The sequence below is a fragment of the Cetorhinus maximus genome, chromosome 2 (genome assembly GCF_964194155.1).
Source record: "Cetorhinus maximus chromosome 2, sCetMax3.hap1.1, whole genome shotgun sequence".
In the NCBI taxonomy this organism is placed as follows: domain Eukaryota; kingdom Metazoa; phylum Chordata; class Chondrichthyes; order Lamniformes; family Cetorhinidae; genus Cetorhinus; species Cetorhinus maximus.
The window spans coordinates 176,538,272-176,769,575 of NC_135880.1; the positions used below are offsets into that span (position 1 = coordinate 176,538,272).

The 231,304-nt window shown below is 44.9% G+C and overlaps 1 protein-coding gene across 3 annotated transcripts; it reads left to right on the forward strand.

Annotated features, from left to right (window-relative positions):
- Nucleotides 1-109,267: 109,267 nt before the first annotated feature.
- LOC144667674 (lysophosphatidic acid receptor 1) lies at nucleotides 109,268-230,631 on the forward strand. 3 transcript variants are annotated; one of them, XM_078529137.1, is made up of 6 exons: nucleotides 109,269-110,265; nucleotides 110,297-110,389; nucleotides 110,421-111,015; nucleotides 149,572-149,694; nucleotides 160,328-161,072; nucleotides 227,237-230,631. In XM_078529137.1, the coding sequence occupies exons 5-6, from the start codon at nucleotides 160,337-160,339 to the stop codon at nucleotides 227,533-227,535; spliced, it is 1,035 nt and encodes a 344-aa protein (XP_078385263.1). In that variant the 5' UTR covers nucleotides 109,269-110,265; nucleotides 110,297-110,389; nucleotides 110,421-111,015; nucleotides 149,572-149,694; nucleotides 160,328-160,336; the 3' UTR covers nucleotides 227,536-230,631. The 3 variants fall into 3 exon arrangements, with proteins under 3 accessions (XP_078385270.1, XP_078385263.1, XP_078385258.1); XM_078529132.1 differs by having other exon boundaries at nucleotides 109,269-110,389; XM_078529144.1 differs by lacking the exon at nucleotides 149,572-149,694 and having other exon boundaries at nucleotides 109,268-110,389.
- The last annotated feature ends 673 nt before the right edge of the window (nucleotides 230,632-231,304 follow it).

The window sequence follows — 231,304 nt, forward strand, 5'->3', positions numbered from 1 at the left end:
CCATTAATTACTATCATTCCATCCATTAATTACTATCATTCCATCCATTACTCCATCCATCTATTAATTACTATCACTCCATCCATCCATCAATTATTATCACTCCATCCATCCATCGATTACTATCATTCCGTCCATCCATTAATTACTATCACTCCATTCATCCATCAATTATTATCACTCCATCCATCCATTAATTACTATCATTCCATCCATTAATTACTATCATTCCATCCATCACTCCATCCATCTATTAATTACAATCACTCCATCCATCCATCAATTACTATCACTTCACTCATCCATCAATTATTATCACTCCATCCATCCATCAATTACTGTCATTCCGTCCATCCATCAATTACTATCACTCCATCTCCAAAGTGGCTGGCAAATGGCCTGAGTCCAAACAATAAACATTCGTCAAGGGTTCCACTGATTTCAATAACACAAACTTGCATTTATATAGCACCTATAATATAGCTGAAAGACCCACGGACTTCAACAGAATCAAAATTTGACATCAAGCCAAGGTGTCTCAGAGGTAGGCTTCAATAACAACAACTTATATTTACATAGATGAAAGCAAAATACTGCAGATGCTGGAAATAGGAAATAAAAACGGAAAATGCTGGAAATACTCAGCAGGTCTGGCAGCATCTGTGGAGAGAGAAACAGTTAATGTTTCAAGTCCACGTGACTTCTTTAGAGTTTTGATAAAGAGTCATACGGACACGGAACGTTAAGTCCGTTTCTCTCTCCACAGATGCTGACAGACTGCTGAGCTTTTCCAGCATTTTCTGTCTTTACTTCATATTTATATCGCACCTTTAATGTAATAAGACACTCCAAGGTGCTTCATAGGAGCTTTATAAAACAAAGCATGACTCCAAGCCATGCGTAAGGTCAGAGGATGAAGAGCTTTGTCAAAGAGGTGGTTTTAAGGACTGGCTTAAAGGAGGAAAGTGAGGTAGAGAGGTGGAGAGGTTTAGGAAGAGCATTTCAGAGCTTGGGGGCCATGCCAACTAAAGGCACAGCCACCAATGTTGGGACGATTAAAATCTGGGATGTTCAACAAGCCAAAATTAGAGGAGTGCAGGGATCTCAGCGGAATGTGGGCCTGAAGGAGATTGCAGAAATCAGGCCATGGAGGATAGGAAAACAAGGATGAGAATTTTAAAATCAAGGTGTTGCTTGTACGAGAGCCAATGTCAGTCAGCCAGCACAGGGGGCGATAGGGGAACATGGCTTGGTGTGAGTTAAGACATGGGCAGCGGAGTTTTGGATGAACCCAAGTTTGCTGAGGGCAGGATGTGGGAGGCCAGCCAGGAGTGCATTGGAAGAGTCGAGTCTGGAGATAATGAATGCATGAATGACGGTTACAGCAGCAAATGAGCTGAGACAAGGGCAAAACTGGGCAAAGTTATGGAGGTGGAGATAAGCAGTCTTATGGATAGAGCGAATATGGAATTGGAAACTCATCTCAAGATCAAATGTGACACCAAGGTTGTGAGCAAACGGGTTTAACTTCAGACTGTTGCCAGGGAGAGGGATGGAGTTGGTAGTGAGGGAATGGAGTTTGGAGCAGGAAGTGAAAACAATGGCTTCACTCAATATTCCACTGGAGGAAATGTCTGCTTTTCCAGTACTGGATGTCAATAGGCAGTCTGATAATTTAGCAACAGTGGAGGACATGAGAGAGGTGGTAGTGAGGTAGAGGTTGGCATCGTCAGCACATATGTGAAAACTAACACTGTGCTTTGGGTTCATGTTGCTGAGGGGTAGCATGTAGGTGAGAAATCGGTTGGCATTAAGAATAAATCCTTGGGGGACACCAGGGGTAACGGTGTGGGAGCAGGAAGAGAAGCCATTACAGGTGATACTCTGGCTGTGATTAGATAGTTAAGAATGGAGCCGGGTGAGAGCAGTCCCACCCAGCTGGATGACAGTGGAGAGGTGTTGGAGGAGGATGGTGTGGTCAAACCGTGCCAAAGGCCACAGGCAGGTTGAGAAGGCTGAGGAGGGAAAGTTCACCTTTTTGACAGGAAAGAGTGTCTTAAAGGAAGAGAGAGAGCTGGAGAGGCAGAGAGGTTTAGGGAGGGAATTCCAGAACTTAGGACTCCTAGGCATATAATTTCATGCTATTCTCTTGCTGTACGTGGAGGGGACAGTCGCCCATTGCTCACGGAGATGAAAAGACCTGGTTATGGCAGCTCTCTGCTGTCTCTGCGAGTTTCTGAGGAGCTCTGTGAGGGGCAGAGGTTCTGGTGTAGTAGTGACAGCTGGCACATTGAGTAATGTGAGGCCTGTTAGCCTCCACAAGGGTGCGTAGGGCCCCAACAATGGGGTTTAGGCAATAAATGACTTGGACTGCTAGAAGAAGAAAGATTCATGCCAGGATTGGGATACAGTTGCCCCTATGTAACCCTGAGCCACCCACGGCTCAGTTAAGCAACTCCAGGGCGGTGGAACAGACTGGTACGAAAAATGCACCTGAAGTAACACTGGGCCCCGTCTGCCCCATGGCAGGTGCCCTCTGACTGACGCTGCAAACACTGGCGGGCGGGGTGGGTCACTGCTGGTGGGCATCAGCAGCCCAAAAGCCGCACACTAACACTGGGGTCACAACCCAAGTATTCCAAAAGCAAACTAAGATCAGGAAATGATCAGCAGGTCCGGCAGTTGCTGTGAAGAGAGAAGCAGAGTTAAAGTTTCAGGTCGACGCAGTCCTGACACAATGTCATCGGCCTGAAATGTTAACACTGTTTATCTCTGCACGGATGCTGCTGGACCTGCTGGGTATTTCCAGCATTTTCTGTTTTAGTTTCGGATTTCCAGCATCCATAGTCCCTTATTTCAAAGTCAAATTCTGTAAAAAGATTCTAGGATCTGAATGAGCGTCCATTAGGGTACCCACATAGGCGTGGTGCTTGTAAATAATTATGGATGGCCATTTAGTTTGATTGGATCTTTATCTGTACCTCCCTTGCTTGTTTTGTTGAGATTTAATGACATTTAAAATAAGAACTGACTTTTACTGATTTTTATCCAAGTTCTTGGAATCCAGTTTCTCTGGCTGATTTTCTCCCCACCTCCATTATGAACAAACCCTAAAAAGAAAACAGTGAAAAGAATGGAACTAGTATTTATATAACATCTTCTATCATTTCCAAATGTCCTTCACAGAAAATGCATTTATTTTTGAAGTGTAGTCTCTGATGTAAGTGTCAGGAAATGCAGTAGCTGATTTACACACAGCAAGATCCCACAAACTGCAATGCGATGCCTAATCAGATAACGTACCTTTTTGCGATTGGGGGATAACAGTTGTCCAGAGCGCTGGGATAGCTCTCCTACGAATAGTGCCCTGAGACCTTTTACGTCCATCCTAGGGGGCAGATAAGGCATCGGTTTGATGTCTCATCCAGAAGCTCACACCTCCCCCAACAATGCACTGATGTACTGGCCTGGATTAACCACTTAAATCTCTGGATTTGGGTTTGAATCCATAACCTTTTGACTAAGAGAGGACGGTGCTAAGAGAGCCAAGGCTAAAACCTAAGTGCACATTAATGCAAACTGACTTTTAAAAGCTCTTATATGGCAGAAGGTGCAAGAACAAGAAGACACCATCTTAAGGTAAATGGTAAAAGGACCAGAAGCAACTTGAGGAAGAGCTTCTTTACACGGCGAGTGATTGGGATCTAGAATACACAACTCGAGAGTGCGGTGGAGGCAGATTCAGTAAAGGCTTTTGAAAGGGAATTAGATAACTAACTGAAGAGAAAAAAAATTAGCAGTGCTAAGGCGGAAGTGGGGGGCAGGAGGGGGTGAACGGGACCAGCTGAGATGCTCTTGCAGAGAGCTGACATGGACATGATGGGCTGAACAGCCTCCTTCTGTGCTGTCACCATTTGACGATTCTATGATTTTGTTTTATTCATTCATGGGATGTGGGTGTCGCTGGCTAGGCCAGCATTTATTGCCCATCCCTAGTTGTCCTTGAGAAGGTGGTGGTGAGCTGCCTTCTTGAACCGCTGCAGTCCATGTGGTGTAGGTACACCTACAGTGCTGTTAGGAAGGGAGTTCCAGGATTTTGACCCAGTGACAGTGAAGGAATCGCGATATATTTCCAAGTCAGGATGGTGAGTGGCTTGGAAGGGAACTTCCAGGTGGTGGTGTCCCCATCTATCTGCTGCCCTTGCCCTTCTAGATGGTAGTGGTCATGGGTTTGGAAGGTGCAGTTGAAGGAGCCTTGGTGAATTCCTGCAGTGCATCTTGTAGATGGTACACACTGCTGCTACTGTGTGTTGATGGTGGAGGGACTGAATGTTTGTGGATGGGGTGCTAATCAAGTGGTCTGCTTTGTCCTGGAAGGTGTCAGGTTTCTTGAGTGTTGTGAGAGCTGTACTTATCCAGGCAAGTGGGGAGTATTCCATCACACTCCTAACTTATGCCTTGTAGTTGGTGGACAGGCTTTGGGGAGTCAGGAGATGAGTTATTTGCCACACGATTCCTAGCCTCTGACCTTCTCTCATAGCCACAGTATTTATATGGCTAGTCCAGTTCAGTTTCTGGTCAATGGTAAACCCCAGGATGTTGATAGGGGGTGATTCAGTGATGGTAATGCCATTGAACGTCAAGGGGCAATGGTTGGATTCTCTCTTTTGGAGATGGTCATTGACTGACACTTGTGTGGCATGAATGTTACTTGCCATATCTCAGCCCAATCCTGGATATTGTCCAGGTCTTGCTGCATTTGGACATGGACTGCTTCAGTATCTGAGGAGTCGCGAATGGCGCTGAACATCGTGCAATCATCAGCGAACATCCCTACTTCTAGCCTTATGATGGAAGGAAGGTCATTGATGAAGTAGCTGAAGATGGTTGGGCCTAGGATACTACCATGAGGAACTCCTGCAGTGATGTCCTGGAACTGAGATGACTGACCTCCAATGATTCTTAGGTATGCCTGGTGCTGCTCCTGGCATGCCCTCCTGCACTCTTCATGAACCAGGGTTGATCTCCTGACTTGATGGTAATGGTAGAGTGGGGTATATGGCTGGGCCATGAGGTTACAGATTGTGTTTGAGTGCAATTCTGCTGCTGCTGATGGCCCACAGCGCCTCATGGATTTACAATCGTTGCTACATTTCTTAGTTGTGAAGTGGCTTGGAACATTCTGAGGTTGAGAAAGGCACCATATAAATGCAGATCCTTCTTTTTCTTGAAGACACAAGGGTGGAAATTACTAATAGAGATGTTGGTGGGTGAAATGCTTAACACATTTGCACGTTACTCTGCTGGATGACTTCCTTGAATAAAGTGTTAACTTGGTTATAATTGACAGGAATGTTGTACAAGCACATTGAGCTTTCAACTGCAAATCCTGTTTGCAGCAATATAGGCTGTCTCAACAGCTGGGTGTGTTGCCCTACTTCCACAGCTCCAGCATATATAGTGACACTAATTTAAGAAAGCGTGCAACGTAAAAATACATCATTGACCTTATTACGGCTACTCCTCCAAAGACCATGTATAATGTGCTCAGTCATGGGCCATTACTGCTGAGATATTCTATCATCATGGAGATCCTTGTGAAGTCTTGAGCACCTCTTTAAATGGATTCTGGTACGTCACCCATCACAGCTTACTGTTGAGGGTTACTATACATGTGTACTGGAACAGTGTCATAGACAGTCAAGCAGTAGGTATTCTTGAAGTGACAAAGTCATGTCATAGATGGCCTCCTCCTATTTCAGAAATAAAAATACCTGGAAAAACTCAGCAGGTCTGGCAGCATCTGCGGAGAGGAACACAGTTAACATTTCGAGTCCGTATGACTCTTCAACAGAACTAAGTAAAAATAGAAAAGAGGTGAAATATAAGCTGGTTTAAGAGGGGGGTGGGACAGGTAGAGCTGGATAGAGGCCAGTGATAGGTGGAGATAACCAAAAGATGTCATAGACAAAAGGACAAAGAGGTGTTGAAGGTGGTGATATTATCTAGGGAATGTACTAATTAAGGGTAGAAAGCAGGACAAGCAAGGTACAGATAGCCCTAGTGGGGGTGGGGTAGGGTGAAGGGAAGGGATCGAAATAGGCTAAAAGGTAGAGATAACCTATTCAATCCCTTCCCTTCAACCCACCCCACCCCCACTAGGGCTATCTGTACCTTGCTTGTCCTGCTTTCTACCCTTAATTAGCACATTACTTAGATAATATCACCACCTTCAACACCTCTTTGTCCTTTTGTCTATGACATCTTTTGGCTATCTCCACCTATCACTGGCCCTCTATGCAGCGCTACCTGTCATACGGACTTGAAACATTAACTGTGTTCCTCTCCGCAGATGCTGCCAGACCTGCTGAGTTTTTCCAGGTATTTTTATTTTTGTTTTGGATTTCCAGCATCCGCAGTTTTTTGTTTTTATCTTAGTGTTTAATTGACTGTCACCTCTCTTCAAGGAATGCCTACTTTGAAGAAGTATTGCTCTTCTCTCCGACAGGATTTCCGTATCTCTCTTTTGCCTTGTTCACCTTCATTGCTTTCCATTTCTCTCCTGGTGTTTGACAAGGTGTTTACTAAAACCTGCTTTCACAGCCATATTTCCTTCCTCAGTGTCTGTCTCTGTCTCCGACTTACCCCACGTGGATTTCAACTGAAGTTCCATCCCTCATGTTTCGAACCCACCCAGGATTACAGGTATCTCCGGGACATACAATGCTCCTTGGACTGCTGTTCTCGTTGCATTCTGAGATCTACACTCAGTGCCATTTGCCGACATATGAACACACTCGACCTCTCCCTCCAGCAGCACCGCCGCACCCTTTTCCAAAGCTGTGCGTGCCCCCAGTTTCATTTTATTCTTCATCTCATCCGACGCCTCAACAAGAAACATTGTCTCTTTCTTTCAGGTGCAAAGGAATGCAAGCTCCAACAACTCATCGACACCAACACCCATCCAGGACCCTCCACCCCTGCCTGTCCCTCTGTCCCCATCCCGCCTTCCAATCCTAGCCCCGGCCATGTATTCACCATACCCCCTGACCTTCCCCTCTCCGACGCTGAACGTTTAGTCCTCAGCAAAGGACTTAGTTTCATACCCTTACGCCCTCATCTCAATGAATTTCGGGCTCGGCACGATGCTGAACTCTTCTTCCGCCGCCTTCGTCTCCATGCTCACTTCTTTGGGCAGGAGTCCTCTTCCCGTTCAACGGATCCTTTTACCCACCTCCAATATTCTCCCTCCACCTGGACCCCTCCCTCTGGATTCCTACCTTCTCTTGATCTTTTCATTGAGAACTCTCAGCGTGACATTAGTCGTCTCAATTTCTCTGCTCCTCTCACCCACTCTCACCTGTCTCTCTCTGAACTTGCTGCACTCCGTTCTCTCAGGTCCAACCCTGACATTGTCATCACCTGCTGACAAGGGTGGTGCTGTTGTTGTCTGGTGCACTGACCTCTACCTCGCAGAGGCTGAGCGTCAACTCACAGACACTTCCTCCTACCTCCCCCGGACCATGACCCACCACTGAACATCAAGCCATTGTTTCCAGGACTGTTACTGACCTCATCTCCTCTGGAGATCTTCCTTCCACAGCTTCCAACCTGATAGTCTCCCAACCTCGGACAGCCTGCTTCTACCTCCTACCCAAAGTCCACAAACAGGACTGTCCCGGCAGACCGATCGTGTCAGCCTGTTCCTGTCCCACGGAACTCATTTCTTGCTATCTTGACTCCATTCTCTCTCCCCTTGTCCAGTCCCTTCCCACCTACATCCGTGATTCCTCTGACACCCTACGTCATATCAACAATTTCCAGTTCCCTGGCCCCAACCGCTTCCTCTTCACCGTGGACGTCCAATCCCTCTACACCTCCATCCCCCACCAGGATGTTCTGATGGCTCTCCGCTTCTTCCTCGAACAGAGGCCCGAACAATCCCCATCCACCACTCCTCTCCTCCGTCTGGCTGAACTTGTTCTCACACTGAAGAATTTCTCCTTAAACTCTTCTCACTTCCTCCAAATAAAAGGTATGGCTATGGGTACCCATATGGGCCCCAGTTATGCCTGTCTCTTTATGGGGTATGTGGAACATCCCTTGTTCCAGTCCTACCCCGCCTCCTCCCACAACTCTTTCTCTGGTACATCGATGATTGCTTTGGTGCTGCTTCATGCTCTCATCTGGACCTGGAAAAATTTATTAATTTTGCTTCCAATTTCCACCCTTCCATCATTTTCACATGGTCCATCTCTGACACTTCCCTTCCCTTCCCTTCCTTGACCTCTCTGTCTCAATTTCTGGTGATAGACTGTCCACCAATATTCATTACAAGCCTACCAACTCCCACAGCTACCTCGACTACAGCTCCTCACACCCTGCTTCCTGTAAGGACTCCATCCCATTCTCTCAGTTCCTTCACCTCCGTTGCATCTGTTCTGATGATGCCACTTTCAAAAACAGTTCCTCTGACATGTCTTCCTTCTTCCTTAACCGAGGTTTTCCACCCACGGTCGTTGACAGGGCCCTCAACCATGTCCGGCCCATCTTCCGTGCATCCGTCCTCACGCCTTCTCCTCCCTCCCAGAAACATGATAGGGTCCCCCTTGGCTTAACTTATCACCCCACCAGCCTCTGCATTCAAAGGATTATCCTCCGTCATTTCCGCCAACTCCAGCATGATGCCACCACCAAACACATCTTCCCTTCACCCCCCCTGGTGGAATTCCGCAGGGACTGTTCCCTCCGGGACACCCTGGTCCACTCCTCCATCACCCCCTACACCTTAACCCCCTCCCATGGCACCTTCCCATGCAACCGCAGAAGGTGCAACACCTGCTCCTTTACTTCCCCTCTCCTCACCGTCCAAGGGCCCAAACACGCCTTTCAAGTGAAGCAGCATTTCACTTGCACTTCCCTCAATTTAGTCTACTGCATTTGTTGAACCCAATGTGGTTTCCTCTACATTGGAGAGACCAAACGCAGACTGGGTGACCGCGTTGCAGAACACCTTCGGTCTGTCCGCAAGCATGACCCAGACCTCCTTGTCGCTTGCCATTTCAACACTCCGCCCTGCTCTCATGCCCACATGTCCGTCCTTGGCCTGTTGCATTTTTCCAGTGAAGCTCAACGCAAACTGGAGGAACAGCACCTCATCTTCCGACTAGGCACTTTACAGCCTTCCGGACTGAATATTGAGTTCAACAATTTTAGATCATGAACTCTCTCCTCCATCCCCACCCCCTTCCGATCGCTCCTTTTTTTCCCAATAATTTATTTGGATTTTTCTTCTCCCACCTATTTCCATTATTTTTAAATGTATTTCCATCCATTGTTTTATCTCTACCTTTTAGCCTATTTCGATCCCTTCCTTTCACCCCACCCCACCCCCACTAGGGCTATCTGTACCTTGCTGGTCCTGCTTTCTACCCTTAATTAGCACATTACTTAGATAATATCACCACCTTCAACACCTCTTTGTCCTTTTGTCAATGACATCTTTTGGCAAACTCCACCTATCACTGGCCCTCTATCCAGCTCTACCTGTCCCACCCCCCCTTAAACCAGCTTATATTTCACCTCTTTTCTATTTTTACTTAGTTCTGTTGAAGAGTCATACGGACTCGAAACATTAACTGTGTTCCTCTCCGCAGATGCTGCCAGACCTGCTGAGTTTTTCCAGGTATTTTTATTTTTGTTTTGGATCTCCAGCATCCGCAGTTTTTTGCTTTTATCCTCCTATCTCAGGTTTTCTCACACCACTTTTTCTTCCATTCCACTCACACCAATTTTTCAATTTTCATCACGCCCTGTCATTTTTTTTAAAGGTGTGTTGCTCATTTTCTATGCTACCTCTTTTCTCCTCGCTTGCCCGAAGCTATTAAAATGTAGAGATAAAAACAAAAAACTACTGCGGATGCTGGAAATCCAAAACAAAAACAGAATTACCTGGAAAAACTCAGCAGGCCTTCTAGGGTCATGAGGACTCGAAACGTCGACTCTTTTCTTCTCCACCGATGCTGCCAGACCTGCTGAGTTTTTGTTTTCTATTAAAATGTAGTACTTCATCACTGATAGCGATAGCTCAGTGGGTAGCACTCTCACAAGGCTGTGGGTTTAAGTTCCACTCCAGCGACTTGAACTTAAAAGTCTAGGCTGCCACTGCAGTGCAGTGCAGAAGGAGTGCTGCGCTGTCTGAGGTGCTGTCTTTTGGAGGCCCCGTCTGCTCTCGCAGATGAACATAAAAAAACGCTGTGGCATAATTTTGAAGAAGAGTTGGGGGAGTTCTCCCCGGTGTCCTGGCCGATATTCATCCCTCAATCAACATCACAAAAACTGAATATCTGGTCGTTATCACTGCTGCTTCTGGGAATTTACTGTGCACAAATTGACTACGCTATAAAGTGTCGTCACTTCAAAAAGTACTTTGTTGGCTGTAAAGCACTTTGGAACATTCAGAGGTCTTTTAAGCACAATTATATAATTATAATTAAATACAACTGCAAGTATTTCATTTTTTCTTTCTTTCTCTGCAAATAAGAGACCTGTTTGAGATTCCCGACCCCACATTGGCTTGCCCCAAGGCAGCCAGTGCTATCATAGGTTGCAACCACGGAAACCGACCCTGAGGAACTGCAAAAAGGGGCTCTCCAGGCTCTCTACAATCTGCTTCCACCATTTCCCAAGGCAGTCTCAGTTCCGCAAATAGTCCACCCATTGGTTTTTTCCGCAAATGGGTTTTGAATTTGTACCCCTGTCCTGCACAGGTCATGTCCTCTGGTTCTACTGTCCTTGACAAGCTGCAGAAGATGGATATTATCTTGTCCCCTTGGAACCCTAATAACACCAATTATTTCACCTCCTAACCTCCTCTTTAACAGTGAGAGCACGACAAATTTATATCATCATTCATCATAATCTAATCCCTCCAACCCCTCAACCATTTTGATTGCTCTCTACTGTATCCTTTCAATAGTTGCAATATCCTTTCTGTGTTGTGGCGATCAAAACTGTACATAATGTTCTAATGATTCATAATTGGCAACATTACCTCACAATCAGACACAGAGAGAATGTTTCATCTTGGAGAGGAGTCCATAACCATGGGCCATAAATATAAGACAGTCACTAATAAATCCAATATGGAATTCAGGAGAAATTTCTTTATCCAGAGAGTGGTTAGGAAGTGGAGCTCACTACCATATGAAGTAGTTGGGGCAAATAGTATAGATGTCTGTAAGGGAAAGTTAGATTAACACACAAGGGAGACAGGAATAGAAGGATATGTTGATAGAGTGAGGTGAAATAGGATGAGAGGAGGCTCGTGTGGAGCATAAGCACTGGCATTGACCAGTTGGGCCAGATGGCCTATTCCTGTCCTGTAAATGCGACAAATTTATTTATCTCAGCAATATCCTCTCCAGGACAGTTCATAATGACAACAAAGTCAAATCCAGAATAACTAAGACTGGAGTTGCCTTTGACAAACTATAAAAGAGGAATTAGCCTCACAAAGAAGTGAAGGTGTACAGAGCGGTTGTCCTTCCTGCTATCTTGTAAGCTCCTGGCACATAAATAATAACAAAAACAGAATTACCTGGAAAAACTCAGCAGGTCTGGCAGCATCGGCGGAGAAGAAAGGAGTTGACGTTTTGAGTCCTCATGACCCTTCAATAGAATGAGCTGCAGCACTTTCACATGGCCTGCTGTCAGACACTACGCAGGATCAGATGACAAGACAAGATTCCTAATACTGAGATCTCCCTGACTAGCACACCCACACTCTGCTGAAGAGAGCTAAAATGGGCAGGACATGTTGCCCGAATGCCTGATGAGCGCTTGCCAAAAAAAGCTCTTCTACTGAGAGCTAATTGAAAGGATATGCTCACATTGAGGCCAATAAAGTGCTTTGAGGACACTCTGAAGCTCTCACTGAAGAGCTCCAACATTGCCCCAGGGACACGGGAGAACCTCGCACAGGATCGCTCCCTATGGTGCATCAACATCAATCCACCCCCTCCTATAAATGGAACTGAGTCACACTGGCCAACAAGGAATGTGAGCTCCTCAAGTCCAGAACCGCAATTACCTCTCCTGCACCAACGATACACGTGTCCAACATGCAACAGATCTGTTCATGCTCAAATTGGACTAATTGGTCATCTTCGAACACATCACGCTTGAAGCCTAACACAATGAATTCTAGTTGATGTCATTCGGTCATCTTCAATCATGAAGGATGAACAAGTGCCAAGGAGAAATGCTATGTAATTTTGGTTCAATAATGACATTTTGAAACCTCCCAAAGCCTAATTTGCATTACACACTGCCAACAGGAATGGTTACATTTTCAGGACATGATTCATGGTTCAATTTTAGTTAAAATGTCGTTTAAGATTTGAGATTTTATGAAGTTCGTCCCACCTATAGTGCACGTGAGCATGAAGACTGACAAACTAAAGGATAAGGAGAAAACTTGCAAAGGCTCTTTCAACAGCACCTTCCGAAACTGTGACCTTGAAGAACAAGGGCAGTAAGTGCATGGGAACACCACCAACTCTTGAGTTCCCCTCATAGTTGCACACCATCCTGACTTGGAACTATTTTTAATTCTTTCTTGGGATGTGAGCGTGACTGGCAAGGCCTGAATTTGTTGCCCATCCCTAATTTCCCTTGAGCTGAGTGTCTTGCTTGATCATTTCAGAGAGTAGTTAAGAGTCAATCACATATTGTGGGTGTGGAGTCACGTGTAGGCCAGACCAAGTAAACATGGCAGATTTCCTTCCCTAAAGGGCATTAGCGAACCAAATGGGTTTTTACGACAATCGATAATAGTTTCATGTGAGACTAGCCTTACAATTCCATGTTTTATTAATTGAATTCAAATTCCACCCGCTGACATGGTGGTATTCAAACTCATGTCCTAGAGCATTAGCCTGGGTCTCAGGATTAATAGTCCAGTCATGTTAGCACTCCGCCACCATCTCCCCCATTGTCCCCTCTTTTTGACTGGGTCAAAATCCTGGAACTCCCTCCCTAACAGCACTGTGGGTGTACCTACACCACATGGACTGCGGCGGTTCAAGAAGGCAGCTCAACACCACCTTCTCAAGGGCAATTAGAGATGACTAACAAATGCTGGCTCAGCCAGTGAAGCCCACAGCCAAGAACGAATGAAGAAAAGATGTAAATTAGTATGAATGCCCAAGAAGAAAGCAACTAGCTCATCTCAAATGGATGAAACGACCGGTGTACTTGACACAATGCAGATTTTTTTTACTTGATATTATCGTTCTACAATGAAACCACTGCTGCTTATTCAGGATGATTTTCTTTGCTTATGCTGCAACCTTCAGCACTTCACTCCTTGCCAAATGATACATGGCGTATCATTGTAAAGGCTTCAACTGTTACATTTGTACTCTTGCCTGTTTGCACAAAAGAAAAGATTAAAGTCAGCCTGGTTAGATTTCCCGGGACACTGGTACAATTTCCTGGAAGGAACACGGCTGTCCAAGCAGATCCCAATGCTGGCCAATGCTTGTCAGTGATCCTACAGAAACAGGATAATGAATTAACAAAGCGCTCCCCATTATACTGCATCGTTTCATTGTTTGCTTACAAGGTCAGTATTGACTTAAAGCGACATTGACGGCATAGAAACAGACTGTTTGGCCCAACAGGTCTATACTAGTAGATACACCTATTCATGTAATGTGTGTGTGCCTCCAAAGTTTCACATGCATTGCATAGTGCTTGGGGACACAGCTATTGTGTGTTCCTGATCTATCAACATGCTATGTTCCAATGATAGGTTTCAGTGTTTTTTTGTGTTACATGCTCCAGCCCTCTCCCTCTCTCCTACAATCCGGACTACTCATCCCCATTCTGTGTTTGATTCCAGCTCTAGATTAAAATTGGAGCTAGGGTATTGCCAATTACAACACACTACTAGTTCAGCTATGTCGCTGGATATTCCCATCGCATTATTGCAGAGATGCATTGGAGAGAACCCATCACACGAGCAAGCTTTTGACAAGGTGCCACAAGACAGACTGGTTGGAAAGCTAAGAGTCCATAGGGTCCAAGGGCAAGTGGCAAGTTGGATCCAAAATTGGATCAGTGGCTGGAAGCAATGTGTTTGATGGGTGTTTTTGTGACTGGGAGGCTATTTCCAGTGGGGTTCCACAGGGCTCAGTACTAGGTACCTTTTTTTATTATATATATCAACAATTTAGACTTAAATGCAGAGGGCATGGCTAGGAAGTTTGCAGGTGATACAAAGATTGGCCCTGTGGTTGACAGTGAGAAGGATAGCTGTAGATTGCAGGAATATATCAATGGACTGGTCAGGTTGGTAGAAAAGTAGCAAATGGAATTCAGTCCGGAGAAGTGTGAGGTGATGCATTGGGAGGAGAAGAACGAGACAAAGGAACACACAAAAATGGTAGGATATTGAGAAGTATGGAGGAACAGAGAGAGTTTATGTCTTAAGATCCTGAAGGGCAAATAGATAAGGTGGTGAAGATGGCACATGGATACTTTCATTTATTAGCCAAGACATAGAATATATGAGCAAGGAGGTTATGCTGGAACTGTATAGAACATTTGTGAGGCCATGGTTAGAGTACTGCGGTCTGGTCACCACATTACAGGAAGGATGTGATCACACTTGCATGGGCACAGAAGAGATTTACCAGGATGTTGCCTGGACTGGGGAATTTTAGCGAAGAGGAATGATTGGATAGGCTGGTGATGTTTTCTTTGAAACAGAGGGGGCTGAGGTGAGATTTAATTGAGGTGTATAAAATTATGATGAGCCTATAGAGTGGCTAGGAAGGAGCTATTTCCATTGGCTGAGAGGTCACGAACCAAGGGGCAGAGATTTAAAGTAATTGATAGAAGGGTTAGAGGGGAGTTGAAGGGAATTTCTTTCACCCAGAGGGTGGTGCAGGTCTGGAGCTCGCTACTTGAAAGAGATAGAAACCCTTATTGCATTTTAAAAAAACACTTGGATATGCACATGAGGTGTAGCAACCGATAAGGCCATGGACCAAGATCTGGAAAGTGGGATTAAGTTGGATAGCTTGGTTAAGTTTGGTTGGCACAGACTTGATGGGCTGTAACTTTTCTATGTTTCTAATTCTGTTCTGCTATTTTTATATCGCAGTTTTCCACAGGTCATTAGCTCCCTTCCAAAAACACGCTTCAGTGGTCTAAAATATGGCCAGTGAATTCTTGTGAATGTTTCTGGTTTGGGTTGGGTGTCAGTTTGTTTTATAGATGCTCCACGATTGGTGGCGATGCTTTCAACTGGCTGGGCCCTAAACTCTGAAAACCCCTCCCTAACCCTCTCCACCTCCCTACCCCTTCCCTTCTTTTAAATGCTCCTTCAAACCTGCCTCCACAACCGACCTCACCTGACCAAAGATGTCCTTCTGTGGCTCAGTGTCAAATTTTGTTTGACAACACTGCTGTGAAACACCTTGGGATTTTTGACAATTTAAAGGCGCTATATAAGTGCATTTGTTACATTAAAGGTGCTACATAAATAAAGATTGTTGTTTCCTAACTCGCACTAAGTTCCATTCACCCATCACCTTGGTGCTCACTGAAGCATGTTGGCTCTTCATTTTAAAACTCTCTTCCTTGTTTTCAAATCCTTCCATGACCTCGCACCTCCCGATCTCTGTAATCTCCTCCAGCTCCATGACCTTCTGAGATCTCCGCACTCCTCCGGTCCTGGCCTCTTGAACATTCCCAATTTTCATTGCTGCCCCATTGACAGTTGCGCCTTGAGCTGCCTGGGCCCTAAGCTCTGCAGTTCCCTCCCAAAACCTCTCCTCCCCGCTACTCCTCTCTCCTCTTTTAAAATGCTCCTTTAAACCTACCTCCGTAACCAAACTCACAAATGCCCTTATGTGGCTCAGTGTCAAATTTCGTTTGACAACATTCCTGTGAAGCGCCATGAGGCATTTTGTACATCAAAGGCGCTATATAAATGCAAGCTGTCTTTCAAAACAAAGTCTGAGGGAACAGAAGATCAAAGCTAAAATGTTGGCATCGCCCACCCCCTGAGAAATATTTCATAAAAATGTAGCTGTTCCTAGGAGTGATAACCCACAAGAGAGAGACTGGAATCTCAACCCTCTGGTTCTGAAGAAGAGTCATACGGACTCGAAACATCAACTCGTTTTGTCTCTCCACAGATGCTGCCAGACCTTCCAGCACTTTCTGTTCCCATTTCAGATTTCCAGCATCTCCAGTATTTTGCTTTTACCTTTGGACTTTTATTGGATTGGTCCATGGTTATGCTTGGCAGTGGTTTGCCGTTGCCTTCTGCAGTATGGTTGGCCAGGAAACCGTCCCGCTCTTACCGCCCGCCAGCAGGCGTATTGGAAGGATTTGCAGGCTGATAACCAACCTGTTTGGCCGCATTATGAACACGCCTTCCGTGGCCATCAAGTCCTGGAGCGGGAGTTGAAGGCAAAGTTTCTGGCCCAGAGAGAGGGACACTATCTGCTACATCACAAGACCTCCCTGTGTAGCAGACACTAGCCAGTTGATAATTTTAAACCTGAGATCTGTAGATTTTTGTTCGTCAAGGGATATGAAGCCAAGATGGGTAGGTGGAGTTAAGATACAGCCATGACCTCACTGAATAATGGAACAGCCTCAAGGGGCTGAATGGCCTCTTCCTGGTTCCTATCCCTCATGCACAGGTTTCTTCTGCTTGCAGAAAGGTCATTGCCCAACTTTTGCTAGAACTTAGTAACAATAAATGATTTATTTTTTTCCAGTCATAAGGAACGGATGTTAGTGAAAGATTTATACTTGAAAATGACACATTTGCAGGGCTATGGAGAAAGAGCAAGAGGAGCGGGATCAATTGGATAGCTCTATCAAAAAGCCAGCAAAGGCACGATGGGCCAAATGGCCTCCTTCTGCGCTGCACTAGTCTATGAACTATAATCTAAAAATGAGGTGGGAGGAGGTATTTACTGTTCACAAGCCTGGTTGAGGGCCACTTTGTCATTATCCTATGCTGTGAAGGTTTTATGCCCTATTTAACAGGGTGAAAGATTACACAAGTCAGCTTTATACAAGTCTAAATGTTGTACTGTTTCCCTTGCGTTGAGTCTGGTACAGGAGGCTCCAAAAATGTTATTCTCCGTCACACATTAGTAGAAAGGAGGTTAAAGGGAACTCAACTGCCTTTATCCTGTCTGACTGCGGGGGGGGGAGCTGCAGTTGCCCTTTAATAGAAAGAAGACTCGCATTTATATAGCACCTTTCATGACCTCAGGACGTCCCAAAGGACTGCACAGCCAATGGAGTCCTTTTTGAAGTGCGGTCACTGTTGTAATGTAGGAAACACGGCAGCCAGTCTGCGCACAGCAAGATCCCACAAACAGCAACGTGATAATGACCAGCTAATCTGTTTTTGTGAATTCGGTTGAATTGTCCAGGGCACCAGGGAGAACTGCCCTGCTCTTCTTCGAAAAAGTGCCGTGGGATCTTTTACGTCCGCCTGAGAGAGCACAGAGGTGGCTTCAGTTTAACACTTCATCCGAAAGACAGAGCAGCGGGCTCACAGTACCGGATTTTTGGCCTGGCCCGGCCTGCTCATGCATCCACAGCCTGCACTGTGAGTTTAAGCAGCCCTTTGCAATCCTCAATCTCTCGTCCCCGGCTGTATGTAGCTGAACCCAGCCACAAACTTTGAAGTGACTGTGATTGCAGAGAAGGAAAAGCAGCAGGGCTTCAGTCTGGAAACGTGATCCAGTGCTTTCCGGGAGACTTCCTGCTCCGACATACGGCTGGCTACTAATAACATCAGTGAAAGTGTTAACGCCGCGATGCTGCTAGTACAGTGTGGGCTTTAAATGAAAGATCTGTTCCCTTTGGAAAAGGTGTGGATGCAACTGGCAGGACATGAGGCAACAGAGAAACAAATATTAGCTAGAGAGAAAAGAATACAAGCCACAGAGCCAGAGGCTGGCCGAATTGCGTCTATGTTGCTTCCAGTCTCGGCCATATATTCTGTCGAGAACATCCCCCCACCCCCCCGCCCCCCCACTGCCATCCAACCTAATTTTTTGGCCTGTTTGCGTTCTTACTCCTCCACACCATCCCCCACCCCTCACCCCCTGCCCCCCACCACCACCACCAATCCCGCCTGAGTCCTTTGTTTGATTTATTATTGAGCCGCTGTGGGGGCAGCGACTCAGATTACTGCTTTGAACTGCACAAGTACTGCTGGATCCTTGGCATGCCTGCACTTCCCCCGCCAGGCTACACAAGCCAGAGCATAACCGGCTGCCCTTTTAAAGAAAGGGGGCCCTTGTCTACTCTGCTGGGTCTCGGGAAGGAAAGAGCAAGCCTCTCGTAACTTTAAGTCGGAGGCGCTCGGTTTTGTATCCCAGCAGCACTTCACTCCGGATAACTTATTATCCATCTGGCCCTTGTACGGCCTCATTATTTTTCAAAGCACATCCTAACTGATGGGCTAGACTGGAAAAGCATTCACCAGTAAAAACCCTTTTTTTTTCACATTGCCTTTCAGTTCCACATGTGTTCCCTGAACCCTTGGAGGTTAATGATGGTGAGAGTTTTTTTTCCTCTCTTTTCTCCTTTAACTTTTAAATGTAGAGCAGCTGTTCCATAATTTGATGCAATTGTTAAAAATGACTCTTGACGTAAAGCTTTCTGCAGCTTTCTTATTTCTTGCAGACACATTGGGGGTGGGTGGAGAGCTGCAAGGGGAGGGGTGGTGGGTGGGGGTGTCAGGGTTCGGGGTGGAATTTAACTCCCCAACACTGGCATTGACAGGGCAGTAAGGCCCTCAAAGACAGGCTGGGGGACTTGCCACACTGTTGTGTACAGTTTTGGTCTCCTTATCTAAGGAAGGATATGTTGCTTGCCATAGAGGGAGTACAAACGTTGGTTCACCAAACTAATCCCTGGGATGGCGGGATTGTCTTATGAGGAGAGATTGAGGAAACAGGCCCCTTGTTCTCTAGAGTTTTGAAGAATGAGAGGTGATCTCATTGAAACGTACAAAATTCTACAGGGCGTGACAGGGTAGATGTGACTAAGGGTGTTTCCCCTGGCTGGTGAGTCTAGACCCGGGGACACAGTCTCAGGATAAAGGGCAGGTCATTTAAGACTGAGATGAGGAGGAGCTTCTTCAATCAGAGGGTGGTGAATCTCTGGAATTCTCCCAGAGGGCTGTGCAGGGAAGCTCAATCATTGAGCGTGTTCAAAATGGAAATCGATAGATTTCTGGATACTAATGATATCGAGGGATATGAGTGTGGGGGAAAACTAGTAGAGAATCAGCTATGATCTGTCTGAATGAGGGAGCAGGCTCAATGGGCCGAATGGCTACTCCTGCTCCTATGTTTCTATGAAGCCAAGGCAGCCGGGGGCCACCATCTTTGGCGTAAATGGCCACACCACTCCCAAAACAACAACATTGCTGGCGCTCTTTCCATGCCGGACGTCAATTGGCAAATCCCCACTGAGCATCAGCTGGAAGTATTTGCTCAATCGTGGTTCAGCCCTATAGGACATGGGCCTAAAGGACACACTTTGGAAATGTCACTGAGACAAGCTTCAGCGGGGTTGGCGTGGAATTGAAAAGTCAAGTGCGCACGCTGGTCCGGTCGAGAGAGCTTGTCTCAGGTTAGGCCTGAGATTCCTTGCTGCTGACACTGCAGTTCCAGGGGTGGAAAATTTTCCAATTCTCCGGCAGTGAAATATGTCTTTGTGTTTCATATTTGTGCGCTAGCATCACCTTTGAATTTTCAAAGCGAGTGCAGCGCGGGGGCTGGTGAGCTGGAAACCCACTTGCCTCCAATTAAGGGCTTGTTAAACTCCTTCAGGAGCTCGTTAGTAGGGCTGGGGGGAGCCGCAAATTGCAGAACCTGAACAGCCTGGCCCGTGTTCCTGCCTCAAGCTATCGGGTGCATTGCAGCAAACAATTAAGCGATTTAACAATGGAGACTTACTACCTCTAGGGGCTTTTGCTGCAGATTGGGCACAGTGACTTTCAAGTTGCTGTTTGACCACATTTGCGTTCGGTGAGGCTGCTGGCCCTCAGAGGTGCTGCCTGTTCTCCAGGCAGTGACAGGCCTCATCATGGCTGCCTTCTGCCTTTGCTACTCGTGCCTTGTAGGCAGCTCCCGCCTCCTAGTAACACTGTTTTATATTCTCTGGTTTGTTTTATGTTTTATATAACTTGGAGCAATGCAGAGATGACACCAGTTTCAAATGTGCAAGAGGTTTATTTACAAGAGTTTTAAAATACCCCTGCAGTCACAAAATGTCTGCACTCATGCCTACAGCTCAGCTTCTAGGTCTTTCTGTTTACTTTAGCTCTGGGTCGACACCCAGGCTTGACCAATCGAGCTCAATGCAGACAGATCAATTAACAGACTCACATAATCGAATACAGAACACTTGAACCATTGAACACTACACACTCAGCACCCCTAATTGGGAGCCAAGCTCGCTGCCTGCCCAATTAGGGCATTTAGATTTGAAGATTTTGTCGTGTGAGCGATGCTGATACAGCATGAGATCAGGACCCAGTCAGGACCCAGACATTGTCCGGCATCCGTTTCCCAACCCCAGTTTGAAAATCAAGCCGTCAGTTTGAGCAGCAAGGCCCATCTCAGCTCTAGCCTCAGGCAAGCTCTCCATCCTTCACCTGATTTCCATTGCATCATTCAAATAATAGCTAATCCTGGGATCTTGCTGTTTTCAAGATGGCTGCTGCATTTGCCTACATAACAACTGTGACTGGGAACTGCGTCCATGTCCATGCCAACCATTGTGAGGCCCACTGCAGTGACATTGTCGATTTAGCAGCAGTTGTGTTCTTGTAGACCTGTGGCCTATAGGGACTGAATCTCAATTGCTCTGACACATTGAACTCAGAGCTGGTGGATGAAAGAGTCTGGACTGAATCTGTTCGCTGCCCCAATCGGTGGACAGCCAATGACCGCCTCAGCTCCCGCTATGCAGGCAAACGCAGCTGCCATCTTGTACACAGCAAGATCCCAGGAATGGCAGCAGTGTGGAGAAGCATTGCCTGGTACAAGGTTCGGAGCCAGACTTCACCGGTTGTGACCGGTTGCCAAATTTGTGCAAGAGCAGGCGAGATGACAATAAACATCGAACTGCTCCTTGTTGCCGTGACAGATCCTTTGGCCTCTGTTTAGGGGCTCCATCTGATAATACAAACATGTTCACCAGCCTATTTGACTGGAATTTCGATGAACAACCCATGCTTCTCCAGTTATTGCAATAAAATATTTGTTTTAACAAACTGAAGCACGTAGAGTGAAGGAGAGCCCTGTGCTAACAGCGTGATGCTTGCGGTATTTTTCTCAACCAAGATGGTACTGTAATGAAACGCCTTTGTTTTGCGCACTTATGCAGGGTTGTGGAGAAGATTGAGCTGCACAAAAGGGGCTGTGTTGCCAACTCTTTCTGTAACTGTGAACGGCGACTTTATATGCAAGCTGGCGACTAGCACACAGGACGTTTGTAAGTTTTTGGGTGGATGTGGATCCTCCAGCCAGCTGGCAATTCGGACCAAGGCCAGCGCAGCATCAGCTGGCGAAAGTGGCCCTCAGTTTCCCCGTCCCTCCCCTCTCCCTCCCCCCACCACTGCCTCGCTTTACTCTTCAGGTCTGGAAAAGGATCAGAGACATGTTGTTTCCAGATGTGAGAATCAAGTGCTCTGTGAATTGCTTCCTGTCCTGCCTCAAGAGCTGAACGATGAAATTACACAAGACATGCTGTATAAAACCTTGCTTGACATACTAATTGAATGGCAATTTTAGCATTGAGCTGGTGAGACTGCATCGTTTATGCCAGGCTGGAAGTGTGAATCGGCGAACGCAGAGTGGCAATTGATTTCTTTAAAATCTTCTTTGGGGGGAAAAAACAAATCTTCTTTGGGGTTTTTCTTTGCTTCTGCTGCCATGATCAAGCACACTGCAACTTATTGCGAATAGTAACCCTTTCAAGTAAGGATTTAAGGGCAGACTGCGAGTGAACTATGTGGTTCCATCATTCACTGGGTCGGCGATTGAATTAGAAATTTTAAGCAGTGTTCTGCACCTTCCCCCCACACCCCAGCCTTCCCGCTCTCCCATCAGCACCAACATCTGGTGAGAAATTAGATTCCCGGTCTGTCTATGCCTCGATTCTAAAATCCCTCGGCTTGTTCTCAAACCCTTCCTTGGCCTCCCCTCTGCAACCCCCTCCAGCCCTACAACCCTCTGAGATCTCTTCACTCCTCGTATTCTGACTTCCTGCGAATCCCTGACCTTCATGGTTTCACCATTGGTAGTCATGCCTTCAGCTGCCTAAGTCCTAACCTCTGGAAATCCCTCCCTAAATCTCTCTTATCCTCCATCTCCCTCTCTCCCTTTAAAATGCTCCTTAAAATTAAAATTTTGGCCACCTGTCCTAATATTTCCTTATGTGGCTTTGGCATTGAATTTTGTTGGGTATTTTTCCTCGTGAGCCACACACTGGCATCCACTCTCTGTAGTCCAGCAGCATCAGCCTGGCTGAGTGAGTGGAGGGTTTTGAAACTTCAACTGCTGCTGCAATCCCCTCGCAGGGCTGGAGCGTGATGACAAGAGCCTAAAGATATCTCCAACCTGGTGTCGAGAACAGGAGACACGTGTGGCACTGCGCTGGGAAAAGGGGCTGCGTATAACCGCAAACTGGTTCCGTGTGCTCTCCACTTACAGTCAGGAGACACATCGCCCACACTCTGCAGCAGGCCACAGCTCTCCCTCTGAGGGCGATGACAATGGAGCCCTCAGAGGATGCACCCTCACGTCACTTCCCCCCACACTCCGTCAAGGCAGGGACGGGTCGCCTGGATGGGAATGTGTTGGCGATTGGGCTCGGGGAGGGAGGGAGGGGTCACGACGGTGTTTAACATATCGCAGCAGCGTTCGCAGCAGCTGTGACAGCCGAGGCCCCTGACAGCCGCAGGATTGCTGGAGACCAGGCCCATGCTGAGCCTCCGTGCTGCGTAGGCGATGGGCTGCTGGGGAACTGCCGCGAGAAACCTGCTGGAGATGCAGGGGCGGGCAGGGGAGCACCTGGCCATCACGCCAGAGGCTTATGCGCAGCCTGGAGCAAATGGTGGAGGGGTCCATCTAAGCCATGAGTGCTGTCATGACTCTGGCATGTGAGTGGGTAGCTTCCTCCATGGTGAGCTTGGTGATTGTCGTGGAGAGTCACGTCTAGCAGGGGAGGCTGTGGCATAGTGGTATTGTCACTAAACTAGTACTCCAGCTACCCAGGGTAATGCTCTGGGGCCCTGGGTTCAAATCTGACCACAGCTAATGGTGAAGTTTGAAATCAATTAAAAAAAAATCTGGAATTAAAAATCTAATGATGACCATTGTCAATTGTTGTTGAAAGGGAAAAAAACTCATCTGGTTCACTAATGAAGGAAATCTGCTGGTCTACATGTGTGGCCTAGCAAGCCACTTAGTTCTCAAGGGCAATAAATGATGGCCCAGCCCCAATTCCCATGTGGATGAATATTTTAAAAAATTTACACAGGAACCTGTCTGGCCACAAGCTGTATATAGTGGTGGCTGTGGCAAGAGTGAGATGTGGCACCTTGACCCCTTGATGCCACTGCACAGCAACAAGGAGGAGGAGTGTAAGCAACCTGTCTTGGGGGGTGGGCACTCCAAGGGTGAGCTGCTGTTCCTCTGCCAGTGGTTCTGGAGTCACATGCAGGTGAGGTAAGGACAGCAGGTTTATTTTTATTCTGTAAATTAAGGAGCCTTGCATTTTGCAACGTATTGTAATTATTTGTACACTGAAATGTTCAAAATTGTGCAATCCTTTTATTATTTTACACTTTATTTTTATTTTAATGAATGTCTGTAACTATGTTATGAATTGTGATTACTTGTTTTATTTGTATCGTCACCACAATTCGATGCCTGTCACCATGATATATTTTTGCAATGTTGTTAAGATGGCGGTGTATTGAGAGTAGTGCTCCTTGTGGACTAGGAGATGAAACTTTCGGAACAGGGATTGGTCATGCGGGAGCAACCTGGTTCAGTGTGGCTATAAATCAGATGTAACTCGGAAGTTTCCATGCAGTGCATTGACCATCTACCTCCCCACCCCTACTACGCCGCCCCCCCCCACCCCCACCACCCCAACAAGCCCCCCCAACTACCAGCATCTACGGATCAATCAGTTCTTTGGTTAGAACAGGACCTGCAACTGTGTGGCCTGGGAGGTGAGCGTCTCAGCGCTGGAGAGATTGCCACTAAATAGGGAGCTTTTGAGCTGGAATAGCCTCTGTACGCGGGCTGGGCTATAGGTCAGCAACCTGCTCAGCCTGGAGCTTCCCGGGGCAGAGGAACATCAGGGTTTCAATGTTGGCTGAGTGTTTGCCGATGGACTGTGACTACCCGGGATCAGGCAGCTTCCCAAAACTCCGCATCTTGCCTCATCTCCGTTCCCAACACACCACCCACAGCTGGTAGAGCAGATATTTCGGAGGACATAGCCATAAGCATATCCATTGGCTGTATCCATACCAGGAGGGAGTATGAAGACCTTAGAGTCTTTCTCTATTTTCCCCTCTCTTCATTCTATTTCTCGGGTGTGATGTTGATGCTGCACTGTAGAGACACGGGTTCATGGTGTTGCTGATGTAATTCTCTTTTTTATTTTACATAAGCAATCGTACCCATTGTGAAATTTCCGGTTCGGACAATAAATTCGAATTGATTTTCTATTATTGATTATGATGATTTTTTCAATAAGCCATTGATCTATCTAATATGATGCGTGCGGCGTGAAAAAGTGCATTGAGTAAATTATTCATCGATGGCATAAATATTTCCATTCAAATTATCCACATGCACCTGGAGAAGAGAAACTAATCTCTTGTTGAAAGACTAGAGAAGCTGGGATTGTCTCCCTTAGAGCAGAAAATGTTAAGGGGTGATTTAATAGAGGTGTTCAAAATTATGAGGGATCTTGAAAGAGTGAATAAGGAGAAACTGTTTCATTAATCGAAAGGCATAGTGGTATTGTCACTGGACAAGTATTCCAGAGACCCAGGGTACTGCTGTGTGGACCCAGGGTCGAATCCCCACCATGGTAATTGGTGAAATTTGAATTCAATAAAAATCTGATGATCATGAACCTATTGCCGATCGTTATAAAAACCCATCCGGTTCACCAATGGCCTTTAGGGAAGGAAATATGCTGCCCTTACCTCGCCTGCACGTGACTCCAGACCCACAGCAATGTGGTTGACTCTTAACTACCCTCCGAACAAGGACAATTAGGGATGGGCAATAAATTCTGGCCTAGCCAGTGATGGCCACATCCCATGAACGCATTTAAAAAATTCAAGATACTTGGCAAAAGACTCAGAGGGAAGATGAGGCAATGAGGAGAAATCAGTTGCTCAGTGTGAAATGAGGAAAGATCATTTTAGCCTCCTTGCCTAAGGAAAGATATACTTGCCATAGAGGGAGTGCAATGAAAATTCACTAAATTGATTCCTGGGATGGAGGGATTGACCTATGAGGAGCGATTAAATAGACTGGGCCTTTATTCTCTGGAGCTTAGAAGAATGAGAGGTGATTTCATTCAAACATACAAAATTCTTACAGGGCTTGACAGGGTAGATGCAGGAAGGATGTTTCCCCTGACTTGGGGGGCGGTGGGAGGTCTAGAACCAGGGGAAGGGGAAGGTCATTTAGGACTGAGCTGTGGAGGAATTTTTTCACTCAGAGGGTGGTGAATCTTTGGAACTCTCTACCCCAGAGGGCCGCAGAGGCTCAGGCCTTTAGTACTTTCAGGACTGGGAGCGATAGATTTCTACATACTAAAACATCAATGGATGTGCAGGTAAATGGTGTGGAAGTACAAGTTCAGTCATGATCTCATTGAATGTTGGAGCGGGTTCAAAGGGCTGAATGGCCTCCTCCTGCTCCTGTTTCTTATGTTCCTTACATAGTGAGTTGCGATGATCTGGAGTGCACTGCCCGAAGCACAGATTCAATAGCAACTTTCAAAATCGAACAATGGAAGGGGCTTATTTTGCAAGACAATGGGGAAAAAGCAGGGGTGTAAGGCCAATTAGAAAGCTCTTTTGAACAGCTGGCTGAGGCACAATGGGTCAAATGGCCTCCTTTTGAGATGTATCATTGTATGATTCACCAAAAGTGAGGCAGGCAGCCAAACAGACTTTAGCTGCAATTCTTAATAATGTCACTTTCTCGGCTAGTGAAAGCCCCTGTAAGTCCCTTATTCCCTCACCATCACTCCACATAAACAGAGCCAATGGCATGTGCAAGTCTGTTGCATCCACAGTGTGTCAATAGATGGATGTAATTACTGACTCCTCAGGTTAAAAGTGTGAAAATCAAAAATGCTCACAGCAGATTCACAGTCTACCCAAATTTCATCAAAGCGTCCCTGATCATATCGACTGATTGCATGCTGGGAAGTAGATCCCCTGAACGTCGGGTAAGACCACAATCAGACTCTGCCAGCACACCCAGGGCAGTGCCAAGGGAGCACTGCACTGTCAGAGTCTTTTGGATGAGGTGTTAGGCCAAAGCCCTTGCTGTCCTCTCAGATGGACATAACTGATTCCACTGCCATTATTTCAAAGAAGAGCAGGGGTGGGCAAGGGCAGTGGGTGGGGTGGGGGAGGGGTGGTGGGGGTGGGGGTGGGTTGCGGTAGTTATCCCCGGTTCCCTGACCAAGATTTAACTAACATCACAACAAAACACATTATCTGCTCATTAACTCAGTGCTACTTGCGAGAGCTTGCTGTGAGCAAATTGGCTGCAGTGTCTCCTCCACTGCAACAGCGACTACACTTCAGATAAAAACGCTTGCTTGGCAGTGGGGGTTTGGGACACCCTGAGGCTGTGAACAGTGCTATGTAAATGCAAGCTTTTACTCCTTTTCCTTCTTAGGTCAAATAGTCATGCGCCAGAAATTTGCTCAGAGCTGATCCTACTCCACTTATATAACTTCCATGGAGTGTGGCAAAACCCCACTGGGGCGTCTGTCGCATTCTCAGTGAAGCTGTTGCAGCTTTAGTGGGAGGGACTCGAAGCTAATTCCCAGCCATGGTTTTGTTTCATTTCCGATTTTTATATCCCTTTCTCTGAATGGCTTATTTTCTTTCTTCTCACTTAAAACCTTGAGCTCCCTTCTCTCCGTCCGCAATCGGCATCATCCTGTGAACTCTGCGGCCCCTCAGAGGGTTAGCAGCTCAAATTGTTACTTTCCTCTTGATCCCTCTGTGAAAATAAATCTATCCCCTTTCCCTCTCCGGCAAGACAAAAGTGGCTTTGTGAAGCGAGCTGGAGTTTTGTTTTTTAATCCTGTTTCTCAGGGTATGAAGCAGAGATGGTCTTTTGTTATGACCTGGGCTCAGCAATCATGCAATAAAATGTAGCCAACGCAAAAATCTCGTTAGAATTAATGGTCGAGTCCTGTTTTGCTTTTGTTGCTTGAAACTTAAGAATTTTACCAGGATTGGAGCAATATTTTGATGCTCCAGACTGAATGAGAATTAAGCAGGCACTACTAGATGCCTACACATTGCAGGAAATTAAAGGATTGAAGCCACAGTCTTTCTTAATTATTCAGTTGTATCCAACAGAAAAAAACCACTTCCACAAGTGTCTTAAGTTGACTTTTTGAGATCTCAAAACATAACATTTGCCAAACTGGATTAGATAGTCTTGGGATCCATTCTAGTTTGCCTGTTCCAGTAATGCCGTTGACTTGTTGATATAATATCAGAATGAATGAGAAATAATGAAAAAAGTGAACTGTTCTCATTGGTAGAAGGGTCTAGAACAAGAGGGCACAGATTTAAGGTAATTGGCAAAAGAAGCAATGGGGACATGAGGAGAAACTTTTTCATGCAGCGAGTGGTTAAGGCCAGGAATGCAGTGCCTGAGAGTGTGGAGGTGGGGTCAATCGAGGTGTTCAAGAGGGAATTGCATTATTATCTGAAAAGGAAGAATGTGCAAGGTTGCGGGGAGAAGGCAGAGGAATGATACTCGCTGCATTGCCCATTTGGAGAGCCGGTGTAGGCACTATGGGCCGAATGGCCACCTTCTATGCTGTAACAATTCTGTGATTCCAATTCTGAATGTTTTCCTCCTCTAATGTTTCCCCACCTCTCCTGATTTATGGACAGAGATGATTCTGATGGCAACAGCAGCCTTCCCAAATGCCTGTTTATCAGTTGTATCCCCTTAGGCAGTGAAGGTCAGCAAGAGATTGAGAGGGTAAAGGCATTGCAGATGAGCCCAATCTTATTTGATGCTTGCACAGCAGCACCACCCAGCAAGATGCACCAAGCCTGACCTAGTATCACAAGGGATGAGAGGGGGTGGTGGGGGGGGTGGGGGTTGGGGGGGCGGGGGGTTAGTGATGGATGAAGGTGGAGCAGCTTGGCACTCTGACTTTCCAGCATGAATCTGGTGAGTTCGAATAGATAGTCTGGGTCTGAAATTCTATGGGTCTTCCATTGGCAGATTATTATGAAGAATTTGCGAAGTGGGGGGTGGTCCCTCTGAGCGACGCGGCCAGAACAGAAGAAGCACAGAGATCTCAAAGGGCTGGAGGGCTGGAGGAGACAAGGAGATAGGGAGAGGTAAGGTCTTGGAGAGATTTGAAAACAAGGATGAGCATTTTAAAAATAGTCATTTGGTAGTACAGAACTTGAGTATTGCTGAAAAAAAGACACATTGCTTCAGCTTTTCATCTTGCACTCATCAGGACAATTCACAAGAATGCCAAATATAAAAGGAACAACAATTTATACTGCCTGAGAAGAGAGTGCTGATCGGTTGGCAAGTGGACTCTGATTGGTAGAGGCAAAATTCTTGAGAATTGTCCTGATGAGTGCAAGACAAAAAGCTTCAACGACATTTATCTTTTTTCAGCAATTTAAAAAATGATGCATTACCAGACTGGGAAGCTGAATACCACAAGAATGTTAAATGGATCCCAAGCCAGATGGTGAAGTATGAAACTAGGCACAGATTCTTTGCTTGGAGGTTTGTTTATTTACAGGATGCAGTATTACACATAGCTGTTTCCTACATACAACCAGTCCAGTGTACCAGCAGTCTCTCTTTATAAGTACTCTAAGCAATTACTTAAACAATGCCTTCCCCTGTGTTTCTTAACAATACAATTGACATACCATTCACAAAGAACACTGACATAATAATGCTGAAAAATAAATATAATGTAAATTCGGCAATATGGGCAAAAGGTCCTTTTCTATTGTTGTTACCCCACTTCAAGTTTAGAAGCCGAAGTAAACAGGTCTTGCATTTATGCAGTGCCTTTCACAACATCCCTAAACAGACAATGAGGTACTTTTGAAGTGTTGTCACAGCTGTGGTCTAGGAAACACGGCAGCCAATTTAGGCGCAGCCATGACCCCACATCCTTTATTTAGCCACGTTAGTTGAAGGGTAAATATTGGCCAGGAGAGTGGCGAGAACTCCCCTGCTCTTCTTTGAAAGGGTGAGAAGGGCTGAAATTGCCGACATCAGCTGGGATGCTGGTATGAGCTCTGTGATTGAACTCAGTCACGTGGATTAGGAAGAAAAAGAAATCTGCTAAGGCCGCCGCACTGTTCACTAATGAGCATGCCATGCTGAGAATTCCCAAACAAAAACAGAAAATGCTGGAAAAACTCAGCAGGTCCGACAGCATCTCTGGAGAGAGAAAAAGACAAAGTTAACGCTTCGAGTCTTTGTGCCCCTTCTTCAGGGCTGAAGAGAAGTGGAAATGTGATGAAATTTATACTTCTCGTCGGCTCTGAAGAAGGTTCACAAAGACTCGAAACGTTAACTTTGGTTTTTTCTCTCTTCACAGATGGTGTCAGACCTGCTGAGTTTTTCCAACATTTTCTGTTTTTGTTTCAGATTTCCAGCATCCGCAGTATTTTTCTTATATCTTGCTGGGAATTCCGGTGTGGATGGTGCATGAAGACAGCATTGGGGCTGAGCTGCATTGAACCATCCCCTCCTTGGTTGAATCATGTATAAAGTCTACATGGGCCCAATACCAGATGGCCTATACCTAGTGCCTCCGCCAGGATGTAGGAGAAGGGGATAAACTGCCGCAAAATGAAAACAACCACATTCTTGTAAACCTGCAATGTAACACAGAAGCCACGCATACTTACACTTAGAAGCTTCCCACATCAACTGACACATGAGGCAGATAGAACACATCTTTCTTTTCACTACCCACAGTGGCTCATGAGATGGAAAAAGATGACAATTGCATCTGATTCCATAGCTAGCTTTTCCTAGAACAGGTCGCCAGGCTGTTGCCAGAGGCTATAGTTTGAGGGGCACCACTCCAAGCATGGCTGAGCAGGAGACCCTCCCACTCTTACAGTCTATTTTAGGTGCACTGGACAGAGTTGCAGGTCGATAATCAACCTGTTTGGCCATGATATGACCACACCTTATGGACATCAAGTCCTGGACTGGGCCTTGGGCCCAGAGCTTCTGGCCCAGGTCATGGCAGGGACACTACTCAATAATGCCACAAGACCTCAGCTGTGTGCACAGGTTCAAGCTTATCAGAGGCAGAGTTAGAATGTCAAACCTGTTTTAAAGATGATTATAATCATATAGCTAGTGACTAACTGTGAATGGCGTGAGCTGCTCTTCTAGAAACAATGTCAGTGTTTGGCGAGCCTGAGCATTAATGTAATCCACATGTGTTTGGCTGATTTAATTCAGACAAAATCATTTCCTCCAGCGATTCTGGCTCCATTATTGGGAGTCATAAACTAACGATGAACCTTTACATTAAGCAGATCTATCCTTGCTCCAGTGCAGTGCAATTGCGTTGCTGCAGTCTTACTGCATTAATGACAGATTTGACAGAGGGAGCAGATTTCGAGCCGTATCAGTTAGAATTTGGCACTCATTCTAACGCAGTGCTCACTACACAAACATCTGGGCTGAAGCTCATTTCGCAGATGAGCTGAGGGAGAAGGGCCTTCGCTGTGATCTAGGCCATGACCCCCACCTTGTTGAGCCAAGTGCGAGACTTGAGTTGTTCTTCCAATCGTTTGTGAACTACATAAGCTTCTACATCTTTGTCTGAAAGAAGCATAAATTTGTTGACCATAAAACAACTGGATTTCCAGTAGAGGAGATTAAGGGGTGATCTGATTGAGGTGTTTAAGATGACCGAGTGAAGGAGTTGATAGGGTCGATAGAGAGAAACTATTTCCTCTGGTGGGGAAGTGCAGAGCAAGGGAAATATTTCAAGCCAGGCCGTTCAGGGGTGATGTCAGGAAGCACTGCTTCACACAAAGTGGGGTGAAAATCTGGAACTCTCTCCCCTCAAAAAAGCTGTTGAGGCTGGGGGTCTGTTGAAAATGTCAACACTGAAACTAATGGATTTTTGTTAAGTCAGGGGTTTGAAGGAAGGTGAAACCAAGGCAAATAGATGGGATTAAGGTATAGGTCAGCCATGATCTAGTTGAATGGTGGAACAGGTCCGAGGGGCTGAAATCTTTTTATCCGTTCATGAGACATGGGCATCACTGGCTGGGCCAGCATTTATTGCCCATCCCTAGTCGCCCTTGAGAAGGTGATGGTGAGCTGCCCTCTTGAATCGCTGCAGTCCATGTGGTGTAGGTACACCCATAGTGCTGTTAGTGGCCCCCTCCTGACCTTCTGTACCACATCCATCGTTGTTGTTTGGCAATTAAAAAGTGAAAAATCAGGCTGAATGGTGACATAAAATTTCGGTAAAAAGTTCTACAGATGTAAAAGTTTGATTAATATTAAGGGGAAAATCCTGCAAAAGGCTGATTTTTAAAAACAACGAGGAATGCGGTGCTGCAAGAGCTGAACACCCAATCGTCTGACTCAAATGTAGAAGTACTAACGCTGAGCTAAAGCTGACAGCCTGGCAACGTGAACCATCCTCTGGCTTGCCCTCTATTTTCTTCTCCCTGGATTTAAAGCCTATCTGCAGTGATGTGAGATTTTGGCAGGAGGAACGGGGCGAGACAGGGTGCAATAAAAAATGCAATTCCAAAGGCAGTGCAGGAGCAGAGATGTAGGTGCATATATATTATTGAAGGTGGCAGGACAGATTGAGAAAGTGATTAAAAATGCATATTGGCTTACAGAGGCATGCAGCTGTTATGACCAGGTGCATGAGGAGGGGTGAACTGACTCCTCTCTTTGTCCACTCCCCAGTTGCTTCTAATGGAAGCTTAAGTTTGAAAAGGATGTAATATTGCCCATTTAGTATGTGGTTGACTGTGTGGAGTTTGTAAGAATTAAGTCAGCCAGGTATCCTTGAGTTCAATGCATAAGGGATTAGTTTTTCTGTACTAAAACTCACCCAGGTAAAAATATTTAAAATTTACAAATAAGCCCTACTTCTCACTGGTACGCGCAAACACACACCCAAACCCCAAGCATGCAGAAAGAAATACAACTATACAGAGTGTAAAAAGGGACAGCAGCAACGTGGATACAAAATTGGCTGAGCAATAGGAAACAGGGTAATGGTCAGTGGTTATTTTTCGGGCTGGAGGGAGGTTTGTCGTGGAGTCCCCCAGGAGTCGGTACTGGGACCCTTGCTTTTCCCGATATATGTTAATGATCTGGATCTTGGTGCGCAGGGGACAATTTCAAAGTTTGTGGGTGATACGAAACTTGGAAGCATTATAAACTGTAAGGAGGATGGTGTAGAACTTCAAAAGGACATAGACAAGTTGGTGGAGTGGGCAGATAGGTGGCAGATGAAGTTCAATGCGGAGAAGTGTGAGGTGATACATTTTGGTAGGAAGGACAAGGAGAGGCAATATAATGTAAAGGTGCAATTCTTAAGGGTGCGCAGGAGCAGGGGGACCTGGGTGTATCTGCTCATAGGACATTGGAGATGGCTGGACAGTTGGAGAGAGCAGTTACTAAAGCATACAGTATCCTGGGCTTTATTAATAGGGGAATAGAGTACAAGAGCAGGGCGGTTATGATAAGCTTATACAAGACACTATGTGGAGCATTGTGTATAGTTCTGGGCACCACACTATATGGAAGGATGTGAACAATTGGAAGAGTGCAGAGGAGGTTTACGAGAATGGTTCCAGGATTGAGAAACCTGAGTTACAAGGATAGATTAGAAAGGTTGGGACTGTTGTCCTTAGAGAGGGGAAGGCTAAGGGGAGATATGGTAGAGGTGTTCAAAATCATGAGGGGGCTGGATAGAGCAGATAGAGGGAAACTGTTCCCACTCGTAAAAGGATTGAGAATGAGAGGGCACAGATTTAAAGTGATTTGACAAAGAAGCAAATGCAATGTGAGGAGAAACCTTTTTCACACAGCGAGTGGTTTGGGTCTGGAATGCACTGCCTGGAAGTGTGGTGGAGGCAGGTTCAATTGAGGCATTCAAGAGGGCATAGCATGATTATTTAAGGAGAAATAATGTGCAGGGGTACGGGGAAAAGGCAGGAGAATGGCACTAAGTCGTAATGCTCATTTGGAGAGCTGGTGCAGACACGATGGGCTGAATGGCCAGCTTCTGCATCGTAACAATTCTGTGATTCTGTGAGTATCAGATGTTAAGCTTGGCCAAGTTAAAATTGTCATGACAGTGGGCCATAGCCCGAATTACTTACAGATATATAGAACTTTTAAGTAAGACATGTGTTTTTTTTTAAGAAAGGACATACAAACAAAAGCTGGCTGAGACTGTAAAGAAACCACTTGCTGGGAAATTCCTGTGTAGATTACACTTGACTGGCTAGTCCAGAGAACGGAATGTCGTACCTGAAAATGTGTCAAGGTCTACTTCTAACAGAGGCATTTCAAATGAAAAGATACAATGCAAAAACTGAACTATAATCTCCTGTGGTTGCGGAGATAATGAAGGCTGATTACCATCTTAGCAGAAACCATCTCTTGTGAGTTATATCCCAGACTATGGACATGATGTGAGTAGAAAAGAAAGCAGATCTGGGTGAAAGACATGTTTGTTCTTTCCCTTCCAGGAATACACAATGAAAGGGATTAAAAGCTAACTGCAACCCTAGTCTCTGTGTACTAGTTTTGGTGTTCCGGGCCTGGTGTGAGAGGGTGTGTTGTGAAGGCCACAGCTGGAGAACATCAACCAGATATCCCTGTGCTTGCAGGTGAAAAAATCCTTTCTCTCCCTGATTGCTGGAAGCAAGTCACAAGTCAGCAAAGCCACAGTCGAAAAGGAAACAGGACAACTCCTTTCAGCTAACCTGCAGAACCAAGCCAACTGCTCAACTGCCAAAGTAAGCGCTACCAGAATCATCCAGCTAAAGGGCTCCTCTACTCCTCACGAACCAAAGACTGATTTGTATATCTTTTGAACTTTTATTTCTGGACCCACTTCTCATTTCTAATCTATGTGTATGTGTGTTGCGTTTTTTTTCTCTCACGTTTTAGTAACTATTAAACTCACCCTTTCTCTAACTCAAGGGAGCCTGGTTAAACTGGCTCCTTTTAAAACATAAATACATTTGGACTGGGAAAAGGTACCCACGAGGGAAGGGATCCTTCTTAAATTAACCTTGTTGCGACCAACCAAGGGAGCTGAATAAAGAAAGGGAGCCAATTCATTCCTCCTCACCCGGGAGCATAACAATTTGGGGGACCCTCACCCGGGGACCAGTTGTAATAAAGTGAAGATTACAAAAAAAGGTAAGTCAATAAAGGTTCACTGATTGCATCCAGAGACATTGGTTCTTTACAGACTCCAGTTTTCGAAAATCCAATGGATTGTTAGTAGAGTCTCTGTTTGCTGCAGGGGTGTAGATGCTTTTCTTTTTGCAAAAATATACTTTATTCATAAAATATCTAAAAGAACATTACAAAACATTTCAAATTGTCATAACAGGGATGTGCAGTCACCTTCAAATTTTTTCCTTACATCATGTTGCACTTTGAGGTGCCTCAATGCAATTGCATTTACTATATACATTCAAGAACAGGCTTATAGTTGAGAGGTTCTACACACTTCTCTCAGCATAACATGGTGCAGACGTACGTGGTGTTGTAGAGATACCCCTGCTCTCTGTGGTCACCTGTGTGGTCTCTCTTTAGATCCCAATTCTGGCATCCATGTACCATATGACCTGCCTCATGTCGATCTGTATATTCCAAAGAATATAGAGAACTAGCTCATGTCTTGCATAGCTTCCCTTCAGCCATTGCTTCATAGCCAAGGTGATTAATTTTTTAATCTCCTAGCCATTGACTCCTGAACGATCCATCTTGATGAGATGGGAAGGAGCTGTTCACACATCCAGGGCTGCCATTGTCTCTATTGGGATCTCTGAACACTTTGCACCTCCATGGAATGGAATGTGAGCAGTTACTTCAAATCAGTGTCCTTTTAGCAAAAGTCTCTTTTTCCTTAAAAAAAGGCTCAATATATATGTGACCAGCTGATGAAATTACAAATGAATATTCCGTGTAGCACATCATCATAACACAGCACAAAAAGCAAGGAAGTTAAGATGCACCTTTGTAAAACACTGGATCAACCTCAACTGGAGAATTGTGTCCAATTCTGGGCACTGCACTTTATGAACAATGTGAAGGCATTGGAGAGAGTGCAGAAAAAATTCACGAGAATGACTCCAGGGATAAGGGACTTCAGTTAAGTGGATAGGTTGGAGAAGCTGGTGTTGTTTTCCTTAGAGAAGAGAAGGTACAGGGGAAATTTGATGGAGGTGTTCAAAAACATGAGGGGTGCAGATAGAGAGAGATGCTGTTCCCTCTAGTGGAAGGGGCAAGAACCAGAGGGCACTGGTTCAAGGTGAATGGCAAAAGAACCAACAGCATCATAAGGAAAACCTTTTTTGCGCAGCGAGTGTTTAGGATCTGGAATGGACTACCTGAGACTGTGGTGGATTTAACCATCGTTTTCAAAGGGAAATGGATAATTTAAAAAAAATATTCATTCTTGAGAAGGTGGGGGTGAGCTGCCTTCTTGAACAGCTGCAGTCCATGTGGTGTAGGTACACTCACAGTGCTGTTAGGAAGGGAGTTCCAGGATTTTGACCCAGCGACAGTGAAGGAACGGCGACATATTTCCAAATCAGGATGGTGAGTGGCTTGGAGGGAAACTTCCAGGTGGTTGTGTTCCCATGTGTCTGCTGCCCTTGTCCTTCTAGATGGTAGTGGTTGTGGGTTTGGAAGGTGCTGTCTGAGGAGCCTTGGTGAGTTGCTGCAGTGCACCTTGTAGATGGTACACACTGCTGCTACTGTGGTCGGTGGTGGAGGAAGTGAATGTTTGTGGATGGGGTGGGGGTGGGCGCAGTCGAGTGGGGCTGCTTTGTCCTGGATGGTGTTGAGCTTCTTGAGTGTTGTGGGAGCTGCACTCATCCAGGCAAGTGGAGAGCATTCCATCACACTCCTGGCCTGTGCTTTGTAGATGGTGGACAGGGTTTGGGGAGTCAGGAAGTGAGTCACACCCCCTGCAGGATTCCTCACCTCTGACCTGTCCTTGTAGCCACAATATTTACATGGATGGTCCAGTTCTGTTTTTACCTCCAGGATGTTGATTATTCGAAGGGAAAACATCTGTAGGACAATGGGGAAGTGGTAGGGGGGGTGGGAGCCGGGGTTGGGGGGGAATTAGTGGGTGTAGCTGAGTTGCTCTTTTTGAGATCTGGCATGTACACGATGGACCAAAAGGCTTTCAGCTGCGCTGCCACATTCTTTGATTCTGTGATTAGAACCACAGTAGTGGGGCAACCCAGATTGCAGCACTCTCAATAAAGTTTCCAAAATGCCCAGTCATTCTGTGACATCAAGTGAGCAACCACTTTACTTTCCACAAAACCTAAAATGAGCAGGTTTTTTTTCAAGCTTCTGTATTCAATGCATGCTTAAAAGACAGTAAAACAAAATTTGAAGATAGGTTACATGTTAGCCGTGGCTCAGTGCAGAACTCTCAAGAGCTTAAGAACACTCCAGAGAATTGAGAGCAAAAGCTTGGTTGACACTCTAGTGCAGCACTGAAGGAATGTTGCATTCTCTGAGGGTGCTGTCTTTCAGAGGAGACACTAAACCAACTCATGTGGTTGATAATTGCCCCATAGCACTATATTAAAGAAGAGCGTAGAATATCTCCCCAGTATTCTGGGCCAATTTTTATCCCTCAACCAACATCATTAAAACAGATTCATCACATTTCCACTTCTCTTCAGTTCTGAAGAAGGGTCACACGGACTCGAAACGTTAACTCTGTTTCTCTCTTCACAGGAGCTGCCAGACCTGCTGAGTTTTTCCAGCATTTTCTCTTGTCATTTCAGATTTCCGGCATCCGCAGTATTTTGCTTTTATCACTAAAACAGATTATTTGGCCAAAATCACATTGCTGTTTGTGGGAGCTTGCTGTGCACAAATTGGCTGCCGTGTTTCCTACGTTACAAAAGGGGCTACACTTCCAAAGCACTTTGGGAAGCCCTTAGGTTGTGAAACAGGCTATATAAGTGCAAAGATCAAAGCAAAATACTGCGGATGCTGGAAATCTGAAACAAAAACAAAAATACCTGGAAAAACTCAGCAGGTCTGACAGCATCTGCGGAGAGGAACACAGTGAACATTTCGAGTCCGTATGACCCTTCATCGGTTCCTCAGGCCTTGTTACATTGGAGGATAATGTTCCACTAATAACGTACCCTCATCCATTCTTAGGGAATACTTTTTAAGTTGAGTAATTGGGAATAATTGTCAGGTTGAGTGAGAGAAGTAATAATTGGAATACTGTATCTGTAGCTGTACCATGTTACTGTCAAAGCATCGTGAGCAAGCTGTGGGTGTTTTGAGAATATATAGTTCTGTCAGCTGTTTTTCACTGATGCTCAACCATCTCTCTCTCTCAGGCACAAAACAGCAAATTATTCCAGAATAATTTAATTAAAATTGCAGCATCCTTATAACTTGATCCCGCATTTCCATAGGCCACTTGTTATGAGTACCAAACCCAGAATGCGTAACCCCCCACTGTCCCCGTGCAATGGAAAAGCTAGCCTTCGATCCTGTTTCTTTATAACCAACGGTTTATTTTAAAGGTGCTGTCTGGATTGAGAAGGATAAGGACAGCTGTTATTTTTTTCTCAAAAGAAAATACAGTCTGCTCCTTTTAAGTTCCTAAACAAGCTTAAACATAGGTGCAGCAGAAGAGAGCTTTATACACAAATGTCTGTCAGCATCGCTGATCTTTAAGTGTAAGCTTATAAAAATAAACCGTATTGATATTAATCATGTACTTGAGACTGTGGACCTGACTATTCACTTATAGTGTTCCACACCAACGTTAAACTTTGATCCTGTAATCTTGGACTGGTGTTGAAAAGTGTGATAAAAATTCACTCATGCTGCTGTCCTTCACTGGGTCTGTATTAAAAAAAAACATCAATTAACTGCTTTTTATTTAGGATTTGCAGGGCTGATTGTAACCGGAGAAATTTCAACCCTTTTTGCTCATTCTGCCTATTCCACTTGTTATTACTTCTGCCAATGTTGTCCGCTTTTGCAGTTCTTTTCAAAATGCCTCCTGCACTTATTACTGCTGTGTCAGTTTGTCTTGCCTGGCCTGTTTTCTCAGGTTTGGCACAAACGGTTTTCAACCATCTCTTCACTTCGCTGCTGTTTGCTCCTCGCTCCAGGTGGAGCTTCCCTGTAACTGGGTCTTCTTGCACTTGAGGTCCTTTTGCAGTGTTGCGATATCTGCTGAGGGAGCCCTGTGTTTCAACAACCATAGGGTCCATTTATATAGCACCTTCAATGTAGGGAAACATCTCAAGGCACCTCACGGGAGCATTATTGAACAAAATGTGACATCAAGCCAGACACGCCTATAGTCGGACACTCCACTCCCTCCACCACCGATGCACAGTGGCAGCAGTGTGTACCATCTACAAGGTGCACTGCAGGAACTCACCAAGGCTCCATAGGCAACACCTTCCAAACCCACAGCCATTACCACCTAGAAGGACAAGGGCAGTAGACACATGGGAACATCACCACATGGAAGTTCCCTTCCAAGTCACACACTATCCTGACTTGGAAATGTATCGCTGTTCCTTCACTGTTGCTGGGTTAAAATCCTGGAACGCCCTCCCTCACAACACTGTGGGTGTACCTACATCACATGGGCTGCAGTGGTTCAAGAAGGCAGCTCACCACCACCTTCTCAAGGGCAATTAAGGATGGGCAATAAATGCTGGTGTAGCCAGCGATGGCTATATCCCATGAATGAGTAAGAAAAGAGGTGGTTAAAAGCTTGTTCGAAGAGGTAGGTTTTAAGGAGCACCATTGTTTTCAGTCCCTGCTCCAGACTCCATTCCCTAGCTACTAACTCCATTCCTCTCCCTGGCAACAGCCTGGGATTAAACCACTCCGTTAGTAACCTTGGTGTCACATTCAACCTGAGATGAGCTTCCGACTTCATATCTGTGTCATCGCTAAGACCGTCTATTTCCATCTTTGTAACATCTCATCTTCACCCCTGTCTCATTCATCTACTGGCGAAACCTTCATCCATACCTTTGTTACCTCAAGACTCGACTGTTCCAATACACGCCTGGGTAGCGTCCCACATTCTACCCTCTGTAAACCCAAGATCATCCAAAGCTCTGCTGCCCATGTCTTAACTTACAGTGAGTCCCGTATCCTTATCACCCCCTGATTGCCGATCTACCGTGGTTCCTGATCAAGCAATATCTTGTTTTTAAAGTTCTCATTCGTGTTTTCAGATCCCTCCATGACCTCGCCCTTCCCTATCTCTGTAATCTCCTTCACAGCCACAACCCTCAAGATCTCAGCTCTCCTCTAATTCTGGCCTCTTGTTCATCCCCGATATTAATCACCCCACCATTGGTGGTTACATCTTCAATTGCCTGGGCCCCCAAGCTCTGGAATTTCCTCCTTATGCCTCTCTATCCCTTTACCTCACTTTCCTCTTTTAAGAGGCTACTAAAAACTAGGGTTGACAACCTTCCAAGATTGGCCTGGCCTCAAGGAATTGAAGATCAATCTCCAGGACACTGCTGTGTGCAACCCTGGAGAAAAACTATAGGGACATTAAAAAGCATTGGGTTTTTTTTTTGTCATTTTCCCTTCATTAGATATAAAAGTATTGAAAATGGGAAATAAAAGGCTGTTTACCTTACAGTTATGCATCATCCAGCTGGGTAATGAGTCTTTTTGATTTCCAATTGCTGTAGGAAGGCAGTACGTCACAAGGATGGATGTTGGCCGACTAACGGCAGGAGTGTGGGGGCAAGTCATGTGCTGAAACTTCCAGGAATACATTTAATCACAGTTGTAAACCCACTTACAACCTACCTCCTTAACCAAACTTTTGGTCATCTGATCTAATATCTTCTGACGTGAATTGGTGTCATACTTTGCTTTATAATGCTCCTGTGAAGCATCTTGAGGCATTTTATCACATTAAAGGCGTTATATAAATATAAGTTGTTGTTGTTTTTGAAGGTGATAAGCGAGGCGGAGACCTTGAGGGAGGAAATTCCAGAGTTTAGTGCCCAGGCAGCTGAAGGCATGGCCACTGTTAGGAAGTCATTTTCCGAGTTTTGTGGATTAGCAAAACTTCCTGGGTCCACTCAGGTTCATTTGCAGTTTTTGAAAGCAAGTCACCTTCTAGTAAAAACGACCATAATGTGTCAGCCTTCTGAGGATTAAAATAAGAGCTTTGACTGGAATTTTCCAGCCCCTCGCGCCGGGGGGTCTTCCAACCCCACTGCTGGAGGGGTGGGGGGGGGGTGGGGGGAGGCTGGAAAATTCCGGTCTTTGTATTGTCCAGATGCTTCTCTTGATGTCTGAGACCTTCTAATTTATGACCTGGGTAGTGCAAGGGTTTTGAACTCAGTAATCCTGGAGGCCAAGTTAGGTATAGCCTGAAAATGTTAAAATACAGGAATGGAGTTGAAGGTAGTGGTGAAGTATTGGGAAAAAGAAGTGATCTTAATCTGCGCTATGCAGACTTCATCTGTAATTCCTAATGCATCAAAGTTCTGGACTCACACAGCGAGTATTCACTGATTGTGACACATCCTGTTGTAAATCATGCTTGAAGAGGTTTCTGTGTTAACATCCAATCTGTGTCTGTCAGCAGCCTGCACTAATCTAAGAATGATGTAGGTCCACATTATCTTTCAAAAGTTTGCAAAGCCACAGATGCCCCTAAAGGTCTGGTAATGCAAAAAGGTGTTTCAGTTTTCACCCAGGAGTTGATTCAGCTCCACTTGAGTACACTGAGGGGCTAAAAGAGACTCTCAAAATTCCTGCTCGGATCTGGGCAAAATCATACTCGGCTGGTATTTAAAAAACTCATTCTTGGGATGTGAGTGCCACTGGCAAGGCCAGCATTTATTGCCCGGTGTCAGCTGTGGCTCAGTTGGCAGCCCTATTGCCCCCAAGTCACTGGGTTCAAATCCCACTCCATCACTTGAGTACAACCATCAAAGCACTAAGGGAGTGCTGCACAGTTGGAGGTGTCAGCTTTTGGGTGAGATGTTAAGCCGAGGCTCCGGCTGCTCTCTCAGGTGGATATAAAAGATCCCATGGCACTATTTTGAAGTAGAGCAGGGTAGTTCTCTCTGGTGTCCTGCCCAATATTTATCCCTCAATCAACATTACAAAGACAGATCGTCTGGTCATGATGACATTGCTGTTTGTGGGAGCTTGCTGTGTGCAAATTAGTCACTGCGTTTTCTACATCATAAAAGCGACTGCACTTCAAAAGCACTTCACTGGCTGTAAAATGCTTTGAGATGCCCAGTGTTTGTGAAAAGCGTCATGCAAATGTACGTCTTTCTTTGTTCTTTTTTAAATCCCTAGTTGTCTTTGAGAAGGTGGTGGTGAGCCACCTTCTTGAACCTCTGCAGTCCATGTGCTGAACGTGGGGCTTTTCAGTTGGGAGGAAGTCCAGGGGAGGCAGTGGCATCATGATATTATCATTTGACTAGTATTCCAGAGACCCACCACGGCAGATGGCGAAATTTCAATTCAATAAAAGTCTGGAATTAAAAAGCCTGATGATGACCATGAAACCATTGGTGATTTTCGTAAAAACCCATCTGGTTCACTAATGTCCTTTAAGGAAGGAAATCTGCTGTCCTTCCCTGGTCTGGCCTACTTAGAATCACAGAAACACAGAATTGTTACGGTGTAGGAGGAGGCCATTCAGCCCATTGTGTCTACACCGGCTCTGAGCATTTTAACTTAGTGCCAATCTCCTGCCTTTTCCCCGTAACCCTGCACATTGTTTCTATTTAAATAATCATCCAATTCCCTCATGAATGCCTCGATTGAACCTTCCCTCACCGCACTTCCAGGCAGTGCATTCCAAACCCTAACTACTCGCTGTGTGAAAAAGCTTTTTCTCATCTCGCATTTGCTTCTTTTGCAAAATTCTTTAAAACTGTGCCCTCTGGTTCTCAATCTACTTACAAGATAGAACAGTTTCTCCCTATCTACTCTGTCCAGGCCCCTCATGATTTTGAAAACTTCTATTAAGTCTCCTCTCAGCCTTCTCTCCGAGGAAAACAGTCCCAACTTCTCCAATCTTTGCTCATAACTGAAGTGTCTCGTCCCTGGAACCATTCTCGTAAACCTCTTCTGCACTCTCTCCAGTGTGTTCACATCCTTCCTATAATGTGATGCCCAGAACTGTACATAATACTCCAGCTGAGGTCTAATCAGTGTCCTATATAAGTCCATCATAACCTCTCTGCTCTTGTACTCCACGTGACAGTAATGTGGTTGACTCTTAACTGCCCCTTGAACAAGGGCAATTAGGGATGGGCAATAAATGCTGGCCTAGCCAGTGACGCCCACATCCCATGAACAAATGAATAAAAAATATTCCAGGATTTTGACGCAGTGATGATGAAAGAAGAGCCGACATATCCCCAAGCCAGGGTGATATGTGGCCTGGAGGTAAGCCTGCAAGCAGTGGTGTTCCAATCCACCTGGCTGCCCTTCTCATTCCAGGTGGTGGCGATCGGAAGTTTGGGAGGTGCTGTCGAAGATCTGTCACATCTGGTAGCAGCATTCACTAATATCCCTCTAGACCAAGCAGTGATCCGCCTGCCAGAGTTGGGTGCGAACTTCCTGTGGGAGTTCCACTGCTCGTTGTTGTAACCCCAGCAGGAGGCCGCTGGAATCTTCTTGAAAATGGCGAAGACTGCCTTGGCTGGAGCTCTTGCCAGTTTGACTCAGCTGGAGATCACAAGGCTCCGTGTTGGGTAGGGGGAGTTGTGAAATGTTACACCGGCTATCCCAGCTATATATGGGACAGGCTAGATGGACCAATGGGTCTTTCCCTTGTTACTATGTTCAGATGTTCATACGGACCCAACGGATCTCTGAAGGCTGGCACACTGAGGCATAATATCCTCCAGATCCATGAAAGTAGGACCCAGGCTAGTGAAGCGGTCTGGGCCTCTGGACAAATGTCTATTTTAACACAAGGAACCAAGAAAGAAATAGAACAGAATCTTGTGCCCTCCCTTGAGGTGAGATTTTTTTTTATTCGTTCACAGGATGTGGGGTGGAATTGTCCCAGATTTGCGCTAAGAAGGACAGGATGGCCCTGAAAGGCAAAATGATGCAGACCCCAGGTTTAGTGACACGTCCCTCGAGTGCCTTTTGGATGCCGTGGAGGCCCCACCGTGATGTCCTCTACCCTGGCTCTGGGCAGAATGGGCAGCAGCATCACCAATCCAGCATGGGAGGCGATGGTAGTGGTGGTCAGTGCCAATGCCCTGCAAAAGAGGACAGCCACCCAGTGCTGCTGCAGGATGAATGGTCTCATCTATTCCGCCAGGGTATCTCAATCTTCTCATCACTCTCAACTCACACACTCACAAGCCCATCACACATCCATGGGATCTCACACCTCAAGGGACAACATCACTAACTCTCACACACACCCTCACATCTCCATCAGGCTCATATCCTCTTGAGCTCATGTCCTAATCCCATCCATGGCTCCGCTCACCACACAAACACTCCATGCAGTGCCATGTGTCCTGCTCACACTTCCTCCTTCTCCTTTTATGCAGGAGAAGCTGGCTGACATCAGCAGGGAGAGGCCCTAGACCGGGGTGGGGGAGGGTGGGGGGAGGTGGCGGAGGGGTGGGGTGGTGGTGTGGGGTGGCCCACATTAGAAACAAAAACAGAATTACCTGGAAAAACTCAGCAGGTCTGGCAGCATCGGTGGAGAAGAAATCAGTTAACGTTTCAAGTCTTCATGACCCTTCGGCAGAACTGAGTATAGTTAGGAGAAAGGTGAAATATAAGCTGGTCTAAGGTGGGGGGGGCGGGGGGAGAGAGAAGTAGAGGGTGGGATGATTGTGGCCCACATTAGGCTCCTCACTCACTTTAAGGAATGTGCCATCGTGCTGACTGGTGAGGACGTGGACCCTGCCTGTGGCAATGGTGAGATTGGCAGCGAACACCCATGTGAGGATCCTGCACCACATCGTCCCTCTCTCAACAAAACTGTGAGTGCTCTCTCTACTGCTTTTGACTGCTGCCATGCACTAGTTATATCTAATTTGGTTCACAGGGAGCTCTGCCAAGTGACTGACACCCTCAGCCAGCCAGTCCCTCAGCTCCATCCAGGTCCTCACCTTCAGCAAAGAGGACACCTCCTCCATTGAAGAGCTGGAAATAAGCCGCCTGGGAGACTCGACGCAACGCTTACCCACACCCTCCACCAACGCAGAGGCACACACCTCGGTGGGACCTAGATCTAGAGCAGGCCTGGGTTCACAACCTGGTGGTCACCACATGGACACGTGTCTGCAGGACACCCATCAGTCAGATGACGAGCCTCTGGATTTGGCCTTCAAACTCATCCTGGAGAGTCAGCAGAAGGCGGGGAAACATCATGTAGAGCTGTTGGAATTCCTCAACAGAGTGGCTCGTGAGTCGGTGGAGTGCGTCCACCTGCTCTCTGATGAAGTGATGCCCACAGATACACATATGGAGGTCTCATGGGGATGATGGAGGAGACCCTGGTCCAGCAGAACATGGAGATGCGTGCAGAGCTGCACTCCATCGTGGGAGCCATGGGTGAGTTCCTGCATTGCAAATGGAGGGAGAAGCAGGGCACCTTGATGTCCCTCCAGGTGCTCCTTCCCCTCAATGAGTCAGGCCGGGGCCCTTAGGCACCCAAAGGGAGGAGGAGCGGCAGCTGGACTCCTCTGGTTCATCCACTCAGGAATCTCAGAAGCTGTCCTCGCCCTCCGAGTCCCCTTTGCCTGTGACCCCTCAACCTCGTCCTCTGTCACCGCAGAGGGAGCAGCTGGCCAATGAGTGATTCTGGAGGGAGAAGTGTGTGTGTGTGTGTGTGTGGCTGGGCCTTATGGATCCTCACACAATGACTCTCCCACGAATGCAGATCCTTCCCGTATCACACTCATCCCAATGTTCTGAGCGTTTTCAATGCTGCCTACTGGGGTTCGCTGGCAAACCCAACACCTTCATTCCCCCATTCCCAACCTCACCCCCCACCCCCCAACCGACACTTCCCCTCCCAGTCGATCCTAGGCCTTCCTCTCCCACCCCTTGGACAATCATCAATTGCGAGCATCAACGGTGACTTTCCAAATTCTGTGAGCTGCTTTGCGGCAGAGCCTTGTCCATGAGAACCCACCCAGCATGCCATGGACATTCCTCCTGTTGGGCTCCAGCATCATCTGGTCCTCGGATGTCCACATTGTGAGCAAGGCCCTTGCATTAAGTCCTGACTTCTGCACATCACAATTGTCAAGGCGTGTTCTGCTCCGGCGTGTTTTCCTGCTGACGTGGATGGATGATCCCTTGGGGGGTTGGGGGGGGGGGGGGGGGGGGGTGGGGTGGATGATTACAGCGGGCTGGCCTTATAGTAATATGCTGATGTATTACAATGAGGTTCCCGACGTCCAATGGCTGGGAATGTGGCCTGTCATCGACGGGCTGAGTGGACAATCACAAACTGGTCTCACGACATCATGAAAGCAATGTTTTGCCTTCTCGCCATATTGCCTGTTCATTCCATGAACACGCTTGACGCCAGTGGGCATGAACGAGGATCAAGAGGGTTGCTCACCTCTTCTCTTCCCCCATGATGTTGTCCGCTTGAAAGAAGAACACCGAGACCAATTATCTGTGGCTGGCTCAAATGGATGGAGTCTACCAAATTGTGACATTTTGGTTGAATATATCTTCTGTTTTAAACGGACGTTGATACTCACAATTGCTGGGCGAGGTATAGTACCGATTCTGATATATCTTGATTTATCCTGATTTATCCTCATCGCCAGTTTGTTGCAGTGTGGCCGAGTCACCTATTTGTAATAGAGTTGATCTGCAGACAACCTTCTAAGTGGAAACATTGGGTTTATTTGCAATACAGCCAGCAACTACACGTGTGTATTCAACTCCATCTCTATCCCTGCACTGACTATGGCGGTAGCCTGCACTGCTAACACATTGGTTTACACAGATCATGTGATCTTACATCACAGGACTATTCTTAAAGCTACAGTCCAACATTTAACAAAACCATAATTACTACAGAGGTCTTCAGAATTATGATGGGGCTTGATAGGTCAGATGTCTCCACACTTGAGGAGACACCCAAAACTAGTAAATGCAGTCAGAAACTCAGGAGAAATTTCTTTACCCGGAGAGTGGTTGGGATGTGGAACTCACTACTACAGAGAATGGTTGAGGCAAATATAATCGATGCATTTTGGGGGAAGCTATATTAAGTACATGAGGGAGAAAGGTTTATGCTGATGGAGCGGGATGAAGTCAGGTGGGCGGAGGCTGGTGTGGAGCTTAAACACCCACATTGGGCTGAATGATCTGCTTCTGCGATGTAAATTCTGGCCAGGGTTTTCCGGCTGTCGGGCTGGGCTTGGCGGGCGGGAGCGGGAGCGGCTGCGAATTTGACCACTGCCCACGGTGGGGCCCCGGCTGCCATTTCACCCTGCAGTGCTCAGTGCTGCTTGTGTGGGGGGGTGGAGGTGAGGACGGCGAGAGCAGAAGTTTGCGCATGCGCACAGTAAAATCTCCCTGAGGGCACAGAGCTGCCTCAGGGAGCTGAAGGTTTCTGAACATAAAAAAATAAAGAATTGAAAAACGTTACTCTGTCACATGAGCAGGGACATGTGACAAATTAGTTTGAAAAGTTTTTTTTTTAAATCACTGATTGAAGCCTCATCCCGGCTGTGGATGAGGTTTGGCAAAAAAATCCAAAGGCCGCTTGGCCTTTTCGCCTGCCCGCCCACCGGACGGGCAGTGAAAAATTTCATTTAATTATTACTTCATGGCCTTAATAGGCCTGTTAATTGTCGGCGGGCGCGCTGCTGACTCCCGTGTGCGCCTTCCAACCGGTCTATCGCGCTCGCCCGACGTCATTTTACGCTCGTTCGGGTCGGGTGAGTGCCTGATGAGCGCAGTATTCTTCCCTCTATGTAATTTCTTGTAATATCAAAAGGAACAGTCTGGGCCATTCCAGAGCTCATAAGTAGTACACAAGGCTTATTTCTCTTCTGAGGAAACCCCAGCTCCCTTAGGTGGCTTCAGCAGCTTCTGTCAACTTTGAAATCCCAGAAACTGAATGAAGGGGGGAAATTAGCAGTGGTGGGTCAGGCTAAGTAAACAAAAGGATCTGCCTAATTTGGTGTAAACTGTGTCCAAGAGTATTATGAAATGCAGAAACGCAGACATGAGATGGTGAAGGCATTTCTTTTGAAAGGTCTCCCTTTAATCACATGTATTATGTATTAATGCAGAACACATAAAACTCTTCTTTGGCTTACTTCGGCAATGTTCACTAATATTGCTGAGCGCCAGCTGTGGCGTCTATTATTTAAGGTGACACTCATTGCGAAAAGAAAAAAATAATTTTTATACACAGTGTCTTTCATGACCTCAGGACCCCCCCAAAGCACTTCAAAGTGAATTAAGTACTTTTGATTGTTGTAGTGTAAAGGAACGCGGCAACCAATTTGTGCACAGCAAGCTCCCGCAAACACCAGTGGGAGAAATGACCAGGTTATCAGTTTCAGATGTTGGTTGAATTGCCGATGGAATGTTCTCTTTTCTAATGGAAGGGCATGGTTCATAAAGGAGCAAAGAGTCCCTTTTGTTTTCTCACTCATTCTAGGTAGTTTAATACGCATTCAATGATACGTTTAGCGGCAAGCTATATAAACACGAGTCAGAAATGAATAAAAGGTTATGCGGGTAGCGTTAGATGTAAAGAGGTGGGAAGAGGCAGATGTGAAACATAAATACTAGCATAAACCAGCTGGGCTGAATGGCCTGTTTCTGTGCTCTACATTCTATGTGCTATCCTTCAGCAGCAAATGTGGTCTTGACCTGTTACATTGTGGGGCAGAAGGAGCAGGAAAGTAATAGGTCAATTGGCAAAATTTGTGCTGGGCTGGTATCTGTGTCTCTGAGGAACTATATCCTTCCTACAAGCAGGACCAGGTAGAAACTGCCACAGTGTTGGGTACTATTAAGGAATTGCAGAAGGAAATGAAAATTCACTGCTAGATTTGGTGGGAGGGTTCTCTATCTACCAAATAATACAGGCGTGTTGTGAAAATGTTGAAAAAAAATTAGGAAAATAGAACTCAAAATGAGTAGGCCTGGCTCTGATCTTAATGCTTGTGCTGGTCAAACTCCTTGCTTACATATAAAGTGGTGTATTGCCAAGGAGAGACCACTGCTCGTCACATTCACATCTGGTATTTACCATAAGGTCATATTGAAAGGCGAACTTTACAACGGGCCCACTTGTGCAGAGTTGTGGACCTTTGCCAAGGTACAATATTGAGTCTATTTTCAGGCTTCCTGGAGCTTCAAAAGAGCATTGACATATTTATCCCTATGTAAGATTGCTATCTAGTTTGCGAGAAGTCCCTTAATAGAAATACACACTATTCAACAAAGATACAGGCTATGATACACAAACACCTTCTCAAGAATGCCAATTTTGAGGTATTGACTTTAGATATCAGTGTAAAATGGATCAAACTGGTTTGTCCACCCATTAAATGCCTCGTGATTTCCCTTTCCAATGGTTTCACATCTCCTAGGGGCTGATTTTGGGGTAGTTTTGGTAGGAGTCTGAGAGCTGGTTGGCCATGTGCTGACCTGGCTCAGGGGCAATCCCCAGAAAAGAGAGTTATCTTCGAAAGTATGAGCCTCACAACCAGACAGTAATTAATGATACAAAACTGGTAGCAACAGTTTTGGGCGTATGCTGTTGTGGGCAACTTAATTGAGCCAGCCACATAAATACTGTGGCGACAAGAGCAGGTCAGAGGCTGGGAGTTCTGTGGTGATTAACTCACGTCCTCACTCCCCAAACCCTGTCCACTATCTAAAAGGCGCAAGTCAGGAGAGCAATGAAATACTCTCCACTTGCCTGGATGAGTGCAACACCAACAACACTCAAGAAGTTCCACACAATTCAGGATAAAGCAGTCCAATTGATCAGCACCCCAACCCTCACCTTCAACATACACTCCCTCCACCACCAACACACAGTGGCAGCGGTGTTACCATCTACAAGATGCACTGCAGCAACTCGCCAAGGCTCCTTTGACAGCACCTTCCAAACCCGTGACCACTACCATTCAGGGACAAGGCAGCAGACGCATGAGAACAAGCACCAGCAAGTTACCCTCCAAGTCACACATCATCCTGATTTGGAACTATACGTTCCTTCACTGTCGATGGGTCAAAACCCTGGAACTCTCTCCCTAACAGCACTGTGGGTGTACCTATACCACATGGACTGCAGCGGTACAAGAAGTCAGCTCACTACCACCTTCTCAAGGGCAATTAGGGATGGGCAATTAATAGGGGCCTTGCCAGCGATGCCCACATCCAAAGAACAAATGCACAAAAAAAATTTACAGGCACTTTATAATGGAACCAATCACAGTCATGATGCATAAACAGAGCCTGCTTACAAATGGTGATTTGGTAACTTTACCAAATCAGGTCAAAGTCTATGAATCCTGTGGTTAGTAACTCACCTCCTGACTCCCTAAAGCGTGTCCACTATCTACAAGGCACAAGTCAGGAGTGTGATGGAATACTCCCCACTTGCCTGGATGAGTACAGCTCCCACAACACTGAAGATTCTTCACGCCATCCAGGACAAAGCAACACCGCTTGATTGGCACCAAATCCACAAACATTCACTCCCTCCACCACCGACGCACAGTAGCAGCAGTGTGTAACATCTACAAGATGCACTGCAGGAATTCACCAAGGCTCCTTCGACAGCACCTTCCAAACCCATGGCCGCTACCATCTAGAAGGGCAAGGGCAGCAGACACATGGCCAAGCCAGCAACATCCACGTCCCATGAATGAATAAAAAAAATGTCATAGACTGCAATATTAGAGAGTGTGCTACAGGTCATCAACAATATACAATCACAGGGCCAGGAGTGGACTATTCACCCCCTCAAGCCTATTCCGAGTGTTTTTAAAAAATGTCTTTGAAACACTTCCTTCTATTAGTTATAGAAAATGTTGGAGAGAGGGCTAAAGGCTATTTCACTGGGGTAGGGTGAGGTGGGGGGGGGGGGGGGGGGTGGTGGAGGGGGTGCAGTTGAGGGTCTTGTAGAGGTCACATGATGTATCATCCAGGAATATGTCCAGAGTCGGTAACCCGAGCCGTCACAGGCTGTTCCGGCCACTGCTCAGCTCACCGGGAGTGAAAACGTGAACCGGCAAGTCTTACCGCTTCCCTTTCACCAGGGACACCTCATTCAAATTGAGAGTGTTATTTGCATTACCATAGTTACAATCTTCGGCGGGGGGGGTTGACATTCCCTTTGCTTGGGTCAACGCAAAACATTTGAATTGGCTCATCTTCCTGTTTCTTTGATGACACAACTCAGGAACAGGAATCTGATATGGATTTCCGAAGGGTTTTCGTTGGAGAACAAAAACTGGGCAGGAGTTTGAGTTCGGAGTGCAGGCATGGTCGGTGGGCCTGGGGTCAGCCAGGAAACAGGCCTCCGCCCACGATCGCGCCCCCCCCCCTCCCCCCGACCGTGATTTTATGCTGGCGGGACAACTTAACGGTCAGCCAGCGTGAAAGGCGCGCTGAAACGCTCAGCGCTGCCGGGGTGCGGGCAGGGGGGGAGGTCGTGGGGGAGCACTCACAGAAAGCTCTCTGAAGGGGGAGAGCTGCCTCAGGGAGCTGAGGAATTCAAAAGCAGTAAATAAAGGTTTTCAAATGCTGAAAAAATATCCACACATCTGGACCAGTCGCCTGAACATACGGCTGATGGTAATTTCTGTCCAGTTTTACCCTTTTTTAAAAAATTAATGTCGGAAACTACATCCCGCCCTTGGATGAGATTTCCTCAAGAAGGCAAAGGCCGCCTGGCCGATTGGCCGGCCGGCCAACTATAGCGTTGAGTGGGCAACGAAAAATCTCCGTCGATTACTACGTCAGTGGCCTTAATAGGCTTCTTAACTGTCGGGGGTGCGTTGCCAACTCTCGTGTGCACCCGCCCGCTGACCGAAATATTGCAACGAGTGCACAATGGCGCCAGGACGCTCGCCCGACGTCATCCCGCGCTACTTCACACTCGAGTGGGTCGGGCACGCGCCTGCACGCCGAGCGAAAGGTTCTGCCCACTGTTTCCAATGTCAGGAGGTTCAGTCACCAGGGTGGGAAATTTAAGGTAAAATATCTGGGGGGGTGGGGGGTGGGGGGGAGGGGGGGGGTAGAAATGACGCTGGGAGTTGTTGTGATTCGCAAGGTTGCCGGATGCAGATTCAACAACAATTTTCCAAAGGGAATTGGATAAATACTTGAAAAGGAGGAAATCTGCAGGGCTGTGGGGAAAGAGCAGAGGGAGTGCCTTTCAAAAGGGCCAACAGAGGTATGATGGGCTGAATGGCCTCAACCTGTGCTGTGTGATTCTTTTTGGGAATTATTTGAAGGTCTTCGACTTCCACGTGAACCCTGATTTTGATAGCTTGCTAATTGTAGGGATGAAATGACTCTGTCTTCAGTGCATTTGGTGTATATTCAGGCACTGAAAGGTAAGGCAGAAGATGATGATTGGTATCCTAATGATGTACCTAACTGCTCAGGGTATTCAGTGCTTGGCACAAGTTAATATTCTGTTGTTTTCAGCAGAGAATCCTGTTAACCCTTAACGGGGTACACCAGTTCAATGTTGCTTTAAAATTAGGGCTTGGATTTGAGCCATGTTGATATGTGAATGAGTCAAAATTTATATTATAAATTAAGCTCATCAGTTCCACCCACCTATTTATCATGCACATGTCAGTAAATACACTGCAAGTCACAAATCCCTTTGCACAGTTGTCATGCACCTTAATTCAAAGGCACTTCAGCACTAACTTGGATAAAAGCAGGGCTTGTAAACCAAATTTCAAAAGATCTTCGATAAGGTACCACATAATAGACTCATGACTAACAGACACATAATAGACTCACATGCTGAGTCAGAGACTGTAACAGAATAGATAGCAAGTTGGCTAGAACCCAGAAAATACAGAGAACTGTTTCTCAGACTGGCAAAAGGTGGGAGGTAGGTTTCCAGGAGGATTGGTGCTGGGATTGTTCATGTAAGCTTGCAGAATGGGTACGAGAGACTGAAATCAAGCAAAGCACGGTCACAGGTCACTGCTTCTCTCTCTTAGGCTCGCCAACCCTCCAGGATTGGCCTGGAGTCTCCAGGAATCAAAGGTCAATCTCCAGGACACTGCTGTGTGGCAACCCTGGAGAAAAATCATTGAGACATTAAAAAAGGTAGTTCTTCTGTCACTGTCTTTGAATATTTCTCTTTATCAGGTATAAAAATATTGAAAATGGCAAAAAAAAGAAGCTGTTTGCCTGACAGTCAAGCATCATCCAATTGGGTAATGAACCTTTTTGCTTTTCAGTTGGCATAGGAAGGCAGTACATCACAAGAATGGATGTGTTGGCCGACTAATGGCTGGAGCGTCGGGGCAAGTCATGTGATGAAACCTCCAGGAATACATTTAATCACAGTTGGCAACACTATTCCCTATCCCACTCAAATGTGATAAATACATCATTGTGAGAGTATCAGGTAAGTAATGCGATAGTAGTAATTAATTACCTGCTTACGTAGGGGAACTGACTCAGGGCAGCTCTCTGTACAATGCAATCCCTGGGTGAGGGAGACAGGGCAGTAATTGGATTCATTTTGACCCACCTTGACCCAAAGTGAATGTCATCCCTTTGGGGATTACATGTATCAATGAAGCTCTTGTGTCATTCAAACTGGATTTCCCTTACCTTGTATACTGAACTGCTTTGCTGCTCTCTTAGCTCAGTGCTTAATAGTACCTGTATTACAGGCTACATAGTACACATTCTGTTTCAGTTATGAATTTACTTCAAATGGTTTTGGCCTCTGCTGATGTCCACAGCTCTTCTGTACTCTAATCTATGCGATGATTAGCAGAGAATAATATTTTTTACAGATCTTTTTAAAATACAGTGCAAATATTTTCCTCTTTCTCGTAGACTGGAATCATAGAACAAAACAGCAGGAAGGGAGGCCATTCAGCCCATCATGCCTGTGCTGGCTCTTTTTTGAAAGAGTGATCCAGTTAGTCTCACTTTCCTGCCCTTTCCCCATAGCCCTGTAAATTTTTATCCATCAAGTGTTTATCCAATTCCCTTTCAAAAGTTATTATTGCATCTGTTTTCACCACCCCATCAAGGCAGTGCATTAAAGGCTACAACATGCTTCGCAAAAATATTTCCCATCTGATCCTTTTGCTAATTAACCTCTTTGCACTCTGCTTACCAATCCTCCTGCCACTAGACGCAGTTTTTCCTTATCCATCTATTTGTCTACCTATCTAATCTATCTAACCTTTCTATCTACCTAGTTCATGGGATGTGGGCATCACTGGCAAGGCCAGCATTTATTGCCCATCCCTAATGGTCCTTGAGAAAGTGGTGGTGAGCCAACTCCTTGAACTGCTGCAGTCCAGATACACCCACACTGCTATGAGGACAGGAATTCCAAGATTTTGACCCGGTGACAGTGAAGGAATGGCGATATAGTTCCAAGTCAGGGCAGTGTGTGACTTGGAGGGGAATTTGCGGTTGGTGGTGTTCCCATTAATCTGTTGCCCCTGTCCTTCTAGGTGATAGAGATCACAGGTTTGGAAGGTGCTGTTGAAGGAGCCTTGGTGAGTTGCTGCTGTGCATCTTGTACATGCTATGCACTGCTGCCTTTGTGGTGGAGGGAGTGAATGTTTAAGGTTGTGGATGGGGTGCCGATAAAGCGAGTTGCTTTGTCCTCGATGGTGTTGAGCTTCTTGAGTCTTTTTGGAGCCGCATTCATCCAGGCAAGTGGAGAGTATTCCATCACACTCCTGGTAGATTGTGGACAAGCTTTGGGGAGCCCAAAAGTGAGATTCTCGCAACGGAATTCCCAGTCTGGGGCCTGCTCTTGTCAATACAGTATTTATATGGCTGGTCCAGTAAACGCATTGTGCTATTTGGCTCAACCACTCCTTGTGGTAGTGAGTTCCACATTCGCATCATTCTCAGGGTAGAGAAATTCCTCCCAAACTCTTTATTTCCCCTTCTTATCGCCTCTCATAACATAATAAAAATATTAACGCTAGCTGCTATTTTAAAGGAGAGATTTTAATTTATAAATAAAGCCAGCAATTATCAATGAATCATGTGATGACTAGAGCATGTGTCACTATGCTGCCAGCTGTCCTTTTGCTAAGTGGATGTGCTGACATTAACTGACTGCAAATATGAATCTTTATATGAGTGGGTGTTTTCCACTGTTGACACTGAGCCTTTTTTTTATTTGTTCATGGGATGGGGCCATCACTGGCTGGGCCAGCATTTGTTGCCCATCCCTAATTACCCTTGAGAACTGAGTGATCTGCTAAGCCATTTCAGGGAGTAGTTAAGAGTCAACCACATTGCCGTGGGCCTGGAGTCACATGTAGGCAAAACCAGGTAAGGACGGCAGATTTCCTTCCCTAAAGGGCATTAGTGAACCAGATGTGCATTTGCAACAATTAAGAATGGTTTCATGGTCATCATTAGACTTTTAATTCCAGATTGATGTTTTATTGAATTCAAATTTCACTATCTGCATTCAAGTCCAGGTCCCGGGGCATTACCCTGGGTCGCAGGGTTACTAGCCCAGTGACAATACCGCTATGCCACCACCACATTTCTGTCTAGCATTCATTGTGACAATATTGATAGGAGAGAAACCGCTGTGGGAACGACCAGAAGCAGTAAATACAACTCCGAAAACACAACTTATAACTCAATTCCTGTGTCACTCTGAGCCCGAACGCAATCACATCAAAGAGAAAATAACTGCTTTGTAAAGGTAGTAAATGTTGTCATATCAATTGATCAGCAAAAGGAAACAATTTTGCAGCCGAGAATCTGATAACATAGGAACAGGAGAAGGCCATCAGTCCCTCCAGCCTGTTCTCCTATTCAATTAATTCATGGTTGACCTGTATCCTAATTCTCATTAACCCACCTTGGTTCCTTAACCCTTAATGCCCTTGGCTAACAAACGTCTGTCAATCTCAGTCATGAAATTTTCAATTGAGGTTCCAGCATCAACAGCTTGTTCCTGGGGAGAGAGTTCCAGATTTCCACTGCCCTGTGTGAGAAGAATTGTTTTCTGACATCGCCTCAAACAGCCTAGCCCTAATTTTAAGGTCGTGTCCTCTTGGACTTTGGACAGGGAGGGTTCCCAACCATAAACATTGCATACAGTAATTCCAGCACTGACTTTGCCAATATTCGCATGGGAGAGGTGGACATTTACAAATGGCATGATCCCTTTCCAAGTGGATTGAAAAATCGCCATAAAATCACCAGCACTGGCATGATGGGCTGAATGGCCTCTTCCTGTGATATTCTATGAAAACCCCTCAAAGTTGCATGGAAGAGGTCCAGGCTACATCCCTGGCCAGGGGCCCCAAACAGTCCCAAAGCAACTTTCACTGAGCATACCAGTTGATCACCGTAACCTCAACCTGCTACTGATGGGTAATAAAAGCTGGTCCAGCCAGTGATGCCCCCATCCCATGAACAAATTTTTAAAAAAGGCTCAATGTCAACAGTGGAAAACACCCACTCATATAGAGATTCACACTTGCAGTCAGTAAATGTCAGCACATTCACTTAGCAAGAGGGCAGCTGGCAGCATAAGATACAGAAGAAGCCCTGGCATTGGGAATACACCCAGCCCATCTACGCTCGTCACTCCTTTCTCAGCTGTTGGCCTGGTCTAGGGCAGGCAGAGGCTGTGCCACAACTAAAAGTGGGGACTCACGTACAATGTTTCGAGCTGGTATATCTGGACTCTGGCTTGCCGCCTGCAGGAATGCAGTGGGAGTGATGGTGGAAATGCACTGGAATCCCTACATTATACCTAAGGGTGACTGGCATCAAAGAAAAGAAAACTAGTGACGTTAAAGTGCCTTTCATGGCTTCAGGAAGCCCCAAAGCCCTTTTCAAAGTGTGGTCATTGCATTAACGTACGACTGCTTGCTACATAAATATTATATAGGAACAGGAGTGGGCCATTCCAGCCCTTGAGACTGTTCTGCCACTCAACAAGTCCATAGCTGACCTACTGCTTAACTCAATTTTTTTCTTTCATGGGATGTGGGCGTCACTGACAAGGCCGACATTTGTTGCCCATTCCTAATTGTTCTTGAACTGAGTGGCTTGCTAGGCCATTTCAGAGTCAACCACACTTCTGTGAGGTCTAGAGACACACGTAGGCCAGGCTTCCCTAAAGGAGGTGAACCCGAGGGGTTTGAATGATACTCAATGATGGTTTCACGGTCACCATTACTGAGACCAGCTTTTAATTTCAGACTTCCAAACCCACGACCACTACCATCTAGAAAGACAAGGGCAGCAGATACATGGGAACACCACCAACTGGAAGCTCCCCTCTAAGCCACACAGCATCCTGACTTGGAAATATATCGCCGTTCCTTCACTGTCGCTGGGTCAAAATCCTGGAACTCCCTCCCTAACAGCACTGTGGGTGTACCTACACCACATGGACTGCAGCGGTTCAAGAAGGCAGCTCAACACCACCTTCTCAAGGGTAACTAGGGATGTGCAATGAATGCTGGCTGAGCCAGCGATGCCCACATCCCATAAATGAATAAAAAATAACTTTAAAAAAAGGTGAAATTAAATTCCACCAGCTGCCATGGTGGGATTTGAACCCACATGCCCCCCACTCAGAGCATGAGTCTGCTAGGCCCAGTGACATTACCACTACAGAACCATTTCCCCCTTTGATCTTCTTTGATCCATATCCCTTGATATTCTTAACTAACAGCAAACTAGTTTTTTTCAGACGAAATTGCCAATATTGACCACAGTCTTTTACAGGAGAGAGTTCCAGATTTCCAATATCTTTTGTAATGATTTCAATCTTGCTCCAATTTTAAGATTGTGCCCCCTTGTTCTGGGTTCCTCTGGTTCATATTGACTCTCTTAATCATTTTAAACTCCTTGAGCAGATCACTCCTCAACCTTGTAAACTCAGGGAATTTTCCAGAAGGTTGTTTTCTAAAAGAAATCTATATAATTTGCATGAATCAATACTCTCTGCTTACGCTATCTCGCCAGGGTGTCTGTTCCATAGGTTGACCGCACACTTACTGAATTATTATTCCACAGATTTGTTTTGCATTTACCTCCTTCAGGCACGGCTGTCACCTCTGGCACTGCTTCTGGCCTTGATGAAGTAGCTTTTCATATGTGTCCATGCCCTTGTACTGATGTGAAGCATGGGGTACTTGCAAGAGCGCGTGAGCCCCTGCAGGTACACATGCTGCACAATCTTCAGTCAAGTAAGACAGGTGTAGGCCTAGGTGGGACCCTGATACAAGAGGGGACAGACCGGATCACTGAGGGATATTGATGCAGCTGCTGGGGGTGGCAAATCGCTGAACGAGAAAGCAGTTATAGTTAGCGAAGAATTGAATAGCAGATGGGTGAGATTGTTAATCTCAGGCCCCATGAACCTAGTAGGAACCTAGCAAAGACTGTGCCACGACCGGTCCCCGGGTGAGGTTCCCCCAATTTGTTATGATCCCGGACGAGGTATCCCGAATTGTTATGCTCCTGGGTGAGGAGGGATGAACTGGCTCCCTTTCTTTATTCAACCCCCTCGGTTGGTCTCAACAAGGTTAATTTAAAAAGGACCCCTTCCCTCGTGAATACCCTTCTCCCAATCCAAATGTATTTATGTTTTAAAATTTAACCAGGTTTTCTTGAGTTAAAGAAAGAGTGGGTTTATTAGTTACTAAACATGAGGAAATATAATAAAAATGCAACACACATACACACAGATTAGAAATGAGAAATTGAGTCCAAAAATAAAAGTTAAAAACGATGTACGAATCAGTCCTTTGGCTTGTCCGTGAGGAGTAGATGGTGAAACATTGCTGCTGTTAAGTTGGGGTAATTCCAGTAGCGCTGATTTGGCAGTTGAGCAGTAGGTTTGGAGATTCTTGGTTCTGCAGTTTAGCTGAAAGAAGTTGTCCTGTTTCCTTTTTGACTGTGGCTTTGCTGACTTGTTACTTGCTTCCAGCAATCAGAGAGAGAAAGGATTTTTTTTCCTGCAAATGCAGGGATGTACAATTGGTGTTCTCCAGCTGTAACCTTCACAGCACACACACCCCAGAACAGGACACCAGGCTAGCTCACAGAACTAGTGTTGCAATTGGCTTTTTAAAATCCCTTTCCTTGTGTATTCCAGGAAGGGAAAAAGCAAACATGTCTTTCACCCTGATCTGTTTTCTTTTCAACTCAGTTCATGTTCACAGTCTGGGATATAATTCAACAGGAGGTGGTTTCGACTGTGGTGGTAATCATTTTCCATTATCTCTGCAACCATAGGAGATTACAGTTCAGTTTGCATTGTATCTTTTCCTTTGAAGTGCCTCTGCCTGAAGTAGGCTGTGTGACACCTTTTAGGGCGACATTCCGTTTTCTCTGAACTGGTTGGTCAAGTAATCCACATAGGAATTTTCCAGCAAGTGGTTACCTTATAGTCTCAGCCAGCTTTTGTTTGTATGTCTTTTTGTAAAAAAAAAACACATGTCTCATTTAAGAGTTCAATATGTCCATAAGTAATTCAGGGATAGGATCCATGGTCATGCCAACTGATGGAGTGGGGTTGACTGGATTGTTCCAGGGACAGCTGGAATAGACTCAGTGGGCCAAATGGGCCTCCTTCTGTGCCATAAATAACTCTAAACATAAGCCAGGTTTTTTCAACCTGTCCTCATAATTTAACCCTTTAAACTCTGGTATCATTCTGTTGAATCTATGCTATGGCCTCCCCCCAGTGCCAATATATACTCCTTGAGGCTCAATGAGGATGACATTTCAGATGGGGTCTGTACAATTGAAGCATCGCTTCCTTGCCCTTGTATTTCAGCCCCTGCAGATAAAGGCTAACATTTGATTTGCCTTTTTTGGCTACTTTTTTCACATTTTCACTGATTTGTGCACATAGGCACCCAAATTGCTTTATTCCTCGTAGCCTGCTGTCCTTTCCCAAGATTAAAAATTTCCGAGTTATCTTTCCTGGATCCAAGTAGATGAACGCAGCCTTCACAACATCTGCCATAGTTTTTGTTTGCTCATTTCGTCCAACTTCATCCCTCCATAACTTTCTGCTCCCATCTACACAAGGTAATGTGCTTCCTAACTCTGCAAACCTATGCAACTCTCCATTCCCTCATCTCAATGATTAATGCAGATGGTGAAAAGATGAGAGTCCAGTACAGACCCTTAGGTAAAACCTCTTGTCATTTTCTGCCAATTGGACACATTTTCTTAGTCCCTCCTCTCTTATCTTGTTTTCCTAATTCTCAAATGGCCAGCGTTGCAGGGGAGGACAAAGAAAACTCTTCTGAAGCCCTCCTTGAACCGAGGCAGCATTGACATTAATGACTGGGAGGAGTTTGCTACCAATCATTCAAAATGGTGACAACTCGCTCATCAAGCTGCATCATGCTTTGAGTCTAAATGCCTTAATCGTGAAGCAGAGCGGCAGCAGAGAAGGAAAGAAAATGAAGCAAATCCTGCATCCCATATCCCACTTCTTCATGGGACGTCCCGCCCCATGTGTCCAAAGATCTGCAGGTTTAGTCACATGAAGACCCATGGCAGAAACTTGCAACTCTGACTGGATGTCTTCCTTGAGTCGAGGGACAGCCGATGACAATGATGACGATCTTCTACCTTGCAACCATTGGCCAACCTACATCACAAGACTACTTTGAAAACTGGATGCTTTCACATTTGCAAACAATTTCCTGTGTGGTATCTTATTGAATGCTTCCTGGAAGTTCATACAGACAACATCCATAGAGCCTGAAGAGGTAACAGAGATGGTTGATGAGGTCAAGGCCGTTGATGTGGTGCATATGGGCTTCCAAAAGGCGTTCGATACAGTGTCACACAACAGACTTGTGAGGAAAGTTATAGGTCATGGAATAAAAGGGGCAGTAGCAATGTGGGTACAAATTTGGCTGAGGAATAGGAAATAGAGTGTAATGGTTAATGGGTATTTTTTGGGCTGGAAGAAGGTTTGTAGTGGAGTTCCCCAGGGGTCGGTATTGGGACTCTTCCTCTTCCCGATAGATATAAATGATCTAGATCTTGGTGTGCAGGGAATAATTTCAAAGTCTGTGGGGGACATAAAACTTGTGAGATTTGTAAACTGTGAGGAGGACAGTGTAGAACTTCAAAAGGCTATTGACACATTGGTGGAGTGGGCAGATAGGTGGCAGATGATGAAGTTCAATGTGGAAAAGTGTGAGGTGATACACTTTGGTACAAAGAGCATGGAGAGACAGTATAAAATAAAGAATATTATTCTAAAGGGTGTGCAGGAGCAGAGAGACCTGGGTGTATATGTACATAAGTCATTAAAGGTGGCAGGACAGGTAGAGAGAGCTGTTTCTAAAGCATACAGTATTCTAGGCTTCATTAATACGGGCATAGAGTACAAGAGCAGGGTGGTTATGCTGAACTTATATAAGACACTGGTTAGACCTCAGCTGGAGTATTGTGCACAGTTCTGGGTGCCACACTATAGGAAGGATGTGAACACACTGGAGAGAGTGCAGAAGAGGTTTACAAGAATGGTTCCAGGGATGAGACACTTCAGTTATGAGGAAAGATTGGAGAAGTTAGGACTGTTTTCCTTGGAGAGGAGAAGGCTGAGAGGAGACTTAATAGAAGTTTTCAAAATCATGAGGGGTCTGGACAGAGTAGATAGGGAGAAAATGTTCCCGCTCATAAATGAATCGAGAACCAGAGGGCACAGTTTTAAAGTGTTTTGCAAAAGAAGCAAATGAGAGATGAGAAAAAACTTTTTCAGACAGTGAGTAATTAGGGTTTGGAATGCATTGCCTGGAAGTGTAGTGGAGGCAGATTCGATTGGAGCATTCAAGAGGGCATCGGATGATTATTTAAATAGAAACAATGTGCAGGGTTACGGGGAAAAGGCAGGAGATTGGCACTAAGTTAAAATGCTCAGAGCCGGTGTAGACACAATGGGCTGAATGGCCTCCTCCTACACCATAACAATTCTGTGATTCTAACCACCACACCAGCGAACCTTCTCAAAATGTTATACTAGTGGAATCAAACATAACCTACCCATTCTGACTCTCTGATCAGTGCATTTTTGCCCAAATGCTCAGGGACTCTGTCTGGAAGGATACATTCCAGAAACTCCCCTCCACACCCGACTTTAAACTGACAGGTCTGACAATGTTAGAAATGCAGGTCCCTTTAAAGAGTGAATTAGGACAAGCTTCAGAGTGAATCGAGGAGCAGGTGATGCTCATTGAGAACTAGTTTTTTCCCCAGTAAGGGAGTTTTGCTTGTGGACAGGGAGAGAATCCAGAAGGAAAGGGTGGAAATTGATATTTGCACTGATCTATAGTTTAACAATAAAGCAGTTGTGATTCACAGAATGTCTTCTGCTGCCTGATTCAGTAAATGGATATCCACCTATTAGACAGGTCCGTTCTACCAAGCTTGCCCCATGCTCTCTGCAGAACTAATGATGTGGGATTTATTGATTGAGGGAAATTGTCACTTCAAAAGAACTGTAAAAATCAAGGTGTGACTTAAACCATGCTTATATTGGCTGTACCAGTGTCCAGGATATGTTGCGATTTGGGGTGTTTTTTTAAACACAATCTTCTCTTTCAAATCTGTAACAGCTGTTGAGATCTTATAAACAAATCTCTGTTGTGGTGATTAGAGAGGAGCCCTATTTCCAGCATAGCAGGGTTAGGTCCCAACAGTGTCCCCATTTGCAGTAATCTGTTTACTGGATTAATGTAATTTAACACCAAGCCACCTTACTCTCTTTGAAGTGGCAACTGTTATTACATCGAGGATTGCAGATCAATTTCTTTCCTTCCACCGTTGGTGGCTGTGTCTTCAGCTGCCTGAGGGCCCTAAGCTCTGAAATTCCCTCTGTAAACCTCTCTGACCCTCTACCTCCCTCTCATCCCCTCTATCTCCCTCACATCCTTTTCAGACATTCCTTAAAACCCACCTCTTTTGACCGAGCTTTTGGTCACTGGTCCTGATATTGTCTTACGGTCTCACAGAATTGTTACAGCGCAGGAGGAGGCCACTCGGCCCACTGTGTCGGCACCAGCTCTCTGAATGAGCAACTCACCTATTCCCCCACCTTCTCCCGCAACCCTGCACATTCTTCCTTTTCAGGTAACAGTCTATTTCCCACCTGAATGCTTCAATTGAATCTGCCTTCGCCACACTCTCAGGCAGTGCGTTCCAAACCCTAACCACTCGCTGCATAAAATAAGTTTCTCCCAATATAATTTTTGTGCTTTTACTAATTACTTTAAACCTGTGCTCTCTTGATCCTGTCATGAGCGGGAACAGTTTATCCCTATCTACTCTATCTAGACCCCTCATGATTTTGAATGCCTCTATCAGCCTTCAGAGCCTTCTTCTGAAGAAGAGTCATATGAACTCGAAACATTAACTCTGTTTCTCTCTCCTTAGATGCTGCCAGACCTGCTGAGTTTTCCCAGCATTTTCTGTTTTTATTTCAGATTTCTAGCATCCGTAGTATTTTGCTTTTATTACTCTTCTCAGCCTTCTTTTCTCTAAGGGAAACAGTCCTAACTTCTCTAAACTATCTTCATAACTTTCTCATCCCTGGAACCATTCTCATGAATTTTTTCCGCACCCTCTCTCATGCCAAGTTTTATTTGATAATGCTCCTGAGAACTGTAGCATAAGGGTGTTCAGTAGAGTAAGGGTTAATGTTGGACTAGAGAACAGTACCGCCCACGGTATGATGGAGAGTCACATGATAGTAGACTGTAGAGAAGAGTCTGGAAGGAGCCTGCATGGAGACAACGCCCATACATGGCACTATGTTGGATATATATATATGTTATGGGTTACCAATAAATGGTTTATGTTCAGCCATACATTCCTCCAGACCTCTCTGTGAAGCACCAAACAATCTTTACAACATGAACCAGCTAGGGATGTTTTCCTACATTTGACTAAAAAAAAAAGACATGTCAAAGCTCTTCGTCTTGCATTCATCAGGACACTTGGTAATAATACCAGTATGAGGGGAAAACAACAATTTACACTGTACGAGAAGAGAGTGCTGATTTTTTGACAAGTGGACTGATTGGTAGAGGCATTGCCATGGAGAATGCGTGTATTGGAAGTTACACATATTAATACACAGGGCCCTGTTATTTGCAGACAGACAGAACATGTACACACATTGCACCTGTTTCAGCTAAACAAAGTAAGTGATAGCCATTCGCTGACTCATTCCTCACGGCAATGCCTTGACTAAACAGGGTCAAACTGCCTGGTTTAAATTTCAAAAAATGCTTGGAAGTTAACTCTCAGTTACCATCACTGGTGCATTCTCCATGGCAAGGCCACTTGCCAGCCAATCAGCGCTCTCTTCTCATACAGCATAAATTGTTGTTTTCCCCTTATATTGGTATTCTTGCAAAGTGTCCTGATGAGTGCAAGACCAAAAGCTTTAACATGTCTCTTTTTTCAGCATTACTCAAGTTATGTACTACCAAACCACTATTTACTGCAAAAGGGCAAGTTTTTGCTTTAAAGCCATTACTAACTTTCTTTACAAATCAACAGCAAAATGAAGCAGAATGATCAGCAAATATCAACAGCTCTAGCAATACAATGAAAGCCAGTGAAAGGGGATAATAACATCATGTAAAAACAGCTTCCAATTTGGTTCAAGTACGTGTTGACTTGAGGAGGTCTTGTAGTGCAGTGGGTACTGTCTCTGAACCAGAAACTCTGGGTTCAAGTTCTACTCCAGGACCTGATGGCCAAGGGAGGCGTATTCATAATGTGCCCAAACAGGGTGAGTATCAACCTGCAAATCCTTTCAACACATGCCAATGGCAGGCAGTAAGAATGGGAGAGATTCCTGGTCAGCCGTGTGGTGGAAAGAAAGCTGGAGCCTCTATCATCACTATCCAGTCTACAACATGCACGTAAAAACATATGTTGCCACAGCAACTTGGGCTCCTCGAGTGATCTTTTAGACGCCACCATCCTTGTGTCAAACTTGATGATCAAAGATATTGAATCTTAAATTCTGTCCATCGCCATTCTAACTAAAAGCTTTAAAACTGGTTGAGAACTTTACAGTCTATTCTGAGCTAAAGCTCGAGTTGAGATTTTGATACAGTCGGTGGGTCTAAAACCAACATCTCTAGGAACCCTAAGCATCTTAAGTCAAAAATGTTTTGAGAGCTGCCAATTATTTTTTAAAAAGCACTGTGGAACTAAGTGTACAAACTTATGGCATATGGGATACTTGCCTTTTTAGCTGAGGCATAGAGCAGGGAGGTTATGCTGGAACTGTATAAAACGCTGGTTAGGCCACAGCTGGAGTACTGCGTACAATTCTGGTCACCACATTATAGGAAGGATGTGATTGCACTGGAGAGGGTGCAGAGGAGATTTACCAGGATGCTGCCTGGGCTGGAGGGTCTGAGCTATGAGGAAAGATTGGATAGGCTGGGGTTGTTTTCCTTGGAGCAGTGAAGGTTGAGAGGGGACCTGAGAGAGATGTATAAGATTATGAGGGACACAGATAGGGTGGATAGGAAGGCACTTTTTCCATTAGTAGAGGGACCAATAACCAGGGGGCATAGATTTAAGGTAAGAGGAAGAAGGCTAAGAGGGGAGTTGAGGAGAAATCTTTTCACCCAGAGGGTGGTGGGAGTCTGGAACTCACTACCTGAAAGGGCAGTTGAGTCAGAAACTCTCATAACATTTAAGAAGTATTTAGATATTCACTTGCGTTGCCATAGCCTCCAGGGCTATGGGCCAAGCGCTGGAAAATGGGATTAATGTAGTCGGATCTTTGTTGACTGGCGCAGACGTGTTGGGCTGAATGGCCTCCTTCTGTGCTACAAATGTGTTTGAGTCTATAAACTTGGCAGGACCCAGATCCACACCGAATTCACTGATCATAACTAGTGGGGATATTATAATTTCCCTCAGCAACTCTGGCCTGAGAGGGCAGAATCAGCCAGTGTCCCAATTCCTGATACCATCCAAAGGCTCCAGCCAGGAAAGTGGATATTTGTGGATGTAGGATGAGAACAGGATTCATCGCTCTGGCATTGTTTGTCGAATTACCCATTAGAATTGCAGTGACTGGACATGAGGAATTGTCCTACAAGGAATGGGAACAAAACTGGAAATGTCTTGCATTAATTAGTAAAGGAAGAAGCAAAACTTGCATTTATTTAGCAGCTTTTGCAACCGCAGCTTAAGCACTTTATAGCCATTGAAGTTCTTTTTTTTGAAGTGTAGTCACTGTTGTAATGTAGGAAACATGGCAGACAATTTGCACACAGCAAGATCTCACAAAGGGCAATGAAATAATTTGAGCAGATAATCAATGGTTCGTTATTTGGAAACATTTCCCTGCAACCGCTACAAATGTTCAGTATTTTTCCCCCACAGTCTCTTCTGTCTTTCAGATGTGACATGAAGCCAAGACACCCTCTGTTTGAAAAAGAAGAGGGGATTTATCCCTGGTGTCTTGCCAATATTTATCCCTCAACCAGCATCACTAAAACACATTAATGGTCATTATCACATTGCTGTTTGTGAGATATTGCTGGGCACAAATGGCTGCCACGGTTCATCACTATAGTGACAACACTTCAAAAGTACTTCATTGGCTGTAAAGTGCTTTGGGGAAAAACACTCAGCCCCTCAAGCATAATCCTACCATTCAATTAGATCTCAAGGAATGTTGACTAGACTCTTGGTGTTTTGAGGCAATCCGATATATCCAGACAAACCTAACAGTATAACACGCTCTGTCACAATCAAAACTGGTCGCTCAGTTCAGTGACAACTTTCGCTGTTTATATGAGCACCAGCAGCCATTGACACATTTTAAAGAAGTGTGTATGGAAGGTGGCAGCAAAACCCTTGATGTTCTGATTGAGAAGTAATCACAGTAAATCAGAGGATAGTGCACATATTCTCCTCCACCTCGCCCCATGACATAGGGGCTAAAGAAATGCAAGCCTTTCCTTCAATCTTCTTTCTTCGTCCTATTGATTAACCTGAACCAAAATTCTCACCAAGGTTTATAGCACAGCTATGTAATACAAAGATAGTTGCAATAATGATGTCTTCCTCAGAATGCATAGCATAGAGGAGAGACAGTGGCACTCTCCTTGCAGTGAACACTGCAATGTCACAACCAAGCTTCTGCATAACACAGCTACACAGGGTCCAGAACGCAGGGCTGAAGATTTTGTTAGTGATTAAACTACAGTAATTGTAAACAAAATCAACAAACCAGCCAGTGCTACTCTCCAAGAGTTAGATTGACAAGAAGGTACTGTTTCTTTCATCTGTGAAAAGCCTCGACTCAAATTCTTCCCAGAGGAAATGCACCTTGGTTCAAAGTCTGACTCTCAACTCAGTGGGGAATTCAGATAAGAGGTGGGAGGTGCTCCAACACCCTGGCAGATGAAAGGAAGCAGGAAAAGCTGAGAAGCAACAAAGAATAAAGAGACAGGAGGTAAAAGTGCACTGGGGCTGTTCACCGGGCAGATGGTCCCTTCGCTATCCTGCTTGCCAATCTCCCCAGTAAATTTAAATGTTGCACCATTGTTGCAAAACCGCAATGCTCACTTTGATGTGTAAATCTTGGATACTACAACATGCCTTGTGGCACAGAAGTGGCCTTCATCAACGGATGATTCCACCAGTTGTTGTGTTCTGGTTTTCCTACTTGAACCAATAAATAGGCCAATATTTCAAAACAAAAACAGAATTACCTGGAAAAACTCAGCAGGTCTGGCAGCATCGGTGGAGAAGAAATCAGTTGACGTTTCGAGTCTTCATGACCCTTCGGCAGAACTGAGCAGAGTTAGGAGAAAGGTGAAATATAAGCTGGTCTAAGGTGGGGGGGGCAGGGGGAGAGAGAAGTTGAGGGTCAACTTCTCTCTCCCCCCGCCCCCCCACCTTAGACCAGCTTATATTTCACCTTTCTCCTAACTCTGCTCAGTTCTGCCGAAGGGTCATGAAGACTCGAAACGTTAACTGATTTCTTCTCCACCGATGCTGCCAGACCTGCTGAGTTTTTCCAGGTAATTCTGTTTTTGTTTTGGATTTCCAGCATCCGCAGTAGCTTTTAGCTTTTTGTTTTTAGGCCAATATTTCAGTAGCTTGTAAATCATAAATTTTGTACATAATATGCCCCCTCCTCCATAAATAATATGCACCCCCACTTTCAGCGCATTTTTAACGTTTTAGGATTGGCGTATAATATCCACCCCCCCCCCCCTCTTTCTTTGGGCGAGGTGGAGGAGAATATATGCACTATCCTCTGATTTACTGTGATTACTTCTCAATCAGAACACCAAGGGGTTTGCTGCCACCTTCCATACACACTACTTTAAAATGCGTTAATGGCTGCTGGTGCTCATATAAACAGCGAAAGTTGACCCTGAACCGAGCGACCAGTTTTGGTTGTGACGGAGCGCGTTATGCTGTTAGGTTTGTCTAGTTTTATGAGTATATCAGGTTGTCTGAAAACATCAAGGGCAGAATTTTGCCCTTGGCGGGCGGGCGGGCTCAGCGGGGGCGGTTGGGAAGCCACAACCGCCGCCCGCGATCGACAGCACACTGCGATTTCACGCTGGACGGGCCAATTAAGGCCCGCCCAGCCTGAGAAGCGAGCGGCAGTGCTGAGCGCTGAGCGCTGCCTGTGCGGTGGGGGGAGGAGGGCGGGGGGAGGAGGGCGAGGGAGCCGAGCGTGAACTTAGTGCTTGCGCGAGCGAGCGCTTCATAATCTCCCTGAGGGACAGAGCTGCCTCAGGGAGAAGAGGGTAAAAATGTAATAAAACATCTACCCTCATGTGACACTGTCACATGAGCAGGGACATGTTATTAATGAAAAATTAAAGCTTTCATTTTATTTTTAATTGATTTTGGGAACCTCATCCCGCCTGTGGATGAGATTTCCAAAAAAAATGCAAAGGCCGCTTGGCGTTTTCGCCTGCCCGGCAACCATTAGGTTCGACGGGCCGTGAAAAATTTAGGTTATTTGATTACTTAATGGCTTAAATGGGCCTTTTGATTGTTGGCGGGTGCACTGCTGGCTCTGGCGTGTGTCTGCTGACCGAACTATTGCGTGACTGCGCGTTGATGTCGGCACGCTCGGCCGACGTCAACGCGTGTCATTTCACGCTCGAGCGGGTCAGGCACGCGCCCGCCTGCCGAGCGAAAATTTCTGCCCCAAGAGTCTAGTCAACATTCCAAGAGATCTAATTGGATGGTAGGATTAGGCTTGAAGGGCTGAATGTTTTTCCCTGCTCCTGTTTCTCAATCAAAATTAGTCCATAAAACATCAAATGCATGGAAATTTGCTCACAGTAATCGATGTACTTAGGGGCAGTCTTGGCTTCAATCAGAATGCCACAGCCCTGTTTATAAAGATTCATGGGGATATTTGAGTGGAAAATGAATCCCTTTCAATCCCTATGAGGAAACAGCTCAACATATGCTTGTTTTCTTGACATTCCAGAAGTGGGAAAGACTATCTCTTGTTCATTCTTATGTGACCTTTCACACTTCTGAAAGATCTTTAGCATTGACCCCTCTTTGCCAGTGCTGGTCTTTTGAACCTTAATTAAATCTTATCCATTGGAAGCCCTTTAAGTACCTTGTTATTAGCCTTTTAAAGCAAATTCCAGCAGATATTGTGGGGGAAGGGGAGTGGGGGAGTGTGTGGTCGGGGGTGGGGGGTGGTGAATCAAGCATCGAATCAAGAGGTCATGCCACTCAGAAAGGATGGTGGAGATTAAAATCACTCAGCAACCATATTTAAGTTTAGGTCATTGTCAGTTATTTTATTTACAACTTGGTGACTCGTCAACCATTGAAAATGTTCAGTGAAAAAAGACTAGTTACAACTTCACCATCAATCATGCAGCATCAGAGCTCACTGCAATAGTGAGCATTAATACTAATATAATCATGCGGGTTATGGATGGTGCACAAGGTAGACCAACTTATTTCACAAACCACAAAAAATTCTATTGTTGCTAAGGCTGTATCTCCCAATACGTAAACCAGGAAACAGCAAGGGAAAGTACTGTAGGAAAGTACTTCTTTTGTCACCTCTAGACTTCTTATCCTCCTCGCTGGCTTTCCATCCTCCTCCATTCTCCACAAGCTTTTTCAACAATACAGTATTCCCTATTCCTGTCCTGTCCTTCAACTGGACTGAATTCCAAATCCTTATCCACAAATTCTTGCTGTGGTCTTTCCCCCACCGTTAACTGGATCCACGCCAGCTGGTGAAGTTAAAACTAAGACACAACTGCTTTCTTTGCCGGAGAGAGAGTTTATTGACTTAGTTCACAGTCAATGCTACTCCAACATCCAGTGTCCCAGCTATCCCCATTTATAGGTGTACAATTACCATCACCTGTTTACCTATGTAATTGCCATTGATCCTTAACAATGTAATAAATAAGACATTGACACCTATCTCCACCACCTCCCCCAGTTTCATGTACTCACTCTTTGATTCTTCATTTGTGAGCTTGGGTGTAACCAGACCACTCAATCATGTGAATCACCATGGGCAAATTGATTTAGTTCACACCAGAGATCAACACCTAGGCATTTTCCAATCAGGCATTGATATTTGGCTGATTTTTCCCAGTCACAGGTGCTCATTTTCAGCCTTTACTGAGATCAAATATCTCACCATGGAGTTGGGATTTTTTTTCTGTTGTTCACTGTGCCGTCTTTTGGATAAGATGCTAAACTGAGGCCCCGCCTGTCCTCTCAGGTGGATGTTTTGAAAATTAAGTGAGGAGTTCTCCCTGGTGTCCTGGCTATTATTTATCCCTCAAGCAATACCTCACAACAGATTCTCTGGTCATTATCGCTTTGCTGTTTGTGGGAGCTTGCTGTGAGCAAATTGGCTGCCACATTTCCTACATTGCAACAGTTGGCCACACTTCAGAAAGTATCTCATTGGCTGTAAAGTGCTTTGAGACAACCGGTGGTCATGAAAGGTGCTATACAAATGCAAGGCTTTCTTTTTTCCAAAGGCTGCAAAGCGTCTGGGATGCCCGGAGGCTGTGAATGGTGCTATATAAATGCAAGTCTTTTTTTCTTCCAAGGTGCATGAATTCTGGTGGATAAATGGCTATGCTGGTCAGCTACCCACATGGGGCCTGGGCATCACATTTCAATACACGGACATTATATCCTCCATTAATCATCATCTCAGTTTCCACCATTGTTCAGAAATGGTTGTCAGGATGTTTGGAGTGTTCAGCAACTGGTATAAACGTATCTGGATTCAGCTACATGATAAGGACTTAACAATGTTAACAAAAGAGAAAAATGTTTTCCTTGCATCATTTCTGCTTCATTTTAGAGGAGGCTCATTATTGAAGTGCTTTCTTGAATTTCTTCCTTTGATGTCTTCCAGATTTTTGGGTGGGTTGCAACAGAATTCTTGGCATGACAGCCTTGTGACAGAAATAAATAGCACTTGTGTCAAGCAAACCCAATGATTAACACTAAAACTGAACAATGTTCAAACCTGCTAAACAGACATTGCAAAAGAAATAGGCCTATCAATATAGAGCAAGTTGCAATTGAGCTCTGTGTTGTCTCTTGACAAGAACAACTTGCATTTATATAGTACCTTTAATGTGGAGAAACATTCTTAAGGTGTGTTATCAGACAAAATTTGACACTGAGTTACATGACGAGCTCTTGACCATGGGAGATGGCGGTGTGGTGGTAATATCACTGGGCTAGTAATCCAGAAGGCCCAGGCTAATGCTCTGAGAACATAAGTTCAAATCCCACCATGGCAGTTGATGGAATTTAAATTCAATGAATTAAATCTAGAGTTGAAAGCTAGTCTTAGTAATGGTGACCATGAAACTATCATTGATTGTCATTAAAAACCCCTCTGTTTCACTAATGTTCCTTCAGGGAAGGAAATCTGCCATCCTTACCTGGTCTGGCCTACATATGACTCCAGACCCACAGCAATGTGGTTGCCTCTGAAATGGCCCAGCAAGCCACTCAGTTCAAGGACAATTAGGGATGGACAATAAATGCTGGCCTTGCCAGTGATGCCCATGACAGAATAAAGGGGAAAAAAATATTTTGATCAAAAGGGAAGGTTATAAGGAGCATCTTAAAGGAGAGAGGCTGAAAGGTTTAGTGAGGGAATTCCAGAGTTTAGGGCCCAGGCAGCTGAATGTTCAAGACCCTGAGAAATACAGGGCTATGGCTATACAAAGTCTGGTTAGATCACATCTGGAGGACAGACTGGGTGCAGTTCTGGTCACCACACCTTGGAAGGGATATATTGGCCTTGGAAGATGAGCAGTGCAGATTCACCAGAATGTCACCAGGGCTCCAAGGTTAGATTATGAGAAGAGATTACATAAACGAGGCTCGTATTCCTCGAATGTGGATGGTTAAGGGGTGACTTGTTTGGGGTTTGTAGGATTTTGAAAGGAGCTGATAAGGTAGATAGAGACAAGCTTTTTTGAGCTGGTGGAGGTGAGTTTAGGACTAGGAGACATAACTTTAAAACCAGAGCCTAGCCATTCAGGAGAGCAGTTTAAGAAACACTTGTTTGCACAAAGGTCGAAAGATGTGTTGAAATCCATCCCCACAACACAAAAAACGGTCGATTCTAGCTCAATTAATCATTTTAACTGTAAGTTGATAGATTTCTACTAACCAAGAGTAGTAAAGGATAAGGAACCACATTGTGGTTAGGATGCAGGCCAGCCAGCCACGTTCTCACTGAATGGCAGAACAGGTTCAAGGGGCTGAATGGCCTCCCCCGTTCCTATGGTCCATCAGTTCTACCGCTGATCTCCTCGATGTAACTTAACTGCTTCTGCTCACGTTGCTTCTGCACCAACTACCCCTTTTCTCAGCCACAAACCCCAAACCACGCACAGGACTACAACAACTTGCATTTATATAACATCTTTAACATAGTAAAACATCCCAAGGTGCTTCACGGGAGTGACTATCAAACAAAATTTGACACTGAGCTACGTTTCAGGGTGGATGACCAAAAGGCTTTGACAAAGAGGTGACCACATACTAAAATCACTTCTGTGTTTAATGTTACCCAACTGCACATAATTCTTTATCCACTTCCTCATATACTTGCAGGCAGATTACAAAAGTCAGCAATGAGAAACAAGCCATTAGAAGCTCCTTGTTGTGAACACAACGATTTTATGTCCGCCACAACTCATCTTGGGACTAAAAGATCAGCAATCTGTAAAACTAAACAGTACAAACTGGGATCGTAAAGACAATCAGCTCACATCAAACTACCATCGTAAATCAAGCATTAATGCTTGTCACAGGGACACTATGAAAAAAAAATGAAGGAAATTAGTCCCTGATGTGGAGAAATGTACTCGCATACAAACTCTGAATAATGTTTGGAACTTTTGGAATCAGGGGTTTCGTCACTTGCTTTGTTTAAATTCGGTTCTGCAAATGCTACAGAGGGTGCTTTGATCTTAAACTTATCTTATCAGATTATCAGGTGCAAATTCACTTTAAAGATTTCTGGCTGAACCAGAAAAAGAATTAGTATTTTTAGTAGGAGTTTATTGAACCCTTTGTTCTTCATACTGTAATTTTGAATATAGCACTCTGCAGTTATACTTGCTGAGTGCTTAAAGTTTATTGCCATACTTCAGTTTAGGGGAACAATTAACTTATTTTCTGTAGTGTACATGGCAGAAAAGATTTAAAATAACAAATTTTATTTATGTTAGCGTCTTTAACTTAATAAACGTCCCAAGGCGTTTCATAGGAGCACTTAAAAAAAATGATACCAAACCACATTAAGAGATATTGGGGCAGATGACTAAAAGCTTGGTCAAAGCAGTTGGTTTTAAAAGAGTGTCTGAAACAAGAAAAGTGAGATAGAGAGGTGGAGAGGTATAGGGAGGGTATTCCAGATCCTAGGCAACTGAAGGCACAGCCACCACTGGTGGGACAATTAAAATCAGGGATGCTCAAGGGGCAATATGACCGTCAATGTTCTGGAGATTTGTGAGGCTGGAGGAGGTTAGAGAGATAGGGAAGGGCAAGGCCATGGGGAGATTTGAAAACAAGGATGAGAAATTTGCAATCAAGATGTTGCTTGACTGGGAACCAAAACAAAAGGCAAAATGCAGGCAATATGTGGTAAAGTGAGGTACCCAGTATCTTTAAGAGAATGCAAGTGTACTGATCATGTGACAGCACTGAAAAATCACTGTACAGTGCAGGCAAATGGGAACTGTAAGTCTAGTTCTGGAGGTTTCTGAGTGAGCACATATGATCTGGTGCACTGCCCTATGTCTCGTTAAACCATCACTGCTTATTCTTACATCAGTCTCTCCTCGTTATTGATTGCAAGCAGCAACTGATGTGTGCATAGGAAGGCGTGCAGTTAAAGTTCAGTTGGCCAATGAATTCATTCACCCAAGACATAAAAGTGGCGACGGGGATAAAAGCATTGTAAGACCCCCGAGTGTGAGTCCAGAAGACGGGTGAGCAAAGCATTGGAAAGAACATCTGTACTTCACTTTTAAAATAGGTGACAGCCGGCAATCAGAGCAGAAAGCAGTGCTGCAGGTTATTCCTGCAGAATCGCAATCACGGGGATCCCGCCAAAACTCAGAAAGAGCATGAAACCCAGCAGAGAGAAGCTAACAGCTGCAGAGACAGTGTGAAAAAAAATGGTGACTGCTCTTAAAGCAGCAATGTATTTAAAAGGGTAAATACATGAAAAATGGCTATGGACAGAAAATTATAAGAGACCCCAGAGAGAGGGTGACTCCGTGGTAAGCCAAACACCTAAATTCGTCATTACCTGGAAAGCCTATTGGAAGTGCAGTCCCCCTGCAGTCGTTCACGATGCCGCAGTTCGGGTGTGTCGAACCATTCGACCCCATTTCAGATGACTGGTCTCAGTATGTCAAATGCATAGCGTTCTTTTTTTAAATCGCTAACAACATCACGGGGGAGGAGAAGAAGAGGGTGATTCTTTTGTCCTCATGTGGGAGCAAAACATACGGGCTGATCCGCAGCCTTACGATACCTAGTGCCCCAGACTCGAAGACTTTCGACGAGTTAATAAAAATTGTACAAAACCACCTGAGACCACAGCCCTCAATTACTATGCAGCGCTTCAAGTTCAATTCAAGGAACAGGTTCTGGTGGAGACAATAGCCGGCTATGTGGCCATTTTAAAGGCATTAACTGAGCATTGTGAATTCGGAACACACACAGGTCTACAAATCACTACTATAATAACTCCTAAATTTCCTAATTAATCTAACTCCCAGTTGCATCTCTGTTAAGGCAACAGTAAAACAAGATTGATTTCAACAGACCCAGGCAAAGCACACAATACCCTGGACAGGGATATTCACAATGGGCAAAATTTTTATCTAGCGGGCGGATAAGCACCTGACCCGCTCGAGCGTAAAGCGTCGGGCGAGCGTCCCAACATCAACGTACAATCGCACCTGCTGACAATCAAAAGGCCTGTTCAAGGCCATTAAAGTCTTAATTAGCTTACATTTTTCACTGTCCGTCCAACCTTACGATCGGCAGGGCAGGCGAACAGGCCAAGCGGCCTTTACACTTTTTAGGAAACCTCATCCACGGGTGGGATGAGGTTTCTAAAAGTGAATAAAAAGAAAATAAAAATATTAAAATGTAATTAGTTCCGTGTCCCTGCTCGTATGACAGCGGCACACAAGGGGACATGTTTTATTACATTTTATGAGCCTTTATTTATTTTTCTGAAAGCTCTTCATCTCCCTGAGGCAGCTCTGTGCCTCAGGGAGATTCTCGAGTGCGCACTCACGCGCATGCGCAAAGTTCACACTCGCCCCACTAGCCCTCCTCCACTCAGGCAGCGCTGAGCGCTGCCACTTCCGTTTCAAGGCCTACCAGCGTGAAATCGCAGTCCAGCCCCAATCACGAGCGGCGGTCAGCTTCCCGACCACCCCTGACCTCCCACCGCCGAGCCCACCCGACAGGGGGTGAATTCTGCCCAATGAATCTTCTTAGCTTCACTTCCTGTAGACAGCAACTTGATACGTAGAGGCTGGAGGCTTTTCACACTTGTTAGATCTTAGAATGTCTCCCCCTTACAAATAACCTCAGGTCCTTTACATATGTTTCTCTCTTTTCAATATAAATCCCATTGTTCCAATATGTCTTTGCAACTTTACTTTTTCCATAATATAAATCTTCCATAGTACTCATATTATCAGTAACCTTTGGGAAAAATAAACACACTGCTTGGCTTAGCCTCTGTTGGCTGGGTGTAACAACTTACCATCTCTTTGAAATTCATGATTGTGGCTTATCTAAAAATGCAAATGTTCTTCACACCTCACGTTCTAAAACTTCAGCCATGTTTACGTATTTATCATTTCAAACCTAGCTTTCTTTCTGATAACTCAAAAGCTCCAGACTAGCTGTCTGCAAATTCAATTAAATCCCCCACCCCACACACATCTACACAGAGAAGCTAATCCAAACCCCATTATTAATCTACCTTTACAATAAATCACAAAAATATTATGAAAATTATTATATTTTCATGACACACAGTACTCCAAATGTGGTCTCACTCGTGCCCTGTACAATTGAAGCATTACCTCTCTGCTTTTGTATTCAATTCCACCCAGAATAAGTGATAACATTCTATAAGCTTTCCTAATTACTTGGTGTACCTGCATACTAGCCTTTTGTGATTCATTGTGTTATTCTTTGAGCTTGCATTCAGCTTCATTGGAACATGGAGCAGGCCAAGGACAGAAAGGTCAGAGTGGGAAGCAAGGTGGAGAATTGAAATGGCAAATGACTAGGAGCTTGGGGTCATGCTTGTGGACTGAGTGGGGGTTTTCCGCCAAGTGGTCACCCACTCTGCATTTGGCCTCCCCAGTGTAGTGGAGATCACATTGTGAGCAGCAAATACAGTGTACTAAATTGAAAGAAGGACAAGTAAATTGCTGTTTTACCTGGAAGGAGTGTTCGGGGCCTTGGATGGTAAGAAGGTGCTAGGTAAAAGGGTAGGTGTTGCATCTCCTTTGCTTACATGGCAAGGTAGTGTAGAAAAAGGAGGGGTGACTGAGAAGTGGACCAGGGTGTTGCAGAGGGAACAGTCCCTTCGGAATTCTGAAAGGGGTGGGGAGAAGAAGATGTGTTTGGTGGTGGCATCACACTAAAGGTGGAGGGAACGGTGGAGAATGATCTGTTGAATGTGGAGGCTGGTGGGGTGGAAGGTGAGGACAAGGGGAACCAATCTTGGTTCTGGGAGGGAGGGAATGGGGTGAGAGCAGAAGTGTGTGAAACAGAAATTTGCTTAAAACCTATTACATTTCTAACTTTCCTCAGTTCTGACGTAAGGTCACAGACCTGAAGCATTAACTTTGTTCCTCTCTCCACAGATGCTTCCTGACTTGCTGAGTATTTTTTTCAGCATTTTCTGTTTTATTTCAGATTTCCAGTATCTGAAGTATTTTACTTTCATATGAATGCAAGTAATTTTTACTTTAAGCCTCTGCAAAGTGTCTTGGGGCATTTTCTTACATTAAATGTTTTATGTTTTTGGTTATCGCTTTGTCTGACGAACACTACCTGCGCCCTTGACATTAACACATTAGCTGGTGCTTGAAACAATACGGGCAAAGAGACTGATCAACTGAACAAACACTGTTGGTTTATTGGAACTAAGAACAGAGCACTGACACAATGTGTGCTTCTTCAATCACCTCCAGCTCTAGACTTACAGTTACCCAAGAAGCTCGCGCTGTGTAACGACTGGTCAATACAGTCACATAAGCAACTATCTACATCCTCTTAAAGGTACATAGCACTCCACTTTACCACAAATGTGCTATATAAAAGCAAGTTGTAGGGATTTCAGAGATTTTCGGCATCACCTTTGGAACAATGATTTTGCATTTTTGGCACGGAAGTTAACATAGCGTTCATTGCAAAGAGAGCAGATAAATAGTGCACACATTAAGGTTAAATGCCCTATATCCTAACCCTAACCCAACCCCTAATCCTCCTTCCTTGAACTTCCTGACTAGTCTGGGCCAGAAAAGGCTTAGAATTTAATCCATGGTGTATAGTCCAATGAACTACGCAAAGATAAAAACATACGCAGCATATGGTTAAATAACATCCAAAGATAATTCAGATCACATAAACATACACTTTTAACAAGTCCCATATTTCTGTGGTATCCCAGTGACATTGCACTGTCATGTCACTCGATGTTGTACTTCATTCCAGAAGGAGTGAATTTCCCACTTCACTGAGGTAATCATTGGGAAGTGGTGTACTGACATATTTCCTCACAGGATTAAAAAGGAAAATATTACATTTTTTTTTCAAAAAAATGAGAGGCTAAAACACCGAATCAAAGAGCAGGAAAGGAAAGAGTTTGTCCCATTGCACCTGGGCCTCTCTCTGGAGGAGCTACCAAATAGTCCCACTCCCCCGTTCTCTCCCCATAACTCCGCAAATGTTTCCTTTTCATGAATATACCCAACCCCCTATTGAAAGTTACTACTCACTCTGCTTCCATCAGCCTCTCCAGCAATGCATTCCAACACCAACATCATGAAATAATAAAAAACAAAACAAAAACAGAATTACCTGGAAAAACTCAGCAAGTCTGGCAGCATCAGCGGAGAAGAAATCATTTCTTCTCCGCCGATGCTGCCAGACTTGCTGAGTTTTTCCAGGTAATTCTGTTTTTGTTTTGTTTTGGATTTCCAGCATCCGCAGTAGCTTTTAGCTTTTTGTTTTTATCATGAAATAATATATCACATTTAACAAAGTGACTCTCCCAAGGCACTTTGGAGCAACCATCAAACAACTTTGGACATCGAGCTACGTAAGGGGATATTAAGAGGGATGACCAAAAGTTTGGTCAAAGGGATACGCCAGGATTTTCTAGCCCCTCACGCCGACGGGATCTTCCGGTCCTGCCGATGTGAACGGAGATTTCAATGGCTCGTAAGCCCTGCCGCAGGGAACCCCATTGCGGGGGGGGCTGGAAAATTCCAGCCGTAGATTTTAAGGTGGAGAGGGAGTTTGAGGAGGAGGGGTTTAGGGAGGGAACTCCAAGCTTAGAATCCAGGCAGCTCCACCCCCACTCTCATGGGGAGATGGTGGTGTAGTGGTAATGTCACTGGACTAGTAATCCAGAGGCCCAGGCTAATACTCTGGGGACATGGGTTCAAATCCCATCACAGCAGGTAACTAAGAAGCTATTACTGATTGTCATTAAAAACCCATCTGGTTCACTAGCATCCTTTAGGGAAGGAAATCTGCTGTCCTTACCTGGTCTGGCCTACATGTGACTCCAGAGTCACAACAATGTGGCTGACTCTTAACTGCCCTCTGAAATGGCCTGGCAAGCTACTCAGTTCAAGGGCAACAAATGCTGGCCCTGTCAGTGAAGCTCACATCAAAGGAAAGAAGGCATGGCCAGCAATGGTGAGAGATAAAAAGTGGGGATGTGCAAGAGATCAGGTCTTGAGGAATCTCTCTTTCATAGTGACAAAAGGAGCAGTGAGGGGATAGGGATTATACTGAAGAATACCAGGAACAAGTGTTGTTTGTTCATCTCCTCAGTGCAAAGAAACTATTGCTAGGGCAGAATTTTTCAGTTGGCGTGTGGGAGAGGCCCGACATGCCAAGGCCTAAAATCACACGCGATGACATTGGACGTCATCGCGCAGTCCCGCGACATTTCATTCGGTGGGCGCGCACCAGAGTTGGCTGCGCCCCACCTGAAATGTAAACGGCCTATTAATTAACATAGTAATTATTGTGCTTGTTAATGCTGCCCGTCCAATCTTCAGGCTGGCGGGCAGGCGAATAGGCCAAGCGGCCTTCATGTTTTTTTAGGAAACCTCATCCACGAGTGGGATGAGGTTTCCTAAACCTTTTATTATACGAATAAAAAAAAGTTCATAAATATAAAAAACATGTCCCATCTCACGTGACAGCCACATGAGGGGACATGTGTAAATAAATTTTAAAACCTTTTATTTAATCATTTTGATAGCGATTCAATCTCTCTGAGGCAGCTCCGTGCCTCAGGGAGATTGAAGTGCTCTTTTGCGTGCATGCACGAAAGTGCGCTGGCCCCGACTCTCCCCCCCCCCGCCCGCACAGGTAGAGCTGGGTGCTACTGGCCGCGTGTTATGCTGGGCGGGCCTTAATTGGCTCACCCACGTAAAATGGCAGCGTGGATCCGATCGTGGGCAGCGACCGCCCCCACCCACTCTCGCTGAGCCTGCCTGTTCCTCGATTTGCTTGCATGGCCTTCTTGCACTAGCAATGTAAATACCTGCTGCAGCCAGAAAATGTACACACTATTAAAAGATCAGTTTCTCTCTGACAGAATCTGGGTGTGTTGGAGTACCTGGATAAAGTACAAAGAGGAAAATGGGGGTGGTGAAAAAAATCACCCATAAGGAATCCAACTACATTTCAGTTCGTAACTTAGGCTGACACTCCAGTGCAATACTGTGGGGCTGCTGCACTGCCTGCAATGCCATTTTCACATGAGTCATTAAAACCAATCTGCCCTCTTAGATGGAGATAACATACCACATGGCACTGCAGGTATTTCAAAGAGCAGTGTTATTCTCCCCAGTGTCCTGGCCAATATCCTTATCCCTCAATCAACATCACTAATAACTGTTTATCTGGCCTTTACTTCACTCTGCTGTGTGCAAATTGGCTTTCAGCCTTCCTACATTACAGCAGTAATGCAGAACATCATCTTCAGTTGCTTCATCAATGACCTTCCCTCCATCATAAGGTCAGAAATGGGATGTTCACTGATGGTTGCACGATGTTCAGCACCATTTGCGATTCCTCAGGTACTGAAGCAGTCCGTGTCCATATGCAGTAAGACCTGGCCAATATTCAGCTCGGTCTGATAAGTTGCAAGTAACATTCATGCCACACAAGAGCCAGGCATTGGCCAACTCCAACAAGAGAGAATCTAAATGTTTCCTCTTCAATGAATCCATAAGACCATAAGACATAGGAGCAGAAATTAGGCCATTCGGCCCATCGAGTCTGCTCCGCCATTCAATCATGGCTGATAAGTTTCTCAACCCCATTCTCCCGCCTTCTCCCTGTAACCTTTGATCCCCTTATCAATCAAGAACCTATCTATCTCGGTCTTAAATACACTCAATGACCTGGCCTCCACAGCCTATGAATTCCATAGATTCACCACTCTCTGGCTAAAGAAGTTTCTCCTCATCTCTGTTCTAAAAGCTTTTCCCTTTACTCTGAGGCTGTGCCCTCGGGTCCTAGTCTCTCCTATTAATGGAAACATCTTCCTCAAGTCCACTCTATCCAGGCCTTTCAGTATTCTGTAAGTTTCATCAGATCCCCCCTCATCCTTCTAAACTCCATCGAATATAGATCCAGAGTCCTCAAACATGTTAAGCCTTTCATTCCTGGGATCATTCTCGTGAACCTCCTCTGGACCCTCTCCAGGGCCAGCACATCCTTCCTGAGATACGGGGCCCAAAATTTCTCACAATATTCTAAATGTAGTCTGACCAGAGCCTTATAAAGCCTCAGCAGCACATCCCTGCTTTTATATTCTAGTCCTCTTGAAATAAATGCCAACATTGCATTTGCCTTCCTAACTATCGCGTCAACCTGCAAGTTAACCTTAAGAGAATCCTGGACTAGGACTCCCAAGTCCCTTTGCACTCCAGATTTCTGAATTCTCTCCCTATTTAGAAAATAGTCTATGCCTCTATTCTTCCTACCAAAGTGCATGACCTCACACCTCCCCACGTTGTATTCCATCTGCCACTTCTTTGCCCAGCCTTCGCTATCAAGTCCCTGGGGGTTACCATTGACCAGAAACTGAACTGGACCAGCCATATAAATACTGTGGCTACAAGAGCAGGTCAGAAGCTGGGAATTATGTGGCAAGTAACTCACCCCCTGTCTCCCCAAAGCCTGTCCACCATCTACATGGCACAAGTCAGGAGACTGTTGGAACACTGTCCACTTGCCTGGATGAGTGCAGTTCCAACAACACTGAAGAGGTTCAGCACCATCCGAGACAAAGCAGCCCACTTGATTGGCACCCCATCCACAAACATTCACTCCCTCCACAACTGACGCACGGTGACAGCAGTGTGCACCATCTACAAGATGCACTGCAGCAACTCTCAAGGCTCATTTGACAGCACCTTCCAAACCCATGACCACTACCTTCTAGAAGGACAAGGGCAGCAGACACATGGGAACACCGCTACCTGGAAGTTCCCCTCTCAGCCACTCACCATCCTGACTTGGAAATATATCGCCGTTCCTTCACTGTCACTGGGTCAAAATCCTGGAACTCCCTCCCTAACAGCACTGTGGATGTACCTACACCACATGGACTGCAGCGGTTCAAGAAGGCAGCTCACCATCACCTTCTCAAGGGCAATTAGGGATGTGTAATAAATGCTGGCCCAGCCAGCATCGCCCACATCCTGTGAAAGAATAAAAATAATTTCAAAAGAACTTCATTGGCTGTAAAGTGCTCTGGGACAACCTGAGCTGTAAAATGCACGATAAAAATACAACCGTCCACAGATCTGCCCCAGCTTGTTGCTGAAGCTTTGCAGGAGAGGTGCCGCTAAGTCAGCATTTCCTGAATGCGTGCTGGAGTGCCAGCTCTCTTCTTTTATTCCTTGAATTTTCAATGGGGAGGTGCAATTGGTGTGAAGTGTCTGCCTGGCGTCTTACGTTGGTGGTGGTATGGTTAGATTGACGAGCCATCTCCGACCACAGTTTGCGTTTTTAGAGGTATTGTCAGGAAACTGCCAACTTAAATTGGAGTCTGTGCTGCAGTTGCTGCATTGTGTTGGACAGAGTCTGATTTGCTGAAAAAATGCTCATTGCTGTTATCTTGGCCTTCAGATTGGTAACATGATCTTGAATAAACAACGTGCGGGCTAGCCATTTCTGCTTAAATTGGTCAGTACGGAACATTTTCATTAACAATTTAAAGAACTTTGTCACAAGGTATTGGGACAAATCAATGGGAAACATTTTTACTAAACTCTTATTTTATTTGCTTTCCTCAACACTTTGAGGTGATTAGTGCAAAAATTTGAATTGTGCTACAGTATCAGTTTGCAAAGACTTTGAAGTGTGAACACACCTTCGTATAACAAAGGGATAAGGTAAACAGCTCGAGGGTCTCCGACTTTTAACAGGGTTAAAATCAGATAACATTTTCAAATCTTTGCATGCCTGTTTTCTGGACTGAAATGAAACGATTGCATGACCTGGTCAGATAAACCAGCCTTCGCCATTTGATTACACAGGCTGTTGTAATTTACAGAGAGGCTCCCTTTCCTTTAAGAATTCACAAGATTTTAATGACACTTAGCAAAGATGGACTAAAAGATCCCATTGTCATTACTTTGAGGGGCGGGGGAGTTTTCCCTTGGTGCCCTGGCCAACATTATTGCCCCCCGAAGTCACCTAAAAATAGACGATCTGGTCTATTCTTTCATTGTTTGTGGGATCTTGCTGTGCGCAAGTTACACTGCCGCATTTCCTGCATTACAACAGTGGCTGAGACTTCCTGGCCTCGCTGTGGTGGAGCCCGCCTCAGGCAAAGAGCAGCCCGTGCAAAAGTCCATTGGCTTTTGGTGGGACCAGATGATCCCAGTGACGAGCGTGGCTGGAAAATCCCACCCAGTGACCGTACTTTGAGAGTGCCTGATTGGCTGTGAAGCATTTCGGGTGATCCAGTGGCCATGAGAGATAAGCTGTATAAATGCAAGTTCATTCTTATTGCTCTCAATAAATAATCCATGGACAGAATGTTACCGTCCCCCACTAGCGGGTTTGCAGGTTTGGGGAAAGGGGGCCCTGAAATCCCCATGGATGGCCTTCCTGTCACCCTGCCCCAACCTTTACACAAGCTTAGGTGGGCCAGGTGAGACCTATCCACCCTCACCCCAATCGAAGCCCTTACACAGCCAATTACTGGCCACTCAAGTGGTGCTTCCTCCCCCCCCGGCCGGTCTCAATTTTAGGGGAGGTCCGGCAGGTCACTCTACTTGGGCCTTGTGTGGAAAGGGGTGAAGGGTGTCCCTCAAGTGTCCCGTTTCCACATTGGACCCACCCCCCTCACCAACCTCCAAGGTCTCCCCCCACCCCCACCTGTGCTCCCTCCTTCCCTGGCCTCTCCATCAAGATCCTACACACCTCCCCCTCCCCCCACCCTCTCTACACCCCCGTCCCCAGGCTTCCCATCCCCAGCCCGCCCTGAAACCCTCTGCACTTACTCGGTCCTGGTGTCCGGAGCTTCCACCCAAGTGAAGGGTGGAAGTCCTGTCTCCATCCAATTAAGTGTTAAATAACTGTGCGGCTGAAGGCGGGAATGTGCTTACTACCTATTCTTTGGGTGGCATGTTGGGAAATCCCGCCATCTGAAAAATCCTGCCCGTGTGCTAGATCATTCTTAGGATAATATCAGCACCACTTCACAAAGTGTGACAGGTTTACCATCGTGTTTGTGGGTAAATATTTCACCTTCTTCTTCTTAGACAGTCCCTTGTGATTGAGGATGACTTGTCTCCACTCCAGTTCGATGGATGAAATGGCTGATAAGTCTAATGCACGATCTGCAGACTCTGCCACACACGAGACAGGTTGGGTTGAAGGGTTGGGTGGATGGGGTGTTTGAACATTTGCGCGCTTCCCCCGAAGCTTTGACTTGGCCTCTGAACATTCGTGACAAATCTTGATGTGTTTGGTACCTTCCTGAAAAGCCCATCTCCATTTTGGTCAGTCATGAGCCTTACGATCGTGTGAGGAGGAGTGAGCTGGCTCCTCTAATTTCCAACCTCCTTAGTTGGCCGCAACTAAGGTTTGTTTAAAATTCTTTCCCTGTGAATATCTTTTCCCAATAAGGAGCCAATTCAACCAGGTTCGCTTGAGTCAAAGAAAGACTAAGCCTATTAGTTACTAAAAACCTGAAGAAAAATAATAAGACACACACATACACATGCACATGCATGCACACACACACAAACACACACAAATACATACATGTGCACACACATGCACACACATGCACATGCATGCACACACACGTGCACACACACACACACACACACACAAGCACGTGCACACATGCTTGCATGCAGGCACACACATGCACACACACGCACATGCACACAAATGTGCAGACACAAGCAAACGCATGCATGGACACATGCGCACACAAGCACGTGCACACATGTGCACACACGCACACGCACGCTCACACGCAGGTGCAAGCACACAAATGCACACATGTGCACACACTTGCCTCCAGAGAGCGAGAGAGAGAGAGAGATCAAAAGCAAAGAACTGCGGATGCTGGAAATCCAAAACAAAAACAAAACAGAAATACCTGGAAAAACTCAGCAGGTCTGGCAGCATTGGTGGAGAAGAGCACAGTTGACGTTTCGAGTCCTCATGACCCTTCACCTGCCTGTCTCTACAGGGGTGACTGAAGACTGTCTTGTTTCTTCTTCTCTTTGTTTTTCTTAAAGGGGTTTGTTTTCAGAGAGAGAGAGTGAGACAGGACAAAAACAGAATTACCTGGAAAAACTCAGCAGGTCTGGCAGCATCGGTGGAGAAGAAAACAGTTGACGTTTCGAGTCCTCACGACCCTTTGGCAGAACTGAAGTATAGTTAGGAGAGAGGTGAAATATAGGCTGGTCTAAGGTGGGGGGCGGGGGGAGAGAGAAGTTGAGGATGGGGTGGTTGTAGGGATAAGCAAGCAGTGATAGGGGCAGATAATCAAAAGATGTCACAGACAAAAGGATCAAAGAGGTGTTGAAGGTGGTGATATTATCTAAGAAAAGTGCTAATTAAGAATGGATGGCAGGATACTCAAGGTACAGCTCTAATGGGGGTGGGGTGGAAAGACTAACAAAGTTTTAGTTTTAGATTTAAAAATAATGGAAATAGGTGGGATAAGAAGAATCTATATAAATTATTGAAAAAAAAGGGGAGGGGGAAGAAACGGGGTGGGAATGGGGGGAGGGGGAGTTTAAGATCTAAAGTTGTTGAATTCAATATTCAGCCCGGAAGGCTGTAAAGTGCCTAGTCGGAAGATGAGGTGCTGTTCCTCCAGTTTGCATTGGGCTTCACTGGAACAATGCAGCAAGCCAAGGACAGACATGTGGGCAAGAGAACAGGGTGGAGTGTTAAAATGGCAAGCGACAGGGAGGTTTGGGTCTTTCTTGCGGACAGACCGCAGGTGTTCTGCAAAGCGGTCGCCCAGTTTGCGTTTGGTCTCTCCAATGTAGAGGAGACCGCATTGGGAGCAATGAATGCAGTAGACTAAGTTAGGGGAAATGCAAGTGAAATGCTGCTTCACTTGAAAGGAGTGTTTGGGCCCTTGGACGGTGAGGAGAGAGGAAGTGAAGGGGCAGGTGTTGCATCTTCTGCGTGGGCATGGGGAGGTGCCATAGGTGGGGGTTAAGGAGTAGGAGGTGATGGAGGAGTGGACCAGGGTGTCCCGGAGGGAACGATCCCTATGGAATGCTGCCAGGGGGGGTGAAGGGAAGATGTGTTTGGTAGTGGCATCATGCTGGAGTTGGCGGAAATGGCGGAGGATGATCCTTTGAATGCAGAGACTGGTGGGGTGATAAGTGAGGACAAGGGGGACCCTATCATGTTTCTGGGAGGGAGGAGAAGGCGTGAGGGCGGATGCGCGGGATATGGGCCGGACACGGTTGAGGGCCCTGTCAACGACCGTGGGTGGAAAACCTCGGTTAAGGAAGAAGGAGGACATGTCAGAGGAGCTGTTTTTGAAGGTAGCGTCATCAGAACAGATGCGACGGAGGCGAAGGAACTGAGAGAATGGGATGGAGTCCTTACAGGAAGCAGGGTGTGAGGAGCTGTAGTCGAGGTAGCTCTGGGAGTCGGTAGGATTGTAATGGATATTGGTGGACAGTCTATCATCAGAAATTGAGACAGAGAGGTCAAGGAAGGGAAGAGAAGTGTCAGAGATGGACCATGTGAAAATGATGGAGGGGTGGAGATTGGAAGCAAAATTAATAAATTTTTCCAGGTCCCGACGAGATCATGAAGCAGCACCAAAGTAATCATCGATGTACCGGAGAAAGAGTTGTGGGAAGGGGCCGGAGTAGGACTGGAACAAGGAATGTTCCACATACCCCATAAAGAGACAGGCATAGCTGGGGCCCATGCGGGTACCCATAGCCACACCTTTTATTTGGAGGAAGTGAGAGGAGTTAAAGGAGAAATTGTTCAGCGTGAGAACAAGTTCAGCCAGACGGAGGAGAGTAGTGGTGGATGGGGATTGTTCGGGCCTCTATTCAAGGAAGAAGCTAAGGGCCCTCAGACCATCCTGGTGGGGGATGGAGGTGTAGAGGGATTGGACATCCATGGTGAAGAGGAAGGGGTTGGGGCCAGGGAACTGGAAATTGTTGACGTGACGTAAGGTGTCAGAGGAATCACGGATGTAGGTGGGAAGGGACTGGACAAGCGGAGAGAGAAGGGAGTCAAGATAACGAGAAATGAGTTCCGTGGGGCAGGAACAGGCTGACACGATCGGTCTGCCAGGACAGTTCCGTTTGTGGATTTTGGGTAGGAGGTAGAAGCGGGCCGTCCGAGGTTGGGCGACTATCAGGTTGGAAGCTGTGGGAGGAAGATCTCCAGAGGAGATGATGTCAGTGACAGTCCTGGAAACAATGGCTTGATGTTCTGTGGTGGGGTCATGGTCCAGGGAGAGGTAGGAGGAAGTATCTGCGAGTTGACGCTCAGCCTCCGCGAGGTAGAGGTCAGTGCGCCAGACAACAACAGCACCACCCTTGTCAGCGGGTTTGATGACAATGTTGGGGTTGGACCTGAGAGAACGGAGTGCAGTAAGTTCAGAGAGAGACAGATTAGAATGGGTGAGAGGAGCAGAGAAATTGAGACGGCTAATGTCACGCCGACAGTTCTCAATGAAAAGATCAAGAGAAGGTAAGAATTCAGAGGGAGGGGTCCAGGTGGAGGGAGAATATTGGAGGTGGGTAAAAGGATCCGTTGAACGGGGAGAGGACTCCTGCCCAAAGAAGTGAGCACGGAGACGAAGACGGCGGAAGAAGAGTTCAGCATCATGCCGAGCCCGAAATTCATTGAGATGAGGGCGTAAGGGTATGAAACTAAGTCCTTTGCTGGCACTGAACGTTCAGCATCGGAGAGGGGAAGGTCAGGGGGTATAGTGAATACGCGGCTGGGGCTGGGATTGGAAGATGGGGTGGGGACGGAGGGACAAGCAGGGGTGGAGGGTCCCAGATGGGTGTTGGTGTTGATGAGTTGTTGGAGCTTGCGTTCCTTAGCACTTGAGAGAAAGAGAAAGTTTCTTGTTGAGGCGACGGATGAGGCAAAGAATAAAATGAAACTGGGGGCACGCGCAGCTTTGAAAAAGGGTGCGGCGGTGCTGCTGGAGGGAGAGGTCGAGTGTGTTCATATGGCGGCGCATGGCACTGAGTGTGGATCTCAGAATGCGACGGGAACAGCAGTCCGAGAAACGTTTTATGTCCCGGAGATACCTGTAATCCTGGGTGGGTTCGAAACAAGAGGGATGGAATTTCAGTTGAAATCCACGTGCGGTGAGTCGGAGACGGAGACAGTCACTGAGAAAGGAAATATGGCTGTGAAAGCGGGTTTTAGTAAACACCTTGTCAAACACCAGGAGAGAAATGGAAAGCAATGAAGGTGAACAGGGCAGAAGAGACAGGCGGAAATCCTGTCAGAGAACAGAGCAGTACTTCTTCAGGGAGGGCATTTCTTGAAGAGAGGTGGCAGTCAATTAAACACAGAGAGCGAGACAGGTCCTTCTTGCTTCCTTGTTCTGCTCTGCCAATTTTCAAAATGCTGGTCTCCAGCCAGTTTTAACCTATTTCCTCTGTATATTCCCGGGAGGGGAAAATAGGCATGTTTTGCATCTACAGTTTATTTTGCTTTCAGCTCAGAAACCTTTTTGACACAGTCTGAGATCTAAATCAGCAGGAGGTGGGAATTTGAATTTCTGATGAGATGTAGGAAATAGTCCATTGTCTCCACAACCACAGGAGATTAAAGCCCAGTGTTTTGCAGTTTCTATACCTTTCTTTCAAGTGTCTCTGTTTGAAGTGGGCCTTGACACCTCTTCAGGTGCGAAATTCCATGTTCTCAGGACAGGTCTGTCAGTATGCTCCACATAGGAATTTCCCAGAAAGTGTTCCCTTTACAGGATCAGCCATAGCGTCTTTTCTTGCATTTTTTAAAAACGTGGGTCTTCCTTAAAAAGTTCAATATATCCGCAGGTAGTTGGTGAAGCTGTGGTCCACTTTTGTGACACAAGTTAGGGTCGCCCATGAGTCGGCAGGGTATTTGACCTCTTCAGGGATGCTTTGAGGACATCCCTAAAGTGTTTCCTTTGTCCTTCTGGGAGACTCCTGCCGCGACCGAACTCCGAGTAGAAATATTTAATGCTGTTACATTACATACACTAGTTGAGACATTAATAGAAGTAGCAAGAGGATCTAGTTAGTTAATGTGGTGCTGCAAGTTTCGATCGATTGTGTGACGTGCCCATCCTAACTGGCCAGTTTGAAAACTGCCTGACTGCATAATGGAATGAACACTTTCAAAGGACAGGTTAAGTAGGTACACGCCATCCTCCAGCAGACCATGAGACGGGAATACTTGATTGGGTTAAAGACATTACATAAATGCGAGTTGTTGTTGGAGGTGTGTTGCATGACTTTTACTGCAGTCCCCACAGTGTGCCCAAGTGAAAACCCTGCAAAAAATTTGCCAACAGCTGCATGATCTCTCTTGTCACTTATCAGCTTAATGTAGACCTGGGGGATTTGAGGTTCTATTGGAGTTTGACCGGTGGCTAGCAGGACACAGTAGGAACCCCAACCCATCACCCAAGAAATGGCACAAACAATAGTTCCCAGCGATTTCCCTGGGTTTCTTCTCTCTTCCTGAGTATCTCTCTGGTTTCTGCTCGACCCCTCCGCATAGCAACATGCGAGCATCAAAGCAGCACTTTGACTGAAACCACTCGATAGTTCAGGACACTTGGCCTTCAAGTCACCCTGCATCAAGTTTGCTTCCAATTTCCTTTTCATAACCTACCTTTAATTACACAGCCCGATTTTCATCACTTCACAGCCGTGCCTTCAGCTGCCTGGCCCCTAGGTTCTGGAATTCCCTCCCTAAACCTCTTTGCCTCTCCCCATTTAAGATGCCCCCTAAAAGCCTACCACTTTCACCTGTTCTTATACTTCCTTAAGTGATTCAGTGTCAAATTGTGCTTGATAACTCTACTGCAAAGTCTCTGGGGATGTTTTATTACATTAAACGTGTTTATATTGTCAGGAACCTGCCATTGGAAAATTTGAAGGTCAATTGAATTTTGGACATTCTTCCTCCTGAGTTATCTTTCAAAGTTTGCAATATTAATTCGGGGTGGTGAATATGCCATTCTCCACGAAACCACGGGTCAAGATAAATGTCCAGTGGGAACATCTGGAGAGGGAAGAGACACTTTGTGCATCTAAGTTAACAAAGAACTGCTGTTGCCAGGCTAAAGGTTCCTGCTGATTGGTTAAAAATACCTGGCCTGAGAGAAGTATCCTCTGAACATCTTGGTCTTTAAAACTCTCAGTCAGAGAGTGTGTGTGGGTGCCTTAGAGGCAGGCTGCAAGAAAAAGACTCTCCCTCTCTCTGCCCCGCATGTTAAACCTTCCTTAGAAACATCTCATCAGGATATCTCGTCTGTTTTTTTTTGAAAGTCTGCAAAGTTATAATAAATAAGAGTCACCAAGGACAGTTTCACCAAAAGATCCATCAGAAGGAACTTCCAGACCTATTGTGACTAGAATTCTATTAGATACCCAGCATCAAGATCTCTTCAAACTTTATCCTTTTAAAAGAAACTTTCCCATACTCCAGCCTCTGCAGGGGACTGTGTTTGTTTTGTCCTGTTTTATGTTTGTGTGTGTGTGTGTGTGTGTGTATGGGGGTTTGAATATCTGCCTTTTTTAAAAGAAGGAAAATCATTACACTTCTAAATTACAACTTGTATGTTAACCAGTTCATTAACTTGTTTTTAAAAAGTAGTTCGCTTTATAATAAGTCAATTTTTTGTGTGTTTACTGAAAGAAACCTGGTTAGAGTCTTTTTATGCTGGGAATAACAATATTAAAGGTAAACAATTGGCCAGTTTTGGGGGTGAGTTAAACATTCAAACTATTGTTACGACCTGTGGAGCCTGCAACAATATAAATTCAAGTTGTTGTTATTGTTGCTGGACAATGCATTCTCTGCAAACAAGAGGAATATATTCAAGCCTTGCACTTTTTTTTGGATAACATGGGAGCTTGGGGAGCCTATGGTTCTCCTTTGATTTCCCCAGAGCAACTCCTTGGCTAATCAGAGTCTACTTGCAAACCAAGCAACATCCTTTTCTTCTTTAGCAAAAATTGTGATCATTTGAAATTTGACATTCTTGCATTTGTCCTGAATGCAAGATGAAAAGCTTTGGCAACAAGTCTTCCTTTTCAGCATTAGTCAACTCGTCTGTTTTTGATTTGATTGTTTCTGTTGTCATTCTATTCAAATACTGTTTATTACACCCTCCCTGGGTTCTAATCCTGCTGCATTAGCTGATCAAAGAAGATTTAAAATGATCTCACTAGGAACCAGGCGACTGTGATGGCTGCTTTCCATTCTTTTTATGTATCTGGAACCAAGTGGTGATAAAATGTGGTATTGGCCAGGTGCAGTCACAATGCACGGCACAACACATCAAGCAGCAGCCTGGGCATGTTCCCACAACCTGTGAGTACAGTAGAAAAGTTGCTCCATTGAAAACGGAAAATTCTGGAAATACTCAGCAGGTTAGGCAGCACCTGTGGGGAGAGAAACAGAGCTAACGGGATGGATTTTACTTGACCTTGGGATACGGGTTGGAAGCTTTGTAAAATGGCTGCGAAAGGCATTAGGAGGGGCGTCCGACGTCTTCCTGCCTTGACTGGATGTTTCCAGTAGAGGGAATGGCAGTGGTGCGGCAGCCCTATGACTGGGGGGTGGCGGGGGGGCAATTAAACAAATGAAGTGGCCAATTCACGGCCACATCTCATCTCAGCTGGCATTTTACTGGCCTTGGGACAGGCTCACGCCACGCGGCAAGACCGCCAGGCAAACTGTGGTCACCCCCCAAGCAGGTTCCCGGAAGGAAGGCTTTCCATAATGGCCGCTCCATGGCCCGGCGACAAGGGCCACCCTTGCGGCTCTGACATCGTGACTGGAGCGTTCGCCCCACCGATTGCCAGGGACCTGCCTGACTGACCCTGCCATGGTTACAAAAAAAAAATACTTACCTGGCCTTCCGGGGTTCTTACAAGTCAAAAGCAATAGGCATTGCTATTCCACAATGTTATTGCTGTGGTGATATATAATGATATTTTCAGGATGGCATCAATATTGAAATTGGAGAAAACTTATGACATAACTAGCCTGTGAGTAATGCACACCCATCAGTTTACAACTGACAGGTGATACCAAATTTGCTGTAAAACAACATCACGTTGACAGGGATATTGTTGTGAGGAATTCATAAGCTTATCCAAGGCTTGATAAACATAACATGAACATAAATGTCCAAAAATGTAATGAAATGCAAGATAGTGCAATTGAACACAAGGTCACAGTTTCAGTCCTGCATTGTTCCATGTTGGCAATGTATCATGGAAATATGATTATGTACGCAGTGTTACTATTCTCTGCTGACTCTCTGCTGAGGAGATTGTTTGACAATCTTGAAGAATCAGCACTCTAAAACAAAACTGGCTCCAAAATCCCAATGCTTTTGTAGAGCAAAACCTGGGCATGGGAGTCGGACTTTGGCACTAAAACAGAATCCATCCATTTTCTCTTAAATACCACTGGAAGTGATGGAACAATTAGATTCACCTACCCTAGATAAGGTGCAGCCAAACAATTGAGAGGTTTAGGTCCAAGTGAAATTTTCATTCTGCCATTAGCTCCCGAGGGTCAGCCAATCTAATTTAAGCCACAATAAAATTAATAAAACTTGGAACAGCAACTGAACATAGATGATCTTGGATTTTTAAATGTGAACTGTTGTGTTTTATTCTGATCAATAGATATTCACTACTTGCTGTGCCAACAGTGACCCAGTTGGCAACACCCTTGGCACTAAGTCAGAAGATTGTGGGTACAGAGTCCCACTTCAGAGATTAATGGCAAAAGGATTGGCTGACATATCCAGTTCAGCACGGAGCGACAGCCACATTGTGAGAGGAGCCGTCTTTCAGGTGAGATGTTAAATTGAGACTCTGCTCTCCCAAACGAATGTAAAAATCCCACAGCACTATCTCAAAGAAGAGGGGTGTTATTCCCAGTGTACTGTTTTTGTCCCTCTATTAACATCACGCAAACAGATTATCTGGCCACTATCTTCTTCTCCTTCTTCTTCTTAGGCAGTCCCTCGGGATTGAGGATGACTTGCTTCCATTCCGGTTCGATGGGTTCTGAAATGGCTGTTGAGTCCAATGTGTGATCTGCAGACACAGCCACACGCAGGGCAGGTGGTGTCTGGAGGATTTCTCTTCAAGTTCCCTTCCGAGCCACTCACCACCCTGACTTGGAAATATATCGGCCGTTCCTTCACTGTCGCTGGGTCAAAATCCTGGAACTCCCTCCCTAACAGCACTCTGGGTGCACCCACACCACATGGACTGCAGCGGTTCAAGAAGGCAGCTCACCACCACCTTCTCAAGGGCAATTAGGGGATGAGCAATAAATGCTGGCCTATCCAGTGATGCACACATCCCATGAACAAATAAACAAAAGTTGGGTAGATGGGTTGTTTGGAGGTAAGTGTGCTCCCTCCAATGCTTCAGCTTTGAATCTGCACATCCCCTCCGAAGTCTCTTGATGTATTTGGTGCCTCCTGGATGAGCCTTCTCCATTTCGGTCGGTCACAGGCCAGGAACTCCCGTCAGCCAGCGCGGGCTTTTGACCTCTTCAGGGATGCTTTGAGGGCATCCCTGTTGGTCATTGTCAAATTGCGGGATCTTGCTGTGTGACTGTGTTTCCTACAGCACTTGCTGCACTTCAAAAGTACTTAATTGGCTGTAAAGTGCGTTGAGACATCCTGACGTTGTGAAAGGTACTGTATAAATGCAAGTCTTTCTTTCTAACTTAATTAAATTTGGGCTTTCTATCAAGTTTATTTTACTCGACTTTAGCGAGGCCCCTAGTTTCATTAAGGAGCTTCCCCCAAAACCTTTTCTTGTTTGGGAAGGGGGTTTTCCTTTGGGGATTCCCTGCTTTATTTGTTCACGAAGGAAGAAGTGGAGGAAAACATGAATCCAGGCTCATATAAAACACACGCGATCTAGACTCTCCTGAGGTAGCCAGGGTGCATCGATCCAGAAGACCATTATTCAGCATATCCATGCTGTTAGATATCAGAAGGTTTCTGTTCAAGGGGATCCATACAGAGCTTGCTACAGCTAGCAGTCGCTCAAGGATGCACCCCATTGTACAGAAGTAGCCTCTAATAATGGTGCAAAGGATAACATTAGACTTTGTTGCCCTCCCCATTGTTTGCTGTCAAGTCTTCATATGCCTTTGTTACACAAGATCAAGAAATAGGAGCAGGAGCAGACCATACAGCCTGTCGAGCCTGCTCCGCCAATCATTAAGATCATGGCTGATCTGAGGCTTCAACTCCATTTTGCTGCCCGCTCCCCATAATCCTTAATTCTTTGAGAGACCAAAAATCTGTCTATCCCAGTTTTAAACGTATTCAACAAATGGAGCATCCATTAGCCTCTGGGTAGAGAATTCCAAAGACTCACAACCCTTTGGGTGAAGTGATTTCTCCTTATCTCAGTCCCAAATGATTTTCCCCTTATCCTGAGACTGTGCCCCTGTGTTTTAGACTCCCCTGTGTTTAAGACTCTGGACTTGACTATTCCAATGTTCTCCTTGTTAGTGTCCGAAATTCCACTTTGTATAAACTTGAGGTCATCTGAAACTCTGCTGCCCATACCTTTACTTGCACCATGTCCTGTTCACCCATCACCCCTATGCTCATTGACATTGGTCCCCTCTCCAGCAATGCGTTGAATTTAAAACTCAAATTGTTCCATGTGGGTCTCACCCCTCTCTATCCCTGTGACCTCAGCCAGCCATGTCCATTACTGTGCCTGATTCCAATGTCCTGTAAGTATGTGGGATGTCTCCTGATCCCGGTGCACTCCCCGAAATTCCTTGCTCCATAATTTCTTTCTCCCACTTCTCTTCATTTGCCTGACTGCTGACTGTAAATTTCTAGCTCCGAGGCTTGGGAAGGTGCTTAGGCTCCGGACTCTTTAACAAATGTTACTTTTTCATTGTTGGGGGGGGTGGGGGTGGGGGAAAAGATGGCGCAGTGGTAATTTATAAAAATTCATTCACAGGATGTGGGCATCACTGGCTAGGCCAGCATTTATTGCCCATCCCTAATTGCCCTTGAAAAGGTGGTGGTGAGCTGCCTTCTTGAGCCGCTACAGTCCGCATGGTGTAGGTACACCCACAGTGCTGTTAGGGAGGGAGTTCCAGGATTTTGACCCAGTGATCACTTGACTAGTAATCCAGAGGCCCAGGCTAATGTTCTGCGGACAAGGGTTCAAATCTGACCATGGCAGCTGGTGGTATTTAAGTTTAATTAATAATCTGGAATTGAAAAGCTAGTCTCAGTAATGGTGACCATTGTTGTAAACACCCATCTGCTTCACTAATATCGTTTAGGGAAGGAAATATGCTGTCATTACCTGGTCTGGCCTACATGTGACTCCATACTCACAGTAACGTGGTTGACTCTTGACTGCCCTCTGAAATGGCCCAGCAAGCCACTCAGTTCAAGGGCAATTAGGGATGGGCAACAAGTGCTGGCCTCGCCAGCGACGCAAACATCCCATGAAAGAAAAAAAATCATGATTTGTAAATGTTGTGCTTGAACCAATCAATTGAAAGTATGATGTACAAACTTTGCAGAGACATCCCAATCCCCTCCTTTACAAAAAAAATTTTAAAAAACAGATTATCTGGTCTCTAACACATAGTTGTTTGTGCGATCTTGCTGTGTGCAAATTGGCTGCTGAGCTTTGTACATTACAACAGTGAATACACTTCAAAAAGTACTTCATTGTCTTGTGAAGGGTGCTAGATAAATGCAAGTCCTTCTTTCTTTCAAATGTTGAAGGTGCTGGGCCTGGTTCTTTTTCCTCTCTGCAGTATCCTCCTTGCTTCCAAATTCTGTTCCGATAAGAATGAGGCTGTGCCCCTGTGTTCTTCTGCTGTCCACTTTTCCAAGTCATTCCTGATGTAAGTCTCCCATGTCAATGAGCTTCAATTTGGAAAAGAGTGCATCGCAATGACAGTCTTGCGTTTTCCAAAAGCTTCCTGGAAAATAATTAGCATTTTCTTCATCTGGTGGAAACAGCAAAATAAAGGTCATCCTTCTCAATAAATACTTGTAAATAATTGTCTCAATGTGGTACAAATGGGCAGCTCCTTATCTTTATTGCCCATTTTCATTGTGACTAATATATCTATCTATATCTAGAAGGGATGTATCACCCCGTCACCATGGGAGAGTACACTTAAATGTGATCTGATAGAGGTCTGTAAAATAATTAGAGGGCTAGATCGCATGCCTACTGATAGATTATTTCAGTTTAACAGACTAGGGAAGGACCAAGCAACATGAGTTTAAACTACGCCAGTGTAGGAACAGACTGCATGTTAGGTGGTTGCTCTTCTCTCAGAGAGTGGTGAGCCTCTGGAACACATTGTGCTGGGTACTGACTCTCTGCAGACCTTCAAGGAGGAGTTGAATCAGTTCCTGACTGGGTTCGTATCGTGTAGAAGGTAAGTATCTTTATAGATAAGATGTTGTCCAAGCAATGCCCTGGACTGGTTCCCATCACCTGAGGGGATTGTAGAGGAAGTTCCCAGAGTATTCTTTCTGTTATTGGCTCCAGTGTTTTTCTCTCTCTCTTCTTTTACTTCTCCCAGGTCATTACATGCCTGGGGAGTGTGGGGTTGGATGGGAAATGGATGTCCTATTCCAGAAAGCCAGCTGGTGAAGGATGGAACTGAAGCCAATCTTTACACACTTTTATATTTATTTAGATTTATGCATTACAAGCACACACCTCTGAACCCAACAACCATGATTTTAGTCTGTGTCCATTTATAGGGGGCTCATGTGAATGCCCACCACCTGTACACAATTAATATACGATCAACAATGGAGGGAAGGGAAGAGAAGAAATGTTTAGTCATGATATTCTGGCCATCATGTTGTAAGGCGGCCTTGATGGGCCAGTTGGCCTCTTCCTGCCCATCAATTTTGTATGTTTGAATAATCCTTGGAATTTCCTTCATCTCTTTCTCTGAGCCGGTCCCTCTCTCCGTGAGAAGTAAAAAAATAAGCCATTGAGAATAGTTTCCCGGCCAAAACTTGTGTCGGGTAGGTCACAAAGTTCATCCTTGAGTTGGTTTTTGAAGTCACTCAGAAAAATAAACTCAGAATTAAGAGTTATTATAGGCTGATTAATTGAGAATTGTACTAAATGCATGCCGGAAAGTTCAGTTACGGTACACACTCAAACTGTAGCAATAGGTAAAGGCTAAGGAGTGTTAACTACAACCCTAAGCTTTTCCGAAACATAGGCCTGAGTATTTCGGATGGTGGGGTTTCCCATCCCCCCTTCCGAAGGGTCGGCAGGGAACACATCCCTGATGACCCTGCCTGCCCTGTTGCCATTTCACGCTCGAATGAGCGTCAATTGGCTGCAGGAGGGACTTCCGCCCCTCACTTGGGAGCTTGGGCCTTAGAGAGCTCTCTACTCCCTGCAGCGACAGGGGCTGCTGTGGACAGAAGAGGAACTTCAGGAAGATGCCTGAGTCTAAGTCCTGGGGCTGGACGGCAAAGTAAGTTTCCAGGGTCCCAGGGCGGGGAGGGTAGAGAAGACCTGGGGAGGTGGAAAATTGGCGATTGGGGTGTCAGATTGGGAAGGTTTGGGGGACTAGTGGCCACCGGACTTTAAGCGGGGAGGGCACCCGAAGTCAGAAGGGGGCTTCTGATGGAGGTGACACCCCTCCCGCCACATTTGCCCCACCTCAACCCAGCTCGAGATCTCAGCTCATTCATTTTTGGGCTTTCCCGCTTAAGGGCCTCAATTGGGGCAAGGGCAGGCTTCCCGCCTGAAGCCTTATCCTCCCCAGTGTATAATTGCTGTGAGGTTGGGGTGGGCAGGGACCCAGAGGATATCCCTTTCCTTCAATTTCCCGCTCCCCCCTGTATAAAGACCCAGCAGCAGGGGGAGCGTAAAATTCAGGCCATAGAGGTTTCCAAGGTAAGAAGTTAATGATAGAATGCAAAAACTCTGGACAACAATGTCACAGGCAAGTTTAGTTGTGTTTGTGTGAGAAATGTAATTTTTCATGAATTTATGTTAGAAACAATTTCAGCAGTATACATTTCAGTTAGTGAGGAAAAAAAAGGGACTCTCAAAAGGATTTAACTTCTTTGGGGGGATTTATGGAAATTAAGTGATTCCCTAGGCCATAAGCTTTGGAATTCCTTCCCTAAGCCTGTACAACTCTCTTCCTTCCTTTAAGATGCTCCTTATAACCTACCTCTTTGACTATCTTCCCTAATATCGCTCGATGTGGTTTGTTGTCTAATTTTGTTTTCTGATGCTCCTGTGAATTCCTTCTGATGTTTTATTATGGTAAAGGTGCTATCTTAATGTGAGTTGTTGTAGCTTATAAATGAAATGTGCATGAGACCCCTGCGCATGCTGTGCCTCTCTCTATTTTCACTCTGTCCTTCCTTCACACTTTCTCTGAGGTAAAAGCACTGTGCACTTTTTCTGTTCAGACTTACCTCAAAGCTTCTAAAGTTCATACGTGTTCTTGTTTTGCCGTCACTTGGAGAAACAAGTTTGTAATTACATTGAGAGCTGAGGAAACACAAGTCTTAAATTGGACACAGATTAACTGAAAGAAGAGTATTGCTGCATGATGGGAGGTTTCTCTGCATCAGTGGGATTTGTTGGTTGGAAGTGGGAGTTACGAAATCTTTTCAGATGTTAGTGATTGCTCTGGGAAGAATATCAAATTATAGCCTCTATTTTTTACCGGGCGGCTGAAGCTTTGGATCAAAAATGTCAATGAAGACACTCAAGGACAATTTTACTGTTCAGTTTAAAGATGCGTGTTGTGATTCTTCAACACCTTTGGTTGCAAACTCTGTTCCGCAGCAGGGAGAAATGTGGTGACTATAAGGATTTCCAGAAATCCTTGCCAGGGCAATTGGACATTATTTTATTAATAAGCAGGGTTGCTGCTCATAGCATCATGGAATAATACAGGGCAGAAGGCAGAAGGAGTCCATTCATCCCATCGTGCCTGTGCTGGCTCTTTGAAAGAGCTATGCAACTAGCCCCAGTCCCCTGCCCTTTGCCCATAACCTTGCAAATTTTTTCCCTTCAAGTATTTATCCAAGTGCCTTAGTTAAGTTATTATTGAATGTGCTTCCGCTGCCCTTTTGGACAGCACATTCCAGATCATAATAACTTGCTAAATAATTTTTTTTACCCTCTTGCTATCTCTGGTTCTTTTGCCAATTCTCTTAAATCTGGTTACCGATCCTTCTGCCATTGGAAGCAGGATCAAAAACCCTTCATGATTTTGCACACCTTTACTGATATAAGTCATGCTTCAGTTACACAAAGCCCTAGTTAGACCACAGCTAGGATACTGTGAGCAGCTCTGGGCCCCACACCTTAGGAAGGATATATTAGCCCTGGGGAGAGTGCAGTGTAGATTTACCAGATAGATACCTAGACTCCAAGAATTACAAGGAGCGATTACACAGATTAAGCATGTATTCCCTGGGATATAGAAGGTTAAGGGGTGATTTGATCAAAGTTTTCAAGATATTTTAAGTGGAACTCTCAGGCCAGTCCGAGAGAAACGATTTCCGCTGGTTGGGGACATCGAGGACTGGGGCATCGTCTAAAAATTAGAGTCAGATCTTTTGGGATTGAAATTGGGAAACACCTCTACACAAAGGTTAGTAGAAGTTTGGAAATATCTTCTGCAAAGAGCAATTGATGCTGGATCAGATGTCAATTTTAAATCCGAGATGGACAGATTTTTCTTATCCAAAGATATTAAGGGGTATGGTACAAAGATATCCCCTAATCATCTCGACTCTAAAGAGAACAACTACAGTTCCTCTAGATATTCTACATAACAGACATCTTTCATCCCTGGTACCATTCTAGTAAATCGTTTCCAAACCCTCACTAGGGCCTTAACATCCTTCGAAAAGCGTGGTGCCCAGAACTGGCCTAGCTAGTTTCTTTTACATAGAAGTTTAGCATAACTTCCTTGCTTTTGTACATTAATCTTCCATTTATAAAGCCAAGAATTCTCTCTGCCCTTTTAACATTCTTCTAAACTTGCCCTGCCACCTTCAGATTTACATACATACACCCACAGGACTTCCTGTTGCCGCACCCACATTGTGATGCAAATGTGTTATGGCTCACTCAGGGAGTCCGAGTTGCTGTGGCAACATACACTTTGGCATGCATGTTGAAGCCTGGAGCCTATGGATAGTGATGGCAGAGGTTTCAATTTTCTTTCCATCACATGGCTGACCAGGAATCTCTCTTGTTCTTACTGCCTGCCATTGGCGTGAGTTGGAACCTGTAAATCGCAGGTTAATACTCAACCTGTTTGGCTACATTATGGATACACCTTCCTTGGCCATCAAGTCCTGAGGTGAGGCTTGAACCCAGAGCTTCTAGCTCAGAGGCAGGAACACTACCCAGTGTACCACAAGACCTCCATATTAACATTGTACAATTTAATTTATAAATAGTCATTTGGTAGTACAAAACTTGAGTGTTGCCGAAAAAGAGACATGCTATCTAAGCTTTTTATTTTGTACTCATCAGGACAGATCGCAAGATTAGCAACAGTAAAGGGAACAACAGTTTATGCTGCATGAGAAGAGAGTGCTGATTGGTTGGCAAATGGATTCTGATTGGTAGAGGCGTTGCCATGGAGAATGCAGGATTTGAGAACTGGACAACAATTGCTAAACAATCCTGACTGTGCTAAGAATTACACTGAAAACCAAGTTAAGATTATCGGTCAGGCTCACAGTGTGGCTCACTTATGTGTGTGAGAAGCCACATAGATTCACACACAGGAGCCTGTCCTTTGAGAACAGAAAGAGCATGTCCATGCATTGCGCCTTTTTCAGCTAAACAAAATCATGGGGGGTGACAGCCATTCCCTGGTTCATTCCCCATAGCAATACCTTTGACCATTCAGAGTCAACCTGCCTGGTTTGAATTTGAAAAATGGCTTGGCAGCTAACTGTTCCCTACTGCATAATATAGGTTTGCTGACAATGCAAAGCTAGGTGGGAATGCAAGCTGTGAGGTGGGCACAAAAAGACTACAAAGTGATATAGACAGATTAAGTGAGTGGGTAACATGGTGGCAGATTGAGTGTAATGTGTTGAAGCATTAGGTTATTTACTTTGGTTGTAAGAATAGAAAAGTAGAATATTTTTTAAAAGGTGTGAAATTTGTAAATTTTGATGTTCAGAGAGATTTGGATGAACTAGTACAAGGAACCCAGAGAGAGCATGCAGGTGCAGCAAGCAATCAGAAAGCAAATGGCATGTTGGTCTTTATTACAAGGGGATTGGAGTACAAGTATAAAGAGGTCTTGCTATAATTTTATGGGACTTTGGTGAGACCACATCCAGAATAGTGTGTGAAGTTTTGGTCTCCTTATTTAAGGAAGGATATACTTGTATTGGAGGCAGTACAGCAGAGGTCCCTGGGATGAGAGAGTGTGCTATGACGAGAGGCTAAGTAAATTGGGTCCATATTCTCTAAAGTTTAGAAGAATGAGAGATGATCTCATTGAAACCTTCAAGATTCAAGTCCTCCTTACTAACATCTAGAGGCTAATGCCAAAATTGGGAGAGCTGTCTCATAGACTCGTCAATCAACAGCCTGACATAGTCATCCTCATGGAATCATACCTTACAAATAATGTCCCAGACACCACCATCACCATCCCTGGGTATGTCCTGTCCCACCGGCAGGACAGATCCAGCAGGGGTGGTGGCACAGTGGTATACAGTCAGGAGGGAGTTGCCCTGGGAGTCCTCAACATCAACTCCAGACACCGTGAAGTCTCATGGCATCAGGTCAAGCACGGGCAAGGAAACCTCCTGCTAATTATCACGTACTGCCCTCCCTTAGCTGATGAATCAGTGCTCCTCATGTTGAACACCACTTGGAGGAAGCACTGAGGGTGGCAAGGGTGCAGAATGTACTCTGGGTGGGGGACTTCAATGTCCATCACCAAGAGTGGCTCAGTAGCACCACTACCGACCGAGCTGGCTGAGTCCTAAGTGACATAGCTGCTAGACTGGGTCTGCAGCAGGTGGTGAGGGAACCAACAAGAGGGAAAAACATACTTGACCTCATCCTCAACAACCTGCCTTCCGCAGATGCATCTGTCCATGACAGTATGGGTAGGAGTGGCCACTGCACAGTCATTGTGGAGACGAAGTCCTGCCTTCATATTGAGGATACCCTCCATCGTGTTGTGTGGCACTACTACCGTGCTAAATGGGATAGATTTCAAACAGATCTAGCAACTCAAGACTGGGCATCCAGCCGAATTGTACTCAAACACAATCTGTAACCTCATGGCCTGATATATCCCCCACTCTACCATTACCACCAAACCAGGGGATCAACCCTGGTTCAATGAAGAGTGCAGGAGGGTGTGCCAGGAGCAGCACCAGGAATACCTAAAAATGAGGTGTCAACCTGGTGAAGCTACAACACAAGACTACTTGCATGCCAAACAGCATAAGCAGCAAGTGATAGACAGAGCTAAGCGATCCCACAACCAATGGATCAGATCTAAGCTCTGCAGTCCTGCCACATCCAGTCAGGAATGGTGGTGGACAATTAAACAACTCACTGGAGGAGGAGGCTCCACAAATATCCCCATCCTCAATGATGGGGGAGCCCAGCACATCAGTGCAAAAGATAGGGCTGAAGCATTTGCAACAATCTTAAGCCAGAAGTGCCAAGTGGGTGATCCATTTTGGCCTCCTCCAGAGGTCCCCAGCCACACAGATGCTAGTCTTCAGCCAATTCGATTCACTCCATGTGATATCAAGAAATGGCTGAAGGAACCGGACAGTGCAAAGGCTATGGGCCCTGACAATATTCTGGCAGTAGTAGTGAAGCCTTGTGCCCCAGAGTTGCTGAGCCCCTAGCCAAGCTGTTCCAGTATAGCTACAACACTGACATCTACCTAGCTATGTGGAAAATTGCCCAGGTATGTCCTGTACACAAAAAGCAGGAGAAATCCAACCCGGCCAATCACCGCCCCATTAGTCTACTCTTGATCATCAATAAACTAATGGAAGGGGTCATCAACAGTGCTATCAAGCGGCACTTGCTTAGCAATAACCTGTTCACCGATGCCCAGTTTGGGTTCCGCCAGGGCCACTCAGCTCCTGACCTCATTACAGACTTGGTTCAAACATGCACGAAAGAGCTGAACTCCCGAGGTGAAGTAGGATTCATCAAGGCTGACATTTGATCGAGTTTGGCATCAAGGAGCCCTAACAAATGCAGCAGGACCTGGACAATATCCAGGCTCGGGCTGACAAATGGCAAGTAACATTCGTGCCACACAAGTGCCAGGCAATGACCATCTCCAACAAGGGAGAATCTAACCATCGCCCCTTGACGTTCAATGGCATTACCATCACTAAAACCCCACCTGGGGATTACCATTGGCCAGAAACTGAACTGGACTACCCATATAAATACTGTGGCTACAAGAGCAAGTCAGAGGCTAGGAATCCTGCGATGAGTAACTCACCTCCTGACTCCCCAAAGCCTGCCCACCATCTGCAAGGCACAAGTCAGGAGTGTGATGGAATACTCCCCACTTGCCTGGATGAGTGCAGCTCCAACAACACTCAAGAAGCTTGATACCATTCAGGACAAAGCAGCCCACTCGATTAGCACTACATTCACAAACATTCACTCCCTCCACCATCAACACGCAGTAGCAGCAGTGTGTACCATCTACAAGATGCACTGCAGGAATTCACCAAGGCTTCTTCGACAGCACCTTCCAAACCAATAACCACTACATCTGGAAGGACAAGGGCAGCAGATAGATGGGAACACCACCACCTGGAAGTTCCCTTCCAAGTCACTCACCATCCTGACTTGGAAATATATCGCCGTTCCTTCACTGTCGCTGGGTCAAAATCCTGGAACTCCCTCCCTAACAGCATTGTGGGTGTACCTACACCACATGGACTGCAGTGTTCCAAGGAGGCAGTGCGCCACCACCATCTCAAGGGCAAGTAGGGATGGGTAATAAATGCTGGCCCAGCCAGCGAAGCCCACATCCCGTGAATGAATAAAAAAAATTACGAAAGGGCTTGACAGAGTGGATATTGAGAGGTTGTTTCCCCTGGCAATAGGGAATGTAAAACAAGGGGGAACAGTCTCAGGATAAGGGGCTGATCATTTAGGACTGAGATGAGGAGAAGTTTCTTCACTCAAAGGCTTGTGAATCTTTGGAACCCCAGAGGGTTGTGGATGCGTCATCATTGAATATACTTAAGGCTGAGATAGACAGATTTTTGGTCTCAGAGAAACAAGGGATATGGGGAGCAGTTGGGAAACTGGCATTGAAGCCCAAGATCAGCCATGATGGGTTTGAGGTGACATCTGGTCATACCCCGCTTCTATTTCTTATGTTCTTACAGGTAATTCCTGGTTAGGTAATTACCCCAGGTTTTTATTCTCTCTTTTCCTCTTCCCCTACCTTTCACACTTCAACAGTGAGAGTTGACATTGAGTTTAATGACATGGAGACACATAATAATGAAATCTCATTGTGTCTTCACTCGACTTCTGTTGTTCATGGCAGGGTCAACAGGTGACAATCAAGAATGGAAACCGTGGTTTGTTTTGTTCAACCCAGCCAGACTGGTTTTGCACACTTTCAACCGCCAACTATGGACAGAATTGGACACTGCTGATGCTGGAAGTCTGAGATAAAAACCTGTTATGATCCCAACTGATGTTATTACTGGACAAGCCAGATCCCAGGGTGGAACCCGGCTTGATTGATCCTAACTTTTATTTTTTGTTTAGATATGTGGAAAGTGGCTACTGAACAGAGTCACAGGAGTCAGCTGATGAACTTTTAACAAAAGAAGGAGCAGAGTACAAGAGGAGGACCCAGGGACAGGCAGTCAGCAGCACCTAGATGATCTAGTCTATCTAGAGCATCTAGCATCTAGTCTATGTTCATGTAGGAGTAAGGGTAAAAGAAAAGCAAGGGTCCATATTCTATTTAGTTAAGATATGTCTGGGGAGCTCAGTCCCATGATTTGCACATCCTGCACTATGTGGGAATTACCAGACGCACCTGGCGGTCTGGATGACCATGTGTGCGGGAGATTCACCTGACTGGAGAAACTTGAGCTCCAGTCTTTGGAGCTTGAGCGGCAGCTGGGGGCGCCACGGTGCATCCATGAGGCTGGGAGGTTCATGGATAGCACGTTTCAGGACGTGGTCACCCCACAGTTTAAGGAGGTGTAAGCAGAGAGGGAATGAGTGATCGCCAGACAGAAGAAAGGGATCAGGCAGGTAGTAAGGGAATCCCCCAAGTGCATCTCGCTCGCAAACCATTTTTCAGCCTTGGAAAATGGTGAGAGTGACGGTTCCTCTGTGGAGGCCAACCAGAGGAAAGGCCATGGCACTGTGGGTGGTCCAGCTGCTCAGGGCGGGGGGTGGGGGGGGGGAAGAATTGTGGACAGGCAATAATGGTAGGGGATTCGTTAGTGAGGGGAGTGGACAGGCGCTTCTGCGGCTGTAGACGTGACTCCAGGATTGTATGTTGCCTCCCGAGTGCCAGGGTTAAGGATGTCACAGAATGCCTCCAGGGCATTCTGAAAGGGGACGGTGAACAGCCATGGTCCATGTTGGGACCAATGACATAGGAAGAAAGAGAAATGAGGTCCTACAAGCAGACTTTAGGGAGTTAGGTAGGAAATTGAAAAGCAGGACTTCAAAGATAGTAATCTCCGGATTACTCCCAGTGCCATGTACTAGTGAGTATAGGAACAGAAGGATGGAGCAGATGGAAGTGTGGCTGCAGAGATGGTGCAGGAGGGAGGGCTTTAGATTCCTGGGGCATTTGGACTGTTTCTGCGGGAGATGGGGCCTGTACAAGTTGGACGGGTTACATCTGAACAGGAATGGGACTAACATCCTCGTGGGGTGGGGGGGTTTTGCCAATGCTGTTGCAGCAGGTTTAAAGTAAATTGGCAAGGGGATGGGATCCTGGAAAGTAGTTCAGAGGGGAGAGAAGCTGATATGGAATTAGAAGTTAAAGCGCTAGTAAGTGAGTCTGGAAGGCAGAGGAAACATAGGCTAGATAAGAAAGAAGTGAGGTTAGCAAGGCGAAATGGAATCTATGTTAATGCAAGGAGCCTGAGGAATAAGGCAGATGAGCTGAGGGCACATATGGGCATATGGGAGTATGATATCACAGCTATGACTGAAACTTGGCTAAAAGAAGGGCAGGATTGGCAGCTCAACATTCGTGGTTATAGGGTATTCAGACGAGATAGAGAGGGGGATAGAAGAGGAGAGGGGGGTTTGCAATATTGATCAAGGAATCAATTATAGCAGTGAGGCCATATGGGTAGAAGTAAAAAACACAAAAGAGGCTAACACGCTGTTGGGTGTGTATTATAGGTCCCCAAACAGTCAGGGAGAGATAGAGGATCAAATATGTAATCAAATTTCTGTGAAGTGTAAGAATAATAAGGCAGTAATAGTAGGGGATTTTAACTACCCAAATATTAACTGGGATAGTATTAGTGTGCAATGTAGGGAGGGAGCAAAATTCTTAAGTTGCATCCAGGAGAACTTTTTTAGCCAGTAAGAGCCATAAGGCAACTGGTGTCACTGCACTCCGCCTTTCACACGAGGGTTTCATATCTCTACTCTCTAAGAACTCGCTTTGGAATCTTCTCCCAAACCAACACTTTCTATCAGACGTCTTCCACAAGGGTTCTCCTCCAGGGTTTCAAACTCTGTTTACGATGTTCCTCTCCCCTGGGTCACCACGTGCATTCAAGCTTTCTTCCATGCACTCTCTCTCACTGACTCAGCTGTCAACAGTACACCACTGCTTCACATGCCCATAGTAAATAGTTACAGACCTTCAGCTGTCTCCTTGGACCTTCTGGCTTCTTGCATGCCTATATTGCTTTAAATCTGCTCCCTGCAGCTTTCATCTCTCTAAGCTTGAAGTTTGGAGCTCTCTGCTCCTTACTTTCACTTCCACAGAACAGAACCTCTTCCAGATTTCTGTCCTTTGACTAGAATGTCCTCTTGGGACCTTCCTGTTCCCCTCCCCTGGATTTGGGGACTTCATTCTTTTGGTTTCTGGAACCAGCTTTTGCTGGCAGCTGCTTCCAACCGAACTCAAGCTGCTTTTCTTTCGTTTCCTCTTTCTTTTTCTTCTCTTTCCTTTTTAATTTTGCCTCCAACCTTCTCAATTCCAATTCTCTTTTTTTCTTTTGCCCCTAATTCAAGTATTTTCTGTTCCTTTTCATGTTCAAGTTGCTTCATTCGCAACTGGATCTTAGCTAACTCAACTGACACACCCTCTGGAGAACATGGTCTCTCTGTTATCCCTTCCAGTTACAAATGCTGTGCTATTACCTCAACTATATCTGCTTCCGTCACCCTTTCATGTAATTCTAACTCTAACTCCAGTTTATCTGCCAATCCCATTAGTTACTCTCGGTTAATTTCCATAAACCAGTCATGGTTACATTTTCCAACTATAAAAAAAGGTCTTAGCAACTTCCAGCACCGTTTTAGTTTTAGTTTACCAATATCTAAGAAACCTGGTCTTCGTCCTTTGATCTCGTACCAATTGTTATTCCACGTCCAATCAACCGCTGCCCACGGTTCAAATGCTACAAAAGCCCCCAATTCTTGGGGGGGGGGGGGGGGGGGGGGGGGGGCAAACAGGAAAGGTCACAAGAGGACAGCTGGGAACAAACCAAAAATACTGGAAATCTTCAGCAGATCCGACAGCGCCCGTGGAGAGAGAAACAGAGTTAATGCTTCAGGGCGATGGCCTTTCCTCAGACTCATATGGATGACATAAGAACTGAAGGAGTACAATTATCGGGGAAGGCTGAACAGGCTGGGGCTCTTTACCCTCGAGAAGAGAAGACTGAGAGGGGTTGACTTGGGTGCTTTGACAAAGTGGACATGGGTGAGTCCAGAACTAGGGGGCACTGTTTTAAAATTCGGGGTTGCCCTTTTAGGACAGAGATGAGGAGAATTTTTTTCTCTCTGGAGGCTTTGGAACTCTGTGCCTCAGAAGGCGGTGGAGGCGGAGTCACTGAATATTTTTAAGGCAGAGGTAGATAGATTCTTGTTAGCCAAGGGAATCAAATGTTATCGGGGGTAGATGGGAATGTGGAACTCGAGACACAAACAGATCAGCCATGATCTCATTGAATGGCGGAACAGGCTCGAGGGGCTGAATGGCTTACTCCTGCTCCTATTTCGCATGTTCGTATTAAAAAGTCCTTTAAACTTATGAAGGGGATTTGATTGGTTAGGCGCAGAGAAAATGTTTCCACTTGTGGGACATCCAAAAATGAGGGGTTACAAATATAAGATGGTCACTGATAAACCCAGTAAGGAATTCAGGAGAAACCTCTACTCAAGAGTGTTGAGAATGTACAATTTGCCATCACCTGGAGTGGTTGAGGTGAATAGAGGAGGTGCATTTAAGGGGAACATACATGGGAGAGAAATGAATAGAAGGATATATTGATAGAGTGAGTTGAAGTAAATGGAGTGGTAGAAGAGGCATGAGGGCCAAATACCCCGTTTCTGCACAGTTAAGTTCTGTGCAATTCTTTCATTGTTGGTCTATTGCCCATCCTGCACTGTCTGAAAGAGTGAAGGGACCTGCCAACTGGATCGCTTTAAGGCCATCTGCTTTCGTGTGAGATTTCCACGGACTTCCCACTTTCAGTCTTATTCCAGAGAAAGATGAAGTACTGAGTCATAGTGCTGCTCCGTTATAAACTCTGGCCCTCTTCAGGGACGGAGGTCGGGAGCAAGACGGGCTTCGAGGTTTAGAAAGGAACGCGGTTTTTGCAACAGAGATTATTCGAACGAGTTTTATCAGGGGCTCAGAGCTGTACAACGCCAAGACTAGGAAAGTAAGCTTGTGCTCAAGTTCAAATCATTCGATGCTCGCATATTTCAATCGGGAGCTTTGCTCTTGTTTTTAGCAAAGCTAGACCCAAGAACAACCAGCACCCCCTCCCCAACTTTCAGTACTGTGCAACTGAACTGGCAGAATCCAAATAACAAGCGTCTTTCTCTCTTGAGCTTATTGAGTGGAACAGTTACCCTGCAAGCGCTTAAAACATGCACCTTCAGTCAGTATTTTGCTTTGATTCCTTTTCTGTGTGTTATGTTAAAATGCCAACAATGTTGTTTTCCTTTGAGCTGCAAACGATTTGTGACCTCGAATGACTTTCACGAGGTTGTGGGGATGCAGCGAGTACAAGAAACAAAACCTACTTCACCTATTGCCTCCTTCCATGTAAGCCTCCATAGGTTTTATTTCTGGCTGACTGAAAGGCTTCCAAACTACATATGCAAGACATTCAAGGAGGGATAGAAAAAAAAAAGGCGGTCATTGCCAAGTTGACGAAACCGGCCACGTTTTCTCCAGGATGAATAAAAGAATATTCAGAGAAGGAGCCAACTTTTTAACTACCTACCACATGAATACATCTGTCTCTCTCTCGCTCTCTCTCACTCCTCTGTCTAGTGCGGATGCTATCTAAAAGATATGATTAAGATTTAAGTGAGAGGTTAGAAGGGGGAAGGTTAGGTTTTGTGCAACAGAAAGAGGTGAATATACATATCTCAGGCTGCATCCAAAATGTGTTTGCAATTAAGCCCCAGCCTACTGGCGGCACGGGGCTGACGTCAGCGCCTGGCTGGTCCAGCCCAGGGGAGCCGAGTTTCAGAGAGTTCAGTACAGGAGAGAGAGGAGAGGAGCGCAGTGTGGGCGCAGAGAGAGCGAGAGGAGCGCAGTATAGGTGCAGAGAGAGAGAGAGAAGCGCAGTATAGGCGCAGACAGAGCGAGAGGAGCGCAGTATAGGCGCAGAGAGAGCGAGAGGAGCGCAAGTGTGGGCACAAAGACAGACCGGGAAAGAGAGCGCAGTGTGGGCGCAGAGAGAGACCGGGAGCGCAGTGTGGGCGCAAAGAGAAGAGAGACCAGGAAAAAGAGAGCAGTGTAGGCACAGAGAGAGACCGGGAAAGAGAGTGCAGTGTGGGCGCAGAGGGAGAGAGAGAGACCGGGAAAGAGACCGCAGTGTGGCCGCAGAGAGAGAAAGAGGGGCGCAGTATAGGCGCAAAGAGGAGCGCATTGTAGGCGCAGAGAGAGCGAGATCGGGAAAGAGAACGCAGTGGGAGCGGAGAGAGCAGGAAAACAGCACAGTGGAGAGAGAGACGGAAAACGGAGCGGACCCACTGACTACTTAACGGAACAATAAGACGGACACCTCCTATAGAGCCAGAGAGAGTTAGCAGAGCTGGCATTTGCTTCAAGAAGACTGTGAAGGGGGGAATAACCCCAGCAACAATTATTAAAAATAGACAATTCTCTCTCTCTCCTTGTGCGTGAAGATGGTCCTATTTCTCCACGGGGTTACACTGAGGCTGCAGAGTTTCTTGCAGGATTGAAAGGATTATATTTACTGTCAAGTGTTCTCATTAAACAGACGAAACTTTTCCTGTTGCTCTTCCTGCAGCCACTCGAGTGAGAGCGACAGAGCGCAAGACACCAGGTAGGTGTTCCAGCCTCCATATCTTTCTATTCTGATATCTGTTGATGTATATTTCAATTATTGACTGCCTGGTTGTGTTATGTAATTGATTCCATTTACTCCAGCAACAACTTATGGTGCCAAAGTTAACTGGGTTTCTTGTCATCTTTGTTTTAATTTTCTTTTAAATGTGGCTGTAATTCGGGCAAGTTTTCACTTGAGTTTGTGAAATAGTGTCCATTTTAATTTTTTTTGTGATAATTTCAACCAGCAGATTTGCAGTGAGGATTTGGACAATGGGGTTAATGCAGGGCTGGGTGTTGAGGGTGCTTAGTGGGTTTAACATGCACACAACTGGACTGACTAAGCTGAACTGTGTAACTGGGCTATTGGAATTCATTTTTGGTTTTGTTCCACTTCCTTTCAGCCTCTCAACAACTTTCAAAGTGAAGTTTTGTGTCCAGTCGAAATAAAATGCCTGCGGAGACTGGTGTCTGAGTTGGGCTTAAAGAGCGAAGTGGAACAGGGCCAATTACATTGAGAGTAGGGGAGGTGGGTGGCGGGGGCGTGGAGGTGGTGAATGCATCCTATAAACTATCCTCCCCAGGTTTATCACTGAGTGGGGAATAAGTACAGCAGGAGGCCATTCAGCCCTTCCAGCCTATTCTACTATTCAGTTAGATCACAGCTGATCTGTACCTCAATTCCATTTGACTGCCTTTTGGTTTCCTATCCCTTAATACATTGAACTTGGAGCACAGGAGCAGGCCTTCGGGGCCGGCTGTTCAGTGCTGTTTTTTGTGCTGTCAGGAGTCACCTTCTAATCTACATCATCTAACCGTGACACACAATCACAGAATGAGTACACCACAGAAGGAGGCCATTTGACCCTATGTCTGGGCTAGCTGTCCGACGGAGCAATTCACCCACTGCTCTCCCCTACCCCCGCCTTCCCTCTTAGCCCTACACATTCTTCCTTTTTGGATATTAATCAAGTTCTCCTTTGAATGCCTCAGTTGAATCTGCCTCCACCACACTCTCAGGCAGTGCATTCCAGATCCTACCCACTTGCTGTGTGAAGAAGTTTCTTCTCATGTCGCCATTGCTTTTTTCGGCCAATTATCTTAAATCGGTGTTCTCAATCTTGTCCTCGATGCTTCCACCAATGGGAACAGTTTCTCTCCATCTACTCTCTCCAGACCCCTCATGATTTTGAATACCTCTATCAAATCTCCTCTTAACCACCTCTTCTCACAACTTCTCCAATCTATCCACATAATTGAAGTTCCTCATCCCTGGACCCATTCTCGTGAATCTTTTTTGCACTCTCCCTATTTCCTTCACATCCTTCCTAAAGTATCGTGCCCAGAACTGGATATGATATTCCAGCTGAGGCCTAACCACTGGTTTCTACAGGTTTAACAAACTTTCTTGCTTTTGTACTCTATGCTTCTATTTATAAAGCCCAGGATACTGTTTGCTTTATTAACCATGCTCTCTCAACCTGTCCTGCTACCTCAATGATTTATGCACATATGCACCCGGGTCCCTCTGCTCCATCACCATCTTCTAGAATTATACCCTTTATTTTATATTGCCTCTCTGTGTTCTTCCTACCAAAATGAACCACTTCACACTTCTCTGCATTAAATTCTGTCTGTTGCTTTTGTGCCCATTCCACCAACTCGTCTAGTCCTTTTGAAGTTCTACACTATACTCCTCACAATCCACAATACTTCCAAATTTTGTATCATGGGCAAATTTTGAAGTTGTGCCCTGTACGTCTAGGTGATTAATATGTCAGTGACCGAAATCTATCATTCTCAGTATTGAAATTTCCAATTGATTTCCAGCCTTAGCAGTTGTTTTGAGAGACCACTGCAGTTTTGCACTACCCTTTGGGTAAGAAGTGCTTCCTGATTAACTTGTTTTTGGAACAGGGGTGTGATGCATTGGAGCCACTAACTTGGAAAGTTCACCTGTAAAGGGTGCAAGGGTTTTATCGAGTCTTCCCCTTGTCGCCTCTGAATGATTAATTAGATGAGGAGTTAGTCATCACTTGCTGGGTTCACACATCAAAGCCCAATCTCATCACGTTTAATTCACTACTTCTCCAACAGAAAAATAGTGCCATCCTTGTGCATTAGCGGAGTGCTGCATTAATGTGTAGAACCGCTGGGCTTGTATCGGTTTCTCCACAGTTGCTGCATTCTTTGGTTTTGTGAAAGGGGCAATTCAGTCCTTGACTTTTATGGGATGTAGGCAAACACGGGTTCATACAGCATTGCACTGCACTTGTGTTAGATTGTAAAACCGGGACATTGCTCACTGCCTTTTGCATCCACTTTCAATGCTACAGCTCTGGGATAGTGTGGTATTTTCTGCCTTCTCCCCCCTCTGTTCATACTTCAAGAATGTCCCAAGTGCTTTACCCTGGTTTAAATATTCTTAACAATACTTTTGTGGAGTCTTGCAGGTCACATTTGTGAAGTTGAAATTGGGGACAGGGGAATGAAAATATGGCACATTAATATTAATTTTCCATGCATTCTTACAGCAGTACTATCCTTTAAATTTTTTGACAAATTGCTTCATGTTTGAGAGAGGTGCATACGCACGCACATACACGCACATACATGCATGCACATGCATACACATGCACACACTGTCCCAGTGACCTGTTTTGATGAGATTGAAACTGTCTCAGCAAATATTTTGTCCAGCATTGTTTGAAGATTTAAAATTTGCCTTACACTTGTCCATTTTTATGATCAGATTCAAGACATCAAGAAAAAAACAATTAACTGTTTAGTTACATTCTGCTTTGAATTTAATAACTAGTTTATTCTTTTAAATGCATGATGCAGCTGCTTACAGTCATACAATGCTGGCTCTCAATCCAAGATTGTAGTGACCATACTCTTATGTCTATCCATTCAGAGATGATGTTATGGCATTCATTTTCCATAGATAATAAGCAGTCCTGGTTCCCTGTAAACTTCAAAAATTAATTCATAGATCCTTAGCATGATACAGCATTGGTGAAGGCCATTTGGCCCAGTGTGCTAGTGCTAGCTCTTTGAAAGTGCTACCCAATTTGTCGCACTCCCTCCTGTTTTTTTCCCCACAGCCCTGTATATTTTTTAGTCCCCTTTGAAAAGTATTAATCCAATTTCACTTTGGAAAGTTACTGTCGAATCTGCTTCCACTACCCTTTCAGGCAGTGCATTCCAGGAATTGGATGAGATGTTTAAATTTGTGACCATTGAATCTTGAGGATGCCATTTTATTAATTGCAAGATTTTGAGTGTTAAATTTTGGATCTAATTGACTGGTTATATGGGAATTGTGAATATAGGTGTTTGTAAAAAAATTGACATTGGGTGAGGGAAAAGTAAATTTAATTTAACATCAATAGAGATGGATGAAAGGCAGCTATCCGGTGTTGTAACCCCCAGAATCGGATAGGTACAGTATGGTTTCTATTTGTAGCTTGAGATGGTGTATTTTTTTTGTTAATCCGTTTCCCGTCGTGTGACAGTTCTTTGGTTTGTGATTTGAGTTCTGATCTCAGCTGGAACACTGGTAGATGGTGACCACATGTAAGATAGTCCTTTTCCCCTCTTTTCCTTTCTCTATTGGCATCTATCTTGTTTAACCCCTTCTCTTGTCAAATACAGGATGTTTAAGTCAAAGGCCAAAAGTTGCGCAAAAAAAACTATGTTATGTGGCAAAAATTTTGTAGAAATTCCATTCAGAATTACAACAAATATATGTAGTTGTGGACAGGATCTAAGCCATTCCTTGAGGCACGAAGTGTTAATGATCTCTTAAGCATACGGTGCTTAATCTTTCCTTGGAGAATGAGGCATGTTGAGTAGTGCTGCCTCAGTGATAAACACTGTTGTACGGAGCATGCATACATAGACAAGAGTTTAACCTGGTTGAGGCAACTATGTGTAGGTTAAACCTGGCTTCTGATATATGTTTTACCTGCTTTTATCAGCTTTCTGAACAGAGGAATCAAAATTTGGGTTACAGCTTGTCATTATGATGACCTTGAATTCCAGTGCAACCAGCACAATATTTTGTGATGTCATTAGTCAGGGCAGGTCTCGTAAATGGCCGACAATTCTGCTTCTCCTGCTACTTATTCTGTAAATGTGAAGGAAAATAAGGCGGAGAAAACGCTTGGATTTCTCGAACACCTTTGACGTCTCGAGGGCAACTGAAACCATTTCAGGGAAAATAATATACACTGTTCACTGTTGTCATGTAGAGAAGCACAGCAAGATCCCATGAAAAGCAAGGAGAGAAACGACCTGATGACATTATTTTGTGGATGTTGTATGAGGTCTTGATGTTGAGCCTCCCTTCTTATTTTGAACAGAGGCCATGGGTTCTTCTATACCCACCTGAGGGGGTAGACACAGCTTCAGTTTAACATCTTTTCTTTTTCTTGTGCCAAGTGGTGCATGAGGCACATGCTTAGATCTGTTTCCATAGCTAGATTTTCCTGGAATATGTTGCTAGCCCAGAGGTGCCACTCTGCATCAAGCATGGCTGACCAGGAAACTCCTCCACTTTTACTGGCTGGCATAGTGGAAGGATTTGGCCATGTTATGAATGGACCTGCCACAGTCACCAAGTCCTGAAGTAGGACTTGAACTCAGAGCTTCTGACTCAGAAGCAGGGAAACAACCCACAATCCACTGTGCCACAGAATCTCTTCCTTAGTTTATCACCTCATCTAAATGTCATCACCTCTGACAGTTCAGCACTCCTTTGGTACTGCCCTGAAGTGCCAGCCTGGATTGTGTGCTCAAATATCTGGAGTGGGGCTTGAACCTGCAACCTGCTGATTCAGAAGTGAGAGTGCTACCCATTGAGCTAAAGCTGATGTATTAAGCAGCTGCCTATACTATATCAAGGAATTTTTGATTTAGAGAAGGTTGATTTAGCCAGACTTCCCACTTTAACCCAGATGGAGTCCAGCATTACTGGTTAGGTTGCTATTTTAAAAAAGCTGCTGGCTGAGGTCTGACTACCTCTCCATTGCCACAGCCATGGTGATGGGGTATCGGACAACAGCAACTTGTGAGGGGATCCAGAATTGGGTTTGGCGGTTCTCGATTTTGAGTGGCTGGTGATCATTTGAAAATCCACAAGAAAATAATCTGACAGAACCAAAATAACATCTCAGATTCCTTTGTACAGGATGCACTGCAGCAATCCATAAAGGCTGTTCTGGCAGCACGCCCAAACCTGTGAGCTCTGGCATTGGGAAGGACAAGGGCAGCAGTGTGCAAGGAAGCACCCCCACCTCCAAGTTTCACACCATCCTGACTTTTAAAAACTTCATTCACGTGATGTGGGCTTTGCTGGCTGGGCCAGTATTTATTAGCCATCCCTAATTGCCCTTGAGAAGGTGGTGTTGAGCTGCCTTCTTGAACCTCTGCAGTCCATGTGGTGTAGGTACACCCACACTGCTGTTAGGGAGGGAGTTCCAGGATTTTGAGCCAGCGACAGTGAAGGAATGGCAATATATTTCCAAGTCAGGATGATGAGTGACTTGGAGGGGAACTTCCAGGTGGTGGTGTTCCCATCTATCTGCTGCCCTTGCCCTTCTAGATGGTAGTGGTCGTGGTTTTGGAAGGTGCTGTCAAAGGATCCTTGGTGAATTCCTACAGTTCATCTTGTAGATGGTACACACTGCTGCTACTGTGTGTCAGTGGTGGAGGGAGTGAGTGTTTGTGGATGTGGTGCCAATCAGGCAGGCTGCTTTGTTCTCGATGGGTCAAGCTTCTTGAGTGTTGTGGGAGCTGCACTCATCCAGGCAAGTGGAGAGTATTCCATCATACTCCTGACTTGTGCCTTGTAGATGGTGGACAGGCTTCGGGGAGTCGGGAGGTGAGATACTCGTTGCATGATTCCTAGCGTCTGTCCTGCTCTTGTAGCCAAAGTATTTGTATGGCTAGCCCAGTTCAGTTTCTGGTCAATGGTAACCCCCAGGATGTTGTTAGTGGGGGATTCAGTGATAATGCATTGAACACCAAGGGACGATGGTTGGACTCTCTCTTGTTGGAGATTGTCATTGCCTGACACTTGTGTGGCGCGAATGTTACTTGCCACTTGTCAGCCCAAGCCTGCATATTGTCCAGGTCTTGCTGCATTTGGACGTGGACTGCTTCAGTATCTGAGGAGTCGTGAGTGGTGCTGAACATTGTGCAATCATCAGCGAACACCCCCACTTCTGACCTTAATGATAGAAGGAAGGTCATTGATATAGTAGCTGAAGATAGTTGGGCTGAGGAACTCCTTGCAGTTGATGCCCTGGAGCTGAGAAGACTGACCTCCAACAACCACAACCATCTTCCTTTGTGCTAGGTATGACTCCAACCAGTGGAGAGTTTTCCCCCTGATTCCCATTGACTCCAGTTTTGCTAGGGCTCCTTGATGCCACACTCTGTTAAATGCTGCCTTGATGTCAAGGGTAGTCACTCTCACCACACCTCGGGAGTTCGGCTCTTTTGTCCATGTTTAAACCAAGGCTGTAATGAGGTCAGGAGCTGAGTGGCCCAGGCGGAACCCAAACTGGGCCCCAGTGAGCAGGTTATTGCTAAGCAAGTGCCGTTTGATAGCACTGTTGACATAAATTCTTGTTCCTCCATGATGGCTGGGTCAAAATCTTGGAACCCCTACTTAATAGGGCTGTGAGATTTCCTACATGGACTACAGAGATTCAAGGAGAATGTCCTTTAAGAGCTGTTCAAGGGAATTGGGGATGGATGATAAATGTCTGCCCTGCCAGTGACACCCAGGTCCCGACAATTGATAATGCAATTTTTAAACTTGGGTGTGCTGGTTCAAGGAACACAGAAAGTTAGCATGCAGGTACAGCAAGTATTTAGGAAGGCAAATGGTGGGTTGCCTTTATTGTAAGGGGATTGGAGTACAAGAATAAAGAAGTCTTGCTACAATTGTACAGAGTTTTGGTGAGACCACAGCTGGAGTACTTTTGTGCAGTTTTGGCCTCCATATTTAAAGAAGGACATACATGCATTGGAGGTGGTACAGCGAAGGTTCATTAAATTGGTCACTGGAATGAGGGGGTTGACCTATGATGAGAGGCTGAGTAAATTGCGCTTAAATTCTCTGGAGCTTAGAAGAATGAGAGGTGATCTTGTTGAAACCTACAACATTCTGAAGATGTTTGATAGGGTGGACGCTGAGAGATTGTTTCCATTGGTCGGGGAATCTAAAACACGGAGACACAGTCTCAGGATTAGGGGCAGATCGTTTGGGACTGAGATGAAGAGAAATTTCTTCACTCAGGTGGTTGTGAATCTTTGGAATTCTCTATCCACAGGGTTGTGGATGCTCCATTGTCGAATACATTTATGGCTGGGATAGACAGGTTTTTGGTCTCTTAGAATTAAGGGATATATGGAACGGGCAGGAAAATGGGGCTAAAGCCAAAGGTCAGCCACGATTGTATTGAATGGGGGAGCAGGCGCGATGGGCTGTATGGTCTACTCCTGCTCCTATTTCTTATGTTATTAAAATCTCCGATTTTGATTCCTTGAACTGGAAACTGAATGAGCGACATCAATGAATGAACATTTTGACGTGAGCATATTTGTGATATCATCATGTGTGTGGAAGAGTTGTAGCAAGCTTGTGTGTGATAATGGTGTGGTTTTATACAATAACTTGTGTGTCCAAAACTTGGGGAGTTTGTTTTAGTCAGCTGGCCTGTATTTTTGAGCTGCGTGGCAAATACAGTTCTGATGTAAATATATAATAAATAGTAATTCAGAGCGCACGGGAAATGATAGCTTTCTATAAATCAATGGCACGCTTTAATTTTATGCTTTTTGGCAGAGTCATTCTGTTGGAAAAATGACAGCTGTAATTTTTGCTTGGATAATAAGTACTTTGTAATGTAGTTGTATGAAATGCATCATTGTAGTCAGCTGAAACTGCTGTACATTGGCCTCGAATATTTATGTTTTACTTTAAGTTTCGCCTGTCATTCTCTAGAAAATGATTTGCATGACAATATTTTATCATTCAAGTGGTGGAATTAATTGAGATTGTAGAACTATCTTAATTTTAACTAGCTGGGCTAGTCTCTCCCATTGTACCTTTTCTACTTTTCTCTCCCAATTGCCCTTCTCTTTATTCTTTCATGGGATATGGGTATTGCTAGCAAGCCCAACATTTGTTGTTAGGAGAGGGCAGTTAAGAGTCAGCCATGTTGCTGTGGATCTGGAGTCACATGTAGGCCAGACCAGGTAAGGATGGCACCTAAAAGGCATTAGTGAACCAGATGGGTTTTTACAACAATCATTGATAACGACCATGAAACTATTACTGAGACCAGCTTTTATATTCCAGGTTTTTTAAAAGTAACTGAATTCAGATTCCATCATGGGATTTGAACCCATGTCCCCAGAGCATTAGCCTGGGCCTCCAAATTACTGGTTCAGTGACATTACCATTACACCACCTACTCACCCATCATAGGGCCTGCTCCCTTGTAGATGCTGACTTGTGGGGAGGCAAGTTGTAGTAGGTCACTGCCCATGTGGGCAGACTTTGAGCTTAGGTATTTGAGTACGAAAAGGATAGTCAATTCCTAGAGACTCCGTGAGGAACCATCTGTTGCCCACATGTGTATGGTTCACAATAATGGTCGTGATCACTGGAGCACTGACTGTCTTTACTGATTTGACCTATTTTCATGTTACATGTAGAAGGATCTCTTAAAGATTTTAAAAAAAAACAGGACACTTGAAGATTTTAGTTTTAGTGCTAAATAAACACTGGATAAAAATCAATGTTCGGGGGTGGGGGTGGTGGGTGGGGAGGTCAGGACAGGGTGTGAATAGGCACCATAAACCTGGCTAAATTCAGAAAAAATCAATAAAAAGCCACTTTTAACCAACTGATGCTCAAAATTAAATTATTGAAAATTACATGCGCACCACTTTTGTTGGAGTTGCCATCAGATTCTCATTTAAATCATAGTTTCCTTTTAAATTTAGAAGTAAATTTGAAAGAAAATGCACGTGTACTGTTGTGTTTTAAGCCATTTCGCCACCATTACGATGGGATAATTGTTGGAGGTTACATATGGGGGAATTGGTGTAAATTTGCTTTTTAGTAACCAATGCCTGGATGCAAATGACCTGTGTTAGCTTTGATAACTCTGTGCTTGTCAATCAAAAGCAATCAGTGTCGTTATTTTATCAGGGAGTGGGAGTTCTCGTTCAACACCTAACTAGGAGTGATAGACGGACATATTCTGCAGTCTAAAGGACACAGCTCTCTGAAATATCTGAGGAAGATCCTGGTCTTTTCTTTTTCCGGGGTGGGGTGGGGGTTAAAAAAACAAGAAGCTGTGCATTCTTGCTCTATTTTCTTGATGAGAATTCGACGTAGTCTCCAGCATGCAGAAAAAATTAGTGAATTTTGCGGGGTGTTGGTGGGTGGTGGTGTTGAGGTGGTTCCCCTCAAAATTGAGAGGAAATCCCTTTCGCTACACGGATTCACCGCTTGTGGGACAGAAGGAAATTCTCGGCGTCAATTAGTTTAAAACTTGATTTTAAATGAGCTGGGTTCATGAAAAGAGTCTGAAGCGGCGGCCGAGTGATCTGTAGCAGAAGAAAAATGGTTTATTTCTCTCCGTGGAAGCTTCAGAACTGAATCCAGATGTATTGTAGCGATCAGGCGTGGCAGTCAAATGATGCAGTTCGATGTTGGAAAGGGAAATGTTCACTTTAAAAGCAAACAAACTTGCAGTAAACAAGAGCACAAAGAAACCTGGTTTCTGATGCAGGCGTAGCATCAGATAACTGTGCCAGTCCAGGTATCAGGGTGGGGGAGTAGGGGTGGGGAGAGAGGAGATCTACACTGTACCTGTTAGCCGGCCTTTCATTTCCTGAAGTAATCCCTTGTTCTGGCTCCAGTTGAAGAAAAGCTGGAACTCTCGATTCACTGTGTCTGCTTAAACTGGCGCTTGTAGGTTTGGTTCTGTTGGTATTCATTTGGATTTCATCCTAATCAAGGCTCTCGTAATCTGAAAACCACATGGCACAGCCAACAGCAAATGCTTTGTGCAAAAAGTTTTACTTTCCCTACAAGCCTGTTTGGGGCACAGTTAAATCGCATCCGGTCCTCTTTGCTCAAAAAAACCTGGAACAGATGTTTCTTAGGCTGCCTGTAAGTGCCATTCAGCATAAAATGCATGAAATGCAACATGAGCCTGTGAAGACATAATTAACAGTGCCTTGAAACATTAAAGGTGAAGACTGCAGTGGATCTTGATGAAGTACAGTTGTAAATGCTTGTGTTGCCGGGACAGTGGGCTTCTGACGAGCGTTGGTTCACTTAGAAAATGTTGGGACAAACGATATCAATCTTTGGACTTTGGAGCGACCGTTACGGCCCTCATTAATTGTTGAGTCAACAAAGTTAATGGTTGTGTTTTTACTTGTTTGCAGTGGGATTGGATTCAGTTGGGAACAACTGCTGGCATTTAGCAGCAGACTCACTGTGTTCTAGTTCACCAGCCACAGGTTATCTATCTTTCATTCATTAGTGAGATACACATGTTAGTTTCCTTTCTGCCCTGAGTTTTTGCCTTTAAAGCAGGATCATGAGGTAAAAATCGAAACAAAAGCACAATAAATCAACGTTGACACTTGTATACCCGGTCAAACATTCATACTTTGCCTTGAAGTCCCCTTATCCGTGCCTTTGCCACCATTAGACTTGACCATTCTAAAGCTCTTCTGTTGGCCTCCCATCTTTCACCCTACATAAACTGGCAATTCTCTGAAGCTTTGCTGCCTGTATCATAACTCGCACCAAGTTCTGTTCCTCCCTTACCCCTGTGCTTGCTGACCGACATTAGATTGTGGCCTGGCAATGCCTCGAGTTTAAAAATCGCATTCTTGTTTTCAAATCCCTCCAAAGCCTTGTTCCTTTCTAATAATATCACCATCTTCAACACCTCTTTGTCCTTTTGTCTGTGACATCTTTTAGTTATCTCCACCTATCACTGGCCCTTTATCCAGCTCTACTTGTCCTTCCCTCCCTTAAACCAGCTTATATTTCACCTCTCTTCTATTTTTACTTAGTTCTGTTGAAGGGTCATTTGGACTCGAAACGTTAACTGTGTTCCTCTCTGCTGATGCTGCCAGACCTGCTGAGTTTTTCCAGGTATTTTTGTTTTTGTCTTGTTCCTTTCTATCACTTTACCCATCTCTTGCTCGCCGAAGTCTCTACGCTGCCCCAATTATGGACCTCTTGCACATCCCCGGTTTTCACATCTGCACCATTGGTGGCTCTGCCCTCAGCTGTCTGGGCTTTAAACTCTGGAACTTGCTCCCTTAAGCTCTCAGCTTCTCTCCTCCTTTAAGGTGCTACTTAATACCCACCTCTTCGATCAATGTTTTGGCTATCTGGTGCAACATCTCTTTCAGTGTTAAGTTTTTGCTACATTTAGGACACTTTTTTTATAAATGAAAATTCTTGTTCTGAATGCACTAGTTCTAGTGGAATGATGAGCTAAGGTGTGGTAAAACGCTGGTTACCTCCGTTGCTGAAGGTGGACAGAAGTAATGTTTTTGTCCCTGTTTGTTAGTCTGTTTGTCTGTAAACAATATATCTCAAACACAAATGGACACGTTTCAACCAAACTTGGTACACCGACATGTTCTGGCCTAAAGAAGAATGGATCCCGATCCTGGAATCCTTTAAAGGCTCCAATAACATTGGGATATAGGGCAAATTGACTTTCTTTTTATAATGATGTGTGTTGTTTTATTTAAAATGTTGGATTGTTTTAGAATGTTGTGGGTTGTCTCAGTTGCTGTAGTGGAATTTGCCTCAGCTGTCAAAATGTAAGCAGAGTTTTCAGAGCAGGTTGTTGGATGTGGATTGGCCTGAAACCACCTGAGTGAGATGGAACCTCTTAATAAAAAGATTTATTTTGAGCTTTGTAGTTACAGAGCATCAACTAGACTGGGAAAAGCCTCAAGAAAGAGCTGAAGAATTGTAATAAATCATCACAAGGGGCTTCACAGGACCACTCTCAAACAAAATTTGACACCGAGCAACATGTTAGGACTGGCAGCCAAAATCTTGGGTTTTAGGAGGAGAGAGAGGGGGAGAGGTTTAGGGAGGGAATTCCAGAGTTAAGGGCCTGGGTAGTTGAAGGCATAGCAACCAATAGTGGAATGATTAAAATAGGCTATGTGCAAGAGGCCAGCATTGGAGGATCTCAGTTGGGTCTGAGTGTTTTTAGGGCTGGAGGAGATTTGAGAGATAGGGAAGGGTGAGACCCTGGTGAGGGTTTGAAAACAGAGTATTTTCAAGTCGAGCCAATGCCGGACTCGGAACCAGTATAGATCAGCAAGCACAGGGTGTGATGGGTGAACAGGACTTGAAATCACATTTTCAATTCTCGAAATAGCACCTCTGAGCTTAAAAAAAATGCACGTTGGACAATAAGAAAAGTCTTGGTCTAGATTTTTCTCCCCTTCCTGGTCCTGCATGGAAACATTCAAAATGTTGATAGACTCTGAGAACAACATGGCGAGTCTGTCATTTACTGCATAACAGCTATTGGCTATATTGACAATGGATAGTTGGAGAAGGCATCAGCACACCCTGTTGTGGACAATTTATAAACTTCCTTCAGCCAACTAGTTGTTTTCTAGAAGCTACCGGGTGGCTGACTGGGCTTTTCCACATAATTTCTGCCCATGTTATGACACAGTTTTAAACACCTGGAACAAGGAGACTGTAGTAATTATGGTTCTATTTAGTGTGTAATGTACCTTTAATAATAATGCTTGTTAAGGAAGATCACATGATCTGTAGTAATCAATAGGAGAGCAGCGCGGGCTCCCTCATCAGTCAGTGTAGAGATAGAGTTGGAGTTGAAAGCAAACGTGTAGTTGCTGCTGAGTATATTGTAAATAAACTTAATGTTTCCACCCAAGAAGTGTCTGCAGAACAGCTCTTATCATTAATAGTACAACTTGGCCACCCGACAGCAAAGAATCAAAATTTATTCCAGCTTCTCTGTTGCAATGGTGACTATGTGAAATTATTATGTAATTTTATAAATTTTCGTTTTGATCTTGCTGTTTTACCCTGTGGTATTTGGAATTTTACAAAATCCCAAAAGCTACAGTTAAAAGCTTTTACACAAAAAAAAATTCTTATTTTTCTAATGTTCTTATTTAGACGAATGTGCAGAGGAGCAGCCTTTTCAATATCCGCAATATCACACTCTGTTTCTCCCCCCTATCTAACAGCAGAATGTACGCTTTGCAGACACATGGGGTTTCTATGATTGGTTTCTCTATCTCCTCACCCCTCCTTCCCTCAACCCTCCCCACCCCAACCTCCACCTCCCGGCCACCCACCACCAAAGATGATGCTCTACCATGTTGGACCCATTGAAAAGTGCTGAAATGGATCCTGCTGGAAAGAACTGGGTGAAAGAAAAGTACTGCAAATGCTGCAAATCTGAAATAAAAAGGAAAAATGCTGGAAATACTCAGCAGGTCTAGCAGCTTCTGTGGAGAGAGAAACGGAATTCACGTTAATTCTGTATGACTCTTCACAGATGCTGCCAGACCTGTTGAGTTTTTTCCCAGCGTTTTTCTTGTTTTTATTATTGGAAAGAGCTGGGATTTGAATTATGGACCAAGTGTGGGGAAAAAAAAAGAAGAAAGACTTGCTTTTATATCGAGCCTTCCACATCCTTATGATGTTCCAAAGCACTTTACAACCAATGCAACACTTTTTGGAAGAGGAAATGCAGATGCCAATTTGTACACAGCAAGATCCCAAAAAGAGCAATGTGATAACGTGTAGGTAATCTATTTTAGTGATGTTGCTTCAGGAGACTCTCCAGGGCAACGGTTTTCGGGATGATGGCCTATTTCTGATCTATTGTAGATTTAGTATTTGCAAATGTTGTTGGTAAATTCTATCTGTGACATTCATTTTTCCTTATAACACTTTCTCTGGCTGGCATTAGCATCTTTCTTCTGTAGTTTGTTGAATATTCGACAGGAATTGCACATAGAAATAAAGTCACCAGTAGCCAATGCAACATGATGTTATTCATCTCTTTTATAAAGTCTGTATTTAATCTTCCGTCTACCTTGCCTGTTTCCTAAATTAATAATACCTCATCAAGCTGATGTTCAGATTTACTTGATTCAGCTGTTTAGTACAGACATTTGGAGAAGGGAGGTCATTATTCCTGACCACAGGTTGAGTTTAATTGCTGTTTAATATGTCGTCTTTGCAATGATGATTGAATAAATACACTTTCTGCAGATCGCCATTTGAAGTCACCAATGCACGCCCATTGAGGGAAAAGCGAAAATGTGGTTGAGATTAAAATGGGTTAACCTGATCCAGTCAAGGGAATTATTTCTGGGGCGCGGGTTGAGAGTTTGCAGCACACTGGCTGACTTAATAATAGTCCACATAGCAGAGAAATGTTAACAGACCTGAGCTGGTGGGACTGAGACTAGCTTGATGGAACCTTTGATGTATGCACAGAGTTACATCATTTGCTTTCTCACGGGTGTGCAGGTTTTTTTTTGCTGTAGCAGGGCTGCTTCAGTAGACATTTTGTGTTCGTTTTAAAGCACAAATCCCTTCCCTGTGAGGAGAAATACATGGCTTCATGTTGGCACCTATATGACTTTTTTTTTTCCTTTTTATTCTTTCACGGGATGTGCGTGTCTCTGACAAAACCAGCATTTGTTGCCCATCCCTAATTGCCCTTGAGCTGAGTGGCTTACTAGGTCATTTCAGAGGGCAGTCAAGAGTCAACTACATCGCTGTGGGTCTGGAGTCACATGTAGGCCATACCAGGTAAGGGTGGCAGATTTCCCTTCCCTAAAGGACACTAGTGAGCCAGATGGGTTTTACAGCAATTGATAGTTTCATGGCCATCATTACTGAGACTAGATTTTTAACTGAATTTAAATCCCCCCAGCTGCTGTGGTGGGTTTTGGACCCATTTCCCCAGGCCCATTTGCCTGGGCCTCTGGATTACTGGTCCTGTGACATTACCACCATACATCTGTCTCCCTCCCAATTAAGTTCAATCTTAATGGTGTGGGCAAGGGGTGGAGATGCACTGTACGGAGAAACATGGGTAGGGCCATGTAGCACAGCACTGTGCGATATCTATGGCTCTTGATGTTCTTGGCCGGTTACTGGTTTTTACTGGCGTCTGTCTTCTCGCTCTATGGTACCAATGCTAATGTAATCTACAGAGCAGTGCCCGAGGTTAACAGCAGTTTTGTTGGTCAATAACCTAGCTGACCACTGATCGACTAAAATAGAAAGTGACAGAACTGCACTTGGCAGCTGCAGTCCAGAACTCCAAACAAAATAGTGCTCCAGAATTGATGAAATATTTCACCTCATTCACAAGGTCAGGGCTGTTCGTTTGAATGGACAGATCAGACCTTTTGATACCAAACCCCAGTCCCTTGCTCTCCTGTCCCACCCGCCTCTCTCTTCATCCCTTCCCCCCAACCCCCTACTCCCCCCTCTCTCCTTTCTCTTTCTCCTTTCTCTTTCTCTCTCTCTCTTTCTCCTTCTCTCTCTCTCTCTCTCTCCTTTCTCTTTCTCCTTCTCTCTCTCTCTCTCTCTCCTTTCTCTTTCTCCTCTCTCTCTCTCCTTTCTCTTTCTCCTCTCTCTCTCTCTCTCCTTCTCTCTCTCTCTCTCTCTCCTTTCTCTCTCTCTCTCTCTCTCCTTTCTCTTTCTCTCTCTCTCCTCTTTCCCTTTCTCTCTCCTCTCCTCTCTCTCCTCTTTCCCTTTCTCCCCTTTCTCTCTCTCTCTCCTCTCCTCTCTCTCCTTTCTCTCTCTCTCTCCCTCTCCTCTCTCTCCTTTCTCTCTCTCTCTCCCTCTCCTCTCTCTCCTTTCTCTCTCTCTCTCCCTCTCCTCTCTCTCCTTTCTCTCTCTCTCTCTCTCTTTCTCTCTCTCTTTCTCTCTCTCTCTCTCTCCTCTTTCTCTCTCTCTCTCTCTCTCCTATTTCTCTCTCTCTCTCTCTCCTCTTTCTCTCTCTGTCTCTCTCTCCTCTTTCTCTCTCTCTCTCTCTCTCTCCTCTTTCCCTTTCTCTCTCTCTCTCTCTCTCTCCTCTTTCCCTTTCTCTCTCTCTCTCTCTCTCTCCTCTTTCCCTTTCTCTCTCTCTCTCTCTCTCTCCTCTTTCCCTTTCTCTCTCTCTCTCTCTCTCTCCTCTTTCCCTTTCTCTCTCTCTCTCTCTCTCTCCTCTTTCCCTTTCTCTCTCTCTCTCCTCTTTCCCTTTCTCTCTCCTCTCCTCTCTCTCCTCTTTCCCTTTCTCTCCTTTCTCTCTCTCTCTTTCCCTTTCTCTCCTTTCTCTCTCTCTCTCCTCTTTCCCTTTCTCTCCTTTCTCTCTCTCTCTCCTCTCCTCTCTCTCCTTTCTCTCTCTCTCTCCTCTCCTCTCTCTCCTTTCTCTCTCTCTCTCCTCTCCTCTCTCTCCTTTCTCTCTCTCTCTCCTCTCCTTTCTCTCCTTTCTCTCTCTCTCTCCTCTCTCTCTCCTTTCTCTCTCTCTCTCCTCTCCTCTCTCTCCTTTCTCTCTCTCTCCTCTCCTCTCTCTCCTTTCTCTCTCTCTCCTCTCCTCTCTCTCCTTTCTCTCTCTCTCTCCTCTCCTCTCTCTCCTTTCTCTCTCTCTCCTCTCCTCTCTCTCCTTTCTCTCTCTCTCTCCTCTCCTCTCTCTCCTTTCTCTCTCTCTCTCCTCTCCTCTCTCTCCTTTCTCTCTCTCTCTCCTCTCCTCTCTCTCTCTCCTCTCTCTCCTTTCTCTCTCTCTCTCTCTCTCCTCTCTCTCCTTTCTCTCTCTCTCTCTCCTCTCTCTCCTTTCTCTCTCTCGCTCTCCTCTCTCTCCTTTCTCTTTCTCTCTCTCTCACACCCATTTAGCTCTGAGAATGAATTATGATGGGATATTCGGTAAGTGAACAAAGACATGGTCATTTCAAAAGTATTTTTATCACATGTTCTGCAGCATTTACAGTGTGAATTCATTGACTCTAAGCTGTTCACGCATCTTTAAAACACTGAGCCACAAACCTCTGGTTTGTGGGCAAGCATGACTCTTATTTCCCCTGAAGATCTGGCATGTGCTGGGTATGATTCCATGGGCACCTTCCTCTCTAATGGCTCACCGCAACGACCCCTTCTTCCTCTGTGAGCCTCGGTGCTGAGAATTGGCAGGTTGTCAAACTACACAGCCCAGCCTGATGTCGTGTCTTCTTCCAGTTTTCACACAGGAGACATTGGTCAGGAGTGAATTTGAGCTGATTTTGCTCAAGAAGCCAGTCAGTGCCTTTTGAACTACAGACTTCCCTTTGATTGAAAGAGCACTTCCGAAATAACGTTACGATGTAAAGATCCCGATCCTCGTTCCACCTTTTTTCTTTATTCTTTCATTGGACGTGGACATACACCACCTCAGTGAGTTGTTTAATTGTCCACCATCATTCAATACTGAATGTGGCAGAGCTGTAGAGCTGAGATCTGATCCGTTGGTTGTGGAATCACTTAGCTCTGTCTTTCACTTACTGCTTATGCTGTTTGACATGCAAGTAGTCTTGTGTTGTAGCTTCACCAGGTTGACACCTCGTTTTTAAGGTATACCTGATCTGCTCCTGGCGTGGCCTCTTGCACTCTTTATTGAACCAGGGTTGATCCCCAGGTTTGGTGGTAATGGTACAGTGGGGTATATGTCAGGCCATGAGGTTACAGATTGTGTTTGAGTACAATTCTGCTGCTGCTGATGACCCACAGCGCCTCATGGATGCCCAGTCTTGAGTTGCTAGATCTGTTTGAAATCTATCCCATTTAGCACGGTGGTAGTGCCACACAACACGATGGAGGGTATCTTGAATGTGAAGACGGGACTTCATCTCCACAATGACTGTGTGGTGGTCACTCCTAATGGTACTGTGATGGACAGATGCATCTGCGGCAGGCAGGTTGGTGAGGATGAGGTCCTGTATTTTTTTACTACCTTTTTGGTTCCCTCACCACCTGCCGCAGACCCAGTCTAGCAGCTATGTCACTTAGGACTCGGCCAGCTCGGTCAGTAGTGGTGCTACTGAGCCACTCTTGGTGATGGATCTTGAAGTCTTCAACCAGAGTACATTCTGCACCCTTGCCACCCTCAGTACTTCCTCTAAGTGGTGTTTAACATGGAGGAGCACTGATTCATCAGCTGAGGGAGGGCGGTATGTGGTAATCAGCAGGAGGTTTCCTTGCGATGTTGGACCTGATGCCATGAGACTTCATGGTGTCCGGATTCCATGTTGAGTACTCCCAGGGCAACTCCCTTCCGACTATACCACTGTGCCACCACCTTTGTTGGGTCTGACAGGACATACCCAGAGATGACGATGGTGGTGCCTGGGACATTACCTGTAAGATATGATTCCATGAGGATGACTATGTCAGACTGTTGCTTGACTAGCCTGTGAGACAACTCTTCCAATTTTGGCACTAGCCCCCAGATGTTAGTCAGGAGGACTTTGCAGGGTCGACAGGGCCGAGATTGCCATTGTTGTTTCCGATGCCAGGTGGTCTGTCCGGTTTCATTCCTTTTTTGTGACTTTGTATCGGTTTGATAGAACTGTGTGGCTTGCTCGGCCATTTCAGAGGGCATGTAAGAGTCAACCACGTTACTGCGGGTCTGGAGTCACATGTAGGCCAGACCAGGCAAAGATGGTCAGATTTCCTTCCCTGAATAGCATTAGTGAACCAGATGGGTTTTGACAACAATCAAGAATGGTTTCATGGTCGTCATTAGACTTTTAATTCCAGATTTGTTTTATTTAATTCAAATTCCATCATATGCCATGGCAGGATTCGAACCCGGGTCCCCAGGGCATTACCCTGGGTCTCTAGTTAAGGATTTGGGGAAGGAAATCTGCCATCCTTGCCTGATCTGGCTTACATGTGACTCCAGACCCACAGCAATGTGGTTGACTCTTAACTGCCCTCTGAAATGGCCTAGCAAGCCACTCAGTTCAAGGGTAATTAGGAATGGGCAACAAATACTGGCCTTGCTAGTGATGCCCACATCTCATGAAAGAATAAAAAAAACATGCCTGAGCCTTGCTGTGCTGACCTCTCACCTGCTGGTCCGTGCTGCCCAATGGCATACTTCCATCATTGTTGGGTATTGTGATCTCTTTAGTCCATAGCTCCATCTTACTTGACACCTGCTATGATAACTTTGGGAATGCTTCAGGCACAGTACGTTTAAGTGTTGAGCACTGTTTTGAGCTGTGTTGTGTAATGTATGGTTGTCTTAATATTACCGATTCCAGTCTGCACTATGTAAGTGGGCAAATTGCCGTCAACAGAAATCAATAATGTTTAAGACCTGTTTCTCAGAAGGGATTCCCTAGTATATCATTGTGCTGACTGGGCATAGTTTGACACTCTACTTGGCTTCTTTTGCTGCTGTCAGTCCTCAACCTGACTAGCTAAATCTTCAGTTAAGGGGAAATAGTCGGTTAACTATATTACAAACAACAGCTGTCAGACTACCTACACTTGGGAGACAAGGCTCCCAGCACTTGGTTATAAAGCCCTTCAAGCCAGTTGTTAACTTGTATTTTGCATTGAAATGATGGATGATTAAGTTCTATATTTCAATATTTAACTAATTTGTGATTAAAATGTTTTTAATGGCACATACTTTTGCTGAGCAACACAAATTCAGAATTTTCTTTCCTAACAACTTGGCTCTTTTGCTTCTCTGAGTCACGCTCTTCATCCAATTTGCTTGAGTCACAAAGCTGTAGATTTGTGTAACTAGAAATTACATGGAAATTACATGCTGCATATTTTAGCCACTTGTCCCTATTGCAAAGTAAATTTCTGTAGCAGGTGGGAGTCAAGTAAGATGGAGCCATGTGCTAAATCAGATGCATTGTTGGCTTTGTCATTGAGAATCATATAGAATTACATTGAATTTTCAGGTCGTTTAGCCTGGTTAGTTGTGCTGGGGTCCATGCTCCACATGAATGTCATCTCACCCTATCAATATCCATCTATTCCTTTCTCCCTCATGTACGTATCTAGCTTCCTCTTAAAGGAGCTCGTTCTATTCCCCTCAAACACTCCTATGTGAAAACAAGTTTCACACTGTCACTTACTCAGTGGGCGAAGCAGTTCAGTTGTTTTCCACAACCACTTCCAATTGTATAGTCCCTTTTCAATGTAGTGAAAAATCCCAACAGCTTCACAGAACAAAAACAGAATTACCTGGAAAAACTCAGCAGGTCTGGCAGCATCGGTGGAGAAGAAATCAGTTAACGTTTCGAGTCCTCATGACCCTTCGGCAGAACTGAAGCCTTATACTTCACAGAAGCCTTAACAAATAAAACCTGAAGCCAAGCCACATAAGGATTATTAGGGCAGATGACCAAACAGCTTGGCCAAAGAAATAGATTTTAAGGAGTGTCCAAAAGGAGAGGCGGAGGGGGTTCGGGAGGGAATTCTGATCTTGGGGTCTTGGCAAAATATATTCAAACTATCATTTAAAATACAGAACAAAACTTAATCCGTGGAGCGCCATGGTAACAAAGTCAGTATACGCCAAAGTACACAAATGTTCTATCAATTTTAGTCCATGTTTATAAACAATAATATAGAAGCTTTTTATGAAACGCTTTGATTCCCGTATGTATTTAGTGAATGGCTTACTATCTTAAAGCCCAGTAATTCCTGAGGTCCCACACCATTTAGAAGCATCAAATGATATTAAAAGAAGTGGCTGCAATGCTTTCTTAAAAAAAACCCACTGTACATAAGGGATAATTGCATGGAAGATTATTGCCAATCTTGGAATTCAGCTGTCACTAACATTATTTCCATCCCATGTGTGCATTAATGCCAGCCATCCTCCCGCTTGCTCTGCAGCAGTTTAGGGAGAAATAGTGCAGATGTATTTCACTACAGGTTTTTTTTTCTTTCTTTCTCCATGTGTCTACTCATTTTGCCTTTTCCATTTGAAAGAGACAAAAGTGATTTGCCAAATCAAGATGTATTAGAAATTTTCCAAAGTTACCTCAAGTGAGTTGGAGGTGACCTGCTTGACCTGTCTGTTTTCTTTTGCCCTTGTTGCTGGGGTGTGAGGGTGGGGGTGGGGTGTGGGGTGTGAGGGTGGGGGTGCTGCTGCGGTTGGAAGCAATTAAAAGAAATTGCATTTAGTAGTAAATGAGGATTCCATGTGAGATATATTTTCAGTCATTCCGCTTGTTGCTCATTGGTAACTAGCAGCAGATCTTCTGTGTGCTTTTGTTTTAAAAAAGAAAAGCATGGGATTAAGCATTCATGGTGGTATTGGAATGTGACTGATAACCTGGCTCTACATGACATGTGAACATGTCCAAAGTTCAAAGCAATTTTTCCTCCATGAAGGGAAAAGTTAAGAGAACCAAATGCATTTGAATGTGACGTGTGTTTATTCAGAGGTCATGTGAAGACTGTGTTTATCCCTTGACTAAATAGCTCATTCTGTCAGTTTGTAGGGTTGTGTCATCTGATTGGTTTTTGTACTTTAATAATCCATTATTTGAAGGAACTATTTTATTATTTGAATGAGTCATGCGGACTCGAAACATCAACTGTGCTCCTCTCCACCGATGCTGCCAGACCTGCTGAGTTTTTCCAGGTATTTTTGTTTTTGTTTTTGTTTTGGATTTCCAGCATCCACAGTTCTTTGCTTTTATATTTGAAGGAACTAATTGAATTAGGGATGTTTGTGTGGTTTCAACACTCCATTGAGAAGACAATGTACACCAATCCCAACTCTTTGTGGTGCCAATGATGCATCCCCAAATGTGCTCCTCACTTTGTATTCTTTCATGGGTTGTGAGCGTCGCTGGCAAGGCCAGCATTTGTTTCCCATCTCTAATTGCCCTTGAACTGAGTGGCTTGCTAGGCCATTTCAAAGGGCTGTTAAGAATCAACCACATTGCTGTGGGCCTGAAGTCACATGTAGACCAGACCAGGTAAGGATGGCAGATTTCCTTCCCTAAAGGACACAAGGGAACTGGCTGGGTTTTTACAACAATCGATGATAATTTCATGGTCACTATTACTGAGATGAGCTTTATATTCCAGATTTTGTTAGCTGAATTTAAATTCCACCAGCTGCCGGGTTGGATTTGAACCCATATCCCAGGTTCTTTCCCTTACATAAGCATCGAAAGTGATGTGCTTTGAGATTGTGGTTTCTGCTTTCCATTCAAGTGAGCTTGAACATTCTTTCCCCGTAGAGGGCACTCCAGTCAGTGAGTCCATCACAAGTCTGTCAGCTGAAACTTGTCGCCAGGTGGGAAACAATGGGTGTGAAGCTTCATCTTGCTACTTTGTAACACAGCACGTTTAAGTCAACAACACAGCATAGACTGTCAGTCAGCCAAATCCTGCCTGGGATACTTCTTTTAATGTGGCAAAGCAATTGGTCTCGTAGAAAGTAGAGTGCACAGACTAGGCATTGAATGGGAGTGGGGTCTTCAGAATGAGAAGGTTAAGCAGAGCAGATCAGGAGAGACATAAATAGGAGTGGTAAATATGCTTTGACTTTTCTGTAGGTATTAAAGGAGAATCTGAAGGCCTTTTCCCTGGTATAAAAGATTGCTTAGGCTGTGAGTTCCCTTTTTATCAGCAGGTTTGATAATGATGTTGGGATTGGGACTAAGAGCTTTGGGCTGAGGGAGAGGTAGTCTTGAGAGCAGAGAAACTAAGAGGGCACCTTGTGTTAATAGTATGTTGATTGTATTATCAAGCTTAATGATACAGGAGTGAAGGGCATTAATTGATTAAGTAATTGGATCACATATAAAGAAAGACTGCTGGAACACTGGGTGAGTTGGTAGATAGGAGGCAGACGTATGGAATGCTGCATTTTGTAAATAAATCAACTATTAAGAAAAGGATCTGTGTCTATTTTCATAGTTCACCATGTGGCTTGCGATCCAATTCTCACCTTATACTTGCTTCCCCCTGGAAAGCATCACTTGTGTCTTTCGGAAAGGAAAGAATTAAAATAATGCCATTGGCATTCTCTTGCTCTTTCCAATGGCTGGTTTGGAATGAATGCAATGAATTTTTCTTCATTAGTTCACTGTAAAGCAATAACCTGAAGAAAACTGCCAGGCCACAATGGGCAGTTTTCTTTCAACTCCGGCTCGAATTGTGCAACAGCCATAGAACATTGCGGTATAAACTGGTGATTGAAGGGAAATGATGCTGAAGATGGGCACATTGGGAGGAAAGGTCGATGAACTCCCAAATTCCAAGCAAGACTGACAATGACAGGGCCCTTGGTCAGCCTGAGTGGAGGAAGATTTGCTCAGTTTAAGTCATTTAGTGTTTCAAGATGAGGTTTGGTTCAGCACATTATTATTCTTTAGTATTTCAGAACACAGTGGGAATTATTTCCAGGTTTCACATATTTGCAGACCAGTTGTGTATGTCTGACTATAATAAAAGCTGAGTTTTGCATTTTTTAAAGTTTTTTTTTGTTCATTGTTATAACAGACATCCATTTTTTTCATTCATTCACTGGAAGGAATTGTCACTGGCTAGGCCAGCATTTGTTGCCCATCCCTAATTTCCCTTGAGAAGGTGGTGGTGAGCCGATGCCTGGAGCCACTGATGTTCATGTGGATTATAGTTTTCGCAGCAGCTTTGATACAACTGATTGGCTTGCTAGGCCATTTCAGAGGACGGTTGAGACTCAGCCACATGACTGTGGGTCTGGAGTCACATGTAGGCCAGGCCAGGTAAGGACAGCAGATTTCCTTCCCTAAAGGGCATTAGTGAACCAGATTGGTTTTTACATAAATCTGGTAGTTTCAGGGTCACTGTTGCTAATAGATTTTTAATTCTAGATTTATTTAATTAGCTGATTTATTTAATTAATTAAATTCTCCAACTACCATAGTGGGGTTTGAACTCGTGACTCCAGATTATTAGTCCAGGGCTCTGCATCACTAATCCAGTAACATACTCACTACGCTGTCATACCCATATCAGAGAAAAGTGATTTCACCATTGGGTTTAGTGATCAAATATTTTAAGTGTTTGGAATTCTTAAACCACATTCCTGAGAGGAGATTGACTGAATATAAACCACTCAAACGCTTTCCTGACCCCACCCTTCCCCCACCGACCCACACCATTCCCTGCCCTCTGAACCGGCTTCAGGGAGGTCTGGATCAAAGGACTTTGTCTTTGGATGGTCTCTAGGGTACCTTTCAAGAATATCCAGTGAATCGGAGCCCAACATCAAGGCACATGGGATTCGCACATACCAGCAGCTCTTGCTGATTTTTCCCTCTTTCTTAATTCCTTGTGTCTTTAAGGGACACTGCTAAGGACTTGCCTTGATGGGTGACGAGTAGTCCATTGCAATAATTGCTCTCAGGGTAATGGTTGCAGAAATAATGTGCTCCTCTTTCATTGGGCCATTGATCCCAGAGCTGTTTTCGATTACAAGATAAAGATAGTCATGTGACTGCTGCATTGCTTATTGTGCATCACGTTCCAGTATCTCAGCAGTTTGCCTTTGATTGGCAGTGGTTTGGAGTGAATTGTCATCCTATTTAGCTCAATGGTACTCGCTTTGAGAGCAGCCTTTGTTTCCACTTTACTCCAGAATTACTCCAGCATCACATCATCTGTTGGAAAGTCTTAATTGATATGTTAGATATTTTAACTGTATTGGGAAGGCTGGCACCATTGTCTTCAGCGCCCATGCATTTAGCTGCCTGGGGCCTAAGCTATAAAATTCCCTCCCTCTCTCTCCTCCTAAACCCACCTATTTGACCAAGTTTTTGGTTAACCGTCCTAAAATCTCCTTTTGTGCCTCTGTGTTCAAAATGTTTTTACAGATGATGCGCGTACTTAAGTGCCTTGGGATGTTTTGCCAACGTCAGAGGCATTATAATATCAACAATTTCCATTTATGTGCTACTGAATTGACTGTGAGCCCAAAGGAATCGGAGATAGCGGGATACAACTGGAAAGTTGAATTGAGGTTGCAGATCAGCCATGTGCTTATCGAATAGTGAAGCAGGCTCGAAGGGCTGAATGGCCTCCCCTGCCCTTATTTCTTTTATGAACGGAAGTTTTTTAAATGGAGAAAGGGTCATAACTGCTGGAAGGTGCATGCTATCAAGTTTGAATAATTAAAGTCATTTGCGATGACTCAATTGGTTACACCCTTAGCTGGAGATAGAAAATGCCATAGTATTATCACACAATTACAGAATTGTTACAGAGCAGAGGGAGGCCATTTGGCCCATCGTATCTGCACTGGCTCTCCAAATGAGCATCATGACTTAGTGCTGTTCTCCTGCCTTCTCCCTGTACCCTGCACTTTGTTTATATTCAAGTAATTATCTAATGCCCTCTTGAACTCTTTGCCTGAACCTGCCTCCACCACACTTCCCAGGTAGTGCAGTCCAGACCCGAACCACTTGCTGTGTGAAAAAGTTTTCTCATGTCACATTTGCTTCTTTTGCAAATCACTTTAAATCTCTGCCCCCTCGTTCTCATTCTCAATCCTTTTATGAGCGGGAACAGCTTCTCCCTATCTACTCCATCCAGCCCCCTCATGATTTTGAACACCTTGATCAAATCTCCTCTTAGCCTCCTCCACTCCAAGGAGAACAGTCCCAACCTCTCCAATCTATTGTCAAAGCTGAAGTTTCTCATCCCTGGAACCATTCTTGTAAACCTCTTCTGCACTCTGTTCACATCCTTCCTATGTTATGGCACCCAGAACTGTACACAATACTCCAGCTGAGGTCTAACTAGTGTCCTATATAAGCTCAGCATAACCTCTCCGCTCTTGTGCTCTCTGCCCCTATTAATAAAGAAAAATAGAGATAAGTCAAATATTTAGCCCTCAACCACTGCCTAAAAACAGATGATTGTGATTTCTGCACAATGTGGTAATAACCCAGATTGACTAACATGTTATCCTACATTACGCTTCATTGTTTGTAAATCACAATCAAACACCCTGAGGTCATGAAAGGTGCTGTATATAAATGCAACTGCTTCCTTGAATAGCTGACCCTTTTGTTTTTGTTATTTCTTCATGGGATGTGGGCGTTGCTGGTTAGTAAAGCATTCCTTTTCAGAGGGCATTTAAGAGTCATCCACATTGTTGTGGGTCTGGAGTCATATGTAGGCCTGACCAGGACAGCAGATTTCCTTCGCTAAAGGACATTAGTGAACTAGATGGGTTTTTACAACAATCGATTCAAGGTCATCATGAGACTTTTAATTCCAGTTTTTCTTTATTGAATTAAGATTCCACCATCTGCCATGGTGGGATCCCAACCCAGGTCCCCAGAACATTACCCTGGATCACTAGCCCAGCAATAGTGCAACTACCATTGCCTCCCCTTACAGACAATAAAGGCCTGAGTTAGATTATGTTCTTTGTGTTGAGTTAATTGACCTCACTTGGGCCTGTAATGGATCAATTGGGCTTCAGAAACCCTGAATTAGAGTTCTTTTTTTATTCATTCATGGGATGTGGGCATTTATGGCCCATCCCTAATTTCCCCTGAGAAGTTGGTGTGGTGAACTGCTACAGTCTAGCAGGTTGATACAACTGAATGGCTTGCTAGGCCATTTCAGAGGGTAAGGAGTCACACATGGGCCAGAACTTCACTAAAGGACATTAATGAAACAGATGGGTTAGAACAGATGGATTGAATTCAAACTCCACTGTCTGCCATGGTGGGGTTTGAACCTGGGTCCCCAGAGCATTACCCTGGTCTCAGGATTACTGGTCCAGTGACAATACCACTAGGCCACCTCCTCCCCTTAAACAGCATCTAGGCTGCTCTCACTATGAGTAAGTTTGTTATGAGCACGACCGTTGGCTGAAGGTAAGTTCAGGATTGGGATTGTCTGTGATGCTGTACACTTTTGAATCATTTGCAAAGACTTGGGGCAGGATGGCAGGGGCGGGTGGGGTGATCGGGAAGCCGAATGCCACCCACGATTGGTGCTGCCCACGATTGGCACCGCACCACGATTTCACACGGGTGAGCCAATTGAGGCCCGCCCTGCTTGGATTGCGAGCGGCAGCGCTGAGTGCTACCTGTGCGGGCGGGGGGAGGAGGGAGAGCCAGGGTTGGCGCACGGAGCTGCCTCAGGGAGACTGAAGCGCTGTGTAAAAAAAAAAATGAAGAGAATAAAAATATAATAAAAGACGTCCCCCCATGTGACTCTGTCACATGAGCAGGGACATGTTTTGAATTCAAAAATAAAATTTTTATTTAATGTTTATTTGTTTCAGGAAACCTCATCCCGCTCGTGGATGAGGTTTCCTCAAGAAAAATGTAAAGGCCGCTTGGCCTTTTCACCTGCCCGCCAACCGTAAGGTTGGACGGGCAGCGTAAATTTAAATTTAATTAGATCGTTAATGGCCTTAATAGGTCTTTTAATTATCGGTGGGCGTGCCTGCCGAACGAAATATCGCGGGACTGCGCGATGACGTTGGGACGCACGCCTGCACGCCCAGCGTAATATTCTGCCCTTGATGTCTGGCATTGCACATGAAGACTTAGTTGAGGATCGAAGCAATGAATGAATGAATGCATTCAGGAGATGAAAATGAGAGTGTAAAGAAACAGCTGCAAATGAAGGGAGTAGGGGCGTGAGGAGCCTGGGAGTAACAGTGCTGAAAAAAATTTCTTCCATCATTAATGTCAGACCAAAATATATAAGCACTTGCGATGGTGAGTTAGTGGGGGGAAGTGTGGTCACTGGACTAGTAACCCAGAGACCCAGCATAATACTCTAGGGACCCCGGGTTTGAATCCCACCATGGCAGATGGTGGAATTCAAAAAATATCTGGAATGTAAAGTCTAATGATGACACTGGAACCATTGTTGATTATTGTAAAATTCCATCTGGTTCACTAATGTCGTTTAGGGAAGGAAATGTGCCATCTTTGCCTGGTCTGGCCTACATGTGACTCCAGACCCACAGCAGTGTGGCTGGCTCTTAAAAATGCCCTGTGAAATGGCACCACCACCTTTTTGAGGGCAATTAGGGATGCAGACATCCCATGAACAAATTCAGCCCCTCGAGCCTCTTGTGACATTCCGTTAGGTCATGGGTGTTCCGCATCTTAACTCCATCTACCTGCCTTGGTTCTGTAACCCTTAATGCGCTTCAACTAACAAAAATCTTGGTTTTGATATTTTTTTCAGTTGATTTTCGGGTGAAGAGAATTCTGGCAAATCAAACTGCTCAACTTTAATTGGACACTGCGAGCTTGTGCTGAAAATGACCCTAGTACTGCCACACTGCTGAAGGCAAAAAACAGAATGGAGATTGAACACTTCCCCATGGGGGCTAAGGATTAGTGGGGGTGGCAGAATGAGTATACAGTGATACATTGAGGGGCAAGGTATCCAGGTAACTCACTATTGTGCACCTTCTAAAAGCCTGATGGAGAAAAGTATTGATACTTAGAACAGGCTGCTTGGCTTATCTGTGTCAGATTTGTGCCTGATGGTGGAAGACTTGGTGAGAGAGAGAGAGAGAGAATAAAAACATTTTGGGCAGGGGACAGAAGCAAAAGATGTATGTTATAGCCGTATGAACTTTTGGTTTTCATTTGATATTAATTGATCTAAGGAAGTCCTGTTTAACAGGCCAAAGTTCAAAAGTAATTGGGAGGTTTATACCAGGGAGAAATCAATTGTATATATGACTGCCAAATGTGAAGCTTAATTATTAATCGCAAAGGGCAGGAGCCTTTCGAAACACGAGAACAGGTATTTTAGTACTGGAAGCTCTGCAGGTGATTAAGCCACTGCCATACAAAACTCGTGACTAGATTTCTTTTTCCAAGTGAAGAGAAGTAAGTAACTCCAGTCCGATGGAAGTATTTCAGTTGAAAACTGTCTTTTTGTTGAGTGTATTTCTTTTGGAAGAAGAATGATTAGCATTGAATGACACACACAACTCTCCTTTCCAAAGCACCTTTTACACCCTCAAAACGCCCCAAAGCCTTTTTCCATCCAGTGAAGTGTTTTTGGGGAGCAGTCACTGTTGTAACCACACTGCCTTTCCTGCCATTCGCAACATGGCCGCCTGCGTATGTGCGCTGGTCCTTGCAGGCACCACTCAGCCCAAATAGTTACCCACTTCCTATTTTAAAAGCAACTCTGTTTCCACCTCCTGTGCACCCCTCCCCCTCCCCCTGCAAGAAAGATTCTCTTAAAATCTCCTTGATGTTGCAATGTTGCAATTCACGCTCTCTAGTTTGGGATCATGAGAATAATAGTACCCAATTTTACCAGAGCAGAGTGTCCCGTAGTTTTGAGCACATTTGGGAGAAAATCTAATATTCTCTTTTTTTTGGTCATTTCTCATTAATTCTCATTCATTTCTCATTCACTATAATTATCTTCTGGGCTCTACAAGGCCTTAGCACCCTTTAATGATTTGTATTGATTTCATACTAGCTTCTTACGTTTGTGTGCTCTGCAACTGTTTTGTAAAGCTTAGGATTCCACATCAGCTTATCAAGCTGTTTTCGCACTTTATTGTTTGATTCTATACGAACTCAAAAAACTCTGTGCTCCTCTTAGGAATCCCATTCATTTTGTTGGAGGCCGCTTTCGTGGTAAATTAGAAATATTCGACCTCAGCGGTCAGAGCGGTGGCTGTGAAACTACGGGGTGCTCAAAACTCTTGAACTGCGCGTGTTGGCAGCAAACACAGCTTTGGAATTAAGGGAAATGCAGCAGCCAGTTTGTGCACAGCAAAGCCCCACAAACAGCTACTCCTATTATAGGAGCTGTATAAATAGAATAAAATGTCCTGAGGTGCTTCACTGGAGCACTATAAAACACAATTTGCCACTGGCCCACATCAGGCGATATTAGGGCAGATGGTCAAAAGCTTTGTCGAAGAGGCAGGTTTTTAAGGAGCGTTTTAAAGGAGGAGAGAGAGGCGGAGAGAGGTATAAGGAGGGAATTCCAGAACTTGCTGGGAGTCCGGGTGGACCTGCGGGAGAGAGTCAGGAGCTGAGGAACGCCTATAAATACAGACCGGGGATTTGAGTGAGGCCTACCTTGCTGGGAGTCGGAGCCGAGCGGACCTGTGGGAGATAGTTGGGAGATGAGGAACGCCTATAAATACAGACCGGGGATTCGAGTGAGGCCTACCTTGCTGGGAGTCGGACCTGCGGGAGATAGTTGGGAGATGAGGAACGCACTCTTTCAGTTGCTGTGAGGCTGCAGTCTGGAGGCAAAAAAAGGAGAAAGAAAGCAACTGTGGCATCACAGGAAGCTAGTAAGTTGAGTGGCCGGTCAGTGCTCAGTCTAAGGGACAGTGGGTGAGAAACCAGCTTAGGACAGGTGAGTTCAGGTAGATGTATAAATAAAACGAACTAAAACTTCAAAATAATAAACCAAAATTTGAAAACTTGAAAATTAAAAATAAAACAATAAAGATAAAATAGCAATAAAAATAAAGTAATTTAAACAAACATCTAAAACACGCACCTTGTAGTTAAGCGTTTTCGTTTTCAGTGGTACTAGCATTCAATAAACACAGTAAATTGTAGCGTATACAGGAAGAGTGTAATTAAAGTAAATTAACTAAATAACATAATTTCGAATGGCGGGACAGGTATTATGTTGCAGCTGGGATTTGTGGGAGTTTTTGGGTGCCAAGGTGATCTGCAGGCAGTGTAAGCAGCTTGAGGAATTCCGGATCAGGACTATTGATCTGGAAGCCAAAATGCAGACACTGCACAACATAATGAAGGGGGTGAAATACCTGGATACTTTGTTCCAGAAGACAGTCACACCTCTTAAAAGAGGGTCATCTGTTTTTGGTCAGCAGTGAGGGACAGGAGGATGTGACTGTCAGTGACGCAGGTAATGGGATTGAGCAGGCAGCAGGGGAGGAGCCTCAGGCTTTGCAATTGTCAAACAGGTTTGAGTTGCTCACAACCTGTGTGAATCAAAACGAGGTCTGCAAGGTGGATGAGCGGGCTGGCCATGGCACTGTGGTGTGGGAAGCCGTTCAAGCGGGGGCGGAGGGGTCAACAGGGAATGTAGTGGTAGTAGGGGATAGTATAGTGAGGGGGATTGACACTGTTCTCTGCAGCAAAGAGCAAGAGTCCAGTTGGCTGCTGCCTGCCCAGTGCCAGGGTTTGGGATATCTCAGGGCTGGAGAGGAACTTGCAGTGGGAGGGGGAGGATCCAGTTGTCGTGGTCCATGTAGGTACCAATGACATAGGTAGAACTAAGAAAGAGGTTCTGCAAAGTCAGTATGAGGAGCTAGGTACCAAATGAAGAAGCAGAGCCTCAAAGGTAACAATCTCTGGATTATTACCTGGGCCGTGTGCAAATTGGCATAGGGCAAAAGATTAGAGAGACAAATGCGTGGCTCAAAGACTGGTGTGGGAGAAGTGAGTTCGGGTTTGTGGGGCACTGGCACCAGTATTGGGGAACATGGGGGCTGTACTGTTAGGACTGTTTACACCTAGACCGTGCTGGGATGAGTGTCCTCTCAAATCGCATAACTAGGGTAAACAAGAGGGGTTGAGGGATCAAGCTTGGGTAGAGGTAGCAATTCAAGGTGTAGAGTTAAGACAGGCGAGTAAAATAGTAATATGAGAAATGAGGGTCAGAGAATGACAGGAAGGGACAGAGAAAAAAACCTAATAATAAATCAACAGTCAAGACTACAAAGGTAACAAAAAGACAAAGCTGAAGGCTCTCTATCTGAATGCACGTAGTATTACTAGCAAAGCAAATGAATTGATGGCCCACGTTGAAGTAAATAAATATGATCTGATAGCGATTACGGAGATGTGGCTGCAGGACGACAAAGATTGGGCCCTTAATATTGAGGGGTACATGACATTCAGAAAGAATAGGAAGCTAGGTAAAGGTGGAAGGGTAGCACTGTTAATCAAGGAGGGCATTGGTGCAATAGTTAGAGATGACCTTGGTTCAGGAGATCAGGATGTAGAATTGGTTTGGGTGGAGATTAGGAATAGTAGGGGAAAAAAGTCATTAGTGGGAGTGGTCTACAGGCCTCCTAACAGTTTCCACAATGTAGGACGAAGTAATCAAGAGAAAATATTGTGTGCTTGGGATAAAGGGATGGCAATAATCATGGGTGATTTTAATCTGCACAAATTTGAAAAATCAGATTGGCAGTAGTAGCCATGAGGAATTCTTAGAATGCTTTCGAGATAGTTTCTTAGAGCAGCATGTTCTGGAACCAACCAGAGAGCGCATTATATTATAATTGGTATTGTGTAACGTGAGAGGATTAATTAATGACCTCAGAGTAAAGGCACCGCTAGGTAGCAGCGACGACAATATGATTGAATTTTACATCCAGTTTGAAAGGGAGATGAGTGGGCTTAAAACTAATAGCTTAAACTTAAATAAAGACAACTGTGTGGGGATGAAAGCTAAGCTAGCTGAAGTGAACTGGGAAACTAAGCTAGAGGATAGATCAATAGAGAAGCCGTGGCAGACTTTAAGGGGATATTTCAGAGTATTCAGAATAAGTACATTCCTACTATAAAGAAAAATTCTAAGGGGAGGACCCATCATCCGTGGTTAACCAAAGTTAAGGAAAGCATTAAACTTAAGGAAAAAGCTTACAACTCCGCAAAGATGAGTGGCAGGACAGCTGATTGGACAGAATATAAAGAACGGCAGAGAATGACTAATCAGGAGAAAGAAATTAGAGTATGAGAGGAAGCTAGCTAGAAATGTAAAAATGGATAGACAGAGTTTCTACAGGTATTTAAAGAGGAGAAGAGTAAGTAAAGTGAGAGTTGGTCCTCTATAGAGTGACAGTGGAGAGTTAATAGTAGATAATAAGGAAATGGCAGAAGAAATGAACAAATATTTTGCTTCTGCATTCGGTTTAGAGGATACAAAAAACATTCCAGTAATAGTTGCAAATCAGGAACTGAAAGAGAAAAAGGAACTTGGTGAAATTGAAATCTCTAGGGAAATGGTACTGAGCAAACTGATGAAACTGTGGGCTGGCAAGTCTCCGGGTCCCAATGGACTACATTTTAGGGTCTTGAAAGAGGTGGCTAATGAGGTAGTCGATGCACGGTGTTAATTTTCCAAAATTTGCTAAATTCTGGAAAAGTTCCATCAGATTGGAAAGTAGCAAATATAACCCCTCTATTCAAGAAGGGAGAGGGGCAGAAAACAGGAAACTATAGTCCAGTTAGCTTGATGTCTGTCGTGGGGAAGTTATTAGAATCGATCATTAAGGAGGTTATAGCTGGGCACTTCGAAGATCAAGGCAATTGGGAAGAGTCAGCATGATTTTGTGAAAGGAAAATCATGTTTAACCAATTTATTGGAGTTTTTTTGAAGGAGTAACATACACAGTGGATAAAGGGAAGACGTACGGTACTTGGATTTCCAGAAGGCGTTTGATAAGGTGCCACATCAAAGATTATTATGGAAAATAAAAGTGCACATTGTAGGGGGTAACATATTAGCATGGATAGAAGATAGCTGGCTGGCAGAAAGCAGAGTGTGTGCATAAATGGGTCTATTTCTGACTGGCAGGATGTGATGAGTGGAGTCTCTCAGGGGTCTCAACTTTTTGTGATTTACATCAATGACTTAGATGTGGGGAGTGAAGACATGTATCTAAATGTGCAGATGACACAAAGATAGGTAGGAAAGTATGTTGTGAAGAGGACATGAGGAGGTTGCAGATGGATATAGTTAGATTGAGTGAGTGGGCAAAGATCTGGCAAATGGAGTTTAATGTGGTAAAATGTGAAGTTGTTCACTTTGGCAGGAAGAACAAAAAAGCAGAGTATTACTTAAATGGAGAACGGCTGCATAATTCTGAGGTGCAGAGGGATCTAGGTGTTCTAGTACATGAGTCACAAAAAGTTAGTATGGAGGTACAGCAAGTAATTAAGGCTAATGGAATGCTATCCTTTATTATGAGAGGGATTGAACATAGAAGTAAGGATATTATGCTTCAATTATACAGGGCATTGGTGAGAGCGCACCTCGAAGACTGTGCAGTTTTGGTCTCCTTATTTAAGGAAGGATGTAAATGCGTTGGGGCACAGTTCAAAGGAGGTTCACTAGATTGATACCTGGACTGAGTGGGTTGTCTTATGAGGAAAGGTTGGACAGACTGGGCTTGTTTCCACTGGAATTCAGAAGAGTGAGGAGTGGTTTGATTAAAGTATTCAAGATCCTGAATGGCCTTGACAATGTCGAAAGGATGTTTCCTCTTGTGGGTGAGTCCAGAACTAGGGAGACACTGTTTTAAACTTAGGGGTCGCCCTTTTAGGACAAAGATGAGAAATTTTTTTCTGAGGGTTGTGCGACTTTGGAACTCTGCCTCAGAAGGTGGTGGAGGCGAGTTCATTGAATATTTTTAAGGCAGAGGTAGATAAGATTCTTCTTAGTCAAGGGAATCAAAGGTTATCGGGGAGTGATGGGAATGTGGAAATTGACACATAAGACGATCAGCCATGATCTTATTGAATGGCGGAGCAGGCTCGAGGGGCCAAATGGTCTACTCCTGTTCCTATTTCTTATGTTCATATGTTCTTAGTGCCCAGGCCGCTGAAGGCATGGCCACCAATGGTGGAGCAATTAAAATTGGGAATGCTCAAGAGGCAAATATCTTGGAGGGTTGTGAGGATGGAGGTGATTAGAGATAGGGAGGGGCGAGGCCACGGAGGGACTTGAAAACTAGGATGAGAATTTTAAAATGGAAATTGCTTGACTGGGGACAGTGTTGCTTAGCGAGAGCAGGGATGATGGGTGAAGAGGATTTAGTGTGAGTAAGCAGTTGGGCATTGTGATGATAACTGGATAATCTGTTTTTGTGATGTTGATGGAGGCATAAATATTTACCAGGGCATGATACTAAGCCACAACAGAGGATATAATTGAGATTTAGACAATTGGAATGCAGGGTCAAAATCCTGGAACTTCCTAACAGCACTGTAGGTGTACTTAAACCACATGGACTGCAACGGTTCAAGAAGGCAGCTCACCCCCACCTTCTCAAGAACCAATTAGGGATGGGCAATAAATGCTGGCCCGGCCAGTGATGCCCACATCCCATGAATGAATTAAAAAAAGGTTCGAAAGGCAGAAATGGGAAGAACAGTTGTGGAGTTAGCATTTCACTATCTTCCCGCCACAGGCAGTGACATCAAACATTGATTACAATGACTAAATTAGCACTAAAAATACAAGATGTATTTCTGTTGCCGGTATGATATGAGATCATTATGATTAACTAACATTGTGTTAATTAGTAATGCATCATCTATGTTTGATTGTGAGTTTGATTGTAATATGCAGCAATTTTAGAACATCCTTAAACTTTTCTTTATTCATCCACAGGATGTGGGCTTCGCTGGCTGGGCTAGCATTTATTGCCCATCCCTAATTGTCCTTGAGAAGGTCGTGGTGAGCTGCTGCCTTGAACCGCTGCAGTCCATGTGGTGTAGGTACACCCACCGTGCTGTTAGGGAGGAAGTTCCAGGATTTTGACCCAGCGACAGTGAAGGAACAGTGATATATTTCCAAGTCAGGGTGGTGTGTGACTTGGAGGGGAACTTCCAGGTGATGGTGTTCCCATGTGTCTGCTGCCCTTGTCCTTCTAGATGGTAGAGGTTGTGGGTTTGGAAGGTGCTGTTGAAGGAGTCTTGGGGAGTTGCTGCAGTGCATCTTGTAGATGGTACACACTGTGGCTACTATGTTTTGGTGCAAGACATTTTATACTTGGGCATCAGGCAGCAGTAGTGGAGAAGTGATGAATAGCAAAAGTAGATTTTAAGCAGGCGTTTGAGCTGGGGAGGGTTGCAGCAAAGCAAAAGAATTTAGGGAGGCAATTTGTGTACAAATGTGATTCTGATGGGAGGGTCTGACTGTGAAGGAGCTAACAATGAGCAGTAGACTCATGTCAATTGGAAAGGAGTCTGCCAGAGATGATCTTATCGTGTCCACGGACAGTCTATACATGGCCCAACCAGAACTAGACACATATATGCGCCTTGTTGTTGAATTCGGCAAGATCTGCAACAGTGCAGGGCTCCTCTAGCGAGATGCCAGAGATGGGAATGGCAATTTGGAGAGACTCCATTAAAGAGCATGTGCTAAACTGTGTTACTGGGAGCCAGTGTAGTTTGAGCAGGATCAGGGTGACAGTTATAAGTGGGTTTTCGATTGGGCTAAAACTTAAGGCTGCGTACAATCAGGCTGAGCTTGTACCAGGCATTCAGGAATAAGTCGGGGGAGAAAGAGAATTGTTGCTGCAGCACCTTTCACAGCGTCAGGCTGTTGCAAAGAGTTTTACAGCCAATTAGGCACTTCTGAAGTGTAAAGTTGTTTATCCCTCTTTGATCTTTCTAGCTGTCTTTGGGATGGCTGTATCCCTTCTGAGATATTTGTTGTTATGCAGGAAATGTGGCAGCCAATCAACACACAGCGATCTCCCTCAAATGGTGATGTGATGAGGCAGGTAATTTGTTCTTGTGATATTCAGCGAGGGATGCATGTTGACCAAGGTACAGGGGAGAAGTTAGTTCTGTTGAAGAGTCATACGGACTCGAAACGTTAACTGTGTTCCTCTCCGCAGATGCTGTCAGACCTGCTGAGTTTTTCCAGGTGTTTTTATTTTTGTTACCGAGGAGAAGTCCCTTGCTCCTGAGGTAGGAGATGGAGTTGGGGAGGTGTTGGGAGAGAACTCCAGGCTTCAGGCCCAGGCAGTCAAAGGCAAGGCCACCTGTGGTGCAGCTATGGGGCCCGAATTGGAGGAGTGCTGAGATGTCTGAGGAGTCTCTGGCTGGAGGAGGTTCCGGAAATAGGGAAGGGCAAGGCCATGGAGCGTAGTGAATATAAAATCAAGGCGTTTCCAGACCGGGAGGCAGCAAAGTTTGGCAAGCAGAGAGCAAAGAGTGTTAACTGTTAGCCTGGAACAATGGTGGGTTGCTATGTGTCAATTGATACCCGCTTCTGACAGGGTGGAAATTCAGCACTTGGGGAATCAGAGGCATGTATTTCACAAAATTGTACCACTTGATGGTGAGAGATTTAATTCACAGCACCATACAATTTAGAATTTAATTAGAAGAGTATTAGAATTAATTAAAATAGTTCCTAGAGGTCTGGAAAAAAAAAACTATCCTGTGAGAATAATCTTGTACAATTGCTTGGTGTATTTATGTAGCCTTCATTGTCAGATAGAATACTGCCACATCAGCTGGTAGTCCAATGATTGGGTTCAGAGCTATGATTTTCCACCTCACCTTCCCACCCCACCCCACCCCACCCCACCCCTCAAACTACTGAGTTCCCCATCTGAGTTCTAAAAAACAAATTTAAGGTAAAATGTGCATGTACAAAGAGCGAGGAAAAATATGAAAGAGCATCATCAATTGTCCATACACAATGTACGAACAAGGAGCAGGAGTCGGTCATTCAGCCCCTCGAGCCTGCTCCGCCATTTAATAAGATCATGGCCGATCCGATAGTAAACTGAAATCTGCATCCCGCTTACCCCCGATAACCTATCACCCGCTTTGCTTACCAAGAATATACCCGCCTCTGCCTTAAAAATATTCAAAGACTCTCTTCCTGAAAAGGCGGTGGAAACAGAGTTCCAAAGACTCACGACCCTCTGAGTGAAAACCTTTTTGTCTCATTTCTGTTTTAAATGGGCGACCCCTTTATTTTTAAACATCGGCCGTGCTCCCATCAACCGTGTCTGATCATCAAAAGAAAAATAATTTGCATTTTATAAAGTGCCTTTCACAACCCTGGAACACCCCAAAAGCACTTTACAGCCAATGAAGTACTTTTGAAGTGTGGTCACCTGTCGGGACCTGGGAAACGCAGCAGTTAGTTTGTGCACAGGAAGATCCCACAAACGTCAGTGAGGCACACAGCCAGACAATGCGTTTTCGATGAACAGTGAATGTTGGTTGAGAGCTAAAAGGCTGGCCAGGACAACCTGTGAGGTGCGGGTGGGAATCCTTCCCGTTCTTTGTTGGAATTGTGCCCCGGGACCCCTTGCGTCCGCTTGAGAGAGAGCAGTCGCCCCGTCCGATGTATCGCGTAGTTGGGCAAGAATGGAGTTTGTGTTCACTGAATCCTCTTAATGCAGCAAAACATTGTTTGCAGTCTAACCCTGTGATTCCAAAATTACAGAACAGTATGGAAATAATTGTGGTTTACTGATTTTTGTCATTTTCGTTGACATTTTAGAGGATATTGTAGTGAGATAGCCAAAAACAAAATATACAGCAATTCCGAGAACTAGGATTTCTGATCCATTAACTATGTTGGAGTGAGATTACTTAAATATACATTTGTGCTATTTTGTTTTATCAGGCAGTTTACCCCTTTTTAGATTAATGGTTTATGCATATTATGTTGCTTTAAGCTAGTTTCTGTTAATCCCTCCAGGCCGAGGTAAAACAGCAAGGATACTCTGTTCCTTTCGTGGATAGTGGATGAAATTGGCCTAAACGCAGACCCGCACAACTTTAATCTGAAAAGGCAGTACAGTGGTGACTATTGGACAACAAGGTAAATAAAAACACCAGCTTGCATTCGCACGGTGCCTATGCCCCAGTAAAACAGCCTGAGGGGTTTCACAGGAGCATAATCGAACACAATGTGGTTTTGAACTGCATTAGGATTTGGGACAGCTATCCAAAAACTTGCTCAAGGCTTTTAGGAGCGCTGGAGGAGGTTTAGAGAGGGAATTCCAGGGCTTGGGGCCCAGGCAGTTGAAGGCACGGTCGCCAATGGTGGAACAATGGAAATAATGATGTTTCCTTGGTTTTTTTTTTCTACTGTAGCTGGAGAAGTTGAAGCACTGAAATTTGGTACAAATAACAATTGAGGAATTGAGTGGGAGAGAGCTGGGCAAGATCCAGGCATTACAACTAATACTTTACAAATTGGGATGATGCTGTATTGCAGTATAAATAATATTTTTCGGTGGGGTGGGGAGAGAGTTTGGCTCAGTAACAAGGATTGTACAATGTTCTATATGTAAGTCAATCATCTCTTGTTGCAAAGCTATGTGTCTGGGAGCTGACCCTGCGCTGCCTTGTATCTGCTAGTACAATGGTATAATCTGCGCTTGCACTGCCTGGTGACCTCGATCAGATATTTATGTCTTTTGCACGTGTATCTCCTCTTCAATCATTTTCTGAAGGTGGACTGCTCAAACACTTGGTGGGAAAAGGCATGATCCAAGTCGATGTGCTGCTATATTTCATCGACAGGTGACAGGTCAGACTGAGGCAATTCAACCAGTGCAATTTAACATGTCTACAGGTAACAAAATAAAGAACATGCCACGTTTCCCCGTAATGGGTGGATTGTCTATCTTCGTTTGCATTCTAACCATCATGCAGTCTTTGCTGGGCCTGTCTGCCTTGCAGGATTTTGTTCAATTAACCTTATCTCCATGCCTGGTGTGTTTTATCTCTGTCTCTGGTCAGGGAGGGTCCCCACACCCGTAGCTCCCTAACCCAGTGATGTGAGCTGTTCATTATTACTGAGACAGGCTAATTAATTCCTCCTTCTTCATTGACTATGACTAATTAATATCATAGCTCATGCATTGGCATCTCAATTACCTGAGGCTGTTCTATTCAAATTATTTGCACAGTTATGCCTGGAGGTGGGGGTGGGAGAGAAGGGGTCTTGGGGTTCATCTTTGAAGGTGGCAGGACATATTGAGAGAGAAGTCAGCAAAGCATATGGGATCTTGGGCTTCATAAATAGAGGCATTGAATACAAAAGCAGGAAAGTTGTGCTGAACCTTTATGAAGTTTTGTTAAGGCCATAACTAGAGTATTGTGTCCAGTTCTGGTCACCACACTTTAGGAAGGATGTGAGGGTCCAGAGGAGATTTACCAGAACCGTTCCAAGGATTTAGCCTCAAGGTTAGGTGCTTAAAAGTAATGGTGAATCAGCTGTTTAGTGTTGCAGTGTCTGCTTAATTGTGAGTGCTGGGAATTTACAGAATAATTTTCACGGCAGCGTTAGATGGCAACAAAAAAACTACTTGTGTAGAATGCTTTAAAGAGCATTCAATGCTCAAAGCGTTCACTACTCTCCGCAAAATGTCAATAACCCATTCAGATGGAACAACAGCAACAGGCTGAGGAAGTCTGTGGTCCCATGAATGCGCATGTAATTCAGGTTGTCAGCTGGTGAAATCTAAAAATAATCCATTGCCACCGCTTCTCATCAGATCACAGCTATTTGAGACACAGTGATGTGGTGGTTATAAGAAATAGCGGTACCTCTGTGTGAAACAGAGCACACAATTGTGTGATTAAAATCTTGATGATGAAAAGGTCCCATATCTAAACCTTCTCTCCTTTTCTCAAGAACCACTGAATCAGATTACTAGAACAGTACTGTACACCTCCCAATAACGATTCAGCATCCTCATCAGTTTAATTAGTCCAGAGGTAGTACATTTCTGGATTCTTTTTCCCAACACCAAGGATTTGGGAATTTACATAACACATAAATTCATAGAATCATTACGACACAGAAGGAGGTGTTGCCAGAGGTTACCGGTAACGGTTGTTGGCTTAGTACAAAGAGGAGAAGAGTCAATTCTCTCTTAACTCTAAATTCGCTTTATTCACATTGTTAGATCATCTACATATAGCTTATATGTCTGGTTAAATATAGACATGCAGTTTACAGCAGGTTATTCAGTTTTATACCCAAAGCTAGGATCTAAACGCACACCCACTAGGTTTCCCTGACACTCCCTGAGTGGTCACAGAATATAAAAGCTAATACCCGAAAAGGAGAGCTGGCTCTAGCCAGGCGTTCCGTTCTCTCTCTCTTGCGTCTCTACGTTGCTGACGTAGGTTCTTCCGTTTCTGCGATGGTTGGTCTCTGGAGTTCTCACTGGCTCCACGCCCAAAATTCTTCATTCTTATTCCGAAATCTTATCTCTCCAAGCTGTGCTGTCTCTCTCCCGTTGGTTTAGGCCTGCTTGCCTTGTCTGTGGCATCTTCTCATTGGCTTTGTTCCAAGGACTTGGGTAGCATTACCTCGTTACTCCTTTCCTAAATAAGGACTTGTGTCTTATCTCATTCTCTTTGTTCTTCAAGAAACTCAGCTACTTCAAACTGGTTCCAACCAGCTCAGGCCAGTGACTGGAATCAGGTTACTTCAGGTCAAAAGTTGCTTTTGCCTGTGTCAGCAGTTTGGCTGTAGCCCCTAGCCAACAGAGGCCAGTCGGCCCATTGACTCTATGCTGGCTCTCTGTCGAGCAATCCAGTCAGTCCCATTCTCCTGCTCTGTCTCCATAGCCCTGCAAGTTTATTTCCCTCAAGTTCTTGTCTAATTTATTTTAGAAATCATCAATCGTCTCCCCTTCTACCCTTGTCAGCGAGTTCCAGGTCATTACCACTTGCTGTGTAAAAATGTTCTTCCTCACATTACCCCTGTACCTCTTGCAAAAAAAAAAGGCTTCCCCCACCTCCACACCCCCCCAGTCCTTGTGCCATCAACCAATTGGAACAGCTTTTATTTATCTACCTTATCTAAACCTGTCGTCATCTTGTTCACCTCTATCAAATCTCCCCTCAATGTCCTTTGCTCCAAGGAGAACAGCCCAGCTTCTTCACCCTAACCTTGTGACTAAATCCCTCATCCCTGGAACCATCCTGGTAAATCTCCTCTGCACCCACTTGAGGGCCCTCAAATTCTTCTTAAAATGTGATCAGAACTGGACATAATACTCTAGTTGTGGCCTGACCAGAGCTTTATAAAGGTTCAGCACAACTTCCCTGCTCTTGTACTGAATCTATTTATGAAGACTAAGCTCTCGTATGTTTTGCTAACTACTCGCTCAGCATGTTCTGCCGCCTTCAAAGATCAGTGCATGTGAACCTGACACAAAGTAGCAACCTCGGATGGGATTTTCCGGCCCCAGCTACCGCCGGGAACGTCCGGTCCTGCCGGGAGTCGATGGACTTTTGGCAGGGCTGCCGAATTTTCCCGTTGCGGCTCCCCCAACAACAGGGCTGGAAAATTGCAGCCCTGTGTTGTCACTATTAGTGGCTGAGCGCTTTGTGCATTTGGATGACATTCCTTTGTGTGCTGTTTCAGCATTGACCCATCTATTTAAGTGTGTTGGCGCCTGTGTTAAAATAGAAGACAGCCGTGTGATTGAGATGTGTTGAGTGTGCATCCTTTAAAGTAATTCCTAGGTTTGATTCTTATTATTAGTGTTTACTTTGCTCTGAAGGCCATATTTCATAATAACTGCCACAATCTGATGAATGGGCTTTGGTTGCTTTTTAAATACTTTAAGTAAGTCAGGGTTGTAAATCTAAGATGCTCCGTGTTACTAAGTAGGCAGTAATCCAGGCTGAGGCTCTTGCATTCTTAAAACGGCGTTTTACATTCCGTGAACATAACCGCACCCACTTAAATCTCTTACCAATGACGGTAGATGCATAACTGCAGCCATTCCCTGGTACAAAAGGCATTGTTGTCTCATGCCGCAATTGACTCTGTGATGAATTTTAACCCCAAAAGGCAGGTTTGGGTCAGGTGGGAGCTTAAAAATCATGAATCCGGATCTCATCCATCCGCTCCCGGTTTTAACAGAAGCGGGATTGTGGTGTGGGGCTTGGTGGGGTGTGGGCGAGGTTGGGGGAGTTTGAGGGACCAACCTTCTCCAAGGAGATGCGTTGGCATTTTAAATATTATAATGAGGAACCTCATTTTATTCATCGTTTTGAGTTGACCTGTGGAGAGCTGGGTTTTCCCAAACATCAGGGAACCACGGCACCTAAGCCGAACAGGGAATGCTGGTTCAATGAGTAGGTGCCTTTTTCACCTCCCTGCTGTACCCAGGGTTTCCTGCCTGTACAACGTCCCAGTGATCAGAGCCCCCACCCTTCCCCATGTGGCCTCTGTTTCACCCCACCCCTCCCCCCGTGCCCCAAACCCTGGTAACCTTCCTCCTCTCTTTCTTCCCATCCCCAAAGCAGGTTCTCTGGGATCCACCCTCATCTGAATCACCACAGGCCTGAGAAATCTACCCCTCCTCCCCCCCAAGCCCCACGCTCCTGTAATCAACCCTCTCAGATGTGGATCTGCTTGGTTACCTGGCCCCTGCACCGCACACACACACACACACCCACCCCCCAAACCACCCCACCTTAGACGGTTCCCCGTCTGACTGGAAGGCAAGCCTGTCAATCAGGGAGTCTGTCATAACGTCACATGCATGCAGTGGCATTAAAACTCCATAATGTGTGGGCAGTCCCAGTCTTCCAGACTCCCCGCACCTGTTCAGCTCCAACAGCACACCCTGCCCCCTTTCCTGGCAAGTCAGCTAAGTTAACACCCAGCCTTCTGTTGTTATAGATGTGATACGACGGTACTTTATCTCTAAAACATCCCTGTATTGTGAAGTGGAATTAGGGCTACAGTTTGCTCCTGTAATGGTAACTGTGGTACGTATCTCTCGATCTATTAAGATGGTCTTTTCTTTTACATAGAATTTACTGCACGGAAGCAGGCTTTCCGGCCTAAACATGTCCACGCCAGTATTTAGGATCTACACGAGCCTCCTCCCACTTTATTTCATTTAACTGTCTCGGTACACACTGCTGTTTCTTTCTCCCTCACGTGCTTAACTAGCTTCCCTTAGATGCATTTATGCCGTTCACCTCAAGCTATCCATATGCTAGTGAGTTCCACACGCTCACCATTCTTTGGGTGAGGAGCTTTTTGTGTAATTCCTTAATAAATTTATTATTGATTATCTTATGTTTATAGCTCCTCATTTTGAATAGTTCATCCCCCACAGGTAGAAACAGCTTCTCTACATCTGTACCATCAAACCGCTTCATAATTTGAAGTACCTCCTGTTAGGTCACCCTTTGGCCTTTTCTTTTCTAAAGAACTCCAACTTGCACAGTCTTTCCTGATAACTATAGTCCCCCAGTTTTGGTGGTATCTTCGGAAATCTTTTTTGCAGCTTCTCCGGCTCCTCTGTATCTTTTTTTTTCCTTGTGAGATTGGGTCCAGAACCATACAAGGCTCTCCTAGTGTAGTCTAGCCAAGGTTCTGTGCAAGTCTAACCTAATCACTCTGTTTTTCAAACGTATTCCACCATAAATGAATCCCAAAATTTGCCATTGTAGTTGTCTGTCAGCTGTGGTTCAGTGGGTAGCGTGCTCAGTTCTTGAGTCCACAAGTTGAAGAGTGAAATTCCATTCCGGAGACTTGAGTACATAATCTATTCTGATAGTCCAGTGCAGGGAGTGCCGCACAATTGGGAGGTGCTGACTTTTTGGATGAGATGCCAAACCTCTTGAGCATTTCTCTTTACCAGATATAAAAACATTGAAAATGGTTGGGGCGGGGACAGAAAGGTACGTTTGGCTTACAGTCGAGCATCATCCGATTGGGTAATGAGTCTTCTTCTTTCCAATTGGATAGGAGGGTAGTATGTCACAAGGAGGGATGTGTTGGCCGATGTATGGCTGGAGTGTTGGGGCAAGCCATGTGACAAAACCTCCAGGAATACACTTAATCACAGTTGACAATCCTACCCTCAACCAACATCACAAAAGCAGATTATCTGGTCATTATAACATTACTTTTTGTGGGAGCTTGCTGTGCATAAATTGGTTGCCATGTTTCCTACATTACAGCAGTGACTACACTTCAAAACTAACTAATTGGCCATAAATCACTTGGCTATCTAGAGTTCATGAACGATGCTGTATAAATGCAAGTTTTCTTTCTTTCTAATTAGTATATACATTCATTGAACAATCATCGGGAGATAACCTTTTAAAATCCATCTAAATTATAATCCTTTTGCATTTCATAATTGCGATTTTGACTCTGAGGTGATAACTACTGTTACTTATTACTCATGGAGGAAACAGAGGTGAATGATGACATGGTTGATGAGAATTTCTGGAGTTTAAATTCATACCAGAAGATTAGAAAATAGCTGGTTTGCAAGCGTTGCCATGAGAATTTGCAGACCAGTCAATTTGATGTTTAACACAGACGGAGACCATTCAGCCCATTGTACCTGTGCTGGCTCTTTGAATGAGCTATCCTATTAATCTCATCACCACCCCACTATCGCCCACCTCATGCTCATACCCCATAGCCTTGCATATTTTACCCCTTTTCAGCTCCCTTTTAAAAGTTACTATTGACTCTGAGCCCTTGAGATATTAGGACAGGAAACAGGTAGGTTTTCAAGAGCATCTTAAGGGAGGAGAGTGACGTAGTAAAGCAGAGAGGTTGAGTGAGGGAATTCCAGAGTTTAGGGCCTAGGAAACTGAAGGCTCAACTGCCTGTTGTTACTTTCCTGATAGCCAGTTAGTGAAGGATGAAACCGGAGCCCATCTTTACGCAGTTTACATTTATTCACAGGGCATTATATTACAAGTATAAACCTCCTAACTCAACTATGCACCGTGTCTGTCAGTGTCTCTTTACACCCTCTTTTGAGTAATGAAAATAAAACAAACTAATTAACAAAAAAACTAATTAAATTGACAGCATCTTAAAGGGGCACTGCAACAAAAAACAAAACTTTAAAAGGAAACTTACCAAGTCAAACTAAAATGTTGTTCCTGGGGCGGACGATGCACTCCAGCCCCTGTGGCGCTCACCAGTCACGGAAGGCCTCCAGGGACACCTGGGTGCAATGTCCCTTTATGTGCTCAAGTAACAACCCAATGCCTTCCACCTGCACATAGTTAGCTATAATTTATATACAATTAACACCAGTGGTGGAAAGATAGAGATCGGGGGACGTGCATAAGAGGTCAGGATTCGAGGATTGCAGAGAGCTCAGAGTTACAGAGATGGAAGAGGTGACGGAGATAGGGAGGAACAAGTGCCACGGTTCTCCTTCTAACTGGGTAGTTGTGGTCAGTGCTTTGGCTTAGGTAGCAATATTAGGTTCTGGTATGTAGAATGTCAATCTGAGTTTGCAACTGATGGCAAATAGTGCAGCAAAAGATGTTCTAAAGTTAGGTATTAAATTCCAAGTGATCTGCAAGATTAGTAATGCATCTTAATGGCTCATTGTATTTGATGAGAAATATAAGGTGATGGCTATGAAAATCATTTATAATATAGCGTAGTATAAGTGTAAAGAACTTTTGCTTTACACCTGCCCTGCTGTCATAATGTAATGCTGACACAGGGAATGAAGCTGTGTGATTCCCCGTGAGAGGCAGTGTTGCTGCTGTTTGGATGGAAGCCAGTTCAGGCTTGTGCACCAGATTAGCACTCCCAATTTAGTGTTGTTGTGAAGTGATTTCAGCTTCAAGCCAAAAGTAAATTTGTTAAGCGCTAATGCACTGTGAATGCGATGAATCAAGCGAAATATCTGGCTGCGGAGGTTTCCTGAAATGTCTCTAGCTGTTGCCGTGTTGAGCAGGATATTGACGTGCAGTGACTGATTTCCTAGGATGTATGCGAGTCCAGGAAAGTGTTGCAATGTATAAAGTTGTAGAACCAAGAGTGGAGAACTGTGCCCACTTCTGGTCTGGCTACTTGCAATCTTATCTCCTACTTGAGTCAGTAAGGTGGATATACAAATAGAATCGATGTAAATTTTGTAGACATGGATGCAATTAGCTTTAGAAACAAAATCAATCCATAATTCAATATTAGATAATTTACGTTATAAATATAATGTGCAGTGACTTATCTGTGGTATTGACCTACCTGGGAATACAGGGAAATCAGTTATTTTTTAACATGGTGTTTTAACATGAGTGTTGTGGGGGAATTCTCAAGTGATAGGCTCAGTTTAAATTTGAGAATCAAGTTTCCCTGGAAAGTAACTGTGAATTCATGACAGTGCCATTATCTACTTCAGTCAGTGAGTCCAGGGGCTGGAGAGATGCTCTGAGAGTTGCAAAACCCTAGGCCTTGCTGGTCAGTTTGCATTCATTCTTCCGAATACCTCTCAGCAATTGGCATCTTGCCTTTAACCTCCCTGCTACTTCTAACAACTTAAAAAAAAAAAAATTCATTGGGTGTGGGCATCGCTGACTAGGCTAGCATTTATTGCTCATCCCTAATTGCCCTTGTTCAGAGGGCATTTAAGAGTCAACCACATTGCTGTGGTAGGGATAGCAGATTTCCTTTCCTAAAGGGACATTAGCGAACCAGATGGGTCTTTACAACAATCGACAATGGTTTTGTGGTCATCATCAGGCTTTTATTGAATTCAAATTTTACCATCTGTCATGGTGGGATTCGAACCGGGGTCTCTGGAATACTAGCCCAGTGACAATACCACTAGGCCTCCTCATGTGTAATTACATATTAATTACCCATTCAACTCACTACAGAAAGTTAGGGTTCCTAACAGCATAATGTGAACTTCTCCAGTGTGAACCTCTTCAGTCTAGAAAAGTGAACAACTTAAAACTGTTAAATAATAATCTTGCATGTAGTAAATTGTTGTTAGAGATTTTAAAAATGTCAAATTTATATTTTTTCTTGCTTTTCCCCTCTCTCTTAATCCAATCTTCCTTCCTCCCTCCCTCTCTCCCTCTCTCTCTCCCTCCCTCCCTCCCTCCCTCCCTCCCTCCCTCCCTCCTCCCTCCCTCCCTCCCTCCTTCCTTCCTTCCTTCCTTCCTTCCCTCCCTCCCTCCCTCCCTCCCTCCCTCCCTCCCTCCCTCCCTCCCTCCTTCCTTCCCTCCTTCCTTCCTTCCCCCACTCCCTCCTTCCTTCCTTCCCCCACTCCCTCCCTCCTTCCTTCTCTCCTTCCCTCCCTCCTTCCCTCCCTCCTTCCTTCCCTCCCTCCCTCCCTTCCTTCCTTCCCTCCCTCCCTCCCTCCTTCCTTCCTTCCCTCCCTCTTTCCTTCCTTCCTTCCCTCCCTCTTTCCTTCCTTCCTTCCCTCTTTCCCTCCTTCCTTCCTTCCTTCCTTCCCTCTTTCTTTCCTTCCTTCCCTCTTTCTTTCCTTCCTTCCCTCTTTCTTTCCTTCCTTTCCTCTTTCTTTCCTTCCTTCCCTCTTTCTTTCCTTCCTTCCTTCCCTCTTTCTTTCCTTCTTTCCTTCCTTCCTTCCCTCTTTCTTTCCTTCCTTCCTTCCCTCTTTCTTTCCTTCCTTCCTTCCCTCTTTCCTTCTTTCCTTCCTTCCTTCCCTCTTTCCTTCCTTCCTTCCCTCTTTCCTTCTTTCCTTCCCTCTTTCCTTCTTTCCTTCCTTCCTTCCCTCTTTCCTTCCTTCCTTCCCTCTTTCCTTCCTTCCTTCCCTCTTTCCTTCCTTCCTTTCCTCTTTCCTTCCTTCCTTCCTTCCTTCCCTCTTTCCTTCCCTCTTTCCTTCCTTCCTTCCCTCTTTCCTTCCTTCCTTCCCTCTTTCCTTCCTTCCTTTCCTCTTTCCTTCCTTCCTTTCCTCTTTCCTTCCTTCCTTTCCTCTTTCCTTCCTTCCTTTCCTCTTTCCTTCCTTCCTTTCCTCTTTCCTTCCTTCCTTCCTTCCTTCCCTCTTTCCTTCCCTCTTTCCTTCCTTCCTTCCCTCTTTCCTTCCTTCCTTCCCTCTTTCCTTCCTTCCTTCCCTCTTTCCTTCCTTCCTTCCCTCTTTCCTTCCTTCCTTCCCTCTTTCCTTCCTTCCTTTCCTCATTCCTTCCTTCCTTCCCTCTTTCCTTCCTTCCCTACCTGATTTGAATCTAACGTGCTCCTTTTTTCTTCTCCCCGTTCCTCTGTTTCTTTCTCAATCCTTAAATCTCTTTGGTTATGGAGATAGACTGTTGGTCCCATCGTTCACTGAAGTCCCAGATGCCCTCACTGTGCCCTTATTGATACTCAACTTTCCCCAACTTACAGCGTTTACTGTTTTTGGGGGGAGGGGGGGGAAAGAGGTGCAAATTAATGACATCTGTCCTGACACGCCCTATCCTTGCAAAATTTCCTCCATTATTTCCCATGCCTAGACAGCGAACAGTTTAGCTGAGATCCGTTAACCTGCAGCAGGTCCTGGTCCCTATCACATACGTGTGGTATGATGATTGTCTATCAAGGGTGAAAGGAAAACTAATGAAGTTTGGCAAATATTCTTTCAAAATTGTGTTTGAAATCAGTTTGCGATAGTCAAGGCCGCACTATTCAGTGTAATGCAATTTAGGTAATTGTTTCTGGCTTGCACTTAACCCCTCCTTCTTGTCATTCTTAGGTTGCCAGAATGGAAGAACAGTGCTTCTACAATGAAACCATTACCTTTTTTTACAACAACAGTAAAAAGCCCCTAGCAAAAGAATGGAACACAATCAGCAAGCTTGTTATGGGGCTGGGTATCACCGTGTGCATCTTCATCATGCTTGCTAACCTGCTTGTTATGATTGCCATCTATGTGAACCGTCGTTTCCATTTTCCTATTTATTATTTGATGGCAAATTTAGCGGCGGCCGACTTCTTTGCAGGCCTGGCCTATTTTTACCTCATGTTCAACACAGGACCCAACACCCGCAGGTTGACCGTTAGCACGTGGCTTCTCCGCCAGGGCCTCATAGACACCAGCCTCACCGCTTCGGTGGCTAACCTGCTGGCCATTGCCATCGAGAGGCACATAACTGTCTTCCGCATGCAGCTCCACACCAGGATGAGCAACCGGCGCGTCGTGGTGGTGATTGTGGTGATATGGACTATGGCCATCGTCATGGGCGCTATCCCAAGCGTGGGTTGGAATTGCATCTGCAACATCGACATCTGCTCCACCATGGCGCCACTCTACAGCAGCTCCTACTTGGTATTTTGGGCTATTTTCAACCTGGTCACCTTTGTCGTTATGGTGATCCTATACGCCCACATCTTTGTCTATGTACGGCAGAGGACGATGCGAATGTCTCGCCACAGCTCAGGACCCCGCAGAAACCGTGACACCATGATGAGCCTGTTGAAGACGGTTGCTATAGTGCTTGGTAAATGTTTCCTTTTTCTTTCTATTCAAAGGCTGCCAAAAGTTAATTGACATCTATTATTTGCATTTGGCTCTTTTCCTTTCCATTCTTCGAGCCTTTTGAGATAAGATTAAGACTTGTTGGGGCAACAATAAAGTACAAAACTGTAGCTTGTTATGGATATCGCTTCAGCTATCTTAAAAAAAAAAGTCAAGAAATATTTATCTCTAAATGTCTTTAACAAATGAGATGCTTGCTACGGGGCAGTGTAATATTGTCCAAATGGCCCTTGTGATGCATATTCATGATAAAAGCATTTCCAGCTTCTAATTGTTTATCAGTTTGTACAGGGCTCCTCATTTCTGCTGTCCTCCAGCTGGCTCAGTATAAACATTTTCATGCAATCTTGAAGAATGTGTAAATTTAGGAGCCTTTAGTAGTGTTTTTAAGTTTTATTTTGCTTGGTTGACCGGAAGTGTGCTAAACCAGTGCCGATGACCCACGTTTGCTTGAATAAGACCAGAATGAGAGGTTACAGGACAGATTGGGGCTCTTTCCTCCATGTAAGGAGAAGGCTGAGGGGTGATGTAATGGAGGTCTTTAAAATCATGAAAGGGCTAGATAGAGTAGACGTGGAGAATATGTTCACCGCTTGTGGGGAGTCCAAAACCAAAGGTCATAAGTACAAGGTAGTCACAATTAAATTCCATAGGGAATGCAAGAGAAACGTCTTTATCCAGAGAGAATGTAGAACTTGCTACCACAAGGAATGCTTGAGGCAGATAGTGCAGATGTATTTGAGGAGAAGCTGGAAAAGTACATGATGGAGAAAGGAACAGAAGCATAGGGTGACATGAAATAGGATGGGAGGATGCTTGTGTTGTGCATAGTCCAGTTGGGCTGAATGGCCTGTTTCTGTGCTATGAAAGCTGTGTAGTTCTCAGGCTGCCAGAAGGTGGCTTCATTGTGGATTTTGAGAGTCTACCTCATTGTCAGTCTTGAAGTTTGAGGCTGAACAACAAGGAACCAATTCAGCATTCAGATATGAGTTAAGTCATTGCCTGTTTGTGGTCCGAAAGTGATTAAAAGGAATTGCTGTTTCCTCTACCATTTGTTATCAGTTTGACAGATGCCTGGTACTGTGAGGCAGTGTTGTACATCAGCATTACTGAGACCTGCACAACAAGAGCTTCTGCCAGAAGTTTCAAAGATAGCTCTCTTTGTTCACTAATATGATGAAAGAAACGCCTTTCACTTAGAAGAATTGTTATTTGGTCGAGTATGGTGACACACTGGGATATCTTCTGTTGTACTCCATGTTCTTGATCAGTTGACATTTGGACACACAGGAACTTTCAGACTGGTTATCACTGGGAAAGATAGGGAACTTAACTCAGCGCACTGTTCTGTGCAACAATTCTGTTTTTTGTCTTGCCTGAGCTTCCAGCTTGACTCAGCAGGTACTAATTTAGTGAGCAGTTTGGAGTTGTTAACCCACAGTTGCATGTTTCTCCTCAGATATAGAGAAACTTTGTAATTTCCAGCACAACAATGATGTAAGTGCCAGGACGCGCTGATTTCTCTGAGGAAATTTGTGCATAAAGTAACTTGCTGTGGTATTTTCTGCATCTCTCTTTTTTAAAATAGCATCAGAATCTGCTACATTCATGCTGTAGGGTGACTGAGTTGTACTGTTAGTGATAGAAGTGTAGACACTTCTTGGGTTTATTAAATGTTAAGTTTATTTACAATATACTCAGCATTAACTACACTTGTGCTTTCAACTCCAACTCTATCTCTACACTGACTGCGGAGGTAGCTCGCACGACTCTCCCATTGGTTACTACAGATCATGTGATCTTCCTTAACCAGTATTATTCTTAAAGTTACATTACACACTAAATAAAACCATAATTACCACAATTAGAAAGAGAAAAATTTCCAGGATTGTATTTTCTGAAACCGGTTCATGTTTAATGTGCATGAGTGATGGTCTTGATGGCTGCAAGCTTTTAATTTTCATGACATCAGAGATTTAAGATGGGTTTAAATAATGGATGTTCTGTGCTTTCCTTGGAGCCCTGATGGTTTACGTTGATTTGATTTTGTTTTGCGTCTTTTTTTTAAATGATCTGCCATGCGCGATGAGATTCTCAGCAAATTTTGGTGTAAAGTGTGCTTAGTACAGGTGCCAGGTAGAAAATACAATTGAGAACCAAGAGGAATACAGAAGGTTCAGAGGGGAGGTGAAAAAATATATTAGAGAAGCAAAGAGGGATTATGAGAAAAGACTGGCAGCCAACATAAAGGAGAATCCCAAAGTCTTCTATGGGCATGTAAATAGTAAAAGGGCGGTAAAAGGAGGAGTAGGGCTGATCAGGGACCTAAAAGGGAATTTACACATGGATGAAGGGGCCATGGCTGAGGTATTAAATGAATACTTTGCATCAGTCTTTACCAAGGAGGTAAATGCTACCCAGGCCACGGTGACAGATGAGGAAACTCTCACTAGAAGGGTTCAAAATTGCTAAGGAGGAAGTGTTGAATTGACTGTCGGTACTTAAAATTGACAAGGCATCTGGGCCAGAGGGGATACATCCAAGGATATTGAAGGAAATGAGAGTAGAAATTTCAGGAGCACTGGACATAATCTTTCAGTCTTCCCTAGACTCAGGGATGATGCTAGAGAACTGGAGAATTGCAAACATTACGCCTTTGTTCAAAAAAGGTTATAAGGATAAGCCCAGCAATTACAGACCAGTCAGTTTAACTTCAGTGGTGGGCAAGGTTCTTGAAACAATTATTTGGGATGGAATTAGTAGTTACATGGAAAAATATGGTTTGATAAGGAAGAGCCAGCATAGATTTCTAAAGGGTAAACTTGCTGGAGTTTTTTGAAGAGGTAACAGTAAAGGTTGATGAGGGTAATACTGTTGATGTGGTGTACATGGACTTTCAAAAGGCATTTGACACAGTGCCAGACAACAGACTTGTGAGATAAGTTATTGCTCATGGAATAAAAGGGACAGAAACAATGTGGATACAAAATTGGTTGAAAAATAGGAAGCAGAGAGTAATGGTCAATGGATGTTTTTCGGACTGGAGGAAGGTTTGTAGTTGAGTTCCCCAGGGGTCGGCATTGGGACCCTTGCTTTTCCTGATATATATCAATGATCTGGATCTTGTTGTGCAGGGAGCAATTTCAAAGTTTGCGGATGATACAAAGCTTGGGAGTGTTGTGAACTGTGAGGAGGATGGTGTGGATCTTCAAGAGGACATAGACAAGTTGGTGGAGTGGGCAAGATAGGTGGCAGATGAAGTTCAATGCAGAGAAGTGTGAGGTGATGCATTTTGGTAGGAAGAACATGGACAGACAATATAAAATAAGGGGTGAAATTTTGAAGGGGTGCAGGAGCAGAAAGACCTGGATGTATATGTGCATAGATCATTGAAGGTGGCAGTAGAGATGGTGGGAGCAGTTAATAAAGCATATAGTATCCTGGGCTTTATTAATAGGGGTTTAGAGTACAAGAGCAGGGGGGTTATGCTGAATTTATATAAGACACTCATTAGACCTCAGCTGGAGTATTGTGTACAGTTCTGGGCACCAAATTATAGGAAGGATGTGAACACGTTGGAGAGAGTGCAGAAGAGGTTTACAAGAATGGTTCCAGGGATGAGAAACTTCAGCTATGAGGGTAGATTGGAGAGGCGGGGACTGTTCTCCTCAGGGAGGAGAATGCTGAGAGGAGGCTTGATAGAAGTTTTCAAAATCATGAGGGGACTGGATAGAGTAGATAGGGAGGAGCTGTTCCCATTCGTAAAAGGATCAAGAACGAGGGGGCACAGATTTAAAGTGATTTGCAAAAGAGGCAAATGCGACGTGAGAAAAAACTTTTTCACAAAACGAGTGGTTCGGGTCTGGAATGCACTGCCTGGAAGTGTGGTGGAGGCAGGTTCAATTGAGGCATTCAAGAGGACATTAGATGATTATTTGAATAGAAACCATGTGCAGGGGTACGGGGAAAAGGCAAGGCAATGGCTCTAGGTCATAATGCTCATTTGGAAAGCCAGTGCCGACGCGATGGGCTGAATGGCCTCCTTCTGTGCAGTTAGGAACTGTGATTCTGTGAAATTCCTGGCAACAGGACCAGTGCAAAGTGAACATGAATCTCGGCATCTCTTTTGCACAATGAGGAAATTCTAGGCCCATTGGTCACTATAAACAACTGGGTTGAACTTTGGTGACAATTGATTCATATCATCTCCCCTTTTAGAAACATTTAATCTGTCTAACAATGCCTGCCTTGAGGTGATAGTAGTGCGCACTTTCCAGTCTCCCGAGCTGGCAGTGCTAAATTGTACAACTGGCTCCAATTACACCTGTACTTCATAGGTCTCAGCAGGTGTAGTTAATGCAGTCCCCAATCTTGGAAGGCGGGTTACATTTTTAATGTTAATGGATAGCTTCCTGCAGGAAACTTTAAATATAACGGACCATAATCTTCAAGCTCCCCAGCATCAGATTTGGGGTTACGCCAAAGATGCGCTGGGGAACCCCTCTTGGAACTTCAAAGGTAAGGGTTTGCACGCCAGTTGCCCAGAAGTGCAAACTTCCTCAGGGCAATTGCCCTGGTCTGGAAACCATCCGAAAATGCAACTTTAAATTCCAATGTTTCTGGCTGTGTTACACAACTAGTTATTCAGAAACAGTTAGAATTACGATAAAAGCAAAATACTGCGGATGCTGGAAATCTGAAACAAAAACAAAAATAGCTGGAAAAACTCAGCAGGCCTGACAGCATCTGTACAGAGGAACGTTTCGAGTCCGTATGACTCTTCATCAGAATAATTAAGACCTCTTCTAACCTCTGGGTATCTAATGTGAGGACACAGACCGACCCCCACCACGGGACTCCCCCCCAATGCCCCTCATACCGACTCCCCATGGGATTTCTCCCCAACCTGAGCTGATTTGACTAAACCCCCCCCATCTACCCAACCTGACCAGACACCCACCTCCACCCCCCCTCCCCCTCCGCAGGCCTTAACCTCTCCCGACCAGACCGGACCTTCTCCCACCCCTTCCCCCAACCTTCAACAACAGCCCCCCCACCCCAAACAACCTCCCCGATGTCCGATAACCTCCCAGCCCCACCCGACCTCTGACCCCCACACCCCCCAAATCCTACCCACTTACCTTCGAGATTTGCCTGCTCCCTGGCCTGTTAATTTCAATGGGACCTTTCAACTTACCCGGGTTACGGCAGCTAGTGTTGTAAGAAAGGGGCTGTGTCCTCCTTCAATCCAACTCTCCTGGACTTGGACGCTGGGTTTTGGAGACCCTGCGCTGCCTGGATCTCGCCCAGCCTGAGTCGGAAGGTCAGGTGAGGCAGGCATGGAAGAAATTTCCCTAAGTAATTGGGCGCGGAGTAGCAATCGAACACTGACTACCACTCTGAGGAAGCTATGGCCCAATATTGTGAATGATTGATTGAGAGAGAAACCTCTGATGGAATTTTCTCCCATCCAGCTTTGGGTTCCTCAGACCAAGTTTAGAAGAACTACTGTTACTGACTGAAAGCAACCTACAAATACAACTTGCATTTATGTAGCCCCTTGAATGTATAACACTCCAGCTAGCCACATCAAGCAACATTAAGACGGGTGACCAAAAGCTTGATCAAAAAAAGAGCTTTTAGGTGGGACTTGAGAGAGGAGAGAAGAAATGGAGAGGCTTTGGAAGTGAATGTGTCTGCGACCATGGTAATCTACCCGTCCTCGTCCTCCTCTATCTGTCTGTAGTCTTTGACTGCACCATCCACTTCTAACACCTCTCCACTGTGTCTAACATGGTGGGATTGCATTTGCCTGGTTCCATCCTTGTCCATCCAGTCATAGCTCACCACATATCCACCAGCACTGACTCCACCATGCTCAGTTCATCTGCTGCTGAAGCCCTCATCCATTGGCTTTGTTACCTCCGGCATTGGCTATTCCAATGCTATCCCGTGCAGCCTCCTGTCTTCCACCCTACATAAACTTCAGCTCATCCAAAATCTTGCTGCCTGTTTTCTAACTCTCATGAAGTCTCATCCAGGTAGTTATCAGCAATGGCTTCTCTTCCCTCTCCCGCACCATTGCCTGTATTGTCTCCAAAGACCTATCCATGGCCCCCTACTGTTTCATAGCAACATGCTGCCCCTTGGCAACACCATTAGAAAACATTAATTTCTATATGTAAGTTGAGGACATCTAGCTCCACCTCAACAACCTGCACCTCTCTTGACTTCTTTGACCCCTCCATTGTCAGGCTGTTTATATGCTGCCATCCAGTATTGGATGGGCATGAACTCCCTCCAGCTACAGGAAAAGTGAAGCCATTGTCTTTAGTCGCCATTACAAACTCACTTCCTTAGCTGGGGACTCCAGCCCTCTGCCGGCAACTACCCGAGACTGAGCCAGACCATTTGCAACTTTGGTGTCGCATTTGACCCAAAATTGAGATTCCCGCCACATATCTGTACCAGCACCGACTCCACCATGCTCAGCTCCTCTGCTGCTGAAGCCCTCATCCATTGGCTTTGTTACCTCCGGAATTGGCTATTCCAAAGCTCTCCCATGCGGCCTCCTGTCTTCCACCCTACATAAACTTCAGCTCATCCAAAATCTTGCTGCCTGTTCCCTAACTCTCATCAAGCCTCATTCACCCATTGCCCCTGTGATCGCCGATCTAAATTGGCTCATGGTCTAATAATACTTCACTTCAAAAATGCTCATCCTTGTTCGCAAATTTTTCCATGACATTGCCCCCCTCCATATCTCTAATCTCCTCCAGCCCTACAGCCCTCTGAGTTCTGTGCTCCTCAAATTCTGGCCACTTGTGCATCCTTTAGTTTAGTCACTCACCATCGCAGCCTTGCCTTCAGCTGCCTAGGCCCTAACACAAGCAATTCCCTCCTAAACTTCTCTGCTCTTCTCCATTTAAGGCATCCCTTAAAATCCACCTCTTTGACTAAGCTTTGGGTCACCTGTCCTCCATATTTCCTCATGTGACTTAGTGCCAAATTTTGTTGGATAGTACCCCTGTGAAGTGGCTCGGAGCATTATACTATATTTAAGGCCCTGTATAAATATAAGTAGTTGTTGGTGAATTCACTAGTTTAAGGGTCTAGGCTGACCTTACTAAACACTGGCCTGAGATTTGAGACTCCCCCTGGTCCATGTGAATCTTGCCTACTCACAGGAGTAACCCTGAGGCATTGAGAAGCCTACACTCAAATAACCCTCAATTCACCCTTAACTGTGCTAAACTAGCCCTAAGTACCAGAGAGGTGGCTTGCCCTGTAGTGTAACCGCTGGTATCCATAGCAATACTGGAAGAGGAAAAAAACTTGCTTTTGTTCTTTTTTATTTTAAGTGGTTTGTAACCTAGAAACCACCTCTTAAATTTATTACCACTGTCTGAATCTGCCAAATGTACCATTCATTGATGTCCTGTACGATATTAGCAATGTGTCTAAGACAGTCCAAATGAGCTGTTCTCCTTTTTTTAAAAAAAACTTTAGCGGTTTCTGTTTATTTTTAACTTGCTTATTATCTTTCAAAAACAGTTTTTTTATAAGTACTGCCAAGTCACACTATATTTCCTCCGAACAAAACCTTGCTAAACTTAATCTACCATCCCATTCATTAGTAAGTATTTTTGAACTGGTTGTTTACAAACATCTCTAATGAGAATGTGGTGAAGATTGAAGAGAATGTGTTTACTTCACATTCTGAGGAATGCCCGCAAGTTACCAAGAAGTTAATCAGGACATTATCTTATATCCTTCCTGTTCTCTGATGACTGACTAGTCGTCTCAGGGCAGAATGTTTGTCACCTCTGACCAAAGATTGTTAAGAACCACAAATTATAGACCTTATACCGTACAGAAAGAGATCATTTGGCCTATCATGCCGGTAGCGGCTCTTTTGGTTCCATTCCCCTGCTCTTTATGTCCCATAGCCCTGCAAATCTTTCCCCTTCAAGTGTTTCCATTTTGAACTTTGTTGTTGAGTCTGCTTTTCTGACACTGCATTCTGGATCACAGGAACTCGCTACGTGAAAATATTTTCCTCATCTCGCCTCTGGTGTTTTTCTTTTTGCTAACATGTTAATCTGTGTCCATTGGCTACTGACCTTTCCTGCCGTTGGAAGCAGATTCTCCTTATTCACTCCGTCAAAACCCTTCATGATTTGAATGACTCTATTAAGTCTCCCCTCAATCTTTCCTGCGGTAGGTGTTCTAATTTCTAACCTTTGGGTAGCCTCCTTGGGAAATCCTTCAGTTTTGCGTTATTGTGGCAGAACACTGTGTAAAATTGCATAAGGCTGGAATTTTAGCTTGGCGGGTGCCTGCTGGTGGATCCAGGAGTGGCCGAGGACGGCGGACAGCTGACCACGATCGGCCCCCTGACTGCGATATCACACTGGCTGGGGGAGGAGATCGCAGGGGTAAATTGTGAATGTGGGGCGAGCGCGAGCACAAGGTTAGCTCGGTTTGACTGCAGGAAGAACTCTTGCTCCTGTCGGCCCAGGAGCCGTGCTGTAAAGGCACTTAGCTGATGGATTCCGTCCTTCTCGTCTCCTTTTACCTAAACCAGGGTTCACAAATTCAGGTCGTTAGGGGGACTATTTTTACACCATTACTAAAACATATTTGCTTCCAGTTAATGGCCAGCCAGCCTGGAAGGCGCGCTGAAACGCTCAGTGCTGCCGGGGTGTGGGCGGGGGGAGGGTGAGCGCTGAAGTCAGCGTGGGCGTGGGGGAGCGCTCGCAGAAAGCTCCCTGAAGGCGGAGAGCTGCCTCGGGGAGGTGAAGAATTCAAAAGCAATAAATAAAGGTTTTAAAATGCCAAAACAAAATGTCCACGCGTCAGAATCAGTCACCCGAATATATGGATGATGTAAATTCTGTACAAACATTTTTATTTTTAAAAAATTAATATCGGAAACCTCATCCCTCCCTTGGACGAGGTTTCCTGAAAAAGACAATGGCCGATTCGCCCGCCCGCCCAACCGTGATGTTGGACCAGCAACAAAAAGTCTCTGATAATTACAACGTCAGTGGCCTTAATCGGCTCTTAATTGTCGGCGGGCGCACTGCCGACTCTCATGCGTGCCCGCCGACCGAAATATCGTGCGAGTGCACGAAGACGACGTCGGGATGCTGGTCCAACATCATCACGCGCTATTTCACGCTCGAGTGGGTCGGGCATACACTTGCACGCTGAGCGAAAAGTTCTACCCATAGACTTTACAGCATCACAACGAGCCTCCTCCTACCTACTTCACCTCACCCTTCAGCATATCCTCTGTTCCTCTCTCCCTCAGGTGTACCCAGCTTCCCCTTAAATGCTGTTCACCTCAACCACACCCTGTGGTAGCGAGTTCCACATTCTTGCCACTCTCCAGGTAAAGAAGTTCCTCCTGAATTCCCTGTTGGATTTATTAGTACCTATCATATACTTTTGACCCTTAGGCCAGGATTTCCCGGTTGGTGAACAGGGGTGGGGCCCGCTTGCCAATGCGTAAAATGACGCAGGATGTCGTCGGGCAGAGCTCCCGACATCACCGCACCCCATTTAAATTTTCAGGTAGGAGGGGGCTCAGCAGAATCAGCTGTGCACCTTCCGACCTGTCAATGGCCAATTGAGGCCATTGACAAAGTCATTAAAGTAATTAGTGGACCTGCCCGTCCAACCTTAAGGTTGGTGGACAGGCCGGGAGCCCAGGCGGGCAATAGAAGAAGCATGAAACCTCATCCATGGGCGGGATGAAGTTTCATGTAGGTTTTAAAAGAAGTAATAAAAGTGTATGTAAAAGTGATGGACATGTCCCAACTCATGTGACAGTGTCACATGAGGACCTGTCAGGGAAACTTTTTTTTTCTATTTTAAAGATTTTTTACTGTAGAGCTGATCTCCCTGAGGTAGCGCTTAGCCTCAGGGAGGTGAGTGCGCTCCTTCGTGCACATGCGTGAAAGAGCGCACTCTTGGCTCAGGGAATCCCCCCACACCTGCACAGGGTGCGCATAGCGCTTCCTGGCGGACATCACGCTGGGCGAGCCTTAATTTGCCCACCCCCGTAAAATGGCGGCGCGCCCCCAATTGGGGGCGCCGATCGGAGGCACGCCTCCACGCGTCCACTCCTAAACTTCCCCCCTAATGGGGGGGGGGGGGGAATTCTGCCCTTAATTTTGGACCCCCTCAGAAGTGCAAAGCACTGAGGAGACTCTTTAGAAAATTGGATCTCTCTTCTTGCCTTTCAGCTGTTTCTCCTCCTGACTTGTCAACATGACAATGGGGGTCCTTGAATCCCATAGATCCTCAAAGCTGCGTTTGCGGATTCTGTGAAGGAAGGTGGGTCGAGAACAAGCGAACCTTTTGCTTTCCTTGTTCTCAAGCGAGCATTCCTGGAGGAGAAGGGATGGTGGAAGGATGGGGTAAATTGGTTGACAGTTGGCCATCGATGGGCACAGATTGCAAAGAGCTCTGGCAAGAAAGTGATTGGTGAAAGGCTTGAGGTGGTGTTAAATTGTTTGGCTGGTCCTTAAAGCACGTTGGCGTTGATTGCTAATAATTTATAGAATGTAGACGTTGGCCCAGGCCCAAGGTACTTTGCTGCCATGTCACAGTTAGCACAGTGTTACATTTTCTTCCTAACCTGGATTTTGAACAGTGTGGAACTGTTGTGAAACATTAAATGAGACTTTTTGACTTTGTTTTTTTGATAGTGCTTTGCCAGGTATTACTGGTTCTGTTCACACTAAAGCCACTTGTTCATTGATTTGGTTTACAGGCGAAAAAAAAAACAAGGTCATAAATTCATGAATCGCTGGGGTGTACATATGTAGATGAGCATGAATGATCTTAAACATGTTGCATGTCACAGTGAGCAATTGCCAATCTGAACTGATTACCTATGATTTGAGGCTTGCATTGTACTGTTAAAGTTACAGCGCAGGATTTGTTTATTTAAATGTGGTATATTTTACATCTGAGGGCAGCTTTCATTATGCAAGTTTTGTTAGCCAACAGGCTGCTTGGAAGCAAATATGCTTTAGTAATGGTGTAAAAATAGTCCCCTTAACCACATGAATTTGTGAACCCTGGTTTAGATAAAAGGAGACGAGAAGGACGGAATCCATCAGCTAAGTGCCTTTACAGCACGGCTCCTGGGCCGACAGGAGCAAGAGTTCTTCCTGCAGTCAAACCGAGCTAACCTTGTACTCGCGCTCGCCCCACATTCACAATTTACCCCTGTGATCTCCTCCCCACCCCTCTTCATGATCTGTCATCTTCCTTCCCCCAGGTACATCAACCACCCTCCCTACCCCAAACATGCTCTACCCTCACACTCTACCCACACTGCCTTGATGTTCAACAGCATTTACCATCCCACGCCATCAATGACCTGGGGAGGTGGAGGTGGGGGGGTGGGGGTGGTGAGTGGGTGGGTGGTGGGACAGAGGGAGGTGGCGTTTACCAGTGACTGGAAATTTAACTGGTCCAGCTTCGTAAATACTGTGGCTACGAGAGCGGATCAGAGTCCAAACCAGTGATCTCTAACGCCTAGGAGAACAAAGGCAACAGGCACATGAGAAAACCACCACCTGCAAGTTCCCCTCAGAATGACACACTGCCCTGACTTGGCTGTCGCTGGGTCAAAATCCTGAAACTCCCTCCGTGGATGTTGCTGCACATATGGGCTTGCTTTGAAAGGATTCAGCTGCATTATTCCTAGGAAGAAGAGAAGGGACCCAAGTGGGTCTTCCCCATCCTCTGGAACCACTTTACTCATGCTCTCGGGAATAGATTGATTTTATTTTTAATTAAGGGAAATCGGGCAAGGAGCAGCCCTCAATAGTATTCCTTAACTATCTAGATACAGCATTGACAATAGAAGAGGCAGAGTTACTCTTCAAAATCGATGTGCATGGGTGATCAATCGAGAGGTGGTGTTGGTGTTACAGCTCACTTAGAGTCCGAGTTGCTGTGGCAATATGCACTTTTATATGTTGTAGTCTGGAGCTATGGATAGCAATGGTAGAGGCTCCAACGTTCTTTCAATCACATGGCTGACCAGGAATCTTTTACTGCCTGCCAGTGGCGCATTTTGGAAGGATTTACAGCTTGATAATCAACCTGTTTGGCCACATTATGAACGCACCTTCCTCTGCCATCAAGTCCTGGTGTGAGACTTGAACCCAGAGTTTCTGACTCAGAAGCAGAGATGCTACCCCCTGCGCCACAAGACCTCCAAATGGAGAAGGGGATACCTAAAAGAGCATGAAGCAGGAACAATACAAGAACAGGTTGATTAGCTGCAGTGCATTGACCTAAAAGGAAAATGGACCAAGAGTTGGTGAATTCTGAATTTCTTTGGTGATCACAATAAAAAAGCAAAATGAAGAGAATTCCACTTGCTGGATGATTTGCAAGGATTTTATATCTTATCTGAATTCTTCTCTAGAATTTTAACGTATGGACATGTGAACTAGGAGCAGGAGAAGGCCACTTCGAGCCTGCTCTGCCATTCAATAAGATCATGGCTGATCTGGCTAACCTCCTGTCTACCCCCGATAACCCTACATCTCCTTGTTTATCAAAAACCTACCTACCTCTGCCTTGAAAACATTCGAAGACTCTGCTTCCACTGCCTTTGGAGGAAGGGAGTTCCAAAGACTCTTGACCCTCTGAGGAAAAAAAATTATTTTCATCTCTGTCTTAAATGGGCGACTCCTTATTTTTAAACAGTGAACCCCTAGTTCCACACCCTCCCACAAGAGAAAACATCCTCTCTGCATCCACCCTGTCAACACCCCTCGGGATCTTATATGTTTCAATCAAGTTGCCTCTTACTTTTCTAAACTCCAGTGGATACAAGCCTAGCATGTCCAATCTTTCCTCATAAGACAAGGCAGGTCTGTTCTAATAGTCTATGTTCAGCAAGAAACACTGTTACATGGAGGGACCAGATAAGCTGGACTTGTTCTCCTTCGAGCTGAGAAGGTTAATAGGAGATTTGATAGAGTGGTCAGAGCCAAAGAAGGGTTTTGATAGAGTAATTAAGGAAAAACTGCATCCACTAGCATGAGGGTTGGCAACCAGATGACCAAGTAAGGTAATTGGCAAAAAGGCCAGAAGTGAGATGAGAAGAATTCTTTTTACACAACGAGTTATGGTCTGGAATGCTCTGCCTGAAAGGGTGGCCGTAGAAGATTCAGTAATAACTTTCAAAAGGAAATTGGATAAATAATTGAAGGAGGGAAAATTTTGCAGGGTTATGGGAAAATATCAGGGGAGTGGCACTATTTGGATAGTTCTCTCAAAGAGCTGGCACTGGCAATGTGGGCCAAATGGCGGCCTCCAATGCTGTAAGATTCTGAGAGTGCATGTTTAATTGAAGAAATACAGTTTTCCTGACCACACTTTTGTCACTATTGGTCTTGTATTTACACTTCTGCCATGCCCTAAAATATCTTTCTACATTAAATATGCTGTTTAAATGCAAGTTGTTATTTATCTGTTACAGCAGTTGACTGGGAGGTGCATCATCCCTTCCCTCAGCAATATTCTCAAATATGTTTTAGCTTTTACCCATGACATCTCTGGCTCCCAATTGCTCCCAGTAACGCCAATCCTTGCACTTCACCATTAGACGCTGAATTTTCAGATCCTGCAATCCTGTTCTTTAGAAGCCTCTCATCAAATCACTTTGACTCTCTACCTCTCTCCTTTCTTTCAAAAGCTCCCCAAACACTTAGCGCAAAACTCTTTTAGGGGGGTGGGGAGGTAGAGGAGGGGTTTGTGGGATGAAGTGGGAACATGGGTGCATGGAATTGAATGGAAAGTTTGGATGATTTGATGCGTTTCATTTCATTCAACTTCAGGGGTTCAGTTTAAGGTTCCCTTCTCACTCTCCTCTTCTATTTGGTGTCTTCCTCCCATTGTAATTCTGAGGTGGTCTTCATGTAGAAGACTGATATACAAATGTATCATATGGACATACAAACTAGGAGCAGGAGTAGGCCATTCGGCCCCTCGAGCCTGCTCCGCCGTTCAGTAAGATCATGGCTGACCTGATTATTATTGCCTCAACTCTACTTTCTCCTGTATCCCTGATGACCTTTGACTCCTTTGTCAGTCAAGAATCTATCTAACACAGCCTTAAAAATATTCAGTGACCCAGCCTCCACTGCTCTCTGGGAAAGAGAATTCTACAGACTAATGACCCTCAGAGAAAAAATTCTCCTCATCTCTGTCTTAAATGGGAGACCCCTTATTTTTAAACTATGTTCCCTGGTTGTAGTCTCTCCCACAAGAGGAAACAAGCTCTCAGCATCCACCCTGTCAAGTCCCCTCAGGACCTTATGTTTCAATAAGATCTCTTCTCATTCTTCTAAACTCCAATGGATACAGGACCAGCCTGTCCAACCTTTCCTCATTGGATAACCCCCTTATCCCAGGAATCAGTCGAGTGAACCTTATTTGCACCGCTTCTAATGCAATGTATCCTTTCTTAAGTAATGTTATGACACAGCAGCTGGTAAAGGCTGAGTTGTTTAAATCCCAGAGGGAAACTTGAACAACTGTCATAACCTCTATTTTCATTGGTATGTTTGACTTGCAGCTCTGAATTCAGGAATAAAACCACCAAGCCTCAAGAGGTTTTTTATGTAAAACTAAATTAAACATTTATTAATTTAACAGGAAATTAAACACATACACATGTCTACAAATAACTACCACAATAACTTTTCTAAACAAATTCCCAAATTAATCACTCCCAGATAAATCTTCACCAAGGCGACAATAACCCATAGACTTTAAACAGACAACAGGCAAAGCACATTTGACCTTACAAATTCAAAATGAGGTTCCTTGCAGTTTGGTTCCTTTGCATACTCAGTTGTAGGCTTACAGGCTGGTTAGATCTTAAATGCCTCTGTCTTATACACACAAACTTCTTTCTGTTTATACCTAGCTTCCCATTTTGAATGTAAATTTTCCATTGTATTACTAGGTTTTTAATTTTACCTCGCCCAACAATAATCCTTTCGTTCCACCAATTTTATTAGTAATATAAACACACAGCTTGGGGTCTCCTAGCTAAGGTGCAAGATTTTACTCCATTCTTTTGAATGGTTTATTCAACAAATGCAAATGTACCCTTTACCTTCTACCCTTACGTTTATCTAATTAACATCTCAAACTACTATACATAAAAGCACCCAGACTAGCTGGTTTTAATCCAATTAAGCCACACACAGACGCAGACCCTACTACAATTCCAATTTAAAAATAATTTCCAATAACATTATACACATTAATATCTCTTCATGACAGTAAGGAAACCAAATCTGTACCCAGTACTCCAGATGTGGTCTCACCAACGCCCTATACAACTATAGATAAAATATCCTGAATGTTATATACCATTTCCCTTGCAATAAACGACGGTATTCCATTTGCCTTCCGTATCACTTGCTGTAACTATATACCAACATTTAGTGATTCATGTACCAGGACACCCAGATCCCTCTGTACTGCAGCATTCTGCAGTCTCTCTCCATATAAATAATATGCTGCTTTTCTATTCTCCCTGCCAAAGTGGACAAGTTCACATTTTCCTGCATTATGTTTCAGCTGCCAAGTTCTTGCCCACTCACTCAGCCTATCTATATCCTTTTGCAGACTCATGTCTTCTTCACAACCCACTCTCCTGCCTATCTTTGTGTCATCGGCAAGTTTAGTAACCACGCATTTCGTCCCTTCATCCAAGTCATTGATATAGATTGTAAATAGTTGAGGTCACAGCACCGATGACTGTGGTACTCCACTAGTTACAGCTTAGCAACCTGAAAATGACCCATTTATCCTTAATCTCTGCTTCCTGTTCACTAACCAATCCTCTATTCATGCTAATATGTTACCCCCTACGTCATGAACTCTTATTTTGTGGAGTAATCTTCGATGTGGCACCTTATCAAATGCCTTTTGGAAATCCAAGTACACTACATCTACAGGATCCCCTTTATCCACATTGCTTGTAACTTTTTCAAAGAGCTCTAATAAATTAGGCAAACAAGATTTTCCTTTCACAAAGCCATGTTGACTCTGCCTGATTCCCCATTAAGATTTTCCAAGGGCAGAATTTTCCCACCGTTGGGGGGGGGGAGGGAAGTTGAAGAACGGGCGTGCGGAGGTGTGCCTCCGATCGGGGGCGCACCGCCATTTTATGTGGGCGGGCCAATTAAGGCCCACCCAGCGTGACATCCGCACGGAAGCACTATGCACTCCCTGTGCGGGCGGGGGAGAATTCCCTGAGCCAAGAGTGTACTCGTTGGCGCATGTGCACGAAAGAGCACACTCATCTCCCTGAGGCTAAGTGCTGCCTCAGGGAAATCGGCTCCACAGTACAAAAAAATCTGAAAAATAGAGAAAAAAAAATTCCCTGACGTCCCCTCATGTGACAATGTCACATGAGTTGGGACATGTCCATCACTTCTAAATACACTTTAATTACATTTTTTAAAACCTACATGAAACCTCATCCCGCCCGTGGATGAGGTTTGATGCTTTTTCTAATGCCCACCAGGGCTCCCGGCCTGCCCACCAACCTTAAGGTTAGACGGGCAGCTCCATTAATTACTTTAATGACTCTGAATGGCCTCAATTGGCCATTGACAGGTCGGCGGGCGCACAGCTGATTCTGCTGAGCCCCCACCTTCCTGAAAATTGAAATGGGGTGCGGTGACATCGGGAGTTCCGCCTGACATCATCGCGCGTCATTTTATGTGTCGGGAGCGCCCCCCCCCCCCCCGCCAACTTCCTCCGCTCGCCGACCAGTAAACCCTGGCCTAAGTTTCCTGTTATAACCTCCTGAATAATAGATTCTGGCATTTTCCCTATGACAGCTGTTAAGCCAACTGTCCTGTATTTCCTGTTGTCTCTCTTTTTCTCTCCTTTCTTGAATAGAGGAGTCACCCTGGCTGTTTTCCAATCTGATAAGACCATTTCAGAATCTAGTGAATTTTGGAAAATTACAACCAATGCGTCTACTATCTCTGCAGCCCCTTCTTTTAAGATCCTAGGATGCAGGCCAACAGGTCCTGGGGACTTGACAGACTTTAGTTTTAATAGTTTTCTCAGTACCCTTTCTCTGGTGATTGTAATTGTTTTGAGTTTCTCCCTCCCTTGACGCACACTTATTCCTGGGATGTTACTTGTGTCTTCTACAGTGAAGACAGACACAAAAATATCTGTTCAACACTTACCCCACTTTCTTATTTTCCATTATCAATTCCCCATTCTCACTCTCTAGAGGACCAATGCTCCATTTAATGACTCTTCCTTTTTGAATAATGTTTGTATCTGTTTTTATTTCTAGCTAGCTTTCTCTTGCACTCTAATTCCTCCCCAATAATTTTTAGGTAATTCTCTGCTGTTTTTTTAAAAATTCTATCCAATCTTCTGATCTAGATAATCTTCGCAGAATTGTACATTTTTTCTTTCAATTTGATACCATCTTCAACTTTATTTTACAGCTGTAATCTCACTGGCATTTGAGATTAGATTGCAGCCAGAAGGCTATTTCTCTCTCTCTCTCTCTCTCTCTCTGTTTATAACATTGATGGCTACTTTTTTGGCCCTGCTCACTGGTCCTGTGTCAGCAAACTGTGAGAGTTATTTAACAAAGAACTAAAAAACCTGCTTTGTATCCTCAGTTAACAAATGCCACTCCCGCCGCCCCTTCCCTTAGTTATCTGAGTGGTGATTTTTGGTTTGAGTTAAGGTTTAACTCTTTTTAACACCGTCCCGATCCCAATATAGACCGATAGCTTTTAAAAAGTGATGAATTTCCCAGTGACCAATAGAAAGAATCACAGGACACAATTTGACATTTTAAGACTTTTACTGTAACAAACAAAACTAACATCAACCTAGACTAAACATTACTTAACAGGCAACTAATACAACAAATTAAAGAAAAGGTACTTTCACCATAACTAGCTAATGCAATCGAGATAAGTCTTACACAATCCCTTTGGCTGTGTGCTGCATTTCTGGTGGATTTGTACCATTTCAGGAACAGCCCATCCATAACGCCTAGCTTTCCAGCAAGCTTAGTTCTCCCTGCCACACTAGGTGGAAAATTCCAGTGCTCTTCAAAAATTGTTCCACTCAGCTTGAGTTTCTTAGATCCAGTTTTCACCAGCAAGGCCCACTTCATTGGTTCTGTCTTTTCAAACAGAAAATGAAGCCTTACAAGCACCCTGCTTGGTTGTTAACACATTCTATTAATCTCCACAGCAGTAACTGTTTTGTCTATCCACAGAGCACTATCTTCTTTTCTCTCTCTCTGCCTCTCAAAAAAACAACTGTCCTTTTTTCTGTGAGTTACTTTGTAAAGGCTTGAAAGTTGTCACTTGATATTTCAGTAGGTTTCTGTTTGAGTTTCTCCCCCATGATAACCAGATCATATGGGCCTGTCACTGAGCAGAGGTGTTTATTATGACCTCACCATGCCCCTTGTCAGAATATTCTGTTATATCTGAAATTAAAAGGGATATTTTAAAGCATAACTGTCTTGTAAAGTCCAGCTTCATAGCAACAGGTATACTGACCAAACATAGTGTCACACAAATTCCATAGAAGGGTATCAAAGCATTTGACATTCATTTTATTGCATGTTGGCAAGATCTTATAGTGGAGCTTTGCTGAAGTTTGGACTAAGTAGTCTGCACAAATACAGTGTTCTCTTTAACGGATGTTTATGTTTTTGAACACTAATCCAAGTGTCTTGAATTACAGAATCTAATGCTTCAGAAATGTGAATTGTAAATATTGCCTATTAGTGCAAATGAAACTCAGCCATATCCTACATTTTCAGAAAGTCACATAGCTTTCAAAAACTTGTTACAGGTTTTGGCTTAAGTATTAATTCCTTGGATGTCTTTTGAAGAGAGAGTTTTGGGGTGGATTTGGATAGTAAAACCTGTGTGCTCATTTTACATTCTTTTTCTAGCTTTTCCTGCTGTTCTTTCCAATCCACTTCCCAGGATTGTGATTTATAGTTAATAAGCCGCTGATAGTATCTTAGCAAAGGAGCCATTATCCATGCGTGAGCCTGTACTCGGTATCGACGAGCTGTTCAGCCTTCTGATGCATCACAGTGGCGCCAGATTCTGTTTTCTAACAGAGATCGTTGAAAATAAAAAAACACTCATCCATTCGAGGAAGCTGAAAGAAATACTTGCATTTATATCAAACCTTTGACGATCACTAGATGTTTTGAAGCACTTTACATCTGATAAAACACTTTTTAAACTGTAGTCACTGTTGCAATTTAAGAAACATCAGCCAATTGGCTCCCAGCAGATAATTTATTTTTAGCTGTTGGTTGTGAGATAAATATTTGCCAGGACCTGAGGGATAACTCCCCTGCTCCTCTTCAAAATAGTGCCCTGGGACCTTTTACACCCACCTGATAGGGGAGACAGGATCTCAGCTTATTGTTTCAACTGAATGAGCTGTCCAATCCATCACACTCTCCCCTTCTCTTTCCCCTTAGTCCTGCAAATGTTTTCTTTCAACTGTTTGTCCAGTTGCCCTATGGAGTATTACCACTGAATCTGCTCCCATTGCTCTTTCAGGCAGAGCATTCCAACATAGCTGAAATAGTTACGTGCTGTTCCTGTTGCTCTCCAATTTTATTTTATTGGCCTGATCTGGTGACTAATCAGCATCATTTAATGAATAGACAGTTAAAAGGCATTGGCACCTTCCTGTTGACCTTGTTAAGATGGGAATGTGAAATAGTTTCTTCTCATTAGACATTCAGCTGAGTATCAGCAAGACCAGATAACATGTTTTGGAAGCCAAATCCCTGTTACCTGGCTAACAAGACGCTGTGAAGACTCAAGTACATATTCTTTCTTTGTGTGCAGCGGTGCCGGCTTTTATCTGTGGAGTCTACATGATGAAATGAAGGACATTTTGAGTAGGATCAATGGCGAGGCACTATTCAAATCGCCAGAGCTTCAGATTGTTCAGTGTTCATGGGTTACCAGGAGGAGAGGAGATGTAACGCTTTGGGCTTGTATTGTAGCATTAATTTAGGCCAATGTTGCTAACTGAGTTCATCTCTAAAAGCAAGGTCACATAAAGTTGGATAGAAGTAGATAAACATCGTGGAACAGTCTAAAGCATACATGCCAATTATTAATATGTGTTGAGTTGAACTATCAACAGCCGAGGAGCTAGTTATGTCTTTTGCACTGGCTTTATCTTGGCTTAAACTCGTGCTTCCAGTGGTGGCTCTGGGAGGTTATCTGGTGAGCAGCAAATTTAGACGTATGGGGCAGGATTTTGGCCTTGGCGGGGGCGGTTGGGAAGCCGACCGCCGCCCGCGATCAGCTCCACTCCGCGATTGGCCCGCCCTGCATGGATGGCGAGAAGATGCGCTGAGCGCTGCCTGTGCGGGTGGGGCGGGAGGAGGAAGAGCCGGGCCTAGTGTTCAGTTCGCGCATGCGCAAGAAAGTGTGTTTCAATTTTGCCTCAGGGAGATTGAAGCGCTTTTTAAAAAATTTAATAAGACAGTAAAAAATTTAATAAAACATGCCCCCTCATGTACTGTGTCAAATGAGATGGAACATGTTTTTAATTCCAAAGTAAAGTTCTTATTTAATGTTTATTAGCTTTAGGAAACTTCATCCCGCTCGTGGATGAGGTTCCCTAATAAATGTAAAGGCCATAAGGTTGGACGGGCAGCATAGATTTGAATTTAATTAGATTGTTAATGGCCTTAATGGGCCTTTTAGTTAATGGTGGGTGTGCAGCTGACTCCAGTGCGCGCCCACCAAATGAAATATCGCGTGATGACATCGGGACGCACGCCCCATGTCATTGTGCGTCATTTTACGCTTGGACATGTCAGGCGCGCACCCGCACGCCAACTGTAATATTCAGTTTGATTTCCCAGTATGGGTTAAAGTAGGGGTTAAATTGGCAAGATATAGGCTAGCCAGCACTCTTGCCTTCCGCACCCCACCCCCACTTCCCAATAAAATTTCTGCTCCACTTCAGCTCAGCTCTCGTAACCTCTGACATTTTTTCACCTCCATATTTCTGACTTTTGCAAGTGTCTGCCACTTTCCTACATTTTCAGTAACCTCTTGCTGATCTTGCTATCTGGGTATGCTTTTGGTGAAAGCCAACACCCTTTCCCTTTAATTTTTTTTGACACTGGATTTACCCTGTGCATCTGTAGGATCTGTCTTTTGTCTTTGATAAGCGGTATAGCATGACAGTAAATAGCCCATATTCTAATATCCCCAGCTAGGGAAACATTTCCTCAGCATCTACCCTGACAAGCCCCATTAGTATTTTGCTTAAATCCCCTCATTCTTCTAAACTCCAGGGAATATAGACCCAGCTCTTCTCATAGAACAATCCCCTTATCCCAGGAACCGGTCTAGCGAACCTTCATTGCGCTCCCTCTAGGCCATGTATGTCTTACCTTGGGTAGGGAGAGCCAAAACTGCACACAGTACTCCAGATGTGGCCTCACCAATTCCCTGTGCAATTGTAATAAGGCTCTTCCCTACACTGGCTGTCTAGGCCCCTGCCTGAATACGAGGGGGATGGACAAGGCACGAGAAGCCATTTCACATTGTTAGAGCTGTACCTAAGAGTTGGCTAATCCTCCAGGATTGCTCTAGAGTCCCCAGGAATTAAAGGTTAATTCCCAGGAAACTCTTCTGAGCCAAATTGTAAGGGCATGAACTGAATTATGTTTTTCTTTCATTTCCTTTAAAACTTTTGGTTAATAGTTTTGGGACATGTGTGGAAGAAAAGACTGTTTGACTGACAAGTCAAGAATCATCCAGTTGGGACTAATGAATCTGATTTGCTTTCCAATTGGCTGGGAAGGCGCTGCACCGTGAGGATTGACATGTGGGGAGACCAATAGCCATGTTGTGAGGGCGGGCTGGTTGTAAACAGCAGGCCATGTGATTAACCCTCCAGGAGTATGTCCAACCAGAGCTGGCAGCCCCAGCCATACCATATCAGCCCCTTCAACAGAGGCATCTGGCAGAAATGGGCGTGGGAGCTGAAGCGGTGGGGTCTTTGTAAACTCTGGGAGTTTGCAAGGTTTTGGATGCAATCATTTATTTTACTACTTCGTTCATGGGATGTGGGCATCGCTGGCAAGGTCTGGCACCCTGTTGCCCATCCCTAATAGATCTTGAGATTGAAGTGCCTCCTTGGATGCAGCTGAGTGCCTTGCTAGGTCATTTCAGAGGGCAGTTAGGAGTCAGCTATGTTGCTGTGAATCTGTAGTCATGTGTAGGCCAGATAGAGTAAGGATAGCAGATTTCCTGCCCTAAAGGACATTGGTGAACCCGATGGATTTTTCCGACAACCCGGTAGTTTCTTAGTCACCATTACTGATGCGAGTAATTCAGTGAATTTAAATTTCCCGACTGTCTTACTGAGACTTGAACAGATGTCTCTGCTAGTCCAGTTGCATAACCACAATGCTGTCATACCCATTGGATTCATGTCTCTGCTAAATCAGTGGACCAAAGAATTTCGGATGAGGGCAATTACTCCACAATGTCACTTGAAGTTCCTGATATGTTTGCAGAGCTAGTAAACATGCTGCCCAGCTTATACTCGATGCTTAAGTATTTATGTAGGTGCAATATAATATGTTTTTTGTAAAATTACTGCCTGACATTCATTTACTAACGACGCACTTAGAAACTAGGCGCACTAGAGTCCAAGGTTTTGAATACTATGTAAACCTGACATGACTGTATAATTCAGCAGGGCGCAACAATGTGATTGGAATAGGGAATCTTTTTCTGCTTGAATAACTTAATGAGTGGGCAGTGAGGCTGTACACAATTAAATTGTATAATTAAATAAATCACACTCTTCAGGCCCCTACTATAAACAGGAACAAAAGCACTTCCAGAAATATGCACTTCATTACTTGATACCATACAGGAACTATGCACCAAAATCTTTAATTAAAAACAAGCTCATGTTTGTTATAAATTTTGTAACTAATCCCACTTTGCATATTGCTACAGATGTGGGGAACAGTTTTCAGTGACTGGTACTTTATACAGCAGGAAGCAATTATTTGTGTGGGGTTAGAAGTAACTTGGCTTATTTTGTGCAAGCCACTCGCTTCCCAAAGTTTATCTTTTTATGTCTGTGTGAGACACACAATAAATAAACCTCCACTGTGAGTCTGTTGTGTATCAATGGGCATTTTAGGGACCAACTTAAGTTTTCTTAAAGAAAGTGGTTCTTTCCCTCCTAAATGCAAGTAATGATAAACATCAGAGAAATCCTTAAAAAGGAAGTTTAAAGTTGTAGGAAAATGTTGTTAAATGTGAGTACTGTAAATGTGTAGCTGCACTCTGGCCAGTTTATAAACCCTGCAAACTTCCAAACTAGTAACCCGTTTATAAATGATCCACATGACCCAGAAAACCTGGTTAGAAAAATTTCCATTCTTTGTCAAGCTCACTGGCTAAATAATTGCCTCAAAGCTGCACAGCTACCATAAACATCTAGCACTCTAATCTAAATGTTGTCTGCCCTTCCTCCCCTCAGACTGAAGGAGAGCCCTGGCATGATGAAGTCTCTCAAGCCAATGATTTTTAATTTAGGACCTAGACCAGTGTCATCAATCTGAATATTAAGGACCACTTTTTAAATTTGGCCCAAAACAGAGTACCTTAGGAGCCTCAATGCCGTTACTCGAATGCCAATAATAATGAAAAATAAGACGGAGGCAATTTTTGGGATTTTGATTGAATTCTTTTACTGACAGTAATGTGTTAATTCAAATGCTAATCTGTTTAAACGAATGTCTGTTGACCTCAATGTTCTGCACAGTACTACTGGCGAAAGTCTCAAACTTGTTTGCTGTAATAAATTAAATTTGTTTCCAGCAAAATGTGGCCCATAGTTAGTTCCTTTATACACGGAAACACACAAATTAAAGAGCAGGAGTAGGTCATTTGGTCTCTCTAACCTGCTCTGCTGTTCAGTTAGCTTATAGCTGATCTGATTGTGGCCTCACTCCACATTCCACCAACCCCAGATAACCATTGACTCCCTTGTTAGTCAAGAATCTATTTACCTCTGTCTTCAAAATATTCAATGACCCTGCCTGCACCACTCTCCGGGGAAGAGAGTTCCCTCTGAGAGAAGAAATTTCTCCCCCTCTCCGTCTTAAAATAAGGGAGCCCCCTTATTTTTAAGCTTTATTTATTTATATTCATTGATATACATGTCTCCAGCTGCGAACATCTCGCGTGATTGGTTATTGGGTGATATGTAAACCATTACTGTGATGGCTCATGGGGTCATTTTACTTGAGAAAAAACACGCCTGTAAGTTATTTTGACTTTTGAACAAGCAAGATAGAATTTCACATTTTGTGGTTGAACATTTCACAAATTCTAGCTGTTATCTGTTAAAATATTCATTTAAAATTAGAAACATATTTAGACTGATGATGAAAAATAACGGCTTCGATCCATCAAGGCTGGGCGTTGCACGTGAGTCCTTAATGAGCTGCGTACATCTCCGCGTCTCTGGTTGTTGACTCCTGGTCTAGATTATTTTTTTATACCACTTGGAGAATTTCTTACCTGACAAAAAAGGACAAGGTACGTTCATACACTCTTGCACTTCTTCACAGATGCTACAGTGCTGCCTCCTGATCTTGATCAGTGAGGTCCAAGGAAGTCCCCCTTCTTTCCCACCCTCTCTCTCCCTTTTCTTCAACTCCTTCATCCTCCTCTCCCCCTCTCTTTACTGTCGAAGGTAATGACTCCCTTGGAAGACTTAAACTGCCCAGGGATATGATTCTCCGTCCTGCGGGCGGGTGCGTGCCCGACCTGATCGAGCGTCAAATAGCACGCAATGACGTTGGGCGAGTGTTCTGACGTCATCGCGCACTCGCGCGATATTTTGGTCGGCAGGTGTGCGCGAAAGTCGGCCGCGCGCCCGCCGACAATTAAGAGGCCTATTGAGGCTGTTGAGGTATTAATTGAAAACTTTTTTTTTGCTGCCCGTCCAACCTTACGGTTGGCAGGCAGGCAAATCGGCCAGGCAGCCTTTGGATTTTTTAGGAAACCTCATCCAAGGGTGGGATGAGGTTTCCAACATTACTTTTTTTAAAAAAAAAATGTTTTGACAACATTTTTACTATGTCTTTGTTCATGTGAGTGAGTCCGATTTGGGGACATATTTTTCATATTCTTAAAATCTTTATTTCTGATTTTAATATTCTGCAGCTCCCCGCCTTCAGGGAGTTTTCAGTGCGCGCTCCTCCGCGCATGTGCAGGCTTTTGCACTCGCCCTCCTCCTTCCCCCACCCCAGCAGCGCTGAGCCTTTCACGCTGGCTGGCTGTTAATTGGCCGTTTCCCGGGCCCGCCCGCCCAACAACCTGAACATCCTGCCGCAGGAGTTGGTCAGGAAAAAGCCACTAATTACATTTATGTATCAGGGCATCTCAAAGTGCATTGCCGCCGATGAATTGCTGATCAAATGATCAGCTGATTGGCGAATCAGTCATACTTGTAGCCCATTTTCTCAGACCGAGGCCTGAAACTGAGCTGATCCATTTTTTTGGGTAGGAGAAGAATGCTCAGCAAGGCACAGGGCAAACTCCTGCTCTTCAGATAGTTTCCTGTGATCCTCTGCATTCAGCTGAGCAAACAGATCTTGCTTTGGTCTGAATGATGGCAACTCTGATAAAGCGGGCATCGCTTGGTAGCACAGAACTTGAATATTGCTGAAAAGAGAGACAAGTTGCTGAAGCTTTTCATCTTGCGCTCACCAGGACAAACACAAGAATGTCAAATTTCAAACAATCACAGCAATTTATGCTACAGGAGAAAAGGGTACTGATTGGTTGGAAAGCCAACTCTTGCTGAGTCGTTGCCATGGAGAAAGCAACGGGAACTACAGGCTCCCGGGTAATTCAAAAAGGCACAAGGCTTGAACATGTTCCTTTCATTTGCAGGAACCTTCTAGCAGTTGTAAATGAGCCACATTATGAGCTTGACTATCTTAAGTTGGTTGTTAGTGTAGCTATTAGCAACCAGTCGGCACCCTCTGACTCTATTGACAGTTTGCCTGATTGATTGTACTTCTGCCAAGTGCCTTGGGAGGTTTTATATTCTTTCATGGTATATGGACGTCTCAGGCAAGGCCAGCATTTCCTGCCCACCCCTAATTGCCCTTGAACTGAGTGGCTTGCTAGGCCATTTCAGAGGGCAGTTAAGAGTCAACCACATTGCTGTGGTTCTGGAGTCACATGTAGGCCAGACCAGGTAAGGACGGCACATTTCCTTCCCTAAAGGGCATCAGCGAACCAGATAGGGTTTTACAACAATCAAACAAGTCACATGGTTATATTGAAGGTGCTATATAAATGCAAGTTTTTGTTTCATCTGAAATTCTTCTAGGCTAAAGAATTTCAGATGGAGGTATCAAATAAAATGCTATTATCCCAAAACGTAATTTGACACTCCTGGTATGTTTAAAGAGCAAAATGACAGTAAACATGTTGCCGAGTTTCTTTTTGAGCCTCAGATACCAACAATACCTGAGTATTTATGTGAGTGAATATGTGTGATATTATACAGTGTTTTCAACACTTAGTGCCTGACATACATTTTCTAATTACTGACTCAGAAATTAGATGTAGTAAAGGTTTTAAATACAGGTTTTAAATATCCATGGCACACCTCCACCTGATCACTCTGGCTCCCAGGCCATTTCGCTGTGACGCCTATCTATGTAGCTAATGAAATATCCAAAGTTTTTCACCTGTAGTAAAGGTTTTAAATACAATGTAAACCTGCCTAATTGCAACAGGACACAAGAGTGTGAATGTGATGTGGAATATTTTTCTGCTTGAATAGCTTAACAAGTGAAGAATGAAGCTTTTCACAGTTAAATATTTTCTCTATCCTACTGGTGCCAGTTTTTTTGTTTAAGGGACTATTTATTCTTTGCCCATTTGTCTGATTAAACATCTCCCTGGCCAGAATTTTACGGCCGGCGGGAGGGGTGGGAAGCCGACTGCTGCCCGCAATCGGCTCCGCGTTGCCATTTTACGCGGGCAGGCCAATTGAGGCCCGCCCTGCGTGGACCGCGAGCGGCAACGCTGAGTGCCGTCTGTGTGGGCAGGGGGAGAGAAAGAGAGTAGGCCTAGCGCACAGTTCACGCATGCGCGCGGAAGAGCGCTTCAGTCTCCCTGAGGCATGGAGCTGCTTTAGGGAGATTGAAGCGTTTTTTAAAAAAAATTAATAAATGCAGTAAAAATGTAATAAAACGATCCCCTCGTGTGACTGTGTCTTTAATGTCAAAATAAAGGTTTTATTTAATCAGTATTAGCTTTAGGAAAACCCATCCCGCTCGTAAAGGCTCTTTGGCCTTTTTGCCTGCCCGCCAACCGTTAGGTTGGACAGGCAGCGTAAATTTCGAGATAATTAGGTCCTTAGTGGCCTTAATAGGACTTTCAATTATCGGTGGACCTGCAGCTGACTCTGGCACGTGCGCCCGCTGAACGAAATATCGTGCGAATGCGCGATGTCAGGACACGCCCGACGTCATCGTGTGTCATATTATGTTCTGGCGTGTCAGGAGCGCGCCAGCACGCTGAAGGTAAAATTCTGGCCCGTATCTAATTTGTGCACTGATTGCAGAGTGAGCATCGTAGGCCCTGATATTTCTGGAGGTGGTGATGGTGGTGGGAGACGTCAAGGCTGGGAAACCAAGGGGTAGGATTGTGTTGTTTTAAAAAAAACTAGCAACAGGGCACAGCGGAGGAGTATATAGTGGGGGGAGGGAGGGATAGACTTCAGGTCAGAGGCGTGGTGTGGGTGGGGAAGGTGAAAAACTTGGGATATTTAATTAGCTGTGAAATGGCGCGGAGGGCCAGAGGGATTGGGTGGAGGTGTGCCATGGATGGATGATGGAGGTTCGATTTGGCTTGGATTGGGAGGCAGGTTAGCTTGTGGAGTGTGTGGGGGTGGGGTCAGGAGGACTAGCACTCTTGCTCCTCTTGACCCACAAGCAGTGCTGTATAGACCCTTGCCTGTTGGGTTTGCTGGGCTCTGGGAAACTTGGCCCACAGGCATTAAATGTAAAACAGTTAAAATTTGGACCACACAGTCTCATTATCATATTAAATTCGGCGTCTGCCTCTGGACAGCAAGGCATTGTACCACCTCTTCCACCCCCCTACCCCTCACCCCCAACCCTCCAAACCCCCCATCACCATTATAACTGGAAGGCAGCACTTTGGAGGTGATTTTGAGGTCAGGTGCCCTATCAGTGAATTTTTAACTTAACACCCACCCCTCTCCTACCCATCCTGTGGGGGAGGGGTTAAATTTCTGTATCATTTGTATCAGTAATGTCTATGTAGAAGGAAGCCGTTCGGCCTATTGTGTCTGTGCCAACCCTTTGGAAGTGCCTTTCCAATTTGTGTCACTGCCCTGCTCTCTCCCCTCGAGCTCTGCAGTTTTCTCTTCTCCTTGCCGAGCATTTAGCCAATCTCCCCTTTGGAAAGTTACCATTGAACCTGCTTCCACTGTCCTTTCAGGCAGTGCGTTCCAAATCACCACGACTCGCTGCATTGTGGGTTTTTTTTCCCCCTCTTGTCACCACCACTGGGTTCTTTTTGGCCATTACCTTAAATCCGTGTCCTCTGGTTACAGACTCTTCTGTCACTGGAAAGTTTCTCCTCCCTAGTTACTCTATTGTAACCCTTTGTCATGCTTTATTAATGTGTCCTATGAAAGCGATGCAGGTAGGAATGTCATTGAATGCAACTGATTTTGAATTTGTGCTATAAGTCTACTCAGCACCTCTAAGGCCCTGAGGCCTGGCTGTATGTCTCCTGCCACTGGGAAGACTGATGGATAAATTGATCCCAAGGCACATACTTGGGCCTGATAGCCTTTTCAAGAACTACTTTGCCAAATAATGGGGAAATGGTTGCCAAAAGCAGTGATCTGATGCAGTCACGAATGACATAAATAATTCCACGCTAGCATGTTAGATTTTCGTGAGTCATAAATAATGCTCTTTCAGCAGGTATTATTCATCTTATTTTTGCCCACAATAGATTCTGTCTCTCTCTAGTGGTTTTAACAAAAATTCCCTTGGCAGCAAACTGTGGACTCCAAGTCTACTCCCAGTCAACAAAGCACCCTGATAAGCCAGTGCATTCAGCCCTCTGAATATACAGCCCTCTGACAACAAATTCCTTAACCTTAAATGCATGACAGGCATCACAGTTTCATTCTGACCATTTCTGCTGAGATTATGTGTATTGGCGTTTAACTTCATGAATGTATTTGCTGTCCTTTTTTTGTTTTAGTTTGTTAGGCCGCTCATTGTAGAGTGCTTTGGGTTGCTCGATCATTTTGATCATCTTACTGCGATATCAGTGGATCTTCGAGTAAATTGCCAAAGGAAAAGTAAGCTTGGTGGAGAGCAGGAGGTCACGTGGAAATGGTTGAGAAGGAAGCATTATTTATCTGGCAGGGAGGAGCACATTTAATATTGTACCTTGCACTGTTTGCACAATCCAAATTTTTAAAACTTGTACATGGACGATGACTTTATTGGCCGTCAGCTTTTTATAACATAAGAAATCAACATGTGGGTAGGACCTGCAGTCCCTTGATTCTGTGTCCCATTCAGTCAACTCATTTGCTCAACTCAGCTCCATTTTCCATTATCCCCATATCCTTCAATTACCGTGGTATCCAAAAATCTAGCGATCTCTACCTTGAACGCACTCAATGACTGACCATCTCTAGGATAGAGTATTGCTGAAAAAAAAAGAGACATGTTGAATTCACTTTTGAAATGGAGTAGTCAGATGAACTCCCCTTCCTTGATGCACTAGTTGAGAAATCTGTCAGGGGGTCCTCTACCACTGTCTACCGCAATATACACATTGGGATTCTTACAGTTCCACCCACTACAAGATTGGTCTTATTGGTGATGACTGACAATTAACTGCCAAGCTTTGTTTGAAATTTAAACCAAGCAACTTGACCCTGATTAGCCAAGGCATTGCCCTGAGAAATGAGTCAGCGAATGGCTGTCACTTATTTTGTTTAGTTGACACAGGCGGAATGTGTGTACATATCTGCAAAGAACAGGGCCCTGTATATTAATATACATAGCTTCCAGTACATGCAAATGCCCCACATGGCGAGCTTGACTGACCATCTTAAACTGGTTGTCGGCGTAGTTCTTGGCACACTGAAGATTATTTAGCAAATATTGTCCAATCGCGGAATCGCAACTAATGTTGGGCACTGTGTTTTGAGTTTTGCAAGCATGGGCCAACCTGTACTTTGCCCGTTGCGAACAGAGGCTGGGACACGCTGTTTGATACGATCCGCCAGTCTTCGGGATGTACAGCCTACACGTAGCGTCACACTGGCACTGAAATTCATATACCCAAATCACATTTATGTGATAGGCAGAACACCTTGTAAACTAGGGCCCGGGCCATTTGCTCACCATGCAAGCTTCATGCTGAAATAGAGCGCATCAAAGGCATCCTGCGGGCATCTACCTTGATCAGGTCATTTCGAGCTGTATAGCGTGCAAACTCATGAACGAGCCTAAGGCCGTCACTTTCGGACCTGAAAAGTGCCCAGTCTACCTCAGATTACCCTGCAAGGGCGAGGTATCTCAAAATTTGAGCGACAGGTGAAGCTAGCTGTTTCAGGCTGCTACTATGCAGTAGCAACATGAGTGGTATTCGTCCTAACAGGATGCTGCCAACAAGCCAAAAAGACATTCTACCGATCACACAAATGAGTAATGTGGTTTATGAATTTCAGTGCCAGTGTAATGCTAGGTATGTGGGCCATACGTCCCAAAGACTGGTGGATCGTATCAAACAGCGTGTCCCAGCCTCTGTTACATTGGATGTGATTCCGCGATTGGACAACATTTGCTAAACAATCCTCAATGTGCTAAGAATTACGCTGACAATCAATTTAAGATTGCCAGTCAGTCTCGCAATGTGGGGCATTTGCGTATACTGGAAGCTACATAAATTAAACACAGGGCCCTGTCCTTTGCAGACAGAAAGAACATGTACATACATTGTGTCTGTTTCAGCTAAACAAAATAAGTGACAGCCATTCGCTGACTCATTCCTCAGGGCATTGCCTTGGTCAATCAGGGTCAAGTTGCCTGGTTTAAATTTCAAACAATGCTTGGCAGTTAATTGTCAGTCATCACCAATTGGTGCATTCTCCATGGTAATGCCTCTACCAATCAGAGTCCACTTGCCAACCAATCAGCACTCTCTTCTCATACTGTATAAATTATTGTTTTCTCTTTATACTGGTATTCTTGGGAAGTGTCTGATGAGTGCAAGATGAAAAGCTTTGACATATCTCTTTTTTTCAGCAATAAACAACTGTCTCTGGGCTAAAGAATTCCTGAATTTCCAAAGATTAACAACCCTTTGAGTGAAGAAATTTCTCTTAGTCTCAGTCCTAAATGGCCGACGCCTTATTCTGAGGCTTGCGACCTCTCATTCCAGACTCCGCAGCTAGGGAAAGCACCCTCTCGGTATCCACCCTATTGTGGGACTTGCTGTTTTGGACAAAAGTTCAGTTTTAAACTGCCCAGTGAACGTTTATTGAGTGGAATTGAACTGAGGTATGACTTCGCTGAAAGAAGTCTCTGCCTGAGCTGCACTGTGAAAAGTGCTGAAACAAGGGGAATGTCAGTTGGCTGAGTCGCACACAGCAATTACTGAGACTCATGACTGTCCCCAAGTGGATGTTGTGTGGGTTTTGAGGCTGCAACTTTGCTTTTGGTGGTTTCCGTGCAGTATTGCAGTCAACATTTCAAAACAGGAGTAAAATCATCCGATTTTCATTAAACGTTTTTGTTTCAATATTAGTCTTGGTAGAATTCCCAGCATGGACACACCTCTCCCAGGGCTGCTGCAAAATATAATTTCATGTTGTGTTTGCACAGAAGAGATTTCCAAATCCATGCAGTATGGTTTTAGAGGAAAATCTACTTTTGGGTACAAAAATAGTTTCCAAAGGATAATGTCAATAATAAATCTTTTGCAAGGCTTTCACTGTATCGGTTTAAAAACGGTGGTGCCTCCATAGACTGTGGAAAAACAAACCTCCTTCAGATTCTGAAGAAACTTTGGGCGGAATCGTCCCAGATTTTGCACTAAGCGGGCGGGAGGAACGATGTTTTACCTGCCGGCCGCAGTGGCGGCTTCTCGCGCTGTATCGTCCCAAACCCGCCGCATTAATTATGCATTCCTGGGAAACACGCCGCTTCCATGGCGGGCGGGCTCTCATTCGCCCGCCACGCCATCACCTCGCCGCTTCTTCATGCCAGGCACCACATTTAAAGTGCAGCCGCGCGCACGCCTCTCAGTGCTTCTCACCCAGGGCTGCTGCACAGAAGACAGGATGGCCCCGAAAGTCAAAAAGACTGCAGCCCCCAGATTTAGTGACGTGTCCCTCGAGCGCCTTTTGGACACTGTGGAGGCCACGCCGTGATGTCCTCTACCCCGGCTCTGGCTGCAGGAGGGGCACAATAATACCACTCCGGATTCATAGATGATGGCATTGGTGATCAGTGCCAATGCTGCAGAAGAGGTTGGCCATCCAATGCAGAAAGAGGATAAATGATCTCATCTGTGCTGCCAGGGTAAGGCAACCATCTCATCACTCTAAACTCACACATCACACATCTCATTCACTGCCAGCTCAAGGGATATCACCACTCACACTCCCCCTCACACACACCCTCACATCTCCATCTAGCCTCATCTCCTCTGGAGACTGCCTGCTCAGCCCTCACCATCTTGAGGCCACTTGCACAGATCAACATGTGCCCCCACACACACTCTGGGATACCCCCCTCCCCAGTACAGCCCTCGCCCTGCAGCCTCTTCCCTTGCCTGAGGCAACTTCTCCTCCTTCCCCAACCCTGCAGCTGTACAAAGACACCCCCGCCTTACGGCTGGTCTGGTAGGTAGAGACCTGCCCGTGAGCCCCCTACAAGTGATGTGGTGCTGTCTGTGAAGCCTGGCACTGATGACTGCGAGTGCTGCCCGAAGCAAGGTTGGCAAACAAACCTCGAAGCCCCGAGTGAAGTGCAGCTCGCCAGGCGCACATTGCTTATGTGATGATGTGAAACACGTCGGTGTGCTGTCACGCTGACACGGGGGGATGAGTCTGATGGGCCAGCTTTATAATACGCAGATGTATTACAGTGAGATTCCTGAAGTCCGATGGCGGGAGACGTGAACTGCCATCGACGGGCTGAGCGAACGATCACGACGTTGTGAAACCGATTTTTCACCTCCTTGCCATATTGTCCGCTCATGCCACTGAACACGCCCAACGCCAGTGGGCAGGGAAAATTCTGGCCTTTATTAAACAATTGAAAAAGTTATATTTGTCTTCTATAGTGTTTTTTGTGTACACATCTATTTTCTAACATTCACATCTATTTGTAGAAGTGGTGGGGTTGAAGTGGAACCTTGTTAATAGGACGTGTGGGAATAGCCACCCTCTGGTTCAAGGTCCCAAACAAGAGAGTGGAGAACAAGATCTAGGCTAACGCTCCCAATGCACTATTGAGGGAATGCAGCATTGCCAGAGTTTCAGGTGGAACGTTTAAAATTGAATGCCCCGTCTGCCTCCTTGCGTGGACGTAAAAGGACCCAGTGGCCTGTGTTTTGAAGAAGAGCGGGGGAAATTTCCATAGTGTCCTGACCAATGTTTGTGGGATTTTGCTGTGCACGCATTTGCTGCTGCATTCCCTACATCGCAACAGTGACTGCTCTTCAAAAGTGCTTCATTTGCTTTGGGATGTCATGGGGTCATGAGGGGTGCTATATAAATGCAAGTCTTTCTTCCTTTCTCTATTGGAACTAACAATGGGACATGCTGGCTACCTTTAGCCATTCTAATTACTTTGAGGATGACGGATGCACTTTGCATGTGTCTGTGCTTTGGAATGTTTTATTATATTAAAGGTCCTATATAAATACAAGTTGTTGTTGTTTCATTGGTGTTGGAATGTACAGGGATCACAGCAAAGGGATCTGAAAGGAACATGCTTGTTTCTGACTTTGGCTGTGGCTCAGTTGGTGGCATGCTTGCCTCTTAAGTCAGAAGATTGTGGGTTTGAGTCCCACCACCAGATACTTGAGTGCAAAATCTAAACTTGACGTACTCAGTGCAGTACTGAGGGAGTGCTGCATTGACAACAGTCCTGTCTTTCAGATGAGATATTAAACTTGAGGCCATGTCTTCCCTCTCATTGATGGCCGCCAATGGTGGAACAGTGAAAATTGGGGATATGCAAGGGACCAGAATTGGAGGAGTGCAGCACCCTTGGAGCGTTGTTGGGATATATAAGATCCCATTGCACCATTTTGAAGAAGAGTAGGGGAGTTCACTCGACTGATACCTGGGATGAAACGATTTCTTATGAGGTAAAGTTGGACAGGCTGGGCCTGTATCCATTGGAGTTTAGAAGAAAGAGAGGTGATCTTATTGAAATATGTAAGATCCTGAGGAGACTTGACAGGGTGGATGATGAAAGGATGTTTCCCCTTGTGAGAGAGACTCGAACTAGGGGACACAATTTAAAAATAAGGGGCCACCCATTTAAGATGGAGATGAGAATTTTTTTCTCTTGAGGGTTGTGAGTCTGTGGAACTCTCTCTCTTTCCCAGAGAGCGGTGGAGGCAGGGTCATTGGATATTTTGAAGGCAGAGATAAATAAATTCTCTCCTAAAAAGGGAGTCAAAGGATATCAGGGGTAGGCAGGAATGTAGAGTTGAGGCCACAATCAGATCAGCCATGATCTTACTAAATGGCGGAGCAGGTTTAAAGGGGCTGAATGGTCTACTCCTCCTCCTAATTCGTATGTTTGTAAGTTCTCCTTCGTGTCCTAGCTGACTAATATGTATTTCTCAGTGAACAGCGGACTATATGCTTTACCATCTCATTGTTTTTTGTGGGAGTTTGCTGTGTGCAAATTGGCTGCAACGTTTCCTACATTAGATCAGTGACCACTTAATTGGCTGCAAAGTATTTTGGGATGCCAAAAGGTTGTGAAAGGTGCTATATGAATGCAACTCTTTTTTAGTTCTAATGTAGTCAGTGCCTTGGGTCTGTTTTCAGAATAATTTCAAGTGCATTTTTATACATGGTATTGTTTCCAGTAGTCCTAACCAGGAAGAGAAGAAAAAGGTTGGCAATGTTTCCAAGCAGCTAATATAATGTGGTGAATGGGTTCAAAGTCAGCATTATTCTTTTCTGACTAATTTTCAACATGTGTGTTGTAATAAACTTTTTTTGGGGAAAGTATTAGCCGCTGAAATGGAACTTTTTGTCAGATTTGATCATTTCTCCTTGTTTCCATTGCTTCCGATCTCTCCCTCTACCCCCACACCCAGTCCCATCCTCTGTTTACAATGCAGTATGCGTGGATTTCCAATCGAATCCATGGGCAGGATGTTGCACTTGTTGGGCGGGCGCGTGCCTGACCCGAGTGAGTGTAAGATGATGCGTGACGTTGTCACGGGTGAGCGTCCCGACGTTATCGCGTGGTTGCGCGATATTTCGGTCGGCGGGCACGTGCGGAAGTCCGCAGCGTGCCCACCGACAATCACCAGGCTTATTAAGGCCATTAAAGTAATAAGTAAATGAAACTTTTCACTGCCCGTCCAACCTTACGGTCGGCGGGGCAGGCGAAAAGGCCAAGCGACCTTTGGACTTTTTAGAGAACCTCATCCATGGGCGGGATGAGGTTTCCAACAGCAAATAAAATAAAAATTTAAATATTTCATTAAAAACATGTCCCTGCTCATGAGTCACTGGAGGGGGCATGCTTTTAACATTGCTTAACTTTTTTTATTTTTTATTTTAAACATCTTCAGCTCCCTGAGGCAGCTCTGTGCCTTGAGGAAGCTTTTACTCCCCCTACCCCCACGCCGCAGAGTGCGTTTCATGCTGGCCTGTGATTGGCCAGCCGGCGTCCAATCGCAGTTGGAGCCCAGTCGCGGGTGGCGATCGGCTTTCCGATCGCTCCCAGGCGCCCCCCACCGCCGAGCCTGCCCGGCCACTGGGAAAATCCTGTCCCAAAGTCCTTGGAGCAGAGAAGGCTCAGGGGAGATTCGATTGAGGCGTTCAAATTAAGGGGGTTTGATAGCAAATTAGGGAGAAACTCTGTTTCCTCTGTCATGTGAGTCGGTAACCAAAGGACACATCGATTTATTTATAACTGGCAAAAAATCTAGAGGGGAAATGCGATATTTTTTCCCCCACACAGGGTTGTTGTGATCTGGTAGACGCTGCGTGAAAGGGTGAAGGAAGCAGATTCAATGGTGACTTTCCAAAGGCAATTGGATATGTATGTTTACTTTATTCGTTCATGGGATGTGAACATTACTGGCAGCATTTAATATTCTATCCCTCGATGCCCTTGAGAAGCTGGTGTTGGGCTGCCTTCTTGAACTGCTGCATGAAAATTATGCTCTTGTCATTGGTCGCTCTGCTCCCACAGTGCTATTAGGAAGGGCATTTCAGGATTTTGTGGCAGTGAAGCAACGGTGATATAATTCCAAGTCAGGAATGTGTGTGATTTGTAGGGGAAGTTGCAGGTTCCCATGCATCTGCTGCACTTCCCCTTCTTGTTGGTAGAGGTCGTGGGTTTGGAAGGTGCTGTCTAAGCAGGCTTGGCAAGTTGCTGCAGTGTATCTTGTAGATGGTGCACACTGCTGCTACTGTGTATCATTGGTGGAAGGAGTGAATGTTTAAGGTGATGGATCGGGTGGCAATCAAGCAAGCCCCTTTGGCCTGGATGATGTTGAGCTGCATTAGTGCTGTTGGAGCTGCATTCAGTGCAGAGTATTCCATCACACTCCTGACTTGCACCTTGTAGATGGTAGACAGGCTTTGGGGAGACAGGAGGTGAGTTACTCATCGCAGGATTCCTAGCCTCTGACCTGCTCTTGTGGCCATAGTATTTATATGGCTAGTCCAGTTCCGTTTCTGGTCAATGGTAACCCCCCAGGATGTTGATAGTGGGGGAATTCACGATGGTAATGCCATTGAATGTCAAGGGGAGGTGGTTAGATTCTCTCTTGTTGGAGATGGTCATTGCCTGGCACTTGTGTGGCGCGAATGTAACTTGGCACTTATCAGCCCAAGCCTGGATATTGTCCAGATCTTGCTGCATATGGACACGGACTGCTTCAGTATCTGAGGAATTCCATTTGGAAGTAACTTGTAGGGTTATGAGGAGAAAGCTGGGGAGTGGGACTAATTGGATAGTTCTTTCAAAGAGCAAGCACAGGCATGATGAGCTGAATGGCCTCCGTGTGTGGTGGAAGATTCCACGATAATTGTACTCTTGTCACTTGTCGCTCTGCTCCCATTGGCAACTGAAACCCAACTAAATCATTTGTCTGCACTTTTCTGTAAAACCAGATGCTATCTGTTAAACACTTCCCAGATCACTCCTGCTATTCTCCCTGCACACACAAGTCCTCATTCAGAAGGATGTGGGACTGGCAAGTTACAAACCAGATGCAATTCAAATATTTTATTTATACTGTTCTGACACACAGTTTCACCATACTGCAGTGTGAGTCAGGCATCCTGGCATCGTATTAATCTCCTTATGTGACCTACTTGCTGTTGTGCAAACCTTCTTCAGCTGTCATTGGTGATGACAGTTCAAAGAAAAGATTTGTCTTTAGAATCGTAGAAGGTTACAGCACAGGAAGCGGCCGTTTAGCCCATTATGTTTGTGCTGGCTCTCTGTAATCAAGGGACTTAAATACAAGGTAATCACTATTAAATCCCATTGGGAATTCAGGAGAAATTTCTTTACCCAGAGTGCTGATTATGTAGAACTCAGGACCACAGGGAATAGTTGAGGCAAATAGTGTGGATGTATTTAAGGAGAAGCTGGAAAAGTACATGAGGGAGAAAGGAATGGAGGGATATGCTGATAGGGTGACATGAAGTAGGGTGGCAGGATGCTCCTGTTGTGTATAGACCAGTTGGGCCGAATGGCCTGTTTCTGTGCTATGAACTCTGTAATTCTAAGAACATCACAGCTAGTCTGACTCCCCTGCCCTTTGCCTGGTGCCCTGCAGTTCATTTCTCTTCAGGCGCTAACCCAATTCCGTTTTGAAATCCTCTACCACACTCAGACAGTGTACCCCAGGTCCTGACCACTCGCTGTGCTTAAAAATAAAAAGTTTTTCCTCCTGTTGCCTTTAGTTATTTTACCATTCACCTTAAATTGGTGTCTTCTGTTTCTCGATCCTTCCGACAATGGGGACAGTTTCTACCTACTCTTGTCTGGACCTCCTGTGATTTTGAACACCTCTATCCAATCTGCTCTCGACCTTTTCCAAGGAGATGAGCCCCAGCTTCTCTGACCTGTCCTCTGAACTGAAGCCCCTCATTCCCAGAACCATTCTTGAAAAGCTGTTCTGCGCCCTCTCCAATGCCTTCAGATCCTCCTGTTGAGGGAGAACCAATGTTTTATAAAGGTCCACTGTAACCTCTTTACATTTCTACTCTGCCTCTCTTTACGCAATCCAGGGACGGTCTACATTATGAACTACTTTCTCAATTTGCCTGGACACCTTCAACAATTCATGCACATACACCTCTCCCCACCGTGCGTGCCTCTGCTGTTGCCTCCATTTAGAAATATATCCTTTATTTCATATTGCTTTTCCTTCAAAATGTATCACTTCACCCGTGTTAAATTTCACCTGCCATGTACCAGCCCATTCCACAAGCCTGTCTATGTCCTCTGGAAGTCTGTCACTGTCTTCCTCACCGTTCACAATAATTCTAAGACATCTGAAAACTCTATAGTACCTTTCATGACCATCGGACAACACCAAGAGCTTTACAGCCAATGAAGCACTTCAGAAGTGTTGTCACTGTTGTGTATAGGAAATGCTGCACCCAATTTGCAAACAGCAAGCTCCCACCAACATCAGCATGATAATGAACAGATATTCTGCATGTGGGATAACTATTGACCAGGGCACTGGGGATAACTTCCCTGCTGTTCTTCAAGATAGTGGCATGGGAGCTTTAACATCTGAGGAAGGCAATTTCATGTCACAACCAAAAGACAGCACCCCCAGCAGTGCAGCACTCCCTCAGTGCTGCCGTTGTGCTCACCTTCTGGAGTGGGACTTAAACCCACACCCTCTGACTCTCAGACGAGAGTGCGACCAACTGAGCCCCACGGAGCTGCTGTCCCACAATTGACTGAAATCTGCTTCAGAAAATGAGCATGGGGGGTGTGCGCTGCTCAAGAAGTCAAAGCTAACTAAAGGCAAGCAAGGCAAAATAGTCCCGGAATTGATGTGCCGCCCTCGTTTTTTCGGGTGAGAAATGGGTGCCTGGGCATTCCGATATGGCGAACAGGAGATGCGCGTGTGCTATGTGCCGAAAGTGTGCTGCTCGACATAGCTAGAGTGGACGGCTCTTTCCGTGTACAGGGCATGCGAGAACTTTTAAAATCTTAGATCTAAAACAGCCTACTTTGGGTTTGCAGTTGTTGTTAGGGGCCTTCAGTGTTATTGGCCTACCCCTGCACCTAACTCAGCCCACGATAAACACGACCAACCATGCATGGCACTAACAGCAGGAAGAACGCTTAGCGGTGCTGGTGAAGGGGTTGATCCCTCTCTAAGCAGCTTAGTTGCCATTTGAGGCTGCTAGTTAACTTTTATTTTCTGGCTTCTAAAACTCAATTCAGATTGCTAAAAGCTTGACTCTTTTTGTTTCACTGCTGTTATGTGTCATGGTGTGGTAGGTTGCCCTTTGGGGCTAGGTGGAGAGGTGGATGCAGCAATGAAACCCTGAGAGAACAGCAGTTCACTGTGAAAGAAAGTGGAGGAGGGCACAACAGAAGGAAGTTATTCTCAAAACGGGTCTTCAGGGAGCCTTCTCCCACCTGCCCTTAACTTCCTTGCTTTTGTCATTCAGTGATGTTAAACCTCTATTGAAACACTGGTTCAACCTCAACTGGAGTATTGTGTTCAGTTCTGGGCACCACACTATAGGAGGGATGCGAAGGCATTAGAGAGAGTGCAGAAAAGATTCACGGGAATGGCTCCAGGGATGAGGAGCTTCGGTTATGTAGAAAGGTTGGAGAAGTTGGGACTGGAGAAGAGAAGGTTGAGAGGAGATTTGATAGAGGTATTCAAAAATCACGAGGGGTCTGGACAGGGTAGATGGGGAGAAACTGTTCCCACTGGCGGAAGGCTCGAGAACAAGAGGGCACAGACTTGAGGTAATTGGCCAAAGAAGCAATGGAGACATGAAAAATGTTTTTACACAGTGAGTGATTTAGGACCTGGAATGCAGTGCCTGAGAGTGTGGTGGAGGCAGGTCCAATCATGACTTTCAAAGGGGAATTGGTTAATTAGAAAAAAAAAGTTGAAGGGCTAGCGGGAAAAGTCAGGGGAGTGGGACCAGCTAATACATTCTTGCAGCAAGCCAAAACTGACATGAGGGGCTGTAATCACTAACTGAATTATGAGTTGTTCTTGTGAAAGCCCTCAGTTTTCTTGCTTGAGTTTCCTTTCGCTATCCTAGTGCTCTGACAATGTGGGGCAAGATACCACCTGCCCCCCCCCCGAGCGATGCCCACATGAGACCTTCCAATGCTGCATCGGAGAACTTTGGAGGCTTCGCTGAACCTGTCCTATCCATTTTTCACCATACCAAGTGTACTTTCCCCCTTTAAGTGGCATTGGTTTTAAGCGATATCAGCAACACATGATTTCTGTGCCCATCCCCTTCCCACCAAGAGGCGCACGGTCAATGGATAGCACTGGGTGGGTGGGCAACAAAATTCGAAGTTCCAGCCTGTGTTGCAATCATGTGGTCAAGCAAAATGCACCCTGTCCCCATGACGATTGTAAAACCATCGAATCACAGCAAGCAGGAGGCCATTCGGCCCATCACACTCTGAGAGATCTATCCTATTAATCCCTCTCTCCTGCCCTTTTCCCATAGCGCTGTGAGTTTTCTCCCCTACAAGTGTTTATCCAATTCCATTTTGAAAGTTATTGTTGAAGCTGCTTTAGGCAGTTTGCATTCCAGATCCTAACAACTCACTAACTTTACCATGAGGCCTATGGTTCTTTTTGCTGATTGCTGTCCCTCTGGTTTCTAACGCTTCTGGACACAGTTTCTTCTTACTTACTCAATCAAAACCCTCTCATGATTTTGAACAATTAATTCCTTAATCTTTCTTTTGTTCCAAAGAGGAGAATGCTGGCTTGCCTGGTCTCTCCATATTGCAAGTGTTGTGCTATACGCAAGGGAGTGTGAGCCTAGTCTGTGGCTACCTGCCTCACAAATGAACCCCAATAGTGTTCTGAAACACACGGTGCTTTACATGGCAGAACGTTTATGGTACTTCCTAAACCTCATGACTAATGGAAGAACTTGCATTTGTATGGCTCCTTTGGTGACTTGAGGACATTCCACAGGCAATGAAGTATTTTTATAGTGTTATAGTGGTTGTAATACCGGGTAGAATTAATGGCCCAGATTTTGCACGTCTTCGAACATAATTCATGATGTCATCTAGTGGTTAGCACAAATTCAATTTTGACCCCGATGAGTAAAAACAAAACATAGTTCACACCCCCGTGATTAGAGATATTATCAATTCAATTATGTTTTCAATCAGAATATTTTCAGTGTTTGTGCTTCAGCTTCAAATTGTTTCTAATTGATTGATGTGTGTGTAACCAGTGTGGGTTTGTGCAAAGAAGCCAAGGTACCTTTTGACTTAACCTGCAAGAAAAGGGCTGAATCTGCCATTTTGCAAATACTTACCTAAGCAGATTAATCTCATTTGGCAGGCATCATGAAATATCTTGGAGCTTGCATTGAAAACTTGCATGTTGTCAAGTGATGAATGCCGATCGAGAAACCCAGCTGACAGACAACTGGTGCAACATCGCAGAAGTTGATGGTGCAGAGAGAGCCTGGTTATAAGCCAGTGTCCTGTAATTACAAGGGTCCAAGGGTTAGACTGTGGGGAAAGATACATAAACTAATTGTATTCCCTGGAATGTGGAAGGTTAAGGGGTAATTTGATTGAAGTTTTTAGGATTCCGAAAGGAATCAATACGGACATTTCTTGCTGTTGGGGGAGCCTAGGACAAGGGCCACCAACTTAAAATCAGAGCCCAGTCATTCAAGAAGAAAGTCAAGAAAGACTACTTCACGCAAAGGATAGTGAAAATTTGGAACACTCTGTCCCCCGAGAGGTTTGAGGCTAGGGAGGTCAATAAAAATTTCCAGATTCAGGATGTATAGATATTTGATATCAGGAGTATTAAAGGGATATGGTGCCAAGATGGAGTGAGGATTGTCCGAAGATGCTTTCCGGGAGTGTTATCAAACACTGAGCCTCATGAATTATAAGGACAGGTGACCAAAAGCTTGGTCAAGAAGGTAGGAGCACCTTAAAGGAGGAAAGAAAATTTCAGAGTTGGGGAGGTGTAGGGTGGGAATTCCAGAGGCGATTGAAGTCAAGGCCACCAACGGTGGAGCATTTAAAACCGAGACGGCTAAGAGGTCAGAATTGGAGGAGTGCTGAGATCTTGGAGGGTTGTGGGGCTGGAGGAGGTCGCAGAGGTAGGGAGGGGTGAGGCCTTGGAAGAGTTTGACAACAAGGATGGTGTCGGTCAGCAAGCCCAGGGGTGGACGGGATTTAATGCGAGTTAGTACATGGGCAGCAGAATTTTGGATGGGCTCCAGTTTATGGAGGGTGCAAGGTGGGAGACCGATAGGGAGAGTAATGGAATAGTCACGTCTAAAAACAGTTTTAGAATATTCGGTACCTGTGATTAAGTCAGTTTCTGCTGAACAACTCTCCAAACACTGGCACTTTCTTCTTTGTCCATGTTTATTTGGGAACACATGTAGTTAGCAGTGCTTTCTCTCCAGGTTAGATTTTCATCTATACTGATATATAAAATGAATACACTTTCTTCTTGTGATCAACTGACTTGTCGGGAAAAAATCTAAAGTGTGGCATTGGTTTAATTGGCACACGCTTGATGACATGACTTTATCCAAAATTTTCCATATTGTTCATTCTTGAAGAGCCTTTATATTTTCTGTACTGTATGCCAGGTGATTATTTTCCATTTGCAGCAGACGAAAGATGCTGAGGAGACTGGCAAAGGCTCCTTAAATTCCAGTTAGTGTCTCGACCCTGTAACCCAACAGTGGGGAAAATATTCTTTTTAAGAGATGAACGATGCCAAAGTTGTACACAACTTTATGTGGATAATATGGGCTGAATTTACATGACTGGAAAGTTTTGAACACTTGAGCACACCAGTGAGCACCCATCTTTGTGCAAGTGAATTTCATGGTAAAATTTCCATTGGAGGGAGTGCTGCACTGACGGATCAGACATTAAACCCAGGCTCCATCTACCCTTCTGGATGGATGGAAAAGACTCCATGGTGTCATTTTGAAGAAGAGCAGGGGCATTCTCCCTGGTGTCCAAGGCCAATATTTATCCCCCAGTCAACATCATTAAAAAAACAGATTGTCTGGCCATTATCATATTGTTGTTCATGGGAGCTTGCTGTGTGCAAATTGGTTGCCACAGTGACTACACTTCAAAAGTACTTAATTGGCTGTAAAGCACTTTGGGATGGCCTGAGGTTGTGAGAGGCCCTGTTGTATGTTTCATTGTTGTGGATTGGGCGCAGTAGCTTTCAGGTTGCTGTTTGACCACATTTGCGCTCGGTGGGGCTGCTGGCCCTCTAGGCAGTGGCAGGCCTCATCATGGCTGCCTTCCGCCTTTGCCACTCATGCTTTGCAGGCAGCTTCCATCTCCTAGTAACACTCTGTTGTATATTTGCCAGTTTGTTGTATATTTATTATATCCTAGAGCAATGCAGAGATGCCACTAGTTTCTAAATGTGCAACACTGAGTTTCAAAATATCTCTGCAATCACAAAATATCTGCATTTGTGCTTACAGCTCAGATTCTAGTAGCTTCTGTGGAGCCTACTTACTTTGCTCTGAGTCCACACCCAGGCTTAACCAATCAAGCAGAGTGAGCATAGATCAGTTACCAGACTCTCAGAATTAAACACAGAACAATTGAACACTACAATTCCTCTCGAGATGCAAATCAATCTTTCTCCTTTAGACAGTTCTATGCATTTTACAGAGAGAAGACATGGTTGATTTTATTTTTACATGATATAGAATTTTAACTTTTTGACCTACATGGCGGGTGGGGTGGGGGGGTATTTGGTAGTGTGAGGAAAGCCTGGAAGTCGGGTTTTTAGCTTCGCGGTATACGTGTGCTGTCTCTGATAGGCTCCCTCCTGGGATGTTTGTCTGACTGACAGGCTCGGCTTCCTATCAGAGGGGGAACCCCGGAGAACAGGCTCCAAAACCCCAAATGGGTCGATCTTGTCCATGTGCATTTTTCCTACAATTGGAACGTGATTGGGTTTCCCTGTTGTGGTGTGCATCTTCCAATGTGTCCCCTCTACTTTGCAGAGTAATTGTGACAAAAATACATTTAAAGCTTGAAGGGGGGGCAGGGAGAGGAAACTTAGCTATAGGCCAGAATCATTGGGCTGGCGAGTGGGAGTCCCGCTCACCGATGTGTAAAATGACGAGCGGTGACGTCGGGCATGTGTCCCGATGTCACTGCCCATCATTCAGATCCTCAGTTCGGTGGGCCCGAGCGGAGGTGGCTACGCACCTACTAAACTGTCAAAGGCCTATTAAGGCCATTTAAAAACCAATTAAAATAATTAACTTAGCTGCCCGTCCACCCTTAAGGTTGGCGGGGGTCAGGCGAAGAGCCCAGGTGGCCTTCGCATTTATCATGAAACCTCCTCCACGGGTGGGATGAGGTTTCATGAAGGTTTTTAAAGCTTTTAATAAAATTTTTTAATGAAATTCATTGACATGTCCCCTCATGTGACAGTGTCACATGAGGGAACATGTCTTAAAATTTCTTTATTCTTATTAAAATTTTTAAAATTCAAACCAAACTTCCTGAGGCAGCTCTGTGTTTCAGGGAGATTCCTGCGCTCTTTCGCGTGCATGCTTTAATTGGCCCGCTCATGTAAAATGGCGGCGCACAGCCAATCGCGGGTGGCGATCGGCTGCGTGCCAGCCTGCGCCCTTTCCTGCCCAACCCCCACCCCCACCCCGACAGGGAGAAAATTCTCCCCATAATTGTGTTTGAAATTTGGTATTCTTGCATTTGTCCAGATGAGTGCGAGGTGAAAACCTTTGACAATGCGTCTCTCTTTTCAGCAATATTTAATTGTAATTGGTTTGAGAGGCAGAAGGAATGGTGAGTGCACTCACTCAGTAAAAAAAAAGCCAAAAGGTCCTGCAAGTTAACAAGGAAAGAAATTGGGTTTTCATAGAGGGGTGGAAGTCAGCTGTAAATCTTCAAGAACTGATGCTGATCCTGTCGGAATTGAAGAGTGCAATTCATGTCCTATTCATAAACAAGACTTGTATTCCCTGGAATATTGAAGGTTAAGGGTGATTTGATTTTAGGGTTTTGAATGGTCAAATACAAAAGCCTTTTCAGGAGAAAAGTTGGGAAACGCTTCTTCACACAAAGGGTTGTGGAAGTGTGGAACTCTCCCCCACAGAAAGCAGTAGATGCCGGTTCAATGATAAATCTGAGATTGATAGATTTTCACTCGCTAAGGATGTTAAGGGTCATGGAACCAAGGCAGGCCTGTTCCTGCCGGGGTCATCGGGGTATCAGGGACCTGTGGAGTTGGGGGTTCCAGAGGCTTGAGCGACCAGGGGCAGAGGTCCGGGCGGGGGACGAGATCGGAAGCTTTTTGGGGGTGGGGGGGGGCGGTGGTGTTAGGGGAGGTTGGATGCCTTAGCAGCTCAATGTATCTGACTTGCCAGACCCTAACCCCACAATCAGACAACCCCTGACCCTCCCGTTTTCCCACTGGGGCCTCCGACAACCCCCCCTCCCCACCACCCTGCAATTCTCCAGGTCTCTGCTCCCTCTGCATCACCGTGGACACAGACCTACCTCCCCCTAAGGCCTGACCTGTTCCCTGTTTGGAAGCCAAGCCTGTTAGTTAGGCTGTCCTTTGAAAAGGGACTGAGTCAGGCACGCACTGTGGAGTATAACTCCGTAGCCTGCAGGGGAATCCTGGTTCACAGGCCCCCCACCACCTCCCCTTGACGCTCTGCTTTCCCCAGCCCCTGGAAGGTCGGGCAAGTAAAATTCCAGGTCCCGTTTTCTGGAGCTGTAGAGACGACGAGATCATTTAAGGGGTGGATCTATTATCCAGCAGCTTTGTCACTGGGCTTTACCTTGGCATGATTGAGTGGGATGAAAGCCACTGGGGCTGATTATAATCTCTGCATCGGTAATTGTGCACCAGTGGGCTGTAATGAAGCAAGGAGTCTGGCCAACATCGATCCTAACTGATGTTTACCTGTTTGTGGGTGACTGACATTCCTGTGTGAAGCGAGCTGGAGATTGATTTGTGTATGTTAAAGGGACAACAGTTACTCTAAGTTGTCAAACAGCTTGCAGGCATGCAGTGACCCATGACGATGGTACGGTGAAGTGGCACAGAGAGCAGCGCTCCCTTGCAGCCTCCTTTGCCTGAACCGACCCCAGTTTCAGTAGGCTGTCACATTGGGGGAATGAGTCGTGCTGATTTGCCTGCAGATTCACACCAGAGTCTATCTAGCATTTCCTTTCTCTTCTTTGTTGCTTTCTGATTCCTCGTCCCCTGCCTCTGCATCCTTGGAAGAGTCCACTAACCGCTGGAGGCGCTTTCGCATCTCAGAAAGCTTTCAAAAAATTGTCCCCCTATTTTAACATTATCATTTAATTGGCCAGCTCTTTAAATTTGGCTGGCTTTCCATTTTTTTTTTTACATCTCCCATATAGAGTGCTTCATAGGTTAGTCCCAACCTGAACCGGGAGCCCTGAATAACCCAAAATGAATATTGCTGAAAAGGGAGACATGTTGTTGAAGCTTTTCGTCTTGCACTCATCAGGACAAATGCAAGAATACCAAATTTTAAACAATCACAATTTATACTACATTTGAAATTTGGGAGGGGTTGGGAGGGGTGGTGGGGGGGCGGGGTTGGGAGGGCTGGTGGGGGGGGCGGGGTTGGGAGGGGGGGTTGGGAGGGGGGTGGTGGAAGGGGCGGGGTGGGGGGTTGGTGGTGAGGGGTGTTGGGGGGGTGGTGGTGGGGGAGGGGTGGTGGTGGTGGGGGAGGGGTGGTGGGGGTGCGGGGAGGATGAGGCAGACCAAATGCCAATAGAGGCGGGAAACCCATTACGGGCTGGAAGGCCAGTGCCCCGGACCGGCCGGAGTGCCCCGGACCGGCCGGAGTGCCCCGGACCGGCCGGAGTGCCCCGGACCGGCCGGAGTGCCCCGGACCGGCCGGAGTGCCCCGGACCGGCCGGAGTGCCCCGGACCGGCCGGAGTGCCCCGGACCGCCCGGAGTGCCCTCCCTTCCTGCCGCGGGGGACATGAAGCCAACAGCTTGCAGAGGGTCCCCCAGCCCCACCCCCACCCCCAGCCCCACCCACTGTGGTGGCCTGGCTGCTTTTTCTATTTTTTTTAAAGTTAAATTTAAATAAAGTTCAAATTAAATTTAATTTAAATTATGTTTTTAAAAAGCGGCTGAGAGGGCACCTTCTTGCTGAGGCACCCTCTCAGTTTCTTACCTCTTGCTGCAGGCGGGTGCTCCTCTCAGACTGGCGGGCCCGTGATCGGCTTGTTAGCTTCGAGTGCCCACCTGCCATCCTTAATTGGACAGAGAAACCTGTCGCCGTGCCAATGAAGAGCTCACCCGCCTGAAAAACCTTAACTTTTATCAGTTTTCCCACCGGTGCCGGGCTGCTGGCTCGAAAATGAACACAGCTCATCTCCGTGGCCAAAAAATGCAGCCCTTGAACTCTGGGAAGGAAGTTGCATGGATCACGCCAGGCAGGAATGTGCACAGCAGGCCTCCACACACACACACATGCCTATTGGGAACATCTTGGACTACGAGTGGACCATGGAGCATTTTGGAACCCCAGGATTGTTCGGTATGCATGTTGGAATTTTAGTCCAAAACATGTTTTACCGGTCCTCTGGCAGATTGAAGTATCCATTTCCCATGTTGTGTGTATCTTAACTCTTTAATGCAGCTTGTGCCATGGGTCACAAGTCACTGCTTTTCAAAGGACTTCATTGCTTACCTAAGTATTTTAAGATGTTTCTGAAGGGCATGAGATACTCTTTGTTTTTTGCTCTTCACCCTGCCTATTTAGATATCTTCCATTGTCTGTTTGACAACATATTGAGGGGACTCCTGTAGTGAATTGCTTCCAGCAGGCCTGTGTTGTTGAAGTTTGCCATTTACCATCAATATTGCACCGTCTGAATAGCACTCAGGCTCTCGAGACAGGGGGTGCTGAACTCTTATTTCTCGCTCTGAATGTACACACTTACAGGCAATAACTGGAAGGATATGACGCTCTAGAATACCCCACCTGTCCCACACGATTGTGATATCCTGTGTTTCACAATAAATAACTCCCCCGCCAAAAAAAAAACCCCACATGTTTTCCAGGGAAAGGTGAGAAACTAGGTTTTAAAACCCTAGGATAAAATAAGCCCAGAAATCCCTCTCCGACCCCTCCCGTTCCCCCACCCCCTGTGTTCCTCCAGCTGATCGAAACCAGCCCAGGAGATCGCTTTGGCCTTGAATACTCTGCAGGATCTAACCTTTTGTGAGAGATCACCTCCGCCCCAGCCAGAAACAGGCCTAGCTCCCACCTAAAGAATTCGGTGAATCGCCATTCACTGCGCAAGTCAGCAGCCTATTCCAGAGCTGATACTGGATTAGCTAGTTACGAATATCAGTGCCGCTTTGATTTGTGCTGTCTCTAATGTGTCTGGCAACCTATTTGCTTCTTCTAAACCACTCAGGCACAACGTAGGCTCCAAGGCGTTTTACAGGAGTGATTATTAAACAAAACAGAGGCACTTAAGGAGACATTAGACAGGTGACCAAAAGCTTGGCCAAAAGAAGCAAGTTTTATGGAGCGTCTTAGAGGAGGAAGGTGAGGTCCCATCCAACGAGCTGAGCTCCTCTTTTTCCCATTTCACCTCGCACCTCCCCTGCCAAGAGCTAAAGCTCCCCCACCCCCATTCAACAACAACTCATCTTCTACCTCCCCCCCCCCAATATTTGGACTGTAGGGGCACACAAGGCATTAAAATGGAGTCACACCAGGAAAAAAAGCTTGGGAAACACTGACGTAGGCAGAAGCTGGATGAGCACACGAGGGAGAAAGGAACAAAAGGACATGTTGATAGGGTGCGATGAAGAGGAGTGGAAGGAAGCTCGTGTGGAGCACAAACACTAGCATGGACCAGGTGGGCTGAATGGCCTGTTTCTGTGCTGTAAATAACATGTAAATTTGTGGTTTTTCATCATTAGGTTGCAACTAAACATGTAAATTTAGTTTTACTTGGAGGACTGTGACCGCAGATGGAAAGGTGTGTATTCCAGGCACCCTTCAGTTTTAACCCACTCTCCCGCCACCTCTCCCCTCACTATCACATACTGTTCTAGATATTGCAAAGGAAAAGATGCCGAGGTTCTATCGTCTTTCTTTTCACTACCCTGAAACTGAGCTGAAAATGCACAACGACTTGAACATTGTTGAAAAGAGAGACATGTTGCCGAAGCTTTTCATCTTGCACCTCATCATGACAAATGCAAGAATGCCAAATTTCAAATGATCGCAACAATTTATACCGCGCTAATAGCTACACTAACAACCAATTTAAGATGATCACTGGAGCTCGTAACCTGGCTGATTTACACTTGATAGAAGCAGTATACATTCATATAGAAGAACCTGTTCTCTGTAAGCAAAAGGAATGTTTTCGAATCCTACAGACTTTTTTGAATTACACGGGAGCTTGGGAGCCTATAGCTGCCTGTTGCTTTCTCCATGGCAGCGCTTCAGCCAATCGGAGTCAACTTGCTAACCAATCAACATCCTTTTCACTGCAGTATAAATTGTTGTTTCTTGCATTTTTCCTGTCTTTTCAGATTAATGGTCTTGCAGCATCAGGATAATATTGTGTCTTTCTCCTGTGGAAATAGTGAGGGTTTCAGATTATTAGTCACGTTTTTTTTCTCTTGGATCTGCTGCTACAACCCTCACATTCCATTTCTTATAAGGGAAAATACACTAGGGCATACAAAAATGTACCACTGGATTCTTGATGTCTTCTCATTCATGTTGACGGTTGTAAGAGAAAGCAATGGTGTATTTTTTTTTATTCACGGCATAGTACTATTTCAAAGCCACATATTTTAGTACAATTCTGACTTTCTAAAGCCATTATTAATCTACTTTTGTAACTAGTATAGATGTGGGGTTACAGAAGAATACTGCATGACCATATTAGCACCCACCTTTCCTGGGACTGCATGGTTGAATCCCTCCAATCAGGCTTCAGGCCTGAAACAGCTCTTGTCAAACTCACCAATGGCATCCTACATGGCTGTGACAAAGGTAAATTATCCCTCCTCTTGTTTTTTTGGCCTACCTCCAGCCTTCGACACAGTTGACTACATAATCTTCCTCCAATGACTCTGCACTGTCATCCAGCTGGGTGGGACTGCTCCCACCTGGTTCCTTTCTTATCTATCTAATCATAGCCAGAGAATCACTTGCAATGGCTTCTCTTCCTGCCCCTGCACCATTACGTCTGGTGTCCCCCAAGGATTTACCCTTGGCCTGTTCCTATTTCTCATCTACATGATGTCCCTCGACAGAATCATCTGAAAGCACAGCGTGAGTTTTCACATGTATGCTGACAATGCCCAGCTCTACCTCAACACCATCTCTCCAACTCCTCTGCGCCCTCTAAATTATCAGACTGTTTCTCTGACATCCAGTACTAGGTGAATAGAAAATTGCTGCAATTAAATATCAGCAACAGTGAAGCCATTGACTTCTGTCCCCGCTCCAAACTCGTTTCTCTAGCTACCAACTCCACCCCTCTCCCTGGCAACAGCCTGAGGCTGAACCAGACTGTTCACAATCTTGGTGTCACATTTTACCCTGAGATGAGTTCAGACCATGTCACCATCGCTAAGACCACCTATTTTCTTTCCGTAACATCAATTGACTCTGTTCCTATCTCCACTTGAACCTTGGCATTTCTTTTCTCCAGATGTTGACGGACCTCTTGTTTACAATGCAAGATGTTGTCCTTGTCCTTTATCTTATAAGTTGTTACCAAGAAGCATTGCAGCATCCAGTACAATTACTGGGTATATGTTCATTTATAAATATATATATATATTCACACACAGGGCCCTGTCCTTTGCAGACAGAAGAAGCATGTCCGCGTATTGCACCTTTTTCAACTAAACAATGGCTTGTGGGACAGCCATTCCCTGGTTCATTCCCCATGGCAGTACCTTGACCAATCAGAGGCGACCTGCCTGGTGAACAAAAGCTTGGCAGTTAACTGTTCCCTAGTGCATTCTCCATGGCAGTGCCTCTACCAATCATAGTCCACTTGCCAACCAATCAGCACTCTCTTCTCATGCAGTATAAACTGTGTTCCCTTTACTATTGGTATTCTTGTGAACTGTTCTGATGAGTGCAAGGTGAAAAGTTTTGACAGCATGTCCCTTTTTTCAGCAATACTTAAATATATGTTGAACGCGATCAGTATGAATTCATTTTTACCTGGGTAAAGAAATTGAACAGTTTGTGTGTTTAACTAGTGATAATTGAAGAACATAGCTTCCCTTTTAAAGAAGAGCAGGTGCTTCATTTCAGGTAAACCACCTGCAGCCTGACCAGATTTCTTAGATTATTCATGTTTGGTCCTCATGAGTGAAGACTGCACAGGAACGAACAGTACAGCAGCAGCGTGGAGAAGGAAGGCGTTCAGCCTCTGTCAATGGGATGGGTGGAAAAAAAGGGTCACCTACCTTCTTAACATTACAGCCAAAAGTATACCGTGAAGCGCGTGGAGCTTCCACTTTGGGTGCAATCAGTGATCCAGGTGCAGCTTAATGCCCAAAATTGCACCAGATGTGAGAAGTGTTTCTGTTTTCTCAAGTTCATAACTTGAATTGCCTAACGCTGAATGCAACATTTACTGTGAAGCAGTGCAGTCGGTCACTTTGGAACGTAATTGGGTTTTTAAAAATTAAAAAATGCTTAAAAGCGATATTTCTTGACATATTTAAGAGTGATAATCTGGTGCAGTTTGCTTAATGCAGCTGAGAGTGCATTTATCGCAAAAAAATGAGCGCATTGTTAATCAGAGTGCCTAGTCCACTTGAGTAAACCAGTTTTAAAAAAAAACAACTTGAAAAAATATCTACACAGAACCATTTGGTTAGATTGAGTTAGTCAGTTTTTGTAGTTTTTTAATTAAAAAAACTTATATATTAAGTACTTAATTTAAAATGTGCCCCTTGGTGCCCTCTGCGGCCATTAGGCTGGGCTGAGTTTCTCGAGCCTGTACAAAGGCCGACAGAAGGCCGCATGTAGCAGAAACCCGCTATCCTCGTTGATTTGATCTGGAGCCGTGACCAGTTTTGTGGCCAAGGCCAACTTCTAGCACAATTTTTTTTATAAAAAAGCTAGTGCCAAAGACTTTCCATGGAATGTCATTTGCACTTGAAATTTCGCAATTTTTTCGGGCAATTTCAGGGGAATTGTGATGGGGAAAAATCCAGCACAAACGAGTGGAAACTTCAACGTTTTTTTTTGTCTAGAATCAATCACGTGGCCTAGAAATTTCGTGTGCAGGGATTTATGTGTGCACTCAACACTGAGACTCGAGAGGAGCCTGATATTGGGCTCGGGGAGTTGTTACCGTCGATGCGATGAGCTATGGAGAGTAGCAGGCAGCTTGCTGGTGAAGAGCGACTGAAGATCAGGCTGCGGCTGGTGTCGGGTGGTCCAAGGGTAATTGAGATGGTGGGCCAATCGAGTTGGGAGTTGGTACGGAGGGTGGTCGCATTGCTAGGGCGCAGTGGTCGTGAGGTGGGGGAGAAGAAGGAATGGCAGCACTCGGATACCCGATGGTGACTTATGCCGTTGAACGTGGAAATAGGGAGGAAGCCCTCCTGCTTCTCCCGGCGTCACATAGCGGGTAAATGTATTTTAAAAATTTCAATTAAGTGGTTACAGCCTAAGGACTGTGTGTAAACTGCACAATTTTCCAGAGCGCAGTCACTAGTTGCCTTGCACAGAGGTGGGGGGTGGTTGGGGGTGGTGGTGGGTAATGGGGGGCAGGGGTGTGGTGGGGGGTGGACCTCAAACAGTTGTTGGGCCCCGTATTTGTGTATAGACGGGGTCTTGTGTCTACTTCACATGTGGGCACTGCACACTGACATTTTGCTCTTCATATGGTGGTGGGCACGCCTGCTGCTTGTAATAGGCGTGTTCACCCTCTGTATCATATTGGACACTTAGGAGGCTGTTTAGGAGAGAAGGTGACGTGTTGGTAATGTCATTGGGCTAGTAATCCAGAGGCGCAGGCTAAATGCCCTGGTCACTCGGGCTCAGGTCCCATGGCAGCTGGTGGAATTTGAATTCAGTTAATAAAGCCTGGAATACAAAAAAGCTAGTTTCAATAATTTTGTCCATGACAACTGTCGTCGATCGTTGTTTTGAAAAAAAAGAACTCATCTGGTTCATCAATGTCCTTTAGGGAAGGAAATCTGCTGTCCTTACCCGGTCTGGCCTACATGTGATCCAGACCCAAAGCAACGTGATTGACTCTTAAATGCCCTCTGAAATGGCCGCCACTCAGTTCAAGGGCATCTAAGGATGCGCAACAAATGCTGGCCTTGCCAGCGACACCCACGCCCCACGAAAGGGTAAAAAGAACGAAATGGCGCTACTGGACAAATTTCAAGTCTCCGGAGACACTTGCGTTTACTTTTTAATACACTGAAAGGTTTGTACCCATTTTGAACCCACTTCACAATGCCTTATTTAATATATTGCCCAAGCTTTGTGCTGAACGAACTTTTACAATGAAAGATTTTGCACAGAAATACTCAAAAGAAACAAAATGCTCCACAGGATCAGCCTTGTTCCTTTCTGAGGATAACACCGTGACATCCACATGAATTCAATTCTTTTTTGTCTGGACAGTGAGACGTTTTAAATGGTTAGTTTCTTTGAAAACTGCAATCATATTTTCTCCTCCATTTCGCATGAATGTAACACTTAGAACTGAAAATATGGCATATTTTTTCAGTTTCCTGCCACACGCACTTAAAACGTTGATTAATTCAGAATGGAAACAACCCGAGAGGCCCCGCGTCGGATCAACATGTTTTATTTTTCTTGTGGATTTTCTCTTTTGCAAAGTAGACACTCTTTTTTTTGCAAAGTGAGATTTGGTAGGTTTTGAAATGCATTAATTGTAGCGCTACAGCTGTCATCAACAGGGCACCATAGTCTAGGCTGACACTTTAGTGCAGGGCTGTGTGCTATGGTATCAGATTCCATCTTTTTGATGGGATATTAAATCCAGAACCCGATTGTGCTTGTTCAGGTGGATGTTAAAAATGCCTCGGTGCTATTGGGAAAAGGACAGGAGGTGCTGGGATCCTGGCTTACATTAGATATCGATGTTTGGGGGAATTAAACAGATTAACTCATCGTTCATTTTACTTGTTGCATGAAGGATGTTGCTGTGTGCAAACTACATTTTGGAAGCAATTCACTGTCTGTGAAACCCTTTGAAAGTACATAAAAGTGGCAATATAAATGCTCCTCCCTCCCCTCTTTCGCCACTCAACTCTTTCCCAGCTCCCCTCTGGGGTGTAGCGGTATTGTCGCTGGACTAGTAACCCAGAGACCCAGGTGATGCTCTGGGGACCTGGGTTCTAATCTCACCACGGCAGCTGGTGGAATTTGAATTCAATAAAAATTTGGAATTGAAAGTCTAACGATGACCATAAACCATTGTCAATTGTTGTAAAAACCCATCTGGTTCACCAATGTCATTTAGGGAAGGAAATCTGCTGTCCTTACCTGGTCTGGCCTACATGTAAACCCCAGACCCACAGCAATGTGGTTGACTCTTAAATGCCCTCTGAAATGCTCTAGCGAGTCAGTCAGTTGTATCAAACTGCTACAAAGTCTGAAAGGAATGGAACCGGCTGGACCATCCAGCATTGACCTAGGCACCGGAAACGACAAAGGCAGACTCAGCCCTGTCAATGCTGCAAAGTTCTCCTTACTAACATCTGGGGCCTTATGCCAAAATTAGGAGAGCTGTCTCATAGGCTAGTCAAGCAACAGCCTGACATAGTCATCTTCACTGAATCATACTTTACAATGTCCCAGATACCACCATCACCATCCCTGGATATGTCCTGTCCCACCAGCAGGACAGACCCAGCACAGTGGTATACAGTCAGGAGGGAGTTGCCCTAGGAGTCCTCAACATTGCATCTAGACCCCATGATGCCTCATGGCATCAGGTCAAACAGGGGTAAGGAAACCTCCTGCTGATTACCACATACCGCCCTCCCTCAGCTGATGAATCAGTGCTCCTCTATGTTGAACACCACTTGGAGGAAGCACTGAGGGTGGCAAGGGCACGGGATGTACTCTGGGTGAAGAACTTCAATGTCTATCACCAAGAGTGGCTCAGTAGCACCACTACTGGCCGGCTCCTAAATGACATAGCTGCTAGACTGGGTCTATGGCAGGTGGTGAGGGAAGCAACAAGAGGGAAAAACATAATTGACCTCATCCTCGGTGCATCTGTCCATGACAGTATCAGTAGGAGTGACCACCACACAATCCTTTTGGAGACGAAGTACTGTCTTCACATTAAGGATACCCTCCAGCATGTTGTGTAGCACTACCACAGTGCGAAATGAGATAGATTTCAAACAGACCTGGCAACTCAAGACTGGGCATCCATGAGGCGCTGTGGGTCATCATCAGCAGCAGAATTGTACTCAAACACAATCTGTAACCTCATGGCCCAGCATATCCCTCACTCTACCATTACCATCAAGCCAGGGGATCAACCCTGGCTCAATGAGGAGTGGAGGAGGGTATGCCAGGAGCAGCACTAGGCATACCTAAAAAGAAAATGAGGTGTCAACCTGGTGAAACTACAACACAGGACTATTTGTGTGCCAAACACCATAAGCAGCAAGTGATAGAGCTAAGCAATTCCATAACCAACGGATCTGATCTAAGTGCTGCAGTCCTGCCACATCCAGTTGTGAATGGTGGTGGACAATTAAACAATTCATTAGAGGAGGCTCTACAAATATCCCCATCCTCAATGATGGAGGAGTCCAGCACACCAGTGCAAAAGATGAGGCTGAAGCATTTGCAACAACCTTCAGCCAGAAGTACTGAGTGGATGATCCATCTCGGTCTCCTCTGGGGGTCCCCAGCATCACAGATGCCAGTCTTGAGCCAATTCGATTCATTCTACGTGATATCAAGAAATAGCTGAAGGCACTGGATACTGCAAAGGCTATGGGCCCTGACAATATTCCGGTAATAGTATTGAAGATTTGTGCTCCAGAACTTGCCGCTACCCTAGTCAAGCTGTTCCAGTACAGCTACTACACTGGCATCTACTCGGCAATGTGGAAAATTGTCCAAGTACGTCCTGTACACAAAAAGCAGGACAAATCCAACCCAGCCAATCACCGCCCCATCATCAGTAAAGTGATGAAAGAGGTCATCGACAGTGCTATCAAGAGGCAATAATTTGCTTACAGATGCTCGGTTTGGGTTCCGCCTGGGCCACTCAGCTCCTGGCCTCATTACAGCCTTAGTTTAAACATGGACAAAAGAGCTGAACTCCTGAGGTCGGGGGAGAGTGACTGCCTTTGATATCAAGACAGCATTTGACCAAGTGTGGCATCAAGGAGCCCCAACAATTCTGGATCAACGGGAATCAGGGGAAACTCTCCCCTAATTGGGGTCCTTGCACAAAGGAAGATGGCTGTGGTTGTTGGAGGTCAGTCATCTCAGCTCCAGGACATCACTGCAGGAGTTCCTCAGGGTAGTGTCCTAGACCCAACCATCTTCAACTGCTTCATCAATGACCTTCCTTCCATCATAAGGTCAGAAGTGGGGATGTTCACTGTGCAATGTTCACCTTTCTCAACTCCTCAGATACTGAAGCAGTCAATGTCCAAATGCAGCAAGATCTGGACAATATCCAGGCTTGGGCTAACAAGTGGCAAGTAATATTCGTGTCAAACAAGTGCCAGGCAATGACCATCTCCAACAAGAGAGAATCTAACCATCGCCCCATGACATTCAATGACATTACCATCACTGAATCCCCCACTATCTACATCCTGGAGGTTACCATTGACCAGAAACTGAACTGGACTAGCCAAATAAATACTGTGGCAACAAAAGCAGGTCAGAGGCTGGGAATCCTGCAACGAGTAACTCAGCTCCTGACTCCCTGAAGCTTTCCACCATCTGCTAGGCACAAATCAGAAGTGTGATGGAATACTGTCCACTTGCTTGGATGATTGCAGCTCCAACAACACTCAAGAAGCTTGACACCTTCCAAGACAAAGCAACCCACTTGATTGGCACCACATCCACAAACATTCACTCCCTTTGCCACTGAAGCACAGTAGCAGCAGTGTGTACCATCTACAAGATGCACTGCAGGAACTTATCAAGCCTCCTTCGACAGCACCTTCCAAACCCACGACTGCTACCATCCAGAAGGACAAGGGCAACAGCCACATGGGGAACACCACCACCTGGAAGTTCCCCTCCAAGCCACTCACCATCCTGACTTGGAAATATATCGCCGTTCCTTCACTGTCGCTGGGTCAAAATCCCGAAACTCCCTCCTTACCAGCACTTTGGGTGTACCTACACCACATGGACTACAACAGTTGAAGAAGGCAGCTCACCACCACCCTTTCAAGGGCAAACAGGGATGGGCAACAAATGCTGGCCTAGCTAGTGATGCCCACATCCCATGAACGAATAAAATCTCTTTCCTCGGTCTCCCTTTCCCCGCCTTGCTCCCTCCCTTCCCTCCACCCTTGCTCCATCCCTCCTCCCCCGCTCGCTCCCTCCCCCCCCCCTACTCGCTCCCTCCCTCCCCCCCGCTCGGTCCCTCCCTCCCCCCACTGCTTGCTCCCTCCCTCCCCCCTGCTCCCTCCCTTCTTCCCCCCCCTGCTCCCTCCCTTCTTCCCCCCCTTGCTCCCTCCCTTCTTTCCCCCCTTGCTCCCTCCCTTCCCCCGCCTTGCTCCCTCCCTTCTTCCCCCGCCTTGCTCCCTCCCTTCTTCCCCCGCCTTGCTCCCACCCTTCTTCCCCCGCCTTGCTCCCACCCTTTTCCTCCGCCTTGCTCCCTTCCTTCCTCCCCCCTTGCTCCTTCCCTTCTTCCCCCCCTTGCTCCTTCCCTTCTTCCCCCGCCTTGCTCCCTCCCTTCCCCCGCCTTGCTCCCTCCCTTCCCCCGCCTTGCTCCCTCCCTTCTTCCCCCGCCTTGCTCCCACCCTTCTTCCCCCGCCTTGCTCCCACCCTTTTCCTCCGCCTTGCTCCCTTCCTTCCTCCCCCCTTGCTCCTTCCCTTCTTCCCCCTCTTGCTCCTTCCCTTCTTCCCCCCCTTGCTCCCTCCCTTCTTCCCCACCTTGCTCCCTCCCTTCTTCCCCCACCTTGCTCCCTCCCTTCTCCCCCCCCCCCACCTTGCTCTCTCCCTTCTTTCCCCCCTCCTTGCTCCCTCCTTTTCCCCCCACCTTGCTCCCTCCCTTCTTCTCCCCACCTTGCTCCCTCCCTTCTTCCCCCCCCCTTGCTCCCTCCCTTCTTCCCCCCCCTTGTTTCCCTCCCTTCTTCCCCCCTCTTGTTCCCCTCCTTTCCCCACCTTGCTGCTTCCCTTCCCCTTCTAGAATTTGCCTGGTTCTGGTTCTGTAACGCTTACACATCCTCGTGTACCATGTTGGTCTGCTGGCTTGACAGGAATTGAAGAATGCGGGTTGTGTCAGGCCAGGAGGTTAAAGATTGTGGTAATATACAGTTCTGCTGCTGCTAACCCCCTCTGAAATGTGCCCTATGGATGGCCAATTGAATCATTCATCCCACATTAATGTAGCTGTGAGAAACTTGTGTATATTTTAGATCTTGATTCCATGTGGAGATGACACTAGCTTCTTTGTGTAACAGGTTTAATTCACAGTGCTTTAAAATGTCTACTCCATGCCTCTGGCTCCACCTTCCAGTTTCTACAGTTTGTTTACTTTTCCATGAATCCTCACCTAGGCTTCACCAATCAAGCACAGTGAGCATCAAGTAGACAGACTCACATAATCAAACACAGAACAATTGAACACTAGACACGATGGGGGACATTCTCATTGAGGAATCAAGATAGTGCCTGCGTAAGCACGATCATTCCTAATAGTGCCATTTTGGACAGACATGTTTGCACCAAGTAGCCTACTGAGGATGCCCTCGTGTGAATTTCTCTCGTCTATTGACACTGGCCCAGTCTGATAGCCAAGTTTTCCTGGATGGTCAGTTGGGGGACTACAAAGATAATCTTGGATATTTTATTTCCCCACCCAGAGTACATTGTATGCTCTTTATTGAATGATGTGTATGAAAGGATGTCTATGTCTGTGTCAGGTTGTTGTGTGTATACAAGGGCAGTTCTCCCCAGCTGGAACCTAAATGTCATGAGATGTTAATGGGGAGGGACTTTGCCAAGTTGACTGGGCTGAAATTGCTTATGCCTCATTCTGATGCAATGAATGGGCCATTGCCAATAGGTCCATTCGATTTAACATGGATATATAACAAAGCAATTAGTATAATTGTTGTCGGGTGGCCAAGTTGTACTATTAATGATAAGAGTTGATCTGCAGACACTTCTTGGTGGAAACATTAAGTTTATTTACAATATATCAGCAGCAACTACACGTGTGCTTTCAACTCCAACTCTATCTCTACACCGACTGCTTAGGTAGCCCACACTCCTCTCCTATTGGTTACTACAGATCATGTGATCTTCCTTAACAAGTATTATTCTTAAAAGTACATTATGTATTAAATAAAACCATAATTACAACATTCCTCCCCCTTTAACTTGGCTATACATATAATATTTATGAGTGCATATTTTTCAAGACGATATAGTATTTACACTGGGTAAGGAGTTTACAAGTCCAGTCTTTCAGGTGGTTTCCTGGTACGTGTGGAACGTCGCAGCTCCACAACTTCAGATTCTTTGTCAGGAGCCTCCTTTTCCGGAGTTGCCTGAACATCAGGTGCTTCAGTGGGCACTTGCAGATCTGTATCCTCAACTCTTACAGGAACATCAAAATGTCAGCCCTGGGTTGAGTATCTTCAACAGGAAACATAGACCCGGTCATGGTCACTGGTGGAACCAAATCTTGATGATTTGTCTCTCTTTTCCTTAAATGGTCCACATGTTTACGGATGATCTGGCCTTCCACCTCCACGTGGTAAGATAGAGGTCCAGTCACCGCATTTATTTCACCCGGTAACCACTTTGGTCCTTCCCCAAAGTTTATCACGTATGCCAGCTCCCCCACGGTACATTTCCTCTCTCGACTATGCTATTTGTGTCTAGTTTTCTGGCTTCCTTGACTCCTTTCCACCTTCCCCTCTAAATTCAGCATTATTAATTTTAATCTCGTCCTGAGACAGCGTTTTAACAATAACTCCGCAGGTATGACACCTGTTGTTGTGTGAGGGGTGGTCCTACAATGAAAAAGGAAGCTTGGTTGCCACGGAATCACCAGTTAGCTTTTTATGCCTGCCTTGAACGTTTGAACTGCCCTTTCGGCCAGTCGGTTTGAGGAAGGGTGGTACGGTGCAGTTTTCACATGAGTGATACTGTTGAGGCTGATAAACCATTGAAACTCAGCACTCATAAGTGCCGTGCCGTTATTAGAAACGACTACTTCTGGTAGTCCCTGAATGGCAAAAACTCTGAGGTAGTTTCTCAATTGTAGCGCCCGACATTGGTGACTTCACCTCATATAATTGCAACCATTTTGAATGGGCATCGACAATGAGCAGAAACATTGTTCCCAGGAAAGGTCCAACATAGTCAATATGTAACCACACCCAGGGTCTACCTGGCCACTCCAATGGGTGTAATGGAGCTGTCACTGGCAACTTTTACAGTTGCTGACATTGCACACAGTGCTTTACTAAATCCTCTATTTCGCCATCCATCCCAGGCCACCATAGACAGCTGCGTGCTATGGTCTTCATTCGGGAAATTCCTGGATGGGCACTGTGTAGTTCAATTAAAAGTGGCTCCCATCCCTTTTGGAGGAACTATCACTTGTGCTCCCCACAATAAGATGCTATCCTGGCTGGTTATCTCATGTCTTCTGTTGAAGTACAGTTTCATTTCATCAGATACGGGTGCCTGTGACCAACCATGTAGCACTTGTTCTTGTACTTGAGATAGGACTGGGTCCCGACTTGTCCAGTCTCTGATCTGTCGAGCACATGCAGGCGAGGAATCTAAGAAATTTAACAGCAAAACAAGTTCCTGTGGAATGGGGATGTGCTCATAATTTTCTTTTAAAGGCAAATGACTAAGGGCATCGGCATTTGCGAGTTGATTACCAGGCCTATGCACAAGTGTATTCGTCTGCTGCCAGAATTAAGACTCATTGTTGTACTCTTGCTGAGGCTATGGGTGGTATAGCCTTGTTCTCACTAAACGATCCTAGCAATGGTTTGTGGTCTGAAATGGTTGTAAAATGGCTGCCCTGTATGTACTGGTGAAATTTCTTGACACCAAAGATGATGGACAGGCCTCCTTTTTCTATCTAGGAGTATCCCTTTTCCGCTGTGGCGAGTGTTCTTGATACATAACAATTCCGTGTTGTCGTCCATCCGATGAGAGAGCACTGCTCCCGCTCCGTAGGGAGAGGCGTCACATGTCAGCACCAATTCTTTCATCTGGTCTGTAGTGAGTGTCTGGAAGCAGGTACGATAGTGGTGTTTAAGAGGCAGCTTGACAAATACATGAATAGGATGGGAATAGAGGGATACGGACCCCGGAAGTGCAAAATGTTTTAGTTGATGGGCAATATGATCGGCGCAGGCTTGGAGGGCCGAAGGGCCTGTTCCTGTGCTGTACTTTTCTTTGTTCTTTGTTCTTTGCTCATAATGCACTAATAGATTGGACGAGCACAACAATTGTTTCACCTTTATGAAAGCTTCTTTCAGGGGTGCCTTCCAAGACCAACGTTGGTTCTTTTTGAGTAGAGAATGCAGGGGACCAGCACTGTAGACAAATTGGGTAAAAACCACCCATAATAGTTGATCATTCTTTGAGCTCTGATTTGAGCTCTGAGGCGTTCTTTGGCGCAGGTGCCTCTCTTATGGCTCTCACTTTCTCCTCACCCGGGTGGAAGCCCTGTGAATCTACCTGGTGACTCAAATAGATTACCTCCCTCACTTGGATCATGCACTTTTTTTAAAAACACACCCCAGCTTGCAAAAACTGCCCTAAGACTTCTAAGTTTGCTCTTTTTCAGCAATCTCTGTCACCAATACATTGCCTAAATAGAATACAACCTGGGGCAGGCCGTGCAGTAAGCTTTCTGTTGTTCTCTGAAAGATGGCACAAGCGGAGGAGAGGTTGAAAGGCAATCGCGTATATTGGTGCAACCCTTTGCGGGTATTAATTGTGACAAATTCCCTGGAGGCATTATCCAACTCTAGTTGTTGATGAGCATGACTCAGGTCAAGTTTTGTGTACCTTGTCCCTCCTGCCAGCTTGGCATACAGGTCTTCGATTTTTGGAATGGGGTGCCTGTCTAGCTTACTTATTTTATTAACCATCAGTTTGTAGCCTCCACAAATTCGGACGTTTTGGTTGGGTTTAAGGACGGGGTCTATGGGTGCTGCCCATTCTGAGAACTGAACACGTTGTAAAACGCCCCGTTTCTCTAGCCCATTCAGTTCAGTGTTGACTTTTTCTCTCAGGACATATGACGCTGGTCTCACCTTCATGAAGCGAGAGGTTGTTGCCAGATCCACATGAACCTTGGTCTGCAGGCCCTGGATTATCCCCAGTTCGTCCTGAAAGACGGTGGTGTACTTTCTAAATAGCTCTGGTAGCCCACTTGCTCTCAACTAGAAAATTTCAGACCATTCTAACTTTATCTCCTTTAACCATTTTCGCCCAGGAGGCTTGGCTCTTCATTTGCTACCACCATCAAGGGTAGTTTGGCTTCCATAATGGACAGTTATTCTGCTTATGCCTTTTACTTGAATGTGTTCACCCGCATATGTTTTTAGCTTGGCGGCTGTTTCTTCTAAACTTAATTGTTGATCACTATTATTCAAATATCTGAAGGTATTACTGTAGTGCAAACTCCCTTGTCCACTTCCATTCTAACAGGTTTGCCATTTACTTTCACTGTAACAAATATTGGTTCTGTCTTTCCAACTTTCAGATTAAGCAATGAGTAAATGTCTGCATTTGTTGTTTCAGGCTCTTCTACATTGTAGGTTTCATTGGGCTTCTTCTTTTGTTTACAAGCCTGCTTGAATTTTTCCTTGCATTGCCTCATCATATGTCCATTTCTGTGACAATAGTAGCATTTGACTTTTTTTAAACTTCCAATCGCTGAAAGACTGCTTGTTCTCACTACTATTAAAATTATCCTTTGATTTTGTTGTTAAGTAATTTTTCTTCATTCTTCAGCTAGTGGATCTGTTTCCCGCTTCTCGGCGGAGTCTCGCTTTCTCGTGTTTCTTTCGGCTGACGTTTCCCGCCCGATGTGGAGGATGGCGCCATTTTGCGCACCTGCATTGCTTTTGAATCTCTTACTGTGCTTTCCATGCCCAGCGCTATCTCTAGCACCTTCTTGAAATCCAGATTCACTTCGGACAATAATCTTTTCTGAATAGCGTCCTCCTTCACACTACAAGCTAAACGATCCCTGAGCATGTTGTTCAGAGTCGTACCAGACTCACAGTGTTCCATGAACTGCTTCAAATTTGCCACGTAGCATGCAATTGTCTCGCCCGGGGCTCAATTTCGTGAATTAAACCTGAACCTCTGCATCGTGACTGAGGGCTAGGGTTGAAAGTGACCCTTCACAAGGTCCACCAATTCGTCGAAATTTTTCGAACCTGGGTGTCGTCAAACTTTGAATCAGACTGTAGGTTTTGCTCCCACAAGTACTCAAGGGGATCGCTCACCTCTTCTCTTCCCCGTAATCTCGTTCGCTTGAAAAAAGTATGTGAGGCGTTCTATGTAATGAGACCAATTGTCTGTGGCTGGTTCAAAAGGATCAATTCTCCCAAATTGTGGCATCTTGAGAGGGGTTAACTTCATCAATCCTAACGGAGCTTGCTACTTACAATCACTGGGTGAGGTCCAGTGCCGATTTCTTTCTAACTTGATTTCTTCTGTTCAAGCCTGTTTCATCGTCGTCGCCAGTTTGTTGTTCTAGGGTGGCCGAGTTGTACTATTAAGCTTGGAGTTGATCTGCAGACGCTTCTTCGGTGGAAACATTAAGTTTATTTATAATGTACTCAGCAGCAACTACAGGTGTGCTTTCAACTCCAACTCTATTTCTACACTGACTGCTGAGATAGTCCACACTATTCTCCTATTGGTTACTATAGATCACGTGATCTTCCCTAACAAGTATTTTTCTTAAAGGTGCATTACACACTAAATAAAACCATATTTACTACAGATGTGAAGTAATTTATTATTTCATGCAATGTGGGCACCGCTGGCTAGGTCAACATTTGTTGCCCATCCCTAATTGCCCTTGAACTGAGTAACATTTCACAGGGCTGTGAAGAGTCAGTCGCATTGCTGTGGGCCTGGAGGTACCTGTAGGCCTATTGGATAAAAATGGCAGATTTCCTTCCCTCCAGGACATTAGTGAACCAGATGGGTTTTTACGACAATCAATTCATAGTCACCATTACCGAGACTAGCTTTATATTCCAGACTTATTAACTGAACTCAAATTCCACCAGCTGCCGTGGTGAGATTTGAACTCTTGCCTCAGAGGATTGGCCTGAGCACCTGGATTACTAGTTCAGCGATGTTACTCGTTGCCACTACGTCACTGTCTTCCCCTTAATTTGTGTATCAAGGGATAGAAGAGCGAAGGAGATGGAGCGAGGCAGGGGGTGGGGGTGGGTATGGAGGGGGGCAGTAGTGGGCATGCGGGGTAATAATTATAAGCCAAGGAAGCTGCAAGCCAATCTAAGCCTCAGGAATGATTTTCATCATTTGAGTTGATAAATTATGGAAACACAACTCGAGGCACAATAAATACGACTCAGCTGATGGGGATAAGAGTTCATGGCACCAAATCAAAGTTTAAAAAAACTGCAGACGCCGGAAATCTGAAATAAAAACCAAGTGCTGGGTTTACTCAGCAGGCCAGGCAACATCTGCGGAGAGAGAGAAGCAGTGTTAACATTATGGAATGAAATCCTGATTTGGGAGAAGGTAGTTTGAAATAAGCTATTTTATCTTCTATATTACTAAGAGTGTTTATTCCTCTCCCTTTTCTGTCAGTATTGTTTCCTCCTCCTCATGTAAGCATAACCACATTTGATAAGCCTCTCAGGAATAGAGTGTGAATGTGCAATGTGTAAGCACATCTACGATATTTAGTAATATGAAGAAATTTTAGTTCTTGGAAAAGCTAATCTGAAGTTTTGAAATGTTACTTCCTGAATGTATTACAAAATAGTTATTCGACGCCAGACTCTTCCTTGCCAAAATTGAATGCCATGTCCCAGTGTCTGATAAAATGTGCTGATAGGATGAAATGAAATAAGGTGGGAGGAGCTTCATGTGGTGCATTAACACCTGCATGGACCAGTTGGGCCAAATGGCCTGTTCCTGTGCTGTAAATTCTAAGTATATATTTTTTTGTTCACTCCATTTAGGGGCGTTTATCATCTGCTGGACCCCAGGCCTGGTTTTGCTGTTGCTGGACGTGTTCTGCTCTGAATGCAACGTCCTCACTTACGAGAAGTTTTTCCTGCTGTTGGCCGAGTTCAACTCTGCAATGAACCCCATCATTTACTCCTACCGCGACAAGGAGATGAGCGCAACGTTCAAGCAGATCCTGTGCTGTCAGCGCAACGAGGGCAGCAACAACGCAGCCGAGGGTTCCGACCGGTCGGCCTCCTCCCTCAACCACACCATCTTGAGTGGGATCCACAATGACCATTCAATGGTGTAAAACTGAACGGAAGGGTTCGCGGCTGCTCACTGCAAGATGACCGGGATAGAGAAGACACCAGATGTGAACCAGCTGTGGACGAGTGAATTAAACACTGAAGACTAAATACTAAATAAGCACCAGGGGCCTATTCATAAACTAATATGAGACATTGTTGACAAGTATTTCTGCTTTAGTAGGACCTAGTGTGAGACGTCATAACACCAGTTGAAGTCTTAAGTACTTATGTTGTATTACCTGCTAAACTGTAGAAATAATGGCTTAAAATATAATAAACTTATTTTATTCACCTGCCCCCCCACCCCACCCCCCATCAGCATGTTTGAGATGGACTTTTGCAGAACAGGCAGGTTCAACCTTTTATAGCTTCACGTTAGTACCAAAGAGCTTCTAATGAAGTCCCTGTGAAGAGAGTGTTGGCAGTTCTTTGTCTTTTGGGACATACAAACTGTGTAAGTCATTAGTGTGCTTTCTTTAATCCCTTTTTATTTAAAAATAACACAGTTGACCCCAAGCTGACCCAGTTAATTTTGCTTCCAACATTTGGCCCTCTACAACCACATTTTATGCAGGACAGTTTATCTGAGACAATGGTACAAATGTCTGTTCCATATCAGCAAATATGAGTTCTGTTCTATAAAGCATTCCAAGTTTCAACAGCAGTTTAGGACCTACTGAATAAATAGTTCCTTAGTTCAAGCATGGCTGACACATTTGCTTTTTAAATTGCTGCTAATTGTGCTCTTCATTATTGATTACTGTGTTGCAGTCAAAACGTACGGTTATAAACAGAAAAATAGGTTTTAAATATATAAGTTTGTCAGCAAAAACAGTGAACTATTTATTTAATATGGCCTGATAATGTGTTTTAACATGACAATGTTAAACTGTGTTGGCCTGTTATTTGATTTCTGATGGCTGGGGTTGATGGCTCCATGCGAACAGGTTTCAGTTCTTCATGGAATCTGGGTAGGCGAGATGCTTAGTTGATACATCCTAAGATCTTTGAACAGATTGACAAGTCGACAAGATAATGCCAGTTTGCACTGGGCGTTGTTAGTGCCAAAGTACATGTTACCAAATGGTTGATGGTGTTGCGTTCAGGGAAGTGAATTCTCCTTTTGAATTCTACTTCCTAATACTGAGTATGGTAAGTTCAGTGGCTTATACATTTCTCTCCCGTCAGGTGCCTAACTGTGTTGGAGAGTTTCTTACTCTGGTGTTCTTTTGGAATTTTAAGCATTAGAAAATTCCTAACAAATAAAAGGATTAAAAAAAAAATAATGGATGATGCATGATTAAGGCATAGCATGGAAGTACAATAGTTCTTTGGAATGCATCCTTGGAGTGCTACTAGGAACCAACCCCACTGTTCATGGTAGATGTGCATGCCAGTACTGCTTGGTTAAGCATATCCCTTTGCACTCAAATAAACCATATTGACTACTGCCCTGCAATTTTTATATAATTTGGTGGAGTGGGTGGGTTGGAAAAGTTGTCTTAAATGGTTAGTTTGATAATCTATTGATGATGAATGCAATTTTGCTTGGGGATTTCTTCTTTTGTTTAACCTAAAGGTGCCTTAATTATTAATGCTTTCGAATTGCTGGGTGTCTGTAACTTCATGCAGTGCCCAAGCATTACTGGACCATCACTGCAGTTTGTAATGTGCATTGCCAACTCTGCAATCTCATTAAATGATGCACCAGGACTGGAGATAGTGACCTGTATTCCTTTTCCAAATCTTCACCTATTTAGTAAGTTGTTTTGTATATTTCATGGATTAGGTACAATTTATATGAGTATTTTTACTATTATTTTTAACTAGGCAAAGTGTTTTTCAAAAAAATGTAATTTGCAGTGCCTGGATTGTTGCTCAGAGTAGTCTGTCTAAATTATGTCAGGTTTCATATTCAGTTTAATTTCCAGGTAATACTACTTTTTCACAAGCTATGTAATTATTCTGCAATCTAATGCACAAGGAGTTCAACGTAGTACTGTGCAACCTGTGCACCGGTGAGGTAAAATAATAGTCCTGATAGTAATTACTACAGAAACTATTCACCACTACACGATATAACAATTTTAATGTAATCAGGTCATTATGCATTGACTTTGTAGCAGTACCTAGTGCCAGTATGTGTTCTACATAACTAACCTTTTAAATTTGTATTAGTAAATGCTACTGGACATTTCAGTATTGATCTATGTATTGTGTTTAACACTTAATCCCTTTAACTCAGAACTGAACTGCTCTTTAATTCTTGCATCCGAATTAGCTGAATCTTTTTGCGTTGTTACAGCTTAATCCAGTCTCGTCCACTTACGGGGGTGTCAGTATAAGCAGGAGGGGGCAAACTGGTCCAGGCTGGGAATGGAGGTAGGTTGAGAGAGAGAGAGAGCGTGGAGTGAAAAGCTCACACTGTTTGGGGTAGTCATTAGACTGTGGGAGCTCATTCATTATCAGGAGGTACTGATGCTCACTGGGACTAATGCAGAGTTAGGACAGAAGACAGATGAAGTGTTCCAATTTTTATTTTGAGGATTGTTAAATGAAAACTTGAATTGCGGAATGCCCATAACCGCTCCACTGGCGTTATCCTACCCCATCCCCTCACTTCTGCATGTAAATGGGGGTCTCCATCCACAAATGCCACTTCCGGGAAAGCAATGCAATGGAGCTGGAGCAGATCTGAGGATTTTCACCAATCAACATGCTAACTTTTTTCTATGTAATTGTCTAATGTAATGTCTGAGACTGTATTTGCAAAATGTCTTTGTACAACCAATACTAAATCCTAATTCAAAAGATATGACAGATTTCTGGGAAGTAAGATATTAACAATTAAGACCTATGTGACACTTTGCATAATGAATTCCGTCAAAGGCTTTAAAAAAAACTTATTTGAGCTGTTCAAAGACTAAGGACCACTTTTGCAGATATATTCCCTATGTAAACATTATGGTGAAAATATCAATATCTTGCCGTTCAAAACAAATTGATTAGCTCTGCATAAATTGATAACATTTTTTTTCGATTCCCATTGATGTTTCCTTCTGTGATTTTTAAAAAAAATAAAAAAAATCTCCATGGTTTTGGATGGAAATGTGTTCACAAATTCTTTGCAATTCTCAGTACTTCGACTTGGTTTATGTTTTTGTCCTGTGCTGCACCATATATTGGGATAGGCCATGGGGAGGACAGAGCTGTGGAATTTTGGAACAATTTGGTCCATTCAGGAAAAATGATAGACAAAACTTATTTTGCCAGCAAGGTGACTGGTTTGCTACCAAATGTTATCTCCCCAAGGCAGCCCAAATTCTGCCTGAAAACCAACGGCTGCTAATTGAAAACTAGAACTAGGAAAGTCTAAAATTGTTCTGTTGCTGTGTTGCTTGCACTAACTGCCATTAAGGTCTTCACGAACATGCAATGCTGTTTTTCATTCCCACAATTAACATAATAAAAGTAACAAATATGCTCCATGGCTAAAAGAGAAAAACATTGAAGGTTATGCTGATGGGATGAGTTGAAGTGTGGGGGGGTGGGAAGGAGGAACATAAACATTGGCATGGACTTTATGGGCCAGATGGCCTATTTCTGCCTATGTAATGTAATATATACAAAGTCACTTTGTAGTACAGAACTTGAATATTGCCAAAGACATGTTACCAAAGGCACTCATCAGGACAAATGCAAGAATGCTAAATTTCAAATGATCACCACAATTTATACAGGAGAGAAAGGTGTTGATTGGTTGGCCATCCT

What these genes read in the sequence shown, in the direction of transcription:
- LOC144667674 (XM_078529144.1), top strand. Translation starts at nt 160,337, where the DNA reads ATGGAAGAACAGTGCTTCTACAATGAAACCATTACCTTTTTTTACAAC. An exon ending in GACGGTTGCTATAGTGCTTG is followed by an intron (nt 161,073 to 227,236) that starts GTAAATGTTTCC and finishes CACTCCATTTAG; the next exon opens with GGGCGTTTATCATCTGCTGG.